At 37.0% G+C, this 288358-nt stretch overlaps 22 protein-coding genes and 2 non-coding genes across 42 annotated transcripts in view; 12 read left to right on the top strand and 12 right to left on the bottom strand.

The window, feature by feature from the left end:
• Nucleotides 1-22871: 22871 nt before the first annotated feature.
• On the top strand, nt 22872-41499 carry LOC148174046 (uncharacterized). Its single transcript, XM_088037241.1, has 3 exons — nt 22872-22921; nt 39195-40373; nt 40453-41499. The coding sequence occupies exons 2-3, from the start codon at nt 39279-39281 to the stop codon at nt 40912-40914; spliced, it is 1557 nt and encodes a 518-aa protein (XP_087893367.1). The 5' UTR covers nt 22872-22921; nt 39195-39278; the 3' UTR covers nt 40915-41499.
• Nucleotides 41500-42671: 1172 nt separating this feature from the next.
• On the top strand, nt 42672-46099 carry IntS4 (integrator complex subunit 4). Its single transcript, XM_088037074.1, has 8 exons — nt 42672-42842; nt 42892-43640; nt 43693-43891; nt 43940-44108; nt 44152-44616; nt 44679-44922; nt 44971-45749; nt 45795-46099. Exons 1-8 carry the CDS (start codon nt 42789-42791, stop codon nt 46013-46015), a joined length of 2880 nt encoding a protein of 959 aa, XP_087893200.1. The 5' UTR covers nt 42672-42788; the 3' UTR covers nt 46016-46099.
• Nucleotides 46100-47654: 1555 nt separating this feature from the next.
• LOC148174048 (ubiquitin-conjugating enzyme E2 J2-like) lies at nt 47655-49057 on the top strand. Its single transcript, XM_088036951.1, has 4 exons — nt 47655-48023; nt 48079-48313; nt 48362-48499; nt 48550-49057. Exons 1-4 carry the CDS (start codon nt 47905-47907, stop codon nt 48733-48735), a joined length of 678 nt encoding a protein of 225 aa, XP_087893077.1. The 5' UTR covers nt 47655-47904; the 3' UTR covers nt 48736-49057.
• A 1564-nt stretch (nt 49058-50621) lies between these two features.
• Nucleotides 50622-50702, bottom strand: TRNAK-CUU (transfer RNA lysine (anticodon CUU)). Its single transcript is given in 2 exon segments — nt 50622-50657; nt 50665-50702. It is a non-coding gene; the product is annotated as a tRNA-Lys (tRNA).
• A 608-nt stretch (nt 50703-51310) lies between these two features.
• Nucleotides 51311-51391, bottom strand: TRNAK-CUU (transfer RNA lysine (anticodon CUU)). Its single transcript is given in 2 exon segments — nt 51311-51348; nt 51354-51391. It is a non-coding gene; the product is annotated as a tRNA-Lys (tRNA).
• Nucleotides 51392-52785: 1394 nt separating this feature from the next.
• LOC148174051 (solute carrier family 2, facilitated glucose transporter member 3-like) lies at nt 52786-54411 on the bottom strand. The gene is made up of 6 exons (XM_088036779.1): nt 54316-54411; nt 53790-54269; nt 53479-53742; nt 53224-53436; nt 52965-53177; nt 52786-52917 (listed from the first exon to the last, which is right to left on the bottom strand). The coding sequence occupies exons 1-6, from the start codon at nt 54409-54411 to the stop codon at nt 52786-52788; spliced, it is 1398 nt and encodes a 465-aa protein (XP_087892905.1).
• A 265-nt stretch (nt 54412-54676) lies between these two features.
• On the top strand, nt 54677-56319 carry LOC148174052 (solute carrier family 2, facilitated glucose transporter member 3-like). Its single transcript, XM_088037262.1, has 6 exons — nt 54677-54790; nt 54834-55319; nt 55366-55629; nt 55674-55886; nt 55933-56136; nt 56189-56319. Exons 1-6 carry the CDS (start codon nt 54677-54679, stop codon nt 56315-56317), a joined length of 1410 nt encoding a protein of 469 aa, XP_087893388.1. The 3' UTR covers nt 56318-56319.
• Nucleotides 56320-56361: 42 nt separating this feature from the next.
• LOC148174053 (solute carrier family 2, facilitated glucose transporter member 3-like) lies at nt 56362-58153 on the top strand. The gene is made up of 7 exons (XM_088036780.1): nt 56362-56379; nt 56442-56624; nt 56669-57154; nt 57202-57465; nt 57516-57728; nt 57777-57983; nt 58052-58153. Exons 1-7 carry the CDS (start codon nt 56362-56364, stop codon nt 58151-58153), a joined length of 1473 nt encoding a protein of 490 aa, XP_087892906.1.
• A 230-nt stretch (nt 58154-58383) lies between these two features.
• On the bottom strand, nt 58384-59968 carry LOC148174054 (solute carrier family 2, facilitated glucose transporter member 1-like). The gene is made up of 6 exons (XM_088036782.1): nt 59861-59968; nt 59367-59819; nt 59063-59320; nt 58780-59017; nt 58560-58735; nt 58384-58512 (listed from the first exon to the last, which is right to left on the bottom strand). Exons 1-6 carry the CDS (start codon nt 59966-59968, stop codon nt 58384-58386), a joined length of 1362 nt encoding a protein of 453 aa, XP_087892908.1.
• A 99-nt stretch (nt 59969-60067) lies between these two features.
• On the top strand, nt 60068-61748 carry LOC148174055 (solute carrier family 2, facilitated glucose transporter member 3-like). The gene is made up of 6 exons (XM_088036783.1): nt 60068-60181; nt 60228-60713; nt 60761-61024; nt 61075-61287; nt 61333-61588; nt 61660-61748. The coding sequence occupies exons 1-6, from the start codon at nt 60068-60070 to the stop codon at nt 61746-61748; spliced, it is 1422 nt and encodes a 473-aa protein (XP_087892909.1).
• A 988-nt stretch (nt 61749-62736) lies between these two features.
• On the bottom strand, nt 62737-73386 carry LOC148174056 (solute carrier family 2, facilitated glucose transporter member 1-like). 4 transcript variants are annotated; one of them, XM_088036280.1, is made up of 8 exons: nt 72508-72653; nt 71145-71169; nt 70932-71012; nt 65008-65106; nt 63967-64719; nt 63705-63917; nt 63451-63654; nt 62737-63398 (listed from the first exon to the last, which is right to left on the bottom strand). In XM_088036280.1, the coding sequence occupies exons 2-8, from the start codon at nt 71154-71156 to the stop codon at nt 63255-63257; spliced, it is 1506 nt and encodes a 501-aa protein (XP_087892406.1). In that variant the 5' UTR covers nt 71157-71169; nt 72508-72653; the 3' UTR covers nt 62737-63254. The 4 variants fall into 4 exon arrangements, with proteins under 4 accessions (XP_087892406.1, XP_087892404.1, XP_087892407.1 ...); XM_088036278.1 differs by lacking the exons at nt 70932-71012; nt 71145-71169; nt 72508-72653 and adding an exon at nt 73063-73386; XM_088036281.1 differs by lacking the exons at nt 70932-71012; nt 71145-71169; nt 72508-72653 and adding an exon at nt 67683-67987.
• Nucleotides 73387-75656: 2270 nt separating this feature from the next.
• LOC148174057 (uncharacterized) lies at nt 75657-78342 on the bottom strand. The gene is made up of 7 exons (XM_088036784.1): nt 78326-78342; nt 78185-78206; nt 78127-78132; nt 77926-78067; nt 77227-77877; nt 76951-77172; nt 75657-76867 (listed from the first exon to the last, which is right to left on the bottom strand). The coding sequence occupies exons 1-7, from the start codon at nt 78340-78342 to the stop codon at nt 75714-75716; spliced, it is 2214 nt and encodes a 737-aa protein (XP_087892910.1). The 3' UTR covers nt 75657-75713.
• On the bottom strand, nt 78219-82132 carry LOC148174058 (facilitated trehalose transporter Tret1-like). The gene is made up of 4 exons (XM_088036760.1): nt 81879-82132; nt 79933-80144; nt 79598-79800; nt 78219-79517 (listed from the first exon to the last, which is right to left on the bottom strand). Exons 1-4 carry the CDS (start codon nt 81887-81889, stop codon nt 78390-78392), a joined length of 1554 nt encoding a protein of 517 aa, XP_087892886.1. The 5' UTR covers nt 81890-82132; the 3' UTR covers nt 78219-78389.
• A 3572-nt stretch (nt 82133-85704) lies between these two features.
• Nucleotides 85705-150244, bottom strand: sif (guanine nucleotide exchange factor still life). 3 transcript variants are annotated; one of them, XM_088037556.1, is made up of 29 exons: nt 150049-150244; nt 146730-146914; nt 146410-146528; nt 145074-145287; nt 144891-145022; nt 144138-144804; nt 143795-144005; nt 143145-143301; nt 143037-143093; nt 142807-142987; nt 142537-142758; nt 138955-139087; nt 121677-121822; nt 105308-105587; nt 102344-102475; nt 100955-101137; nt 100444-100644; nt 99130-99357; nt 93630-93816; nt 93155-93415; nt 91668-91960; nt 91425-91619; nt 91260-91368; nt 90736-91211; nt 90397-90584; nt 90009-90346; nt 89448-89577; nt 88738-88841; nt 85705-85968 (listed from the first exon to the last, which is right to left on the bottom strand). In XM_088037556.1, the coding sequence occupies exons 1-29, from the start codon at nt 150153-150155 to the stop codon at nt 85805-85807; spliced, it is 6000 nt and encodes a 1999-aa protein (XP_087893682.1). In that variant the 5' UTR covers nt 150156-150244; the 3' UTR covers nt 85705-85804. The 3 variants fall into 3 exon arrangements, with proteins under 3 accessions (XP_087893682.1, XP_087893681.1, XP_087893680.1); XM_088037555.1 differs by having other exon boundaries at nt 93149-93415; nt 143795-144017; nt 144858-145022; XM_088037554.1 differs by having other exon boundaries at nt 85879-85968; nt 88250-88841; nt 93149-93415; nt 143795-144017; nt 144858-145022.
• Nucleotides 150189-152388, bottom strand: LOC148174060 (uncharacterized). Its single transcript, XM_088037553.1, has 2 exons — nt 152173-152388; nt 150189-150293 (listed from the first exon to the last, which is right to left on the bottom strand). Exons 1-2 carry the CDS (start codon nt 152233-152235, stop codon nt 150189-150191), a joined length of 168 nt encoding a protein of 55 aa, XP_087893679.1. The 5' UTR covers nt 152236-152388.
• A 6766-nt stretch (nt 152389-159154) lies between these two features.
• On the top strand, nt 159155-161068 carry LOC148174061 (uncharacterized). Its single transcript, XM_088037552.1, has 6 exons — nt 159155-159461; nt 159514-160237; nt 160294-160575; nt 160629-160685; nt 160738-160897; nt 160950-161068. The coding sequence occupies exons 1-6, from the start codon at nt 159192-159194 to the stop codon at nt 160957-160959; spliced, it is 1503 nt and encodes a 500-aa protein (XP_087893678.1). The 5' UTR covers nt 159155-159191; the 3' UTR covers nt 160960-161068.
• Nucleotides 161069-163096: 2028 nt separating this feature from the next.
• On the top strand, nt 163097-163691 carry LOC148174062 (uncharacterized). Its single transcript, XM_088036686.1, has 2 exons — nt 163097-163371; nt 163415-163691. The coding sequence occupies exons 1-2, from the start codon at nt 163132-163134 to the stop codon at nt 163622-163624; spliced, it is 450 nt and encodes a 149-aa protein (XP_087892812.1). The 5' UTR covers nt 163097-163131; the 3' UTR covers nt 163625-163691.
• Nucleotides 163692-164183: 492 nt separating this feature from the next.
• Nucleotides 164184-166334, top strand: LOC148174063 (spermine oxidase). Its single transcript, XM_088036566.1, has 5 exons — nt 164184-164439; nt 164491-164730; nt 164820-165124; nt 165169-165265; nt 165321-166334. The coding sequence occupies exons 1-5, from the start codon at nt 164396-164398 to the stop codon at nt 166234-166236; spliced, it is 1602 nt and encodes a 533-aa protein (XP_087892692.1). The 5' UTR covers nt 164184-164395; the 3' UTR covers nt 166237-166334.
• Nucleotides 166297-170426, bottom strand: LOC148174064 (aromatic-L-amino-acid decarboxylase-like). The gene is made up of 6 exons (XM_088036567.1): nt 170213-170426; nt 168104-168224; nt 167938-168051; nt 167626-167875; nt 167422-167570; nt 166297-167160 (listed from the first exon to the last, which is right to left on the bottom strand). Exons 1-6 carry the CDS (start codon nt 170290-170292, stop codon nt 166447-166449), a joined length of 1428 nt encoding a protein of 475 aa, XP_087892693.1. The 5' UTR covers nt 170293-170426; the 3' UTR covers nt 166297-166446.
• A 1202-nt stretch (nt 170427-171628) lies between these two features.
• Nucleotides 171629-172430, top strand: LOC148174065 (uncharacterized). The gene is made up of 3 exons (XM_088036785.1): nt 171629-171829; nt 171877-172130; nt 172217-172430. Exons 1-3 carry the CDS (start codon nt 171629-171631, stop codon nt 172428-172430), a joined length of 669 nt encoding a protein of 222 aa, XP_087892911.1.
• Nucleotides 172413-173681, top strand: Ttc19 (tetratricopeptide repeat domain 19). The gene is made up of 3 exons (XM_088036673.1): nt 172413-172984; nt 173032-173506; nt 173556-173681. The coding sequence occupies exons 1-3, from the start codon at nt 172508-172510 to the stop codon at nt 173633-173635; spliced, it is 1032 nt and encodes a 343-aa protein (XP_087892799.1). The 5' UTR covers nt 172413-172507; the 3' UTR covers nt 173636-173681.
• On the bottom strand, nt 173648-174994 carry Catsup (zinc transporter catecholamines up). The gene has a single exon (XM_088036672.1). It carries the CDS (start codon nt 174817-174819, stop codon nt 173707-173709), a length of 1113 nt encoding a protein of 370 aa, XP_087892798.1. The 5' UTR covers nt 174820-174994; the 3' UTR covers nt 173648-173706.
• Nucleotides 174995-175163: 169 nt separating this feature from the next.
• On the top strand, nt 175164-176164 carry LOC148174068 (proteasome subunit alpha type-7-1-like). The gene is made up of 2 exons (XM_088035886.1): nt 175164-175381; nt 175432-176164. The coding sequence occupies exons 1-2, from the start codon at nt 175280-175282 to the stop codon at nt 176077-176079; spliced, it is 750 nt and encodes a 249-aa protein (XP_087892012.1). The 5' UTR covers nt 175164-175279; the 3' UTR covers nt 176080-176164.
• A 2707-nt stretch (nt 176165-178871) lies between these two features.
• Nucleotides 178872-288358, bottom strand: part of CadN (neural cadherin) — a 192759-nt gene continuing 83272 nt past the window's right edge. For 2 of the 14 annotated variants that reach the window (XM_088036182.1, XM_088036181.1), the window contains exons 12-23: nt 225359-225502; nt 209012-209127; nt 202321-202485; nt 192303-192440; nt 188896-190219; nt 184006-186013; nt 183681-183955; nt 183436-183625; nt 181773-182014; nt 180606-180809; nt 180387-180551; nt 178872-179080 (exon numbers count right to left, since the gene is read on the bottom strand). In XM_088036182.1, the coding sequence (XP_087892308.1) occupies nt 178968-179080; nt 180387-180551; nt 180606-180809; nt 181773-182014; nt 183436-183625; nt 183681-183955; nt 184006-186013; nt 188896-190219; nt 192303-192440; nt 202321-202485; nt 209012-209127; nt 225359-225502 (5084 nt within the window). In that variant the 3' untranslated portion in view covers nt 178872-178967. Of the gene's footprint in view, nt 179081-180386; nt 180810-181400; nt 181640-181772; nt 182015-183435; nt 183626-183680; nt 183956-184005; nt 186014-188895; nt 190220-192302; nt 192441-201951; nt 202117-202320; nt 202486-209011; nt 209128-225358; nt 225503-239114; nt 239243-257156; nt 257305-273343; nt 273465-288358 lie in introns of those variants that run through there. The other 12 variants (XM_088036180.1, XM_088036179.1, XM_088036176.1 and 9 more) reach the window with 8 other exon arrangements.

The raw sequence follows: 288358 nt of genomic DNA on the forward strand, positions 1-288358 counted from the left end.
TGTCAACTCTCCAATACGTTTTCATAATTCCAGAGTAGAAATTTATATTAAAAGTTTTGAGACATTAAGCAACGTATTTCCTGAAACTGAAAGCCCCTTTACTTTGCTTACGAAATTAGTCCTTCAGCTGATTATTCTCGATGACTTTAGACCTTTAAAATGTCATACTATAGAATTAGAATTAACGCACGAAAACTAATTTCGATTTTTCTTCTAAGATCTTTTGTGCAGGCATCATCAGAACCCCTCAACTCCGACATTTAATTAAATCCATCGTCTTCCGTTTCGCAACCGTTACTTAAGCACTTGTTACAAAAATTAATTAGCCTGTTTTATGGATCGCTTCGAATCTGTGCAACCGTCTCATAGAGCATTTCAGTGTTTTTCTTCGGCAAAATTTAATTATCCAGAGCCGGAGGCAGCAGTACTTGTGCCGTACGACGATTATTTGCTTATGTCAAGTTATTATTCTAATCGCACACTATAAAGCATTTATGTGATCTTAAGTGGTTTTGCAATTAAGAAAATAACAGCGATAAAAATCGACAAGGAACTAAGTACCTACACAGCTAACTGTCGAGGTTTTATGCGATTATAAGCGACAAAAAAATTGTTAAAGAGGTTAACAACGCTCAGTATACTTTGTCGATTTAATCCTGGAGATTAATTAGATTTTTGGTGAATGCTTTTTCTAATTTTCTCGGTTTTATTGCAGATTCTGCCATGGGCTGATTCGCAGTTGTCAGCGTGACAAAAGGTAAGTTCCGAAAGAATTGCAATTTTAATTAAGACGGATACGTCTCTATTTCGATTAAATTCTTGCAACTCATTCTTAACCCGGTCCATCATAATTTAATTAAAAAGTGGAACTCTTAGAATTTTAATTTTACCTAAAGCTACAAATTGTTAGTTCCAGATTTTATCTAAACACTATAAAACGAAATATTTAGGCGTTTAATTAATCACTGGCGTTATTAATTAATTACTTGAACTCACGTCCAATTTTAGTAACTAGGCTCGGTCGTTGTCCGATTTGAAATTTGGAACACGTTAGACATGGACAATGTGCTAAAAATTCCATTTTCTCGGCGAAGAATAAAAGGAAAAGGTCATTTTTATAATGATCTTCCGAATTCGTTACAATATCCAAACACGTAATATATTAACGTCAGGTTTAATCTTCGTGGTGCTAAGGTGTTATTATGCTCTATCGATACTTTCGACGTGTTTACGACAACTGACTTTCCTCACCAGTTCATTCTAAGAACAGTGATCGACAGCGGTAATTAAATACGCACCAGTGGGGCTTAGTTTGACGTAGAAGACAAGAGAAGCTTTAAATTAGATAAACAAGAGAAAAATTAGTCAAGAGAATATGTTGACTCACGAACAGAAGAGTATAATCTAAGACATATCATGGTAGTTATAAATAACGCCTCCCCGGGGGCACAATTTTAGTTTTTCTATGTTCTCAATTCCTTGCATTCCTAGGATTCTTCTAGAATCAGAAGATTTTATTTAAGACTTTTGGATTTCTGATATAATTTTTTTAGAATTATTTCCAATGGGAGTTTTTACCAGTGGAACTTCCATCAATTTTTTTAGCATTTTAAATTGTAAAATTTTGTTTTAAACTATAATGATATTTGTATAAAAAAAGGAAATAAATATTAGGATTGTAAAAATTGTTTCACAAATTCGGGGATTTAAATTCGAATTTAAAAATTTAAAAAAAAATAGAACAGAAAATTATTAACGTTTTGTAGACTTAAGAAATATTCCTAGCTCTAGGCAAATTATGAAGCTTTTAGAAGAAGTATGCAAAAAGCTATTTATGATATAAGTGAATAAATGTAACTTTTATCTACAAAAAAGTCTCTTTCTTCAGAACGAACTCAATTTTAATTTTTTTTTCTTTAAATTTCTATAAGTTTGTTGTTTCTAAAACAGTAAAAAACAGGCGTTACTACTTTGAACCAGTTTTATAACTATGCGAAATTACAAAATTTTAAAACAAGACTGTAAATACATATTTAGAAATTTTTATTTTTAAAAGGATTTTTTTTAACCATTTTCTATTAAATTCTATAACTTTGTCAGTATTGCTTGATTCTAAAACAGTAAGATTTAGATGTCTCTCTACTTTGAACTAGTTTAGTGTGCTAAATTACAAATTTTTAGTACAAGAAATAAAATTTTTAGAAATTTTTATCTTCAAAGTAAACAAAAATTTTTAAATTTTGTTGTCCCAAATTCCGTCATTTTAGTATTTCTAATTCGAAAGCGCTAAAATTTGACAGTGGTTCATCTTCCGACCAGTATCATAACTCTGCTAAATTGAAAAATTTAGAAGCAAAGAGTGAATTTTCAAACCGAAAAAAATTTTCAACATTTTCTAACTCCGTAACTTTATCAATCTTGACTCTAAAACAGTGCAATTTGGAGGTCTAACTACTTTGGCATAGTTTACTGAATGTGCTAAGTTACAAATTTCTAGTACAATAAATAGAAGTTTTGGAAATTTTTATCTTCGGAACGAACAAAAATTTTTAGTTTTTTGTTCTAAATTCCATAATTTTAGTATTTCTAATCTAAAAACGCTATAATTTGAAGATGGTGCTACTTCCAACCAGTCTCATAACTCATAACTCTGCTAAATTTAGAAGCAACGAGTCAAAATTTTATTTAGTCCAAGAAATAGAACTTTTAAAATTGTTTTAACTTTGGAAATAACTAAAGAAATTTTACCAAATTTTAAAATTTTAGTAACTTTGATACTAAAGCAGTAGAATTTGGAAGCAGTACTACTTCCTACCAGTTTTATAACTGTGCTAAATTTCAAAACTTTAAAACAATAATGTATATTTTTAGAATTTTTTTAGAATGAGCAAAAAGTTTTGATTATTTTTTATAAAATGTCGTAAATTTAATGCCGAGAAACCTGTAATTTTTTTTCACAAATTCTGAAAGTAACAAGGAATCTAAAAGTTTTAAAGCGAAAATGTAAATTAAATTAAAATTATGGATATTTCAGACATGCAAACAAATTTTGGCGCTTTCAGAAGCTTTTGAGTAGTGTGATATTTAAATTTTAAAACTAAATTAAGAAGTATTACGGAAAGGATAAATAACAAAAAGTTAATGAAAATAAAAAAAAAACAGAGACTAATAATTGGTAGACACCTTTACATGAGAAAATGTGTCGATCCTATCAAAAATATTTGTAATACCTTCAAGAATATTGTGTTGATTGAAAGAACATTACATATTCATACACTATAAAAAGCTTGTTAAGCAGACTCGAACCAATTTACGATCTACACGTCTGCACCAAATTTGAATGTCGATACATGTAACGAACTAATTGTTTCTTACTGTAATTGCGAATGTAATATGCTATGCGGAATCAAGTTACATTATTATAGCGAGCAACACGTTTGTTATTAGCTACACTCTCTTCCTACATTCAGTTCAACTAAAAACACAAATAACTAGTTGAGGGTCCTTTTTCCAATATAGGATAATTGAAAGAAATGATTTACTCAAGAAAAAAATTTTTTTTTAGTTTACTGTCATAGTTCTAAGAAACAGTTTCTTGTAACGTTATCTCTATCAAGTTTATAAAGTCGTGAATGTTTGATGTGATACATGCTGAGATTAGTTTGAAAGTTAATTAAACAAAGCTCCCAGCAAACATAAAACACGAAAATAATTTGCTTAAGATGTAAATACGTTTAGATAGATGTAAGCTCGCTAATCATCATTTGATTTAACATCAGTGAAAAGGTTTATTCTTAATATATACAGTAGACAGTAAATCTGCCATCAAATTACATTCTTGAAGAACTATCACCATTGTGCGAAGAACGTGCATAAACGAGCTGAAAGAGTCATTAAAGAGTAGTGACATTCAATACCTGTTATTAATTTGCTATCAACCTCTAGTATTTTGCTAGTGTCCATTATGTATTCCAAGAACTGAAATCACTAAAATACATTGTTTTCTTTTGTGCCCACCTCATCGTAAACGACTGAAGCACTTAAGTAATTATGTTCGTTGTACGATTTGCCGAAGAAGTAGCCACAGGTGCTCCGACTCAATATGGACATCAAAATGTAGGCGTTTGCCGCAACTGGGGCATGTTTTTTACCCCTCAACGGCGAAATAAAAGACACCGTTATTGCTTGTAGCCCCAATGTTCTTTATGGTCTTGAATGAGCCATCGAGCCGATAAATCTGTCATAACCGGGGATATTACGTGCTAACCAATTAAAAATCATCCGGGAATTTATTTCCCCGCTTAGAATATTCCGGTCGTAAATTATAGATTACGAAATTTTCAAAAGAGGATTTCTATTTTTGTCCTCTTTAGAAACTTGACGAAGACCACAGTAAATTATGCCTACCAACACAACAAAAACTAAAACACTAATTAAAGTGACTGAAATATCGAAATCTGGAGTGGCGCGCCTTATCGGACCTTCATCAGACCAGGAGCTCCTATTAAGTTATCTTTTGATTAATTAATTGTTTTTTATCGGACAACATTGGTCATGTTTTTTCTTACATTAGAGAGTGTTTATAATTGAAAGAAAAAATCTCCCTGCAGGGCCAAGTTTATTTATAGATTGCGGTCAACTTGTTCAAAAATTGTAACTATAGCTTTGCAATAACAACCGCCAGAAGCACTCCTCTAGTTGGTGAGACAAAATCAGAAAGCTGTCCCAAAGGTCTTGCAGCTTCCGCGACTTTAATTATTGATGAGGAGCCTCCTCCAGCACTGCTGTAATGGACGCAACAAATAAAGAAATACTTTCAAAGATAAATGACGAGGTAATGACAGGATGACAGTTAAGTTGTTTTATGGACTATTCTTCAGCGTGATATTAACTGACCTACATGATTCTTGGAGATGGGATGTTTATGGCGCGAAACATTTCTATTTTGTTGTACTGATAAAACCAATCGATAGAAAATAAGAAAAATAGAGAGTTATTTTAATTCTGTGTGATTAGATTAAAAAATGGAAGTCATCTCATGTTTACAACGGGATCAAGGTCGACACTTTGACACACATTACACACTTATGTAACGAGCGAGCGCGAAGCTTTTGAACGACATGTTGTATCTGGATTAATCAATCTCGATCAGATCGGGCAATTTTAGTGTCATTGTTCCAAGTTCCTATCTCGATATCAGTACTTAGTCAAGCATTTTAAGGTTAATTAAACCAAGCAAATAGTAGGTATAAAATTAGGACAAAATTCTTCGTTTTTGAAAAGTGGCTCCGCTCTTTTTTGACAGAAAAGCTCTTCAAAGAATGAAAAACTGTGAAGAGAAGGTTACTCAAGAGTTCGTTCTTTTCTCCAAATCTATGCAGATACGGTTAATAGAAAATGCGGCCTCAATTTTTTTCATTTATAATGAGACTTTGCCAACTAAGTTACACTGACATTTATAGGAATAAAATCTAAATATAGATCACATTATTAGTAGCTTTTTATTGATTTGAAATAATTATCTCGGTGTAATTTTTTCAAGAAATTTAAATTATGAAACGTGTATTAATAGGGCCATTTTTCATGGCGTTGAAATTAATTCCGCACGATGTGTAAAAAATGAGAGAAATTAATATTTGAACATTTTTGGAAGTTGACTAATGATCTTTCAAACAGAAGCAATACCTCAGGGACGTAAACATGAAAAAATAGCTTGAAATCAGCTTTTCAAAGACGATTTTTCTCGCACGTGGCATCCCATCGTCCCACCGTTAACGACACATTCCATCATAGTTAAGTACAACACAATGGCATGTGTAATGCACATTAAGCTAAAGAGAACGAATCATAATTGCGCGTTGACTTCTTGCCCATCGTTGCCTCGAGTCGGGAAAACCATCCAAATTGCGTTTGGAAATTTCTAAAATTAAGAGTAGCCACGAGCGATTTTTTGGCGCAACGTGGGCACAGTGTCGATAATGAACATTAGAAATTAATCACCGAATGACCAAGAAGAAATATGCACGCGTAAGAAACTTTCTAAAGTGTTTTTCCACACATTTGACACGTTTTTTTGCTCAAAATCCGTTTTAATTAAACACCTTGTTGTGATTAATGGAGGGAAAAAGGGAGGCTTTGCGAGTGTTGGATATGGAAGAAAGCGGATTTTTTTTGCTTATGTAATTTGCTCTGATGATGTGCTACCACAGTTTTATTATTAATAGGATTAGAAATCCGGATAATTTCTTTACATCGGTAAAAAGCGTTAATGAAATAGAAAGCTTCTCGCCTGGGGATTGTTTTTTCTCGTTTCCTCGCATCGCGAGACATAAGGCACTGAAATTAAAAAAGCCATAATGGAGCTCGGATTATCATTAGTTTCACAGTGGGTGTGCATATTAACAAAGTATTATAATTAATTGTGGCGGCACATCAAATAAAAAATTAAATTATCCATTGCGAATAGCAGTTCTGCTCCGCAAACACACTAATATCACCTTTGGAGATGTTGATTTATAGAGTTAATTTCTTCTACGGACTAGATATTCTCGAAAAAGCTTCTAATGCAATTATGTGCATTATTTAAATGATTCATTAATGGTTTTTAGGCGGAGCGCAACTAGAGCGAAATTGCAATCGTGACAGTTTGTGGATTTCGTGTGGAACCAGAGTCATTACCTCTGGAAAATCCAGACAATAATGACAACTCTCATCAATCTAAAAGCAATTAATTCCTGCAATTTATTTTCTCGATATGATACGCCAACATTTCAAGGCAGTTGAGTAGTTTTAGCGAAATTATTTCATTAACCTGAGAACAGAATGATGACTTTGACGGATCAAGGCGAATCTTAACAGAAAGTTTCCATCAAAGATTCCTCATTTTATCTTCTTGTTAAACCTCTAATTAAGAAGTTCAGGTCGCGGAGATATCATATCGATGAAAGAAATAAAAATGCTAGAAAATGGGCAATATTTTTTTGATAAAAATGTTATCTTTACGAACATCTTTTCCCACACCCACAGTACCAATCCGAGTCGCAACCATGCGGAAACCGGGAGAGTTAATTTATAAATTATGGTACTATTTAGAACTAGACATAAATACAGTCGTTGTCAGATTCTCAGACCGTTAACGTCGATCACCTGCTTTATTATTAAATTTTTTCGAGTTTGGAAAAACATTGTTGTTGCATTTTTAGCGAACTGCAAATTCTCCTAATCGAAAACGATTTTTGCAGTAGCGGAAACTGCAAGACTGTTATTACAAAAATTATAACACTCGATGCGAGTTTCTCATTTCCAATAGACAAAACTATATAATTAAGAAGATATTTCACTGTAATGACACTACTCAACAGATTTTGGAAGAATTTGTACTGCCTAAATATTTGAGAAAAACTGATGAAAATTTCGGATAACGCACGGTTTTTAAAAACTTTTTGATCCTCTTTGCATAGAACTCTTTTTTTGAATTTTTAATGTAATATGTCATAATAAAGGCCGAGATCTTTGCTTTCTTACGTGGCGTTAAAAACATCACTGAAGATTCAAAAATTGATTTATTAGTGACATCTACCTTCTTCCCATTTTGTGCTAACTGTCCAACAGATTTTCGAGTATTGTGTTTTCTAGTGTTTTATTTTTTGTATTATTTTTTTAGTCTACAACGAAACTAAGAACTCTTCATCATGAAGAAGTTTTTTAAAATGTAGTCATTTTAAACCTTAAAATGTGCCTAAATATTACGATTTAGTAAGTTCTGGCATTGATTGTTTAATGACATTGCCAAAAATTAACAAAAAATTTGAATTTTTGGAAAATCATCTTAATATCTCTCGTCGCAGCAGGAAAAAAATATTTTTATTACTTCGGCTCTATTCACCCTGACTTATCTCTTGTAGATCCACCTACTAGTTACTGCATGACCTGGGGACCATAAAACTGCAGTCCTCAAGTAGTCCCATTTTCCATATATGCCCAGCCCTTTCTCGCCATCTGCGAAGTAGCCCAAAGCCCTGTCTTTACCCCACAATTACCTTCAGCTTCCCGGATGACCACATACAGGTGCAATTCTACATAATTGCCCACCGGTGTTATCCGCGTCCCACTCTTGTCAATAGATAATTCATATTGTTTATGAACATCGCTTTTACACGCCCAACCATTTATCAGCCGCACATACGGAACTATGATAGTGCGATCTTTCAATGACAAGATTAATCGCTTCTTGATCTTACGCTTTACCGATTTGGTAGTGGAATTACCACTCATTGTTAGCACGCTTCCACGGATGGAAAAATTTATAACAGGAAGGTTTCTATCACGTGACAAACATCAATAATTCGGTCACGACTACGAGGAGGTGAAGAATATCAGTGGCGTTTGGGCGAAGCTCACGGAACTATTTTTCATTTCTGGAATGTAAATGACGGGAAAATAGATCACTGTTATCTTTGCGAATATCGTGGGTTATCCGTCTTTTTTCGGTAGGAAGTCGTGTCCAAATTAAGTTCTTCGAATCGCGTTTCGATCATTAATTGCTTGTTCTAGTGGAGGATATCTTCACCATCTTGACTTTTTACATTTGTCAATGTCCAGCCTCCGACTAATAACATAACAGTAGTTGGGTCCAGTGCTGGGCGCCGAACTAGAAGAATTCTTGTCCTAATTCGGTAGAAATGGTGCCCTCTTTGGGGCGGGTAGGTCACTGAAGCAATTAGAAATCTCGTAATTACAACTGTTATTTGATTTATGCCAGATTGTCGTAGCTAATGGGAATATTCCTTAACGGAGACAATTGATTCGATTAATTTAAGATAATTTCAGGGCGTGTTCCGGTTGCACAAGTCCGAATATTGTCTTATCCGATAGACGAAATTACGCAAACGCAATTAGCTGCGTAATCTTGAAATTTTAAGCGCGAATATCCGATGTAATGATGATATTGTTGCGAGATCTCTCTTGACAGAAAATTGCTCGTACTTCGTTCACATCCATTCATGTCAAATTATAAATTCCATCTTCATTTGAGCGTTGTGTGGCAAAAATGTCATTGTGTTGTTTGCGTACCGCGGTGTGATTTATGTTAATCTCATGATATCTGAGACTTACACCGACATTAATCATTGTAGACTCTATTAGAGATACTTGAACGGGTATTGGCCAATTAGTTTTCCACTGAAATTATTGACAATATTAACTAATTGTAATTTATTGTGGTGCTTTTCCGCCTTATCGGCCGTCTGCTTACGCTCTCAATACCGCATTTCGCAACGTTACGTTAGCAAATCCCTACCAAATGAATCGTTGGCCTTATTATTACGAGCACGAAGTTCTACAAAGAAAAGGCAATAAACATTTGTTAACACAATCTCAGAAAACGGCTTAAATTATTTGATACATTAAAACATTACTTTATCATAAGACTATGTATAAATGCGATGAAAAGATAAAGCTTGTTATTTTTTACAACATTTGTGCGGATCCTTTTGTTATTTTTTGCGAAACTTTGTACACTTTATCGCTGATGACCTCTTCATTTAATTAGTCAAGCAGCAACAAGACATAACCCTTGCCATCTTGATAGTAGAAGGTGCATGCTTCATACAATTACAAGAAAAAGACACCGTTGTTCGGCTCATTTTCCAAGAAACTATTTTTTTTTGTAAATGTCATATTCTTGTCTGTCATTCAAGCTTATGGAATCAAAATTAATTACTGCCTGTTACAAAACCATTTTAAAATTAGCCAAAAAAGAAGAAACAAAATTAATTTAAGTAACTTTTAATAAACGTTCCCAATCTGTCTTTAATTACGAAGCTATTTTGATTAGAAACATAAAAAACTATCAATTAACTTTCACGTTTAATTAATTCTGTTGGTCAACAATTAAATAAGATGCAACCCCCATGAAAGTCCTTCACATTTTGTCTAAATTTTTTATTGATTTACAAATCGATTTTATGTGTAGAACGCTCGTTAATCTTTTGAATTTAAATTTTAGCTTTAAGGATAAGGCAGCAGTTTGAAAAATGATCCCCAAAACAAATCGCAGTAACTTTCCAGCGCTAATCCGCCTTTTCGAATTGTTTACATTTTACAGTTTTGAAATCGCAAGTGTAAAAATGCCTCAAACACAATGCCGTCGTGGTGGACATACGGCCTTTATAGAAAGCTGACTATTTATGGCCCAAAGGTCGACCTTTTAACATTGTGAAATCGCCAGTCAGGCGTGGACAAACTTAGAATTTTTGAAACTTAATTCCCTCAACCGAAAACCGAGCATTAAAATTCGAAGCTTCGGAGTTTCATTTCATGTCTGATCATCGACATCGCAGGAAAAATGCACGAATAACCAATTACACAAGCAGCTGTTCGCGAATAAATTAGCTTTAATAGTAGTTGATACTAATTTGCTTAATCTTTGCTTCATTAGCATATCTCTGGGAATGTCGATTTTTCCCTGATTTTGTGGAGTCGTTGTGATAATAATTTCTTATTGAGATATCTCTATACAACCTACTTAGTTATTTTTTTAGCGGAATGTTGGTATGAATGAAAGCGATGGCCTTAGGGCTTCAAAACCCCATTCCACGGAGTATCAGAAAACGTGTTGTTACTTTAGTGTACATAAAGTAAAATTGATTGAAGCGCAGTGCCGTTATCTCTATCACTAAATCGTTCTTTCGATATAAATCAGAAGGAACAAGTATCAGTAAAAGTATTAATTATGTTTACTCCAAGCCAAAGATCCGTCGTAAAATAGATGTTTGTTATTACCAGTCGATTGCCCATTACTCTGGAATCCAGTAATGCAAGACGGCAGTACTGCAACTAATAAGAGCCCAAGACAATAACAAACGATTTAAAAACCATTTACATGAAGTCTGGTTTTGTACATCTGAAGAATTTTCTTCTTTTTAAGTCTTTTTATTGCGGCTTTCTCCTGCAAGTCAACAGGAAATGGAAAACCGTAGAGAATTTCCCGCTGGCTGCAAGGTTTTCCTTGGACATTTTTACCACTCATTAATTGTCGATTATGGTTATTACTTGATGAATAGTTTCATGCAGCTATTAATACTAATAAAAATCTGTTTACCATTATTGGTTTCATTTTGGCGATAAAAACGAACTTTCTCAAATTTTCCAAATTAGTAAGATCAATACTGAAAAAAAACTTTTCTTCATGTAAATGATAGTGTATCTAATTAAGTGAGTGTTTAACTAACACTAGTTTAGTCTCTAATGCATACAGATTAGAGCCTTGTTTTTATAATTTATGATTCTCATTATCGTACCGTAATAACAGTATATCTATGTATCACTCATTAAAAAATCGTATAATGTAATATCGCACAAAATTCCGATGTAATGGAACACCGCTTTGTAGAAAAGTAAATCGCATTGCTTCTTCCTCTTTAAATTCTTCTGGAAGATATTACGATTACTATTCTTAAATGTTTTTTTGGATCAATACAAGCTACAATTTTCTACCCGCTAAACAAGGGAGAAATTAAACTTTTTCTTGGACTCAAGACCTATTTTGTGTGACATTCAAAAGTAACTTTTTTTATTTGGAATAATTTGAGTTTGTATTTGTAGATAAAACGTTATATTGCATTCGTGTTTTAATCACGTTTTTTTTTCTGGGTAAAAAATATTGTGTTAAGGATAGTGCCAAATCCTTTTTCCGGATTCATCAAAGCTCGGTCGCTCCAATCTCTTTTCAGAGCTAAAACTTGAGATTTTTGCAACTTGGTGTACAAATTACTACTAGATGCTAATCAAAAATGTCAATAAAATGAAAAATTTGTGCAACTTATTTTTTCCAAAATTCCAAATTTGTTTAAAAGCTTAGTGGAACGGTATAAATTATAAAATGTTCTAACGGTATAAAAATAACTACACTATAAAGCAACACACGAGGAGAAAAGAATGTTTAAGTAAATGTAAGAGGAATGCAACAAAAAAATTTAAATTAAGACAATAAACCTTTTTGGACTCTAGATAGTACTTTTACTCGAGTTCTGTCTATTGTAGAGAAATTTTGATCTCTTCAAGAGTAATAAAACTTTTTTTATGCAATTTTAATCTCTGCAAATGACTACAGATTTTATAATTTATTCAGAAATTATTTTAACTAAAACATTGGTAGTTCTATTTAGAAGCATGATAAAGAACATGTCAATAGTGACAGAAGCCGTGGATAAACGAAACGAAGCTAATCGTTCTAATAAATCCAGACAATGCTCACAGTATTCGTAATTGCTGGTCATCCAAGTGACTGTGATCTTGAATTTGCTCACGTGACCTCGTTTCCATAATGATTCTGCATTTGTTAAACATTAATACCAATCATGTAAGAAATGTGTCAGTGAAGGCGGTACATACAATTAAAAGAAAAACCTCAAAAAAATTACAATTCAAAATTTTTTTATGTAAATACTTAAAATATTTTTATTAATAATATTATTGGCAGACACTTCTAACTTTCCCTTTTAGGATAAGTAATGCAATTTATTCTTGACTTCAAGAAGAATTTTTTGCAAATATTTAGTCCTCGACATTATGCCTGTTTTACGCTTGTCAGTCTATCAAATTTATTGGAACTTATCTAAGGCGATAAATTGGCTTCCACTCAATTAATTTTAGGTCAACAATTTTTAATTTTCAGATTATGGGGCAATGAGTGTACAGTTAGAACTAAATCAAATTTATTTTTATCGAAGAAACCGAGACGAGCTAAGTGATTGATTTATTGTTATTTATCTCTTAGTGGAGTATATTTCATCGTTCCTGCAGCAGAATGAGTACTCTATTAAATATAAATAAGTAGTGAAGAATCTAAAGAAATCCTGCAAATCTGTGTCTTTTCGTTTTTCGTGTCAGTTTTTAGGATCTATCAATCATCTTCGTCTCGCTGCCCGAGCAGACATTTATCACTTGGCGAGTAGTTCCGCATGGTCAGTTGGTCAGCGCTTCAGGGGGGAAATTGAGGGGGGACATCACGCAGCGTAGGTCGTGACTCCCAGCACCCCCCGCTCCTCCATTCTAAATACAGCTTTTCTCTCTGCTGCATCCACTACTGTTTCTGAAGCCCGCAGCCTCCGTTATTTGCACAAAGAAGTCCATTATTAAACGGTAACTTAGTTCCTGCGAAAAATCTTCAAGAGCAGGATTTGCATAATGGACGCCCTATGCTCGACAGCCGTGACAAAAACCGTGACTGTTGGTATTGCAGGTTAAATTGGTTCGGCAGGTTTTTATAACAACGCGCGTTATCTTGGAATTGATCGGATTTTTCTTGGGTTTTATTTGTGCTTTCTTGATTATACAAATTGTGGTTTTATGGTTATTTTCGGCGGGGGGGTTTCGTCATGTGGATGGAGACGGTGACGAATGAGCTTTCGTGGAAGCACTGTTTCTGTGAATGTGTCGATGATTCGTCGATTCTAAACGCCTACGGGAGATTTTAGATGTAATCAACGTTATTACTATTATTATGTTTTTTGCATTTTTTGACGATTGTGGGCACTTCCTATCTAGGTAGGGCTCATTAGTTATCATGAATGCGCCGGTAAATTATGGATTTTAAAACGCATGCTGACATTTGACAAATTATACTACAAATGGCATGGGATTTGTCACGGCGTGGTTGGAAAAGGAACGCTATTACCATTAAATGCAATTAAGCCACAATTTTATTTATTATATAATTATGCTAAGTACGGCTAATTTTGCTCATATTAAACATCATTAAGTGATTTATCTCTACAGGTTTTCTATTCGATTGGATCCTTTCCATGAAAACATTTTTATTACCATTTTATTTATACTCCATTCAATTCAAAAAACATTGACTTATTGAAAGCTTTGATAAATTGATTGGTCTAGACGGCAAACAACTTAATCGAACATATAAAGAAAATTTAATGTTTCATTGATATTCAGTAAAACCAAGCAAAAATTCCCAACATCTTGTGCTAAAATTCGTAATTTTTACAACTTCTGTGCCACAGCTATGAAATTTCGGGAAGTTATTATTTTTGAGTCGTTTAATAACTCCACTAAATTGCAAAATTGTAAAGCCAAAGACTCAAATTTTATAAATTTTTGTTTTAAGACCATGTAAATATTGCAACATTTTTTGCCAAAATCCGTAATTTATAATTTAAGTGCCACAGCTATAAAATTTTGGGAAGTTACTACTTTTATGTCGTTTATTTACTCTACACAATTCCGAAATTGTAGATTAAAGGACTTAAATTTTAGAAATTTTAATTTTTAAGGCCAAGCAAATATTGCTAACTTCTTGTGCTAAAATTCGTAATTTTAATAATTCAAGTGCCACAGCTATGAAATTTCGGGAAGTTACTATTTTTGAGTTGTGTATTAACTTCTACGAAATTGCAAAACTGTAGAGCAAAAAACCCAAAATTTAAAAATTTTTATTTTTAAGACCAAGCAGAAATTAACATCATTTTATATAATAATTGTCAAAATTACAAATTTTGACAATTTAAGTGCCACAGCTATAAAACTTTTTGAAGTTACTGATTTTAAATAGTTAATTAACTCTGTAAAAATACAAAACTGTAGAGCACAAATCTCAAATTTTGGAAATTTTCATTTTTAAGCAAACAAAAATTGTCAACAAGTTTTGCCAAAATTCGCAATTTTATTGTGCTACTTAAGTGAAGAAATTAACGTACGTTTTGCGAAATATTCAGCAATTTATATTCCGTTTAAACATAAAAGTAATACTTTGTATTTCAACGAGAAGTTAATTTCCATTATGACCAAACTTATGAGCGGCAATTATTTTCATTTGTACAAAGGGCAAGCCAGCATTAACTCGGTTTAGAAACATTAATTCTCTCCTCTAAAACAGTTTACGAGGTGTTTATTATTTTACTTTATTCCGTGTTTATTGTTTAATAATAAGCGAAAGATAAACACCCTAAGGGCTTTACGAAACGAAAACAGTTACCAATAAAAATACGTTCTGAAATAATATTTACATAAATGTGAGACCGCTTACACAGTTAAGCTACAATTATGCAAAATCATTAAATCTTCGACAGCACCGTATGCAGGCCACATCTTTTAAGTATCTGCAGGCATCAAATAATATGTAAAACCTACCAAAACGTCAAGATAATTGCTATGCTGTCACAAGCAATTTTCTTGGATTTCACAAGATAATCATGAACCATCGCGTACGTCTTGTTCAAAAAGTTTGTGTCACAGATCTTTGCAAATGATTCTAATTAATTTAGGAACGGAACCGAGATAAAATCTAACCGTTTTTACGGTTGTGTGGCGTGGCAACATTTCCTTCCTGTTGCATCTGCAAAGAATGAGAATAGTCTGTGGGTTGTAAAATTTCTTTTTCGTGGGTACAAGAATAGGCATGACTTAACATTTGAATGGTCCCCTCTTCGGAAAAATAGATCGTTGAGCAAACAATCGAATTGAGGATCTCTTGACTTCTTAAAATGCCGTTTGAAACGCGTATTTACATTGTTAATGCTTTAAATATATAAAATTTGTTTATTTAACTTTTCACCGAGCGCTTAATTGAAATTTCAAGGGGACGGCAAAAATAGACTTGCGCAAGGGTTCGATTATTAAAAGCGAGACAATGTTCAATATTCATGGCTTTGTGGTAAAAATTGTCGTTATATAAACGCAATTACGGCCGTTTTATGGAATCGAATTTGTCGAACACTTTCTAAAACCGAACGCTAAGTGGCAAAAAGCGCACAGAGTTAACATTAGTGTAATTGCGGCTAACAAACGCTCCATTTTCTGAGCAGACTAAGTAAGGCTCTCGGAATTATCAATTATTAAACATAATGTTCAGGTTATGTTGGATTAAACCGTAATTATCTAATCACAAATTGCATTTAAATTATTAGTTGTAGGCTTGTATGTTAGGTTCGTGAGGTTTCGCGCGGTTTTTTTCTTCTCCAGGCGAAAAAGTTTCGACGGAGTTTTTGCTCGACAAGGCGTGTCTGCGGACCAAAAACAGCCTTGAACGACCTTATTTTCGCAGGAAAATCCACAACAAAGAGGTGTGAAACAATTACACGTATTTCCTCTGGGCACTCACGCTTTACCGGCGACCTTCTCGACAAATGCCAATAAACGCGGAGAAATTGAGAGACAATCGTTCGATTGATTTCTTTCTGCCGGATACCGACCGAACCCTGTTATGCAAATGACGCCTGAAAGGTCGGAAAATATGATCGATCGGGGCGCTTTTTCAAAGCGACGTGAAAAATCACGCTATTAATTCCTGCTGGATGGCCATTGTATCCATTACGTCCGACACAACACCTGTCATTCCCATTACAACAGTTGCAAATTTGAATAATGAAAACACGTTTTAACACACCATAAAGATGTCTTATAGAGCCACTTAAGATTCTTCGGATATTAAAAATAACAATTTTTCCTTTTAGAGTGTTTGATTTCTTTGTGCTACCGCATGAGGACGAAAACCGGCGGCCTACAACCGTTAGAAATCCAAAGGTAAACATCGATTTAAAATTTAAATGAAAATTTTCACGTCGGCTCCGACCATAAACACAGATTGCGAATAAACCAGATTCGAGAAACCCTCGTTTATTACAGATTCACTATTTTCAGAAATGATCGAGTTCCATCTAATTTGGGTTATATGTCAACGCCAAAGCTTCATAAAAACGAAAACCGGTGTGCTGAACTCAAACAGATAAACTAGTTTTATTATTAATTTGTATTAATGTGTTTCATTTACATATGTATTTGTGTGTAGATTTTATTTTACGTTTTTTCTGACACTTTTTACGACAGTTCTGTTTTCGTTGGAATCCTCTATGTTTCACTACTTTTAATTAAATGTCAATAGATTTGCCCACAGCGTCATAAATTCTACTTAATTAAAACCATTTTCAAGTCCACACATCATCATTCAGTTGAACGAAATCAACGCAAATTTCTAACATATTTTTAGCAAGTGGATTACTCCAACTAATCTGCGACTAATTATCTAGCTAGAAGTAGTAAAGATAACTTTTTAGATGTCCAATTATAATAACGGAGAAAATTAATATCTGATAAGATTCTAGTCCCAATAACAGTTTCTCAAATTTGAGTTACAACATTTTTTATTTGCAAAGACTAGTTTCCAACTCAATTGCATTTCTACATGCATATTCATTGATGATTTGGAATAACAGCTTGGAATTTATATAATTACAAAAACTCCCATCTCATTTTACCTTTTTCGGCAGAAGCCACTTTTAATTAAATATTTAAAATTGTCCTCCTTTTTTACTTAGAGCCTTCGCATTTTTTCAGTCGGTCTAATTTTATTGATTGAATACGATCAGAGGTTTTTTGTTACAAATTTAAGGAATTAAGTGTGTAATTAAATACTCCAGCGACTTCTTTTACACCTTAAGCTTTTTGAATCGTCTGGAGATGAAATCCTCAAATTGCTTCTCACAGTAATATCAGCTCATCTGCACAAAATGATCACGATTAAGGTAAAAGCAGTAGCGGCTCTAAAAGTGCCAGAAAATAGAAAATCATCATTTTACAGTCGGTTGGCGGAGCACTTTACAACCAGAGGTAAACGCTCTGTTAACCTTTAATTATGATTTAACAACGCAAGGTATCAATAGAAATAAAATTCAATTACAGAAAACGAGCGTTTATTAATTAATCCCGAGCATAAAAGTCGGAGTTACAACCGCAAATCCCGCTCGTAATGTTTTACGACATCCGTAAGGCTAATCCCTCAGGTTCATTGGCTTAGTTTTTCGAAAACTGTAATTTTTTGAAAGGTGGCCGATAATGAGTCGGCGAAACTGCAAACGGTTAGCGAAAGTAATAATGGAAATATCCTGGACTAGAAATGTCCCATGAGCAATTAGTGGGCAAAAGTCCGTGTAACAGAGCATGACCGCTGAACAGGTGGTTAAATTTTTCATTTAGTATATCACACGGCTTTTGTCGATTTATCGTTTTCACTTGTATTAGCGGAAACGAGAACTTGTCCCGCGGCAAGGATACCTTGCAGGGACATTCCGCTTTGCAGGATTGAGCGGTGATTCACCGGCGAAATTTCGTAAATCGCTTCGCAGGAGTCGAAGGGCAAACACACTGACTCAGAACTAAGAGAAGTCGCTGAAAAAACTGAAGAGGACGTCATTTCTGTGATTGTTCGCTGAAAAACTAAACAATATCTTGAGGTTGCTGCAGCGAAAGACACAGCGTGGATGACGTGGCCTCAAAGACATTGAGAAATAAATCAGCCGTGGTTAACGTCGCTGCTTTAAATAGAGTTTCAAGGTAGCGTACATGTCAGTTCCAACATCCTCTAACTGTTGTTCAGATTTTAATATCCGGGAAGTAAACCTGAACTCATTTTGAGGATTTTCGAACTTGAAGATGGTAATGGGACAAGCCATACAGTGTTAATACGATGTTCCAACGAGTGCGTAATAAATAATGCAACGATCAGACCGAAGAAAAACCATCAAGGCCGAAGAACATCTTCTGCCAATATTTAGTGACATCTGCTAGGGAAATCAACACTGACGGAAAAATGCCTTTTGAAATTTCTCCACTAGACTTTTTTCATGTAAATGTATGCAAATACTGCATAGAGACGCTAAATCAATCAAAATCGCCGTGTCTCAAGAAATGTCGCTGCCAATCACAGGTTTGATGGATGACAATGGGTAGTTCTGCGTGGGCTAAAAGAATGGTGATGAAAAAATCAAACTCTTTGACAAAACGGGAGATTCATTAATCACGCGAATTTCGAAAAAAACTTGGTGACATAACGCGAAAGTTTGCCTTCGCCGATTTTTCATATTTTTCAAAACACGAGGTTTGTGATGTAATTTGAAAGGACAAAACAAATTGCACTATTAACACAGCGAAAAATTTTAAGTCTGGTCGGCCTCCGCGCCTTTTTTGCATTTTCAATGACGCGTGGTGATAATTATGATGAAAGATGCATGTTATTTAAATGCAACTGGTTTGAGATCAAAACAAATAAAAAAATGGAATAATAAATTCTCATCTGGGAAATTACACTTCCTTGAAGAAGTGAATGAAGCTTCGTACAGAAAAATTGTGTTTGTAATAAGTGGTAGTAGTAATAAAAATTCTCCGTCTGTTTTTTTCAGAAATTCGTTCTAGTATTCGTACCAAAAATTACATATTATTTGTCCCGTAAAGATCAGATCGTGGCTCATGGGTCAGCCCATGGCACCGGTAGCTGTAGCCTCATAAGTTTCCAGTGGTGTACGATGTAATTACTTTGTCAAAAAGCGGTCCAGAAGATTGATTAAATTACGAATAATTGACCCATGGGTTGCACCATCCTCTCCGACCAAGCTGAACAAAAGAGGAAGGAATCGATTTGTTTTAATTAAAGAGGAGAATTCAATAAACAAGCTTCGATACTGGGAAATCAAAATGTTAATTAACATATTTTAATGATGATAGCATTGTCTGAGAAGTAATTACGGTAATAAAAGAAATTATGATCTTTCATAGCGAAAAACTTCAAGCATGTATTTTGCAAGAGGCGCGCTTGAATCTATTGTTAGAAAAAGATAATAGAAAACGGATACTTGCACAGAATCCATCTCACAGTTATCAAAGTAGTTTACCTTGGCGGTGAATTTTTCACGTTTCTGCTCCGCTGAGCGAGTTAGATTTTCCTTAGTGTATACATTATTTTACTAATAGGTAATTACATTGTTAATTAAGTCGTTTATTATGCAATGGTTTTTTCCCCCGCAGGTTTGCGGGCGATTTTTCCCCGCTCTGGATAGACATTTACCTACTATTCGAAAATATTCCCGACTTGTGGCAAAATATCCCGTACTTTCTTTGCTTTTTCTGGTAATTAATTAACCGGCCATTACATAACTAGTTTATAGCCGAGCCGCAATTAACCCAAACGTGAGTTCGAGCTCGAATTGTTTTTTAACCAAATATAGAAACAGCAATTGAGAGTAATTTATTAGTTAATTCATTACGGATTTTTTCGTTCATGTTTTGCGCAAAAACTGTGTCGAAATTATTTCGGATGGTATCCGCACCGATCCGACTTTCTCTCTTTGAAAAGACGCCATCGTCATTCAAATTTTGCTCATTAGCAATTGATTCTCTTTGAGCGAGCACATTCGTATTCAAGTCGGCTCTCATTCAACCGTTTAATTACATATTTACAAAGAAATCAATCAAAAAATCCGGCAATTAAGCGCGCAGATGCCACAAAAATCCTCGATGAAGGTATGCTAAACCTGCAAAAACGCCAAAGTGGAACTAACTGTAACTCCGGGCAAAAAAAATTCATGTTGGATTTAGTCACGGTAACTGCGATGTGGAATTTGATGTTTTTTCGCGCCAAATTCTGAATTTCACCAGTTTTCCCAGGCAAGGACTTTCCTCGAAACGCCAATCGACCGTCCAACCATCGACAAAGCGCCATTTTGCAAAAAATAAGCCGTTTCATGCATTTTACGATAAATGCACCGACCGCAGCACGATCAGGACATTTATGTTTAATTTATTGCGGACTACATGAAAGCCTAGTTTCTTGTCAGAAAATTAATCTATGCAGGCAATTTTTAATTTGAAAGGTGATACTCTAATTAGGACCTTATTAGGCGGATTTCTCTCGGAGCTTAACAGTAGTAACAAATTTTCTTTTTCCGTTGTACGATTTTCTAAATCTTCTCGTTCATTTACACCACTTCAACGTTTGATTACTTTTCAATTTTTAATGTCCTTTTTTTAATTTTATTACGATTTTGAAACATTCAAATTCTATAATTAATTTTACGAATTTGGTTCAGGGTAAAACTTAATGACGGTTCCACCGAAATGAATTAATCATTCTGTGGGCAATTTCAGGTTGATAAAACTATCTAAGAATCTTTTCTTCGTAGACATTCCGTGAAGCTAAATAACATTGTGTGCAGACATAATGCTCTAGCCTTTGGCAGACAAAGTCTAATGCTCGCTTGCAAAACTCTCCATCTCGAACGGGGTCAACTGTGAGAAATCAAACAAGCTGCGGAAACAAGGAAAAAAGCGACAATCACGGCCACCCACGACAAAGAATCACTCCTCATCAAAAAGCCCTAACCTCAAAATTTCACAAAGTCAAAATGGCGTCATTGTGACCCGATTTGTTCCGTCATTGACCGAGTGATTGACGACTCTTGTCTTGTCGCAATATCTATTGTGATTTACGATATTACTGCTCTGTTCTCATATTACGAACGCGGTCCAAATTAATTCTATTACGATATTCCTGTTATCGGGGATAAAGAGATTTTAATGAGTGGTTGAAAGGGATACTCTGTAATTTGTCTGATTTATGACAGTGAGAAAAGAAGATTTTCGACAAAACGAGACTCTTTTCTCACAGATTATGGCAATGAACGCATTATGATCGAAACTGAAGCGAATTCAATTTGCATATGAATAAGTCAACGAGGTGGAGGGAGGAGGATGGAATAAAGACAACAATGGAAAAGAGGGAGATGGAAGTCCGCAGCGTGACGCTCGGGAAACATATTCATGTCAGGGAAATAACACTTGTTACAAATTAGATACATTGTTTTTTTAATTTTTACTTTCTATAATTTCTCCGCGAAATTTGAGAAGACTAACATATGCAGAATCCCAAAAACCATCTGGCGCGCTATAAACCACATCTGTGGTCTCCCATTTTGACTCTTTTTTTGTAATTCGATACAATCGTTTCCGTCTTTTTGCAAAGGCGTACATGTAACGCTTTCGTAATTAAAATAAAACAAATAAACTAAACGCACGCTTAGTCGAGCGAGTTGTTATTAAACGCCAATTTTTTCCATTAAAAATTCACTTTATATGTAAATCCTCCACGAATTATTCACGCCTATGTACATTTCAAAACACCTGTCATTGAAAAAGTCCAGATCTAGGCAACGATATAGCTCTTTACCTCGCCTACAATCTGCCAGGACTAAACGCTCATAACAGTTTTTATCTCCAGATTTTGTCAAAACACGGATGCGACAGTTCCACAGACCCAGTTTGCCAATAAAATTTGAAGAACTTGGCCGTTCGGACTTTCAGAGAAATACCAAACATTCATCGAACGATTCCACCTTTATGGTGCTCATAAACCAGCCATAGATAACATCATCTGTTATTAATTATTGTTCAAAAGCTAAGTAATAAATATGTCGGATCGGTTTTTTCGGTCTGTCGTCTAACCAAACTAGTCCTGTGGCATTTGATTGAAAATCGAAGCTTCAGTTCGACGTGGTGGGCGTCTAGGGCAAATAAACCGTTCTTGTTTAATCTTCAAGCTCGTTATTTATAGATTAGGCATGTTTACGGGTTTTAAAGGTGCTCTGGACGCTAATTGGTTAAGCAAAGGACGCGTGTATTGTTCCAGAGAAGTCAATTATCGTTTCTAAAAACTCGTATCAATTTTACTTAGATGTGCTAAAACGGCTTCAAGTCGTAGTGCTAAACGTTATAACTCGAATTCTGGACACTCGGTGGTCTGCACTCAACTCAATCGTGAAATTTCTTGTGATTATCTTGAAGTTTTGCATATAAATAAAATACAAAAATATTTTCTCTAAATATTTGAATAGCGTGAACAAATATTAATATTCATTATTTATTTAATTTATTAAACTACTTTAAACTTTCGCCGAGTTGTCTCCAATCACCACGTCCGGTAAAACATGCCTACAAAGACGAGGAAATTCGTATCAATTACTCGGCACCGCGATGGTTAGCGCGTAAATCATCAGTGTCTTTCTTATCCTATTAAGATTTATGATTGTTTCAGATCCTTGTATCAACACCTCTCCATCATCTTGGTCTGCATGAAAGAAAGGTGAGTCGCTTTTTGTCCTCATTTTCGAGAAATTGCTGAAAATTGCTCGGACGCAATCACCGAGACAATCTCTGGAAACGTTAGAACGACCGATAATTTTCTCTCTTTCGTTTTATTTCCACTGTTATTCGTTCTTCTTTAATCAAAGACCCGATAAATAAGCGCACTGTCAGGTGCCAATTTGTAATTTATTTTTGTACTTTTTTACATTGTTCGTGATAAATCGCGTCTTTCGTTTAGCTAGTTAGAAAAATAGAAATTGCGGTGAGTGCCGCGGAAACTTCTAAAACCATGTCCGAAAGAAGTTGACAAATATCTGCATTAGCATAGGTGTTATAGTTTCTTTGTCGAACAAGACGTGACATGAATATGCAAATTACTCCGGTTTACGTTTTATTATATTCAAATTTCGAGTTGTCACAAGCTCACCGCATAAACCGTGCGGGTGTTCCTACAATCCTTTTAACAACACGTGAAATTAGCTAATGACTGTCGTTTATGCTAATACCATGTCCATTGATGTGCCCGCTTTTCGTCTTTACAAATTATTTCACGAAACCCGGATGCGATCTCACCTATTTTCGTTCGTTTTTCAGCACCGGTTCATTGTTCATGTTATTATAGTTATTAATTTTGAAACCATCGACCATGAAAATCGTAGACAATCTTTTAAATAAACCAATGGACGATTTTTTCATGCAGGTCCGTAACGAATTTAACGAGCATGTCTCATAGCGATTCGCGGAAGTGAGTCTGTTCCTGCGAACGACGGCTTTTTAAATTACACGTAGACTGAAGCTTGTGTAAATTTTTAATAGTGTGAAATTCCTTTTTTACTTTAATTTGAAGAAATTATGTTACGCCTTGTCTTTTATATGGATAATGGATAACTTGATGGATTGTTATTTGTCATATCCGGCGGACTGGACGAATTAGGCGATTCTGTGAATTACGAAACTTTCCGACGCGTTCGGAACAAAATGACTGGGTAGAATTTTTTCGGGACTACTGACAAAGAATAATAAAATGTTAGGCAGATTACAGGCTGAAAGCTCTCAGCAGGAAGCTTAACTCAATCAGCGGCTCGCACTGATCCAAATTTCAAGTCAACGAGCTTATTTTTTTTATTCTTTTAAAGCAATTATCCGCCTTTCAACAAAACAGGGCAAACAACTTAAGTACAGTTCCATATATTTCGATACTCTTTATAACGACAAACTAAACAACTTAATTAGAAACATGTAGTAAAAAACTCTCAAACACTTGGCAAATATTGACCTTAAGGCTAATGACTTTTTTATTGATATTGCCTACACCACAATATCTCAAGTTGTCCTTAAGAAACGCACTTCCATAAAGCGATATTTGTCAACTTCTCAGAACTGTCTCTTCACAAGCGTTACACCGAAGATAAATCTCAAAAAAAATCTATTCCACTTTGTTCAACATTTATTCTCTGATTTATCTCATGCGTCTGCCGCCATAAATATCCTCGTCCACACACCTGAAATTCGAAGCTGAAAATTGCAAAAGCGCAAACACGTTTCGAGACAATCGATCCTTCATTACTCCACCCTGCGTAATCTTAGCCGCCAACTTGATGTATCGCTTGCAACTTCGAAAATTGCGTTTAATGCAGACTGGGATCTTTCGTAGCTGCCGGCAGGAATTCTTCATCATTTTCCTGCCGATCGTCCTGTCACTATCCTTATTTCGTCCTCTTTACTTCTCTTAGGCGGAGCGTGAATTTATTGCGCGCTTAATCTCCCGAAAAATACCAATAGAAACGAATTAGAGTAAAAAGCGAGTCACGATCTGAAACTGTATCAAATTATCGAATAAAAATTGCCATAAGTCAAGATTGTCTCGCAATATCGACGAAATGAATTATAGGCTGACCCATTTCGGAAAATTACGATCGTTATTAATGTTGAACGTTATATTAAACGGAAAAAAATTACTACACGGAGCAGCTGCCTAATAATAATGTACTTAAAATGACTTGCGCAATTGTTGATTGTTTGGACGAGATAGCGTGAGGCTGGAATCTTCCAAGGAGAAATTGTTAGAACATTTGTTCGCGGTCACATAATTATTTGCGTTTCCAAAAAATCGACAGAAATTTTTCGATTTTTAGATGATATTGGCAACAATGGAGAATTGTTAGCATTTGTGGGTTTTGAGGTACGTCCTGTAAAAGCCTTCTTTGTTTAGTGATATTCTAGTAACACGGATCTGCAGGAAAAGCCGGCCGCCCATCGTGGTACAAAAAAAGCTCGTAAACCATCGTAAAACAAATCCCACGGAGCGGCCTTAATAAAACCTTAAATAACACATCACGTTCAACCGGCAATATATGAAGATAACATTTAATTTTTTTCGCATCGTAAAATGATAATTTTAATTGCACTATGCGTGGAACACCACAAGACACACCGCCCGGAGCCCAACTGTATCCGGTGAAATCTCACTTGGAAAATTCTTGCGTAAGGACTTGCGTAAAGGCTTGACCACACGAGATCAATTTCCGCTCGAAATAACGAAAACGAGTCTGATTTATGAATCACAGAACATGGCAAGAACATTTGTACAAAGACAGAAAAAAAAAGTGATAGCATCGCGACCATGTCCACCTGTCCCATATTATTGATTTAAAATGAGAACGAGTCATTAGCTGCGTCATAATTTTTTTCTTTAGATCGATCTACGACCCCACCCACGATTTTTACATTGAATTTAACACGGTCGACCTTAAGCACAGCATTCGCAACAATGGTAACCTAGTCTGTGATATGAGTGCTGGAAAAGTGGGACAAAATTGGGATTGCGTCGTCGTGAAGGTAGGATAACACTTTTTTGACATTTGACATGCGGGTCGTTATGGGTTTTTAACACAATTTGGTTTGACAGACGTTCTTTTACCAAAAGAATGCGCCTATTCAAAATTTTGGACAAGAAGCGCATTGTTCGATGGTTCTAGATTTGACGCACAAAGAGAGTTTTTTCAGAAAGATGGGCTAGAATGTCGTGATGACGCCCATGAAAGCAAATAACCGTTTGACTTATTCCGAGATCTGTTAAGGCAATGTCTTCCATAGCTGTAAAATCTCATGAGTTCATAATTCTTCCAGCAACACCTTAAATCCAAATTCTTATTTACATAAACCTCCACCACAACTTGTCTCAAATCTTCCTCAGACTTACAGTTACGAAATCCACATTTAATTACTCCAGTTACAAAAAACACATCTTCTACCTATCAATTTCAACACGTAAAAACTTTTCAGCGCTCCAAAGCTGTTATCCTTGCATGATTTACGAAGACATCACTCATCAGTGCAGTCGTGACGCACTTTTTCATTATGATTGCGTGCTGGTTTTCGAGGGTGAACCCAAATCTAACGGTTCCTGCAATTAAAAATTTCAGTTGATCGAAGGAAGAAGTGTCACTGTAATTATCGGAAGATCTTCACGGGTGTGCCTGTTAGAAAGTCAAAGTGTTTTTGCGATGTTTGTTATCTGAAGATCTTCAATTAAATGTCGGGAGGCACTTGAAATATGTTGACCCCGATGCGAATTCGTGGGTGGTGCGGATTTGGAGGGCTCTTCAAAAAACGGGGCGAACTTTTGGGCGGATGAGCGGCAGAATAATTGTTGTTACGTGATGGACAGCTGGTGGTTAATTTTAATTACACAGTAGGAAGTGAATGTTTAGACTTGATGAAAATCTAGAGCTAAAATTAAACAGAACGGAGATTTCCAGTTAAACATTGATTGATACACAGGGGCGCCAACCCATTTCAAGTTCCATAGCAGCTTCGTCGTTTTTGAACGATTTAAAAGCCTCTGACAAGACGTTTAATGCCATGTTAAACGTTTTTCTCATTTGCCATATTTTTCCATTGTTGACGTTCCGTGGTGAAAGCTTTTATCATGTTTTCCACTCAAGCTTTTTATGTTTTTATTGCAAAGAGATCCGGCATCCCGATTTTTGAATCAAGTTCTATAATTGTGAGCTTTTTTCTAAGAAAACTTTCATTACTCCTTTGAATGCCTTCTAAGAATGGATATCTAACGTTGAACTCTAGTACAAGAAATGGTAAGTTTCTAACAGTTTGAAACACATTTTTAGGTATAACTAAAAACCGCGTTGGTATTTAATAAAACAGATAAGTGATACTTTAATAACCAAGTAACAACGAAAGAACTAGACTTTGATTAAAGCGTAAACGGCAATTAAGACTGCAATTTGCCCGTTGTAACTGATTCAAAACCATAATAATCATACATGTAAATGTGTAATACGTACCAGGATTGTCCATTGCACCGGAAAATTATTTCTCCGGGTAATGCAACACTTTTTTTGAAACCGGATTCAGATTAAATCAATACCGTATTTTTTTACCTTTATTTATAAATTTAACCGGATCTGCGTCAAAGTGTTTTAATTGTTATCTCCATCGTCCTTGTAATTGCTGGTATTTTCTCGTTACTCGCGATTTTTGTCGATTTTTTGTCGCCTCAAGCTCTAATTACAAGATAGTAGCGTCGTTCATTAGTATATCCAGCAATGATCGATGGAGAGAACGTTTTTCCCCTAGAGACATTTCTCCCGGTGGAGACTTTAATGTGCGATGAGAAGCGTAACCCGCCTTTCTACTGTCGCAGGCATCGTCAAGTTAACACTCCAGTAAAATTAATTACCCGCCACGCAGGAAGCGTAAGTGAGCTTATTAATTGCCCCAATAATAAATCTTAAGAGTATAAAGAGCACGTGTGCATGGACAGGGTAACAGCTTAACATGGGTGGGTCCGCGAAGAATCTGCACCGTCGTTTTGCCAATTATCGATGTAGAGGAAGCTATTAGTTACGTAGTTTTACCGTTAGCATTTGTCGATTTTTTCTCGATTACTTGTACTACAATGCAACGACAAAAAGTAATAACCTAGACAATTAAATAATGAAATTATTTCCTGATAAGATGGGTGGGGTCGAACCTTGTCGGCGCGAATTTTTTTCAACCTATTTTGTAGGACACGACGTCTTAAATGGTTTCGAGCAAATTCCTAATTGTAATTACACAAATTCGTGACAGACATTGCGTGCTGCATCGAAGGTTCTCGATATGAAACCGACCTCAGCTGTCAATAATTAAATTGCAAGGGTTTGTCGCAACGACGTTCACTTCAGGACAAAGAGCCGAAATCGATTCCGACAAAAAATCGTACTACTGTTATTGAATTTCAATTTAGATAACTTCAAAGGCAATTTGAAAGTATTTGTTTATAGATATTAAACAAAACAGCAATTTTACGCTTAAATTTGATCCGAAAAAAAAAGGAAACTTTCCTAAGCAAACTGCAGCGGAACGAAAAACGGAAAATTTCAAAATTATTTATGACACATGATATTAATAATGGCCAACATTAACGTGTGTTTGGTAAAAAATCCCAATTTAACATCTGTCCGAAGTGAATGTTTGCCAGTCTTTCCCAGTTTCCAACAGGAAAAAGCTAATCAAACAAATCTAACATGAATTTCACAATTTTATATTAATTTTAACAAGCAATAATTGCAATAAGATGGTAAAATTTATGACCTATCTAACGTATGTTTAAATGAAAATGAACATCCTTGTGTCAGTTTGATGGGTGAAAAAAAACAAATATCACAAATAACTGTAATGGTAATGCGAAACAAGAAATCAAAACACAATAAATCGTAAAAAACTTATTTACTGTCTTAATGCTTCTTGCAGAAAAAGTGTATGAATGGAGCTTGTTGATGCTTTGACGTTAAATTTAAGCAGACGACATTTCAATAATTTTAAATTGGATTAAATTAAATTGGGTAGTAATGACTCAAGACTAAAAATTTCGATGTATGAGCTATTATGTAAATTAAAGGGTGCTCGTTTTTAGTTGAGAATTAGAGAGCAATTAAATTAAGTACGTATTACTTCAACCTGTGTAAGCATTAAGTCATGCAAGAAATATCTATAAATATACCATGGGATCAACTTCGGAGATTTGATTCTCAGAACTTGGCGTTCAGTTTTTTAACTGCTTCAACGTTTATTAGAATGCGATCGAGGAAATTTCTTTAGTATTTTCTACGTTTATCTAAATCAACCAACTGTTTTCCACATCATTGTGTTCATTTTTTTCTATGTTATTTATAAAATTTATTGCGCTACGCTTATGTGGAATTGAAATATTTTAATGTCAGTGTATTAGAAATTCAAAAAAGTATCGACAAAGAGAAAATTGTTACTTATTGGCAACGATACAATAGAACAACTTTATTGCTGATCTTTATGATCACTATGTTGCATTAATTATTAATTTTTCTCTCAACTAACAAAGCACATATTCTTAGAAACATTGTTGTATCTCTCCCAGTTGCAACTCAAAATGGATGTCCGATGTCTTTTTTCCACTTTGAAGCCGGCGTGCTGGCTTCCTGCGTATCTGCTTGTTATTCTCGTCGTTTTATTATAGGATGTTCTTGAGACGTGGAACATATTTATGCGTTGTTTTTTAATTAATATTCATAGCTCTGCGATCACGAATTGGATGTATTTCTTGGTGTCATAAGAATTATGGTGAGTATGTATATCGCAGCTCGTGACCATTTAACGTCTTAACATTTACGCTTTTTCCGCTTAATCGAGGTGCGGTTAACAAGAGTCTTTTATCTTCCATCGAAGAAACTGAATGGTGGCACAATCGGAACGCCAATTCGACCGAACAGATCCAATCTCGGTGACAGGATTGTTTATTACGGGAATATTTAAATCATTCCCGTATATTGTAAATCAATTACGTATCAATCACAGGCCACAATAACGGTACTCGACTTATTAACGGATTAATGAGGAAATATGTTTGTTCGCTGGACGCTTATATTTTCAATTTGCATTTGTGCGCGTTATGCGAAACGATGTTGAACCACAGAGTGAAAGTCCCAAAGAGTAATCGGTTTTCTTTCAGATTGCCTTTTGGGGAATATCTTCCTATTCTAAATCTTCTTGGGATGCATGTTACAATTGTTTGTGTTTGTTAGGAGGCGGCGTTGGGTCATAAATCATCGCTTCTTGCTGATTTTTTCAGCAGCAGACAGCGGAAAAGTGGAGAGTATAAGTTATGAGTTTGCATTGTGCACAGAAGAACTATCGGTTCTAAACCGCCTCTGGTATCATGAGTTTCTTCTTTTCGTTGAAGCATTATGTTGACTCTAGATTCATGTAGGTGCACATACTAACATTAGATTCTTATGAGACAGTCATTAAGGAATCCTTGTCAAGTAGGTGGGAACATCTGATAAAAATTTAACATAATTAAAATTCTAAGTCGAGTTTAGATAAGAATCTGTGGACTCACCTGCCAATAAAATTTTAATATTATTTATTATATTTACTATTAAAATTCAATTAACACTTCTAAACTGATTTATTCTAAATCCGTGATGTGGCAAGAGTTCAATCAATGACTCCAATAAGTTTAGTAACCTATTTAAGAGAAAGATCACCTATGGGATGGTCATTTGGATAATAGAAACTTTCTCACATAATTTTAAAATTAAAACAAGAAAAAGACAACATTTCGTGTTAATAAATCTGTCACAACTTTATCTTGATTCTTCGATTTTAATAACCAATAACTTATTTGTGGTTTTATAGCCATCTGAATCTCAACAATTTGAGCGTGGAGGCAGCGCGTTTATAAAATTAAAATAATCAGTACCATCTTTAGAACGCGCTAGTTTAATCTAGAGCAGTTCAAATATGAATGTAATTTTATTTTACCATGAAGGATGGGATCTGGAAGTTGCAGTCTTACTGACCTACCGTAACTCTTACAATTATTTTAATGGGTAAGAAGAAAGTAGGAATGGCAGTTCAGATATCAGTAATTTCAAGTGAAGTGAGCAACCCTAATTTCAACGAACGTTGGTATCTTTGAGAACGTCAAAAATTCTCTGTAAATTATTTTGACCAGAAAGCTTTAGTTTGTAATTTACGAATGTTAAAATTTTGCATTGCATGACAAACTAAAAAAAATTCAAGAAATTTTTGACTTTTATAGAAATTCTATTCAATTAATTTAAAGTTTTATAAAAGTATGATACTTTTTTTTAATGTAAGATCAAAATAAAGCTAAACTACTCTAATTTCTTCTCTAAAAAGTTTCATTTGGTCGTTACAATTTTTTGTACTGCCGATTCTTATAGCAAAGTATCATTTTCTTCTTATTTGCTACATAACCAACAAGGTAGAATACTAAATTTTATAAAATTAATTAATGAAGACTTTTTGCTCCAACACAAAATCCAATGAGTTTAGATTTATTTCGCAAAGTCATCGATACAAATAGACCCCTTGGTAGGCTAGATCTACATTAATTTAGTTAGTTAAAATTAGTATTACTGTCCTAAACTACCTAAACCTAAATTTAATGAGGTCTGACTAAACACAAAATTTTTAAGATTCATCTACAAGAAAGCTCTGTTCCTAATTTATTTAGTTATTACTTTAATACAATGTAAAAACGTGGAATTTGCATTTAGGTAAATTTCACAAGAAAGTACACGCCAATAATTTTAGAATATTTTCGTACTGTTCTACGCATCAAAACTTGATTCTTATTAACCTAGGAATGTTCTAAATATTCTGAATTCTTCTACTATTTACACTTAAATTAAAATTTTATACAACTACGTTTTAGTAGAATTTATTGCAATTTAGGAACCGCTTAGAACAAGTTTAAGTTCGATGAGTTCAAAGTTCAGATTGCAAATTATTGCTTGGCACACTGAATGAAAACACAAACGCGTAGTAGTTGAATATAGACAGAAACTGAAAGTTGAATTTCTATAAAAAGAAAATAATACACTACAAATCTAAATTGTAATTTTTGCTTATTATAATTTGTAAATAATCGTGGTAAATCGCCCGTGGCACAATAACAATATAGTAATTAAACATGTAAATGCATACAGTTTCTTGTAGAAAAAACATCTGCGTGTAATAATATATGAAAGTAAGTACATACTAAAATAGTGTATTTCATGAATAAACAACTTTGTTTATAAGAAATTGGTCCTTTTGACCTCGTTCTTTCGGCCTTTGCGGCCGCGACTTGTGATGTTTAGAATTCTACTTGCGCAAGTTGAGGCCGTTTAGCACCTGCATTTAGATCGGGAACGGTGACGTAACACAACTGCAAGAGGTCCGTATAATAGAAATTTCAAGCAGACAACTAGGTGCAAGCCTGCCCACTTATTATATGCTAATGCCGTCTGTAATTGGATTTAAATTAAAATCGGCGATTAATGCAGACTTGTATAGTGCATAATTGAATTTGATAGCGTTGTTTCGCTCCCGGTTTTCTGTCGGACTATGGGAAAACTCGCACCGGAGCAATAAAAACGTTGATAGTTGAGCATATAGTAGAAAGCTGCAATTATGTGAAATTATTTAGTGGTAATAAAAGTGCCAGAGCATTTTCTTTATGTAACTGCTCCGAACGAATTTATGACTTTATTATCCTGCTTTAGCGGGAAGGATTAACGAAATCCGATAAAACGCGATCTCTCAAGATGCTCGATAAATCATCGTTGGCTTTTTGCCTCCACAATACCATATACAATTTGCTAGACGTAATTCCATAACTTATGGAAAACGCATTAGACGCTCGGTAACGAGGCTAGCATTGTGAGGCGGTCACGAGAGTATCCTTTGATCCTTTTTCGATTCTAATAAGCGAACCGAACCGATTCATTATTTACAACGTATCAATTACGTAAAATCTACACAACTTTAGCGAAACCGCGAACGTGCGCTTATTGACTAATATTCGACGCTGATTGATGTTTCGGAGGTGCAGTGTGCAACCATCAGGTCTGATTTATGGTCGCGAAACAATTTGCCTCCATAATAGTCTGCGATGATTAATATTCCATTGCGTTTATCATCTTTTTCTGGAAACTGCAGCGGCGGCGCACCCTCAAAGATAACCTTGAACGTGTGAATTACCGGCAATCCGTTCGTTCCACTCGTGAACTTAACCCAAAATTTTCATAGAAATCACCCAAACTTGACGAAATCGCGGAAGTTTTCTCCAAATCGGACAATGGAAAGTCGCCGGAGTCGAAAAGTCCCAGTATGCAAATAATACGGTTATTAGGTAATGAGAGAAACGTATGTTTCAAATCAATTAAAATATTTTGAACGCATCATTAATTCCATAGATTTGACTTAATGGAAGTTTTAATGTTACAACATGAAACGAGCAAGAAATGTTTTAATTAATTGTGATTGGTCGTTTAGCGACTCTCGCAGCAGATAAAACAGAATAATGGACAGGTATTTAGTTTTTTCTCTTTAATAAACATCTCGATTGCTATCACAAACTCTAATTAAAAGCACTCGCGTGAATACTATTTCATTTTTCATTAAAACCGACGCCAAATATGCAAACTAAACTAGACCACCAACTGAATCGCGTGATGAACTTTTTTCTCCAACTCGCTTTCAGTTCCTCATCTGCTGCCAATTTCCGCCAGAAGCACAATATAAATCTCGCTAATCCCAAGTGAGCAGCTTATACACATTCAACAAAACTGCCGATTTTCTCGCCAGCAGGATGACAAGACAATAATTCATGGGAGTCAATAGCGAGAAATGTACAATTGCTCGGAGAAAAAGTTGCGCCGATGATGACAGTTAGATAAGAAAAGCAATTTGTAATTTATATTGTTTTAAATCTTAAGTGAAATTTAGAACCGGTATTACTGGCACCTCTATCTGTACAAAGATTGAAATTATTATGGTGCGCTTTTTACTTTATGGCGTTAGATAGAGAAGAGATCGTAAAAGTATGACAATTTTTTGTAATAACGACTTTGATATCATTTTCGGGTCATTACACTATTCAGAGACGCAAGTCATTTTAGAAGAAGTTGACAGATCTAGGCCTTTCTAGAATCTGTATTTCTGAGCACAAAACGGAAGAAAGTGATCAAGCGGTCGAATAAGGACACAACTTGGCGTATAAAGACGTTCAAAGTACCGAAGAACAACATAATCAATAAGACTGATAAAGGCCGTGAAAGCTTTGACACCACAATCGCGAAAAACAGCAGAATTTATGATGACGCAAGCTCTTTTCAGTTTTTGGTTGAGCAAAAATTCAATTCTTCGAACGTCCATTCATATTGTCCGGTTCTTCTGGAAAGTGTCTATCTTGGACACGTTCTCCACGTTCATTTATAGAAGCCAATGGAATTCCTCCGTCACCTGTAATTAAGCTATCACTTCTAATATTGGCTTTGTTATCTCAATCGCTGAAAGTAGGTCCGTTTTGTGAAAAATTTAAATTAGATTGGTTTTTTCGTCGGAAAATAAGCTCGATGCTAAGTATAGATATCAAGATAAAGCGATCGAGATTACGGCTTACAAGAGCGGACTGGACATTTTGAAGAGAAAAAATCTCTTGCTTTATTCCCATTCAAGCCTAACCAGATTGCATCTAAGCCTGTCATCATTTAAACAATGTGGTCGAGTTTAACACGAACACTGTAATATACTTTCGAAAATGTAAACAATAGCGTTATTAATATCTATCGAGATTAGTTGTTATGTACGATATTTTTTTGTCGTGATTTCTATTATGTTTGTTTAATTATAACGTTTATCTGTGCGCTGACCAACAGCTTTACATAACTTTTATTTATACGGCTATGAATCCAGGTTATAGGTTTTGAAATTAATTATCACACAGAAAAAACCTACTTTTCGGACAAGCGAATTAATTATCGTTGATAATTATCAATTTATTAATCAAACTCGCCCGCTGTGCGAGAAAAAATCCAACCCACAGATAAAATTCTATACAAGAGATGGTACTTTATTTCATAAATCAACACTAACTGAGATTCTCTGCCTAGTATGTCAAGAATCCCAGCTTCTGACACTGCGTTCTGGAATAAATTATAGATAATAACAAGCCTGGAAAAATTGCTGAGGAGAAAATGATATTTATAACAACATCCATTTATGGTTGGTGATAATTCCCAACCGCACAAAGGTGTTTCCCTGCCGCTAAAAATCCAACCCGACATAGTTTCGCAACACTAATTTCCTGCATTTATCGCCTTGCAGGAGTAGAAATTTAATCAAAGTGTACAAACCAAACTGATTTATAATTACTACCGATAAATATTCAATTAATTCTTAACCTTTACGACAACGACTACCGTAGCAATTCTTGCGGTTTTTCTCGTATTTTGCGTAAATAACATTGACACTGGTCGATTTGTCGCCTTGAAAACTACCATTTTTCTCCCGCGAAGAGATTTCAAGTGTAATCGTTCCCAAGGTTTTGCGGTGTTGACGTTTTTGCACAATTGCGAATTCCGCGCACGTCGCGAAAAATCGTAATATTCATAAATATCAAGGTAACAAACGATTCGTTATGCAAACAATGTACAGTTAGATTCGATCGATTGCCGGTTTCAATTGGATCGAGGTCTGGAGAGCCGAGGAGACGTTAGATTTTTTGCGGGTACGACAATCGTAAACATTTCACTCGGAGAAAATAAAGCGGAAAATGCGGACGCTGTTATGCACTGACGAGGACTCAAGAAAACAATAACATTTTCCTTCATTCTAATTTATTGGCACTTTCGTCATCGTTTCCGCAGAGTAAATCAAAGGCGACGAGGATTTTATGGTCGCTTTAAACAGTGTTTATAGAGAAGTCACAAATTTGTACTTTTAAGCTTTTCCTGCGGCCGTAAAACATTTTGATCTTCAATTTTTTTCAGTAATAGATGTTCTAGTCAATAAAACATTTTTCTCAAAACAGCTATTATAGCTAGTTATTGCTATCAGACTTGATGAAGCCATAAATAACTTACTAATAAATCGGAAAATGTCTTCCATCAAACGGCCCATTACACGCAAAGTAATCAAAAACAGACCCATAAATTCCAGATGTCGATTTTCTGTCCACACGAAATTAATTATGGCTTTTACTACAAGATTTTTCCATTTGATTGCTGAAATGGGAGGTCCATGATTTATACTTTGTTTAAATTTTTGATGTTTCACATCGGGTACAACTTTGCGGAAGAGAAACAAAAGCTATTTCGAAAGAAGAGGGCGTTAGAATGAACCTTGAAGAATTCTGAAAGGAGGCACGCGAAAAGTTTTACATTCCACGTGATATTTTTTTATTACAAAACATTAACAAGCTGAAAATGTGGATTAACACGATCTAGCCGCCAGATTTGCAGATATTATTCCATGCATTGCTGACAATGCTCGTCTAGAAATGGAGTAAGTGGAAAAGCTGTAGGTGCATTGTAGCTTCTTTGTCCATCGAGGTTTATCGGTATCACGGTTTTGCTAAACAATTAGCGCCCATTGTGTCCATTTAGACTCCGTCCGCCTCCGCTTCTGTTATCTTGCATCTTCCGCAAAAAACCGAACGCGGAACAGGCGATTACAAGTGCGAGGAATGGGTTTTATGACAGGCAATTAAATGCAGCAAGGGTTTGCAATGATAAAGAATAATTTTCACGGTGACTAACCACCTCCAAAGAGTCCATTACCATAAGCGACGTTGCGTGTTACACACACGACGTCGCGTGTAACGCCCAAGCGAAGAAGACATATTTCAGGCTTAAGCTTTGTCCCTGAAATCGGCACGATTACACAATCGGATCACGATTTGCCTGAAAAAACTGACACAAATTCCACCTACTGTGAACACGGCTTTACGACATCGCACCGCTTTATCTATCTACATGGTACATGGTAGTTAAAAGTGAAATTACGATGGAGATCATTACGTTTATGTAAGATGCAAAATTGGACGAAAAAACGGCGCGATTTATTAAGGGCGGCTTTCACCTCATTTGCAACTGAAGATTTGAAACGACAAATTAATGGGTTACACATCCTGATTCGTTTTTGGAACTGTTCACGAAGTGAAACTTAATTGAAAGCCGCCCACGAACAATTTCTGTTTTTATAATTACTATCGGTAATTGCAGTGAGTTCAATTAACTTCCCATTCTATGACACGATCGAAAATATGGACTGTAAAGAGAATAAAGAGGATACGAAGGACACTGGTGATGCAACGAAATTAACAAAGTACCGTATCGAATCTCGATAATTGAAAGCTTTCGTATTAGCAAAAATCCGCGATTTGTTGACGAGATTATCTCGTCCTTGTCCGTTGCTTGGTGTATCTTGTTGTACCTCAACATGAACAATAAAAAATCCAGAGCAAATTTAATCGTCTCATTACCATAAGCATGCGCCGCATGGGTGGCTGTCGTCTTTTTGTTTCGCCATTCCCAGTAACTGGAAGATGGTAAAAAAAGAGATAAACGAGATAGTGGTGCTCGTTAATGTTCGATCGATATTACCGATAACTATCGACTAATTAAAATTCAAATAAAATTATCTAACACAGAGCAACTAGTACCAGGTTGGAATTACGACATTTTCATGACGGGTTTCCGTGCGTTCTTACATATAGAGATGTCCTGTCGCTGATAATTGTGGAACTAGTTGCTCGCTCGCAAGAAACTACAAGCTGAAAAACGTCAAATATCCTACGAACGTTCGTCGAAGAGCCATGATTTTATAAATCATCTCAGGAGATTGCTCAAGATTGTTTCATGTCTCATTTCCGCCGTTGCACAAGTTCTAGGGCCACAGACTCGCAAAAAGCACTTAACGTGTTACGGATCTGTCTATAGCCCTGAAGAGAGAAATGTAGTCATTTGCGAAACGTCATTACGAATAACTGATTAGGTAATAAAATCGTACTTCTTTTTTTTCTTCACTTGCGAGCAATTTAGAGACGCGGACGCAACATGCACTGATTATTATGAAAAATTATATAGGAATACTCGGATTATTGACGGTAATTTGTCAAAGTGCGTCATCAGTATAATACCGGTACTGCTGAACACTATTGGGGCTAAGTGAATACCTGGCATATTTTCACACGAATTAACAAAAAACTGTAATTACTAGCGTGTTATGACGCAAATCTTCGGCTGACGGCTTAACCCATATTCCTCAGAAATCTAAATCTAAAGTTTTATGTCCATGATCACATTGAAACCACTTTTTAGCCAGCACAGCAAAACTTCAAAAATCACAAATTCGATTTCAACAGAACTGAAAACGGTAATTAACACTCGAAAATTCTGGTCGAGATTTCCACATCACTTACCATAAATTCACGGAAGTCTCGCGAGATACAAGGAGATCACGTTTTTACCTAACGTAACCGTGTTAATTATTGTGTATTATCTAAAATAGTTTCACACTTTCTTATTATCCTGATGATTGATGTTTTGGTAAATTGTTTTGGGCTCCTTCACGGTTGCAAAATGTGAGAGCATTGCTCGCATTTTGGACGGAAAAGCAAAGGTGATTTATTATGAGTTTTCGTATTAATTACCCAGCGGAACTACCCAGCGTGAAAAGTTCCGAACCCAACTCCGATGATTATAAGTTGAATTTATTACTGTGTAAATAATTAATGGAAAAAATAGAGGAATGACGAGAGAGCATCAACCATGAAAGACTGCCGTTGCAACAAAGTCGTTAATGATGAATTTCGTAGTTTTTTTGTCTCGAGCGGTGTTTTTCTTACTTCGGACGATATCATTAATAATCCAAACAATTAAACAATTATCCAGCGTTGAGGAGATAAGCAAATACGAGATACTTTACTCAAACTGGAGGCCATATGGCATACCCTCGTGCTCTGTAAACACTTCTCTGAGTACACAAAATCTCTGCGAAAAACGCAGTCTTGAATTAGATTTTAGACACGGTTTCTTTGCACTCGCTTTCTCCAGATGGAGATGGCGCCATCAGCGTCCACAACCTTAAACAAGCTCTTTCTCATGCCCTCAAGATAAGCTGGTCTGCGGCGATAAACTTCATTAAGGGCAGTAAAACCGATTGGTAATAAAGACTTTTCGAAAAATAAAATCGTAAAATCGGTTGGTCGAAAGTAGGGCACATAAACGTTTCAATTATAATAACCGCTGCGGCCAATATAGGGTCATCTTTATAATTATCATTATTGATGATGATTGGGTTTGTGCATTAATCGAAGCGTGCACAGGATTAAATTAACTTTAGACCTATGGGAATGAAAGCGATGTGACTGATCAAACCTCAAACGATACGTTCTATTTGTATCAATATCTAAACTACTTCCTTTGTTGCAGATTTCTTCTGCCGTCGGTTCCAGCGCGGCCAGAAATGCCAGCGTCACCAAGTGCCTAATCATCCGCAGCTGAAAATCTGTGATAATGGATATAACCGAAGCCTTTCGTGGCGAGGACATAACAAAAACCGATTTTTTCGACTTTGTGGTGACTCCGGACTCGAACGACACACATTCGATCCAGCAGTTTACCAAACAGATGCGTACAGTGAACGCGTTCTTAGGCAACACGAGTCCTGAAGATAAAGAAACGAACAATAACATGCTGACGGCGGAGCTAAACCACGTACCCACCACGACGTCTGATGGTAATTTTGACTCGAATTTCTGGAGCGACAAAGAGACAGTCCGATTAGAAACTGCCATCTTGGAAGATCTTAACAAATACTGCTGGAGCGGAGAGGATGGAAATGGGGTAGTCGGCAACCCGAAGGGAAACACGGATGGGCAGATCTACACGTTGACAGTATTAAATGGGATGGACCAGAACACCACGTGGTACAGACCTCCATTGTCTTCCATCGGCATAGTGAAAGAAGAAGAAGTGAGCCCGGGGACGATGGAACCGGGTTTGGACATCGATTCCATCCTTAATATCATCCCAGGGCAAATCAATGGGTTCAATAATAACTACAACGAAGGTACCATGAGTCCCAACACAGACGGACTCATCAAGTCGGAGACGTATACGTACGAAGACAGTGGTTTCGCCGACAACAAGGACGAACTAGCCAATTCTCTTATTATAGATACGCCTTTGCTCGAGGCGCACGATAGTTTTAATAATAATAATAACGATTGGAAATTAAGTAATAATAATACAACCAATAACGGTTCACCGGATTCTTTGTTACGTAGTGCTTTGCAAGGTAAAGCTTTCGTACGTTATAATGGAGCAGTGAAGACGAACAAAGTTGAGAATAACACGGAGCTAAGGCGGGTTCTATCGACGCCTCCAGCAAAAAACGAAGGAATCTACATCAAAGAGGAGCAACCGGAACACATACCTACGATAGTCGCTGGGATAGATGCCAACGGCAAGGTGGTGTTTGAAGAGCACATGCCACAGAGGACGGAGGATGCCAATCCAGCGGCGCACAACGTTGACGACCTTCTGTTGTCGCAGCTTGACCAGTCGTACCCGGAGGACTTTGAGAAGCTGAAGAGGATCGCCAATGAGGTACAATTTTTTCTAGTCTCACAATCGATACCCCAAAAGTGCAAACTTTATTTTGCTAATTAATCATTTATTTTTGCAGGTGGCGGAGTCGGTGAACCAATACTGCCAGATCGACACGTCCGCCGACAGCGCCGTCTACAGCATAAACTCCGAGCAGATAGGCCTCCTAAACAACCTAAATTCCCCGATCCTGGCCACCCCCGCAGTAAGCAGCACCAAACCCTCAACGAAGAAATACAAGCGTTCAAACAGCAGCACCAAAGCACAAACGACGGTACAAAACGCCACCTCCACCAGCAATGGCGTTCGCAAAGAGCGTTCCCTGCATTACTGCAGTATCTGTTCGAAGGGTTTCAAGGATAAATACTCTGTGAACGTGCATATTCGAACGCACACCGGAGAAAAACCGTTCGCCTGCAGTTTATGTGGGAAAAGTTTTAGGCAGAAAGCTCATCTGGCGAAGCATTACCAAACACATATAGCGCAGAAGAATGCAGCGGCTGCGGGCAACGTCGCCACCGCCAAAGCCAAATCTAGGTAGCCTGTTAAGGGAGGGTCGGAATGTTAGGGTCGGAGGCGGCAGCTTCCACGTCGGTACCTAAATTATTTATTTATTTATTTTAGAATTGGCTGGCGACATTCCGTCCACGCACAAATTCTTGTCGATTCATTGGTGACTTAACAGCAACGAAAAGCAAATACTCATCGCGTACTAGAATTATCAAATTGGTGGTTCGCCAATTGTTCCTAAGCATTGTTTTGTTTGTTGATTTTTATATTACTTATGTGCTGTGATTATGTGAAATTTATTCAAAAGTAATCGGAATTTTGTGTATTTATTGTATGGAGATCTGCCTAAAATTTCTTGCCATTTCTGTATTATCGCGTTACTTAATAAAATTTAGTTTTTTTTAATTTATTTATCGTATAATTAGTTTGTTATCGCGAGGTGGAATGTGTCTAATTGTTTCTGTCATTTCCTAATATTTAAAAGTATTATTGTTCCACCTCCATATCTTAGGTTACTCCGCGGTGCTTCGACGAAGCATTCAATTTAGTTACAGATGCTTTTAGTTTTATGCTAGTGCTTAGTGATTAGTAAAACTTCAGTTTACCATATTTCAAGGCATTATATGACCTTTTTACCTTATAATACTCACTTTGTAAAATAAAAATGTTATTTTGTATATTGATAAATAGTATAATTTGTTGTACACATTGCAAATGTGAGTACAAATGCGACTCTGGTCGCGTAATTTGTTATTTTCTAATCTTTACCATCTTAGAATTGTTATCTATGTTATAAATGTTTACGTATGTTACAATTGTTTTGTAAATCGATCATACTTAATGCTCTTGTTTACTAATTATTTTTGTATTATAATCAGTATTTGTTGATTTTTGTAAATGTTCTTAATTCTATTTATGACAGTTTGCCATGGTAAAGGGATTTATATTATTATTACGTTTTTTTTGTTCTATTTGGATCTCATTCAATTTAGTTTTTGCTTGCTTCATCGGCTCATTACTGCCAACGTCTCTCAACTGTGTTCTCTCTGAAAGACAATACTCAAATAGACTACATATACGTACGAAAATATGTACATCCAGACACTTTTATATAAACTTTTGTTTATATTCGCCATAGAACATGTTTTTATACTCAGTTTACGTTATGTATAGTTGTATCAGATTTTATCTTCTCTTTATTATTGATTTTATAAAGTATTTTTATACCTAGATTCATATATTTACATTTTATAACTTTTTATTATATAATAATTGTGAACTTATTACAAATAAATGATATTTAAAAATAATGTCTTTATATTCACACACCCATGACGTACTAAGTTATACAGCTACAACTAATATTAAAAAGCTATAAAACACAATTCGAACTAAAAGAAAAAAGAAAAAATGGCCTAGTTGCATAATTTAATATTAAAGAAAGAAATAAATAAATTTAAAACATTAGAAAAGTCGTATCAATTTAATGAAAAACTATTACTAACAGAATTCAGCTTTATAACACTGAAAGCATGAGTAAGATTAAGATAAAAAAAACACAAAAAATGGTGGATGCGCCGGGAATATTTAAATATATTTACCGACGTAGAATATGGCATTAGTTTTTTAGGGCAAAATAGACTTGGGTTAGGGTAGTAAACTTTGCTACGGAAAATCTGTTTTCTCTGAAACCCAAACATATTTTTTTTAAATAACCCGCCGAACTGCAGATTCAAAATGGCATCTACTCCCGTTATCCAAGAACAGTGGAATTTGTAACAAATATAAGTCTAGTGGAAACCGTAAATAGTTGACAGTTCAGCAGAAGTGTAAACAAACGTTTTGCTAATCATGATAAATTTGTTCTAAAATCGCCTTCTTTCCATTCATTCAACTAACACCATCATGGCTGCAGTCCTAAAGAAACGCGCTCTAGCCGAATATACCCAAACAATCCAAGTAAGCACTTAATCTCTAAAAAAGTGAGGTTATATCTCTTTTTTCCCAGGAAACTTTCGCTTCCCAGCCCGTAAAAAAGCTTCGCCTGGTCAAAAAACCACCCACAGGCACTGGAAATTCCTCTCTTGCTCTCATCAGTTGCCTTGAAAGCTCTAAATCGAGCAGTGATGCCCTTAGAACTCTCCTTCGTGTCTCTGACACTTTTGAACTAGAACAGAACGACATTCCTGAAGCTGTAAAGAAACTAAGTGATCATTTCAAAAACGAGCCGGAATCGGCGGTCAGAGTGAAGATTTTATCACTTTTGTCAGATATTGGTCATCTACCTAATGCTGATGTGGTTTCAATTATTGATGAGACCATATTGTTGCTTAAAAATGATCATTCTCATAAAGTAATAGCGCAGGGAATGAACACAATTTTAAAACTTGGAAAGTTAGTTTCTGATAATGCGGTAGCACTACATCAGAAGTTGGTGGACATTGCAAAAGGGTATTTAAAAGATATCAGTCATGCTGTTAAATGTAGATGCTTGGAGATTATCGGCGTTCATACGCCTGTTTGTACAGGGGCAGAAGCCGAGAAAATTATGGTTTTAGTAAGTTCTTATTTCAATAACGATGATGCAAGAGTCAGAAGTCAGGCTTTTTCCACCATCATAACTTTGCATGAAAGAAACTTCAAGATCAACCCTGACATTTACGTGGATGTTTGCGAGGCTTTAAAGGACGACTATGAAATTGTTCGCCAAGTCGTTCTAAAACTCGTGTGTTTACTAGGAAACACTTATCCTGAAAAGTAATTGCGCCGCAAAATTACAAGAAATTTTATTACTTTTGGTATTTTACAGCGAAGTCGTTGTCCCCGGCAGTGAGCACGAAATTCGTTTAATAGACGACGCGTTTGGAAAAGTCTGCAATGCAATGTCCGATTTATCCATACATGTCAGAACCCTAGCAGGGAAGCTGTTAGGCACCATGAAACTTGTCAGTGCAAAATTTCTCAATCAGACCCTGGACAAAAAACTCATGTCTAATATGAGACGAAAGGTACGTCTCTGATTTTTTTACTGCCATAGTTTCATTGGTTTGTTTCAGAGAACTGCCCACGAGCTAGCCTGGGAAAATGTAACAAGTGGAGAATGGGCTAGTGGAAAAAAATGGGCCGACGACGCCCCCAGAGAAGTTCTAGACGCTGACAGTATCAATCTTATGAGTAGTGGAGCCTGTGGGGCTTTCGTGCACGGTCTAGAAGACGAGTTTTTAGGTAACTTCATCGTAGTAAAAACCAAAACTGACCTTTTTTTCAGAGGTTCGCTCAGCTGCCGTTGAATCCCTCTGCGAATTATCCCTTCAAAACTCGCAATTCGCGAACATGTCTCTCGACTTCTTGGTTGATATGTTCAACGATGAAATCGAAGACGTCCGCTTGAAAGCCATAGACAGTCTACGACGGATTTCTGAGCACATTATCCTACGCGATGACCAACTAGAAACAATTCTGGGGGCCTTGGAGGACTTTTCACAAGATGTCAGAGAAGGTCTTCACAGAATGTTGGCTTCCTGTCGGATGTCGACAACAGCGGGCTTAAAAATGTGCGTGGAGAAGCTTTTGGACAACTTGAAGAAGTATCCGCATGACAAGAGGTCCACGTATAGGTGTTTGCAGAGAATTGGGGCCCAACATCCGGAGCTGGTTCTGCCTTTGGTGCCGCAGTTACTGAATATACATCCGTTTTTCGATACTGCCGAACCGGATGTGGAGAATCCTCAATGTATCCTTGCCGAAAATAGTCTTTCATTGTTCTACGTCGATATTTTCTTGACCGCTCTGTAGATATTTGTGTTTTAATTTTGGTTCTCAACGCGGCGAAGTGGTCACCGACGATTATCCCTCTTTTGGAACCTCATACCCTTCGTCACTACGCTTACATAAGCGACACAATGCCGAGCTTAGTCCCTGTTTTGAGCCTTCCAGATTCCAGCTGCAACACCATTTCGCGACCTCAAACCGTTCCAGAAAGTCTGGACTTCTTGAACAACGTCATTTCTAATTTAGACATGACAGAGAACACTCTAAGGTGAGTTTTTTAGTGGAGCCTCGAAGTTCCTAAGATTGGTATTTCCAGAGTCCAAACGACTCTTCTTCAGACCGCCAAAGAGCATTTGAACCGCTTAAGCGAAATCGACCCCGCGGTGGCCGGAACTGCGCAATTCACCGCTCTTTATATCGGTGCCCAACTCATCATGTCCCAAATTCTGGAGAAGGGTCTCTGGGTGAATCCCTCCACGCTCGCGACCCAGCAAGCTAACAATCTTAAAACCAACATCAACAACCTTCTTGAGTATTGTCTCAAGCTGCAGTTCTTCTTCGTAGGTCTGAGTCCTCTAGAAGAGTGCGCTGTGAAAATGTTCCGCCTTCGAGCGCTCGCCCTTAATCTTGTTTACATCGTTAAAGGGAGCAACGCCTCCGCGTTAGCTCCATGCCACCACTTTTTAACAGTAGTCGAAGACATGCAGCGCGATTTATCCGTCGCGGGTCTTGAACCCGACGCTTTTACATTGGCTGTTTTTCGGGAATTGTCAGTTCTCGAAGAACCCAAACCGGGAACCGTTGCCCGATTGCTTATCCCAATTCTATCCGAATCCAAACTGGCGAAAATCCCACGACCGAACACTCAAATCCGGATGAGCTCAGCCGAGATTGTAGAACCCAGCGGTTCGACCGACACTTCTTTAAAGTTCACAGCGGGTTTAGTAATGGCGGTTAGATTCGAAGCGGAATTGCGACACCTCAACGATCCTAATAGAATCAGATTGAAAGTGAAATACCCCGATCAGAAGACCCAAGTTATTCTTCCGAGACCCGCGCATTTGAAGCCGTTGTATTTGGAAGGCGGTGATGAAGGTGGGTGTTCTTTTAGTTGGTTTTTGTTCATTTTGAGTGTTTTAGAAGCGCAAGCCGGACACAATTTGAGGTTGTTAACATCAGTTTTGGTATCGCATCAAGTGTGGTCAGAGGCTTGTAACGTGGAGATTAATGTTGCACTGGCGATTCCCGAAGCTGATGTTGGGAAAAGAAAGACGAGTGTTACTTTGACACCAACGTTGATTGATCTGTGCAAACCAGTGAAGGTTAGTGTCGCCCCGAAACCGATAAAAAGGACGTTGTAAAATAAGTGCAAATAAAGAAAGTTTTAAGGTTTTTTCATGATTATACTGTTATCTAAATCAAGATTAATAAAAGCTATATAGAAACACGATTTTTTATTTAAATTAGGACATTTATAATGGTGTAACGAATTGGTTAACTAGAGAGGAAATTTATTTGAGCTCCCGATTTAAGTTTACTGGGAATTCAAAATTCTGCAATTCTGGTCCAAATCCAACGAGTCATCAAATACGGGCCTGTTTTTTAGTGTTTTTCATAAGATGTGTATACTTCTTAAATCCATGAAAAACTACGATTTTGAAAGTATCTAACTAAATTACTTACTTGAAGTGCAAAACAAGGTGGCAAATACAGTTATTGAAGGTACTTTAAAAAGTCATTATTGTATGAATGAAATAAAAAGACTTTTTAAACGTATACTTTACAATATTTTATCTACGATTGTTCTCCATTTTAAATCGACAAAGGTTAATTAGGAACTACAGTAGACTCTCGTTAATTTGAACCTCGATAATTTGAAGTTTTTTCCCGGTTCCCTCGATTTCTCTCAATAAATAGAAAAATTTTAATGTATTTTGGTCCCCTCGTTAATTTGAAGTAAAATCGAGAACTTTTTCCCGCCAACACGCCCAAACTCTCGTTCATTTGAAGCCCTTCACGTATAAAAAAGAAAAAACAAAAAACTTTTGAACCAGCCATTCTTAAAAATTCCATTGCAGCTTTAAAATCAGATTTTACATTTTTTGACGTAAGTCTTTTAATTAACAGTTCTTGGAAGGTTTGTCGTAACATAAATATAACTATAGTCGGAATTTTATAATTTTGGTTTAACCCCGCCCACATGAAGAAATGACGATTTGAATTTGTCGAGTGAAGAAATGGCTAGTCTCCTTTACTCAACATAATCAAAAATTTGACGGCTCAAGTGTCACACATGTCAAGAAGATGTGCGGTTTTGCCAGAATTCAATTAATCGTGAAAGTTTCGTCGATTTTGATGGTGTTTCATCTTCTAATGTGTGGACATTTTTACACCGACTTTTAGCAAATATCGACGAACTATCAAAATTTTGCAGAGTGAATCAGACTTCCAGCTAAAATTCAATTGGCCCAAAAGGTAGGCGGAGTTAAACCAAAGTTACAAAATTCTGACTATAGAGAAATTAATAGCTTACAAAATATTACAATAGTTGTATGATATTTCGTCAAAGTGGAGTTAGTGGATTTTCCGCTCTCGTCTCTGATTGGTTTGTTTATTCCGACAATTGTCTGTTTGCCTTTAAATTCTCGTTTATTAGAATTTTTTCTTGTCTTTCTCTGGATTATTTGAATCACACTATATTTTGAACTCGCGGTAATTTGAACTGTTTGCCAGGTCCCTTGCATTTTAAATTATCGGGAGTCTACTGTACCATCAAACGTCAATTTTACAGCTGATTAATCGTATCTAAGCAAAAACTGTGCAAAAGGCAGAGTTCACTAAACGACTACTTTTGAACCTAAATCTGTGCAAAAACACTTACTTTTTCACAATCGCAGCAAATGACCGATTAAAACTTCTCCCTGTTTCGTTGGCTCGTTCAAAAAATGTTGTCATGAACGACGAATCGCATACTGGCCTGCCAAAGAACCTTGAAATCCAAAATTCCCCAAGTCAGTGAAATGACAGTAATGACAGTCAGCCATCACGTCACTTGTCAAAATACTAAGTTTTTGGAAATTTCGAAAAAATTGCAAGTGTACCATCAGAAAAACTCTTCCCGATATCTAGACTTTGTCTGATTACGTGTCCACAGTGATACTCATGATAAGGAATCGTAAATAAGTGCGCTCCAGTACTCGTAACCTTACTTCCAATAATGTACAACTTCGCAATTTAATAACAGTTCAAAATGTCGAATCGTAAACCCAATAGTGCTACTTCCAGACTAAAACAAGATTATTTAAGATTAAAACGAGATCCTGTACCATACATTACTGCGGAGCCGCTGCCATCGAATATTTTGGAATGGTAAGTGCACTGAGTTGGAGTTTCAGTATTGTTGTTATTATTATGTAATTGACAGGCATTATGTTGTGTGTGGACCTGAAAACAGTCCATATGAAGGGGGATTTTACCACGGGAAGCTGGTTTTTCCAAGAGAGTTCCCTTTTAAGCCTCCATCTATCTACATGATAACACCCAATGGACGGTTTAGAACCAACAAAAAACTGTGTTTGAGTATATCTGATTTTCATCCAGATACATGGAACCCTGCGTGGAGCGTCTCCACCATCCTCACGGGACTCCTCAGTTTTATGGTAAATCAAATTCAAATCTCAACTTCTTAAATAAAAGAGTTTTTACAGTTGGAAAAGAGCCCCACGCTTGGTAGCATAGAGACTTCCGAGTACGATAAGCGGCAGTTTGCATACCATTCTCTAGAATTCAATCTCAAGGACAAGGAATTTTGTGATTTGTTTCCAGACACTGTTTCAAAAATTCAGGTTGATTTTTTATTAACTCTCTTGGTTTTGATTTCCATTTGATTTTCCAGGAGGTGTTAACACAACGGAGCAATGCGAATAACAACGTGCCCGACACCCAGAAGCCCTCCCGGTCAGTAACAGAGCCCAGCAGTTTTCAATCATGTATTACTAATTTGATAGTATTTATTGGTGTTGCTGCATTCGCGATTACGGTCAAATACGTGGTAATAACAACGGCGTCTGAAACTAATTAGGGCCTCCAAGTTATCCAAGTCTCATCTTATCTTTTCTATTTTCTTGGTTTTAGTTTTTCGAGTTCGGGAGATCGACGCAGGATTCTCTTTGATGTTTATAGAAAATTTAAGAGAATTTTTTATAGAGCACGACAGGTTTAGATTTTAGATGCAGGTAACTTGTTACGGGAAACTTCTTTCACGAGTTTTTCCTTGCAATTGAGTTAAATCTCTCAATGTAAATAACCCATGTAATATATTGCAACTTTAGTATTACTGTTGTTATTAATATTTGTATCATAATGATTATAATATTAAACATATTTTTTCTCATTTTCCAAAATTCGTTTTCGTGATTCCTTATCAGAAATGTGTTCAAAACATGTTTATTTCCGGACAAATCTTATTAATCTCGGACTCTTGAATTTAAGTGTGGTGATTAATTTGTTACTTTGTATTTTGTGTTTACTGCATTTGTGAGAATAACGTTATGACTAGTTTAATCAGACGAAAAATGATAACGGATTCGATTAAGAAAGAACACAATTACCTTTTCTGAAGTACTAATTACAAGAAAATTTCAGTGATTTGATTTGAAACATCAACTTTCAACTATTACTGAAAATAATGACTTTAAAATCAATTTCTAAGTCGTTAAAGCTCATTATCACATATTTGCATTAAAATAATTTAAATGTGACTTACAGGATTCTTTAGAAATTTAGAATTCGATCAGCTTAGGACGTTGCCGACCACATACAATTTGAAGTGCCCAAATAATCCTGGAAAAAAAAACGCAGATTAGGGAAACTGTTTTAGTGAACGCGAACAAGAGAAGCCACACATTTCTTGCATTTCACTACAAAAACACGCAACTTTGTGCCATTTTGGCCACAGGAAAACCGCGAAAATACTTCACTAATATCAGACAGTCATCCTCGGACGAATGTCAGTAATTAACTAAAGAATTTGTTGGCAGTTATGTAAATTCTCATAGCAAGGTGTAAAAAAACTATTTACATGTTGCATATACCTCATTTGCAGATGTTATCTAAGAAACAGAAAAAAAGGAAATTATGGAATTGCGAACGATCAGATTGTGCTAAAGTAAAAAATAAAAATGGAGGCAATAAAAAGACAAAAACAATTTCTTCTTATTACCACTTACTGAAAACAACTCTTTCCTTACTTTAAGTGTTTTAAATATTCTAGTTTGGAAACATTGAAAGATGGAAGGACCACTTTCATATGAAATCTTCTGCAAATAGATAATACGACAAATAAAGAAAATGTTAGTTATATTTCCTAACGCTTCTGGATAACGAAATATTGTATTAAAAACGAATTGTTAAAATACGATGAGTTCTTTTAAGTTTTACAAACGAGTTTTTTTATGGTATTTTTTCTAATTTGCATATGTATTAAGTTTTTTTTTTAATTTTACATTGTTATAGTAACACGAAGCTATTAACGCATCCTATGTAGAAATGCATTTAAAACGAAGGTGGAAATAGCTTCGTTACAACAGCAAATTAGAAAAAATATATTTTCGAGTAAGTCAAAGGACAACATAACATAAGAAACTAGACTAGTCAGTCCAAACCACAACAGAATAAAGATCAATTGTGATAAAGAAGATACATAAGACTGAGAACAAAGAGTAAAGGCCAAGAATAGTAATTAGTACGATGAAGACTGCAGTAGAAAACAGGAGATTATGGAAAAAACGAAAATTTATGTCATATAAAACCGAGGAATACGAAAAACCCATAATTCGCTTTTCTTGACATACGAATTTAATTTCACAGTTCGGAAGTACACAACATGACATCTCTGTCGTTTTTATAGAATATGATTAAGTTTGCAAAATTCATTTTTTTTTTCTTAAAAATGGTAAAAAGGATGTAGGGCTCATGTGGGATTCGAACCCACGACCTCCGCTTATAAGTTCAAGAGTGCGGTGCTCTAACCATCTGAGCTAACGAGCCGTTATTTACTATTATTTGTTGTAATGGCATATTTTAATCACAATTGTAATAAATTACTCCTGTTTATTATACTAAATTTTTTATTATGAATGATAGTAAATGTTTTATTTGATATTTTCTCTATTACATCAAACATCAAAGAGACATGCGTCTAGCTCGGCTAAATGAAACATGTCCTGTGAATCATCGATTTTTTTTGCTTCGTCATTTTATTATTTTTGCGCATAAAAGCATAAAGTGATACAAAAAAGTGAATTATAAAAGCATTATGCAATGAATAAGAGCACACGAAAATGGACCATGTTGTATACCTACATTTGCCCATCATAGTAGAGTAATTTTTGCTGTTAAAACTCTTTTTTTAGAGGAAATTTATGTTGATATTAATGAGTTCCAAATTTCTGTGTGTTTTTTGCAGAAATTGTGGAACATTCTGCATAAAAAAGCTTAGAATAAGAATAACTTTGGACATGCAATTCAAATTGCCTATCAGCATATCTGTCGGTTTTTATAGAATATATGATTGAGTTTTTCATTAATAGCCAGAGCAGAATCAGAAGTTCGCAAAATTGAATTTTTTTTTTCTCAAAAATGGTAAAATGAGTGTTGGGCTCATGTGGGATTCGAACCCACGACCTCCGCTCATAAGTTCAAGAGTGCGGTGCTCTAACCACCTGAGCTAACGAGCCGTTGTTTACAATTATTTGTTGTAATGCTATATTACTTGCAATCACAATTGTAATAAATTACAGTTTGTGCGTTTTAGGAGTCGCGAAAGATTGAGTTGCGAGCGGTGACCGAAGCACAATTCGTCCTTTTCGGCTGCGTCAATTCTTGCCATCTTTAAACGTACGGGCATTTATTTACTAACATTTTAATAGGTATAAATTATAGAAATCAATGTTTTCTTCGAAATTTTGTCTATTAGATCAAACACTGACATGTGCGCCAATTCGGTAAATGTCCTGTCCTATGAATCATCGATTTTTTTGCTACGTCATTTTATTATCTTTACGCATAAAAATATAAAGCAATACAAAAAGTGATTTCTCAAAACATTTTGCATTGAATAAGAACACACGACAATGGGACCATGTTTGTATACCTACATTTGCCTATCATAGTAGAGTAATTTGTGCTATTAAATCTCTTAACTTTTTTTAGGGGAAATTTTTGTTGATATTAATAAGATCTAAATTCTAAAGAAGTTTTTTTGCAATAATTCTGGAACATTCTGTATAAAAAAGTTTAGAATATAAGAACAACTTTGGACATGTATTGTAGTGCATATGTGTCTGTTTGTATAGAATATATGATTGAGTTTTTCTTTAATAGATAGAGCAGAATGAGAAATTCCCAAAATTGTTTTTTTTTTTTGTTAAAAGTGGTAAAATGGGTGTCGGGCTCATGTGGGATTCGAACCCACGACCTTCGCTTATAAGCTTAAATTAATAAACGGTGCTCTAACCACCTGAGCTAACGAGCCATTGTTTACCGTTGTGTGTTTTAGTCATATTAGAATCATATTTGCAATGATTTACTTCTGTTTATTAATATTTTTTCCTATCTCGAGAATAACTGATTTTTGTCGTGAATAATTTGCGTTCTTACACTCTTATACAGCGATTTTTATCTGTTTATTTTTCCTTCTTTTTTGTTACAATTATCGTATAATAAATAATAATAAATATAATAAATATCAATTATTATAAATTATAGAAATCAATGTTCTATTCTATATTTTGATCGTTACATCAAACATAAAAAAAAATTCTTTATTTGTAAAATCAAATATACAAAACATGCGTGCCACTTTATTAAAATGAAATATGTTCTATGAATCATCACTTTTTTTGTTTCGTTATTTTATTATTATTTGTCAAAAAACATGAAGTAATTTAGACCTAAACAACGGAGAAGAATACACTACAATGGACCATGTATACCTACCTACCTATTGTAGTAGTAATTTGTGCTATTAAAACTTTTTTTTTTACTGTTTAAATCTTTGATTTAAATCATTGATTTCTCATTGGTCCTAAAATGAGTTAAATTTATCGCTGTTTTAAAACTGCCCCATATATTAGTCATAAAATAAGTCTACAATATCCAAAGTCTCCATGTTCATAGTTTCTCTCATTGTCATTGTAGCAAACACCAGAATCAAGAAGTCACATACGGCAAATATAAAGAAGATATAATGCCCCATATAAATCTATAAAAATAAATTATTGATGTCGGAGTTTCTTTGTTGGTGCTTACAAAAAGTCTACTGAAAGACATGATTATAGTCAAATTAACAGTCCAGTTGAGAGCGAGACCAATTGTCATTGCCATAGCTCTTGCATTTTGATTGTTAAGCTCTGCTGCGTAAAACCACGGTATAACTCCAACTCCAACGGCATACGTTAGTACATAAAAATACATTGAGACTACAGCGACATGTACAATACTATGGGGAACTTTTCCAACACCCTAAAAATTAATTTTAGGATCATATCAATGAAAACGTGAAAATTACAGCTAATAGAATTGTGCAGGTAAAACATAATAGACAAACGAGCATTCCAGTTAAACTTCCCATGAGCAAGAGCTTCCTTCCAACTTTATCCATTAGAATCATTCCAATGATAGCTCCAACCACGTTAGTAATAGTAAGACCAATCGCCAAATTTATTGAACGATCAAGTTCATATTGTAAGTACAGAAAAATGTAAGTAGAGAAGAATAACACCTAGAAACTGTGTTATCTTTATTTGTAAACTACTGTACTTACTGCGTCAATTCCACACAATTGTTGTCCGAGGAATATCACTGTAGAAATGATAAGAGGTGATCGCAACTCTTGTTTTGACAACATGCGTTCCAAATTCACTGGCCCCTGGTCTTCTAACATCTCAATTTCTTCTTTAAGATCCTCTAATTCGTCTATAATATCGTCATCTCGCAACCAAAGTAGAGCATCTTCCGTTCCGTCTTCGTCTTTTTTAACAATACCTAGGTACTTGGGGCTTTCTGGACAAAACAACAACATAACTACCTTAAACCGAGAATATTTTTAACACGAATTGGGCTGTTAGATCGTACTTGGCAAACTGTTGGGATCAGACAGAAGAGGAACATATACGGCCACTTGCCTTTAACTCCTAGTATTTCTTTAAGACCGAAAACGTGAGCATATGACAATGACGCAGCTACCACAACGTAGTAAAAACTGCCCACCATACCCCGGATGCAGTATGGAGATATTTCCACCAAATACATCAGAGTGATGCCGCTTCCTAAAGATGCAGATACGCCGATGGTAAACCGGCCAATCATCAGCAGTTCGTATGAATCGAAGACATATGCCATTGAGTGTAAGAGCACAGCGATAATCGCTATAAGGTTATTTACTATTAGAGACATTTTTCTTCCTAGCAGATCCGAAAAAACGCAAATAAGGAGACTTCCGACAATTCCTCCCAGAGAGAAAGAAGCAAAAACAAAACCCTGTGCAATATATAATTTGGACCAACTACTCTCAGTCCGTTCAAGATGTATATTCATCATCCATTCTTGAATCACCTATAACAAACATAGAAGCTTAAACAATAAAATACGTATTGATTACATTAATCAGAAGATTAAGTAACCCTGCGTGGAAACCGTGATGGAATGCTGAACCCCCAGCGATGGCTACGACGGCAAACATAAATTTCAAGTTCATGGTGGGAAAAAAGTGTCATGTTCGTGTTGACATATTTCTAATTCTTGACACTAGAGAAATTAGGCACAAGTGACGACCTCGCGATCAATAGAAATGTTTCTTAGTTCATTAGAACGAAGACATTGAGACTCTTCCTTGGATTCGTTTGTAAATTCCGCGGCATTTTGCTACTTTGTAAAAATGTTTGTTGTTACCCAAAATTATCGTTCCAGCTGTGATTGTTTGAAATATATTTATTTGTCACTTTTTTTTCAAATGATTTCACATGGCTGAGATAGAAAAGTTCAATAGGAAACTCGTCTTCAGCATTATTGCCTCTGCTATAGGCTCTGGCTTTCAACATGGCTATCATACAGGAGTCATAAATGTCCCCCAAGTGGTAAATACAAATTTCAGTATTTTCTTCTCAGTCCATTTTTCAGATTTTGAAAGGATGGCTATTTGATGCTTACTATATAAGAACAGGAACGTTTATGGATGCTCCTACCTTAAACCTCATATGGGGAGTGACTACATCTATCTTGAATGTCGGGGGGATCGTAGGAGGACTCCTTAACGGAATAATCGCAAAGAAATTTGGCCCAAGGACTGGTCTTCTCTTAAACAACATTTTAGTTGTGATTGCGACAGTTTTGATGGGATTGGCAAAAACAATAAAATCTTTCGAGTCGATGATAATCGGCCGATTTATTATTGGTATAAACTGTGGGCTGAATGCTGGGTTGTGCCCCATGTACTTGTCCGAAATTTCTCCTGTAAGTCTTCGAGGCTCTATATCCAGTGTCTATCAGCTTGTGATAACAATTTCAATTTTAATCGCCCAAATCGTTGGACTGCAGTATGTTCTTGGCGGCGAGGACACTTGGCCTTTATTGTTCGTTCTGCCGATATTCTTTAGCATATTTCAAGTAAGTAGCACCCCATTGGAGATCCATCCTTTAGAAAACCTACTAGGTTGTCACTTTATGGTTTTGTCCTGAGTCTCCAAGACATCTGATTAGTATAAACAAAGAAGAAGAAGCTCAAAAATCTTTAAAGTATCTTCGAATGTCTGATAACATTAGCGAGGACTTAAATCTTATCAAATCGGAAGATGCCAATGTGAAGAGTCTCCCCAAAGTGACTTTAAAAGACATGTTTGCAACCCGTCAATTAAAAATTCCTCTCATGATCGCTCTGGTTATAATGTTGGCGCAACAATTCAGTGGAATCAACGCCGTAAGTTTCAGATTATTTAATTCAAGTTTACCGTCGTCTTTCAGGTCATCTTTTACTCAACTGACACTTTTTACAAAGCTGGGCTAACTGGTGACAGCCCGAAATTCGCCACAATCGGAATCGGCGTTGTGAACGTCTTAATGACGATCGTATCGGTGTACCTTGTTGAAGTTGCTGGAAGAAAAACTCTTCTTCTTATTGGTTTTGGTGGAATGGCTGTTGTTACTACAATTTTGAGCATCGCTTTAAAATTCGCCGTAAAATACAAGTGTTTATCAATTTTTTTTAGAATTAGTTTTCTAGGACAAAAATGAAGCAATTCCATGGACTTGCATCGTCCTCGTATTCATCTACATCATTCTTTTTGCCGCTGGAGCAGGATCAATTCCTTGGTTTTTAGTAACTGAGATTTTTAACCAGGCGGCAAGACCAACGGCGGTTTCTTTAGCCGTACCGACTAATTATATTGCAAATTTTATAGTCACTTTATTGTTTCCGTCTATTGAGGTAAAGAAAACCAAGTGTTGTGGGGAAATTCTAAAAAATACGTTTTTTGCAGGCCGAAACTGGTCCGTTTGTGTTTTTGATCTTTGCGGTTTTGGATGTGGTATTCTTCCTATTTATTTTGAAATTCATTCCTGAAACCAAAAACAGAGAAGTCGATGATATTATCAGCCAATGGGCCTAGACTTTCTGGGGCAATATTTCAATTTTATTACAACTTGAAAATTTATGAAGAAATATACATCAGTCTAATGAGTTATTTTATTTTTGCATTTATCCAAAAGTTATACTTAAAATTATCGTTCTAGCTGTATTGTTTGAGATCAATTGAGATATTTGTCACTTTTTTAAATAAAATATTACTCCACATCTTTGTTATGGCTGAATCGGAAAAGTTAAATCGTAAACTTCTCTTTGCTGCAATTGCTGCTTCTGCAGGCGCTGGTTTTGTACCTGGGTACCACACATCGGTCTTGAATATTCCTGGACAGGTGAAAACGCAATCCGCAGCGTGTTTCTTCATTATGTATTTCAGATTATTAGAAATTGGTTAAATGAAACCCATAAAACTAGAAGCGGATCATATATGGATCTCCCCACTCAAAACTCTATTTGTGGTCTGATATCATCTATGGTGAATGCCGGCGCGATCTTAGGAGGACTCTTGGTCGGAGTACACATCAGGAAATTTGGTCCAAGAAAGTGTCTTCTCTTAAACAACATTTTGGTTTTGATCTCAGCAATTTTGATTAGCATAGCAAAACCTGCCAAAGCGATAGAAACATTCATAATAGGTCGATTTGTGGTTGGTATAAACATTGGATTGAATTGTGGCGCGTGCTCCACGTACTTATCGGAAATTGCTCCTGTTCGTCTAAGGGGAGCAGTTTCCAGCTCGTATCAACTTGCAGTCTCGAATGCAATTTTACTGGCCCAAATCGTTGGTTTGCCTGTTATTCTGGGCACTTATAGACGGTGGCCTTATTTGTTTATATTGCCGATATTCATTGGGGCATTTCAGGTTGGTTTTCCGGGTATTAAGAAAGTCCTTTTGAGAAAAGCTTGTAGGTTGCGACTTTAAGTCTATGTCCTGAGTCTCCACGATTTCTCATTAGCATCGAAAAAGAAGAAGAAGCCAAAAAGGCTCTACAATTTCTAAGAATGTCTGACGACGTTACGGAGGACTTCAATCTTATTAAATCCGAAGACGCTAACGTGAGAAGTCTCCCAAAAGTGTCTTTAAAAGACGTGTGCAAAACCCGTCAGATGAAAATTCCTTTATTGATCGCTCTGGCCGTACATGTGGCACAACAATCCAGTGGAATCACCGCCGTAAGTTTGAATTTATTTCATTCCAGTTTACCTTTGGCATTGTCTTTCAGATTACGTTATACTCCACTCATACTTTTCTTACAATTGGATATTCTGGAAATGCCTCAAAGTATTTTACAACAATAATCGGTGTTATAATGATTATAATGACAATCGTATCATTGTTTCTTGTTGAAATGGCTGGAAGAAAAACTCTTCTTTTGACAGGTTTTGGTGGAATGGCCGTCATTCTTATAATGTTTAGCATATCGATGCCGTTCGCTGTAAAATACAATTTTTTGTATCAATTTTCTTTACAGTTGTTTTTGTAGGGCCCGCACAATGAACCACTTGCATGGCTTTGTTTCGCCCTCTTATTCCTCTCTGTTATTTTCTATGCTATAGGACCAGGACCCATTCCTTGGTTTTTCGTCACTGAAATTTTTAACCAGTCGGCAAGACCGCGAGCTGTTGCTTTGTCAGTAGCCGTTAACGGTTTAGCAAACGTTGTAGTTACTTTTATCTACCCATCGCTTGAGGTAAATGCAGAGAATAATTAAAAAAAAATAAATAAAAAAGTATTTATTTCTTGCCATTATTTTTGCAGTCAGGAATTGGCTCGTATACATTTTTAATCTTCGGACTCTTGGATTTGATCTACTTTTTGGTTTTTGGAAATTTCTACCAGAAACAAAAAATAGAACCATAGATGATATTATCAGTCAATGGGCATAAACAACCTGCTATATTATAGTTGTTTTAATGTAAGAAGTTGTCAATAAATTTTAATAAAGAAAACAGTTTTGTTCTTTGTCGAGATTTGTACACTATTTTGTTCACCACACAAACCGCGCAAACGTACCAATTATGAGAAAAGCTCAATTCCCAAAAGGACACTCAGAACAGGCAAACAAAACAATAATTTATAGCGACAACAGTTTATATTTTTAACACTTCAATTATCTCCACTGGTGACATCTGATTGACTTCGCTCATTTTGATAGTGTAGCAAAAGAAGAACAAGTCTAAGATGACAAAAATCAAAAAGACATAGTTGCCGATAGCGTCCTAAAACAATCTCAGTTTTTGTAATCTCACTTTATTACACAACTTACCTTCACTTCCAAAAAAGCTCCACTTATTATAAGATTGAAAAACCAATTGAAAGCAACAGTTATTGCTACGGTAAATTCTCTGATCGAATAATTGAAATATTCTGCTGTGATGAACCATGGAATGGGACCTGCACCTATGGCGTGACTTATAAAGAAAAATCCGGAGGCGGCGACAACTAAATATTTGAGATAACTGGAACTGTCTTGGTTTTTCTATAACAGATTGTTAAGATATGTCGGAGGAGGAGTGCGATCGTAACTATCAAAATGTTAGCAAAAATAACTGTTGCTATTCCCATTGCCAGAAAACTACTCCTTAGGAGAATGCGGCGCCCCAACACATCCACAAGAAATGCAGCAAGAATAGTTGTTATTATTTGAATTATGCTTAGTAGAATCATCACAATAGCTATATCTTCTTCTAAGTTCACTGCTATGTACGTGGAGAAGCATATCAACTGGAATTCTGTATTGGTAACAAGTCTTTTACATTACATACTTACGATATTGATACCACACACTTGTTGACCAATGTTCATTAATATACATTTGACTAAACAACGTCTTAAAGGCTGATTGACGAAAACTCTCTTCATGGAAGTCATCCGTAATTGTTTCACTAGACTGTCTTCTTCAATTAAGTTGCTTAGATCTTCTGAATTCCCTCTCAACCAAATTAACGCATTTATTGTTTTCTTCTCGTCGTCTTTGCTCATCAGAAGATATTTCGGGGATTCAGGACAGTAGGATAAACTGATGACCTTAAAGAAGTAAGATTAACAAACCTTCGTCTTAAAAGATTATCACTTGGAAGGCTGCAGGAATAATCGGCAGAACAAACAGAACAATCCAAGTTTCTTCGTTACCAAAAGCCAATCCAAATAGTTGTGATAACAAAACAGAAAAACAAATCATCACTTGGTAGAGGCAGCCAACGGCTCCGCGCACTTCACTTGGAGCAACTTCCGTCAGGAAAATTTGACACATTCCTGAGTTAAATCCTGCGTTAACTCCGGCAGTAAAACGTGCGCATATAAAAAGTGCAAGTGAGTTTCCGAATTTGGAAGAACAAAACAAGATGACTGTTAATAGCACTAAGACGTTGTTCCAGATCAGACACGTTTTGCGGCCTTGTCTTAGTGACAGGTACCAAATAAAAGGCGCTCCCACCATACCGCCGAGAGGAAATATGGACACAACTGCTGACCACGTTGTTGTTGATGTTTCGCCTTCAGTTTTCTTGATCCAGTCCTGAAACATCTACAAACAGGATTATGAGCATCAAAAGAAGAAATCCTGACTTTGGCGGGTAAACTGAGGACGCTGGTGTGGTATCCGTGCTGGAAACCAGAACCAAAGGCGATTGCGGTTATGGCAAAGAAGAACTTCGATGTTATATTCTGTGGCATTTTTAGTAGATATTATTAGAAAAATCAAAAACCATTATCGGTCTAGCTCTGGTTTTTTGAGATATCTATTTGTCACTTTGTGGGTAAAACATTTTTGTTATGGCAAAATCGGAAAAGTTTAATTCCAAACTTATTTTTACAACAATCGCTGCTTCTGTAGGCGCCGGCTTTGTATCTGGCTACCACACAGCTGTCACTAATGTCCCTGAATTGGTAACTAGACATTTCGGAAAAGGTTTCTTGCCATTACATATTTTAGATTATAAAAGACTGGCTAAATAAAACCTACGAAGTAAGAACAGGAACTTATATGGACCAGGATACCCAAGACGCCCTTTGGGGCGTAATAGCAGCTATGATAAATGTAGGAGGGATTTTCGGAGGGCTACTTGTCGGAATACACACAAGGAGATTTGGCCCAAGAACTGCTCTTCTCTTGACCAACATTCTAGTTTTGACTGCAGCAATTTTGTTGGGAATATCAAAGCCTGTCAAATCGATGGAAACTTTGATAACAGGCCGATTCGTTGTTGGCCTAAACATTGGACTAAATGTTGGATTGTGCTCCATGTACTTATCTGAAGTTGCTCCGGTTCGCTTAAGAGGAGCAGTTTCTAGTTCGTATCAGCTTGCACTCACGTGTGCACTTTTACTTTCTCAAATTATTGGATTACCCTGTATTCTGGGCACTGAAAGACTGTGGCCTTATTTGTTTGTAGTGCCGGTATTCATCGGGGCATTTCAGGTGAGTTTTACCGACATTAAAAAAGTTGTTTTAAGAAAATCCTTCAGGTTGCTACTTTAAGTTTCTGTCCTGAGTCACCAAGATATCTCATTAGCATTGGAAAAGAAGAAGAAGCCAAAAAGGCTCTACAATATCTACGAATGTGTGACGACGTTACGGAGGACATGGATCTTATAAAATCCGAAGACGATAACGTAAAAAATCTCCCAGAAGTGTCTTTAACACAGGTGTGCCATACCCGTCAATTGAAAATTCCTCTATTGATCTCAGTGGTCGTACATGTGGCACAACAATCTTGTGGAATCAATGCAGTAAGGTGGAGTTTATTTCATTTCAATTTTCCTTTTACGTTGGATTTTAGATTCTTTTCTTTTCCACTTCCACTTTTATTGAATCTGGATTTTCTACAACCACCTCAAAATACTTCACAACTGTAATCGGCATTATAATGATTATAATGACAATAATATCATTGTTTCTTGTTGAAAAGGCTGGAAGAAAAACTCTTCTTTTGAAAGGTTTTGGTGGAATGGCAGTTATTCTTATAACTTTTAGCATATCGTTGAAATTTGCTGTAAAATATATGCATTTTTGAATTTTTTTCACAGTTATTTTGTAGGGGAAAAATAATGAACCACTTGCATGGCTTTGTCTCATTCTTATATACCTCTTTGTCATTTTTTATGCCATTGGACCAGGACCCATTACTTGGTTTTTAGTCAGTGAGATTTTTAACCAGGCTGCAAGACCAACAGCTGTTGCCGTGACCGTAGCGGTTAACTGCTTGACAAACGTTATAGTCACCTTCATATTCCCATGGTGCGAGGTAAATACAGAACAAAGTGCGAAAATGGAAATAGCTATTTTTGTTATAAGTACCTAAAACACAATTTTTGCGGTCTAGTCCGCAAAATTTTTAATTCGTGTTACAAACAATATTTTTTAGTTAAAGCTCCCAAAAACATAATTAAACCAAACAAAATTAATTTTGGATTTCAGTTCCTATACCTCCATAGTTACCATCAGATTGTTTAAAATAAACACAAAAAATGACGTTTCTTTGCATAAAATTCAAAATCCTGAAAAAAAATACCGAAAAAGTGAAAAAATTGTGTTAGATTTACTCATAAATGTACCTATTACGATAAATAAAGTTGTTTAATTGAACCACTATGCTTTATTAGTTCATGGCAACTTTTAATTTAAAGTCCGTAAAATAGCTATTTTTGGAAACGTACCTATACTAATTTTTTTTCTACAAACGCTCTATAAAGTTGACATTTCGACTGTTATTTTATTGTGCGTAAAAAGAATCACACGAGTGCGTGAAAAGAATTGAAGTTGTAAGTAAGCAATTGTTTTAATGCATATTTGCGTCAATTTCTTTAATTCCAACCTTTAAATCTACGTAAAAACTAAATAAAATCAAAAAAAGTTTAGTGATTGAATCAGCAACAATGTCAATTGAAGTGCCAATTTTAAAATGATTGTTATTTGAAGGATTTATTGTTAAATTTTGTATTTTGTTGCGACTGTATAAAAATCTTGCTTTCTACTCGAGCGAAATTGACATTTGCAACTTGTTGCAAAAATAGCTATTTCTTAACTGACTGTGGTATCAGGGCTGTTTCCGCATCGTAAATTTTGTAAAAAAAAATTAATTATGAAAAACTCACTTAATAAAACTTATAGGCACAGTGCTGGAAACCTGGACTATTGTTTTAGTACGTGTTTTATAAAATTCATTTTTTAATAAACCATTGTCCACAATTCTTTTTTACAGTCAAAAATTGGTTCGTATATTTTTCTCATCTTCGGCCTCTTGGATGTGGTCTACTTCATCTTTATTTGGAAATTCGTGCCAGAAACGAAAAACAGACCTGTAGATGATATTATTAGCCACTGGGCCTAAACCTTAGTTTTGTAATTGAGCTAGCAATCTACATCAAATTAATAATAAAGAAAACAGTTATTTGTGTACGAAAAGTTTTGTGTTGCCGAGGTACCAATAAAATGAAACATCTAAAAACTTAAAATTTATTGATTTTGTTTCACTTATAAACAAATATTAAAATACAGCTATCACTAGATATACACATTCGGCAAATTTATTTGCAATATCATTATTAAGAAACTATTTCAGGTTGGCTTTAATTGCTTAAATAAATTGTACAAAAGTTGTCTTGTATTAGAACCTGATACACCGAACACTTAGTTTTACATGTCTGACGGGAATTCAGACCGAATAGTACAATTGCGTAATTAGCGACTACCTCAACCTAGCAAATAAATAATAAATAAATTACTTTAACATCTAAAAGGTCCATAAACAATAAAACGAGAAGAGAGCGTCAATACAGATCCTCCCAGTCTAACTACACAAAGATACTATTCATTTGAAGATCTGCTACTACAAACATTACCTAACAAAATTGAATGTATTCAAAATAATTTCTTCATGCTACAACAATACTACGAATAATTCAATTTCTCAGTCGGTATTTACACAATTCGAGTAAATATAATTTCCAAGTACTGGATTTACTGATACGACTGTTGCCGGAACAACGCCGAGATCTCTTCGATGGTTTTGTTTTTCGTCTCGGGGACTTTCTTGTGGATGAAGATGAAGAACAGAGCGTTGAGCACTACGAAGATTATGAAGACGTATGCCCCGATCGCTTTCTGCAAAATTGTTTGTTAGAAACTTAGAGTTTGAGAATAACCAGTAACTTACAATTATTGGTAAAAACGCTAAACCCACTAAAAAGTTAGCAGTCCAGTTGGTACAAACTGCGAGAGATGCGGCTGTTGGTCGTGCAGATTGATTAAAAAGCTCAGCTACCAAGAACCAAGGAATTGAGCCAGGACCCGATGCAAACATAACTATGTAGACGAAGACCAGCACGATGCAGACGTAGCTCAAGTTGGGTTCGACATGCTGGAAATCAAAGTTGTATTTTGGTACCAATGGTGAATAAAAAGTCTTACTGTAAAGTTCATGGCGATGGTTAAAAGAAGAGTATCGATGGCCATACCACCGAAACCGAGAAGAAGCAGAGTCTTTCTACCGGCTTTTTCCACGAGTACCAATGAAATGATGGTCATAAGGACATTGATGGCACCCATGCCCATGGTTGCAAAAGTGGCACTGTCGTCTTTAAGACCTGACTGCTTGAAGATGGACGTTGAGAAGAAGATCACCTGTAAAAAAGTGGTAAAAATGGTTCGCAACGTCGCAAAATGAACTTACAGCGTTGATTCCGCTGAGTTGCTGGGCTACCATCACAAAGAGACAGATAATAAGCGGAATTCTTAGAGCTCTGTTTGTCAGCAGCTCTCTCACTGTAACTTTCGGTAACAATTTCGTGGCATCATTCTCCGATTTCATCTGCTCCAGCTCTTCATGCACAGCCAAACTTCCTCTTAACCAAGCCAACGCTTTCTGAGCTTCCATCTCATTTCCTTTCGACGACAACAAGTACTTCGGTGACTCCGGACAGAAGGGCAAAGTCACGACTTGGAAGAGAGCAGGCACTGCCGTCAGAGCAAAAAGTACCGGCCAGTGGTCGGGAGTACCCAACGCGTACTTCAAACCCAAAGCTTGCGCGACGAGGATGGAAATGGTGATGACTAGTTGGTACACGCTGCCCACGGCTCCTCTGAGATTGACAGGTGAGATTTCCGCCAAATACATCGGTGCCAAACCAGCGTTTAGACCGGAGTTTATTCCGATGATTAATCGACCCAAAATGAAGATTTCATGAGAGGATGCTGCTTTAGCAGAACCGAAAAGTATCGCTGCGATGAAAACTAGAATGTTGTTGAGTAGTAAGCCTCCTTTGCGGCCAAAACGGTCGGCTATGAATCCGGTGGCCACACCGCCAATCATCCCACCGACGCAGAAGATGGAGACGGCGAGAGCAAAAACTATGGTGACGGTGCCCTCTTCGGGGATTTCGCCAGTGCGGTTGCCGATGACGTTGGATATCCATCCTAGCAACACCTGGACAAGGGCAAAAGTGTAAATTTAGGGGGACGATACAGCAGATGGTATCAATTTCAAAGCAGATACGCGGTTTTAAACGGGAACAGTACCCACAATTTTTTTAAAAAATTCCGTTATAAACTAATAAAATGTTTTGAATTAGCGGCTTAAGTTATAGATTAATCATAAACGCCTGAATCACTGGAAATTGTGTTGTAAAACTGTTCAATTAATCGATAAGACCGGTATAAAATTGGATTAAAATTCGGTTGCATTACTGCTTTCAACTGGTTCTATGTTTTTTACCTTTTCTGGTGTATTGGTGACTCCCGTGTTGTACCCGTGTTGGAATGAAGAGCCCAAAGCCGACGCGATGATGGCAAAGATCAACTTTCCATTGAAACCCTGAAAACGCCACAATGATTTATAGGGATTTACAACACTCGGTTACGCTTCGTAAAAAATCTTCCAAGTTGGAAAATTATCTGAGTGAGAAAAGCCACAGGAAATCCTCCGCGGAAATCGAAATGGACCACGTTTCCGTTTTAAACAAAACCACCCTCTTACGCCTATTTAAATTATTAAAATCATATTTAAATCCAAGCGCGTATCCGGTTCATGACATTTGTCCCGTTTCCGGTACTTACTTCTAAATTCCTCGGCCGTTTCGGTTTTTTGTTGCTATTGTCTATTCCATCTTCAATGGATTGAAGGGTCATATTTTCTCCGCCTTTACCCATTTTTTTTTCTAAGTTATCGCACGCACACACACTTCTTATCACGTGTAGAAGCAAATATGCTGTATCTTCTTAAAACTTTGCTTTCAATAGAAGTTGTATATTTATAGGCGGTGGAAGGTGTGTACTCTGTATTTCAGTTGCGATTGGTTGAATTTCGTGGGCACGTCACGAGATAAGAAGTGCTAAACTCTACTCGTATGTTGATAAAATGAGTAAACACATATTTGTCTGTAGTTCTAAAACAGCTAATGGACTGCTCGAGAAGCGTTATCTTAAATAAGAGTTGGACTTGACCATGTCCAAAGTCGAAAGAGTGCCGGAACCAAGTTTACTGGCCAAAACTGATAACGTGATAACTTTTGCGCAATTCTGCCGACTGAATGAGATTTATTGTTTTTAAAGTGATTTTAATTTAATAATTTGATTATGATGGTTGAACTTGTAAACAGTGATTTAACGCAACAAACGTTGCCTTGTAAACATTTCGTTGAACTGTTCTAATTAAACTGAAAATCAAAAAACGTTTTTTATGCAATTTCCCTGACGCTGAATTCTCATAACCATTTCCCGGATTTCCCCTTATTTGGGACTTCCAGAACCACATCGGTAATGTGAACTGTACTGAATTTACTTTAGCCTCTTAGGTTCTAAATTCTGAACTCTAATAAGATTTAGGTTTTCAGCTTCCTTTTACGCAAATTCGAGGTTTTAAAGTAAATTAGAATGTTTCTAAACTTTGCTTTGGGGATTTTCAGAATTCTAGAATATAGATTATAAAATTATTTTCTAAACGCTCAGGCACTTGCCAAAAGCACATGTAATAAAATCAGCAATTTAAAATTCAAAATTCTAAGACAGGAAATAAAAAATTCTAACTCTGAATTAAAGAATATGAGACCCCGTAAGTATTATATTTTTAAAATAAAAAAAGGGAAAGGTTTCTCCAAAAACCCATTTCCTTCAGAATGCCATAGTCATAAATTTCGGTAGTTTTATGCCCATTTTCATTTAAATACTTGAAGTTATTATGTAAAACTGATGATAATTGGCAGTGCTTCAGTAAACAGTACAAAAATATACAAAAAGTTATTAATACTACGTTACGATTTTAGACCACATCCAAACAGAAATTTAAATGCACGTGGTTCAATTTTTTATCTTTGATTATCTTGTAGACTTCGATACATTATGATTGATTTCTTCCCTGTAGAACTAGATCAAATATTGCACCAAACACGAAAATCGTCACAGATCGCTATAGATTAAAACTGTTTTTTGATCTTTTATCTAAAGTACAAATTTCATCATAAGATATTTCAAATAAGTGAAATACCAAAATCGAGATTGCTTGCAGACCAGAGTTCATTTCTGTCCGATTCAAGATATGATAATAATAATAATTTTCAAAAATTAAATTAGATTGGACACCATCCCCTAAATTTGGAAGGAACCTTATCAAAAACTTCGATTCAATTGCCAATTCACTCTTAAATTAATAACTAATTGAAAAGTACGTTATCTGGTCGTTGGTACATACGAGAATGATGATTCATTATCTTTATGATCTCCGTGATTATTATTATCTTCTGATGCAATTTCCAACGAAAAACTAAGACTCTTATGCAATTTGTCTCTATCCCTTTTGAAGGAGAAAGAGTTCTTGAGTTATGTTAGATTTTGTTGCTTTAAAACTACGACAAATCACCGGCATTACCTCTGTATGATATACTTTAATCGTTAAAACAAGTATTATTGTATTCTAAGCTATAAATATTTATATCCTTTGACGTCACCTGCCTATAATTTTTTCCATTGCAAGTATTGCGATCTTCTGCAAGTTATTTTCAACTTTCCGAAGAACACAGATAAATCCAATTTGAAGTGTTTGGTCAACACAAGACGAAGGCATGTAATTAATTGTCATAATCCTTGAACTTCCCTTGATAATAACAACCGTAAATATAACACTGCTATTACAATAAACGTATCGTTATAAAAGGCACAATTAATGTGTTTTGCAAGAATGATGCCACCGGCCTTGGCGTTGAATCGAACGATAGAAATAATTGCATTATATTGTATTATAAACAGGAGACGACACTGATCTTTTATTAATGAAGAAGATGCGGCGATTCTTAAAACGAATGATTTAATTAATTCACGGCGGGTCATAAAAGCGGCGTCATTGTTGCCTCTTTAACCCCAAGCCCTTGGCCTCGGCGTCACCCTAACGTTACCAACCTTATTCTCTTCTTTCCCCATTTTGCTTCACGAGTCACTATCAGTCACAAACTCACAGTCTCTATTCATCAAAGAACTAACAGAAGGTCTGACTTCGAGCGCAGGTAACTCAAACCATGCTGGACAACGTAGGTAGACAAACTGGCCGTAACCACAGGGTCAAAGCGTCGGAACGGAAGAATGAATTGTAGGATGATGGTGGGATAAACAATGGAATAAAGCCGAGATGTTCGAAGTCTACGACAGGGCGACGATCACACTAATGGCTTAATTGATCAATTAAAGGCAATATGAGAACAACATGAGGGTACCAGAAGTACCATATGGTTTAGTACAAACACTCGAAAAATTACATGCATGGAGGGACACGTTGGGCGTCGATTTATTCCATAAATGTGAGGAGATAGTGGGTAATTGTAGAAACTGGTCTAGGTGTGTGAAAGTTGCATGGTTATTAATTCCGAAAAATCGGAGGTCAATACAACGGGAAATGCTGATAATGAATTAGGGAATCAAGATATAGATAGATATCTAGAGCAGCTTGCCACATTGGAGAATCCAAAGTATTTCAGTTTTATCGGGAATTTGTGTCTTCTGGTCATGGTTGAGCCATTTATCTTCATTAATCTATTTTCTATTTTTGCTTCTACTTATCGTGAACAAATATTTTGCTACACAATAAATTATAACGAAGTTTTGTTTATGTCACGCTTATTATTTAAATTGTGTTGATAATCATGATATTTCCACAATTTTTTTGACAATACAATTTTTTGCCTGCAAATCTGAAAACCGCCAACGGCTGACTAAAAGTTCATAACTCAATGTGGGAATTAAAATATTAAGATAAGCACGTTTTGCTTATCATTTTGAAACATTTGTTCCAATTTACATATCAAAATACATGTCATCTGGTATTTGCAAAACATTGAAGATAATAATATTGATTAATACATATGTGGGCGATGGGCGTTTTGAATGTCGCAATGCTGGGGTAGATTTAATCCACCCAGTAGTAAATAAACTAATAATTTTATTTTTCTTTAGAAACCGCAAAAATTCCCAAGAATACAAAAAAATAGTTTGACATATTGGACAAATTTTATTAACTATGTAATTACAATTTTCGTTTATTTTTTTGTTATAATTTAGTTTGTTGTTAAAGTAAAAAATATTGAGACAATTATAGTTATAAACGACAGACTGACTCCAGCAAACTTATAATTAATAAGTTTATGTTTAGACTGCTAAATCTTTGTATATCTTATCGTGTTCAAAGAGTTTATAGTATTAAAAAACGTTTTAAATTTTCTAAAAATAAATAAACATTATGTCGTACATAATGTTCTTTCTTGATTGAGAAAGTTATTTATATTCAGGCAACTATCAGTAGGATTATACAGCTTGACAGCTGTGTTTGGGAAGGCGGCATTTGCTGGAGAGACATATAATCGTTACAATGCAAGTTCAGTAAAAAACTTTTTGGCCGATAAACCATCTAAAACTGAATAAAAAATATCTTTTACTGAATTATTTTAAATAAATTTTCTGTGTATAAATCAGAAATTAGGATTTGTTAATTTTATAAGTGAATATGAGGATTTTGTAACTGCGAGTTTCGATAGTCCTTTCAAAAAAATATGTCCTTTTCCTTTCCTCTAGGTTTCTATCGAATTTTTTTTAGGCTATTGAAAAAATAACTAAATTGTACATATTTATTTCTAAGTATTTTTCCTCCGATTCTTATTTTTACTTATTTTGAAACAGTTCACCAAACGACGAAAACAAATCTTACGAAATTTGTTTAAACCACATATTAAAGTGTAATAATATTTTTGAAACAAAACTCATGACTATTTTTGTGAATACGTTGATAATAATTGCTCTTCAGATAAAATGTGCTTTATTTTAACATCGTTTTTCAATGTCATATTAATGTATAGGTAATTAGGCTGGTTATCTGTATCATATATTCTACAGAACCTTTATCGCTTTTACAGTAATAATAGTGAAATTTGCGAAACTTTTGATAAAGAAAGAATTTTACATTTCTCAAAAATTCGTTAAACGATTATTTGTAACTTGAAAATCTTATCAAACTCCATAAAAAGAGAGATTGTCTTTAAAATAAGTGATAAACAGGAAATTGCATGACAAGGCGACAGGTAGATAATGAGTAATGTCCATAGTTTTGCTCTATTCTAGGTATTAACAGGTAGATCTATATCTATTCTCTAGAAGATAAAAAAAATGCGGACAATGGCTCAAAAACTCTTTCTTGCTTTTTCCTTGGCCTAGCAAAACTCAGATTCCGTTTCCATAAATTCTAAAATTTATTCTGAAATAATGTTTGGTTATTTCCGAAGTAAAGTTTAATGATGTTTGCATGCCACATACCGACCAGATGAAACAATTACTTAACATAACAATAATAATTCAATTAGTGCAATTAGTAACCAAAAGACAAAAAATTTTTGCCAGTCATTTCTCCGTATGACCGAAACTAAAGCATTAGATACGCGGTCATTACTTTTATTTAGTGACATTCGCTTCATTTTACATATCAAAGTAATTGTCACATGTTATTTACAAGATATTCGAGATAACGTTGATAAAAAACGTGTGGGTTGTGGTCTGAGTTATGACGTTATATGGGGGTAGATTTACATCTGAATGGAAAAATCAATGTCTCATGTTAGAGATCCTTGATCTGGGAAGACTCACTCCGAACTTTATATAAAACTGACGTCATGTCTACACTAACATCTGTGATAACAAAAAAGTTATCTTTTTCACAGAGCGAAATATAAGTCCGAGAATCGCTTTGATGGATTTGCATTAAAAAATGTTTGCGCGTGTATTTCAGTACTAGTGGTTAAACAAGAGGCCATGAAAACGACACTCAAACAAACGTCAACGGATAGCAAACATTCGCTCACAAACCAGTTAATTTTAGTCCTGATGCCGGTAAAACGGTGCTAAAACAGCTATTGACTCGTCCAATTATGTAAATTATTGCTGACACGACTTTTCTTATGTAAATGCCGAAAACCCTTTCGAAAATGTAACGATAGTGATTGGTGTTAATTTGGGAATTTCGGAGTCAAGTGGACGCATCCTCACTAAATTGTTGCCTTCTTATTGATTTAAAAGACTAAAGCTGTAAACAGATTTATCAAACGAGTTAACTCAGGCCGCACACGTCAATTTGTCCGTTGTGATAAGCGATTTTACTATTAAAATACCTACCGATTCAAGCTTGGAGACAGCCGATGCTGTTGTAGAAGTGTGAGAATTCGTATTCTCATCTTTGTTGTCTAATTCCCTTTTCTGGTGCAGCGTGCAAGAAATTCAAATTTACTTAATAAATTCAATATTTATTCAATCTGATTATTGGGCGCCGAACCCACAGGAAGCGTTGGCGTGTCTGTAGTCACGTTACTACGAACGAAAATTACTTACCTCTAAATCCATTTTAGGAAATCGGCTGCGTTAAATTAAAAAAAAGTTATGAAATGTTGAACTACTGTTGCATGCAAATTGTTAGCAAAATGGAGGTCAACAAACCGGTCACATTCGCAAGCATGGGTGCGAATGATAAATACGAGGAAATACAAGAACTTCATTGTAAAATGTTCGGTTTTGAGGTGTTCACGAAATGATTTAATTTTTTTCGAGTTCTGGTGTTTAAGTATGTAATTGACACAAGTCTTTATTATTCAAATTGCGTTTAAATTACTATCAAATTTGATTGACGCTTGGGGTTTGGTTATTGCCTACAATAGCTATTGTTGAATTCTTGGAAAATTGTCGTTTCGTCAGAGGAACTTTATTAACATATTTTTTAAAAGAGAGCAAATATTCCAACATTTTAGAGTTAAGCAGTTAAACATTTATTTTTAATTTATTTTTTCCGTAGACATCAAATTAGTTTTACCAACCAAGACGGAAACGTTCTTTTAGGAAACAGCTTCAGAAAACTACTTAAATCTCTTTTGGGAAATTTTAAGTGAACAAAAAAATTCATTTTTTATAGCCACGCAATTCAGGGCAAACGTCATTATCAAATTTATTGCGTGGAAAATTGGGAAACTTAGACGTTTGTTGTGTAATAAAACGTAACCGATAAAATATGGCAAAAATAATCATTTTCATTATACACTCGATCGACACATAAAAATTTACTACTCTGTTGAAATAACACTTGACATAATTCATCTTCGATTTGATCGAAATAAATTTTGAAAATTTGTAAATCCTAGAAATATAATTCCGTATACTTATTTAAGAAGGAATTTTTTTAAGTTCAAACCGCATTATAATGATAAAAATTACTTTTACAAATAGCACCGCATTAGTGCTGTTAAATTATACAAATGTACAATGCATAAAGGTAATCTATTAGATATTGTTAACCACATTAGCAAGCCATGAAAAAAAAAAACAATAATTATATTCATGTTCTTTTTTGTTTATTGATTTTATTAAGATTGATGTCGACGTATCTGTGATGTGTGATCTCATAAATTTTAGATTTGTAAAATGGTTGTGATAAAATGCTTCAAACACCTGTGGCATCTGTTTTGCAATTTCTCATTATTTACCATTGGTAAACCAACCAAACGATTTTTTTAAAGAGGCATTGCCGGTGTGGATAAAAATAATTGTGCAGAGGAGCTCCACATACACATTCCACAAACTTTCTAATTTAAACTATTTGCATCAATGCAATAATGTATTTTTAAAACCACAAATTGCCTACTTATAGATAGCAAAGGAAACTAAAAGGAGTTCTATAGAACCATGCTACATCCATCAAACATACCTACACCGGAAACTTCAGTAAAACGTTCTTTTCACTGATGCCCACAAGACCACGTCACGAGGAAAACCTTCGGAAAATCGTGGAAAGCTCGACCTTAAATCGTCCTCGAACTTACGTGACGTCACGGTCACGTGCTTGTTGTTATTACGCAAAATGTGCCAAGAATACAATAAATTTAATTGAATGCAAGTCAAAATTCCTTTGATTCTATTTAAATAGTTTTCATTTCGAGTAAAAGTCAAGGCGACGGAGTTTTATTGCGCACGTTTCTGTGCTAAAACAGGTTAGGTTATATTTAAATCAATAAAGTAGGCTTGGCAGAATGGGTTGTTGTGATTGGTCGAAAGCGCGGGTGTGTCTGACGTGGTAAAGCGGTGATATTCGAAACTTTAAAATATTATACAATGCATTTTTTGTGGAAAATTTATCATCAATCGCTTATCTCTAAAAAGTAGTTATTAATAATAAAATATTACGCTATCGCTATGGCTGGATTTCCGACTTTAAAATTTTAATCCTGGGCTTTTCTCTGTTTGGTTCCGTCATCGTACTTACAGAATGTATGGGTCTCCGAGAGCTCGTGGTTAAATTTTCCGAAGAATAAATAGGAACGTCCATATCACTAACATTGGAGGAGATGCTTCCTTCGCGGCCATCCCTCTTGGGAATTTGAAGAAGCGCCATCGCCTGTTGCTCTGCAACCGTCGGACTCTTCAAATAATGACTTTCAGCGACGAAACCGACGCCGTCGTCGTCGTCTCTATCCATTTCAGACGGCACTGGCACAGAAAAAGTTACCCGCTTGGCTGGAAAAATGTTTAAGAAATTCGAAAAAACCTGTTTTATTCACGACGCGATGCGACTAAGTGACCCCTTGAAAGACGTTGAAGCGTCTCGACGCATTGAGATACAAAGTATTTTTAACCTCGTGACGTCGATGACTGTATATCGGGCCTTTGCTCATTGTCAAGAGAAAACATATAAGATTCTTTGGCAATCAGCGGATACTGATTTGGGGCGATTGATTTTATTGCATAACATCGAAAAAAGGGCGAAGTTTGTGGTTCAACCCCTAATGAGAAAGTGCAAAAATTTTGTTTACGAATCCGCTCACGTGCTTTTGAGGTACGTCAGTAGTCGCAGGTTTAATTTATTTTTGGCGGCGCCAAATGAATGTAACATGGTAAACAATCATTTTTGAAAAATGAGTGTTAAAAATGACACTGAGAAGTGGCCAAGTTACACAACGTCACTTTACAAGTTATGAATATTTATTTTTGAAGCGTCAAGGTCTAGGTGATGATAGAGGGTCATGTAATATAAACCTATCAGCTAATTAATTTTATCATTCTACGTATTTTTGTAACAGTATTTATTTGTAATCGTCATTATTATTATAACTACTAGTAAGGCTCTCTCAAAACACTTTGTTTTTTTGATGATTTTGCCCTGTTTTTATAAGGTAGAAGGCAAGCTATACTGTTCAGCACAATACATAGTTCAAATTTAATAATTTTAGAAATCAACCTATTGAACAAAACTCGAGCCAAGCAAATTTTAATAAAAAAATTAAACATATACCTACGATCCCTTCTTTATACAATAATAATAATAACAATAATTAAACTATTTTTATAATATTTAAAAAAAATACAAGTGTTTTATTTTGTATATTATAATGTTCAGAGAAATAAATTGTGACTAATTTTACTTAATTTAAAAAAAATAAGTTAATTTTTTTCTAGGGACTTTTACAATCTCATGTTTTTTTCTAGTGACAAGTGTTTCAGTGTTGCCAACTTGGTGAATTGTTCACAATTTTTGGAGATTTATAACAGTTCGGTGTGAATTTTAAATCAGATTTGAAACATGTCTCTAAAATGGTAATTTTTTAAACATGGTCGGTGGATTTCGGTAAAATTTCGAAATCGCTAACGGAAACTAGTGACAAAAGTTAATATTCCCAAAAATTTCTGTCAAAAATTCATGCATGTTGTTTACGCATGTGCAAACATGGCGAAATCCGTTGCAGATTCCTTTTTTTTGCAGTGCGAGCGAGGCTCTCTCTAGGGATTCTCTACCGAACCTAGCAAAGAAACGAACCAAAAGTCACACTACGCAGCAGGCACCTCTATTTTTTTGGCACTCCTAATTTTCAAGTATGTGCTCGCGGGGGTTAACTTTGAGACCCAAAAAGAGAGGGAGAGAGTCTTATCTTATAAATTTTCTTTATTTTATCAAGTCCTTTATTCTGCCATTTTGTCTATTTTCATTTTTACTCCACCGGATTTGTTTTTTCTGATGAAAATTTTCTCCATTTAAGCTTTAAGAATTTTTAATATTCGTCAACAAATAACTGAGTTACGGCCGTTTGAATTTTTGGGTTGTCGCCAGAGGGCCAAATTTTTTAAGGTTCGAAACAATTCGTGCTCAATATCTCGGAAACTATTACAGATATTAAGATGCGGTTTGCGGCTTCGTTCTTCTCGCGATTTTTTAGATAAGAAATAGTCGAAATTTTCAAATTTTCGCGAAAATTTGTTACTAAAACTATGCCAAGCTTCTGATATCGACATCTCGCTTATTTTTTTGAGTAAACTTGAGTTATTATACATCAGTGTACGCAGAATTTTCCGCAGATTCCAAATCTGGAATTTAAATTCAGATCCAACAACAAATAACTGAGTTATGACTAACTAAATATTTGGGTAGTTGTCAGAGGGCCAATTTTTTGAAAGTTTTGAAAAATCTGTGCTCCATATCTTCGGAATTACGACAACTACTCCTCGTTTATTTTGAATACCGCATTTCAAGGTCATAGTTTGTGACAGTTGTGGAGCTTTACAACAAATTTAGGAGGATTTATGTATTGAAAAGAATCACGAACAGGTCTTTGGGTGTTTCAGTACTCTTTTATGTTCAATTCAATGGATAAATCTTCTCAAATTTGCCGTAGAGTTTCACAATTTTCACAAATTATGACCTTGAAATGCGGTATTCAAAATAAATGAGGAGTAGAAAGATAAGGTTTTTGCTTTTGTTATTTTTTCTAAATAACTTAAAAAAAATGTTGATAAACTAAATGGTTAAATGTCAAACTTCTGCAGTCAGGAAATAAAAAAGGTATTTATAATTATTAAGAACAAAGATCCATAATAAAATTTATTTAACTTCCTATCAATCGTCTACAATAAAATTTCCTAATCTCACAATTTACTCTCACATTTCTCTTCAGCAATACTGAATCCTCTGTTGTCTTCGCCCCGTTGGGAACCGCCCTTTCCTCTCTTAACTTTATTATCCATTTTTGCACGTCCTCGAAAATGCTCCGTGATCTCAAACAAAGTCTTTCCTTCCGTTTCCGGGAGTACGAAATACAAAATGACAACCCCCCCAAATGCGAAACCACTATACAACCAAAAAGTCCCAGGCAAAGTCAAAAAACCTACCATTTTAATAAAAATTTTATTAGAAATAAAGCTAAAGATGTAGCTGAGACCACCGGACAAACCCGACCCAGTGGCTCTCGTCTCATTGGAGTAAACTTCTCCGATTAACATCCAAGGAAGGATTCTGATTCCCGCATGAGTGAAAAACGCGGATCCTATGAGAAGAGTCATTGGAATCCAAGTGTTAGAAGAAGAGTAGGATTCTGAAGGATCCAAATTTTTAACGCCCACAGATTGGGCATAAAGTGCGGCAAGGAAGAAGCAACAACCACATCCGATTAAAGAGAAAAAATTCATGACTCTCTTTCCGACGAAGTGAATGAGACACGCGCTTAGGATACAACCAAGAACTTGAGCCACTCCGAGGAAAATCGTCGCGTAGTACTTATCAATAGGTGCTTTCAGAGTCGCGAAAATCTTCACTGCGTAAGTTTGCAAAGTTGTCATTCCGGAAAAATGACCGAGGAAGAACGTGAATGAAACAAGAGAATAGGGCCAGAGAAAGTTCTTTTTTAAATAGAGTCGCCAATTGGCTGTTTTCTCTTCCTTTTGTTTCTCGATTTGATCGCTGAGTTCTTTGAACTCGCCTTCGATTGCGCTCAATTCAGTCCATCCTCGTAGCCAAGCTAAACTAAGACGTGCGTCTAAGTAGCGGTTCTTGGAGATGAGCCAATGGGGACTCTCCGGAACTAAGAAGAGAAGAATTATGGAGATGATGGGTACGGATGTACTGACTAAAGCTACACTTCTCCATGTTAAAAAGGTTCCTAACATGAACTGGGTTAAGATTCCTGAGATCACAGCCACAGTGCTTGTTGATGCTAAAATCCCTCTGAGACTCGGCTGAGTGATTTCAGCGACGTATGTCAGTGTCTGGAAAAGACCATTAATCGGACTAGTACTACATAGTTCTACAGATCAGTGGTTTGTTTAAGAAATAAGTACTGTACAAGGTAGAAATTAGATGAAAGTAAGAGAAAAAGGTGTTAAAGACGTGTCTCATCATTTGGGACAAATCCGGTGTTGACAACACCATTCTTAATATCCTTAAGTCTGATGACTTTGTTCCCGAGCTTGGAGTGACCAGCGAAGTGTTCAGTGATTTCAAAAAGCGTTTTACCTTCAGTTTCCGGGAGAATAAAGTACAGAACAATAGTACCAACAAAACAAATTCCACTGTACAACCAAAAAGTCCCTGGCAACGTAATCCAGTGGACTAAAGACAGAAAAATTTTGATGGAAATAAAACCAAAGATATAACTAAGAGCACCTGAAAATCCCGATCCTGTGGCTCGAGTGTCATTCGAGTAAACTTCTCCAATGAGCATCCACGGTAAGAGTTTGATCCCAGTGTGAGTACAAAAAGCAGCACTTACAAGAAAAATCGTCGGTACCCAGGTACTACTCTCATTTTCTGTGAACGTGACTTTAGCAAATAAATCCAAATGAATGATTGAATGCATGTACGCGTAGACTCCAACAGTGACAAAGCAAAGTCCACAACTTATCAAAGAAAAGAAGTTCATCACGCGTTTACCGGTGTAGTGTACCAAGCAAGTGCTCAAAATACATCCTAAAACTTCCGCGACGCCCATAGCGACAGTAGCGTAGTACTCTCCAATGGGAGACTTCAAGGCCGCAAAAATCTTAACAGCGTAGATCTGTAAAGGCGTGGTTCCACTGAATTGGCTCATGAAAAACGCAAACGAAACTACAGAAAACGGCCAGTAGAAGTTCTTCTTAGTGAAAAGTTGCATTTTTTGTACAACAGTGGGCTTCTCAGTGACTGTGGCAGTAATTTGTTTGGAGAGCTCATTAAATTCGGGTTCGATTTCTTCAATGGTTGCCCATCCTCGCAGCCAAGCTATACTTTTTCGTGCTTTGTCAGGGCGTTTTTTAAGTATGAGCCAATAGGGGCTCTCTGGGACAAAAAACAAGAGAACAAAAGAGATCATTGGTACAACAGCACTCATGAGGGCGACTGTCCGCCAGTGCAGGAAGGTGCCGAGCAAGAATTGGGTCAAAAGTCCGAAGATCACAGCTATGCCAGACGTGGACGACAAGATTCCTCTAAGACTAGGCAGGGTTATTTCCGCGACGTAAGTCAGAGTCTGGAAGTAAGAAAGTGGTTATTTTGGGTTTAGAGCAAAGACTGCCCAGAGTTAGTTACAACTATCTAAGGTGCAGCAAAGAAAAGCTATGGCACTAAGTGTTTATTACACATTTACACTGGTAGGTGGAAGACTTCCCCTGTAGATTAATCGTATTTTAAGTAATAGAAAGAAGGAAGACATTATAGTAATAAATAAATGTTAGATGTGTTCTTTGTACTCCATTTCTGTCAGTGTAGCTGTTAAAAGTAGCAGTACCACAAAGACCCTCCCATCAGGTACAGTCCAATTTGTGTCCTTCCACCAGTGTGTTTGTTCAGTCTTAGACTCGACTCTCCTCAAGTTCAAATCCTTTGTTATCGACACCCGTCCTTTGAACTTTGTTGCCTAATTTAGAGTGTCCCGAAAAATGTTCAGTAATATCAAACAACGTCTTCCCTTCCGTTTCTGGCAAAAGAAAGTACAATAAAATTGCACCAAGAAAACTAACACCGGCGTTGAACCAAAAAGTTCCTCCGAGTGTAAACGCGCTGATCATCGACAAGAAGATTTTGTTGGCCAAAAACCCGAAGATGTAACCCGTGGCGGCTGATATCCCTGAGGCTGTGGCTCTAGTATCAGGAGAGAAAACTTCCCCTGTTAAAATCCATGGAAGGACTCTTATTCCAACGTAAGATAAAAATGCCGAACTTATGAGGAAGAACGTGGGAATCCAGTTGTATTTGTCGTCTCTGTGAAAACTGCTTTCTAAGGAGTTGACACCGACAACGTGTGAGTAAGTGGCGACAATAAGAAAACAAAGTCCTGAACCAATTAATGAAATGAAATTAATGACTCTTTTACCGATAAAATGGACAAGAGTCACACAGGCAATGCAGCCTAAGGATTCCACAATTCCTAAAATGACAGTGGCGTAGTACCTATCAATTGGTGATTTTAATGTTGCGAAAATTTTGATGGCGTAAGTTTGTAAAGTTTGCATTCCATTAAAATGACTCAAAAAGAACGATAAAGAGACGAGAGCGTACGGCCACAAGAAGCTTTTCTTGGTAAATAAAGCCAAGCGTTCCTTCTTTGAAAGTTTCGTAGCGGAAGAACTCGCGGAATCGTCGATCCCAATGTCGCTAGCTTTGCCTAATTGTTTACACAACTCTTGAAATTCCGACTCGATTTCATTCAAACTCGTCCATCCCCTCAACCACGCAATGCTCTTCCTTGCGTCCAAATACCTCCCTTTCGAAATCAACCAAACTGGAGTTTCAGGTACAAAAAATAAAAGCAAAAATGCCGCAATAGGAACGCAGCAATTGAAAACCGCCACGATCCTCCATTTTAGAAAAGTCCCCAAAAGAAACTGACACATCACCCCTAAAATCACAGCCATGGTGCTGGTAGATGAAAGCATCCCTCGTAAATGGGGTTGTGTTATTTCAGCCACGTAAGTGAGCACCTGAAAGGAAAGAAGAGAGAAGAGTGTGAATGAGAGAAGAGGGTTAGTCACAAGTACCGGTAAAAGCGTGAAGTACTTACAGGTGCTTCCAACAAACCTCCGGTGACTCCGGTTAAAGACAAGGCCAGGAAAATCTGCCAGACGTCGTTGGAGAAGTAGAAGAGGAGCCAAGCCGCTACGAATGGAAGATTGGCTAGTTGCATGGCACGTCGGCGGCCGATGGGCTGAGTCACCGCACCGGAGAATAGACAACCCACAGGGACGCAAATTAAGTTGAGGGAACCTTAAATTATACTCGCGTTATTTATGCTTCAAAGGTTGATATCTTTTATATAAATTTATATAAAACATTTAACCCCTAGTTTTGGTCAAGAGTTTGATAGAATTTTGAACCAGTTCTGCTTGAGTTTCTTACCTATCCATGATATGGCTTCCTGGCCCAAGGAAATGGGTTCCTCTGGATCACCTCCTGACAAACTAGGAATGAGAATGGTAGGAAACCCTAAGGTCATCCCGAATCCCAAGAGCAGAACATTTTTCACGCAAACGGCTAAGATTTGCGGTAGAGCTTGCCTCCAACTTGATCTGCTTTCAGAAGGTGCCGCGAAAGGTGACAAAGTTTTGTCGCTAAAACAAAAGAAGGTCATCTATAAAGTAATGACTTGAACTCGTGAAAATTGCTCGTGCACAGAGGCAAGTAATTATTTTAATGGGCTCAGATTAATATAATGCTAAAAGACCTTGCACTTTACGGCTAAGTTGGTAGCATCTTTTGTGAACGTCAAGGTCTCGTAGGGAATTTTATATTGTTTTCTGATGTATACTTTGCTTTTAATTGTAGTTTATTCCGGCAGTTTTGTCTGGGAATTTGATATTAATATCCGTGTTGAAGTTAAAACACATATTTTGGTTTTCTTCAAGGAAGTGTTATTGTCGCGGTAATTTTGACGCTAATGAAGTAATTGGCTCCTGGAGTGGACCTCATTATCTTGTTACAGGATATCCTGCAAAAATTAGAGATCTTCTTGTTCATTTCTGGAGTTTCTTGCGGTAATGGTAAATCCAACACGTTTGTTTGCGTGTTAATAAATTCTGCAATTACGTATACGCATTGAGTACCTAGTATACAAAAAAAAATTATGTTGTTTCGGCGTCGTTCCATGAGACGGAGAACATAAAAATTTCCTCAACAAAATTAATCTTTTCAATAAAACGGTTCGAATTTATTCAGCAAATTTGTCAGATTACACAAGATCAGAGTACATTCGATTGCTTATGTAATGCAAAAATCTTGTCGGTTTCAATAACGATCACCTTTACAGATTACAAAACCAAAGGTGTTGTAACGAACTTAAAAAAGAAAAACCGCAGTTTATCTAGCATTCTCCTTTTCCAATTATCGATAATTTGACTGGACATCATGCAATCATATTTTAAGAATGTTAGTGATGATTACTTATCGCTTCAGCTCTAATCAGTTCCGAAGAATTGTGAATATTCAAATACTTATGATTTTATACATACCATTTTTTAGTACGAGTAGAATGAAATTTTTGCGAAAGTTCCAAATGCTAATGACAGTACATCCGGCATTGCTATTTTAAATTAGATAGACTGATATGCTACTACCTACAAATCAACTAAATGCAAAAGTGGAATATTTCAAACTCAAATATTGTGCCAACGTGCAATTTCCCAAGTCACACCTTTCATCGTTGGTATGACAATTGTATTTTTTGTTTATTTTGGCATGCTAATTAACCGAACAAGAGAACTGGAATAAATTGTGACCGGAATAAAATTTATGTATATTCATAACGGTCACAAAACTTCCATTTATATAATTACGATTCGTTACATAATGAGAAACGTGTTCAGATTTCTCAGTGAGATCCCAGCGGTTTTCACCTAATAAATTTTGGTACTTCCTTCACATGACACACTTAATCCAAATTTGGCATTGATAATACCAAAGTTCAAAATAATTATAGTTGTATTGTTTTCAGTCCAAACCTTTGTCTGTTTATTTAATGTATTTTTAATTTTCAGATCCTTCTTGAAACTAGTAATTTTACCCAAAAATAAAAACGTAGTCCGCGAATTTGATGGTGATGACACCTCGTTCAACCTTGACATGATTTTTCAATTAGCACCGACAAAGGACCTTAACAGAACCATAACGGTGACAAAACCACAATTAGGAGAGTCAGATAAGAAAAGAATACAGAGACGTAATAGAATACCGCGGAATTTTTTTTCAATTTCGAAACGAGTCCAATTGAAAAATTGCCTCGATTGTTAGTCGTTTCCGGTATTCCCCGTAAATAAGTACTTTTGTACTTTGGTACAAATTCAACTTACCTTACAACCATTTTGCCAACCACTTCATCGAGCTTCTGGCACTGCACTGGATACTTTTTGAATTGCACTAATCAATTAGCACACATATCACAATCAAAATAGAGATGTTGATAGAAAATGTTATTAATATTGAGAGGTCGTTTACATTCCTTTTTTTATTTATTGTTGATACTATTGTAGAGTTGTTTGTTTTAAATCTACACTGTTAGTAAACCTTCGATGTACTGTGTGCATGGCCACTTTCTATTCTAGTGATTTAACACTGCTCCCACTTCATCAAGGTGTGCTAATGCTGAATGCCGGTTATTATTCCAATTCCTCTTAAATGGTAAATTGATGGCACGTGATAAAGGCTGTTTGGTTTTAAAGAAAAAGTATTACTTGTAGAGACCATGACTTTGATTTGCAAACACCGTTACTACCGCCGTGAGAGGGTCAAGTGCACCTCTTACTTGTTTTAGAAAATAGTTAAACCTTGCTCGCTAAATGAAATAAGCAAAAGTAGTACAAACAGTTTGAGCTTGCAAAATTTAATATCCGACTTTGATACAAGATCTGGGGCGAAATATTCTTCCCGTTAAAACTGGGACAAAATTTTGCAAAAGATTAAAACAATTATTTAATGTCATCATGTCATGAACTTTATATCAGGTCATGTCACACGATACAAAGAAATAATCTCGTGTTTTTAAAATATTTATATAAAAATTAATATCTAATTGAATATTGGTACTTATCAAAGTAAACCACCAATTTCCTGTTAAAAAAACGATTTTGTTTTTAACTCAGTGTGTAATTAAAACGATATAAGCAAAAATCGGTTATCGTAAAGCACAACGCGACTATAAAAGAATTATGGTGTTTATACTGATTGTAAGTATATGGTACATTAAAAATTCTGTGTTTTTAAAAACATTTTTTTTGAATAGTTCACGAACAAAGTCGTAAACAAAAAATAATTAGTGTTTACGGCAATTTTTTGTTTTTAACAATGGTGTTATCAGAATTCATGATAGACATTATTTTTATACAAATAATAATAATTTGGTGACGTCGACAAGAGAATTTTTTCAAAATAAGCTGTCTGAGAATTAAATCTAGAAAATTAATAGCTTGATTAGATATCGTAGTTTTGGTTTCTACTTATTTCCAGATTCGTTCCCTTGGATTTCTGAGAATTTTTAACACTATATTGCTGCTTTTATTTAGATAGATACTTTAATTAGCTTAGTAATTTAGCGCAGGTAATAAGCATGACAAAAATTGTAACCTGCCGAATTTTTAAAATTGATTTCTTCCGGTTATTTATAAACTTTGTCTGCTCAGCTCTAATTTTTGAGGTGCATGGGCAATAGACATGTTACAAAAATAGTAATATTTTTTGTTCAATAGCGTAATAAAAAATGCAGTCACATTTCCACTAAAAATGTATGGACCTATTCTCTAAAATAAAAATAACAAAGGTTTCATTAGCTATGGGAAAAATTATAAATTAAAAAATCAAAAAAATAAAAAATGTCTTTTAAATTTGGCGCTTGCATCGTTGATTTATAGTAGGTTGAATTTTGAAGATCTAAAAAATTGTAAATTCTGTAATTTTAATGCCACGAAATTTGCCATGGTTACTCCTTTTAACATGCTTATTAATCTTGCCGAACTACAAACTTCTAGAGCAAAAGATACACTTTTTAGAAATTTATATTTAAAGATCCACCCTTTCCTCATAACAAAAGAAGAATGTATTGAAATCGGATTAAAACCAAAAAAAGAATTCGTGCGATTGGCTGGCATTTTCTTTACCAAAGAAATTTTTATAATAAAAAACGCACGCGAACAACCAATTCGAACGTAACTTATCATTCATTGGCTGGATGTCCAAAACTGTTGTTTGTTACGTCGATTTTTTAGCTAATTAAATTATGCATAAAAAGTGTCAACACGACTCAAAAATATGTAATAACTTCCCCAAATTTCGTAGCTGCAGATCTAAAATTACCAAAATTAGAAATTTTATTATGGAGAATGTGGGAAATTTTGTTTGAACTTCAAAATGAACATTTCTAAAATTAGATTTTCGCTTTACAATTTTGCAATTTGGTAGAGTTACTTCACGACATGAAAATAGTAAATAGTGACAGAGATTTTCTCGTTGCTAATGTAAACTGGTGTGTAAGAAATTGCAAAAGCTAGAATGTTAATGGCTAATAGAGGATACATTTGAGAAAATTAATTAGCACTATTGATTAATATCAATAATAGAGTGCATTACAATGATAGCTACTGCAAAGATTTAAATTAAAAACCTTCTAATTGAACACCTGACTTATTCCGTGACAAACCTTCATAATTTTTTATTCTTTTACGACGCATTCAATAGAAAAATGTTATTCTTTCTTAATGTGTCAATTAGTAACACGATAATTCAAGTTTAATTGTGTGTAGGAATGTTGGTAAATATTAATATAGTAATAAAATCCAAATTGGTTTTTGTTGTATATTTGAAATTTTCCTTTTCGTCCATACATACGCACATTTATGTTGATTTTACATACATACAGACATACAGGAAATCCTTACCGGCTAGTGAAAATGAAAATTAAGGTAACGTGGAACAGTACAGTTTGTCAAATGAAGGTAGCTAAGTATACGTAATGATTTAAATTCGTTTCTTTTGATTTTGGCACTTTTCATTAAACACTGACGCGTTTTTTTGACAAACTTTACCATTCATTTCGAATTGTACTAATAGTCTCACTAGTCAACGAAATGGGGTCCGGGAATGGATCGGGATTTCGGGAATGGGAGCGGTCGAAACTTATGATAACACTTACACAATAAAAAATAATACAAAAGTAATAACGTACGACTAGGATTACATTTGAGCAACTTGGTGATGGGAAACTTAAAGTTTTGCGCACCAAGTTTCGGAAAAAAATTGTTGTTTTTTTTTGTTGGTTGTTTGTTAACTTAATTGTGCGATTAAACATTTTGTTGACAGCAGAATTATGTGTTCGGTTAATTCTTTTGTAAATATTTCTATGGCCGGCGTCGAGACGCACCGTCGTCGAAAAATCATAGAAAATTAAGGGGACGGCGGGCGACTCGTCGGCGGTTACAATAGCGTCTATTACATAAGTTAATATTAAATTATTAAACTAATATGTATTTTTTTAAAATACATGTCTATGTCATTAAACCTACATACGGATCAACTATTTCTAAATTTTATATATTCAATAATAATGTGACAATGTTCTAGTCCCTCTCTACTGATTCACTTGATTGCATTAAATTACATATTAAGGTTTGATTTATTTAAAAATTCTTTTTAGACTATTGAATGGTAAATAAACTCGTTTAAGATTCAACAGATCGTAGTATATAGGAATATGTTCTTTGAGATCTAAATTATAAACGGTGCGTCCACTGAGAGTAAATTTCGTGAGTGAGAGTATTCCAGAACATGAGTCCTCTCAGTGGACACATTTTGATAGATTCTTCATTCAATAACTAAATATTCATATCTATGATGCAATAAAAATTACTTCTATAAAGATTTTCGCAAATATGCATAAACATTCTAAAAGTATATAAGAATGATTTTATTTCCCCTGTAATACTGAGTCATCCTTGGTACAACAACGTGAGTCGTATATAAATGTTAAAATGATTAAAATGATTCTCTTCAGACAATCTCGGGGCTCCAAGGGACAAACAAAACCTCACAGTGACAATCTCAGTCGGTAGTCACAAATATTTAACAATTATTTAAATAACTTGTACAGCGTTTAACAATTCGATTTTTGGTTTGGTTGTCTAAACAGTCCGTTTGTATGAAGCACAGCAGTGGTGTAATGGCACGCGCGGCTCCGGGCGACTCCGGAACTCCGGAATTCCGCCCCATACAAACAGTTGATATTTTATTTCTACTGCTGGTTATACGCATTGTGTATTTCTAGCCCGGTTGTGGTCTCGACGAGGGACTTACGCGAGGCGCTTAAAGCGGCCAAACTGTGGTCTCTGCCTTTTCGCGGGAGGGTGGTTGAGGTTGCCTCTAAACTACTGTCTCTTGGCTTCCACACAGGCGACCCTATAACAAACCAACGGCATCACTTTTTGGTAAGGTTAAGCGCAAAAGCTCCAAATGTGCACAAATCGGAAACAAATAGGGTCGTTTGAAGTCCAACAGACATTAAGCGTCTATACTCACTCACTAAGTGCAAAGCGGGGGTGCTAACTGAGACCGGTAATTGTGGAAAGCATGATAGAGAAAAAGAGTGCAAGATATGTTGGAGGCGAGGGTTTTTCACTATCATGGCGAAGAGCCAAATTTCACATTTTCAGAAATCATCACAACTAGTCAAACTCTTACAAATTCTATTCTTAATACTTCTTATAACATTTTTTCTTTCAACAATTATTACTACAGTGTGATTCACAAATGACAACGAGCCTGACCCATTTCAAAAGGCAACTTACAATTGAAATTGCCTTTTCAATTATCTTAAGGTCTTTATCATTCGCGATTTACCCTACATAATATTCTATGACTTTTTAAATTGTTACTACATCTAAGCGAAAATTGATTTACCTTTTGCCGGCATTTCGATAGATATCAAATAATGTAGGTCTTTATCTAAATCTTTTATTTTTATTTCTTATGTAGCTATGAGACACTTAAAACTACAAGCAATACAACTATTGTAAAAACAGTCTTAAGACTTATTTTTACCTACTCGGAACAAATCAAAAAAGTAAATTCATTTGCAGGAGAAACGTAAAATCTTTACATTGTGAGGTTTATAAAAAGCTTTTTGGCTAAAAAATTAAAAGAACTCATTTTTGACACATTTCTGACAATTTGCCAAGTTTGCAATGGAAAAGTGTGCAAGAGTCCAACTTTTTTGTTACAGGGTAATGAAAAAAGCCGCCCATGGTACCTATCATTTAGATAAACTTTTTATAACAATTTCATTATTAAACATCACATTTTTCACAGTTAATGATATTCTTTATTTAAAAAAGCACAAAAAGTGCTTTAAATTAAGTTTCTTGAACTAGTACCATTTCTTGACTTTGCAGAAAATTTTTCAATGTTGCAACATTGTAAGCTCTTTGTATTAGTTGCTTAGTTACCGAGACTGCCGAATGTAAAATTTTATTAGAAATGGTTGAGCAGTATTGCCAAGTTTTTCCTTTGAAAAAATTCATATTGTAAAAATTAATGAGTTTAAATTAATTTTGCTTTGATTGCTGAGATGGTTGAACTGAAAAGGACATGGTACTTCCACTCATGGGCGCTTTTTTTTCAACACTTTGTATAATCGTTATATGTACATAGTTTTGACAATTTGATTATTTGATTGTATTTTTTAAGTGCGTAAATGTGCAATTTGGTCAAACAAAGTGTTAATTTTAAAATAATTTTCAGGACAGTATTTATAGTAGAATTTTGCATGTTGCTGCCATTGTAGAAAAAATCTTGTTTACTACTCGTGCGAAATGGATGTTATGCACACAACGTGTTATTCAGACTCGACTTAATACGGCCTCGTTGGACAATTCACATGTAGTGCGTAAAATATTACCACTTCACAAAGAGTTGCTTTATTTGGTCTTTGAAAATCGTAGTTGTGGCAAACTTGACTAGCTAAATCTGTTACCTATAAATTGCATTATTAGGTTTTACATTTAGAACTTTTCAGTTTATTACTACTGAATTTACAATTTCTTAATAAAAAGAAAAAAGTAACTCATGAGAAGTTTCAATTTCTCATAGGTAATTGAAGTATTTTTCTGTCGTAATATGTAATAAATAGTTTACAATCAACAATTGTAACTTTTTGGAAACGATCGCACAAGTTTCGTAACGACCTGCTGTATGCACCACCTCTAATCCAATTTAACTTCAAGTTCCAGTGTATAGCAAGATTTGTCTCAACAATTGTAGAAGGAAGTTAAGTCAATTAGATGGTCCAAACTACTTTGAAACGCAAAGTTTTAAATGTGACAAGAATGTGGAATGAAATATTACCAGTGTTGAAAGGTGCATCTAAGTTTTGTCTCAGTAATTTTACCCTTCAAATTGCGTGGTGATACTTCTAGGCATTTTATGTTATAATTAAACCTCGGAATGACGCATCATGTTAGCACTGCAAAACTAGTCTTTTATTACCATCACAAATGATGGTGTACCTACACATAACTAGATAATGTTAAAAGTAGTAGGTACTTTGCGAAAACGACCTTGGTTGAGATCGCATTCCAAACAATGAGCCTCACAAATTATAGTTTTATGTAACATACATGCTTTAGTACTACAATATATGGTTCTGAAAATGTGAAAATCATGGCAATGGTTCCCACCTTACCGGTCTAAAAGTAGATAAATCATAAACTAAGGACGAAAAAAAAAACTACTCTACTCTCAGTACTGTATTGTTCGCACACCACTCTAATCTACAGTCTTAGCACTTGATTTCATCACTGACGCGTCCGTTACTTCGCGCCACAACAAAACTGTTGCTCCTCTTGTGCGTATGCTATCCCTTATCTGACTTCCCAGACAAATAGCACTCGACACAAGTAGGGTTGTCAATGCTCAACGACCTGGATGATTGTTTTAATGACGATTTGATTTTCTTGGGGCTTTTGGCGTTCTCTGGTTTAGGACTGTTATCTCTGGAGCGTCGGTGGGTTCTCGGACTGGACTTTCTGGAATTTTTTGGACTGACACTGTCGGATCGTTTCGAGTTTTTATTGGGACTGGGGCGTCGCACTTGCTCTTGACGTTTCGGGGAGCGGTTCGGAGATTTGGTAGAATGGATTTCCGCGGTGACCGTCTCGTTTGTGCGCTTACCTAGTTCTTCGGTTTGCATGGGATGGAAGTTCTCGGGGGCGTGCGAAGACTGGATCAGACGGGCTTGGCTTCCCGTGCTGCCGGCAGATAAAGTGGAGGTGGTGCTAAAAATCAACAGATTAAACCTGAACGGACTCGGATTTATCGCACTTGCAGCGAGGAGCAAACATTTTTTCTAAACATTTTTACATAAACTTAGCTATAAATCTCTCACGATCGGCAAAACCAACCACAGCTTACTCGTTGAAGTGATCTCATTTTACAAGAGTTTAAACTTTTGGCAGAAGAAACTAAAAATTTCCCCATTCTTTGACTTCAAATTGCGATTACCGCTTCGATTAACTCGCCTGAAAGCCTTAAATCAAAATTCACCGCATCCCAATAAAACTTCTTGTAAACCCCAAAGCGGTCACTCTCATCCTCTGAAAGAAACTTCCCGCAAACTCGCTTCTAACTCTTATCCGCTAATTCCTTTGTTTCTTCTTTTGCGGCAAACTAAGTTAATAACAATAAACTGTGAATAAAATTGCACTTAGAATCTTTTTGTCCTACTTCGCCAAGTTTTATGTTCATTACAAAATCCGATATATTTACGGACACAAAAAGTCGCCGGAAACCGGAGAGTTGATTCATGATAGCTCCTGTTTCGATGCAGAGAGCAATAAATCGTGCATTCTAATAAAAATAAAAATGACTTAGAAAGTCAATACCTCAGAGTCAGATGATTTGGAGTCCGCCCTAGCGTCGCTTTGGCCTTCACTGTACCCCCTTGGGAGTCCTCCTCCCCTTCTGACTTGAATCCGGCGTCGTTCCTTTCATGTTCCGGTCGTTTTGGAGGATCTGAATTTACAAAGTCGCAAACAATTTTTATCAGTGCGGACTCGAATTGGCCGAAATCAATAACATAAATAAGGGAAGAAAGACGCTCTTGGTGCTAGAGCGAAATTGTAAATCTGGGACTGTTATGGAAGGGTGCTAAGTATAGTACCTGAATAAAAACAGATTGGGGGTCTAATTTGGACAAAATAAATTTTGAACACACTTTCAACTAGAAAAAGTTGTAGAAAACATGTAATAAGTTGGAAGGCAGATTGAAAATGCGGACTATTTAGTCGGTTGAATGCAGCACAATTACTATAAAAATTCTCCTCGGCAGGATGACGTTCTAAATTCAATAAAAATGCGAGCGTATGATGGGAATTTCCATCATAAATAAAGAATTTAACTGCAAAACCGCATATTTTGCATATTTCGTGTAATATTTTACGAACCTGCTGCATCTCCCACCGTTTTGCTCCTACACCTGAACGTAGTCGCCGGCGGTTCCTCTCCTTCTTGACTGATGTTATCGTAATCTATATTTCCAGAAGAGTGTCTTTGAGACGTCTTCGACTTCTTCGTCTTCCCCAAAGTGTGCGAACCTTGCACTATCACAGTCTTCGTCGCTGGTCTTTCTAACGTTTGACTATTGAGCACGTCTTTGTGGCCCGTCACCAATAAAATCCCCGGTCCCGCTCCCGGCTTCGTTGCCGGTATCGACATGTTTCTAACAGATTCCCTTATAATTTGCCTGATCGTTTTCAGGAACGCGTTCCTGAAATCTGCCGTGCTGAAAGCGATCAATGTTAGGTGGAATTGAAAAGGTTCTGGATATGTTACCTATTAGACAAAACGTAGACCTTCTCCGATCTTCTCTGTAATTGACTTCTTAAGTGAATCAGTTCCCACAGGAAATGAGAATCCATATCCTTAGCAGAGGAAGCTCGTACTTGAACTTCGGTTACAGGAATGAGCACTTGGTAGCGAATTATTTCGACTTCGGACGAAGAACCTTTGCTTGAAACGCCCTGGAGCAAAGTAGGGCACGTGTAAGTGCAGGAATAATCTCGATAATTAGAGAGTACAAACAACGCTCAAGTAGTTTACTTTACACGTTGCGAGGAACAAACAGACACAAATAAAAGCTAGTTCCACAAAAAATAACATAAAATATTTTACCATAAGCTTCTTTTTCTGCCGGAGCCGCTCCTTGCAGAGAAAAACAACGGCGGTTTTGAAGACAAAGCACATCGCATGCAGCTCGAGTCCTTTCTTGATTTTCCCCAAAAAATCTGAGATGTTCAGCCATTCGACTCCGCCGTAGTAGAGCAAATCTCCTGGACTCAAATCTATCGACTGCTTACACGACTTCTGGTGCTGCCTGAAGAGGTGATCGAAAATGGCACCATACTCTTCGTGGATCCTCTGCATTTCGTTGATGTGTTCGGCCACTTTCTCCATCCCTTTCAAAGCTTCTACCAAATGTTGATGTTCGTCAGTATTGGAGTCAGTCAAATTCCTGAGTTGCTGCAGTAACAGTGGATATTTGAGTATCCGCTGTATTGGCTTTATTAAATATGATTCGAGCGTGGAGGAATGCTGCTGTTTGGGATTTCGCGCTGCTAGGAATTCCTGCAGAGCTTGGTTGCCTTCATCTGGAAATTCGTTAAACAATAATGGAGAAAAAAGGACCGGATACTTACTCGGATGCAGGACTTTTTGCGCTTTGCTGTGACTAGCGCAGAACGAACTGTATAATTTGAAGTGATTTACATAATACAAAAATGCGCTACCGATGGAAAATAAAACATTCTGGAATTAAAATTGATAAATATGTAACGAAGACGAAACCGAGAAAAATCGCTCACTTTAAATTGGCTGTTGTATTCAAATTTATGGAAATCCGGCTCTAGGTCGAGAGCTTCTTCAAGGTTCTGGAGGAACTGGCGTTGGAATGTTACGATTTCTTGGATGTTGCCGAAGAGAGCGTTGATTTCGGCGTTCGATAGGAAAGTTTCTTTTTTCAGCGGTTCGAGGTAGTTCTCTAGTAGGTTGTTTAAATGCTGGAAGCAACAACGTCAAAAACGCGATTTACTGCAAATAAATTTTACCTTGACGTAGGCGCGTTCGGTGTCCACAAGTTCCAAAACTACTTTTCTTAACTTTTCGGCATCCGTCAACTGTCTGGAAGGTGTTAACAAAGCCTGCGAGGTGTTACTGACCAAACTTCCTGTAGGACTCGACTTTCTTGTTTCAATGGGAGACCGACAAAATCCTGTCACTTGCTCGGCGGTTTTCAGCAAATTCTCGATCTCAAAGGAATTCGTTCGAGAACTAACTTTGATCCCGGAGTCCGTCAATGAGGAGGGAGGATTTTCAGACTCCGTAGAATAACGATCTTTACCTGCGAGGTCCAATTTGTTTAAAACCCATTTCATGTTCGGTTAGAGTTAGAAAAAACTGTTTGTCGGCAAGCTTTCGGCGACATTTGCAGCAACAATGATTTAGGTTTAATGGAATTTTGTTGATACCAAAATAGAAGCTTTGGAAATTTACGAAGCGTCAAAAACGTATTTTATTAAATTCGCAATGGTCAACACAATTTTCCTAAAACGGAATTCAATGGAATCTTCGTATTTGTTGCGATGATAGACTAGTGTGGTGCTTTGTATGAAGATGCGAGAAAGCGTTTTCGCGTTATTAGGGTGTGTGGGAAGAAACGGCGAAAATATTAAAGCCGAATTTTTCTTTACATTCGGATCAATCGAAAAGGATTCGATTAGTTCGGCAAAGTTTCCACTAACGTACCTTTTTACAGGCGAAATCAGAGAACTCAAAGTTGAGTGCTTTAAAGTCGTCGAAAGCTCGATTGAACTTGTGTTAACATAATCCAACAGAGTAAATACAATTTAGCGGATTAAATAGTTCGAGCTTTAAGGCAAGTTGACAATATCTTGTCCGAGGTTCCCGTTAGAAACTAGCGCCAGGAAGAAAGTTGGAAAACCGCGTTCAATTAGTTTAGAAAAAGTGTGCTTTTGGAATTTTTGGTGCTTTAAAGTAGAGAGAATGTCAAAGCGCCGATTCGCAAAAATTGAGGAAAATCAGACATAAAGCTCAAGTTGTTTTCGCAACTGACGACAGTTTCTATAAAGCTCTACCACGACAATGGCAAAAGTTCCAAGATTTATGAACTCGAGCCTCCAAATTGACGTCAGTGTAAGTATTCATCCCAAAAATTATTAATATCGAATTTCATTCAAGCGACCCCTCCGCGCCCCATCCCGGATTTAATAAACCCGGAAAGTCCCGTTTTTTCAAGTCAAACAACCTTTTCTCGGATAATGAAGACACGAGAAAAAAGTGTAACCTGTTTGACGTTTTGCGAGTAATCCTTTATTTGTTTGCGTCGTTCTTTGTGAAGCAAGTAGAGTCTCCCACTTCCCGGATCCCTGTTCTAATAAACAGTCAGCTGAGAACTTTGATCTTGATAGGAAACCCGTATCACTTCGTAATTAAAACTAGTTACAGTTCCGGAAATCGGTAGGTTTTAACTACGCGGTCGGAAAGTTCTACTCTACACTAATCTACTCACTCCAACCTGGAGCTGGCACGATGAGCCCGGAGATCATTTCTTCGCTGATGACTGGAGGCTCTGAAGGCGGTGGTGGACACACCAAACTTTCGATGATGTCGTCGGTGGCGCGTAAAATTCCAGCCAAATCGGGCGGCTCGGTCCGGGAAGAGCGCATCATCATGCACAGGGCCAACTCCTCCTGGAGGACGCTCTCCAGATACATCATGTCCAGGTCGGACACGATGGCGCCGTTGATTACCATGATCTCGTCGCCTTTAATTATCCCTTAACATAAAAGTTATAATAATGACGTGATAATGAGCTACATGGTTCAAAAAGTTGGCTTGCTGACAGAAAATGAAACTGCATGATTATGCGAGTTATGAAGTTGATATTATTAGCTTGATTCATGTGATTTTTATGAATTAAAACAGAAATTCTTTAACATTAAAACCATGTTCTCCGTTGACGCAGTGCCGCCCCCACAGCCCCCACTCACCGTTCTGCATTGCCACGCTTTTATCCTCCACCCTGCTGACGTAACAACAAAGCTCATCTTGTCTGTCGGCGTTCTCCACCAACTCCGCTTCTACGCTGAATCCCCACATCTGTTCCAGCGTACTCCTCGAAAGCTCCACTTGGTAAAGAATCTTCGCGCAGACCTCCACCACCTCATGAGTGTGGAGCTGTAACCAACATAATATCATTCGGTGGCAATCAATAATGTCTGATTTAATTATCCACCGCGGTCAATATAATTTCGCATGAAATATGCGTCATCGAGCTGTAGGTAATTTGAGGTTGCCGATCAATATCGTAATTATGTGTACAAATTGCAGGATTGCAAAATTCCCGATTGTGACGTTGATGAAATCGGGAAAAACGGGAACATCAATGGAGATTAAGCGGACTCCAGGGGAAAATTCGGGGCGCATCAAAGTTAATTATTTTTTGCTGATGCACCCGCCAGAACTGCGATATCGTTGGCAAAAGCTGTTTGTTCTCAAAATGGATAAAAACAAAACGGTGTTGCTCGTTGAATAATAGAAGCTGTTGTTATAGCCGTGCTCTGAAGCAACTAAGAATTTACAAAGTTTCTAACTTTGAATTTGTTTACAAACAATTTGAAAGGCTGTTATTCATGTCTTGCAATGTCGGAAATATTAGAAAAAGTGCACTTTATGTAATAAAAAATTAAGTACCGAAGACATGAAAGAGTTATGACTGCCAAAATGAGAAACTCATTTAAGTGAGCATTCAAGAATTTTATTATTACAAGACTGACTGCTAGGGAATCATATTGTTTACTCCTAAATTGAAGACAACTTTGACAGGAACAAAAGGAACCGCATTTAAATCCGCAACTAAGTATAAATAACTAAGTTGAATTACATCCAGACACAAAAGGGACAGTACAAAACAGGAACTTAGAAGACTTAGAATTGTTTACTGCTGCTCCAGGTGCTTACCTAAAGAACGGTAATAATGAATATCTTCTTACTACAAATTACTTATCTCATAATAACTTTCCAAGAATGAGATAAATTGCGATTTCGTATTTATTTGAGATAGAATAATTAATATTGTGCAAGCCGAAAAAGTCAACAACTATGCACTAATTAATTAGTCAAATTAGTTTGCTCGAAAGTTGCAAAAGAAGCAGTGAGAACTCAATTACAGAAATGACTGAATGCGTGATATTAATTATCTTTAAGAAAATTGAATTATAAAGTTAGTTTGACCGTAGTACAAGTCCAAATTGAACGAAATTAATGCAAATAGATACTTTGGGAATCGGAAGCTTGTTAACAGTCAATATAAACTCGCTAACTATCGACAGTTATCGTTCCTTTTCTATTCCTGTGGCCTTTTGCATCGAATTCAGAATTCACACCAAGTTGGTGAATGCTGTTAACCAATCAATAAATCACGTCTAGTTTTAGTGGTTAATTAATGTCAATTTAATGCTTGAATATTTAATGAATCAACAGTTGACTGATTACTCCAATCACAGTTTTCACAACTTTAATCCGGGCATTGTCGACCCACGCAGCTCCAATCCCTTAATTGGCATCGAATGACTGAAAAAACGAATTCCTCGATTCCAGATTAGAAAATTCGTCGATCTAATCAAAAAAGGGCGTCTTCATGATTGATGAGCCTGTATCAAGTTTTCAGGGGATTTCCTCCGGTCTGTACAAAAAATTAAGATAAACCATTTCCCGCTCTGGTTGAAAAACGTGAAATATTACAAAACGGAGCTTCGAAATAATCATCTCCGGCAATTTAATGTGTCAAAAACTCAAAAGTTCCGATGATTTATTTGAAATTCTTCGCGGATAGTCAAACTCGAACAAAAATTGAATAGAGCTGGAGTATCGACAGTGACAAAGTTCGGAAGTTTGTTGTGTGGTCGCAATTTGTTTTGTTTTAAATGATGCGAACGTGGAGTTTAATCAGGTTAGCTTTGTCGAGCGAAATTGCAAATAAGAAATCCAGTTCGAGTTTTTACTGCTTTATAATAACACGAAGAAGGTAAATAGATCAAAATCTTTTCGCTAGGATTGTTTGTCGTTATTGCTCTTCTCTGGAGATTGGTTTGTTTGCTTTTAATCTGAGATAGTGCTCGGGGGCGGGAATTATGTTATTACGGTTTGATTGTGCACCTATCGATGGAAATGTGCATGAGATCGGCTGTATTTGTGGGGGAGAATGCACAAGAAGAGAAAAAATACTAATTGGTTTCCGATTCCAACGCGACTTCCCTGAGTTCAATTTGTTTGCTGAATAGAATACGAGATGAGGTTTCCATCCCTGTTGCTCAACTGTCAGAAGTACAGATAATTGCAAGAGGAGGGTCATGCTTAGAAATAAATATTTGTTTTCTTTAAATGTTTGCTGACATTTTCTTTTTTCACCTCCTTCTTCTGCAATTAAAAACAAACATAAAAAGAACTTCGTTCTACTAAGCGAACTGCAGTTAATTGAAACGACGAATCAGCAAATTAATTTAATAATAAATTATAAAACATATTTTGAATTTCAAAGTAAACATTTCATACAAAAATTACAGATTTTAGTGAGATTGTTATTGAATAAATTAAAACATTGTTTTGAAAGCCAAATGCCATCACAATTTTAAAGCCTCATCCAAATCAATACGAATGGATTATATTCTGTTCGATAAAAACACATTTAAGGTCTTCAAAAATACATATTTAATAGTGAAAAAATTAACAACTCTTTAAAATGATAAAAATAAATTAAGAAATTAAAAAATCCAAGTCAAATAATTTGGAGTATAATAAATTAAACTCAAGCATTTGAAGACGAAAGAAAAGAAAATTTATAGAACGAATAGAGCTTTAACAAAAACTAAACTGTTAAGAAGGGGCAAGAAAATCTTAGAATAAAGATGAATCAGAAGCTAAAGACTAAAAAGAAGAGTAATAACATTTTTCTTACATTTTTCACTTTGAATATTTTCAATTAATATTTCCTATCGTTCTTTACTTTACCGAACATTCAACTCTTAAAAATATGTTAAAAATTGATCCATCACGTAATCAGCATGACGTCTAAGCCAGACACAAATATTTGAGTTGGTGTTTCAAACAAAATAATGATATATTAAGGGTAAGTACACATGACGATAACACAAACATAATCAAAGAGAAGTGTCTATTTTTAAAACTGAATAATTTATTTGGTTCGAACACTTTTCATGTTACCCACCATTAAACTAGCAATAAGACAAAGAAAAAACTAAAGAGTAAAATTATTATTTGCATATTAGACTCAAATTTTAACCGACGAAGAAGTATTTATTCTTTCAACATTAATTAATCCGAATCCGTAAAAAAATCAGACTCTGAGGAAACTTTTCCTGAAGGATCCATCTAAGCGTCTTACTAGAGACTTTCCAATAAATAAAATAAAAACTTTCTTTATTATCGGTAATACTGAACATATTTAAGCTGCTCAGACGTAAATACCCAACTATAAATTCTGCGAGAAAATCTTTGCTATTACATGATGATAAATAAATTGTCCATGGAGCCTAATTAGACTATAAAAAGAATTTATTTATAAAGCTGTTGAAATAATTCTTCTCCAAGTGCTGCTTCTGGAATATTCGAATAAATCACTCTTAACTCGACTAACTGAAGCAAAAATAATATAAAAATGAATTCTATATTTTATTGCTCAGTTCATACATTTGTGTTTCCTTTGATTTTGTATTTTATGCTGGATGAAGTCTAGTGCTTTGTGGGTCACCAGACGTAAACATAAACTTACTTTCTCATATTCGGGATTGTGTGCTTTTTTTTCCTTTGTGTAATATTCTCCAAAGCTCTAACAAAATCAGTTCTTTTCAAAACTTAATTTGTGTAATCGTTTAAAAAAGGTTTTTCTTTAAAGCACAAAGCTTTGTGATGGAGCTGGTCTTTAGATACGGACCACATAATGTATTGCAACGTTCAATTCAAAACGCTTGCTTGGTTGATTTTCGCAAAATTATCGTTGATTATTCTCATTCTAAAAAAACTCTATAATACAAGAAAGTGATTGAACAAAAGACGAGCACGAGCACGAAAAATATTGAATTTATTTATAGTCTTGCATGAAACTGATTTTTTCTGATAATACTGCAGCGCGATTATCCTTTGAAACAGAAATTAGTGGACGTATTGGGAGACCATTTTTTTGTTGAACAGGCATGAAATTCCATATTGGTCCCGACATTAATCATCTTGTAGCCAACCTAATCTCTGTTAGACATCGATAAGAAATTTCGGAACCCTTCGGCGTTTGGCTATTTTCAATAGATCGGTTTTTAATGACTTTGCATTATTTTTAATAAAAATGACATTCAAAGAACAATAAGTAAGTATAATGGTAGAAGTAATGTTAATAATTTAACTTTTCTGAAATGAAAGCCAAAAATAAAAGTTTTCTGCCCCTGATATGAGAAACCAGCTTCGTTTGCGTCAGAATAATTGTGTTTATTGCGACCGTAAATATACAATACCCAGGAATATCTAAGTAATTTACGGCTACGTATGTAGTGTATGTACATGACCACACGACAAATGAGTAGGTCAGCCCAACTAATAGCAGACAATTAGAACGAATGGAAACGTTTATTAGGTGTATTCGAGTTGACATAGAAACAGCTTTTTTTGCTTACTAAAATTTATCCTGCTAATTGGTACAAATCGCAGTGTTGGATCTATCTCACTAATAAGTAAAATGAGAGAAATTGAAAAATATTTGCTCGTTTCGAGTCAAATATGCTTGAAATAAAATGAAAAATTCGTGTACAGGAGAGTAAACTAGACAGTGCGTCAAGAGAATTTCGCAGGCTGATTTCCGATAGTTTCCGCGCGAAGTGTTTTCCTAGGGGGGAGACAAAAAATGTGCTTCGTCTGAGATTTTTTCCTTCATTGACGTCTAAAATCGTGGGATGGAAAGGAGGGTTTGTTACGATTTTATCAGTTAAAACAACAGAAGCAGCAAACCAACTGAAATTCACACAGTTAGTTCTAATAATTGTGTGTGTGCTTTGTGGTTTCCAATCTGTTTACTTTGGTATTAAACTGTTGGATGCCGGTTGTTATTAAAACCTCGAAGATTGCAAGAACCTCTTGAGACTACGTGCGCATTTTTCGTACTTTAATATGGTTAACCGAAAAGGTAAAGCCAACTGCTGGAACTAAATTCTACAAACGCGAATTTACTGATGTAATCAGTTCTAAATCATTGTCCAGGAAAAAGGAACAAAATATTGACAATATGAACAGGACATAATTAGATTGTTTTTCCCGTTCGCGCTGCAATTCTTCGCCGGCTAATTGGCAGTAATGTAATCATGGTTTCTTTTCCGCAGAATAATTTTAAACAAGGTGCGAATTTAATTTCGAAGCCGTAAATAATTGTCGGAACGTAGCAATTAACAATGTCCTTAATCCAATTACAGATTCGAAAAAACTACTTACATAAGTCTCGATGAGATCGCTCCGATGCGGCACGAAATAGTTATGGTCTTCCATGTCCCTCCTTTTCTTTACTCTGATGAAATGTTCCGTGCAGCTGAGATTTTTCCGGGCACAGGCACTGGCTAAGAACTCTTCTACAGACATCGATTCTCTCACGTAAACGGTGGCTGTAGCAGCGTCTGGCAGTGACACCTTAACGGTCTTTTCGGATTCTTCGCGCGAATTTATCTAAAACACAATAAACCGTGCATATTATAAACAGGCGAGTAATCGTTTTCCGATATCTTGGAGCGACGCGACGTCGCATCCAGACAAAAAGACTTGCTGGCATAGTTTACAGAAATTTGCGGTCGGAAAATTTCCAACACGTGTTTTGAGGAAATTAATAACATAACAGGAGATATTTTCGTTGTGCGGAGGTTAATTGTTGTAAATACCGGCGGTTTGAGCTTCTAACGTCTCTAATAAGCGCTTAATCATAACAAAGTGCTCGTAAGCTCTATGTTTGGTAGCGACGGTTTCTCCGAAGCTTTGTTCTTATTTTGCAACTTGAGAGCTTTATATGTTGTTCTGTTTTGATTAAATTAATAACAAACTTATAACTGTAGTCCTTGAATTTAATATAAACTGGGTTAAGTTCTGCTCGGAAATTTGAGTGTTCACCTGGCTACTAACAGCTTCTCGTAAATCAATGGGTTATGTTTTGCACGGTTTTGCAGAAAGCGCTCTCAAATTTAAAGTTATTAGAATAAGTACTTCTATGGAAGCGATATATCTTGCTTTTATTGCCGCTGGAATGGGTGGAAAACCTATTAAGATTAAGATATTTCCAATTGGTGCAGATGTGGAATTGATAGTGTAAACAGAAGGGAGCATTTATAGGGTGAGGATCGATCATTAACCATTTGTAGAGTGTGGAGACTATTAACTTACAAATTATCAAAACAAACAGTTTCTGGTCCTTTTCTAGGGCGATCAATAAGCTACAGATTTCTGGATTTCCTTCAGAATTGAACGTAAACCTTTCATGACCACTTAGCGAGAAATCAGCCCGAATCCCTTTTGCATTTCCATCGAAGCGAAAAAATAAATTTATCAATTTCCAGGACTTGCGACTTTCCCTAAGTATCTTATGCACTTGAAAGATGGATAGCGAGTCGAATCCAATCGAATTCCAATTGTCCTAATCCTCTCATAAATCACAAGCGTTTTTCTTTTGAGTCGCCAGGTCAACTGATATTAGATGGTATTTGGGGTTGCACCCTCGTTCCCATAATTTGATTTTGAGGGTTAATGATATAAAAATCACCCTACCTGCAGAGATCTCCGACTGGAGCCGCTGTTGGACCTCGACAGAAGAGGTGGCCGTCTTTTTGTCGCCCCTCGACCGGCAAGTAAATTATTTAGTAGAGAAGGACTTCTGGCGCAGATGAAGGCATGGAATGAGGAAACAGTGAACACTCCCAATTTGTTTAAGGTATTCTTCGTTGCTCGCGACACGTGCGTCAGTAGCGACTGAAAGAAGAAAGTTAGTTTTAAATTTGATAAATCTATCATGCTAACTTGTGTATTGTCGCAGGTTCTACTTTTTCATTTTTGACAATTGGGTTATACCTTCAAGTTTCCTTAACATGCATTATGGAAATGACACTTCAAGAAGTTAATATGTGCCTTCTAAACTTATGCTCAACAGAACAAATTCTAATTATTTTGAAATTTCCAAATTCGTGATCTCGTTAGAAGGCACTTATTCTTGTCCATTGTTCCAATCACGCCTCAAAAGCATAAACTGCATATTGCGTGCTTCTCAGCGTTTTTTCCTTACCTTAGGATTGGGTAATTCCCCGCTCTGCAGACTCGCCATATAACACCGCAGTCTAAATTGCTCACAATGCAGCCTCTCCAAATTTTCCTCCCACTGGATAACTTGATTAGCGATTTGCTGCCTAGCGTCCGAATCACCCACAACACTTTGCTGCATTTCCGCCATGTGTTTCAATTTGTAGTCCTAGAAAAAATATGTTCGCATTTCAATTTTTAGTAATACTTTCCGTGGCGACAGTAGATAAAACAATTACGGAGGAATAACTGCGTGAATTTGGACACTTGGAGTTATGCTCCATTTCACATCGGGCAGTAAATTTCGACGAGCTTCGTTCCGGGAATTCCGGCATTTACTTTTGTTGTTTTGTGGCTTTGGAAAGCATCCAAATATCGGAAAACTGAGCTGGTTTAGCTGGGCCAACATTCAGATTGCTTGGACGCGACTGCTTGGATTATGCTCTTACATGCCTCTAATCTGGTATTGAACACGACCAGATAGAGAAAGAAGGGACGCAAGCTGGACTTTGTTCTAGTTGGCCTAAAAATGTCGTGGTTTAAGCCCAATTTCAGAAACTGAGATTAAATTATTAATTCAAGACTAAAGACTTATTATAAGGACTAACCAAAATTTGGGTTTCCAGAACGACTTAATCCCGGATTAAATGATTTATTCTGAGACTAAATATTTAGATTTAGTTTGATGGATTAGGCCGAACAAAATTGACAGTTTTGAGTAAAATCTCGAACGTGGCTCAATTAAAAAGGCATTTTACAACCGGATCAAAATATAATTCTGGATTAAATTTAATTCAAAAATTCATGGTCCGTTGTTTGATCAGCATTTCTGGTGTCTGATCGTTTTGTTGTGATCTTGTTTGGATGCGCCAATCAAAACACATTTTATTTTACAGCCTGGAAAGTGGTGAATAAATTGAGTCGATCCTGCTGCAGCTGCAGCTTCCAAACGCAAAGTATTTCCATCAAAACTAAGTGGGTAGTTATTTTTATGATTCTGTTGTCACGAATTTCGTCCAGCTTGTTTTGATCATTCTAGACAACTTACTGTAACAATACCCATTGCGCCGACATCGATAAATTTAAGAAAAACCATCTCAATATGTTTAATTCTTTCCGTTTTCATGTTCGCCGTATCTATTCAAATCACGCGACTGACAAAACATGTGACTGAAAGCTTTTTCAGATTACGAAAGCGACTAAATCTCCTGAAAAGGTGGCAGCTTCTATACCGGTGTCGTGTATAAATTCCAAATCCGAATCTCTGAATAAATAGAAAACGCGTCGTCATTCAGTGCTTGAAAATAGACGATCTACCCAATTTTTATCGCGAATTTGAGTTATAATCCGCTATTTGTAAATAAATAAGACTCACGGTTTCTATGGCCTTCTCCAATCGGAAAATTTCCTCTTGGAGGAGATGCAGAGTGCCGGTTTTTCCTCGATGTCTCGCGAAAGCCGCAGCACACGCGCTGTGTATACTGTTTACCCAATTTTCCAACTCCACCTGTAAAAAAATAAAATCAGCGTCGTCAGCATCTTTAAACATTGATGGTGTCGTACAAAGCGACACTCTACTCAATTAGAAATGAAATGTACAACTTTGTGCCGTGGGCTGCTCTTCAAACAAAGGAAAATTACACAGTTTCAAATGCAAAACATGCCTTTTTGAGGCGGTGTGGTCTCGAGGGAAGGCTTCAAAAATGCCTAAGTGATGAATATTTATGGGACTCATTCGGAATTTATTTTAATTAGAGACATACACGACGGAGCTAATGCAGTAGAAAAAGGTACAACCGAATTGTTAAAATTCTTTTAAATTCTACAAATAAAAGATAATACCGCTTCGGACCGGCATCACTGATCCGAAAGCTTCTTACTGTTTTATAGTCGGAACACATTTCGGACCATATTTTCCAATCTTATAAATAACAAACCACTGTTCATTTATCTTTCGTTGGTTGTAATAACTAAAAGCTAACAAATCGTCAAGATAAACAAAATTAGAACATCTTTGTTTGTTAACAAAATGTTGTCTCTAAAACCGTCAAAAACCATCTCGACATGTCGAATCTCTTCACTTTGTTAACTTAAGCCTTCATCTCAAGCACACACTGTTTGTCTATACGTTTCAGCCGTATGAAACAGCGAGGGCCTGTGAGCACCTCCCCGTTGTAAACCCTTTGTGCTTTTGACATTTTCGGATATATTATAGCGTAAATAAATTATCATGAAGCCCGCCCCTGACTGAAACCACTTTTATTCTTCGAAACTGTTCCCGCCTCGAAGTTGCGAGGTATTGTTTAAATATTGGATGGACATTAGTTGCGAACTTCTTATTGCAGTATTGATGGCTGTTCTTTGTTACAAAGCCCAAATCCATTAATACTGGCAAATCTCAACGTTTTCTCAAGAGGGAAAGAAGAGAAAGTCTCTTAGTGTCAAGTGCATGTTTGAAGTTGGCACTTCTTACAACAGAAGAGGAAGTGAAGGGTAAAAATTTAGTTTCCTAGTTTACGTACACTGGCAAAGTTTAGCAAGAAATGGATTTTACATTCTTTTATTTTTAGGACTCACTTAAAGTTTTATCATCCTATAACTTTCGTAATTTTAATGTTACACTTCATCAGAGCCGTTGTTACATGTAATTTTGTACTGAAGACACTCAAGACCTTTTTACGTATAAACTAGTGTTACGAAATCGACAACTTTGTCTGCACAAATCTGAATTTATGGTAATTTAATTGAAGTTTTCCAATTACGTCTGTGCGTCTAATAATGCAGACAACAAAATAAATTGAATTTCGTTTTACTAAGGTATCTAATTTAAACTGGTACCGATAGTTTTAATTTAGAATAAATCAGAACGTAATTCTATGGTTAGAAGTGTATTCTTATTTTTAATATCCAAGATGCACTTCATTATGTTGCAAATTTAGTTTGAAGCAAAAGACTGTATAATATATATATATAATATACTGTATAATAAGTATACTTACAGCTTCGTTTGATAATAATTTAAAATTGGATTGAATTAAAGTCAGACGGGTTTTAATGAGAATATCAGCCAGTAAATGGTGCAAATTTAATTTAGCATTTCTCTAAACTGAGAAACAAAAATTGGATTGCAGAGTTGTTATGGAATCGCAATAAGTTTATAAAGAATAAAGATTTTACAGACGAGCTTTGAAACTTTTCCTAATCGTTCCTAACAATACCTATTGATAACATTACATTTCCACTTCAAACGCTCAATTAGAACCTTTCCACTGCTTATTGACACAGATAGAATCAATTTTCTCGTAGCAATTTGCCAAACATTATTCCATATATTTGCCGCTTTTGTGTAAATGTTTCAGTCTAATCGATAGCTATTTAATGTGGAATTGTCAAAAGATATGCAAATTAATTTCCCAGGTTAGTTAACTGGATAATAAACATTAATGATCATTTAATACTCCATATTGATCGCTTCATTTAAATGAAAATATAGGCTTATCCATAATTGATAACGATCCAGACTGAGTTGAAAACGCAACAAAAGGTTTCGTGAAAGTTTTATTCGGTTTATTACAAACACTGGAAAATTCAGTAGTCATGTTTCGTTATTTTGATAACGAAATAGCTAGTTTTGCAACAAGTTGCGAAATAGTAATAAGTTTTTTTTCTACAAGCGTAGAAAAATGGAGAATTTAAACATTATTTCAATTCCTGACAAAGTGGCGTATGATCACTTTTATGCACTCTTATGTCATCTTTTTATTTACGTTTAAAACAATGTCATTTATAAATTTAAATGGCCATCAAAGTGTCAACTTGTATCCTGTTTATTTAAATTATTATTGATCGTACAATTTAGAAATAATTTCGGATTCATAACTGATCAACAGATCCAAATCGTTTTGGTTTTACTTTGCTAATTGTACTTTCATGGAACTTGGGGAACTGCAATAAATAGGCGTTTTTCCGTTTCCACCTTATCTTGACTGAAATGCAAATTTGTTAAAGATTAACGGCGCCTTTTAATTCATTAGCACTCCACGAAATCTGGCACGTTTCAAATTATCTGCCTCCGGCAAAACTACCGCTAAATTAGCCCAAAAATTAATTGAAGATTCCAGGAAATGATAGTCAAAGGAACTCTCTTTAATTTGAAAACTGTAAAAAAGTGTAGCTCTGTTTCTTAATTGCCCTTGAATATGCATTTCGTGGTGCATTTTTCAGAAGCTAATTTCTAACCTCGTCCGTATTTCTATAAAAAGAACTATAATTACACTGGTGGAACTTTCTCGCTCCACTGTCCGAGTTAATATTGATGAAGTTCCTGAAACGTGCTCACCTGACAAGGCGCTTGGAATAAGTAGGCGTCACCGAACGCAGTGCTTAGACAGAAAATATAGTCCCTTTTGGGATGTTCGGGAATGGGTTGCATGATGGCGCCGTCGACAATGATGAGGTGTTTGGGCGCCGCCTCCACAGAGCGGCCTTCGCGTGAATCGCACGGGTAGAAAAGAAGGGTCGTGCCCTTCAGACAAACCCAGTAGCCCTTCCAACCGCGCTTCCGCGCCAACTCGATCTGGTGCTTCTTCCGAAGGAGCCATTTCTTCACACTTAAAAATCTGCAACAATAAAAAATAACTTAGGATGAAACTTTGTTAAGCAGATTTTGTTTACATTTCCACCCGACTCTTTACACTGTAAATATTTTGTAGTTAACCCACTTCAATGAATAAACATCTAACGAGATTAGAATAAAGTGTCAGGTCCGTTATCCCGAGCCTGAAAAGTTCCAAGTCTTATTAAATTTTTGATACGTTTTTTGACACATTTCGCTGAGGCGGAACTTTCTTCCTTCCAGAATGTGTTTGTCGCAAAGGCACAGACTGCGGTGATGTAATACAAGGGTTGGTATTATATGTTAACAGGGTTGCAGACGCACCCTATTATGTGTGCCTACACCACCGACGTCTTTAGAAACTTGTGGGATTTTGTAATACCACAACTCATCAAATGTGATACATATTTATGTTCGTCCACTTCAAACTAATTTCTTCCTACTTCTGTTTACTTAACAGATTACGTATTTATAACAGGGCGAGCGCTGCTAATCATCTGTATTAACTTATCCACCCACATCGCCTCTGCGTCAACAAGGGGTGGATTAACTCTGCGTAATCGCCTCGACACCTCCTAATTTGCGGAATTAAAAACGCACTTGATTTTATTCACCGTCACGATGAGGAATAACCGCAATCTGTGTTCGAAGCTTTATTGTTTCACCCGGCGCATCCACCATTTTCACCCAAAATCTCCATTTTTACCCGAACTTACTCCACCGCTCTTTTGGCCACGATTACGTAACATTTTCCGCCAATCACCCCTTCCTGAATATCTCGAGGGAATTCCGCAACTTGGAAATTGCGTTAAACCTGTCACGAATCACCCCGCGGCGGTAAATTAAGCCAAGATTGGTTGCCTACCTACAGGGCGTTTTCACAAAATATGATACAAACCACCCCTATCAAATTTGGCTAATGGTTAAAAACGAAATTGGACACTACAAATTCCGACGGCGTCACTTCAAATCTGCCCTAATTGTATCGTAAACTGGCGATTTGGGCGACTTTGCTGTGGTCGTAAAACCCGCGAACTTTGTAATTTTCGCTTCGTGGCTAGATATGAAACCGCAAAAATCGAAACTGGGTTCGCAAAACCGGTAGTTTTAATTACAGTAATAAAGGGGAAATGGGCAGTTTGGTTAACTGGGGTTAAATCACAGGGACGCTGTGCGGTGAAGTGAAAAAACTGTGACGGGCATTCTTATATTCTTTATTTGAGATAAATTTGTTAGATTTGTTCAACGCGTTTTAGATATTAAAGTAATTTACCCTAAAATTTTTGTATCCAACTTTAACGAAACTTGGTACCTTCAACAACGCAATGCTTTAACACTCAGTACATTACAAACTAAAGCATTCTGCTCATAATCATTTCCTAGAAATTTAAAAAGTGTCATATTCTTAAAAAAAGTAAAGTTTCATTGAAATTGAACAAAAAAAAACTTCACCTGGATTACTCATAGGTTCAATAATAATGAGTTATTAGTTCGCAATAAATTTCTTATTTTTCAAATTTTTCATTCAAATGAGTAAATTCTAGTTCGCTTTTGTATCCTTTGAATGTCGTTTCCTGTGCAATCAAATTGAAATCCGTCAACGGAAAAACTTGATTGAGCATTTTGTAATATTTTCCATAAAACAGTTTAAGTTTTTCATTAGGCTTCATTGCAACCATTAATGCGAACAAACGACGTATAATTTAACTAATGCAGGTGCGTATATGAAATTTAAATACAAATTTCAAAGCGGCTTTATTTCCCAACGCTTTTAGTTGAATATTAGACCTAACACAATTAATAATAATTATGCAATTTAGCTTTCATTGTATCAAAATACAAAATTATATGCCGATTAACAGCAATATGGCTAAATTTAAAAATCGTTCAAATGAGAACATCAATTACGTAGTCCAACTATCCGTTGTGGGAGTTGGCGAGTTCGTGCTTCCCTCGCAAATATTAAAACAGAACAAGCAGCTACTAATTACGTTTTGAATGGAATTGTAATTTTCTATGTCAGTGGCCGTGTTTTGTTGTCGAGGCTGTTGGTTTCGACAACAATTTTTGGAGCAATTAATTTCGTCTGATGGATAGCCTCTGTTGATTAATGTGTGGACGTCTTTGAGAGAAATTAAATCAGATTATTATTACGATCAAGTGTTTCACGTTTTGTAAAACTTGTCACGTTGCAAGTCATCCATCAACGAGCAGATTAGATTCGTAAAAAATTCCAAACAAAAAGGGACGGAGCTGACTCGAGGCGATTTTTTAGTTAATTTTCTTTTAATACAAAAACATATTCGGATCGATGACTTCGCAGAGATACCTTGATTAAGACTTATCGCTGCCGTTTTTTTTACTTCTTGGGATTTTTCTTTGTCTGCCCAGTTCGCTCTTTAAAACCAGTGTGAAAAATGATCACTTATTATCTTATAAATTTCACCGCGTAAGCTCTAGTAACGGTTTATTCACTCTTTCTATTCCCGTATTTACTTGGGCTATTGTCGTCGTAAACTCGTTAGTTAGCCGTCGGGGATTTACCTCCGCCGAATTTAATGAAAGTTAAATTTGTCAAGCGACAGTTTGAATGCCGACAATTACCATACTGAATGGCGGTGAAATTCCGCGACCTGTGATGACGCTATAATGAAGAAAGTTGCCCATTGCCAATTTCGGCGGAGTTTGAATGAAACTTCAGTTTCAATACGGACTAAAGAATTGAAACTATTGTCCTCGTTACGGAAGATTGGTCGATGGGATTTTCTTCGAGGGGAAATATAAATAACAACGCTCAATAGATCAGTCGACTTGTCTCCGCGTCGAAGACGATAAGAAAATTCTAAACTAAATATATTTCAACGAACAAATGTTTATAGCTCGAGGAGACTGTCGCCAGAGCCCAATTTGATGTGTTGGCGTTATAAAAGTGCATTTTTTGCTCGTAATATGCGGCCAATTATCGAGTCTTCAATATAGTTTCGGGTACAATATTGAAATTGAATGAAGCGAGACGAATTTCGAGCCGTTTTAATTTTTATTACACGTCATTTCATCCCAATTAGTTCCGATTCGTTCGGTTTATAGCCGAGGGTAAAAATTAAACACACTTCGAAATTTGGGTAAATTTATTATCGCTCTATTAATTAAAAAATTGACAGTTTTGTTTCAAAATTGAGACGGAATTGCTTAATTAAAATTTTTGAAAAAGTAAGACTACAAATAACTGATTCATATTTAGTTGCAGTTAGATTAAATTTTATTTTGCTTGATTTAGGAAGTCGTAAAAAATAATAAAAGTAGGAATTTAATACTGCATATTGAAAATTCAAAGGAATAAATAAATATAGACAAAATTGTAAATGTTGAGTGTAAACTTTAAATTAATTCAGTCTGTATAAACTGTACGTAGTTCAAATAATGTGTTTCGAAACGCGAACAAAAGTTATAAAAATGTAATAATGTTAATTGAAATTGAGAACGTCTTATGTAAAGAATGAATATCTGTTTTAATATCCGTTGAAAATAAAATATTTTTCACATTTCCAAGTCGAGCGCAGCAAAATACAAATTTTTGATGGATTAAGACATTAGTGGAATATTTTGCCGCTTCACATTTCCTTCGTCTAAAAATAGATATCCACTAGCCTCCAACAATCCTGATCTAATCCTACACCTGTAAATGGCGCCTATTCTCCATAACATTAACCCGATTGTTGTTTACCACCACAATTCAATTATCAAATCCAATAAACAGGTGTTCGTGACAGTTGCCACAAAACAATATATCCATCCAATTAATCCAAAAATCCTGTTTTTAGTGAAAAGAAGACATTTTGCTTTGAAATTAACAAAATATCGTACAATAAAGTATAATTTCCACGCGGTGTTCCATTCATATGAAAATGAGCCTACTTTAGAAATGCTAATTTTTGGCGGAGAATTATCAAATTTCTTGCTCCTCGACTTCATTTAATTCAATTTTTTGTTGCTTTGTGGTTTTAATTTGTGTATTTGGTCGGATTGAAAATTCTAATTGTGGTGAAGCTTGCCGGAGTAAAAAATGTCAGCTAAATAAAATCTGATAAAATGCCCCCTTTTTAACGACACTTTAAATGTTAAAATTGTAGATGTCCTTTGTTGAACGTGACGTAACATGAAAGTTAAGCACCTGACAGAGGAAATTTCAGAAGTTAACTTTCTATTTTTGCCTCTTTAACTTTTTGTGTTTCAGTGATCCAGACAATGCTTATACAAAACCGCCAGAGTATCAATTTTCTTTCTGCGCTGAGAAACCACCAAGTGTTCGTTGTGATAATGGAGACTCTTTGTGAGAAGAAATATCCACGTTTGCTATCACCACATAGTCACCGTGTTCTATTCAGGCATTGTTCAAGTGGAAACTAAACAGCATTTGCATTTCAGCAGGCACAGTTCCAGACGGTGATTAGGTTAGCTGACTTATATCCCTCGGAATTACGACTTCGTCGTTGTTAATTGCCGGAATCAGCGTGTATCGACTCCTCTGTCCTCTACCAAGGCAGAGACAATGCGTCTTAGACGCAACTCTGTCGATAACGAGGCTCTGGAATTACGTGCATTTTCCAACTTAATTAAGCTGCAAGAGATTTACGCCACCTCGTGCTGTAATTAAACAACACATGGGTTACTGGATTGTGGTGAGACTGTATTTTGCCGGAAATTACCATAATTTAATCCTAATTGCTTTAGAAAGCGAGACAAAAAGAAAAATAGACGCTTTTGCAAAACCAAAAAGAATAGTAAAGGTTAGCGGCAAAAGATAAGAGCAACGCCATAAATTCACCAGAGGGAAGAAACACCAATAAAAAGGTGTAAGTTGTAAAGACTAGATATACTCAAGCGTGATAGTAAGTTTGCTGTAACATTTTTCTTCCGGGCTCCGAACATTTTTCATCTTTTCGGAGAAATCCAGTGATTTACGCCACTAATTAAAATGGTGGATGCGCCGGGCAAAAATTAAATAAATTAATAAATAATTATCTCGCTTATTAGCTCTCCTTTGTGATCATTATATGAAGAATAAAACACATTTTATATCTTTCCCGTTTTCCCATCTATTCTTCCTTTAAGTTACAAAGTTAATTCCGGGCTTTCTTGTTCCTACAGGACGCTAAATTCTCATCCCTTATAACAAATGTTCTAAAATAATAGAAATTATCTCCCCTCTATAGACCTAACTCTGGCGTCGCATTGCCATCTTCTAGTGTTTTGGCTAACTTTACTGCTCATTTGAGAGCGAAACACCTCAAGTCCGCACTGTTAACTGCAGTAAGACGACTATTAACCTCTCGCCCCCTTTCGTCCCGGTTTTTGCCTCGGCACATAAGTTCCAGGCGAGAATTGCACAGACTTTGCGGAAACGAGTTCCATCACCGGTCGTTAATTTCTTTCGTAAATGACATTATTTACCATCGACGACGTTCCCTGTTTTACCTGAAGCGACCGCAAGAAGAGACACAAAGAGAAACATGCAAACACTTTGAAACATATTCCTCCGACGCACTTTACACGCACAATGTGTGAATCCCTCTCTAACCAACTCGTTCCTTTGGGAACACTACTCATTTATTCATTCCGGGAAAACTTCCGCTGGTTGTGGCTAGGGCAAGTTTTCCCCCAAAATGTCACCAGGAGTCAAACTGTACTTACTTTTAATCAGATTAGAAGAAAGAGCGCGTTCAACTATTCAGGATATTCAGGCTATTTTTGCGGTCAATGCGTTCGTGCGCGGAAGCAACGAGGATTTGGTGGCGGCGGCAGGACTATTGTCGTGCCACCACCGTCATCTAATTGGCGGATTAAAACACCGACGTTTCCGGTTCATTATCTCGTTTGGGTTCTAATGGATCGGAATTTATGCCTCCACGCTCTAGAGGCTAGAATAACTGAATTTATGCTTAGTTTACAAAAAGTGCACATGTGGACTTCAATTAAATGTGATATTGGACGAGCATTGAGAGAGTGACGGCCGGGGAAATGAAAAACTGCGATTTTTCACAGCAAAAATTCAGTTTCTGAACAAAACAAAGGAATCACAGCAAGACAAAAACGTGCCGGCGAAAAGCTGGAGTTTTCCTGATAAAAGTTTAAATACTTTGGGTTGTATTTTTCCTGCCAACTATCGTAGGAACTAACTAATAAATCTTGAGAAGTACTACTCCTTGAGACGAGATTAACAGGCCTTAGAAACCATTCCATGAACACGCTTTTTGCCCTTGTCTGTCTCCGGGTCCGGAACCAATCAGTGAAACTAATCCGTAAAATATTTTTGAAACGTTTTATTCCGGTTGCGTTCAATTGGCCATAAACTCCGCGGCCAGGAATCCATAATAATTTTATTTGTTACAGTATTTTATCTTATACTGGACATAAGCCGATTAAAACAAGCCTGCATCCCCAAGCCCTATTAAATTTACATCCACCGTTCATTTTTCATCAAAATTTCCCGCTGACAGCCCCACAAATGAAAAATATGTACTTGTCATTTTTCACGCTGCAAAATTGAAATTTCTGCACATAACAGCGAACAAAGAAGACGTTTCAACGTCGAACATCCCGTTTAATCAATTCTCGTCCACTTTAAAGCCATAAGCCGAAACGGTTTCCGGTGTCGCTTACTTTTTTTGTCTTGTTTAACGTGTTTGGAGCCTCTTTTATCTACATCCGTCTTGGCTGATGGAGAGAAATTTTCCGGTGACTGGACATGTTGCGTTTTATTTACATTCTGATCTTTGATGCTGTGAAAATCGGAAGAAAGCACCGATTTGTCTTTGAAATAATGGAGAGGGACGCTGATCGAATTTCGGAAGACGACGGACGTGTGCTGGAATGGAATTTTGTGGAACAGAAATAGCCAAAAAGGAGATTTATCGATGAGGGGCATTAGTCGGGTAGTAAATAAGGATTACAAAACAAGAAGGATTTATTCGTAATAGGGCAGATGCCTCGAGTTGCAGTCAGAGTTTCTTTTTTTAAGTGCCCAGAAGCTCAAGGCAGATAAACAACTGAATAAATTTTCATGGTCGACTATAAGACTCTAGAAAATTTGCTGGGTTACTAATGTTATAGTGCACGTTGAAACATTTTTCCTGCTGCAAATAATGTCATTTGCCGCCTCATAGGTCTTCCAAGCTCCTTTGTCTCAATTTATAAAATCGTCTCCACAATGTGACGTTTGGTATGTGGCGCAGAAATAGTAAACATTTCTTCTATTAAAATTACCAAACACATTGTTTACATTATCGAAACAAGCGAATTTAATTCCTGCACTCTCCGCAGTTTAGTCACGTTCTCAAGCGGAAAACTCCGTTCCGTTCCACTATTAGATAATTCGCTATCAGTGAACCAATTCCAGAATACTGCAAATCATTCTTCTTCTTGTTGTGGTCACCTGGCCATCGGTCAATACCGGCAATTTGACCTGGCTCGATAAAAAGGGCAAACCGCAGCCTTACCACACAAAGCACCATATATCCTAAGGGCTTCAAGAGGGTTGTGGTCAAGCAGAAGTTCTCAATTCTGCGGTAGGTCAAGTTTGAGTTCTTCCCTAACTTTGATGAACTACTGATTCATGATTGCGAGGTCAACAGAATTTGTCGCGATGTTTCAAAGCGTTTGAGAGGCAGAGGAACTTTACAAATCCGGGAGCTGGTGACGGTTTTTTGAAGTTCAAAGAGTGGTGCTTGCAACTTGCAAACCATCTTCATCAGTCACAACTTCCTGAAGGAGTTGCCGCGTCTGAGAGATTCCGATTATCACTCAGCTTTTACGCCCAATACAACAAAAGTGAAAGAATCGACCCGAAAGCTCTTGAATCCTCCGGAAACTTTGGAGATTTATTCTTCGGCACTACAACGAAGCAGACTTTCAGTAAATTAACATCAGTGGAATACTTGAACTTTGGGAATTCTTTGCGGAGGAATTCGTCATGTTTACAACAAAAACTAAGAAATGGGAAACAGGCACAAGTGGTGTTGAAAACACCTAGACTGTTGATTTGATTTATTTCGCATTGCGTTGGTGGAAATTACCACTTTTTCTTCAAGGTAATTTGCCGTTCAAAGGCCGAGGTAAATGAAAGAACGAATTGCTATGCATAGGAAAATACTCCGGTGAATAATGATCCAGGAGTTTACGGAAAAATGAATAAATTACCAACAGCTGCGAAGGCAAAAATTACAATAATAATTAGAGCTGCTCCGGGTTGTATACAGACACCTGTCAAGTTTTAAGACGACGCATAAAGATTAATTTTATTATGATGGTGACGGCGAAGTAATAAGCTGACAAATTCCACGACTAATTTTTCGACAGAAATGAGGCTAAGTAAAAAGAAAATTGTCTTCTCCAGCATAATATATTTACTTGCAGAAACTCCAAAATTAACAGTTCTTTTCACCTGATTTATTCCAAGTTTAAAAAATTTGTTTAATTTTTCACAACAGAAAATGGAAGTACTAAATAATATGAATTTTTTAAATTAAATCAAATGGATTTTTGTACCACATTTACTTTTTGAAGCATACTTTCATCAAAATAGAAAACATTTTACATTTTCAGCAAGCTTTTAAGAGCTTTTCGCTTTTATCCAACGACTATTTGTAAAGATAATTCAATAAATTTCATCGATGTCTTCCAAATTTATTAGTTTCGAGGAAAGATTATTAATTTATAGCGATTATTCCGAGAGAACTGCAATCTAATGATAGCTAGAGTTATTGCTTGTCATCACCCATTTATTTTTATGATTTATGCCGCACATGCTTTTCTAACCAATCTTTCGAAAGAAAGTGATTTTCAATATTTGCTAAAAGGTTTCCGTTAAAATGCTGACGCTTACCCTTTGATTTTTATTATTTTTGCTATTATTATGTGGAATGTAATTTCGTTCAAGTTACAAGCAGTTTTATTTACTTGGTAGGATTTTTAATTTTGAAACAGACCATAAATAGACGTGGCTACATTTAAATAAAATTGCAAGCTATAATTAAAGCTTTCGCAAGAAAGAGGTAATGTAACAGTAACTGTGTAAAATGCAGCTGACATTAATTAAAACTTTGTACAACAGAAATTATGTTATCTGCAGCAGGTTTTGTAAACATGCAAATCTGGGGTTGTGTTTTTACTTTTTTAAAGCAATTAATATCATAAACAGTTTTAGAAAGCCCAAACAATTGGTAATGTTTCAAGTGCTTATCTTCAATTTATATGATTCTGTTTATCAGCATTGGATTTTTCTAGATTTTTAATGCCATGTTTCCTGGTTTTAAAGTTCTTTGATCCTTTGAAGGCCCTCGGGCTCTTAGATTTTCTGTGTTAATATCTCAGGAATTTTCGGATTTAAATTAATGGACAGATTGTCGTATTTTGAGTTGATTAGTTTTCTAGATACTCCAGTTCTTTGTATAATTTCTCCGGAATGTTATATTTCTATTTTACATTCACAGATTTAATATTTAAAGATTTAAGTTTCTGGCAGCAAACTCTTCATTTTCTCCATAGTTACAAAATCTAATTTTTTAATAGTAATTTCTCAGAGGTGTCAATTCATTAAAAATGTGAGTTATTAATAAAAAGTCCTGACGGTGTCTTTTATATTTTCCAAGTTATATAGAAGAAAATAAAATTGAATTCATCAGTTTCGATTTTAATAACCGTGACTCGCTCTAAAAGCAAAATGTAATGTGTCGAAAAATTTCATTAAACAATGTTCTGCAGTATATTTTCGCTCAATCTTTCTAATGCAGCCATCTGAATTTCATTAATGACACCAAATTGCTCAATTCATTCAAACGTATTGTTGATTTTTGTTTGCACAGTCTCCAAAGACGCTTTCTTTGATTTAATTATTCGGAGAGACAAAAGGGACAATCTGTTTTCCACGAACCTGCAAAAGGTAATTATAAGTTTAGAAAACACTACACGATTTTTCCAGGAAGCGAAGACGGGAAGTAATTATGAGATCTAGTTACTGGGAAACGTGTTTGAAGGTTTTTACGCAAATGGCAATTACAATTGTCTGCACCAACTGCAAGTGCGCTTTCAGCAGTACAAGAAAATAAGACTGCGATAAACTCATCACTTTCGCCCTTATTTCTTCGGTAGTGCATCTTTTACAGAAAGTGCTTTCCATTTATCACTGGACGACCTCAACTTCTTTTTTGGTCTCGAGAAAAAAGGAGAAATTAATGTCCCGCCGCGAAATTGATTGTATAAACAAGGGCAGTTTGTCTTGGCGTGATATTTTCATATTAATCACCATCATTGTTGGGAGCTTTCACGCGGTTTAATCAACGAAAACGCACTCGTTTATTGGAAAATTAATCGTCTTTTTGAGGAGATAGAAACTGTTTTATCGAGCGAAAACGTTTAAAGCCTGTCAGCCAGAATCAGACTCTTAATGTTTATATTTCTGTTTGTGAGATCCTTGCGATTTATATTCAGTAGGTGCCATAATCGTAAAGCTCTTGGGGCGGCGAAATTATTCCTCCAAATGTTCTATTGTGTATAGTAATCGACTTTCTTGGTGTATTTTTTAATCTGGTGAAAGCCCAGCTGCGGATCTATTAATTTTAATATTTCCGTCTAAATTCGGGCAATTCTCCGTCGGTTAAATCGCCAATAATCTCAGACGAGCTTCTTTGAAAAGAGCCAGAAACGAATCTCCAGTTTTATCTTAATAAACTCGAGCTTTTGCAGGACTTATTTTTCAGAGTCACTCCGTTAATATAAAAAGTGGAACTTCGTATTTATTGTGGTTAAAAATAAACGAAGGTGTCATAAATTTTCACTTTTTACTATGCAAAGGCGCGATGTGAGCGCAGTGCTTTGTTAGAAATAAAATGAAAACAACGGAAACGGATGTGGTAATTATTTAGTCCGTAATTTGTAAGATGTTTAAAATATCTAATAATTGGGAACTAATAAATTAGTCGTTGCGCTAATTTTAATTAAAAAGAGATTGAAATTAATAGTTGGGTCGTAACGTTATATTAGGGTTTTCATCCCCAAATTGCCTTTCCTAATTAAATCTTTCATCAAAGTATAGAGTAATATCTTGGAGTGGTATCTATAATTTCTAAATTATAGTTATGAATTATGGGTTGACATTTTCGGGAATCGCCGCTTTTTAGACCTTCAAATAAACAAAAACTGCGGACGCGAACTTCAAATTTAATTAAATCTCATAAATATGGAAAGCACCAATTACTCACAGAGAATAAGAGCTTTAATCTTAAAAGACTCAATGAATAACTCAAGTCTATAAAAAATGCAGAATCTTGGCAACTTTGAAAAAATCTGCAGTATGTAAAAAGTGTAAATTTATATACCTGCAAAGCATTCTCCAATTCTTTATAGTCATTTATTGGGCCTAAAACCCACTTTGTATCGTTTGGAACCCCGAAAACTGCTTCAATAACGACTTCTCCATTCAAACTTTTATCTTTTTTCTTTGTTCCAATGCCACAAAGGCAGGCAACGCCGGATTAAAGCGGAATTTTCCTTGAACCTGGCGAAATAACCGTCAACATTCCCACAAAAGTGCAAATTCCGGCCAATATAAAAACAGAAATTGGAGAAGAATCGTTGAAATATTGCAGGTTAATCTGGCGTGGGATTTCCGTTAAGCGATCTTGGCGCCCGAAAACGTCAATATCGCTCACACAATGACGATTTTTTCTAACAGAATTTCCCTAACTTTTTTCATTAATATTTCATTCTTATAGCCCGCACGCTTTATTGTTTGTCCCGAGTTTTTTGGCAGAAGTTTCACTTGGCGAAGTCCATTATTTTAATTGGAAGCCAGAAAGTGATGAGTTGGATTATATAGACTAGATTTGTGAACTAATTCACCGAAACAGAAATTCTACAAACAAATAAAATTCTTCAATCAATCACTGGAAAAGTTGAAAGCATTTTGATTCAACGTTGGATTCCACAATATGACTTTGTGGATTAATTTGAACCACATTATAATCAAATATGACTATTTAAGTCAGCACTAAAACTTCAATGCATTTTAAATCTGCTCATCACTTTTAAATTGAATATATTTATTCCTTTAATCCCACAGCCAAAAACTGTTCAAATTGCTAACAAATCCCTTTGTGGGAACTTGTTTCCAATCTGCGTTTAGAAGGCAAAAGAGAAACAGTTCATCAATTTTTCAAATCAGTGCTAGAGCCGCCGCAAATAGTTGAAAACTGAGAACTCCAAGCTCAAGTCCATTTTTTCCGGGAAGCTCCAAGTCTAATTTGCTCCCGGTCGTGAAAATCTTATTCCAAGTATCTCATCTTAGCACTGCACCAACATTTTTTTCCAGAAGTAAATTAAATGATGCAGGATAGAGCCGGAACAGATTCCGCTCTAATACGGCTCATTAGCCGCGAAATTGAGTAAATCCCGCTCTAAACTACACAACTTTTCAATTACTGCAGAGTTTTATGAAAATAATTTACGAAGTCTGAGTGTAATCACAAGTCTGAAACACTATGCAATTATAGAGTCGTATCTATGCCGGATTTGCAATTCAGCGGAAAATCCTTGACGCTTTGACAATTAGTTAGGTCTCGAATTTAATTTGCATTGATATGGAAACATATGTCAAGAACATGGACCCTCAGCCAACAAAGGGACAGAGGTCTTTCTTTTATACGACGTTTCGTGCATTTCTAGAAATCCCAAACGAGATTAATTAGAAGTTTAAGTAAGACGGGATTTGCAAACTTTAAGGTGAGCGAAGCTAATTCCATTTTATTATGCTTACAGACTTATGCTGACAATTGTCTGTTATATAAAGCAACTTTAATAGGTTTGGATTGAGATTGCGCTGCGGGCAAAGTTTCTCGTTATCTGTGCACACAGAAAAAAGGTGCATGTTTGAATGAGGATTTGTATTATCTATAAACTGGAGAGAGTTTAATGGGCCCAACTTTACACGTTTTTCTGGGTCGAGATCGTAGAGGTGGAATGAAAATTTTGTCATTTATCATTTTATCATTGAAATCGGTTGAAAAAGAAAAAAGTTACGAGCAGAAAAATTATACAAAATACCATTTTTCACATGTTGTTTATTTTTATGTTACGGAATTGAACTGAAAGTAAACTAAAACTTTAGTTTCTTGTTTTAAAATATCGGAATTTAGTTACAGTAGTTAAACCTCTAAATTTGACTGTTTTAGAATTAAAATTGTTAAAGTTACAGAACTTAATAGAAAGTGGTGGAAATTTTGAGTTCATATTAAAAACAGAAATTTCAAAAAATTCTGTGTCATGCTTAAAAATTTTGGAGTTTGGTACATTTGATAAGCAAGTCAAAAGTAGTAAAACCTCAAAATTTTATTGTTTTAGAATTAAAACTGTCAAAGCTACAGGATTTAATAGAAAGCAAAGTAAAGTTTTAGTTTGTTCCCAAAATAAAAATTTTAGTTATTTTTGTTTCTTGTTCTAAAATTTTGGAATTTACCACTCATAAACAAGATAAAAGCAGTAAAACCTCCGATTCTTACTGTTTTAGGATTTAAACTCTCAAAGTTTTATTCAAAGTGGTGGACATTTTTGGGTTGTCCTTAAAATAAAAATTTTAATAATTTTTGTTTAATTTAAAATTTCGGAATTCTGCACAGTTGATAAACAGGACAAAAGCAGTTGATCCTATAAATTTTACTATTTTACAACTAAAACTGTCAAAGTTACGAAATTTAAAAAAAGTGGTGGAAATTTTGAGTACGACTTCAAAATAGAAATTTCTAAAAATTTTGTCTTATGCTTGAAAATTTTTGAATTTGACACATTTGATAAACTAGTCGAAAGTAGTAAACTTTCCAAATTTTATTATTTTGGGATTTAAACTTTCAAAGTTACGGAAATATGTACAAATAAGTGGGAAATTTTTTGATCTGTCCTTAAAATAAAAATTTGAATAATTTTTGTTTTTTGTTCTAAAATATCGGAATTTTGCAAAGTTGATAAACAGAACTAAATTTCACTTAGGACTAAAACTGTCAAAGTTACAAAATTGAATAAAAGTGGTGAAAATAGTTCATCTTCAAAATAAAAATTTCAAAAAATTCTGTCTTATGCTTATAAATTTTAAAATTTGACACATTTGATAAACAAGTCAAATGTAGTAAAACCTCAAAATTGTTTTAGAATTAAAACTGTTAAAGTTCCGGAATTAAATAGAAAGTAAAGAAAAATTCTTTTTTGTCCCCAAAATAAAAATTTTAATAATTTTTGTACCTTATTTTAAAAATTCGAAAAATGAAAGTCAATCCACCAAATTTTACTAGTTTAGGACTCAAGCTGCCAAAGTTACAGAATTTAATAGAAAGTAAAGAAAAATTTTTGTTGCCTCCAATTCTTTTTTGTCCCCAAAATAAAAATTTTAATAATTTTTGTTTTTTGTTATAAAATTTTGAAATTTAGCACTGTTGATAAACAGGATAAAAGTATTAAATCTTCCAAATTTTACTGTTTTAGAATTTAAACTGTCAAAGTTACAGAATTTTATACAAAGTGACGGTCATTTTTAGTTTGTCCCTAAAATAAAAGTTTCAATAATTTTTGGTTCTTCTAAAATTTCTAAATTTAGCACAGCTTATAAACAGGATGAAAGCAGTAAAGCCTCCAAATTTCAGTGTTTTCGGATTCAAACTGTCAAAGTTACGAAATTTTATACAATGTTTTGGAAATTCTTGGTTTGCCCCTAAAATAAAAATTTTAATAATTTTTGTTTCCGGGTCTACAATATCAAAATTTCGCCCAGTTGATAAATTAGCCGAAAGCAGTAAAACCTCTAAATTTCACTATTTTAGGACTAAAACTGTAAAAATTACAAAAATTAATAAAAAGTGACGAAATTTTTTGGCTCGTTTTCATGAGAAAAATTTGAAAAAAATTCTGTCTTTTGCTCTGTGCGATTATTATAAATTATTATAGTGTTAAAAACTGCAATGATTAGATCATCAATATTTTGGCATTTTTGGCATTGCCACCAAATTTACCTCTTAACATAGAACCACCCAGACATAAAATTTATTATATAAAAGACAATTCCCTTTTATTGAATTTCTGTCTTGGAGCAATGTCTAAGCGTTTCTCATTTTCCGAAGATTGCATTCTAAAAAAACTTAATTCTGTACTCGTCAAATAACGTTGTCTGAAGCTAGCGACTGTTAATCGATAAAAATGGACGCAATGGGGCTAAACCCTTCCGTGTTTGCATACCTCCACGTCCGCAAAAATCAAAACAGCAGTTATTAGCAATTTGTCAATCCCCCGAGGTATTTAAAGCACTAAATTGGAGGCTATCGGCAATTTTCCTGCTCATTTACCGGACAATTGGGGGATTTGATGAGACGCCGTGGGTTCAGCACATATAAAAAAGAAACTCATATGGGGCTATAACAAGCGACGCCTCTGATAATGGCCCCTTCACGTTCAGACTAATAGGCACTCGAAGCGGTCACGTACACGAAACTCCAGAGGAAAGAAGTTTGCGCCTATAAAAACTCCGGTCACTGATTATTGCACGTCTAGGTATAAGTGCGTCACTGACAAATTTCATATTGTCGGGAGGATTCGCGAAAGTTATGTAATAAAAACTCGCACCCCGCCTCAATCCCTGAGTGCTATTTTGTTTTATGAAAGTTAGTCTGAAATATGTTGCCCCAACTATTACACCGACCGGAAAAGTGTCAACGTTAGTTGAATTAAATTACTTGTTGTGTAAGTCGAGGAGACTACAGTTATCCTGTCACCTTCTTCAAGGAAATATTAATAAAAGCGTAACAAACTTCCAAGTTTCACCCGTTCACTTACACTTAACCCCGCAATTAATCAACAACGGTTTACGCAAACCGTCGGTTTCAAAAGCTCCATGCATTTTTTATGAATTGAGGCTGAACTTCTCCAACGGAACAGCTTACGCAACAAGAAAAACCCCCGAGTTAACCCAACCGATGAAGCTTTAGTGAAAACAAACAAGTTTACGCTTACGCAAGTTCTTAGTAATAATCTCGTAAGTTGTAGACAACAACTTTGGACTTACCCGGCTTTGCGAACCGCACCGGTGCAGTTGAAAGATGCTGCAGCAGTCCCTGTCTGCTTCGCCTTGTAAGGCGAGTTCATGACGCTCTCGCCGTCATCCTCGTCGGAAACGGCTGTTGTGAGGGACATGCGATCATCGTCGGATATCTGAAGAGAAACACAAATTTGACAAGAGGACTAACATGTATGTTTAATTAAACCATAAAAAAGCTGATTCAACAGACGAGTTGACATCAACCGAACAAAGAGAAACGTTGGGCTTTTCAACGTCAGCTTATGTGTTTCAATAGACGTTTTGTGTGGCCGCTCTGTTTACACTGTGGGACAGTCGTCGTAACGTTTACTGAGTATTTGCAAATATGCAGCTACTCCAAATTAAAAAGAAAATCAAAATTAGCTCACTTTTGTGTACATTTTGTCAATTTTTAAACGAGACTTTATGCGCGCAATAAAATGCAGGCTCTGTGTACCCAATTTTGTTTGTACCAAGAGACATTATTACCAATAAAGAAGGGATTTTATAGAAGAAGAATTTGAACGTATTTTTGTAAATTTTATTTCATATTTTCCGCTCAACTCGAGCCAGGATTCTGTTGAAGTAATACTGTTATTGTTCTTACATTTGTATAATAACCCCCAGCAACCTCAGCTCAATTAATCAATTTTCGAATGACTGAACGTCAACACTGGCCGCTCTCCATCTGCTATCCATCATAATCGGTCCCGTTTCGGGTCAAGTAGTTTTTGATCCAGACAAAGAGTGACGGCAAACACCCCAAGGTGGCTATGGAGAGCAGAGCGGAAATTTGGAAGAGGCAACTTAGGCCCATAGACCTAATTTATTCAAAAGTGAAGACCGAAAACGAAAATGGCACTTCAATCAGAAATAAATAGTTCCTAAAATAAACGAAAACGGTCTTTGTTCCGAATGAGAAAAACATTCCTTTTCCGTTATAAGCTGTTGAAGTTCGATCGTAGAGAAGTGGAGCTTCCTCCACTGTTACAAAATACAAATTCCAATTAAAAGTTAAAAGTTGATTGGAGCGTCTGTAAAACAATGCTTGGACTAGAAGCCGAAACGGAACAAATGCACTCTTACGCAAAATCGATTTTGAAGTTATAATTAAGTTAATTAAAGAACTTTAAAAAAGGTATTATAATGTACCTTTTTAAAAACGTGATAGTCCTCGTTTTGAATGGAATTCGTTGGCTATAAACACATGTAAAAGAACTAATCGAATAGCGCAAAAACAGAGCATTCATTCAAATTGACATCGAAGTAATAAAAATTTTAATTAAACCTGCCGAAAAAATAGACGCCATTTTATTAGTTTGATGTGGGTAATAAAATTATAGAAATACCGACCATTTTGCAATTTCCCGGAAATGCAAGAATCGGCATCCAATGGGAATTAAATTATCTGCATCAGAGTAGCGTGTGACAGGTTAAATGTTCAAATTACGCCAATCAACAAATTTTGAAAAAAGTTGTACTAAACAATAATTTCTACAGTAAAAGAGTTTCTGATCAAAAATCCGTTTTATTTAATCATATCCGGATTCAGATATATTCTTATATTTAATTTATATATTCTTAATATTTTTTTTAGGTAAATACTACTTTCCACAAATGTATTTATTTCTTTTTCTTGAAAATTTGCAAAGTTATGAAATTGGTTGACAGTGATTTTAGAAAAGGAATTTAATAAGCTTTCCAAGGACCTATAAAACTTATCGCTAGAATTAGCACTTCCCATAATATTTTTCAAAACTAATTTCGTCACAAAAAAAACTTAGTTTTAAAGATTTTCATGTGAAATTTTCCATATAACTCAAAAATTATTAGATCGATTTTTCATTGAAATGCGTCATGGAAAAGACGGACAATTTGTCTTAATGACCCTCAAATACGCTCAAATGCATTGTTAGATCTTATCGTGTAAAAGTTACCGAACAAACTTTTTGTTATTTTTTGGCGTAATTTCTAGGCACATATTAAACTTTAAAATGACTTTAGTTTTAACACAACCTAAAATGATAAATTTTCCATTCAAAAGAGTAGCAAAAAATTTTTAAAAACTGTTAATTTTTTGAAATTTCAGTTTTTTTACATATTTGGCAAAATTAATTTTCCCGGCTACTTTTATAGTTCCTTGGAAAAATTATTTATATTATAGGGTTGTTAAGCAAAACTGAAAAAACCCAAAAGTAAAAGAAATGTCTCCAAAAAAAACTTATTTTACAAATATCTCTGAATCCTGACCTGATGAAGCAAAACAGGCTTTCCACTGGTCCAGTTCAAACTTGGTCCAAAAATTGTTGACACGTGTTATCGGCCGGAAAAACGAAATGAGAGAACCCACTTGTGAATAATTAAAAGCAGTCTTAACTAAAAATAGTATCCGTTTCAATGTAAACAATTTCAAAAATGCTTTTCAATTCTCATTTATTCAAACTCGAAGAATACAACAAAAACCCTTTTAACTTGGATTCGTATGTCAACACAATTGTATCGATTGCGTTAATCTAGGTCAATTTTTTTTTAAATAGAAGCGACGAGTCATAAAATTAATGGAACGATTATCATTTCACGCAGCCATTATTACAACTAGAACATTTTTACTGCACCAAACACGATGAATTTACTTTGTTGCTAATGTGACTCTTTGTTATCCGTCCTGATTTATTCCACATAATGGGTGTCAGTAAACAAAGAATTATCTATTTTTAAATGTATTATGTCTGTTTTATCTGCTGCATTGTACCTGTCTCCACAAAGCCGTACCCTCGTCTAGCTGCTGATGTCTAATCCATTTGGGGTAATTAATAATCAAAACGAGACGAAACTATGTCATCGCCAACAAATAGCTGCTTCACAGGATGTGATTTTGGTGTAATTTGAACGTTTGGAAGTATTAAAAAATGTTTACGAAGTACTAGAAGATTTTCTCTATTTTTCAGCGTGCAATCTAAAAAGAGGAGTAATTGTAAACCGGTAATAGTAGCATAGTCAATATTGGAGCAAGTCTGCACCTCCGCATGAACCTTCCTTTTGTTCGTTTCCGGTAGTTTTTCCTTTGTCCGCAAAAAGGCTTATAGTGTAGCACTCTTCTTCGCGAGAGCTTTGTTTCCAAGCTCTCACCCGAAAACTCTCAACTCAAGTCACATCCATAAGTATGCTTTAATTTAAAAATATAATCCAAAATAGCGCAATTTTTTCGATCCTCACCCAAATTACAAAGAAGCTGCTCAAAAGGGTTCTTGAAAGCACGAACTCGTTATAAAGCTTTTGTTGCCGGTGAAATGATTAAATCCAACGTCAAAGCTTCATTAATGAATAGAATGTGTACAGAGACATAAAATTATTTTCATTTTGTTGACACAGCTCTATTGTGTTTAATTACGAAAGTGCGCGGCTTCCACCGAAAAAAGCACAATTAAATCTCGACGAAGTGTCTTATCTCGGTGGATAGAAAAAGGTATGATTTAGGGCGCGATGTTTGCGACGATGATCTTCCTCCATATTTCTTGGGAAGTCGTGGCAAACGCGGAATTGTTTATTTTTGTGCTTTCGAAGCATGCATGGAGATATCATCAATCTCTGACGGTTGAAATATGGGCTCGGGTTTTATCGCGACAAAATGTCAACTGAGACATGTATATTTAACACATTTCTGTCGTAATAACTCATTTTCAAATTGGAATGATGTCTGCTCTCTTTTAAGCCACTAATAAGCATTGAAACAACAAAGATACGATTAAATCGTATTAGAACGTCTCATTATCAAACTCTCAAACTTGAAATTTTTAATTAAAATTTCTTGCATTAAATTTTAGGTCGGTGCAGCTATAAGAAGCCACCTGCTGACATTTTTCTCATATCTCGTGAGTGGTTTTCAGCAAGTTTTCTATAACTCTCTATCAAAGTTTCCCATGTAATGGAAGCAGTTAAGTTGAACTTGGCTAATGCATCCATCCCTTAAATATTACAGTGCTTGCATTTAAATCTACTACTATCCGTCTAGTTCGTAATATTCTCCTGTAATCTATTCCAGTCTGTACGTGCTGGAACTGAAACCAAGCAGGAATCCGGCAAAGAGGCGCTTTTTGTTAAATGAAAATAGGTAACCAATATATGACATCAAACTTCTGTTCATATTTCGCAGATTGCTCTCATCAGTGAGCACTATTGCATCATCCTCCCCCAGTCTGCCGCCCCCATATTGATTAATGCCCCCGCTGAAATATGAGCTCATTAGTCCGTATTTCCGTGTTCGGCTTTTGTAATACAGACTAAACACATGCATGACGTTATCTCGCACAAGCATTAGTTTTTCGTCCGTCTGAAAAAGTCTCTAAACTGAAATTAGTTTAGTTAGAGAGATGAAAAATCTCGCCGTACAAAAACCCAATTTTCTCCAGCACTTCCACTACTTGCTTATCATATTTGACGTGTTGATGAAAACGGTATCGATCATGTGACTTCAATTTAGCCCACCCCACAATCAAGTCCATTATTAGAGCTCGTGGAAAGATATTTCAAAAAATAATGGACCAACTACCATTCGAGCAGACACCGTCGTAACTTCAATATAAACTCCTTGGAATTCCGTTATGGTACCGTTTGGGAATCCTAATATTCCTGCGACATTTCTCAGTTAGCAGAAATAAAAGTTACGACCCCAACAAAACCAGAATTGTTTAACGCTTGGCAATGAATTTTTTATTTTCTTTTTATACGTGTTGGGTTCTTTTAATAAAAATTTTTATTTTTCTATTTCCACTTTTATACATCATCTCCGTTTTATCGAATTTCTTTATTATCCCAGAGAGTTGTATTTGCTCACAATGTTTGACTAGCCACACACTATTTTATACGATATCGCAGGACCGTACAATTACATTTCCCGGCCCGCCTGTAAATTATGGACTCAGGTGTGAATTAAATCACGAGTTTGTATGCTGTGGAGCGGCGACATCGCATCCAGCATTAATCATTTTCAGCTAAACGCCAATTGCAGTGCACTATTATTTATTGCCATTGTTCAGGAAAAATCATCTAATTAAGTCGCTACAGCTTGTCGGTTTATTGAGAACTGATTGGTAATTTCCATTTCGAAAATTAAACGTTGATATGACAACGGAAATAAAACCTTGTTATTCACAGTGACACTTTAAATATAAAACTTCAAGCTCCGAACGTGTGTGTCATATCGATAAAATGTCTGCAATGTCTGTAAAAGTGTGATAGAAAGTAGGGAAAATCCCATTACAAATCTTCGGTTAAATTCCCTGGTTTGTCATAGTCTACCCCTCTAAACAATAAATTTGCTTTAAAACAAATTTAATTAAATTAATTTAACTAGACAATTCAAGTTTGGAGGTTTACTAGTTGCGCCAAATCAAATTTTAGAATTTTTATTTTTACGAGAAAAATTTTTGGACGCGTTAAAGTTCATAATTGTGCTAAATTACATACTTTTAAAACAAGACAGAGCAATTTAAAAATTTTGTGCTTTTACAACGAACCACAACTTCCAACAGACTGTTGCATTTCTTTTTTCAGGAAGACTTTGTAACAACAAAACCTGAGGTTGTTCAAGCACTGGAAGTTATTCTGAATCTGACATTAATTACACAAAGACAATACAATTGTACTTTTAAAAATAAAAATTTAATGTGACATAATTTTAGGAATTTGCGTTGCGCTATTTTTTTATTTCCCGGCGCATCCACCATTTTAATAAAATCAATTTGCATCCCGCATTGTAAAACTACTGGGTTTCCGGTTTATGCTGGGTTAAATTTGGCTCAAAGAGAAATAAAACCTTTTAACAAATCATCTAAAATTTAAAATTTCCACTGTTAATAAAAATGAATTTATACTAATTGAATTTTCTGAAGCCTTGAAAGCTCCTAAACGACTTCCGGTATTTGAAACCTCAGCTCGCCTCAATTATATTTGTTTTAATCGGAGAAAAAGCGTAAAAACAAGTCGAAACCGTAAATTTTCAGGAGCGTCAGGACGTCGATATCAAACATTTCACAGTCGACGAGATACAATAAATGTCTCTCTCCCCTCTAAAATATTTCCCATTTACGTAATGCGGAAAGGGAATACAATTTTTGCGATTCATCTTTTTCTATTCCCAGAGATTATTTATTTCTCGTTGCAGTGTATAGAAGGCGGAAATATAAAAATAATAATGGAATGTTTTGAACGTCATCTGGCAGTGTAGAAATATGGAACAAGTGAGAAGCCCGAGAAGAATGTTAATGTATGATAATTTAATTTCGAAATAAAATCCTTGTCAAAGTTCTCGTTCGAACTTTTTTAAACAAGTTTGTATCCGGCTTTTAATTAGTTTCCGCTCAAAGAGTTTAATGTAAATTTGAGGCAAAAAACTGTTTCTCTGTTGTGAGAATTTACAGTGTTGTAGTTATTATGCTGAACTTGTACTAATTAGTAATACGCAGAAATACGATTAATTAACCACAACAAGATAAATGACACTTGACATTTAGCGTTGGGGTAAGCACCCTACATTTCCCCGACAGTTCAAACAATAACAAATTTAGTGCATTTATCATTTAGGGCAAATATAATTTTCTTTGTTCTTATGCAGACGATAAATTCTGATGAGCTCAAGCGTAGTGAAATTTTGCTCCAATCTGTTTTTATCCAAACATAATCATTTGTGGCTGATCACGAATCTCATGTGTGAAATAATCCCTTCAATTAATTCCAGCGAGATTAATCGTAAAAGTTTGCCGCAATATCCCAACTCCACAATTTTACCGACTTCCAGAGATCTGTGCACGTGTTTCCGTCGATTCTCATAAAACATTCTCGAGGTTAAGCTGCTTTTATGCAAATGCTTTCTAACGATTACAGTTATGTACTTGTTGAAGGGTGCACCCTCGACCGTTGAAATATTAATGCCACCCTTGTCGGTATTGTAATCAAGCCTTCAAACACTCTATATTTTTCAGATTAAAAAATGCTGAAAGAGGAAATATTAAATGCTTTCTGCGAATTTTTTGGGTGACGGATCGCGGTTAATGTTCCAACAGAAATCCGCGACACGGTTTAGACTTTATTTAATTTTCGGCTTAACGACACCGAAGTAGATAGGAAGGTGTTTGAGGTTTCACAACGTCGCCTGGAGGGTGCATAAACTCAAGAATTGCCATCAACTTGAGAGCTGACATATTTTCACAGAGAAAAATCTGTGTCATTACCAAAAAGGTGAAAAATTAAAAGTCATAAATAATTCCACAATTTATGATTCATTTACACACATCAACTCCACTGATGTTGTTTGGCCCTTCTTGGAACGCGTATTTTTCTTTCAATTTTATATGAAAAGAAGTCTGTAATAATTTATTGCGCCAACCCCAATTTAGAAGCTTTTGTGACTTTATTTTTATCTCCACAAAGTAAACATAAATCACGACTAACATTTTTGTGAAAATTTAAACCGTAATCTGAGATTTTCCTCCAAAGTTTTAAAATCTCGCATTAAAAATCGTCATTAATCTGCTATTTCCTTAACACCAAATTGAAAACTTTCACACACACTTAAACTGCAATTTCCCGGAGTTTCCCGGAAACGCTTGCAGAAAACCAAAACGAAGGCGACGAGGAGCAAATCCTGGCAATAAAAATAGCACGTGGTGGAGTTATCTACGAATCGTAGGATCTTTTCTAGGCAAATCAGGTTCCCATTATCTTGCTACGTGCCTGATATATGATATCCTTGTTTAGGACTTTGTTCGACCTTTAATATTTAAGCAGCTTTACATAGTTCCGTCACCAGGAAAGGGCAAAGGGGGCAAAAATAACGTCAAAGTGCGGATTTTACTTAAACTCTCGCAACATTTTTAAGATGCCGTAAAAAATCTGGTTTACACCTTTGAACATACAAATTTCTCATAAACTAATGAGAGGTTTTAGAATATAGGCAGCTAAAGTGCTTGTTTTCCTGCTTTCAGGTTCGATTCTTTTATCTTCGTGATGAGATAATTTGTTGGGATAGGAATAAATCCAATTTAAACTTAGAAGCTTTCGCGTGTGGTGGTAATTAATTAGGACACTAAGTAGAATTTTTAATTAATAAAATTTCTGCTCCTGCACGCAGTGGAGTCGTTTCAGTTCTATTAAAAATTCCAGGACACCTGCCAATTTCGTCCCGAATTCCTCCGGTTCTTTACCTTTTATGACCGTAGCAGCAATTTTAAATTCGATTCCACTTCCATAAACAGATTGCGTAGAAATTGTTTTCCGGACAAAACTCTCCCTCGCGACTATAAACGCAGATCCTCTTTCTAGAAAATAAGGCAAATTCGACACAGAGCGCCCATAATCCCACACGCAGGCAAATTAATTCCCCCCTATCGTACGTCACCCATTAAAAAAATTCGGAAAGCTTTTATGATTCTGGTCGGCGCGATGAATAATTTTTACATAAAAAAGGGAACAAGAGCACATCCCGTAATCTCTCCCATGGGAGAGGCAATGCATGTAATCTTGACCGCTCAACGCTACAAAAGGCTTTGTTTCCGAATAATTTGCAAGCATGACGTCATAGGTTGCCAGCTTGTTTCGAGATGACTCAATATAAATTTGTTGGAAAGTTTTCGTCGTATTTCATTCTCAACGAGAGTAAATGAGGGCACTGAAGTAGAAACGAACTGTTGCAGGTGCGCTTGCATTTTAGATAATAGTGCAATTCGAATAAACAAAGCTCTTTGAATATGGAAAAGCTTAGGCGAACATGTAACAACGAAGAATTCAAATTAATGACTAGTTCACTTGCCGCGGGGGTGCACTTGAAATGATGGAAGCGACGTAACAAGGTTCAGTTTTTGATTCAATCTAGCTACTGAAATTGAGTATGATTTAAAATGAATCAAATACCTACAAGCAAAAGCACTTACTTCTAAGTGCGAAAAAAGTCACTTAAGAGGTTTCGCGGCTTTTTCTGTTTTTAATTTAACCGAAATTAGAGCTTTGCCAGAATTTTACTAAATAAAACAAACTAAAAAAATCGAAATCAATTTGCTCTTAATAAAAATTCCGTACAGCTCTATAGTTATTTGGTATGCTATTTTAAAACAAAAAATTGTTAATCTGTCGAACTATAGATTGTAAAAACTTCATTGAACTTTGTTATTTTGAATCATAATAATACAGAGCCCAGTTGATTGCAATTTTGAACCGCAAGTTTACGTTAAAAATACAAATTTTAATCGATTTTTTAATTGCAGCTTTTTTTCTTCTTGCATTAGTCACAAAGGTTTTAAAATAGGGAAACCACAGTCGAGAGCAATTTTTTTATACTGCTGTCGTTGAAAATCACAACTGGCGCTTGATGAAGGAGTAAAATCATGTACAGTTCTCTCCCGAAAAGCTCACAGCAAAGGCTCGCTCACATTCAGCTCGATTTTGGCGCTTGTACTGTAAATTATTTTTGAATTCGTCTTAAAAACCTCACTTTAATTCCAAACACTATATTGGAATGCATCCAAATAAGATAAAACATAATTATGATCAAAACAAGCAATGTCAGCTAAAAAATTGATTTTTTATCAATTCTATCTACTCTTTTATTTAAATCATGAATTAATGCATAGATTTTTCTTTGTGATGCACTGTTTAAAATATTGAGATCTCGCCCTTCTGCAAGATCATAAAGCGTATTGCTTGTTGCTGCAGTTTAGAAGCAGCGGAACAAAGAACATTGAGTGGTTATTCAAAATAAATTATTTCTAGAGTCTAGACAAACATTAAGTTTCAAAGAAACTTAAATTTTAGCGTCACCCAAAATAAATCATATATTATATTTACCAAATTCAGCTAAAGTTGGAGTAATTTGAAGGTAAAAAATTTCGAGCAACTTCAGACTTAAAGTTAAAAATTCTTATTGTTCCTAATTTTGCAATTTATTAGTAGATTCTTTGTTTTTTGGTTAATTAAAATCTGTACAAAATATTGCATGAGTTTTAAGCCTTGGTTTTAGTAAAATTCAGAAGATACATTTTAAAGTCTCCATTTGAAGTTAAAGAAAGATAAAGATTATAAATGGTTTAAAAAAATTGTGCATAATTTTCAATACACGAAAAAGGTTGGGAATTACAAATAAATAATCACTAATCTATTGGAAAACCATCTCAAAATGAAAGGGCGTATGTCGCTAAAAACGTATTTCCCCTAAATGTTTTTTTTTCCGGAAGCTGAAGGTAAGCCACGAAGAAGAAGAGAAGACTGATTTCACCAATATTGATTGATATGAGGAACTGATCAAAATTTATCAAAGTACAAGGGCAGACAAAAAATTATAAACTCTAGAGCGCACTTTTTCCGAAAGTTGATGTTTAAAAGCACTATGTATTTGAATTTTATTTGTGAAATTGGCATAACTAGTGATAATAAAAAACCACTCATTCAGTGCCTTTATCAGAATCCCAAATGTCCAATGTTTATTTTTCATCCATGGGAATCTACATAAAAAGATCGGGATAAATTGACACAATTTATCGTTCTATCGTAATCGTTTACAAATAAAATAACAAACTTTTTTATAGAAAAAATAATAAAATATATTTCAATTTTTTTGTATAAAATTACCTTTCGTAGAAAGAGCTCGTTGCAGCCCTCCTCATTGGGGTTTCCTTTGAAATGCACGTGTCTGTAGCGCAAGTTTCCCAAGAACCTCGTTCCATCGAGTTTTGAAATTTCCGCCACAATTCTTCTAATGTCTAATCGTTTAACTTTAGCGCAGTGTTTTTTATACCGTTTCCTCCGCAATTCTTTCTCATCCATTTCGCTGACTTCCCCTTGAGAGGTAAGTCCCTCCTCGGCAACCCACGCGCTCAACACCTGCTCTATGAAACTAAAGAGCTGTTGGACGTTGGGCTCCATTGTCGGACAGGTGACGTGCGATTGTATATTCGCGTTAGTGCAAACTTGCAACAACAAATTGTCGCCGAAATGCACAGTTTTGTGCCGTCGACGTCGCGACATCAACGACTTTTCTGGAGATGCGTCCCCGTTACAGACTCTTCCGCATTTCCTGGAGCACGAGTTGGACTCCACCATCGTTTTTACTCAGATAAAATTTGCGCAAACATAACTTTTGATTTGTTTGGTGTTTCCAACGGTAAAGGCACTGTTTTTACACTGTACAAGTAACAACTAAGCCGACATTAAGGCAATACAGATTTCGAACAGTTTTGCTTTATCACAGCGGGTTGACGATGTTCTTAACTTTCAGCTAACTAGACATCGACGAAGCACTTATTTACAACACTGCGCTCTGAAGATTGAACTTTCGCTTGCGGAAATTTTTATTTACACGTCGGGGACTATGGAACCGGTCATAAAAAAAATTTGCGCTAGAAACAAAAATCGGAGACACTGCAACCTCTATGGAACGACTATCTATGGAACATCTCCGTGACGGAACTACATGGTCTCTGTGCGAGTCATGACGTCAAACTGAGAGCAGGAGCCAGAAGGGCCGATCATGCTGCTCTCCGTTTTGTGGCTAAATCTGGAACTAAACCGGATCAATGCACGACGGTGCCGCCATCGCACCGGAGCGGCAACGGAAGATTTCTCCTCCAGAAAAAATCGAATGAGGCGATTAAAGATATTGAATTACACGCTACTCGCAATGGTGCTGCGAGCAAACCGTAAAAAGCGATAAATATTTACAAGGGCGCTATTTATTGCCGGGGAAATAAACTCACACGAGCACGCTTTCCTGAAAGAAAACTCAGGAAATGAGCGCTGATAGAGTTTTCCTAGCTACTACATCGGGATGACGAAAAAATTTACAGCTTCCTTTATCACCCGGTGGGTTGTTATTACAATTTTAATAAGCAATATCAGTGTTAAATTAAAAGTTTAATATTTATGGGTTGATTAGGGCTTTCAGCACTTGTTCTAGCATAAATGAAATATCGACACCGATGCAGCTGTGATATTGTGGACCGAAGTATTTTAGTTTCTTTCCAAGCCAGTAAACAACATGAGTTGCATTTTGTTAGCTCTTCACTTTTATTTTAGTCTAAAAAATGTTCGAAAATACTTCTTAATTGTGAACAAGAATTTTTTATTCAAAATGGGAAACACGTTTGGTAAACGAACACCTCCAACTTCAATCTCCCGATATCAAAAGAATCTACATCTAGGAATATCTCCGCGATCCTCTAGAGAAACACGTCCGTGTGCTGCTCATATTACGCCCGTCAATGTTGTCGTTATAGATACAGATTTATATCTTATGATGCGCTTACCGATTTATCACTCGCAGCCTCTCATATTCGCGAGTCGAACATCAAGTTCCCCAGCTGCATCTGTATTCTGTGCTTAATTTTTCATTGTTCTAGCGTTTTAAGCACCCCCAAGCTCCGATAATAGCGGCATAATTCAAGTGTTTAATCAATAATAAATTTGGTGTCTTCTTCTTTTTGGCATAAAACGTTGTAAGACCGTCATTTTTCTTGTTGCGAGCGCACTGAACGTTTTTATCTCAAAAATACGTTCGTATTTGTTCCGCGTGGGAATCACGAAAAGAAATACGTCTCTGCTAATTTTACAAATTGCTTTTGTAATATGTGAGCGACAATGTTGATAAATAGCAGTCGTCAACTGTCAGACATAAGAGACATTATTCACGTCGCAAGCGTCAACACGTTTGCCGCACCTAACGCAAAGTGACACCTAGAATAGACTGCATTGCACTACCAATCCAATATTACACCCCATCACAATGTGTTACATTACATCACATGAGTGAGCTCGTGGTGTAAGTCTGCTTTAATTCAGCTTCGAAAGCCATCAAAGCGAGCACCGAACGGAAATAGTACGTTTTTGCCCGGCGCATCCACCATTTTTACGCGAGTTTAAAACATTCCACAATTGGAAGTTTTTAAGCTCCTAGTTTTTGTCAAAGACATTTTAGACGTACTTTAATGTAATCCTGCACTTTTCTATTAGCGGCGTCTTTATGCTCGTCACAGTCATGTGCACTCGTCCTACTTTACACAACGAAATACGATCCGGGAATTAATTAGACTGATGCAAGTGTACGTTTTTAATTAACCACTTAAGAAATTAAACATCTGACGAGGATAAGAGGATTAGTTGGTGATGTCGCGTCCCAGCCAATTATGGTGATTGTGATTTTAAATTGGATCGTAAAAATGGAGCGGCAGTTCAACAAGTAACGAGGTTATTGGAAAAAGTGTGAGGGTGAATAAAACAAAGGAATAGAAAAAGCTTAATTTTCAGATATCGTGAGCGAGAATGTAGGACGAGGAGATGTACCGATGATATGTGCAGATAGCGTGAAAGACATGGAGGTTTAATTTAACTTGTTGAGTGTCATTGAGAAGCGGAGGAATTTCGACGAGAAAATTAACACATTTAAGTATACCTATATGCAGAACTTGGAAATTTGTGGTAATTAACAGTTTTAAACGATTTCGCTGGTTTTCCAAAAAAGACAAACAAGAGAGCAAAAAGTCCGGATAAGCTTAGAAACTGTTTTAGAATTGAATTTTATAGTTCAGTACTTTCAATTTTCGTCGAGTTGTGTAACTCTGTTTGGATCATTAGTATTCCTTCAGCAAATCAGCAAATCGAAATCTAAATTTTAGATATCCAAACTAATCGATCTCCTACTCTTAGTAAAATGTCAATTAAAGTTAAATGTAGAAAAACGAATTACACCTCAACTTCTGTGTTAATAAATCTAGCCGTGCAAGCTTCAGATAAACAAGATTAAAATGAATTTAGGATTAATCAAGTTCGTGTTAGATTCTCGTATTGCAAAGAAAGCAAAAACTAAATTATAAAACATAAATTAAAGGTGCACCAATTTGAAGATAAAGCAATTTCAAGTGCACTAGGATACCTTTTTCTAAAAGTAACTTAAATTAGGTTTTCCAATTTAACTTAGGTGAACTTTGTGTCATGTATCTGGTGGAGACACGGAGATAAATTGAATTTTATCCTCAGCTAAGTATCATTCGTTATTTACAGATTCAGATCAAATGGTTGAAATGCTGATAAAATTAGAATATCACCGTTTTAGAAAGAGTTTTAGAGTCCAACTATCCAACAATAGTAATTACATACCAAAGACCGAGCGTTATTTTTTTCCGAGACTGAAAGAATCGAAGGAAATTAGAAAGTAAAAGCCAAAAAAGTGAAAAAAAAACATAAAAGGTAATTTTTTTTATTATACCATTGTATACATATTCACATGTCTCAGATAAATTTAAAGCATGCCGTACTTTGTAATTTTATCTCCCAACATCGTTTATGCTTTAGAACTTTTTAATAAGTCTCAATGGATTGTCTAAAATTGCAATATGTTAGTTCAAAAGTAATTTAATTCAAATGAACGCAAAATTCAGAGCTATCTTCGAAATTGCTATACCTACAACCACAAATAACTTTAATTTTTTGAGGGCTACCAAATGGCATAAAAGTAATTTATCAAAAAAAAAAGAACAAAGTCTTTCCTCAATGTAACAATTTTCATTTACAGATAATGGTTTCTAATTTAAACAATATTGAATCGGTAAGAAATTTTATAGCAACAAACTCCTTAAATTTTATATTTGGCAAACTGATTTTTCAAACAAAAGCCCCCAACGGACACTTTTGCAAATTAAGTCTGCACAAGCACCTCTTGATCTTCACTTTAAATGTAGATGTATCGTCTAAACAGAAAATAGAGTGCAGAAGATCAATAGGGTACACGCTGCAGGGTTAATTACATTCGACTAAAAATAAACGCAAGGAAGCTAGTGCAATTCCTGGTAGATCGTTTATTTTACGCTCATGCTCTTATAAACATTTCCTTATTTTTTACTTTTCTAGGATTTTCGCATACTTATTAAAGCTTGACTGGCATATCAGAACAAACTTAAAAATTTATGTTTCGTAAGTAAGAGTTTCCAACCTTAATACTCTCATGTTCCTAAAACACAAAAGAAAATAAAATTAGCAAACAATTTAAGTTACAAGAAAATATAAAAGACTTGAAACTTTCCCGTTGGGGAACATGCTTAAAGAACCAAAACCGTTAGGTTCTCCTCCGTCTCGCTACAAAACAAAATCGCGCGTTCTTCACCGAAATAAAAACATCCGAAAATGTTTGAAATTATAGAATCTCTCATCAGCACATGTCGTCCATGTGCCACACCACTATTCTACCAAAACCAAAATACATACCAATTTCATAACATACTCAACACGCCTGCGCACCATGCTGTTCCCCAATAGCGAAACAACAGGGTGCTTTGATCATTTTGGAAAAAGCCGCCCGCTACACTACTCTGGTGGAAGTCCGGGACGTCGGAATCCGACGACGCCGATGAAGTTTTCCATCGTCGCCTTCAATGGACGGAATCCCGCAGGAAACACGTGAATTTTTCACACATATTTCCGCACAGCTTATCGGCTACTGCAAGATGACATTCGCGGAGCGCGCCAGTGCGCAAACTCCGGTCGTACCCGGAAACGCAACGCCGGCCCGGAGCGAGAGAGCTGGCATTTCTTCGGTGTAGGAGAATCAATTTGAGGTGAACATGGTTTCCATCGTAAGTGAGTCAAGGACGTTCTGGGCCAACTTTTTACCGAGTTTCCGGGCGCAACAGTCGCCGAGAATCGATGCTGAAGATGCGCCACGATAATTACGAGGAGGAGAAATACGAGAGAAAGGCGGGAGGATTTAAAATGGAAACAAGCCCAGGGAGATTTTATGACGAGGAAGATGTTTGGGGACGAGATGTCGGAATTGAAGTAGTTTTGAATGTGTTGCTATCTGCATGATTTTTGATAAGAAAATATTACGGTTGTGTTAGCTTGACTATAAATTTTCAAAGACGGATTTAGTTTCATGGTGTTTGTATAACCACATGTGAAATTTCATTTCGGGAAAATCAACATTTGCGGTTTGTAATTAGAGCAAAATCAACAGTTTGGTGGTTGACTGTCTAATCACACGTTCGTGGTAGAACACCTCGAATCAAGTGGAGGCGTGAAAAATCAACCACAAAGTGCAAGAAGCAGATTGTCCCCACAAACACAAACACAATATTCGATATTTTAATAAAGCTGACACTTTGAAATCTCGCCCTTACTGGTGTTATTACATTTGTCATTTTCTTATGGAAATGAACAAGAAAGTATAAAAAGGAATCTCGTCCATTCAACGTATATACGACAAGAAAAAAATGAGTTTATTGTGCAAATGGGGATCGTATGCGTTGTTTGTTTTTTTGTATGAAAAATTTCTTCATTCTCACTCTGACAGTTGATAAAATCTTAGTTTAACTCTATCCTTTACCGATCCAAAATAAGCAGATAATTATCTTCCGCGCAAATTGAGCTTTATTGACAAACTTTCCCGAGCCAACAAAGCTTCTTACGTCTTGTACAATATTGAATTTATTTCTATTAGCTGGGAAACGTACCGTTACGTAACATGTTTTCGAACTGAGAAATTAACTTCCTTATTGTGAAAAGCTAGAAGAAATATATTTAGACTTTATGACAGCAGCCAGTTGGTGTCCTTTCATGTCGAAATATTTGGAATTTCACTCCCCGCTTTATACCTCTTTCTCAGTTTCTGAAGTAAGTCTAATTTCATTTTATTGTGTCTTTGTATTTTAAAGGAACAAATAGACGGTACAAATACAGAAAGAACACTGGTTTTGTCACGAGGGCTCTTAAGAATCTGATAGCTTGAAAGGTAATAAATTGTGTTTCTTCAGGTTTTGTCCAAAGAGATGTCTAGAAATCATATTGAACATTTATTAGTTTTTAAGTAAGGTCCTTGGGAATTAAAATGAGCATTGAAAGCCTAATACGAGAACTGGGAAAAACCTTCTGAATAGTATTGGAAAGGGTTTGTAATTAGAGCCGCTCTAAATTTATTTTTGATGGATAGATACCCACTTGAGCGCCTGTTCAAATTATCAACGCTAATTTCTCTTTCCAGCTAATTTATTTTGCAATTACCTCGTAATCACATTTTTTTCTAACTTTATTAAGTCCTTTGTACCACTCTTTCGCACGTTTCTCTTCTATCCTAGGTGATTTTAACTGAATTAGCCTAGCTATCGATTCAATTCCCTGTCATTTAAATTCTAGTCCCGCCGACATAGGGTCGTGTAAAATAGTACAATGCTGTCAGATTTGACCCGACGACGTGAAACTATTTTACATTTCATCGAGAAAATCCACAGTGACTTACCTCTGACGATGTAAGATAGCACAACCTCGAATCGGCGCTTTCGATGGATGCCTGCTGAACTATTCCATATCTGGAAGACTCTCTATCACTCATATAATCCGAGCGCAAACTGTCCTGGCGGTCGAACATTGCCCTGGAAGGAATATTAACGATTCTAAAAATGGTTCATCAATCATCGCTTTTGCCACTTTTTACAGAAGGGTCAGTGGCATTATGGAATTTAAATGAAATGGAAAATCGCAGGCACAAACAGAAAGATTTAAGAGCGATAAAAAGGTGAAAACATGGACATATATTTTCATCTTTTCTACGTCAAGATCTAGCAAGATGAGAATTTTTTTTAATTGGATTTGCAGGGGATTGTCCTGAGATTATGAATATTAATCTGAAGCACTAGCAATGCATAAGTTTAAATCGCCACAGCAACTTATAAAAAGTCTATTTTAAAGATTAGTTTTATGCAATTTCAGTCGCCATCTCTCCAGAGAGTGGTAAATGCAGTACCGTGATGACAATCTAAATTTTTGTTTGCGACAAGATATCTCCAATTTCGACGGATTTAAAACGTTTCCAAACTCACTATTTTTCTATTTCTCTTAAAGCAATCAAAAACACCTCAACAGTGGATGAACTTTTCCCTCAAAGTGCCACAGAATATAACTTTCACTAATCAAAAATTAAACATGATATAACACGTCTGAAATTACATCTTTGTGTGGCAATGCTAGCTCTCGACTGTCTTCAGTAATAATCTTCATTTTCAGAAAAAAAAATTGGCCACTGGGGATAGAACCCAGCCAGTTAAGAACGGTAATGTGTTTTCCACTGTACGATCAATAGAGCGCTTGTCAGACAATCTATTACACTCCAGAGTGCAGGCAATGCATGCAAACATGTTGCTGAAACCACACAATCACACCAAATTATGAATTGGTACCGTCCCAAGGTGGCAAGTTTTCAACACCTTCCAACAAATTGTAAATTCCGATGAGTCAGTTTCGGAATATTTTAAACAAAATTGGTCAATTTGTACAAGGCGTGGTGTTTGTAATATAGGTCATTCTAACCCCCATACCCATTATCCCGAACTACAAAGGTCCTTCTTCCCCAGTTTAGTTACCCCCTGGATAATTTTCCGACGCTCCGTCGTTAATATTTCGGTCTCTTCGGTCCGATATCGTTAAAATCATGTCTCCTCGTTCGAAAACAGAATAAATCTGACGTCTCTAAAAATAGGAGCGTCGTAAAGTCTTGTTAGAGCGTTGTTAGAAAGATTTATGGAAACGAATTCGAGAAACCGGGACAGACGTTGTGGGGCACCCCCGAGTAAACACCGGCAAACCTGCGGTTACCCTCCCCGGAAGCTAATTTCAGAATATTTACAAAATCGGGTGTGTCGCCAATTTGATTGCCTGAGTGACGATTAATTGCCACTTTATGCATTATATCGAGCAAACATTGAGCTTTTCTCGCCGTGACAGTTTAAAATTCTTATCGCGAACCGGCAAGACAAGCAGTCAATTATCCCAAATGGCGAGCGCTTGTTTTTCGTCGAAACAACCGCCAGAATTTCCAAGTGAAGATCTCGAGAAAATTTATGACACGAGAGAAGTAATAAATTACTTGGAGGTGGAGCTTTGGAACTTCGCGATGATAAAAGAGAAATAGGAGAAGATGTTACCGAAATCTGGAATAAACAATACCGTAAATTTCTACCTGTCCACCAAGTCAAGCATATGAAAAAATGCGAAATGGGAGGACGGGATAGAAGTTTAGTGACGGTTTTGGGGAAAATTCTCGGTTCGATTACTTTATAAGAGATGCGGAAGCTCGGTGAAAATAGACCGAACCGGAACCTCTGTCACATAAATAAAAATGAACATGGCGATGTTGTGTGAAACACGCTTTAAATCAAATGGATCCTGAAAAATCTCTTAATATATTGATAGTGTTATCTTTCCAAGAAGAGACGTAAATATCGATTCAAAACAAATAAAAGAATTGATACCGGCAATATTTCAATAAATAGATTAATTACTAATCCTTATATGTATCAAGTTCTCATCTACAACGTTGCAATGATTTATCTTCTCTCAGGTTACCCCAGAAATTCCATTTATAATTTATTTTTTTGCCGAGAATTTTGCTCCTGGCACCTGTCATAAGCGATCAAATAACGGAAATGGTGCATGTTATGCAAATTTTGTCCCAATTTTTCACACAGAATTACAAGCTCGATTTTAGAGATGAAGGTGCGACGGAAAAGCTTTCCAAAACGCGAAATAACGTTCATACTTCTATAATAATATAATGACAAAAGTGAACAGAACAGGGGATGAGTTTGTTTATGTTTAGATCCAAATCAGTATTAATGACATGTGAATTGCATGCAGACATAATCTATTTTGTACTCAACTAGCATTATAATCCATCATTTTATATGAATAGAGTTATAAATCTGTGGCAACTCCATTAAAATCTTCGTGGAGAATTTAGATTTATTTATGCAGAAATTATATTTATGCAAACAGTGAGTGGAGTTTTGGCATTGATTCATGCTTTCATTAAAATGTAAAAAATATTTACGGAAATCATGACTTAACAAATTTTGTTGCGTCAGTGTTTCAGATTTTTTACTTTTTGTTGTCATTCTTTAGTTACCTACATGTCATCATAGTCTAATTAAAAAAAATTAAATGTTGAATTAACACTTCAAAGCTTTCTCTTTGCAGCAGTTATCTCCACTTACACGGTGTACATTTTAGAATACCTGCAATGCCTTTGTTAATTACAAGGTATTAATTACACAGTAGCTCCTGCACAACAGATCTATCTGTATGTTAAGTATTTATTTATGTTTGTGCTGTCTAATAAAAGCAAATATATGAGCATTGATCGGAAAATAATGAGACCGAAATTATAGAAGCGAAAGGTTTAATTCGAGCGTGGGGCCAAATACAAACTGCCATTTTATCACCATTAGTGGTATTTATTTTACCATCTTTCTGTCAAGTGAAAATATATGATAGATATTCAAAATTGCACGCCTAAAAGGTATTAAAAAAGTACTTCTAATTCATTTAGAAAAAAACATCTAACTTATTAGTTTCATGATATGTATTATAAATAAGGCAACAGATTTTAGTTAAATCAGAGTTAGACCTAAAAGAGGAAACTCCATTGAGTTATGTTATATCTAATTTGTATTCAAAGCACTGATACTGTGAAATTGTGAGAACAGTTTCAAATCTGCTTTAGTTCTCCCTTAAAACTGAAAATCATTCCCAATTAATTTCAATAAAACGTACTTTCTGCAGTGTAATTTTAGAACTGGTATAATTCGCCGAAATGACTCTCTGAGAGGGTCTGCTTTGACATTTAAAGTATCAGAGTACATTAATTGAAAAACTTTTGATTAGATTATAATTTTATAAACTTTTGGTTTACATTAATTAATATAGACACCTCATTCATTCATTATCAGTTTCGCAAGTTTGAAATTATATTTCCCAGGTACTGTTTACACTACTCTCGCTTGTAGTCGTAACTACAACTTCCCACAAATTTCCCCCTTTTACTTACCTTTGTTCAAAGCTATCCGCTCGATTACTCTTGTAGCCACTATCATTCAAACTACTATCTTGCCTGAGTGAGGGCAGGGAATCCCATGGCGACCTTTTGTGACCCTGTGGTAACGCCTGGCCAGACCCGAAATTCGAACTCCCAGTTCTCCATCCATCAGAATGTCGAAACCATTGCGCTCGACTCGATTCCCCAATACACGACGCACATCGTGAACTAAAACTAAACAAACATTCAAGAAAAAAAATCATTTTAACTTTGATATCTCACCTGGAGTTATGGTCGCTCAAATATCCTCTTTCCCTGTTCTCCTTCTCCCGTTCTCGCATTAGCTCGTTCCGATCGCTATAATAACCGTCTCGTTCTCGGTCTCGTTCTCGTACTACCGCTCCTAAACGGTGCGACAAAGGAAGTGTGGAGGATTTATTCATGGAAGCGCTAGATGACGGTCCTGGAGAAAAACCTAATTAGTCTAGTTTCTTATTAAAAACGATTCTTACGTTTTCGGGAAGGGTACGGGCTGCGTTGCGTTGAGCCAGGAAGGCTTTCGGCGAATTCTACAAAAGAAGGGTCAAGAGCTTTGTGGCGGGAATCAGCAAGATAGAAACCTAAGTTCTCCATGCTTTGGGTTAGTAGAGCTTCGAACGTGTGAAGACTGTAGCTTTCGGCGTCCATCCCTTTAGCGAGGGTATTGCGAAGGTGCATTTCGTATTCTAAAAGCAAGCGGCTTGTGGGTGATCCGGGGGTTGGGGTGTTATTGGCATTCTGGAAAGAAAACACTTTTATCCACAAACAAAATTTATTAATAATTTCATAATAACACATCTACTCGTGGTTGTAAAAGCTGACCTTTCCTACCTAGCAATCGTAAAAATAGATGTTTATGAAGTTGCCTCGTAACTTTCCAGGAAGAGAAAAAATAAATGTTAAACGAGCCGTGAGCGAAGTTTCATATTTCCTCCAAGACCTTTGTATATTATAATAACAAAGTTATAATTGTTCAGTTTTTTAGTAAATTAGGCAGTCAACAAATCCCTTTCTTTGATCACGGTCTAAATTGGCTTATAAAGTCAACAGGCTAAAATAATCGGGGCGCAAAAGCTGTTTGACCCACATGCATGAACTCTTCTTTTTATTACGCAAATAAGAGATCATTTAGTTGTTCAATAACAACTTTATAAAAGTTTGAGGCTTCTCCGTTTTATTTACAGGAAAACGAAATGGTATTCATGAAACTCAACCAATAAACAACTTTTACCTGATGGTGCATGTGCCTCGAAGGTCTTCCGTAGTGATGGCCCCCTTGTTCGGGGTCCGAGTTCCCGTTACTTGAGCTAGGAGTGGTAGCATAACACTGATTATCGAAAAGAACGTTGTCTGAAGGCGGCGACAGATCTCCACAAGCGCCCCGTTCCAATTCCAGGTATAGTCCTCGTCCTGGATAACCTCTTCCGATTTCGTGCGATGACCTATAATTGAAGCTGGTTGAAGCTTGCTGTTAGTAAAATGATTAAAGCTTCCAGTTTTAATGCACACACAATTCCAAGTTGATTGTGTGTACATAAGATCCACCTTTACGACACCGACAACATTGCACCCACCTAGATCCCGAAAATCTGGAATTCTGGGACATCGCCGATCGAGGATGTGGATGTCCTGATTCTGGTTCTGAATGTCGCCCGTTGTTGTTGGGGTGTCTGTGGTGGTGGTTGTTGTAGTAATTGTACCTCCTTCTGCCCATTTCTGGGGAGGTGACAGGACTCTCCGCGCTGGGCATCGGTTTGAGCATTCTCTTAAGAGTGTTACTGTCTAAACTCATGCTGTTTTCTCTATTCATGTCTTCCGTGCTTTTCGATTTGTTTCTTCTGCTGTTGATGTTGTTGTTGAGAATATTGTGGTGATGTGCCGTCCGGATGTCCATCATGTCAATGTCAGAATAGTCTACAGATTTCGTGTTGGTAAGCATATGGTGAGCGTTTTCCCGCAGTGGTGGCCGCGTGGACGTCGACGACGACTTTGTATTCTGCAGAGTACCTCCAGCTTGAGTGCCTTCGGTCTTTGTCGACTCTGTGGTCTGCGTCTGTGATTGAGTTTCAGTCTGCACAACTTGTGAGCCGACATTATTTTGAGTGCCCACCGACGCGGTCACAGTCTTTGGTCCAGTTGCAGTGTTAGATGTCATCGTGCTGGTTTCTTGGGACTGCTGTTGCACTCCGCGATCGCGCATCTGGCGGGTCTGACTACCCTCTCTTTGTGTCCCTTTAGTACCTACAAAGAAAAGTGTTAACTCTCTGACTACACCTCGACCTCCTCAACACTACCTATAGCAAGCATATTTTTATCACAAACATCACCTTGTGTAGAACCAGTTTGTGTAGCACCAACGTTATCATAAAGACTAGTGGAAGAAGTGGCAGCTGTGACTTTGTCGGCTCTTCCATCAGTGTCAGTGGCTCGTGTTTGCGCACGTGGCAAAGTCGAAGATCCTGCAAAAGGAGTTATAGTTAGATCAGTTGACCAAAAGTCTAATTCCTCACCTCTATATCGTGGGTCTTGTGCCCTCAGTCTTGCATATTGCTCTGCTGTCATGCACGTGCACTGCGGCTCTCGAGTTCGACTCGGCGAAGCTGGCGTGCTCAAAGGCTTTCTTTTCGTCTTGAATTTTTGTTTGTTCGGCGGTTCCAGCTTGAGCGAGTAGGAAGACGACGCCTTCCTCGAGAATTTAAACGAGGGCGACTGCAACAAATCACACTGCGTTTAATAAGCATTATAAAATATACTACTTGGGTTGATTATGGTGGTGAAAAGACGTTTTCGAACTTACCGCCCAGAATCGGGCGGGAAATTGGAAAGTGAGGGTGGAGCATGCAATGAGACATGACATCTATTTCCAAATTTGCAAATTCATGCTGACTTTGTGATAGAACGCAAAAGTATTCTATGGGGTACATCTAAAACATTCTTCACGAAAAAAAGATCTTCATTTGTGGTTATGGCAAAAAAATCTATAGATCTATTCTAGTACTAGTAGTCTACTATGTTCACTTTCGGTTGTCTTCCTTGGTCCCTGTGGTAACTATACGTAAGAAGGGTCTGGAAAAACTCTCAGATCATTCTTATTCCGTGAAAATACCCCGATAATGCCCCGGATTTGGTTCTTAAAAAGGTCTAAAAGTAAAATGATTCTATAGACGTTCTAACGTGTCAATGACAAGTTTGAATACTCTTGAGTCCTACTAATACATATTCATGGAAGAGTGACGTCGAAGACTTATCGGTGCTGCTTTAATGATCAGGCAGGATTGGTGAAAACGTGAAAATTTTAAATACATATTCAAACTGTATATTTGTCAATTTTGGGGATGTGCTGAAAGTGGTAAAATCGTGAAAAACTTTCCAATGAATTTTTGAGTGCCTCACTTACCAGAAACTGAAATAAAATTTATGTTTATTATTTTAGCAATGATAAAATGAAAAATCATAAAAAATATCTTGATGACTACACATCTTCTAAAAAGGTCAAAACAAACATCCAACAGCTTGCACTTGCATGTTGCCTTTACTTTTATTGCAGTTGGCATGTTCCCGTAAAAATCCCTCATAAATCCGTCAGCCCCTGCATAATTTAGCATGGAATTATTAATTTATGCATTGCGTGCTGTTGGCGCCCATGAAATACTCGATTTATCATAATGTCCACGTCCAATTTTCATTGATACAAAAAGTCCCACAATAAATTCCATTCATTCCCAGGTGGGCGTGCGTCTGTTGTAGTAGAGCGTGGGCGACTTTTATATCGAATGAATGAACAACACCGCAATGCAACAGGCGTGGGTATGCCGTTTTAACCTTCGTGTTAGATTTGATACTTACACAACATTCTCTAAACTGTTTAGCGTCGATGGGCGAGGTGAAATTCAAGCCCCACGTGTCGTTGGTCATTGGATCTTTCCAGTAGACGAAGCATTCGGACGCTTGCCCTATCCTCGTTCCTACAAAAAGAAAAATAATGAGAAAAAAGAGCCCTCTGCTGACACATTTCTGGCAGCAAAAATTTAAGATTGATATCAGTGAGGCCAAAAATAGATTTTTGATAAGTAAATTGATGTAATTTCATTGGTATTCTCTTCGCATTTTGTCCCCTTCATCATTTCCCTTAAGCCGCATTTCATGGCAGGAATATTTGCACCTACCAGGTTGGACCAGCCGCACATCCAGGATCTTGTCGACCTGCGAGTTGTAGGCCGTTATGTGAAAGACGCATTCTGGCGAATCCTGAATGCAGGTGATGTTAACAGGCACGAGATCCTCACTAACTTGCTGCCATTTTACTGTACCAGCGCCACTCGCAGAGACATGGAACACTTCCGCCCACAGCCTGTCCAAAAACGAGATTAGGTTAGTGAAGGGGCTGTTTGAAAGATGGATGGTGGGTTCAATGGTTGTCGCTATAAATTATACCGGGTGAGGGGTTTCGGTGTGATATTGATGGCTGAGAAAGGGAAAATCCCGTCAAAGGACAATGTAGACGGCAAAGCTGTGCAGTTAGGGAAAAATCTGGTGGAGGATAATGTTTTATGGCTGTTTTTAAATCCGGAAAGCTTCAACAAAGTGGAAAGCGTGAATATAATTGAGGAAAAAACTAAAATTTGTTAGCTAAAAGCTTTAGTACCTTTTTACATTGGATTTTGTTCACATGAAAATCAGTGAATTGTTACAATTACGTGAAATTCAGAGCGCTTCGTCACAATTTGTGATAAACTCAGACCTCCGGAAATAATTCGATAACAATAGAACATTCAATCCGGTATCGCCGCATCAATAAATTATAATGCGTTTATGAACAATCAAATGCTGTTTTTTATCAAACGTGAACATATGCTTTTGTAATTTTAACTATAGTTTATAATTCACGAATGAACATACAATTGTTGCATGTTTTCCATTTAACTATGATATTTTCAAATCAAACTCATTTGTGTAATTTTCAAAATAAAGACCAATTAACTTCTATTAAATAAGCAAAACCTTTCAAAGCATTAATTTGACTCTAGTTTAAAAAAATAAAAATGCATAAAAGGTAAAATTTTGTGATTGTTTAATTCATTTTACCAAGGAATTTTATAATTTGTATTTAAAATAATTTATAAACAAATTATTATAAACATTTTCGTTTTTAGAACAAATCAAAAATTATATGAACACCTATTGAATCCTGTAAATTGTTAATTTTAACGTTATAAAGTAACTAACTTTATTTACAAAAATCTAAAGAAGACAAAAAATAATCATACCAATTTATTATATTTATTTTTAAATCAGTAGTCAAAGGTATTCATAATCCTACATCTTTGATGGTTTTAATGTTGAAACAAGAAATTTCGAACCGCTACTAGGTATATCGTCTGAGTAATTAAAGTTCTATTCTAGGCAGGCTATGCATTTTCAACGTCTGTCGAGAGATATTCTCACGAAATTTTAATCTCATGAGAGAAAAATCTCAGTAAAATGATCTAATTTATATACAAAACTACAAACTACAAACTACAAAACTAAACCTAATTTTTCCTGTAAAACATTTTTGTTTACAAAATTTCTCTACATGAAGAAAATACACATGTGTGGAATGTTAAAGGCGCCTACTTAAAAACAGAACAATAAATCAAAATTCTTGTGTCAATTTGTGGTATTTTCCCAAAATTTCTCTTCGTTATATTCTCAACTCTTAAACTTAACACAAACAATTTTTTTGATAAAATTTGGCGCTATAATAACCGAAATTAGAGCACGTTTGGATCTAGCCATGTTGCTCAGGATATTAAACTAAATTCAATTCAATAATAATGAGATCTCTTTGTTACTAGTGTAAACGAGTCTGTGAGAAATTGCAAAAGCTAGAACTCACCATACTCGCGACAGAAACCTAAAATACAAATTTCTAAAATTTAGATAGATAACAGAGATACCAACATGAAAAGATTTGTAAGGCCTTCTAAATCAAAGTTTTGTTGACATTTTTTAAATTTTTCTATTTTGGTGCTTTATAGACATTTTGACATTTTTCAAACGATAATTATTTTTTTTTTGCGGTCAATTGAATTATTTGGTGTTCTGGATTTGTTCTTATTTTTTTATTTATTATTTTTGCTTAGATTAGATATACATTTTGTTTTTTTTTGTGTCTTTTAAATGCTTTCTATAACTATTTTTGTAAATTCTGAAGATCTAAAAAATTGTAAATTCTGTTACTTTTAATGCTACATTAACGAAATTTGCCATGCTTACTACTTTTGGCATGATTATTAAACGTGTCAAATTACAAACTTCTAGAGCAAAAGATTACACTATTTAAAAATTCATCCTTAAAGATCCACCCATTCCTCATAACAAAATAAAGAATGTGATTGAAATCGGATTAAAACCCAAAAAAGAATTTGTGCGATTGGCTGCCAGTCTCTTTATCAAAGAAGACCAATTCAAACGTAACTTATCATTCATTGGCTGGATGTTTAAAACTGTTGTTTATTGGAGCAATGATTTCTTAACTCATTAAATCATGCACAAAAAAGTGTCATTAATTCAAAATTTCTTAGAGATTTGAGTCTTCTGCTTTATGAATTTAAAATTTAGTAGAGTTAATACACGACTTAAAAATTATAACTTCCTCAAATTTAGCTCTAAAATTACCAAAATTACAAATTTTACTTAAGGATCTTGGAAGTTTTAGCTTGGACTTCAAAATGGACATTTAAAATCTTTCGTTCTACAATTTTGCAAATTGGTAGGAAATTACAAAATAATTATAAAAAAATAGATGATTCACATACTCTTCCGGCACATTTCCCATCTGAACCAAGTTATTATTTATCTATAATTTCTTGTGTAATTCATATTATTCCAAACACTGCGCCAAAATAAACCGAAAAGAACTAATACAATAAATGTGACAAAAATAAGTTTAGATTCTATTGATCAGCAAAATTTAATTCGCGTTTGCTTCCAACTAGTTTGATATTATTTAATGATTTATAGCAATAACAGATTCCTATTATTAGCGAATACAATAGCAAGGAAGATGTGGAATCGATCAAATATTTTTACAAAAGTTTATTAAAACTCTTTTGTTTAGAAAATGTGCAGATGCGTGTTCACACAGAAAACGAGTGTCATTACTTTACCAAATCTTTGAGTAATTTTCGGAAATTACTAAATTAACAGAGACTGAAAGCATTAATTCAATTAAATGCGTCTAGACAGACCACGCAAGTTTCAGTTAGAATAAATAAAAGGTTTGTATCCATAAAAGTACTCTTGATAAATAAATTGTGGGTAAACTGGTTTAGAATAAAAAATACAGAGCTGCACTTGTCTAGCCTAAAATTTGAACTCGCTTCGGCTACATTTCCTTTTTCGTCTTGTATATTAACACACCAATAAAATAATTAATCGATTCCATGAAACCATCAAACTTAAAAATAGAAATAAAACAACATCTCGTCTCTTCATTTTTACCTGAGGAGATGTCCGTCCCGACGCCTCGACGTCTGCCACGGCGAATCTTCATATCGATACGCCTTTCTGATGAGCGGTGCGCACGAACAGCTGAGTTTGTTGCCCATCGCCGCCGCTGGGCACTGGCACTGTCCCCGCTGTCACCACATTTCGGTATTGAACTCGGGCCCCCTTGAGCCCCACTGACCACGAACGCCACGGTTCAAAGACTGAGACCGTTGGTGTGCGGGTTTGTTGTGCTTATGCTGCAAACAGATAATTCCAGTTTATTACCATTTCGACATACATAAACAGTTCTAACACGCGTTGGTAAAGACACGCGAAAATCGAAATTAGCTACTGAATTCACTTGAATTGATTAATGGAAGGTACTTGACATTTCGTTTCGGCCCACGCTGAAGGCTAGCAAAAGGTAAACTAAAAATAAAGATGAAAGTGTGTGCCGAGATTGCTCCATTGGAGAAATTTGATCTAAATCGGCGGCAAAATTTTCAATGGGTGTAAACAAAACTCGTTTATGTGCTTACACATTCCGGGAACGTTATTGCCCATGAAAAGTTCCTAGGTATGTTTAGTGTTAGACAAACGTGAGATGCGCCTGAAATAATTTGATTTCTTAAACGTACGATTGCTGAAGGTAAAAATAAAGGTCTTGCGGTTTTGAGAACCCAGATAATTATTTTTTGGGTTATTAAGTCATAAAACGCCATTAAGAACTGTTAAAAAAAAGTCTGACTATGACACATTTTATTTCTGCAAAGTTTTCGCGTAAAATCTTTTAACTACGTCAACTTTTCCCCTTTTCGTTCCCAAGTTGCAACAAAGTTGTAAAGTACGCTCGCTATTTTTGTTCCTAGTAAAATTTTATGACATGAGAGAAAGACTCTAAACTACAGAAATGTAAATATACACATGCCATCTGATTAGAAATAGAAATAAAGAGAAATGTCGGCCAAAATAGCAGTATAAAAATTTATAATAGAAGCAATTTCTTGGAAAATACGTGCGTGTCGTCATACAGATCGATATGAAGACAATGTAGAAATTTATTGCCGATGTAAATATAAAATGAATAAACTTGAATTACAGAAAATAGTCATTTGGCCAAATCGCCTCATAAAACAACATTTTAGAACAGTTTTGTATTTTACTCCCAATGTTTAGAATCTGCACTTTTTTCGTAATAAAAATTAAATGAATGTAAATTTTATGACTCCATAAAATAATGAGACTTCATGACACTTCAATGAATCTTAAACTACTGTATTTGTAAATTCCAATAAACACCGACTTCAAATTATTATAAGTTCAACATTAACTGGTCAAATTTTCGAGTTACTTTTTCACAAAAATTGAATCGAAAATAAAATGAGTATAATCAGTTCTTTTTGCGTAAAAAGAAAGCGGTTTATATATTGTCACTTTGGTACAATAAATTTGAATTTTATTCTGTCGCTGATAAGATTTTGAACACCAAATCTGTGACAGTCGGTTACAAAGGGAAAGAATAATAATAATTTATCCTTGAAGTTTCCGTGTTTACAATGTGGTTCTCATTTCTTTTTCCGTGGAATTGGTTGCATAACATTGATGTTGAAATTCACGCAATAACCAAGTTTTGTAGCTCGCGCCTGTCATTTTAATAATTCCGAGTGGCACAGAACCGCGTGTCAAAAATAAATCCGTTCATTGCACCGATCTATTTTGGTTTTCACCGTTTCGAAATTGTTCCGCCCTAGCTTCAACTCCGGGAATTTAGCGAAGAGTGCCAATTAGGGGGTTCGTTTACCCCGTGGACCGATAGTGACCCTTTGTAGGTCTGTGGCGCAGCGAGTAAAGGCAGGCGTCTACGACGAGCAGGAGAGAACATCAGCATCCATGGTCGTCTGGATGCAAAGGGAGGGGCAGAGCACATCGATCGGGAGTATCCCGGCGGATGACGTCACCTCAGGTCTAAACACTACACACCGGTCACGAAAAATCACGCAAAATTCGCACAGAACTCGGAAAAATCCGGGAAATCTTCAGTGTGCGCTAGTCGAACACGTGAGGGAAAATCGAGGAAGCGCCGTAACGGACGGTGTTTTCTTTGGTGTTTTGTTGCGCAATTTCGGGGAGCATTACCTCTAGGTTATTCCAGTTTTGTGCATTGATTTTGGCGGCTTCGACGCTCCCTTTTGCTCCCATCTTGCGTTGTTCGGTGAAAATGGTCCGGTAAAAAATTTGACACTAAATACCGTGGCACTCAGGTTGATACATGGGCGGACGGTCACGTGGTCGCGGCCCCCTTTGGCACTGGGTTCTACGATATGCGCTCCGGTCACCCCCCGGAAAAAACTGTAAATAAATATTGTGTTTGCGAATACTTTAACCACGACTCGAACGACACTTCAGGTCAGACTACTGTTCCAAAGCTCGCCGCCAGAGGCGCTTCTGCGCAAGCGTTTTTAGACTTCGCCCACTTTTCCTTCTTTTCCAGAGTAAATAAAGACTGGAGTAATTGAGTTTTCGGACGAATTTTCAATTGTCCGACGCCAGCGACTCGCAGCCTCCACTTCCAATTACAGCCAAACAAAAACAAAGACAACACCTCTTTTACTCTAACTATGTTAATAGAAAAGTTTTTCACTCCAGAAGATTTACATGCCGAATTTGTCACACACACTGATTTTACTACTGATAGTAATTTTATCCGAATGGTAATCAGTTATTTTCAGTTTCCGTTATTTTTCTTTACGTTAGCAAACCTGCTACGACAGACTTTTAGCTTTTAGTCTCAAGGATGTCTTGCACAATTAAAGGAGAGGTGATAGGCAAATAGTTGTTTACAATGTATCGATTAACGTCTAAAAGCTCCATTGGTGTCACCTTAAAGTTCGCCGAAACGAAGAGCTTTTTATCGTGTTCGGCGGGTTTGCAGCTTAAAAGCCGTCGTTAGAAATTCGAGGGCTCTTTAGAGGTATATTCTGATAAATTTTACCCATGAAAAGGCACTTACGCGACTAAAAATGAACTGTAAAGAAGAGTGAAAAAGCTAATGGTCAAGGAAATCACGTGCGGTGAGCTCTTCTCTTTTTAATTGGTAATTCCGAGTAAAAGAACATAAAATCGAGATCTTCAGTCTTAAAAAGCACGGATCGGAAGCTGCTGGTTTTACACAAGAAATAACTTTAACAACTATTTATCTAATATCTAATTTGAATTATTATGTTTATAGTGTTGTACGTTTTATTTATGAGATTTGCCCGGCGCATCCACCAATTTTGAACATACTTTTTAAAATTGTTTAAATTGGTATCGTTTGAAGTAAACAAAAATATTTGTGTTTTTTTTTAGTGCAGAAATCTGTTTTGGTCATTGAAAAGAAATGAGCAGCCTACAACAACTAGGGAAACATAAAAAATCCAAATCGAAGCATTTTTATAGAACTTCTTTTATAACGCATAAAACGATATTTTTTATGCATGGTTGTAACTTTAGTCTACAAAATCTTTTTTTATTTAATACAGTCGTCACTTATATACAAGGTGATTAAAAATCTACGCAAAAAATCCTAAAAAAGTTTAATAGAATTATAACTTCCAGTTTAGTGTTCTGTAAACTATTGTTAAACTCAAGAGATACTTGATAAGAAGTTAAAAAAGAAGATAACAGTAAAAACACAAAATTCAATGCTTTAGTAAAAATAATTTGTAATTTTGACAACAGAAATAAAATTATATTTTTTTCAAAGTTTACACTTAATTGTTCTAAAAAATTGTAAAATAAAACGTAAACACCTAATAAAAATAATGAGGCAAGTACGGTGCTCATAATGTACAAAATTAAAAATAAATAATAAGAAAGTAAATCTTTTACAAATTAGTAAAAGGACTCGAAAAAATAATAGAATCTTTGTAAAATTTATTTACCATTTTCAATTTTTTGTAGAAGTTTTATGCTTTAATAAACTGTTTCTCTTTCGGACAATCAAATAAAAAAATTTTGTGCGCAATTCGTCCCGGCATAAACTATTGGCAGAAATAGATCATTCACTCTAAATTTAAAATGAGTAATTTTTCGACAAAACTTTTTAATTTTTTAACTTTACAAATGGGAAAATGATAAAAAAAATGTTCTATGCTATATAAAAAATCTAAATCTAATTTTTCCCGCAGAGAATGTTTTGTAAACGCCAAATTTAAACTTCGGCTTTGTGATTGGTCGTTCATCAGAGCGAGTTACACAATAGTTATTTGTGTACCAAGACCAAAAAGTGTCTCTTTTTTGGCTGAGCTTTTTTTTAATGGCCGAGGCGATAGCCGAGGCCAGAAAGAAGGCAAGGGCAAAATGGCACTTTTTGGCCGTGATACACACAAGATTTTTTAGGCGACATCATTAAATTTACAAATTAATTAATTTTTATTTTTGATTTATTGATTTAATCATTTATAACAACTGAATAATTGTAAATATTTATGAATTCTTCAGAAAAGTTCATATTTTCTTTATTTACATTTGCAGTTTTGGCATGTATAGCTTCACAATTTGTATGAATTAGGTTTGATGTCTTTGTTGCACTTCACATCAGTTTGCCGATTTGATTTTACCCAAATAATTACAAAATTGAGGGGTAATATCGGTATCTTGATGTAATATGCAAAACTATGCATAGATGGCGCCACCATAGATCGGCCGAAAATGTTTGCGGCCAGAAAAGACTCACTTTTAGACCGCTTTTAAGGCCTAAAAATTTTATTTCCAATTTACGTCGCCTAAAAACTAATTTTTTAAACTTTTGCAATTCCTGAAGATTTTAAACAAAAACTGTCACATTTGTCAAATTGTCACCAAATTGTCGGAGCATCAGTAATAAACTTGTTTTTGTTATTCTCAGTGCAGATTGGCAGATATTTTAAAACTTTGTGTTTTTGACCATAATATTTTGAGATTAATAAAAAATTCGACAGTAGCTTGTGAAGCCATCTATTAAACAAAATTGACATGTATTACTACAGGTATCTAACTTTTAAATCCTGCTAATTTCTAAAATTTCTAATTTGGAAATCGGCAATTTCTCTGCAAAAAATGACATATAGAGAACATCACCACGGAAACTTTGGAATATCTTTAACTCATTTTTCATTACAATTTGCAAGCTAAAAAATTATAAATCGATCTTTTCCAAGTGCCACTTTAATCACTTAAGTTCGCCTTCTGTTCAATTAAAGACTCATATTTTATAAGTCATGCGATGTTGTCGGAAGTCATTTTCGACGCCTCAGCAGTTAAAGGTAAACTTTACTAATGTAAAACAGTTAGATATCAGATTTTGCAAGCACGCAAATCTTAGAAATTGCATATATTAACATAGCATGATTGTACTTTAAGATTTATATTGCTTATATTTGTAATTTACATTATCAGATAAAGCTGCGCGATTTAAAAATCGTTTTTTTCATTGATTAATTTACAAGAGTAATCAGTGCTGAGATAATCCAGACAAACTAATCGTTAATTTTTCTTTGTTTTTCTTTTATTGCTTTAATCCAATTTTGGTCGAGTGGCCGTTTTATCTTCCTCCGGTCGTTCCAATCCGCGTCATTAATTTTTTTTCTATTTCTCTCCTCTGCTAATTAAAACTTGGAAATAAAGTTCGAATCCCTGGGACGTTCGTATCTCAGTAAACTCGTTTTCCCTTGAAAAGCGGGAAGTCAAAGACCAATAAACATGAATGTTTAAAGCGACATATGCGATGTAATATTCTATGTATTCAAATTGAAAAACTCGTGTGCGTGCGTTCGATAGGCGCGGGTGTGGTCCTTCGACCGTTGGAGGGCGCTCTATCCGTGCGATCGACGTTTGTTTTGGTTCATTTTTGAAAATATGGGCGTGTACCAGCACATCAACATCTAAGTAATTTCTAAGGTGTGACCCAACCCAATCGATATAACCTCAACCGAGCATGCAATTCCGGGCTAGGACTTACCTAATGTTAATTAGGCCTAATCCCAAGTCTTTTCGTATAAAATCGAAGGACACTAACAAAATAGGAATTTCTTCAATCGAACAGTTCGGGGTTGGAACTCGGTTCACTCGGTAATTTAAGGTTTTTCGGTTTAACGACTTTTGATTTGATGTGGGTGAGGTTTAAACTTGCACCATGATTTTCGTCCTGTGGAAAATGGAAAATAAAGCCCTCCAGCGTGACTAAGTGAACAGAAACGTCATTGCTCTTATCGTTTATTAAAAATAATAAATACATAAACAAGGTGAATACAAAGAAATTGCGCTAAGGATAACGGCGTAAAAAATTCATTTAACTCATAATAAAGCGACAACTCAGCAAAAATGTGTACCTTAAACCTAGCAACATTTTAACGTCAATTTATTAATTATTAGTAACCAATTATTCACAGCACACTTCGGTAAATCACATAATTATTACAAGAGGTTTAACAGTCACACTTTCGGTTAATTGAGCGATTGTTACGCAATGCTGTAACTACTTTGTTTAATAATGTATAACAATAAACGGGTGTGTGCACCATCCAAGATGTAGTTCGCGTTCTGACCACCTGGATGCGAGGGCGCTACAGAATCCTATCCAGAAGGATATGTGGGACGCGGCAGGAGAAGAACGAACGACTTCGCGCGTTTCCGCGGCCTCCCGTCAAAGATTCCTGCGGCCGCAACGGAGTCGCTCTTTTTCAGCGGAATTAATTTTTTTCGCGTTGACGCAAATCGAATAAATTATTGCGGAGGTCGGACGGCTTTTTGGAGGATTATTTTGACGAATCCATTCAAAAATTTGGGGGCAGATGCGGTGGAGAAACCAATCGCTGAAATGGAGCAGGATATTAAATTTCATTTTTATTTTTTCAAGTGGAAGACTACTGCAGTCAAGGACCAACTCTATTATAATTGCAGGGGAAACCTGAAATCCCGAAATCTCTAATGCAAATTGAAGTAACGAAGTTGAAATATTCAAGGATTTTTTTATTGCATATTCAACGATAATTTATGTGTCGAGTGGATAGACACGATCTTCTTAATTAATTGATCTAAGATTAGAATCAAATTTTGCGACTTATGGGCGAGGAAAAACCATTACATCAGTCTTGTTGTTACCTTGAATTGTCAAGTAACGAGGTGGTTTTTGGTACAGACTTTTAACGCATATTTGCACAGAATTTGGTGGTTATTTTAAAGAGATGATTCAAATTGGGTTTACCATGTCTCAAAGTCACAATCAAGATTGTAGACACTTAATTTTATAATAATTCAAGATGATAATTAAGTTACTCATCCAATAGTTATACATGTGCTTCTAATCAATTTAATTAGCGTTATTATTAAATTTGCTAACAATTAAGCGCTTTCAAATGCTTATTATTACTCGTCAAAGCATTGAATTTTTCAACGACAAAGGTCAAGGTTGGTTTGTGGTTTTATAGTTACTTGCTGTAATGCAAGTGTCATTTTTTATGTGTTTATTTAATTTAACAATAAACTAAGGAAATGTAAATTTCAACACAATTGATATGAATATATTCAATGACGTTACATGCGAAATTATTTTATCGTAAAATTTTATCATCGCCATATAAAGAGCTTTTTTGCGTATTTTGTGCACTATTTTTGTCACAGAAGATATATTTTATTGATACTCTAAATAAAACTTTTAAATTATACAGTATGATATCGATACAATGAGTAACCTAAAAATACAAATTTAAAGTATGACTAATGGTGTTCAAAATTATAACCTGAAACAAATGTAAACATAAACGTGGAAGCTGTTAGAAAAAACTAATTCCAGTTCTATGCTTCTTAAAATATTTTGGTAATCAGCAGAACAAGAATTTATAAATTTTGTAATAGCTACATAAATTTACATTTACCTAAATGATTAGCTAACCAATAAAATTTCTTCTCTGCGGAGCGTTGTTCTAATCTAAATAAATATTTAAAAAATATTTAATTATGTTAAAATGATAAAAGGAAATTCAATACAAAAGGATACACTTTAAAGAATAGATAAAAAAAACAGAAGAAAAAACGATATTGAAAATTATGTGGAAGTCAAAAATTAAATGATTCATCAAATGAGCATATTTCAGCAAATTCTTCGAAATAGTTATTTACATTTGAGAAAATGCTAAGATATTTCGACACGACAGCAAAGTTTGCCGCCTGAACTGCAAATTGGCATTGGCTAGAGAGACGTATTGCGACATTTGTAAGAAGCAATTTTTGAATTTTCTAATATATGGCAGCACCAATAAAATTAATTTTTATTTGGATTCTTTTAGGTGGAAAAATAATTTTAAATAAAGAAAGAACTATGTAAATAATACTTTGGAAAACAATCTTTGTTGTGATAAAGACAGCTTTTCTTTTACATGCCCCTGAGCGGTCAGTACTATAATCAGACTTTTTTTACCGCACTCCTGCAGTTTTGCCGCACTATGCAACAACGCAATAGTAGAGTTACCATTAATATTTATGCATATGCATACGTGTACAACGGAAAAGTGTGATTTACAAATTAAAAAGAGGCCAAAAAATTATTATTACCTGAAATTATTTCAATGTGTTAATTACCAATTTTTTCAAAGTCATAATAATAACTTTGAAATACGACTCCATAAATCTATAATGATAGGTATAATAGTTTCGCATTTGCGGTTAACACATATTAATCACCGCCCGCGTTGTTTAACAAAGGATATTATTGCGAAGACAGATTTTATTATTCCACTTAATCAATATAATTGTAATCGATTATGTAGATTAGGTTCAAACGAATCCATTGTTATTTCAGGAATTAAAACACGTTCGAAATGTTATTTTCTGGGAACCTAGAAATGTCAAGTCCATTCTGTTAGTGTTTTTCTTATCCCAATCACGTAATTGTTTCGTTTGAATAGTGATTGAATTTTGCTATTCTTCTTATTTAAAGTGCTGAAAATATTCCAATACTAAGAAGATTTGTTAACTAAGTCGACAAATGTTACGAATAATAGGATCTTCGTTGTTTTTTGTTGTGATTATATAATCGGATCGTGATTCTCCATGTGTAATAAAAACAGCAATGATATAATGAAGATTGAAAATGGTATAAAAACGGATGATGGTCACGGAGTGTATCAGATTCAAACATGCGGTGGTCATTACCACTTCTGGTTCTAATTTTCGGTGTGTTCGCCGAAGAACCTGTTCCAGTTCCTCTCTCAGTGCGAAGACCTGTGCGGATTTTGTACGAAGTTGTAATTAATGAACCAAAGATTGAAAATTTAGAAGATGGTGGGATTAATAACGAAATTCCTCGAGAGCAAGATTTCTATCCAGGGTTCTTGAGGGTAAAGCCTGTACCTGAAGATGGGAACTATGTGTACTATCCTAATGGAAAAACGTTAGAAAATTTAGAGGTAAAAACATCGATTTTTTGTTTTATTTTTTAACTAACAATTTGTTTCTCAGAAACTGTCATACGTTTCTAGACGAAAACGTTCTCCTTATGGTTCCTACGGCAAAGGAGGTAGCTCAGGTGGCGGATTTGGCGGCGGAGGAGGAGGCGGCGGCGGAGGAGGAGGAGGCTTCGGCGGAGGCGGTGGATTCGGAGGCGGATTCGGAGGTGGATTTGGTGGAGGCTCAGGCGGAGGAGGTGGATTAGGCGGATTAGCAGGCCTCTTAGGAGGTGGTAAAGGCCTTGGAGGAAGCCATGGTGGAGGCGGCGGACTCGGCGGTGGACACGGTGGAGGCGGAGGTCTCGGCGGCGGACATGGTGGAGGCGGAGGCCTCGGCGGCGGAGGAGGAGGTGGACTTGGTGGCGGTGGAGCACACAGTGGAGGATTAAGTTATGGCGGAGGCAGCGCCGGTGGTCACGGTGGTGGCGGCGGCCTTGGCGGAGGAGGCGGATTTGGTAGCGGAGGAGCAGGAAGCCACGGAGGCGCTGGAGCCGGAGCCACCGGTGGTGGTTATGGAGGTTCGGGCGGTTATGGCGGTGGGCTTGGAGGAGCCGGCGGACACGGCGGCGGTCTTGGAGGTGGAGGCGGAGGCGCTGGTGGACACGGAGGAGGTTTTGGAGGCGGTGGCGCCGGTGGACACGGCGGAGGTCTTGGAGGTGGTGGATCAGGTGGTTTCGGTGGTGGAGGAGCCGGTGCTCATGGAGGTGGTGGTGGCCTAGGTGGTGGAGGAGGAGGTGGTAAGTACTTAATTTTATTTAAATAATTCGATCTAAACCCCACGTTTTGAAAAAAGGTTTTGGAGGCAGCGAAGCAAGCAGCAGTAGCAGCAGCGGAAGTTTTGGCGGTGGTAAAGGCGGTGGATATGGAGGCGGTATAGATAGTGGTTTTGACGGATCCGGCCTTGGCGGAGGCAAAGGTGGAGGATTCGGAGGTGGAAAAGGAGGCGGCGGTGGTGCCAGCGGAGATATTATTTTCGGTGGTTCCGATTCTGGTGGGTATGGCGGCTCTGGAGGTCTCGGGGGTGGAAAAGGCGGTGGATTTGGCGGCGGTAAAGGCGGTGGCGCCGGATTTGGCGGTAAACTAGAGATTTCATTAAAAAAACAAAGAATAATAAAACATCTCTTTCAGGAGGCGGCGGCTTTGGAGGTGGCGGCGGATTAGGAGGTGGCGGCGGATTAGGAGGAGGTACTAAAAACACAAATTTTGTTTAAAATAAATTATCTTACATTTTCATTAGGTGGTGGTTTAGGCGGAGGTGGCTTAGGAGGTCACGGAGGCCATGGAGGCTACGGCGGAGACGGTGGCGGTGGATTTGGCGGCGGCGGCGGTAAAAGCGGTAGTTTTGCTTCAAGCTCAGCATCAGCGTCAGCCTCAAGTTTCAGCAAAAGTGGCAGCTAGTAAGACCTTCTAGTTAAAAATGAGAACCAAAATAACGTGTTTATTTTTCAGCGGAAAATAAACATCACAGTCCTAATTTAGCATTACATAATAGGGATTTTTTAAAGCTGTTTTAAATGTACTGATGATTATTATTGTAATAAAAAATTGTAATAAATCTTCTTCTAATATCTCTTATTTACATACTTGTCCGAACATACCAAATGAGGTTACAATTAAATGATGATTTATAAAGATGAGAAAAACCAGTAGGTATATTTTTTTTTTATTTTGACGAACCAACAAGTGAGAAGAAAACACATTTCAAGGTTAGAATGCATTATTGTTAAATATTATATCTATTGGGATACAGATGCACAACAAATTTGTCAAAACCACCTAATGAATGTTACGAATTTGATTAGGCACAGTACTGATTTTCCCATAACCTTAAACAAACTCATTTCAATGCTATTGACACTTACTTTTTGGCGTTTAAAATCGGTAACTGGTGCATTTCACCAAAACAGTTTGTATATTATACATTGAAGATTGAAAAAGAAATGTTTATGTAGTTATGAGTTTTTAAATCTTTTTATTAGCAGTACACAATTTCGATTTTTTAAGACACACATTTCTGTTTATAAATACGTAATACTACATTTTTCCAAGGCAATACTATAACGATTAAAAAAATCGAATCAAATTTATCGGGACCAACATCAAAATACATAAAATTTTCTGGTATCATCAACAACCACAATATAAGTCGCCAATTTCTTTACTATCGTAGACTTTCATAGAGATCTCTTACGTTTTAAATACTATCTTGAAAAAACGCAAGTCTATAAATTAACTATACGTCATTTTTCCTGTAGAGAATTACATAACTCATTTACAAAGGAGTAATTTTGAAAACCAGCACGGTTTGAAAAGGATAAGTTAGATATCTTGTAATGGATACAAATTAATTTTGATTAATAGATGGCTTCACAAGCAAATATCAAGTTTTTTTACTAATCGCAAAATAATAATGATTGATGAACAACATGCTCCTACAGTTTGGTGACCATTTGACAAAAATTCTTGTTTGACATTCTACAGAAATTGCAGATGTTTTAAGAAATCAGCATTGTGTAATTGGCTCATCTAAATGAACAATTACAGAGCCGCATTTCAACTAAATTTAGCACATACAAAAAAATCTCCACAGGAAAAATGAGGTTTGAGCACAAATAAAGGTGTCAAATTTAACCCAACCATAACTCGTTATACTCTTTTTCCATATTTAATCAAAAATTGCCATAAAACGCATTGTATATAAATTAAAAACTTGTCTAACCACAACAAATCAAAATATATTCTTAATGATAAACAAAAGTTGCCATTAATTCTAATGAATAACGAACAAATGAGGTTGTTATTTTACTTTTTCCACTAGACTGCCTCTCTAATTTAAATAGTTGCAAGTTTTCTTATAAGTACAAAAGTCATCAAAATCTAATTTTTATGTAAAAAAATTAAAGTAAATACATAATAATAATATTATTGAATTATTCTAATGCAGATTATTTTAAATTTTGTTTCTTACCATACATACCTGAATACTCGCCATTGTGACTACACAAAAACCATAAATCGGCCAACAAGCAGTGTTTTCAAAGTCACCTCTTATTCCTGACGCAAACTTTTAATTAATAAAGCCGTAAAATCTTCTTTAAACGCCTTTTTGATGACATAACTCCTATTTTACATACTATATATTTAGAAGAAAAGTAAATTGGCAGGTAAGATGTGACCTTGACTTGAGAACCTGGGGCCTTTCCAAGAACCCAGAACAATAACTTAATAATTACTGCATCATGGACTAGCGCTTTAATATTTTACTGCAAACAAGGGGAATTACGGATTTTTTTTTATTCAAGCATAGTAAGAAATATTGAACAATTAATTCGATACGTTCAACCAGGCTCGGACTAGGAACTAAAGCAAATAAATCTCTGAATTAGTTCGATAGGATCCATAGGCAAAGAACAGGTTTTTAATTGCTGATTGGTCAAAACAAGAATTTGGAGCATTTTTTTGTGCCATCTCTGGTCCTTTATTTTTTGATTCTTGGAAAGTCCGTCTCTGTTTACTTCAGCCGCTCTTTAAAAACACCTTTTTATGATATTGCATAATGACGAATCCACTTCAGGATAAAAATTACGCCTATAAAAGTAATCTTGCTGAAGTTAGATGATCAGTTCCAAAGATGAAGTATCTTGTGGCATTTGGTCTTCTGGTCACTTTGACCTCAGTGTTCTTTCAATGTTCGGCGATAACAGTCTCGGCACCGCGGCCTGTGGGGGTAATTTACCTCATGGAACTTTTTAATCAATCTCCACAAGTGTTTACAAATGAAGATGAAAGTTCCAACGTTATTCCCAGCGAGGATCCTTATAGGAGTAGACTTCTTTACGCACTAAATCCAAATACTATTGAAAAGGATAAGGTAAGAAATTCTGTTTGTTTATCTTTTATTTATTGTTGTTTAGGATACTGGACGCGAGAAACGATCCCCCAGCTACAAAGGTGGTGGCGGCGGGGGCTGCAATACCTGCGGTGGCGGTGGCGGTGGATACCCTGGAGGCGGCGGCGGTTATGGCGGTGGACATGGCTCTAGTGGATCCTGGTCTTCATCTTCGTCACAATCTTCAGCAGGATCCTGGGGAAGTGGTGGTGGTAAAGGCGGCTACCATGGATGAAACAATATATAAAAATTATTGATAATCTGTTCCGTGTTCTCGAAAAAAGTAAATCTTTGAATTGAAACTTTTGAGTTTTAGTATTCTCAGGACACTCCCCTATGCGAAAGTCCTAGTTTCCCGAATATTACGTCATCGCTGCACTTCTGCAGCAACAACGCTGGAGTAAGACGACATTTCATTGAGTAAAAGGACCCACCCTGGTCGATGATTTCGGATTGCGTTGCTAAGGGCTACGCTCTATTCCTTTTATCTGGATAATCACACCAGGCGACGTCATACATGTGTCATTAAAACCAGTAATTGGTCCTGCGAGTGGATTCGCAGGAATCACGGAATTACAATTTTAAAAATGTGTTGGCAAGCTCTTCAAATTAATGGGAAATTTTGCAATAATTAAAAAAGCGCATTGACATTGTTTAGTGAGCAATTTTTTTTTACTATTTTCGGAAAAACAAATTGTTTATTTTTCTAACTTTTATCTTGTCTGGTTTTTCCGCAGGAATTCGATCAGTTGATCGCTAATTGGCAGTTAGGATTTTAATTAAATTTATGAGCATTTATAACAACAATATTTTGTCTTCGTTACGCACACGTAGTGTCACTGTCTCATTCTGTCTGCTTCAGTACCTACAAGCGGTAGCCTACCATGGAAAATCCCAAAAAATCCGAAATAAAAGAATTCGTTTTTTTCCTACATTTTTTACGCATCAAGTAGTTGTCAAGTCTCGGTTTTCAAAGTCAGATTCCCAAAATTTTTGAGTTGTAAAAATGTCGATCAAATTTTTAAATTTAACCGGACTAAAGAAAACAAGGTAAAGTAATCCATCGTCTTGTATAATTCCGTTTTCCCACAATTTCCTCAGATGTATTGTCCATTCGCTCACTCGTCAGTGTCATAAATCCGGCAACGACTCCTCCAAAGTGCAACAACCCCCAAAAGCTGGAGATCTCGAAGTATGCACCATTCCCGACTGCATGGTCGACCCCTGCAAACCTGAACCCGCCGTCGTCATCGTCGGTGCAGGAATCGCAGGACTTTCAGCTGCACAGAGACTGACGCAATGCGGAATCTGCAATTTCACGATTCTGGAGGCCACCGACAGGTAGTAGCCAGTGTTGATTTCAAGTGCCAAAGAAAAGAAATAAATGCGAGACTGGTAGCGCGCTCTTGCTAATCAAATTCGTTTTGCAGACCCGGCGGTAGGATTCATTCCTGCTGGCTCGGTGATGTCATCGCTGAAATGGGAGCCCAATACATAGAGGGCGGGTGTGTCGGAAATCCTGTTTATAATCTTGCCGCGCAGGAAGGACTCCTGAAACCGCCACTGCAAAGAGTGAAACCTATTAGTGGAGTTTTCTGTACCAGCGATGGGCGCACTGTTGAACAACCTGTGGCTGTTCTGGCGTTTCAAACTTTCAAACAGATCGAAACTGAAGCGTCGAGTCTGTTTAGTATGGGGACGGGGAAACTTCACGGATCTTTGCTGAACTTTTTTGGTATTTATGTGTATTTATGAAGTTCAGTATTAATGGTAAGACAGGTTTAAGGATCCAACAAGAACTGCAAAATTTCCCGGAGGATCAAAAATATGATGCGGCCAGGATTATGTACGGCTTAACAAACAGTGTGAGGACAAGGTACTACTTTTTATATTTGAATGATTATGCAATCAAACATGCACTTGTTTTGCAGATGCGGGGACGATTTAAGTCAAGTCAGTGCTGACAACTACGGCAGCTTCATCCAAATCCCAGGCGGTTCCGTCCGCATTCCCTTAGGTTACATCGGCGTCTTGTCTCCTCTCATGAGAGACCTCCCAGATCACGCCATCAAACTCAACAAACCCGTGGGCAACATCCGCTGGGGCGCCGTTCAAACCCGTGAAAAGAAAGCCCCAAGAGCTGTCGTACAATGTTGCGATGGCCAAGAACTCCCCGCCGATTACGTAATCCTCACTGTTTCTCTGGGAGTCCTCAAAGAGCACGCGGATAAAATGTTTTGTCCGACTCTTCCCGCAAGCAAGATGGACGCCATAAAAAATCTTGGATACGGAAACGTTGATAAGATCTTCCTAGATTATGATCGACCTTTCTGGGTGTGGTGCGAAGGAGGAATAAATTTAGCCTGGTCGCCTGACGAACTGGCGAAACGAACTGATTGGACAAAAGGACTTAGTGCCATTGAAGAAGTCTATGGAAGCAAACACGTTCTCTGCGCGTATATTTCCGGACCGGAAGCGGCGATCATGGAGCATGCTAGCGACGAAGAGGTCGCAGAAGGTATCACAAAGGTGTTGAGACAATTTACAGGAGATGCTTCTTTGCCTTATCCTTCCACGGTGTTGAGATCGAAATGGGCAACAGATCCGTTCTTTTGCGGATCGTACAGTTACATGAGTTTGAACTCGCACGTGGGGCACCAGTGTGATTTGAGTTGCCCGGTTCCGGGAACCTGCGAGCCGATTCCTCCAATTTTACTTTTTGCTGGAGAAGCCACCTGTGCTGGTCACCATTCAACAGTGCATGGTGCAAGATTGAGCGGAATTAGAGAAGCGGAAAGGATAATACAATTAACAAAGCGATATGGCGGTCCTCCACCAAGTCAGTGACATGTTTTCAAGTGGTTTTGATTGTAAATTACAGTAAAAAGATTATTAAAAAAACACACGCATGCTCATACGTCTTTATTTTTGGTTAAACTTGGTCCACCACGTCTTTTTGGTCCGTCTTTCATTGTCAACAATAAATAACAACTACAATAAATAATACAACATTAAGTCTAGATTGTCTTTGTCGTCTCCGGTCCTCTGTCTGTCTCTTCACTTCTTCAAAATTTCGTCAGCGGTCTCCTTGACCTCCTTCCAGGAAATATCAATGTCTTCCTTCTCCGTGTACCTGGAGCATATCGCCAACCTCAGAAAGTAAACATCTCTAATTTTTGACGGTACTAAATGAATAACTCCTCTTCCATTCAATCGTTTCAATAGTGCTTCGTTTATTTCATTAGCCCTCTTCAGTCGGAAACACACCAGCCCCATCACGACTTCTTCTGTGATTTCAAATCTGTCGTCGTTCCTCAAGAGGTCCTCGAAATAGTGCGCCAACTCTATGTGTTTACGAATGTGTGCTTGCAGATTCTCAATTCCGTACAAACGAAGAACAAACCACAATTTCAAAGCGCGGAAGCGTCTTCCTAGAGGAATTTGCCAGTGGCGATAATCTGGTGCTGACCCCTGTTGTTCGTGCTTTAGGTAAAGAGGGTCAACGTTGAAAGCATCCACGAGCCAGCTAGGGTCCTTCAGCCACATAGCAGAACAATCAAAGTTTACCAGGAGCCACTTGTGGGGGTTAAAATTGAAGGAGTCAGCGCGTTCGATCCCCTTCATTAGATAACGGAATTCTGGACAGATAAAAGCAGAGCCGGCGTAAGCGGCATCGACATGAAGCCAGACGTTGTTTTCGTTGCAGACAGGGCCGATTTCTTCAAGGTTGTCGAATGTGCAAGAAGAGGTGGTGCCAAGAGTCGCCACAGCCTGAATAAAAACTTTCGGTTAGATTTTGGCTCATGGAAAATTTTGTGTAGTTCTGCAATCCACAGCAGTCGATGACTGAAAAACTGGTTGTATATTTTTACCGAAAAAAAAAGACAATTTGAATGTGCAAAGCGAACGAATGACGCAAGATCTCGCAATATTTGTGTAAATACGATAAAATATCCACCAAGAAACTGTAATATGGTCAAGGTCCCACCGATTAGAAACCGATTTTTAACAAGAGAGAGTAACGACACTTACATAAAATGGAATAAGGCCGGCTTCACGGTCTTCCTTGATAGCCAGTTCCAACGTTTCACCTCTGAGTCTATTTTTTTCATCGGGTTGAAGAGACCTTAGCTGTATGCCCCCGAGGAGCCCCGCTCGTTCCACAGACGAATGACTCTGACCTAAAGAGAAAGAAAATCATTTCATTTTGTTCTCATTTCCCGCAAAACTTCGTACTTGACGTGTATCCAACTAATTTAGCAACGATGTCGGCGTCACTCAATTCCGGTTGTTCTTTCTTAACAGCAGCGATCGTGCGCGCTTTAGCTCCAAGAAGTGCGACCAAAGTGGCCTCACTAGCAGTTCCCTGAATCACGCCTCCCGCTTTTCCCCCGGAACAAGCGAGAAACTCCTGAGGGAGACCTATCATTTTCCCCAACCAATCCAGCATCACGACTTCAAGCTCTGTGCAAGCAGGACTGGCAATCTGAAATGCGAAATTTCCGGTTCTCAGAGTTTCAAAAGGATAAAAGGCTCAAGGATAATTACCCAAGTGAAACCTATGCACGCTATTGCTCCGCTAAGGATGTCTGCGACGATAGCGGGATATGAATTTGCTGTCGGAAAATACGCATGAAAACGGGGAGAATGCCAATGGGTCACCTGCAATTGTTTGAGTTAGTGGTTGTTGATGTGATTGATTCCGGGTAATTACTCCGGGCATAATGACGCGTTCGATGTCGGCCATCACGTCCTCCCACTTGTCGGGTTTTTCTGGAGCGCTTGCAGGGATGAGCGGGCGGAGGTAGCCGGGCTCCACAGTGGGAAGCACACGTCTAAAATATTTTTAATTATTACAATAATTCGTAATAGGTTTTGCTAATTTTCTGCTAATAGAAAACACATTAAATAAAACTTCAATCGCTTGCCAGTAGCGGTCTAGAAATCACTTCCTAATGAGGTTTTAGGAATGCGTAACTATTTTAAAATCGGTTTTGTAATCATTAATTACTATAAGTCTAGAGACAGCTTGCTCTGTAATCAATAATAAAATCAAATTTATTCGGAAATTCTGTTAAATCAAATAACTTTCGGGTTCCAAACAAAAAGTTTTAATATAAATAAGGTCAATAGAAAAAAATCTTATTTTTCCACAATTTTTAATTATTGTGTTTGATGTGTAAGAACGTCAAATTAACTAAAAAAAATTAAAAATATTTCTACATCAGAACTGAATTTTTAAAAAAAGTCTCTATTATTCTACTTGTTATTCAATGTAGAATCAAAATTGAAAGTAGATGTTGGATTTTTTCCAGACAATTAAGCATTGATGCATAAATAACATGATCGTTGAATCAAGATATGTGCACAGTCATGAAACAAAAAGTAGATATTACAACAGATATTCCATTATTAAAACTGAAGGCAAGTATTGTAAAGAACTGCAAATTTTCCATTACTTGCGTTTACTTAAACTTTGAATAAGACTGAAATGAATAAAAATAGATGCAATTATTGTCACCCTATCGTACATGAGCCAAAGTAAAAACTTTACATACTTAAAATGTATATTCAATTCAAACTTTCAAACTTTCTTTTGATTACTGAAAAAAAATAAATACAGTACAACCTCGATTATTTGTGCATCTCGGGACCGGAGCCTGCACAGATAATTGAAATACACAGAGATAATCCATTGAATAGAAAAAATAAGTTTCAGACAAAAGGTTAATTTCAAACGTTTTTTAATTAAAAATATTTAAACAATAACATTTCTTAATATTGAAAAAAATTTAAACAATCAACTCTATCAGACATATCATATAAAAGTAATTATTCTGAGTAAAAAAATCTGCAAAAATCCGAAGAAATAGGTCCAGTTATGCACAAACAATCTGTACCCGGATAATCGAGATTCTACTGTATTGAAATCATAAATTCTGCATAATTATTTATTTGCAAGGTCAATGCTTCAAAATAGTCGGTACGGTGGTTTATTATTTAATTATTCAGAATAATCCATAAAGAAAAAGTGTATTTTATTATGCTAATTTCAAATATAATTAAAGTGATGCAATAATGGCAAAATTGGACAGTTGAGGTCATATGATCACGTAAACAATAACGAAACAAGTAATTACAACAAGTAAAATTATCTCAAGAGTCAACGAACGAACAATTTTTAACAAATATTTTTTATTCTTGAAACAGTCAAAATAACCAAATAAAAGTAAAATTTATTTTGATTTCGATAAATAACTCCAAAAACTTGAATAAACAGACGGAAATTTTTGCTTTCAAAGTCTCTGCCTTGTACGATAAAGGCTTTGCAGGACACTTTTACGGTCCTAAGACTATAAATGCACGCTGTGGTCCCAGAAATAAAAAATTATATCTCATCCACTTAAAAAACTTCAATTTCCTTTGTTCTTGTTAATAGATATTAATTGAAATCTGAATCTTCTTGAACAGAAGCAATATTTTGAAGTTAAATTTGTTGTCAATTTTGTATAACGGAATATTCAAACTCAGATGAAATAGATGAAGACGCTGTCGACTCCTTTAACACTATTACGTTTAATTTGTCAACAATAGCCCTAATTCAACTGAACAAACAGAATATTCTTTCCACACACTCAATGAGCTATTGAAAGGTGAAAATTGCAGTGTTTTCTAAGAGTAATGACTCATTTTAAGCACACAATAAATGTCTGCAATTTCTTACATTCCATTTTTAAGATGTAAATGCATGTACATATTATGAAAACAAGAATCCTTTACGCAATTCCAACAATACAGCACACGAGGCCACACTTTTGCTCACCTGTCTCTAATATTCTCAAGATAACCGGAGACGTAATCGATCATCTCCTTCGCAAAATCCTTGAACTGATTAGCTTCCATTTCTAATAAAAATTATCCTGCTGAAGCAACAGGAGTCAACCAGCACGAATCACAGCTAAGCACTCACAGAGTCAATTCAACAGTAGCTCGGGCCTTTAAATCTGTGACAAGAGAAGTGGGGCCACCTCTGATATCGATCACAGAACCCCTTCACCGGGTTTCGCCAACACTATATCGTTCGACGAAAATTAAATTTTATGGAAAAAAAGGAATAAAATTCAACGTATTGATGGAGGAAGAAACACGCTATTTTGAAGTTGTGATGTTATAATTCTGATAAAAATGGGAGTCTAGTGGTTTACGCTTGGATTTAATGAGAGATAAGTAATGATAAGTTACGCATTATCGGTCATTACCGAGAAAATAGCTCGGAACGTTTCGACGTGAATCCCATATGACGTCAGAGGCGGATTAACCCACAAGACTGGCTGTAATTTACCATCAAGAGAACGTGTTTAATTGTAGCTTTGGATAAAAATTGTGACATTTCGAATTATGCAGCTACACCTTTGAATCAAACCATAAGTCCAAAGTCCGGCGTGCGTTATATGCATTTTATTAATAATAATGCGTGGTGGAGCCTAAAAATATAGTGAATGGACAGAACGAAGAAATATTATCCGATGAAAATCCAGTGTAATGGAAATTTTATGTTACCGCTTCTGGTTTCTAGTTCCGAGACAAAACCACAAGAGTATTTATTTTGTTTCGTGAACAATCGGAATAAACAATAAAAAGATACCTCGTTCCTAAAAACTTACTTAAGTATGCTAATTAATGTGTAATTATTATTAATTAATTATAGAGAAATCGATCAATACGTCTGCTTAAAGCCCCTTGGATTTTTATTGTTTGTAACACTCTTTCAATGACTATAATCGTAATTCATCAACTTTATCATCCCTCTTTATTTCATTCCAATAAACCGATATCAAATTAATATCCACCCTTCACCCCCGAAATAATTAATTTCTTTTTTATAGCAATCTAGTCGTTGCACAAGCTTTTAAGCTCTTTTGATTGCAACATTTCAAGTCTTGGCCCCGGTTTCCACGGTAACAGAGTGCTTCCGAATGCAACAAGTATCCTCTCGTCACTGCCGCCTCCACCCAACCCTTTATCGTCTTTAATCTCGTATTCACCCTCTTCAAACACACCCGAAAAGAATTATTCCACATGAAAAATACATGAAATCGTTTGTGAGATTTAATTTCCACTATTTCCACAAAGAGGAAAATTCACTAAAGTAAACTGATTTTCCTCTACCTTTGATACGTTGAAACAAGCCTGTCAGCATGTCAGTGTCTTATGACGTGTAATCAAAATTTTTCGCAAAATGGCTAAATTCATTTGCGTCTTAGTAGCAATGGTGCAGTACGCTTTGGGCTTTTACATTTTTAAAAGTCCCGATTTAAGGGGATGTGGTCCGTTGTTGTCATCCATGATGGTGGTGTTGGCAATGGGTCTGGTCCTGTGGAGCCTCCCGTTGTATCCGAAGAGGTTGCGGAAGTTATGGATAGGAAATGGTCAGGCACAGGTGGGTTCTTCATCGTAGCTAGAATTAAAGACTTAAAAACTCTTTAGTATTTCCTGACTGTCTTCTTTCTGGAATACATCATGGGATGTTTCTGGTTTCCTTTGGAGACAACAGTTCTTGCTCTTCTTCCTTCCTATGCCATGTGGTTTGAAATGATTTTCCTGAGTTTTGACTATGAATTATCTTTCGAGTTTATCAAGAAAGAAGGAACTGGAATGTTTGTGAGCTACTTGCTGAGCTTCCTGATACTCGTCTCAGCTCTACACGCGACGAGAATGATAAATTTATCGCTACTTTCATGGTAAGTAAGGAAACACTCAAAAAGGATCTATTTGTTCAATTTCCCGGGCTATTCAGACAACCAGTGATACATTTATAACATTTCAGTGGAATTTCTCCCTTCATGGCCGATGTGGCTCGACGGCTAAGAAGATTTATGAGAAATGCCCCATTCATTATCGGTATTCCTGCACTTCGTCCTCGGAGGTCTAACAAACCCGAATATTGCACCTCAGATGATGAAACGTTTGAATTTGAACCCGACGAGCGGGTAAATTGCTCACCAACCAGGGACAGCGAATATCGGTATTCATACCGCTAATCATAGGACGTGCTCTCCGAAAATGACAGCTGTCACATAATTTATAAATTTCGAATTTTCGTCCAAAATAAACAGTCATGGCATACAGAAACTTGCTTAGATTATTTCGACATCACCAACGCTTGAGTGTAACTGTCTCTCAGCGAATGACATTGCCGTTCGTTTCACCAAGTGCCGCTTTGAGGTTATGTGATTCTGTTGTGGGCCCCAAATCGGGGCTTTACGCGAAGACCACAGGTTTTGCTATTGGTGTAAGTTTATTGACTTGGTTAGGCTTCACGGAAGAGGACGAGGATAAAGAATCAGAGCTGATTATGACGCTAAAACGGGCTGTACTGTGTACTCGGAGGGAACAGTTTGAAAAAGCTGAGCAAATGCTGCATTTAGCATTGCGATTAGCTCAGCAACAACAGAATCATCAGGGAATTCTTTATTGTTATGACTTAATGGCGAATTTAGCGTTAGACACATTTCAGTTAGAAAAAGCTGAGAAGCTTTTTGTCAGTGTATTACAGATCCTATTAGGGGGCGGTTTGGACCAAAATGACCTGAAGGTGTGAGTTTTGATATTATTACATAATAATTTTTTTGACTTTTGTAGGTTATTCACATTAGCTTAAAACTCGCGCGGATATCTCAATTGAAAGCAGAGCTTGAAAAGGCAGATTTAGGGTACAAGTGGTGTTTGGAACAAATTGACAAGCAGAAAAATGATAACGTGGACGCGCAAATGTTGTATGGAATTATCCAGGATTGGTATGCGCAGTTTCTTCTTGACGTTGGAAATGTTCCTGAAGCTCTAGCCCATTTAAAGGAGGCTTATGAGTCATGCAGAGCAACCAAGGGGCGAAATACTGAACAAAGTATGCTCTTGTTGAATGATTTGGGGACTACAAGTTTTAGAGCTGGGGATATTGAAAGGGCGCAGGGATATTTGAAAGAGGCGATCGTCGTTGGGCAGGATGTAGAAGATAAAACCCATTTAGGGGTGGTCCATGCGAATTTAGGGTTAATTTTACTGCAAAAAGGAGTGGCAAATGAAGCCGAGAAGTATTGTAAAGAAGCCTGGAAATTAGGTACTTATAACACCACCTAGAAACACTCAATAAATTCGTTTTTTTTTAGGTAAAAAACATGAGAGCAATGAGTCAGTGGAGCAAGCAAATTACTGCTTTGATCAAATCAAAATGGTTTTAGGGAAATAATTATAGATTGGATTATGTAGAAATAAACTTTATAAGTACCAGGAAACACTCTATTACATATTTAGGTATAATCATTCATACTCTGCTATCAATACCATCATAAACACACCCGCTAACATGGCAGCTACTTGTAGAACAGTTTGTACCAGACTTGGTTTCTCTTCATCTAATAATTCAGGAATCACAGACACCAGTGCAATGTAAATGAACCCCCCCGCTGTAAAAGGAAGAATCCATTGTGTACTCATTTCCCCTGTTGAACTTTGGGCTAGGAGAGAGATTGCAGTCCCTGCTACAGCCCCCAGTGCAGTGGTGAGTTGGAGCAACATCGCGTTTTTTCTTGAAACTCCTGATTGGAGTAAAATGGCGAAATCTCCAATTTCATGGGGGACTTCATGGAGTAAAATGGTGATGGTGGTCACCAACCCAACTGTATTTCCAGCTAAATAAGAAGAGCCAATTGCTAGACCATCAGTGAAGTTATGGCTGAAATCAGCAGCTAGATTCAAGTATCCAGCTACTTTTATTTCTTTGACTTCTTCTTTCTGTTTTTCATTTTTATTTTTTGATTTGTTTTTCTTTTCACTGTCTCCCACTGCTTTCTTGTCTTTTTTCTGCTCAGGGGCTTTATGACTATGGCCGTGTCCCCCTTTAGCGATCCTTACCCCCTTTTCAACCATGAGAAAAGTCACTATCCCTGCTAGAACCCACAGCCCCACTGACATATCATGGGCGTGTTCTCCTTCCCCATGTTCATGAGAATGTGAATGCCCATGGCCACCACCCTCAACTGCCATAGTCGCGTGTGGAATTAAATGAAGGAATGCATCCCCCAACAGCCCCCCTGACGCAAAAGCCAGCAAAATTTTCAACAGCGGCTGTTCTTTGTCCGTGCTGTCCAAAGGCACACAAAAAAGGATGAAAAAGGGGGCTGCACTGATCAGAAGAGTTGAACCCATGGCTTGAAGCCATATTTCTGACGTTGTACTGTGATGTTCTACTTCTGGAGGAGGAGGTGAGTGATGTTCATATTTTTGGTTGGCCGTTTTCGAATATTTAAACGATGGGGACTCATCATGGTCGTGACTGTGGTGGTCCTCGTGGTGAAGATGGTCGTGATCATGTCCATGACCATTACAAAAACAAATGAGGATTGACAAAACGAGCAACTTTGTTTTGACCATCGTTAGTCTGGAGGATGTTACAACTGCAATTTTGTGTGTGGGCACAGATAAAATAAAAGCGCTTGGGCGAGATGGGACAGCAATTGAATTAACCGGCGGGCGCACACATCGTCAGCAAAAACATGAAATTTCTGTCACCTGTCACTTTCTGCGGTCTGTCAAAAAACGTGCAAAGCATTGTCATGTCCACCAGATGGCGCTTCTAATATTTAGTTATTTTTTTATTGAAATTAAATAGATATATGGACTCGGTTAATAAAAAAAGCACAATTTTTTGTTGTGTTCGTTGTTTGGGCTGCTTTTTTTAACGTAAATGTCATTATTTTTTTTATTTAAATGACTTTTAAAAATGAGAGCTGTCAGAGCTGTCAAATTACGCGCATGCGTTTCTCTGCGGTTACAAAGCATAATATTTTTTGAGGTTGTGTTCGTTGCTGAAGTTGGTTCAGAATTTTGAAAAATGTCTGCAAGATACGATCGAGCCATCACCGTCTTTTCTCCCGATGGTCATTTACTTCAAGTAGAATATGCCCAAGAAGCCGTTCGTAAAGGTTCCACAGCGGTAAGCCCCACCATAACCTAAAAGTTTCAATGACTAGCATTCGTTCACAGGTCGGAGTTCGTGGGGCCGACGCTGTAGTCTTAGGCGTGGAAAAGAAATCCGTTGCTAAACTTCAAGAAGAACGTACTGTTCGAAAAATCTGCCTTTTAGATGATCATGTAGTTATGGCATTTGCTGGCTTGACTGCCGATGCCCGTATTTTAATCAATAGGGCACAAATTGAATGTCAGTCGCACAAATTGACGGTGGAGGACCCTGTCACACTTGAGTATATCACGCGGTATATTGCTGGTTTGAAACAAAAGTACACACAGAGCAATGGTAGAAGACCTTTTGGCATTTCCTGTTTAATTGGTGGGTTTGACTATGATGGTAAACCACATTTGTACCAGACGGAGCCGTCGGGGATCTACTATGAGTGGAAAGCTAACGCAACGGGCCGCTCTGCTAAGACTGTGAGGGAGTTCTTAGAGAAGTATTACACACAAGAGGAAGTCGCGTCTGAAAGAGGCACAGTTAAATTGGCCATTCGTGCGTTGTTGGAAGTCGTACAGTCAGGACAGAAAAATCTTGAAATTGCTGTTATGAGACATGGAGAGCCGTTGGTCATGCTGGACAGCGATACTATCGAGAAATACGTTACTGAGATCGAAAAAGAGAAAGAAGAGGAGGCAGAGAAGAAGAAACAGAAGAAATGAGAGGGAGTTTAAACTAATTTTTATTTACTTATATTGGAATGTGTTTAAAAGTGAATTTTTCAATTAAATATTTTTCAGAAAGTCATTTCTTGCGTTTTCTTTATTACTTTTATAAATAGAAAAAAACGTTTGTAACTGATAATATTAAATTGATTAGTCATCCTACTTGTTCAGCATAAAAACAATTTTTAACTATTTATTCATAAATTATTTAATTAAATTAGCAATTTTTTAGTGATATGATTCCTTTTACTACTTTTTATTTAGTAGATTCATAATTTTCGAGTGTCGAGTATTTAACTTTTTTGCTCTGAATTTGTTTCTAAGCACATTTTTTTTATGCAATAAACATAAGCCAATAAAAAAGTTACGCAACAAAGTTTACAGCTCCACTTCTTTTTGTGTTGTTCGTATGTATTTATTATAACATGCAATGGGTAAATTGTTTGAACTGATAAGAGTGATGAACAGATTTGGAAATCTAGCCAATGAATCAACGGGTACGATCGAATTGGTTGTTTGAAGCGTTTTTTGTTGTAAAAACTACTAGGATAAAGATAATCGGAGCTAATAAATTTATTCTTATTTGGGGATTAATTGGACTTCTATCACATTCTCTATTTTGTTAAGCAGAATGAATGTCTCGTTGAAACATTAAAAAATTCGTCGTCTCTTTTCTTCTAGAAAATTGTAGTTGGGTACTGATCAATTTTTTGAAAACTTTTGCTAAAAGCATTTAAAAGATGTTGTTTTTGGAAAAGTCTTCTTTGGCGTAATTAAATCAGCTAATTAATTAGATACTATTTCAATATTGTTGTACGGAAATAAGTAATTTTTAGGAAATGTGGAGAAAGTCTCGAATAATGAATAATATGTAATATTAAAGAAAAGTTTGATTTTGTGAATTAAATTTTATTAAAAAAAAAACAGTTTTAATGTACCTAAAATTGATCCACCTACTGCTATTGTATTTTTTTTTTCACATTTCGAAATGTAAATACATAAAGTGCATTGGGGTAAGTTCGAACGTAATTTAGACTAGTTGAGAATTTTTAGTTTCTACTGAATAGAATTATGAATCAATTTTAACTAAATCTAAGCAATGATAACTTTGATATGTAGAAAAGTTCTTAAGTTACCTATTTATATAAATCCAATTTCAAGGGAAAGAATCAAGGAACGTTACGATTCGAACTAGCTCGTTAGGCAGGACAAGATAGAAATAACGAAACAACTTGTCCGATGTCATCGAATTCCGAATTTATCTGTTCGTACTTTGAAATCATAGTTTATAAAATAAATTGAAAGTTTTTATTATTGCAAAATCGGTGCAAATTCGGACTTCCACACTAGACTTAACACTGCTACCTGTGGCAAGTTAGAATTTATTAATTCTAACGCAAAGAACAGTTAAGAGGGTAACTGCCAAAGATAATTTCAAACGTGGACACCCCACGACTCTGTTGCTGTCTGCATGTGTCTTAATTCTATTGTGAATAAGTAACGATTACGCTCTTGTACGAACTAAAAATATGGGAAATAAGATTTCGTATAACTTTGCTTTGATCTGTTCATTTTTTATATTTGATTGACGATTCGGACGTCGGTGATGAACTTTCAAGAAGTCAAGTTTTTGTCAGAAAACAAGTGAAGGCCCAACTGTTGAGAGGACAACTTTTCAGTACTTATTCTAGGTCAGTAAGCTAAAGTATCTAGAAAACGACATCTCTTATTTATCTTTTATTCTCCAATTCTTTACCTGAATTATGTGCACCATTGGGTATCTAACATATTCGTTATATTTTTTTGTGTATTTTTAAATAAGAGGGAAGAAAATGAGTTTAAATCTCTAGTAGTTTATTTTAAATAAAATTTTAAATAAAGTCCTTGTACAAAAAAGGTACATAAATCTCTCTACGAATTCCTTATGACAAAGAACTCATAAAACAAGAATCACTAGAATGCACTCAAATTACAACTAGAACGAAAAACGCTCGTGACTGAGGATGGATTAATGATGAGGAAACGAATCGCCGAGTGTTGTTTATATGGTGCGATGTCATAAGAATATTAAGTATACATATTGAAACAATACACAAGTGCAAACACATAATATCATAATTATTACACAGCATTCAAGATTTATTACATTTATAAGTTATAATAATTGGCACTGGCTCTCGAAACATACACACGAATCAGTCGTCCACGTGACTCCTATATACATAACTACAACACAAGAGTTCTAGTGAGCTGAAAAATTATCAAAAATGTCCTGTAATATGGCAACATTTGACGCAAGGTGCTATATCAAAACGATGTGTTTTGTGATGCTCCTATATACAGTCCACGCATCCTTCCACTCCGATGCTCATCACTCGCACAGTGTTAACTATACTAAACCTGTAATTTGACCTAAAATGTAGTGACTGCCTACACGTACATTGTTCGTAGGAATACTGGCTCAACGATACATGACAATGGTATTTATGTGCTTTACAAATAAAACATATGCAACATTACGGCACTGCCACCAAGACCTTCCGAAGTGAATAGAGAAGAATAAAACTAAAACGAAAGTGGTACATGCAAAGAATCGGAAACGTGGCAGTGGTCACAAACAAGTAAATATTAGGCCCAGTTCGATCGAATTGCCCCGAATTCGATGTTTTAAGACTGACGACGCAATTCCTTCACAGCCGAATCAAAGAAAACCCGATCCGACTGCGCCGACGACTTCGGAAATTCTTGCCAACAGCGCCCGTATAAATTCTCTACAATTATTTATATGATGCAGTAGAACTGCGACAGTCTTATTAAACACGCAGAACACGTGAGAAGCTTTAGACGTCGAAGGAATGTGTTTTTCACTAATTACGACTCGACACTTATTCTTCTTCTTGTTCAGTCTCTTCTCCTGGACCGTACATGTCTGCTAACTTGTCGAAGCGAGGACCCCAAGCGCCCAAGTAGTCGTATTCTTGAGCTTCGTCGTCGGTACCTATAAAAAAGCACAAAAGTCAAATCCGAATCAAACAAACGACAAACGACGATGTTTTCATTAAGCTCCGCCAGCGTGAAACTTTCAAGAAATAATTTATGAGGCATTCACAAAAAGTTACGAGCCATAAACCACGGAAACCCGGCAAAATTCTTGTTTATTTTTTCATAAAAAGTGCTTTTCATAATTCATGAATTCTGTTGTATCGTTCTGATTGGCTGAAGAAGTGAAATGTCGCTCCGGAAAGGAGTAAATTGTTTACGTCCGGGGCCAAAATACGAAGCAGGGTCATCTTTATTCCTTCTTGGGGTTTCAATTACTCTACAGCCAAAAGAGTCTTCACTGTCGTAACTCATACAGGATTGAGAAAAGTGAACAAAGTCAATATTTTCAATTCAACCTCGAGCGTTTATCATTGAGCTTGTGCTGTTATAGCGCGGTATTGTCAGCTTTATGCAGTAGACTACTTGAAAGGTCAATATTGGAACTACAAGAAAAGCTCATCCTACGATTATAGATCTTTCTCTACAAGAAAACCTAGAATATTAGAAATTGAGTTCGTTTGGATCCATTTATTCTTATTAATCCTGAAAAATGACCTTTAGGAACTACATTTACCAGCGAAGCACTGTTATTTATCGTTTTACTCTATTAGAGTTTCTTAGGACTCATGTAAATAGAGACCTACAACAAGCTTTGCTTGTTATGCAGTTTATAAGTGTCAGAAAGACGTTCATATGGATGCGGTACACCGGAAATGGAAGACGTGTTGGGATAAATGTCGGGCAACTTCCCGTATTTCCATTAATCAATAAAAAGCCGAGGTATTTTCAATAATTCTCGACGCATTGTGAGGGAAAAAGAGGATGAAGAATGCAACTAAACTGTTGCATAGACGGTAATAATTCTTAATCGTGAGTAGAATTCACAACATTAAATTTCAAGGAACACTGCACATTTTTAAACGATACTTATCCTGTTGCCGCAGGAGTAATTGTTGCTCTTTTATTGCATCTTATTTTATGGAGGGCATAGACGCTGCGATTTTTGCGCTACTAGAGCAGAGGTGTAAATTTTAGACCCCAAAGCCGGAGCAGCTCCCATTTGTCTAACAGTCCGTGAAAGAAATCTTCCAATACCGCTCTAATTGCCGTTAGTTTACCAATTTTCCGGATCCTCCACTGCACCGATCAGTCACGTCCTCCGATAACCTCCCGCTTGTACCCGTTCCAATCGCATTACCGACTAATTCGCTAAGTGATAAACACTAGCAGATAAAAAACCCGTATCAACCCCATAATCTTACCTGAGGCAAGGGAACTGAGTGATCCGGCCGTGCTGCCGCCCCCCTCGTAAGCGTAGTTCCTGAGATCATCGAACGGAGGAGCGTTGGGATCACTGTCGGCTCGCTTCTTGTGTTCTTCAATAAAAACGCCGACATTCGGTTCTTGCCCGACTCCGATCATCGAAACTGGACAAAAAGCAATGATTGTTTTGAGTTTTTTATGGAAAAAAGGTGGCTTACATCCGAGTTTGGGCGGGGCTAATTCGGGAAGAGGTCCTCCAATTGGTATTTGGAGAGGGGTGATGTCGAAAGCAGTCATATCGTCTTCGCCGCCTCCTTCATCATCGTAATTGATGATGTTTTCGCGGACATCGTCGTCCGGTCCTGGATACTTGATGTGCGCCTCTCGGCGCCGGTTGTATACGACAAATACCAACACTAAGACTACAAAAAGGAGTTAGTTGGGGAATTCCCAGGATACCACACGACGGAGAAAGACCAGAAAGTCACAATTAGGATCGTCCCAGTTTCTGCGAAATAAGTATTCACACCACAACGCGAAGAAATTTTATGAAAGGTAATTCGAGGACTTCAATTCCAATATTCGCCAGTACAGAAATAAAATCATGAGTTTTTTGTCCTTAGCAATTATTGAGAACGTCTTGAGTTCAAATCACCATAAAATATGGTAATGCTTCACAACATTTTATGGACGAAATTAACATAAAATTGTCTCCATGGCTGATTTCCTTTTTATTAGGATCGGTTTTAGGGACGATCCGTGCTATTCGCTTTAAAACCAGAGAAAATACGACCCTGCAACCCCGGGAGCTTCCAATAATGGAGTATATTATAGGAGAAGGCGACTCTGTAATTAAAGATGGTCGATAAAGCGTGTTAGCACTTGGTTTTGTGAAATATTGTCGATTCTTGGTCTTTTTGGGTTCGTGCGGTACATAGAAGATGCTCGTGCGATTTAGTTTTTATCGATGAGTGCTCAGAAATAGATTAAGTGCAACTAAAGTGCTTACTTACCTAGAAGTACCAATAGACACACAATTACGGCAACGATAAAGTCCTTGGAAGGCATAATAGCTCCGGACGGGGCAAGCTCAAGTTCGCAATGTCCGCCCGTAAAACCGGTAGGACATATGCATTCGTATCTCAAAGGGGGTTCGTAGTCTTTACAAACCCCTCCGTTAATGCACGGTAACCACATGCATTCGTTTTCGTTAACGCATCCGTTTTCGTGAAACTTGTAACCTTGAGGACATCTAGATACATAAAAGACAATAAATACTCACCCTCACTGGCGAAAAACCCCTTGCTCTGGCACTGAGATTATAAGAAAGAAGGAAAAGAGATCGAGTCTACACATGCAACATGCTGGTACTTTTAATATCTCACTGAGAATGATGAGCAAGCAGACAAGGATGGCGGCGAGGGCCCCCATGCTGAGTTTGAGAGTCTGTCCCTCTTGAATTAGTTCGCAGTTTTCGCCCCAGAAACCGTCGGGACATTGACAGCGGTACCGAAGTCTCGGCTCCAAATTGAAGCAAGTACCGCCATTCAAGCAAGGCAAATCCACGCACTCATCTTTGTCCATGCAGTCCTTGCTGTCAGGGGACATAATCCGCCCTTCCCCGCAGCTGTTACAGACAATGTTATTCCATGCATGCAATCAAAACCACACTACTCTACCGACTAATGGAAGAGGCATTAATTGACGACAGCTAAACAAATCCGACAAAGTGCCAACCATCTGCTAATTAAAATTCGCCATTATTCCTTCAGGGGATTTAATAAAGGCATCTATTGGAACGATCGTTTTTTTTTAAAGAGCCGGCGGCTGCTACATCGCAAGTTTGCGGAAATTTTCGAAAAAACGTCTGAAATTCAACTGTATGGAATTAGCTAAATGAATGGCATATCTTCTAATTAAACTCCAAATTGGTATTTTGTACGGAACTGATCGTGATTGGTTTTCATTTAGAATGCAAAATTGAATTTTGTTCAAACATAAATATATTTTACTATTGCGGGTTTTACTGTTGAACACGTTTTGCCATTATTCCATCCAGATCGGTTAGTTTTTGTTTCCGATGTTGTTCTAAAATGTTTCCAATTAATCGGAAAATACACGACATTCGAAAGTCTGAAAATCCGTGCATGTAATTAACCCAACAGCCTGAATATCATTGATTTAATCGCCTCTCTTGCTATTCTAAAATCAGTTGTAAACTATTGTGGGAGAAAATTCCAGTTTCCTTTAAAACCGCATATTAATTCTGCTCATTGTACGAAGTTTATAATGAAGCAAAAATAAAACATTTGTGTATTCCGGTACCTTCAGGATCAGATTAGGAATTCCATTAACTTTATTAATCCGAACACTATTATGCTTTACAACACTTTCTTTATTTATAGATATAGCAAGAGAACATGCAACTTCTAACATAATCTTATAATGCTGTATTCATAAAGTTCCCACAAAACTCACCCTCTTGCATTATCTTAAAATTGTATAAAAGATTTGCGATCGTGAACAAAACGTAATTAAGGTAATTATTACGAAAACTGAACGTGCATTATGAAATTTATATAAAAACTTCGGACTAGGAGTCTCACGTGAATCAAAGTTTAATAACGTCTGGTAACTTTCCCCTACAATAAAATTATTTTAACACGGGTCAACGGGGTTCGTTATACCGTTCGGGTGTGGTTATCTAGCAGATGAGACGCAATTATTTATGTAAAATACCGCGTTTCGATTACACACGTCACTGGAAGAAACATGCATTTCACAACAGGCAAAATCACCCTTCAATCACACTCTCAAAACGAAAGAAACAGAACTCAGTGCCGTCGCAAATAAAAAGTAAACACTTCGTTCCCAGGCGTGCTTTAGAAGCTGTCATAATGCAAAAGTATCTCGTTTAAAAGTTTAAATTAACCACAAAACGACGAAAACAGCTTCCAAGTACGTCTCGAAACGAATAAAAAAATCCTCAAATCGAAACTAATTATCATGAAAGGACGCCGTCAGGACTCTAGAGAGGATTCCACTTACGTGCACTCGTAATCGTTCCATAAATCTACACATTCGAAGGGCTCAGGGCAAATCACGTTGGCGCAGGGTTTGTTCGATGGACAATTGCGCTCGAGATTTCTCGCCATGGTGGCTTGACCCCATTGAGTGCCGTTCATGGCTGGAGGCAGAGGGAGGTGTTTTCCCTCCAATCGTATATCGTCAAGGCAACCTGTGACAAAATATATAACGTGTCGGCGGGATTTGGAGGCGAAGATTTTGTTTACCTTTTTGATAATCGGCGTACACTTCGAAGGTTCGAACGCCGGTGTATTCAGCTTTACCACCAGCGTAAACACCCTCTTGTTTATCCACTAAAAGCCACTGGTGACCGATAAAGTTGAAAGTTTCGTTGTAGCGGCGGCCTTCCCCACCGTCGAGTTCTAAGGTGGCGGCGGAGCCGTAGCGGCTCACGCGAGCCACGTGCCATTGCCCGTCATCCACAGTGACAGCGCTGAGCCAGATGTCTTTTTCTTCCGTTCGCAAGGAGTTGAGATTGTATCTGCGAAAAATAATATAATTCTGCTTAAATGTAGTTTCAACGAGTTTTACCTGAAGTACAGTCTTGAGTCCTTGATTTCTAAAATTCCATATTCTCTGTTGTGTTGATCGGAGACTCTGAACAACTCCCCATGCTCTTCCCTTGTTCGAAACCGGAGTTGTATTTGCGTGGAGAACTTGTCCGGCTCGAAGCTTAACGCGTATTTGACGTACGACTGGGGTTTGAAAGACGTCGGAATCGTGGCTATTGTACATGCAGGTCCGGTCCATCCCGGCTTACACTGACATTTGGCCTCATTGAAACTTCCCACGCACGTCCCGTGCTCCCAACATCTAGATGTGGCGTCTGACCTACCGCACATCTCTTCTGTTTGCGGGCAACCCGCAACGCTGTTCCTCGAGAGTCCCGGGTGGGCTAAATCGTACAACTTGGAGTTATGGAATAAATTTCGAATACAACCGTCGAAAGCTTTCCCCACTGGCATATATTGCCAGTGATACTCTGTAGGATTAAACTCGTCAACGTAAAGACCTCCAAGTTGAAGAGGGGCATTCACGTTTAAGTATTCATTGAACGGAGGAATCGTTCCCTGCGCTTGACATGTGCTGTCGTCAAATTCTGGTGGTGTTCCATCCTCCAATTCGTTGATCTCGGCAGATTTGCAGTAATCAACCACCATTCGAACGTTCTCCGTGTCCCAGAAGACATCAATGCGATGCCATTCGCCGTCGTCGAGTGTCTTTTTCGTCTTGACGCGGAGCTCGAGAGTGCCTGAGCCAAAATCTAAAAGAAGTCGAGGATATCCACGCTCTAACTCCACAGCGATGTAGTCCGACACCATGGCTTCGTCAGTTTCGGGTGGAACAATGGGGCCGTTGTACAGAAGGAGCCCGTCTGCTTTACGAGTGGCGAATTCGAAATGAAGGTGAGACTTGTCGCACATTTCCAGTGCTGGGTACCAAGCCCAGCCGTTACCTCGGAAGCTTCGAGAGGTTTGCTGACACCTGGGGCCGTTGTAACCCGCAGGACACGAGCAGGAAAGAGAGTAGCGAGTTTCGATGCATCGGCCACCGTTGTAGCAAGGCGTGTTGCGGCAATTCTCCTCTTTGGAGAAGTTGCGAGCGCCACAAGTGCACTCGGCAAGGACATCAACGCGGACACCGACAAGAGATGTCTTGTTGGCGTTCACCATGTAAGGCAAGGCACTTATATCAAGAGTGTTCGTACAGGAGCCTTCACACATCTGGTTCTCGTACAGGCACTCATCAATTCCCACCATGGTGATGTTGATTCCAACCTCTTTCTCAATACTCTCGCGATGCATCAACACGATTCCATTCAATCTAACAGGTTTGTAATAAGGCGATCCATGCGCCGAGAATCTCACATCTGTCAACGGAGGATGTTTCCGCCTCAGCTGCACGCTAAAGACGTCGACGTTATCACGGTCAGTGTTGAGCAAGTCTGCTATCTTGTCCTTGAACTTGTCTGCTTTACTCCTTGATAAACTCTGTGTCTTGTAATCCCATATCCTGATGAAATCCTCGTCGGTGATCCCGGCAATGCGAACCGACCCAGAATTGATGACCGCTTCATGTGGGATTTCCTTCACAGAGACTGTGACGTTGGCAGGCACGTCCGTCTGCGTGTGCTTCCTGTCGTAGACCTTAAATCTCAAATGATACTTCCCGTCCCTTGTCCCATGCTTCATCGAAATCATCCCCGTGTCTTCGTTCAGGATAAACCTCGGATGCTCCGTCGTCTCCCAGTAGAACTTCTTGTCTGGCAAATCCCAATCGTCCAGATCGTACACGTACACCCTCCCGATCTCAGTTTGAGGCGCCTGACCCTGGTAATTGTACACGAAAATCTCCTTTGACCCAGGTTGCATCTTGTTGTCGTTCACGTCACCGATGACGACGGTAAGGGTGCTTGTGCCGCTCATGGCAGGATTACCATGATCCTTAATCACGATCGGGATAAGATACTCCTTCTGTTGCTCGCGGTCGAAAGATCGAAGAGATGATACGATAGCCATTCCGTCTCCGTTCGCTCCCTCTGCAATCAAATTAATATTCGCGAGTTATTACGCTCATTACACGCTTCAAGATGGCACAATTTGGCACAGGAGGGTTTCATTAAAGCCAGAGCGCTAATTCCCCCTGTCAACCGTCACCAAGTCGGGCAATAAGTGTCGACGACGTTATACTTATTGTTTGCTCGGGGACGACAAAAGATGTGGGGAGTTATATGGGTTCTACGAAGTTTGTTAGTTACACTCTGCACGGATTATGCCGAAGGTTTATGGACAAAAAGAGGAACTCTGTGGGGGTAATAAGTTTTAAGAAATTAGAGGAAAGATAGAAAATTAGAAGGAACATTTTTCAGGATTAGAATTCGGGATGTTTGCGGACCAAGTCTTAAGCCTCCAGAATTCAGTAATTTAATCTAAACTTAAGATATCGTCTTTCGAAGAAATGTTATCCTGATTGTTTAGTAGATCCTGTTGGAGAAGTTCTAAATAGAATACAGCTTGTATTATTTAAAACGAAGAAGTTTATAAACTTCCGGGAAGCGTTCAAGTGCCGTTGTATTACATTATAAAACAACTTCTAAATTAGACAATATTCTAACCTGCGTCTGTGGTGCAATGCGCCTTTATACAATTCCTTCAGATTCGTGAAAATAGCAAGGAGCATCGTTATTGTTCTTTGTGCAAATGAAACTTAAACTTCTCGCAACTTTCCATCAGTTATTACATTATTGCTCAAAGTTGCAATTTGTTTTATAACTCTGTGAAGTTTGTCTGAAAAAACAGTATTGGGCCCCTAAAAAATGATTGTGCGGGATAAATTAATAAGGTGATTTACGTTCGAGCCTTCAGAGTTTCCCCTTGTTAAATTTCAGTAAAAGATCCCCTCGGGCGATAAGTAAAACAGCAAAGATTTAATAATAATTGATCCTTTCGTACATTTATGAAGTTCTTAACAACCCCTGAAGTTTCCATCCCGGTTTTTACTTATTAAATTTTTTTAGACAGGTTCGTTAAAATTTAATTTTCACTTGAGCCATTTAAGTCGTCTTCCATTACAATAATCATTTGTTGTTAAAACTGAATTTTTCATTACAGTATAACTCCGACATTGACAGACAAAGACGGTTTGTCGTTGTTTCCGAATTTAATTTAAGCGGCTCGCGAGACCGCACAGCTGCTTAAAGAAGACAGTGAGAAGATTGAAAAGTGCGGCTCTCAGGAGCACCGAAGCGTGTCTGACGTATCTTGGCCCCCACAGCAATCCACTGACGGACATTATTCATATTTTCGTCCAAAATTAACATTTTAATCAGAAAATAACAGACATAACAGGAGTGAGAATTTTAATTAAACTGTAGTCCCTCTCACTCTCCAATAATTGCAAATTAACCCCGGCGGGATACACTTTTGATCAACAAGGCTCTTCGCACCCCCCATTTGGTCTTTGCACAACTTACAGAATACTTAAACAGAACATCTGAATCTGGCTTAAACCCTTGAATACTGATCGTCATAATCGACGAAAACACTCCGGTCTTTTGTGTGGAGGAGTCATCAGGAAACGGCAAATGGGGTGAAAAGCGTAAGAAGCTTTGAGTAAATGAATTGTCTCTTAACGTCGACCCCTTCCTCTGTATTGATTTGCTTAGGTGTATATTGTGCCTTCCCGCGGATGCGGAAAAGAGATGCGTCCCACTTTTATTGCCGTCATAAAATTTCAAGAAATTGAGTAAACAATCTTGTCCAAGGAGATCCACCGGCTCTTAACAGCCCGTCATTTTTCAGGTCACAAAAATCCTCTTTATCCGAATACATATCAAAGCTGCATGCATGCGCGTGCATGGAAATAGCTTTTGCTGAAGAGGCGCCTTCTTTTATCGCTCCGACGGCAAAAAACAAACAATAAATAAACCCACGCGGATCATCTCTGCCAAAAGTTATCTGATAGCGCTGAGATAGCATCGTTGCTCCTGTTCAGATGATGCAATCTTCTTTGTTCTTCGGGCAATTTGGCTATCTTTCATTAATCATGAGAATCGATAGTAAAAGGCAAACAATCAACACACGTGAAACGCGAAAGTTAACTAGTTTGTGCTCCGAGATTTAGATCAATATTTTGATTAATTTGGCGAAATTTGGACAAACAGGGGTTTAAAGACGAGTTGGTAGTTATTGTTTACTCTGCTGGTTACTGTTTCGTGTTTACGGAAATTGTTTATTTTAAAAATGCTCGAGATGCGGCGGTTTATGATTTAGAAAGCGGTGAAGCGGAAGATGAAAAAATGTCAAGAGAAAAACGCGCTGCTGCAATTTTTCACTGCAGAGAGAAAAAAGGTTTAGCTAGTAATCAATCAGACCGTGTCGAGATTATGAAGAAATATTCACGTAAGATACAGGGAGCATCTGGGAAATGCACACAATAATTGTATGATGTGCATTGAAGGAGATGTTGATAAGAAGATGAAACAAATGGCGGCAAATTTTCCAGACGCAACGACGGGATTTTACTTGGAACTAGAAACAGATGACAGGACGTCTTTGTGTAGCTTACAGTTCATTTTTCTTACGGTGTTCTTGTTTCCCATTAATTTGTTAGCTGGGTCGTGCTTACCGTGCAAACGACCTTTAGAATAATTAAATGAGCAATTTAATTAAACATGTTCGGGTTCAATTCATAATTAAATAAATGGATGGCTCTGCATCTCTCATGTAATTCCCCTATTAGTGCACTCAGGCTATTTTCACGCATCTCCCTGCTCTCCCGCTATTAAATTTTTATCGAGTGCGGGTAAACCGAACCCTAGAAACAGGAGATAATAGCAGATAAGTCCCATTACACGGTAAACATTGCACATCATAATCCATAATTTACCACCCTCTCCCGTTGGGATCGATGAATACTCACTTTGATCCTGTTCAACCTTGAATGATGCTCGTATGATATCGTCGGCACCTGGGTCTAGCCGGAACTGGAACGGTGGTCCATTACTCTTCGATCTGTCATCGTCGTCGGTGGCTAGAATTTCGACCACTTTTCTCGGAGGCACATGTTCGGGAAGTACGGGTCGGTAATCCCTTAAGAACGTCGGGGCGTTGTCATTGATATCTTGGACTATGACGGTGAGAGTAGCTGTCGCAGTTTTGGGTGGAATGCCGTCGTCAATGGCCAGAATCTTCACCTGGTGCCGAGGGGTGTCTTCACGGTCCAGAGATCGTTGAATACTAACGGTTCCCTCTTGATTGATGGAGAACTGGCGTTTCCGGTCAGAAATCCTGTCGATGGCGTACGAGACTTTGCTTTTACCCCCTTGATCCGGATCGGTAGCCTTGAAAGTCTCGAGGCTCTTTCCAACTTCTGCATTCTCATACACGGAAACTTCGATGTTGGGTCGCTCAAACTGAGGCTTATTGTCGTTGATGTCGCGAAGTTTCACCACCACCCACGAGTTAGCCACGTGATATTTATCGTTGTCATTATCCTCCCCTTTGTCGTTTACCTGGATCCGGAACCGGAAACCGTTGCTTTGTAGAAGATCCTCATAATCCAAAGGTTGCACGATTTTCAGCGACCCTGTCCCGTCGTTGTTTCTCACCATTGTGAACTTGTCGGCTCCGTAGCCGCTGTTTTCCAAGACTTTATATTGGAACTTGTTGGTCTCATCTTCATCATGCACCGTTACTGTCAATATCGGCATTTCCGGCAACGTCGTCCCGTCCGTCTCGTCCACTTCCGTGAACCACTCATCTTTGGTAAACTGCGGCGGCATGTCATTTATGTCTTTTACTCGTATCGAAGCCGTCCCTGTCCCTTTTAAACCACCCCCGTCCATCGCCACCACTTGGATAGAGTAATCAGGAGTCCGTTCGCGGTCTAAACAGCACACTGCCGTCTTGATGACGCCCGTTTCAGATTCGATCTCGAATATAGGAGAGCCCGTTTCCTCCTCGATCACGTTCTTTTCGATTGAATACACTAAACGCGCGTTTGTACCTTCCTGAGGATCGTCGTAATCGACAGCGGTCATAGTCATCACAACCATACCGGCAGTGCCGTTTTCAGTAACGTTACCGAAATACACGCCTTGAGGGAAAATGGGCGCGTTATCGTTTATATCCTTCAGATTCACTTGCACGTCGGCGTAGCCCACCAAACCTTCACCACCTTCATCTTGGGCGAAAACGGTGAAGCGCCATTGTGGGCGACCGTTGGGTTGGTCGCGGTCTAACGGCTGAAAATAAAAAAAAAGATTATCATCAATCAAAACTGTCGTTACATTAAAAAGGTCGTTTTGTACTAAAAGGAATCTGGATAACGAAGCCATTAATAATTACGTTTTGTTACATGAATGAAGCATTAGTCGTTGACGTAAAATTTATAAAACCAACATGGCGTTTACGACCGGTTAAACATATTGTGAATTGTAATGAGCTATTATAGTTATGCTCAGTACAACTGTAAAGTTTAATTGAAACCGCAGAGAGCTGAAACATCATGGGGTGTCACAAACTCACCCTTTCTGCGGCTTACCGCTGTGGTTGAAACTGAGGTGAGGAACTATTCTAGAAACTGGAAATCGCAAAGCCAATTTAAAATAAAAGGGGAGGATTAAAATATTCTCGTTATAATCATCCTCACTTCAGTTACCCACGGGATAAAGGAGTTATTGTTACGGTAACTTTAAAATTAAAATTCGGAAGTTATGCGATTGTAATGTTCAAAATTTACGAGCCAATTTTATTTTACGAAAGGATTAAAACTGTTTGGATAGCCAGCGTGGAGAAAAATAGGCTATTAAGATGTTTCATGTTTGAAAGAAAATTTAATTTCGAATTTTTCGCTTATTGGAGTTAATGTTCACTTGACTGGATTCTGATCAAATTTATTTTCTGAAATATGATCGATGTTCCACGGCAGGATGCTATAATTGAACGTTATTGTTTCAGGGGAACATTTTGCATTTTGAGGGATGGTTTAGTGGCTTTTACTCTTTTTAAACTGTTTGAGTTATCATATTTAAAATATGGACTCAGGTTCAGATAAATATAAACAGGAGATACGCCGCAATCTCTAAATTTATTTCTCTTTTGGTTTAATATACAAAATATACAAATGTAAAATGTTTGTTTACTCAAGTAAAAAAACAATTTTTTTGGTAGTCTTTATCTTTAACCTCTCTACGATGGAACATTAACCTTCGTGCGCCCCTCTCTGTTATCTTTTGCAACATTTAAGAGAATGTGTTTGTCATTCAAAAATATTAGAGTTAAAATGAGAAAACTTCACTTTGCTTATTATCGCCTGGAAAAAGTTATAAAACCAGCATACAACGGTGTAGATCCTAGCAAAAAATCGCAAGTTTAACCTTAATAGCAGCTCGGCTTATGTTAAAGAAATCAGCAAGGCCACATTTCCTCCAACTTGGTAGACTTAAAAATGTTAATGATAACGCTCTGGCTTGGAAAAGTTACTAAATTATTAACTCCACATAGAATTTTATTTTAGTTGGTTCTTTTATTGAAACGTGGAGTTCTGGTGTTGGAATAATTCGCCGCCTCCCCGCAGCGGCTAAAACTCAGATTTATCATGATAAACTGTAATGTGTAATCATAAATCATTCGTAACACCATTAATCATTTTTCCTTAAAACAAAACTACATATGTTTAATGGCAAGGGTCACAGCCGGTGACGTGAAAGCTCTAAAAAGAATCACAGTAAACTGAATAAGAGGGAGCGAAGCTGGTAAGATTGAAAATAAATTTTTTGTTAGCATATCCACCCCATAATGAGTTGAACTTGTGCCACGAAGCTTTATCAATTACAGAGTGAGCAAAAACTGCCCTAAATAGGGAAATTCAACAAGCCAAGGCCAGTTAAGACCTCTAAAAGATCTGTTTAGCTGTACAATTTCATCTTATTTCTATTTTCCCGGAAAGCGATTTACGACCCTGCTAAATAAAAAAGACCTCGCAACGTATAATGGCACAAGCAGGGCAGGAAGGATTACAGATTTTAACGCGTCTCTTAAATCAAACCTTGGATGATAAAAGCCGAAGAGCCGGAGAGCGAGCGTAATAGAGATACGAGCGATGAAAAATCGTCAGATTAAGTCTCTTTGTGTAATTTCGAACAAACCGTCTTCTCCGAAAAAATCCTTGTAATGAGTAAAATGGTTTTAAGGGTACACCTAGTTGACTCGATTTGCCCGGAACGACCCTTTCATCCCTTGAAAGGATATTATCGAAGTCCGATCTGCATTCGAATGCGGTTTTTTTAGGGGCAATTGGGGGTGGAAATGGATCTTGACGCGTACCTTAAGAACGAATATCTCCCCCGTGGTTCTATTTATGTCGAATTTGCTGTTGGCTGGATTGTCGGGATCGATGCCCTGACCTGTCAGGAAGTAGACGATATTCTGGGGCCTATCTTTGTCGCCGTCGGTTGCGGTTACCTAAACACAAACAAACTCAATTAGGACGGACACAATTATTGTGGGAATTACAACCAAGATGCACATGCACTACACTTACCAGGCGCCACAGGTCGACAGCTACTCCAAGGGGACAAAGACTGTTTTTTATTAATAATAACCGATATAAAGTGAGGATATTATACGTGCGTGGGGCGGAAATATTTTTCTCTTTTCGGGATATATGCAATATCTCATCCATTTTTGGCGTGACATACACTCGTAACTGCAGATGGTTTATAAATATATATTAAAAAACTTTTCTGCTCTCGAAAGAGGAATGATATTCGGAAGAGAGCACCGGTTTCTTTTATTTTAAATTAATAGCCCACCCTTTCAGAAACTCAGTTAATCGATTACGAGCTCATCACAAACAGTTTCTATATACTATTGGTTCTTCGATAACATCAATGAGATTTATGGGGTGTAGTTAATTTTTTGCTCTCAGCAACCAAGTTTTATTTCTTTGATGCAATAACAGGAGTATTAGAATCAGATTGTGACGATCGTTGAACTAATGAAACGACGCCGATTATTGGGTTTATTCCATTTCAGAAGCGGCGATAAAACTTAATAACGGATTTTAATGGCTGAATGAATTGAGCGGAATTAAGGAAAAAACTTCTAGTTTAGAACTGTCAAGTGTATAATAGATGCCGCGGTATTATTGGATTTTCGACTTAAAAATGGTGGAGGCGCCGGGTTGCAAAATGTTATATTTAATTTGAAAAGACAGCAGGCACGAAAAACATTGCTACACAGTTATCGTTATCAGTGTATTTCTCCCAGAACACGTTTTTATCGAGATTCCGCAGGAATCGTGTGCAAGAACTGCCATAAAATCGGAGCATGTGGTTATAATCTCCACTATTTTAACAACTGTCTTTTCAGTACGTATTATCGTTTCCTGCTTTCCGCAGGCTTCAAAAACCGTAAAAACCGGCAATTTTTTAGCCAAAGTGTGTTGTATGTCACAAACGTCGGTTTGCATGCGAGACACTTTGAATAATTCGGATGTTTTCTTCCATGCCTTTTGACGTTCCCGCTCCCAAAACACACCGAAATAATAGCACCATCCCTCCTGACGCGGCGTGTCATTTGTCTGCTTTCTAAACTCACCCTTCACACAAGTATGCGTCGTAATATATTCGGCCCAAATTTATCGCAAATTATCGCGGACACAAATCTGATTACAATAATGACTTAGTAATTACAGAGCTATTTCTTCTCCGCTTTTGTCTCATTACTCAAAATAACAAGGCGCGACGGAGACGCTTTAACTTGTCTTTAATTATTGCAGTTGGTGCGAATTTGCTTTTTGCCTAATAAATATAAGTGCAGCTGGCCGCCTTGGTTATGAACTATTCAACTCCCATAACTCAGGATAAAAGAAAAGCATAAAACAACCACGACGATAATTTCAGGGGAAAGATCTGCACGACTCGAAAATCGACTGAATAAGCGGTTATTTTATCGGGGAAAATTAAAATTTATGTGTGTTGGGGTAAATGAAAAAACGCCAACTTCGGTTTTCTGGAAATTAGCACAATCGGCCCGATCAATTATACACACAAGACGTGTAGAATTTACATTTAAATTGAATTTTTTCCTATTCGATGAAGACAACGTATTCGTAGATTCGCTTATATCAGATTGTCAGTTTTCGTGCTGCAATTCTTTGAAAGCGGAAACCTGTTATAATTTACCGCGGAAAAAATCTCCGCAGATGTATGTTTTATTCATCCTGAAGCGTTCCCAGTGTTTTGTAGCGACTAAAGTGTATCTTTTGTAACAAGTAAAGTGCTTTCGGTTCCTGCAGTGCACATATTTCACTTGTCAAGCCGACAACTTGACAAAAACTCGTCCTAATCGCGTGAGGCTTTCATGTAACTAATCGAATTTCATAAGAACCCATCGTTGTTTATGGTCATTCCGGAATGAACTTCCATGTTAAAAGCAGCAAATCCGAAGACAAATTCATTTTGATGGTCCAATTAAGGAGGGCGTCTTTTCCATAAAGTAATTAAGTTGAAACTGAAGCCACGCCACTTTGTATACTCGCAAAGACCATCAAGGACGTGTTACTTAAACCGAAACGATGTTTAATTTTAGATCTTAATTATTCGCGGAAAAAACTCCACAGAAAAGTTGCATTATCCTGGAAAGGAGAGAAACGTACAATGAAATTTAGGGCTCATAAAACCTTTTTACTGATGTTAAGTCGTAATTCACCTTCGATGTAAAGTAAAGTTTCAAGTTTTTAAATCGCCATAACAATTCTTACGAGTCTACCTCGAGGGCTTGGCGAATTTTTAACGCCGAAACCATCATAAATTTAATTTTAATGGAGGAAAAGGCTGAATAACGGAGTTTGAGTGGGGACTAATAGCGACAGTCGGTCTGAACCGCCACAGTTAATAAACATGCTTTCCGACCACAAGTTTTGGTTGGTAATTCGATTGGGACTAATGTACGAAAATTGTGCGATTTCGGTAAAAGCCTGGTCGTGGTGGGCTTTCGAAAGTTCCATAGAACGATGTTCAATTAAATTGCAAGTTGATAGGTAACGCTAAGATCCAAGACATAGCCACCGACCTATAAATCGGCTGGCTTTGGGGGTATTAGTCTGAATGGCTGCAGCAACAAGGGAACAAATAAACATTCCCATAGTCCAGACAATGGTTTGATTTTGCAAAGGCGGTTGTATTGTATGGTTCAGTAATAATTGTTGATGTGGATTGTCCGAGCGATAAAACTTCACCGGAGCGCTGTCAGTATTAAAATTATGTCCGGAATAAATTCCGATTCGAAATATACGTGCAATTCCATATATTATTTCTACACCGTATGGATATTACATTTCACCAAAAAATATAAAACTAAAAATAACATTCGAGGGAGAACAAAGGACATAAAACGAACCGCAACACCTCCAGCCCGGATCTGATATAAAACATCCGGCATAATTTATTCGAAATTTTAAACTCGGACCCATCCAATTTAATGCTCGCATTTTATATCGCGAGAAGGGCATATTTCAACACAACGTAAATATACCCCAACCCTCTCATTGTTATTCAAATAGGGTCGTAGGCGTGTTGTTGGTAAAAACAACGCCAGTCCAAAGAAAATTTTATCCCAGCTATTACCTACAAACTTCGCCGTAATTAAATAAGTAAATACAACTCGAGCAGCACTTAAATAAATTGGTACAAAAATAAATAGGTAGATCTCGGAAGATGCAGCTCCATCCTATTTCTTCCCTGCGTATCCCACTTTAAATGTGCACTCATTGAAACCTGTTTGCTTTTTAACCCTAACAAGCGAACCAATTATCTTTAGTAGCGCATTTGATCGACGCATGCTTTTGTAACTCGCAAACAACTTTCAAGGAAATCAGAAACTTTCCAGCTTTCCCAAATGACGAAATTGGAACTGATAAGAACCGAGCGCAAAAGCGAACTCGCGTGTAAAATACGACGGTGTGTGTTTTGAGTTTAGCTGAATAAGGCGGATCAGTACATAAAACCAAATTATTAGATTAGATGCGTCAAAACCAAACCAACTTCTTTAATTTACTCGGCAAACTCTAAAGACAAGGCTAGACAAAACTTGTTCTTTTTCAATGCATTAAATATGAGCGGGATTCGTGTAATTCCCGGAATAAACGAAAGAAATACAACTAGGGAATTTCATGCTGAAATTGTCACAAAGGAGAGCGTTTGTGTCACTTCTTCTCGATTTATTATTAAATTTTTCATTGGAGGAAAGAAATTCGGCGACAATGTGGAAGCAGAGACTTTTTCGGCGTAAATCGAGCAGCACACACTTTAATTGCTGTGGAACATGCTGAGACGAAATTAACGATAAATTGCTGGAACAGGTGTCTTGCACTGTAAATCAATGGAGATGGCGGTTTGAATTTCGCGCCATATTTTATAGTAATGGGGTAGTGCACGCTTGAGAGCAAGGTAATGAACTTATAAAGTCGTTACCCTAATCTATGAATTTAGAGGAAAATTATAAAATTTTATTTTCATTTTTGGAACGAATTCAACCCCTCCCAACAGATTGTCAAACTCATATTTTTTAGCATAAAACGGGAATACTTAATTAAATAAAAGACTGAAGCTTGTTGACTAATGTAATTGAAATCGATTCAATATTTGAATCAAATATGCCATTGATAAAACGACCAACCCGTTTCGTTAATTTTTATTAGCGAAATAAGGTCAGCTGTCCCATTAAATTTAGCACAGATTGTTTTGTTTATGTTGTAGAAAGGTGTTTGAATAATAATTGTATTGATTAGAAAACTAAATAAAGGAATTTAGGTTGTCAATATACCAAGTTAAACCGAGAATTCGTGATTGGTATTAATTTTTTATTTACTGAACAAAATATGTGCGCGCTTGGACGTAATTGGATGCCTTTATTTGCATCCCCCGGCGGTGTTGCAATGTTACGAAAAGAATGCAATAAAAAGTTGAAACAATACAACTTCGCAATGAACTCATTTTTTACGCTTTCATAATTAATTTGTCTATTCAATTATCGTAATTTTATGAAATATCTTTAGCCAGAGCGCAGATGAACTATTTTATTTTAACGATTAGAAAAGTTTACGATCATAAACTTGTTAACGCTTTGATCTCCGATCGGTTATGAAGTTCTTAACAGTGACGATATTGAAAGAAACTACATTTTAAGAGGAAAGCTTTCAAGTTTAAGAGAGATTACATTAGTGGTGTCGCTCTACCTGTAAAAATCTCACTGTTTTATCAAAGTTTAAGAACCGCTCACCTTCTCTACTAAAACGGCTTCTGTAGAGCTCCAGAGTTTTCTCAGCATCAACAAAATAAACACATCCGTGGAATATCGATTTTCTAATTTTTATCTTAAACGAAATTGTGGGGTACATTATAACGACCTTTCTCAGCTTCGCCTATGTGCGGCGTTCTGATTATTTAGATTTTCAGGCCCGCTCCATTGTCCTTAATTTCCAGTGCGACATTGGGGTGGAATTAGTCTCGGAATGAAAAGGTTTGAACCGTTCTGTGAATGTTTACATTGTTGGCAGCACTTTTATCTCTGTTGGCAAACGATGACGCAAACTGCCGAGTAGTTTTATTGCAAAAGCGCTCGTTACAATCGCAATGCAACGGCGAATAATAGTAATTATGTCGGCGTTGAACGCCATCGGCACGACTTTTAATCCACGTTGTGATGGCTATTTTAGTAAGCTGTCGTACGTGTCAAAGAGGCTTGCTTTCGATGCAAATAAAAACAAAGCATGACTCTTCATTCGCGGGATCACATTACTTGAGGCACTTCTGTTATTTCGCAGATTAATATTGCCGGATACAAAGAGAACTTAGGAGAAGCCGGAGCTTTGTTTTTGTTTAAGATTAGTTGAAATTTATGTCTCAAAGTTAGCGCTGATTTTACACGCCACGGGGGTCTTTTATTATAGGAAGATATTGAAATGTGCGTAATTCGTAGACTTCCATAAATAAGATTGTCAGTTTCGATATCGGACGTCGCATCTCATCATCCCGCAAGGAGTAAACTTGCAAACTGAATAAAAATCATCCCAGACAAGTTTCCAACAATAGGCGGCGGCTGTTCGACGTCGAAAAGCATGCATACAAAAAGCGCCCTTTATGTTGGATGGCTTCAGGTTAAATGAAGTTTGCCCACACTTATTTACAATGATTTACATTATGTGGAGATGTGAGCACAGGCGGTGACATGAAACAGACCTGTATTTACTGTTTTTAATAAAACAAGGGTGGAAACCTTAGGAAGCTGTTGAGCCGCTCGGCGATAATCAAAGGAGGGATAACTTCGTACAGTTTGAAACGAAAGCCGAAGGACTTTTTCCATTTCCCTGGATTAGAGAATGATAAAAGATAACTCGTTCGCTTCGGGTTTATTGTTATTATTGAAGAGTAGTTTTTCGCCCCCGACCTATAAAACTCCTAATTGTAAAGAGTAGGCAACCAGAAATAGACTCCCAAGGACGAAACTCCCGGGTTGATCCTCTGATTTACTGCTTCGTCTCTAATAGAGTCGTAAATTTGTTTTTTATCTTCGTAGCGACGTTTCCATCATAATATTCTGTTAGAAGCCCGACTTCAGCAGTTTCAGCCCCGAGCAACTTAAGTTTTTTACGTTAATTCTCATTGTTATGTTAAATTGTCCGAACGGGTGAAGCTCTGCGGATTTACTTCTCAGCTTAACCGTGACGAGAAAGTTCGTCATTACGGGATGAATTTCCGTTTTGCTACTTTTACGATCTCTACTTTGCTGATTTACTGCTGTTGTTTGATCCTTTGCTTGTTTTCGACAATTTCTCTCGAAGTTTTGAAAGCTCCTGGAAGTACGAACGCTATCAAATGCTCTTTTTTCAATTGATTTGAATTAAAGCTTTGGAACGTTGAAGTCAACATCTGTTGTAAATTTCACCTCTTTGATGCGCTACTTGTTGTCCAGTAATTTCAGGACAAAAGAATCGTAACAATGCATTAAAATGAATGCAAGTTGCAGTCGGAGTTAAATGATTAGCAAATGAGAGAGTTCTTTGATGTCGGACTCGAAAAGATCTAAAGAAAAATGATGTCGTCGGAGAGAACAAAGGGATTCTTTTTGCCCCTGACGACAAACCGAGACCTTTGTGGGTGGAAGTGAATGAGAAATTTATTGAAGTTGTCGACTTAAAATTAAGACTGTGGTCTGTTGATGTTAAATATTCCTGAATTTCACGTACTTTTTTCCGTCTCCAAGATTAAAGGGGTTGGGAAGCACGTGGTTCCGCTGTCACATAAAATGGGGAGGAGTGCACTATATTATTGAGTTCCAAACTCAGGGTTTGACCCAGTCCGAAGCGACAATGCTCGAGTGCTCTCCCGAAAATTGTTCCGGGCGCACAAACACGTAGAGACATAGTAGTAGACACATAAACATGAGCCTGGAGTCTCCCCAGTGCAGTAAGGAATTGCACTCCGAAATTTATTTTTGAGAAGGTGGTACGCCCTCGTGTACAATAGTTTCTTTTGAATTATTTACGCGAACTCGTACAACTTGGTAAATTTATGAGTCGACATTTGGCAATATGGATTAGTGTGGGATTCTCGGAAATCGGAACTTTCACAGGAGTAAACAGCTTTGCAATAAATAAGACAACTTCTGCCGTCATCGAAACTCGCTTGCAAATCGGAGAACAAATCCTTCAACATGTTTTTCCCTTTCTCCGGTGTTATTCGTCAACTTCCCACTTCGGTAAACATCAATAACTATTTTATCTCAACACGTCACAGCTGAGTTACCGGAAGTCATCGGGCAACGGCCATCTCAGTGTCGCTTTCGCATGGTCGAAACTTATTTTCCCAGAGTAGTCGTGTTGGCGGAGTAGCACACAAAACAGAAAAACAAAAAGAGCGGAAAAAGCCAGACGAAAAATCTGCTTTCCACGGTCGCCTCCCTAATCTCATACACACTCGAGTAAATTCGCAAAAAATAACTTTAATACTCGTTTTGGTCGACGAAAGACTCCAGTCGATCCGAACAAAAGTTGCGGTTTTTGTGCCCGGAAAACACTAAACAGTTCCGGTTTGGACGCTCAATTTTACATAATCACCCCAACGTGTGGGCGAGAACGCTGTAGTCACTTCCGGATTTTAACTTTTGATGGCATCGCTCGGAGCTTAATGAAATAAATCACGTACACCTTTAAACAGAAGAAAAATTTCGGGGCATCGCTGACGGAAAATCCTCATTTTAATTAAAATAATTTGTCTTGATTTCGAGAAAGCCTGACAGGAATTCTTTCAGGACTCTTCTAACATCAATAACTTTTTGTAACTCGTCGATGCTGGAACAAATCAGATAAATTGCGCTTCTATAGCCGCGATCAGACGCAAGAAAAAGTATAGTGGTTGCCACGTGATCGAAATAAAATCTAATATAAATGTGGAGAAGAATAAGCTGTGGCTAAAACGGCTTATTTCAGTCAGGGGCGACTTCGAAAATTAGCATCACATAATGGAATTCCGACTTCGACTACAGAAACCGATTTTGTATTTATATTTCGACTGATGCGGCTCAGGAACCATCTTCAGTAAGCTAATATTCGTATTCTGATAAAAATTTTGCGAATTTATTTCAAGACTAGGAGGAAGATCAAGTAAATGAACTGAGAATGAATGAGATCTCTGAAATTGAGAATCAGGGCCGTCATCATTTTTCACTGCGTTAGAATTTCAGACTTTGATTTATTATTTTTTTCACTTACTCAAGTTGCCACTCACTATTCGAGCGTGTGTAATTTCCATGGGGAATATTAATTTCAATAAAATTAAGAGGTTGCACTCGCCGCGAAGCTATAATAACTGGCGCATCCACCATTTTTCATATATTTATAAACATTTTTAAGACAGTTTAACTCCGGGAAAAAGCTCAGTTTTCACATGACTGCGGTGATGAAAACTTTTATAAAATATCGGTTTTCTAATAGCTTGATACACAAGCATGTACTCCGTTTTAGATTAACAGTTCTTTGAGCTTTGCTGTTTAAAGTTACTGAACATTGTAATTTTAAAAATCTAGGATAATTTTGTGTAGGATAAAAACATTGAGCTTTTACGAGATCGAGATTTTTGCATCCTCTTTTGTTTTCTAAAATAACAGTAACTAAATTCCGTTTACTAAATAACATTATTAAAGGAAAACAAAGCTCGTCATGTTTGCAAAAATATTCACGAATGGGACAAAGTGAATGTGACACAAAGAGAGCCAGTGGTGATTTGGATAACAGGACAACTTTGTGGAAATATTAATGCAGAAAAGTTAATCAAAGCATAAACAGACACTCTGCTGGCCTCGTTTCATTGGAAAATCCTCAGAGAGCTATGTAAACGTTATGAACTTTTAATAAACTTGAGATTTTTAGGTTGTCGCTGTAATGATGTTTTGGAGACATGATATTTTCGATTTCCCCCATTAATATACTTAGAAAGTAACTTTTCAAATTTCCCTCGTGTCATTTAAAATATCTCATTTAAGCTTATAAGCACCACAGTGTGGTTTCTAAAGCTAAGACTAGCACAATATATCGTCGTTGAGCACCAATTTATATCACACAAATATAAATTTTAAAGCTGTTTCTAACTTTATAGCCCGTATATGTGTACACAACAAGCAGAATGAGCAAATAGATTCTCGGTGAAGAATCGATATTTAAACGGTATCACATCAATGGACACAATTTGAAATGCAGTCTTTGTTTTGCATTGGATACTGCACTACCATCTGCATCAAGTGCATTATAGAGCAAATATTTAACAGTTGATTTACCCCATCCCTGGATATTAGTAGTGAGCAAAGTTCGATCGAAATTGGAAAAGTTTGCTCAAATATAGAAAATTTGATCATCGTGTAATTTCTATCGAACTTTGCTGTGATGTTTTTGTTACCAGAGTGACATGAGACTGACCTGCATCAAGCGAAGAGGGTACGGTGCAGGATACTCTTCATCAATATCCGTCTTGTAAACGACTTTGTTAAAGACAGGAGGAAAATCGTTGACGTCCTTAATGTGGATGACCACGGTGGTATAGTTTTCGTTGAAGCTGTCTGATGCGACCAGGGTTAGCTCGTACTACACATGCATGACACAAAGGGACATACAAAATACATAAATGCACAAAACGTAGCGGTGCGAAGAGGCGGTACGTTCCAAGGATAGGAATTTAATTTCTGATACGTAACAAGCGTGTAATTCCTTCCTCCAACGTATCGCCCCTGACATGCAAGGAGATTATACGTGACGCAAACACAACACAAACACATGCGAGACACTCGCCCTTAGCACGCTCTTTGGCAAGTTCCTGTCATCTTCCTCCGTTATCTGCGTCCTGTAGGTTGGTCTTTCGAACACGGGCGGATTGTCGTTAACATCCTTGACGTGGATGACCACCGTCGTGTAGTTTTCTTTGAGGTTATCGGACGCGGCAAGCCGCAGCTCATACTATCGCAAAATTTTGAATTGAGAATTGAGATTGACGCCAACGGTCTAACAGCTGCACATGTCATTAACAATGTGTCATAGACAACGATCCTCAACACTCTAAACAATGCCTGTATTGTGCAAGGCTGATTGGAACGTCTGATCCCAAGGGATGTACTAATCACGTGGCTCATTCACCGTTCGGACGTAACTTAATAGTGAATCCCAGACGGAAAACAAAGCTTGTACCGATACGCGCCCGGATTTTCCGAAAATGGACGGCGCTTTTGTGAAAGGAAGATAAGCGCAGAAACGATGTCTTCCATATCAATCATGTCGGCTTCATTGAACACCACAATTAGAACACGTATTAACTTAAGCCCGTCTCAAGAAAAAGGCCAGATGCCAATATCGATCTCGTCAAGAGCAGAGATACAAAGAAGCGGGAACTCGTTAAAACAATTTCAAATGTAGGTCATTTCTTATTTTTCCACCCTCATGAAAGATAAATACACGACATCTTACCGAACTTCCATTTGCGGGGTATTATTCAAATGAGTAAGACATTTTTTAGAAAGAGACAAATTCAATGCAAGAATAAAATTCATTTTTGTAACGGTCTGATGCTGTTCGATTTACTGTCGAAACACGTTTCGGTGCAGTCACTTGGTATTTTTACTAGTTTTCATAGAAAAGTGAAAATGGAGAGCTCGGAGAGGTAATAAAATCTTCGAGTACCTATAATGGCTGCCCGAAGTGTATACAGGTGTCCCAGAACTCGCGCCCCAGAGAGCAAGGGAGGGTGCCGACAGCAATACAGATGGTAAATTTCAAAACAAAAATTGACTAAGTTTAATAGTATTCAAGAACTGATAAAAAGTTAACAACCAATCCCAAAAGCTTATTCGAGAAGTGGAGTAAATGGCCATCCCAATTTCCTAGGCAACGAGGGTCTAATGTTTAACTGACCAATGGATGATAGTATGTGTCCATAGTTACCAATTTTTAAATTCTGTTCAGCTTTGGGATTGGCTACAGTTCTTTTGTCTTATCTCGGTTATTTTTTGAGTTAAAAAATTATGGTTTCAAAATTTTGGTTCAGAATTGTTGCCTCCATAACCCCTTTCTCTCTGGGGCGCGAGTTCTGGAACACCCTGTATTTAGTTTCTAATTCATTGTTATCAATAGATAATGCAGTAGCATCGTGTTAGAGAATCTTCTTTGGTAAGTAAAAGGATCTATAAGAGGCGAAAATTGCATTTTGCAACAACTGATATTAAACCTTAGAGCGACAAGAGTCCTCTTTATCAATGTATATTAACAACATCATATTTATTTATTAATAAGAAATTTGAAATTTAAGCTTTGTAAATGAGCTATTGTTTCAGGTCCAGACGGAAAACTAGACGAAAGTTAACTGGAAAGTTTTACAGATTCTAAACCAATTATTTACGTTCCAAATTTTTATATAAAAATAAGCTAGCATTTCTACTAAATGTAGAAATTCTTACTTTAACACAGATTTCTCATTTATTTGTTTTTCTAAAACACCTACAGTAGACTCTCGATTATCCGAGTCCCGGTTATTCGAGTCTCCGCGTTATTCGAGCAACCTCTGGTTTTGAATTCCTCCGCGTTAGCCGATCTAAACCAGAATTTTATCCGAGTTTTTCTAAAAAATAAATAATTTACTCAAAAAACGCCATATTTGGTCTGGCGTTTTGATTGGAAATGCAATTTTGTGTATGTATGAAAATCTGCGATGTAACTGGTAACCCAGTCAACAAAGACAATGAAATCGACATAATTCTAAAAGTTTTAAAATTTTTGGCAATTGTACACCAGATAAAAACAATAATTGTTGATTTTTTGTGTAACATTTTTTATTTAAAACAGTCTTTGTATTATCCGAGTTTTTTCTTATCCGAACAAGGGCTGGTCAACATTAGCTCGGATAATCGAGAGTCTACTGTATTTCTAATGTCATTTGATTTTTGAGTTTTCGGAGAATTTTTGAGAATCCAAGATATTTCGAATTTTAATTTCTTTAATTGAATTATATTCGAATAAATTGAGAAAATACAAAGAATGCTGGACTTGCTAAAATTGCCGCAAAAAAGAGACAAAAAAATTATAAAATGTCTTAACCAAAATTTACAATTAGAATTTAAATTTGTTGTTTCACAACAGTTCGAAGAAATTGGAACATTAACAGAAAAAATTTAGTAACATTGAGCAATATCTTGCTAAATGAAAATCAATCGAAAATTCGTAAAAAATATTCAATTTGAAAATTTAAGAAATGAAAACCCGAATAAAATTCAAAAATTTTAATCCCAATATCAGACAACAAAATCAGACATAATAACCAAATTTCACATTCCGAAACGTCACCGTTTCCGAGAAAAAAATGAATAAAGAAATCGCTGTTAGTTCAAGTTCATTGTCAGTCCAGGCCATCAAAAAGTTTGGAATAAAAACGCTAATTAACAAGTGGCAAAAAATGGCTTTATCAGAGTTCCCGTCAGTTGAGCAATAATCGCGGTAGAGAAAGGTTGGTACAGTGCCAAATTGTCAAAATTTTGATTATTTTGAGTTAATTTTTTAATTTTTTGCTTAAAGTGTTGTGATAAACCTAAAGTTATAAAAAGTGTTTTGTTTACAGCTGAAACTAAATTAACGCATGATGACATTGTTGATAGTCCGATGGAGGGCATTGTCGTAATAACACTCGGGTAACTTCTCATTATTTCGTTTCTAGTTCAAATTTCAGGTCACCAAACATTGAAAAAAATGCTTTTTGTTTATTGAATGTTTTTGATTGTTAATTTTTAAAATAAAAGGAAATAAATCATTAATTAATTTGAATTGGTCAATATTACAATATTTATAATTACAGCATAGCGCTAAGCACGCTTTTTAAATTTCAACGTAAATATTCTATTTTTTTTTCAAATTTATGGAGAAGGTAAATAAAAGCTCCCAATATCAAATTGCAAGTCCATTACCAAAGCCTAATAATATAATTTTTGGCGCCCGAGTAATATAACAGTGACTAGTACATGTTTAATATGTGTTTTGGCGGTTAGCCGGTTATTTATGTCAAGTCTTCAATATTATGGGCCTGATCATTTGAGAAACCATAAACTCAACAATGGTAAATTTATAGTTAATGTTTTATGTTTTAGTTGTGAATGTTTTTCCACCCAATTTTCATTGTTTTCTACGTGATTAACGTGACGTAAAACCAAATTTAATTTGAACGATATCAAATATTATTGTCACCATATTTGCGTTTGGAATGAAGTTTAGAATACGTTAATTGTTTCCATTGAAAACACCACTTAATTAAAATTACCTTACACGTATGTAATTAGTTTCCAACACCGAATTTTAACAAAAAATCTTAAAATTGTATGAGTCATCCTAAACCAGTATTTTTTCGTAAAACAGATAAGAAATCGGTCTTATGAGCTGCGATATAGAAACCCCACCCTGGATACCAAACAATAGGTTAATTTAAACTTCGTGAAAGTGCGCTGGTAAAGTTTAAACTTTGTAAACAAGTACCCATAGTACCTGCCCCAATTTCCTTCTAAACATGCCAACAAAATTACGTTCCCGCGAACAAAAAGTCGCGGTTTCAATTTATTTTTTGACATAATCCAACGATGCATGTCGCTAAACATTTACTTAAGAATAAATTGATGTTTAATGTTACATGAAATTGTAAATAGAAAATATGGGTGTTTGGCAGCAATTTTTCAGAGTAAATGGTTTGGACGGATAACTAAGAAACCCGTAGTTTGGGGACTTTCGCAAATTTCCTCGTTATTTATACGAAAAAATAAACATTTGTGTGTCGAGGGAGACATATCGCGCCACGGTCCTATAAAAACCGTGAAATGTTTTAAATATTGATTGTCTATTTTAGATGTAAATAACCACACAAAGGGGAATCTTCATGTTTTCTTTGTATCCAAGGGTGAATTTTTTATGTAGCCTAATAAATTTAATATTGTCGCCAGTTTATTTTGTAGAAAATAGATAAAAGAAGCGAGAGCATGTAAAATTTGCTCAGCGAGGCGTGGAAGTATCCGATAACTTGCATAAGGTCGGAGAAATCACAGGAGTGAATACATTAGGATGGATCGTTTAATCGACAAATTTGAAGTTTTTTTGACGAGGGTAATTTATCTATGACCGCCACGCAAGCTGAACAATCTAAACTTTAAAAATACTTGCGAAAGTCTCAGACTCTGTTATCGTCAAACCTACAAACTGAACGCCAAACTATTTGATTCTATTAATCTAGCCGAAGTTTAGCGTCGATCGATTGCTCTCAGCCCATTTTTCTCCATCCGGAATTTCTTGAGGGCACTTAAGGCGGTTCCAGTCATCTTATTAAATTTCTTTGGGTATTTATTGTATCGACAAGAGTTATCGAGGTTACTCATACATATTTATTGTTTTCTGAATGTCTAGTTTTGGAAATCAACAAATTTTATGTTAGTTTTATTTCAAATTCAACCGAATAAATTATTTATTTATCAAGGGCGACTGCTGTCAAAATACGCGATGTTTTTATTCACGTTGAGCAATAAATACGCGCCATTTCTATAATGAACGCGAAACGTGGAAGGACTGTCAAACATAATGTTGCATTGGATATTTGACGAGCTGCTATAAACTTTGGATTAAACTAGCATTCGTTGCAAGTAGTCTTTTTGGAAAAGAACACTGAGACAAGTGAATTCGAGTGTGTTACGCCTCCGGCGCTGCCAACAGTTCGTTTTAATTAAATGTCACTGATAAGGTGAGAGAGATTTATAGTTGCCATATGACATGGCATGCAGTGGTGTATATGCATACAAGACAAGTCTAGAGCACTAAGTGTAATTAGGAAATTTACATACAGCCGAGATCCGTTTCTATCGAGTCAAAAACGAAGATATTCTGATTTAGGTGATGCCGCTAACGGAGATTGTACACGTTATGCTTCAACAACTTTACATGTTTAGGATTGTCATAAAATTTCCAATAAAAATAGTCAGTTTGCTTGTGGTTTTCATTATCTGAATTCCACACGACTGCAATACCGTTGTTATAAAATGTGCATTCTAGATAAGAGAATCTTGGAATTTGGAACGTGTACACAATCTGAGTAAAAGCTCCCACTTGGAGGCTACGTTTTTATTGAAAATAGTTACGGATGGGGAAAAACTTCTCAACCACGAAGAAAAGCGAATTGTTGCTAACCGAGACAACAAGATACAGACTGAGGCTTGTGCAAAGAACTAAAAATTTACGATGCAAGTTGAACGAATTTTTTTGCTCCAACTCGGCACCTAGTAAGCTCAGGTGTTTTCATCAAACTTTTAAAAAAGGTACACAACTGAATATTGGATCGGATCAGTGAAGCGAACGGCAGAAAAATATTTTGCAGAAAAAAATTATTACAATATCCTTGCCTTGGAAATTCAGTTTCGACTTGTATTGCTGTATTAATTTTTAATGACGTGTTCTAAGACTGGCTGTTAATAAACTAGTCGGGCAGACTGAGTTAATAGTAACGAGAATGTTTGGTAAACTATCTTGTTCATAAACTAACCAGCAGAATTAATTTAGTTTGGCAAGAATTTAAACCAACCAAAGAAACTATAAGACGATTACAAAAATGCGAACAAATTAACAATTTAAACATTTTGCCTGGGTTAACCGAATATGTAATTATGTGAATTGGAACTATTTATGAATTAAAAATGCCTAATGTGTTTACTGGATTCGACATAAACAAATTAGCAGCATTGTTGGATGATTTGAAAACTAATTGCTCTGCATTCTGTCAGAATGCTGGGTTTATACACAACGCAGAAAGTTATATTTATTCTACATTAATGCTAAATAGGGTTGAAATGATCAAATATACTTCGAGCGGATCCTTCTCCAGTTTCACTTACTCCAGAATATTTTTTTTCGATACTAGCTTAAGACCTTGTTATTGTGTTGTTTGGTTTCGAACTGTGAAATTAAATTTCTTTCCTACAAGTAGATAAAGAAAAGCGTATTTTGGGTTGGCTAATATTAAGTGGGAAACAAACGTCTTTGTGTAAATTTTGATTGCATGAATTTTGAGCACCGATAGCTTTACAATAAATCTATGACCGATATCTCTCTATAATCCCACTAATTTCCCAGTGCAACTACCACGTATTTTATCTACAATTTCCCGCACTGGTGTTTTCCGATTAGTTTAAAAACTTTTGATCATGATCGTAATTAATGTCATACGAAATCCGCCTCTGATACGAGCAGAACTAATCGGGTCAGTGCGCTATAATTCTCACAAATGGACAGATTTAAGGATGCAAATTGCATTTTTGCCAGAATTAACGTTCGGATATCAATTACTGATACGCAATCATCACTCGTTTGGATTTTACGAGCATTGTAACTCGACTATCTCGCCTGGGATTCACTTTAAACACAACACGTATAAAATAGTGTAGATTATGTCAAAATATCAAGCATGTTGTTTTGTACTTACCCGTTTTCTAGTTTCGTAATCCAAAGCTCCGGCTACATAGATAGCTCCAGTCATATTCTTGACGGCGAAGGCTCCGCCTATGTTACCGCTTGTGATCTCGTATCGAATACGAGAGGCTGAAACGGAAAACAATTTCAATTCCTGATACTTTTCAATTACGTACAACTGATGATTTAAAAATCTCTTTTTGGGAACGGAACCCACATCTAACAAAAGTCAGAAAAAATCGACAGATATCCGGATCCGGGAGGATTACTCGCAGTCGCGTCAAGGGACACACACATCCGATCAGATTTAATGACAGTAAATAATAACAAAGCGTCTCACGGAAGCTTCTCATTAGCGTCAGAGTTTTTTTGTGAGAAAATCCGATCACGAAAGAATTTTGTTGATAAAGCTAATATTGAATGTCAAAGGATGCGATGGAGCTGAATACGTTTGTAATATCTCCACATATCAATTTCGGCAGCTGTTAGCTTGACTGGAATTTTCGCAGTAATAAGTGACAAATGTCAGAGATCTTGGTCGGGAAATTGGCAATCGGGGGACGTAAGTGGAGACATTAATTGAGAGCGAACGTCCCCTTTGAGTGAAGCGAGCATTGCGCATTTTTATTTATAGAAGCTCATCAGACGAAATTGAATTTGAAGCCGTAAAATAAAAACGATATTTGTTGGATGCAAAGTGAATTTACTCCGGAACCGGAAGACATATTCCAGTCATAATGTGATTGATACCTTCTGGTTATCCCAAAACATTCTCTCTGCGTGCTAGGTAATACACTGGGTAATTACAAAAACAGATTAAGCTCTTAATGAAAAAACTGCAATCTCTGTGAACAAACTCAGTGCTTTTGTAACTTTTCTAATTTAGCTATAGGTACGGAATACAGAAGTGTTCACATTATTTAGAGTTAAACTAATTTTACTTTGGATTCCTTTTTTAAAATTATAACTTAGTTCTCACCGTTAAAGAGACTTCTATTAAGTTCTCTTGAAAACGTAATTAGTGTAGGACAAATTAGTCTCTTCTTGCGAAGGAGCTGGTGTTAGCGACCCGGACCTGTGCAATAAAACTAAAACTTTTCTTCCTCGCCTTGTTATTTTCTCCTTGCAAGCTCCTTTAATAAAAACTGAATCGTCAAACTTGTTCGATTATAGATCAAACTTTCAGTTTTCAGAGCGAATTCAACTAACTCTATTTAGAATTTCTATAAACCCTCCAACCATCTGCGCTTGGATTAAAATGACTGATTCGGGTCTCCTTACAAATCAACTCCCCGGATGTGCACCGGGCACGCAAGCCGACCCTGAAAGTCACATACCAAGCTCCTGAATTATGCATATCGTGCAAGCTCGGTTGGTGAAAATTCCGAATTCAAAGCTCTTTTCGGTCGTGTTGCGATAGTTGTAAATATTGTCGCCTAACGAATTTGAGCAAAATATTGCGATAGATCAATCGGCGGGTTTACCAAAGGGTTACTCGAATAATCCGCCGACAAGAGGAGATTTAGACACTCAATCGTTGGTGAATATGGAGAGAACTATTCAACTAAGTCAGCTAAATTTGGAAGCCTAACCTAGTTGGAGCTGCTCTAATCCGGTCTGCGAATTGAGGATTTGCATTCTGTTGTGATAATTCGACGGCGAAAATAATAACTGTCTAACTGTGGGGTTAGGTGTAAGTTGACTGCCACATTATCGTTTGTCTGGTGGAGATTTTAGCGGCTCCACAGCGTTCATAAAGTCGGAATTTATTTAGACAACCTAATTTTTTTAGCCAACTAGTGGAAACCCCAATCTCGCTGCTTAGTCAATAAAGGGATCATTTTAATGACAAGACATCGTAGACGCTGTTTCTTTGCTCTAAACACGTATTGATCGTTAATTTTGAGATTCCAACGGGTATATGTATTTCTCACCAGAAGCTAGCAATTTTCTAACTGCACTCGTTTAAATTCTTCGATCGTAGCCGCAAAAAGTCCGTTTGTGATTTATCACCTCAAACGCGTAAAAAATTACCGATAACAAAATTGATGGATCGTGGGCTAATCCACACCTGCTCCCAGCAACCGCCTTCGACTGAAAACCTAATTAATAATTAATACCGAACGCAATTCTCATCGTTGAATTATTGAAAACCACTTTTGAACGTTAATGTTGATTCATCGCATGTAAATTCCATTCTAATACATCCAATATTCGATAAGGGAATTAAATCTATATTTAAACAATAGATAAATAACTGAACGTTACCCTTCTCCAACACTGCACACATTTCCATACAAAGCGAGCGGGTGCGAAAAATGGTGGATGCGCCGGGACAGTCATATTCATAATTGGCAAAGTTGAAACTTCATTATCTCTAATGACGAGCCCTGTTGCGTCATAATCATTGTTATGTTTTGTGAATGATATGATTTACGGACGTTGGGGCTGTTGGCACCCCTTCGGAGAAACGGAGATGATTGATGGGATGCAAGGCGAAATGACTACAACGCGCTCCCAACTTCGGTCAGAGGAAACGTCTTCATTACAAGGACTTTTGTTTGGAAATAATGAACGGTTTTGTAACAAGCTCGCTAACTACCCCCATTTAAGCCTGATTGCTGAACTCTTCACGATTCGAGGAAAAGGCAAAAAAATAATTATTATTGGGATATTGAAGGGTTCTTCATTGCGTCCTTGCTCAAGTTCATAATAATCAATTTATCACGCGTTTACGACCTTCACCTGTTTTGATAGTTGCCCATTTTGTTACCGCAGGCCAAACCGTGCGGTTTTCCGATCGTTAAACCCAGACGAGGTGAGTTATACCAATTGAAACTTGAAGTGGCGGTTGGAAATTTGAATTGCATGCTGCGAGTCCCGATGGTGACGTTTATCGCCCCGATTCCGGACCGCCTGCAATCTGTTTCGTCTAGAGATTTGTGTCGAAACGAAATTCAAAGAGTTTTTTAAAGCAATCCTTTCACGGCAATCGTGCTGAACTTTCGGTACGAAATTCGGTTACCCAATGCTTTATGTCTTTGTCAATTATTATTTGAAGAGCTCCCATGCAAATTTGCACAACCCGTTGCACTTTAGCAAGGAACTTCGATAACATGAACATATGCTACTTCATGTAATTACAACGTTGTGGTAACAGATGTGATTTAGTCGCAGAGACATAGAAACCTGAATTAACCATTCGCGTGATGAGGCAAATAAGGATTCGTGTTCTACACAATGAGACCAAATCGACATTATTAGCGGAAAAATAGACAAGTGTTGCACGAAATTGGACGTTTGAAATGTACTCGAGAAGTGCTAGTTTTGAACAATCTTGTGCACACAAAAACAAAGAAGCTAACATAAATGAGAAGCTGAGGATGCGGTCAAATAGTATTCTGCAGTCCAGTGCGCAAACATCTAAATGCTAAAAGCAGCCCTTACTTCTTGCTTTCCTTTTGAAAAATTTATGAAATGGGCGATGACGGACTGAGGCGACCGCCATTTCTTGGTTTCGTGGTTACCAATTTAGAAACAGAATTTACAGAATGTTGACTCTCCTCTAACGAGTTTCCTTTCATTTTCTCTTAACTGAATTTGATTTCAAGTTTTACATAATTTTACGTTAATTAAACAAATTCTGACTAAACCTCATTTTTCTCCGATTGGTCCTTTAACACAATGCTGATTTTTAGCTCCTGCAATTCCTGTGGAATGTTAAACAAGAACTGTCAAATTGTCACTAAAACACAAATATGTATATTTTAAGACTTGTGCAGTTGTTTGTTTTTCTAAAATGTTTTATTGTGTTCAGACTCTTCATTATGTGTAATTTTGCACATTTAATAGAGAGGTATGATTACAACTAAATTGGCGAATAATGAGTCGTTAATATTGAAGCCTTTGCAGTGGTTGGATTACATAAAATTAATGTTGTTTAGAGTGCATGTTATGTTAAAACATTTCCCGAAAACCAACCAAAATTACGTTAAATTTTCCTGTTTATTCAAAGCAAGAATGCCGCACGAATTTTTATATTATACAATATACACCGCTTTACATCTGCATACTTTTCAAATACTCATAAAGCAAAAGCGAAGTTCTTTGTTCCTTTCCCTAGAATTTTTATTCATTTCAACCAACTGTTACACGGTTTTACATGCCAATTATTCAAAAAAGGCAACGCATATGAATGTTTTCAGTAGTTGCACGGGTCTGTTTCTCCGCGATTGTTCAACTGGTCTTTTCCTCCGAGGTAAATTCTCATTTCTTAGACGCGTCTAAAGACTCCGCTTTGCTTCTTATTTTTTAGGCCGTTTGTCTTTCGCAGTCATCTTTTTTGCCGTCCATAAATCCACCCTCACAAATTCAGCAAATTAGAAAAACTCGCCATTATTTCATTTAAGAGCTCCCGCTGAGTGAGGTGATTTACTGGCGCCCCTGTAACCCCTTGTTTAATCCAACAAAGTGGCATTCGAACAACCAACAATTATAACCAGTGACATTTCCAGCCCGTTTCTTTCGTGATGGGGAAAATATTAGCAATTAAAATAACGCGTTCGTTTCATGCAATTAATTGACGCCAAGCGACAGCCCGGCGAAAATAAATAACCGACGTCTTGGCAGCCGTTAAAAGGGGAGGATTTGTATCCGGTTGATGTTCTCACTTTATACACTCGCTTTTACGGTCGTTCCATCGTAAAAGAAACCATCGTTAATGATATTTTTTGCGAGCCATTAACTGTTTTTTTTGTTTATAGCGAGCCCTCGAGGGCGAAAACACGCCGTAAGTCGTGTTGCACACCTGTTTGTGGGAAGCGAATTTTTCTTTTAAAACGTTTGATTGATTTCGAAAACTTGTCCATTTCTCCTCAAATTACACGTAATTGAGGGTAGACGTCAATTAGCCCCCAGGGCGTCAAGCGGTTTCACCCCTAATTGCACGATGCAGGTTTGATGTCGTGCACTTGTTGCCTGTTAAACTCGTCCACGAGTTAAGCGTATCTCTTTCGATGCAGGGTGGTTTTATCGCGTAATTAATGGAGGCGAGGGAGACAAATTCGGGGGTAACGACAACGCAACGTCATAATTAATTCACGAACTACCTCGACGACTAATTTCATTTAACTGACGAATGATTAACTATAGCGAGACGTTCAAACCACGACTTAGTCATGAAACTTTCCGGGTGTGCAAACATTGTCCGGTTTTTGAAGTTGGAGTATCCAAACTACAGTCATCAAAGTTGTACGAGGCTGCTAAAGACTTGGAAAAGTGCTCCGCTATTACTGGTGAAAAAAAACCGTCTGAGCACGAGTGAAGTTCTCCGAGCTCATTGTGCGATTGATTTTGTGAAATTTTCAATTTTATTATCGGATGGCTTGTACAAGCTGATGATTCCAATACAATATCGCTTTAATCTTGTCAACAATGGTATAGATTGGATTTCAGTTAATTAAATTTTCTTGTATCGTCGAAGTACTCAGGCTTTTATGTTTTACTGTCAGGAAAAACGAGTATTCTCCCCAATATCAAATAAACGTTGTCAGTGTGAAAAAAGAAGTATTTCTAATTGTATTGTGCTTTCAGCATGTATAAATAATTTTCGTCTAACTTTCTAACGAAATTTTGGAGCAAACATCGTCAGGTATAGAACCTAACTCGAAAAGAGATCCGATTAAACTTGTATTTCTAGGGGAATCTGCTTGCTTAGACGAGATTGCTTGGCGAAAATTGACGAATAAAAGAAGGAGTTCGAATGTGAATTCCAGAAAAGAACACAAATTCCAATTTTCTTAAAGAAAATATTTCCCCGTCTGCACATATACAGCGAGTTAAATCCCACATGTGTATCCTCCAATTAGTTGCGAAATTTTCCAAGTTTGGGACTGCATCTGAAATGGGCTTGTAAGCTACAAACTTGGGAGTATGAACTTGAAGTCCCAATGGAGTTGCATCGTATTGTGTTACCTTTATAACGTTTTAGTGCACCGATGCTTCGGATGCAAATAATGTTATTGGAGGTGTGAAGAATAGGTCAAAGAGAACACCTTGACGGAGTTTAGAGCAACTGGAGTTGTCAAATAGAAAACAGAAGTAAAACAGAAGAACTACTCGGAATTGAGTGCTACAAACTCTGAGATGTTTAAGGGTGGTTTAGCGGAAAATTTAACTACCTTTGTTTCAGGGAAATGGTTAATTTGTTCCCTTAACTATTTTACCCAAGAAAGGAAACAGTTTGACATAGTTTTGACATTGAGCGCTTTTTTGACATTACTAAAATATTTTTTAATGAAAACTAAGTACTAACTGCAGCAAAATAAGTATGAAAATCATGTACAGTGGTCTCGCAAAAAGCTCATACCGTAAGCTTGCTCACACGCAGCTCGTTTCGCTCGCTTTATCGACGCTTGTACCTGCTGTAAATAACCGTTGTATGTCTTCAAAAATATTATTCCTGTTTGCTTTGGAAGCAATGTTTTCCAATAACAACTTTGAATGCAGGCTTTGTATCCAATGAAGTCTAAAATATAAAATAATTCAGTGTGATGTGATGATATTCCACACACTAGTTGTTGCATTGAGAATACGTTTTGATGTTAGACTTGTTTGAAAAACTTGACATAAATTTCCGCATCTCCAAGTTATCTTTCGGAATTTGCTGTCAAAGGAATTTCAATGGAAGTGCGTTCTATTTCCAGTTCTATTTAAAAGTAGTAATTAAAGAAAAATATCGTGCTCGCGGAAATAATGTAAAATCTCGTACGATCTCAGTGTAATTCATTAAAATTGAATTTACCTTGGCATGAATACGATCTCATAACTTTGCCTTCGAATTATGCAAAATTCGCCCGTGACACCCAGTTCCGACAGAATTACACTACATAATCATGTAACCAGAGAGTACCATTTAATAGCACATGTGACAATTTCAGCATGTCAATCGTAATCAGAATCTATAACTAAAATCCGAGTTCGTTGGTCCACTCCAGCGATTAAATCGCGCCAAACAAAGCCCAATCATCCCAATTAAACGGTCGAACGTTTGGAAACCATGATTTGCTCTATTTTTGCGCGTCTCCTCAGTTTAGCATAAATTCGCTTGGTGATGTAAATATTGTTGGAAAAAGACGACTCAGTCTGCAATAATTAATGCAAGTTGGAGGAAGTTTGCGCGCAATTAGGCAACTCTTGGCATGAAATATGCATCTCGTATCATCAAAAAGTCGCATCGTCACACATGCCCACAAAGGCTGCCATCGTCGACTTGGTACGTTGAGATCAAGGGATGAATTCATTACGCCGAAGCTTCTAATTAGAGGGTCACGGAACTAAATTGAATTTCTAATGTGGAGATGTTGCGAACGCGAGCTTTCGAAATCTTTAAAAATTCACTCGGGCCGCACGTTCATTAGCGGAAATTAAAAACGGGGGCTTTGCGGTGGCGTTAATGAACGATGACTACTCACGGACAAACACCACGCCGGAGGGAGGTTGAATTACTCGTTCGTTAGAGGTGCACGTATTAAATTTCCCGAAGTGGAAGAGGGAGGCGAGATGTCACGTTCAGGTGGTATTACATCGACCTCTGCTATTAATTCGGACGGGGGCAGTTTTCATAGGAAGTAGTAGTTTAGCTAACAGTTCGAACTAAAGCCGACAATAAAAAACGAACGATTTGGCACAAGTGGAGCGCGAAAAAATGAACGAAAACTGGTTAGAACGCGGGGCAGAAAAAGATCCGGTTAAGAGAGATCTACACTCGTGGCTGAGCAATTTTCCCCGTTTTACACGTTTACATTGTTGGTACATAATTTTGAGTTTTACTTCTTGATGGTATCTCTCAACACATGTAATAATTTACGGTTATCGATAGTGTGTTAAGTTAACAGTTCGAAGTAAATGTCGGCAATAAAATCGAGCGCTTCGGTGCAAGCAGAGCAAGAAAAAACCAGGTCAGGACGCAGGCGGGAAAAGATCGGGGGGTGTCGAATTTCAAACAGTGGAAAATTATACTGGCAATAATACACGCTGGAATTGTAGGGGCGGCGATTTGATAAGCACTGGAGCTTACACAAGTTTCGGTTTTTACTGATGTAACCACGGCGAGGCCTGCAAGTTTCATGGTGTTTCTAAAGTGGGATTTTACACCCGGCCTCTACAGATGATCCCTTCAGGATTTATGGAAATTATTCGGCTAAAGTTCTATTATTTAAATTGGCAATAATATGCTTAGAGATACAGCTGGCGATCCCGATGGATACATCGAGCATAGAATTTATTTCAATTTTCCAGGAATATTGACGGACGGAGCTTTCAAACAATAAGAGCTTCCTTTCAAGAAAAAGTCTTTTGATCGGGATATTAAGTGACATGTTAGTGGCGTACGAAAGAAAATATGTGAAGACTTGAATTCCAATCTTCCAAAAGAAAAAAGCAACGAAAATTATGAGCCAAATTAATTCGTATTATTATCGGATTCGTAAAAAATACTTCTCTTCGTTACTATGGACCTTTGGGGATTTTTTGTTCAGCGATGCTTGAATCACGACCGACAATAAACGAGAAAGGGATTTATGCTTCAAAGCATAAAGCCGGCGATATTCTTTCATTAATTAAACTGGAGACTGCAGTCGTGCGAAAAACTGGTCCAATTGATAAAATAAAGGTATGGCGACGTGAATCCTTCACGAGTAAAGCGATAAATTGAAAAATCCAACTTTTAAAACAAAAAAGTCTGATTTCAGTTACTGCACTTATCCAGAAATAAACTGCGAAGTTGAATGGAGCTTCGACAAAACTAGGACTGTTTTTTACAATTCCTACATCCTCTTTTCGGGTCAATAAATAACACCCTTTGCGCGCTTTTAATTTTAAACAAAAATGAATGGGAAAAATATGAAATACGAACTGTTAAATAATTGCATGGGACGTTACAGACGATGAATCTGACGCGCATTGTGCAAGCAACGTGTAAAACAACTTCCCTTTATTAATCACTGTATTCAATAAATAAAATTTTCCGATATACTCGTACACGCGCTAATAACATCGCTGTCAGAGATTATTTAAATTTGTGCAGCCTAGCATATTATTATTGTTTATGCTTGAAAATTCCTGAAAAGTTATTTCGACTGCTTGGAATCGCGTCTAACAAAACCTGCGAAAAAATTAATGAGTTACAAATCCGGTGAAATTGTACGTCTTAGTTGTTTCGTATAAATCACCTCCCGGATCCGCATTTCATCCGCTGCAAGTCCGTAAAGAAAAGCCTCTGGATGCGTCCGGGAGTAAATCCCGATTTGTCCCGGTGTGGTCGGGCACGTCCTCTTGCTCCATGACAGCCACCACGCGATTTATGACCGGTGTTGGGCCCCGAATCGATAGCCCCAATAACGTTCCGGTTTTATGCGAGGCCCTGGCCCGGACCTCGCTTTATTTGCGTCTTCATCGCACCGATTGATTTCCAGAAAAAGAATACGAGAACAAAGGGGATGCAGGAAATTCAACACCGAAATACGCCTGTTATTGACATGATCGCTCGGTATTACGTTAATAATTTGTCGGGACCAGCGGTGGTCCTAATTCCATTTGTCAACAAAACAACTCGAGGATTCTCGGTTATGAGACGGCAGTTAATTGAGATTGGCGCGGATTTGGCGACTTTATCGCACAGACTCTTGTAAATGTGCGGCATATTACATGTTGAATGGGCGGTTTTTGGACCGCCTTTATGGACACATTCTTTATTAGGCCGTTTACACGTCATGATGACACAGGAAGCGGCAGTTGCGAGCGACTATTCCATCAGTAATTGCGCTATTTCTGGGCTTAACAGCGCCACATTCCAACTTTTTGTTTGCTCATTTAGAAGTTCAAGGTACACTGGCTCGGGCAATTTCAGCACAGACACTAATAGACAAAAATAAAAGGCAGATGCGTGAAGAATAAAAACATTATATTATTTGACTCCCGGAAACTTAAATTTAGCATCGAATTCGACATATAAATTTGTTCAAGCATGTATATTCCAAATGACGTTATTGCATTCAATTCTAAGAACAAAGACGGATGATTTCATCCAACTGTAAAAGCTGCAGCTACATTTCGCCGGCAGCATCAAACAATATAAACGACAAATAAATAGAATCATAGAAATTTAATATGAATCATTTTTAAAATCTCCCCTAGTCTGTCAAATTTCGACGGGTATGCATTTTTCGTCTAAATTCTTTGTTTTAAGAAAACGGTTTCAGACAGAAAATTACCACATTTAACAAAGTTGAGAAATGCAAATAGCCGTTGGCTATGCCCAAGAGACTCAATGTAAAGTACAAACAATTTCAAAACCTCTCAGACAATTGCACCAGTAATTACTTTTTCTGAACAAAACTTCCCGTTTGGAATGAACCGGTCTCAGTGGTATGTTCGCCTGCTAATAAATAGACAAAATACCGAAAATCCGCAACGGAAAATAGTGTGATTATTTTTTAATATTTCCATGAGATCAAAGCTCATAAAACCGCTATCACTACCCAATTAGGCGTCAAACACGGCTAAAATTAATTAACACTACGTATCCGCAACTGTCACTCAAAGCTGCTCTTGGGCCTTTCAAGTTAGTTATTTTTACTGCTTCAAACTGTTTATGTTAAACGGTGTAAAAAATATACGGCTTTCGGTATTATCCTTTGGTCAAATGATCCATGAAACTCCACTTGCAATTAACATGTGTCGATGTCGGTATATTTTTAGCATTTCTCTTTGGCACCCGATGATGAAACAAAGCGGCTCGGCTCATTGTAATATTTGCCTAAAGCGCCTGCAAATGAAGAGATTTGCATTCCGGGCTCCGGGATGTCCGCAAACAGAGAAATTGTCGGAAATATTTTTGGACCATCTGAAGCTCATTCGCCTTTTCCAGGGTGGAATCTGTTCCGATCCCTGCTTAAAAAAAGCGATAGTCGGAGTGGATTAATTAAATTTTAATTAAAGTAATGCCCGGGGATTTAAGTACTTCACGAGACAACTTTACACAAACAGTAGTAATTCAATTCCAAGTTAGACACATTTCGATGATTAAATCGTTTAACTTTTCGATCCGCAGTTTTATTGCGAAAAACTTGCACATGAGAGACACGTCAACGCTCAGTAATATTCTTCCCTCGAAGCAGGTGTTCGGAGAGCTTTTTCCGGATAAAATAACAAAAACCCTTGCCTGCTCAAACTTTTGCCTTTTTGCTGGTTTTATGTTGCTTCGCAGGCGTTCTTAAATCATACCGTAAAGTTATTTTTTTTTGGTAAAGGTCACGATTTCGGTGGCCACTTTCCAGACAGTTCTAACTTATTTCTGGCACGTATGATAATGCTGCGGAGGATATTTTTTATGGGTTTTGACATTAATTCGTGGCGCGGACCGTCAATATATCTTCGGAAACGGGTTTAAATTAAAAACGATATACGAAAGGGGGAAAATCGTTTGATACCGTCATTAAAAAAAAGCTGGATTGAATAGAGATTTTATTAATACTTGGTTTTAAAGGGAGGTGAAAATGACAAGCCAATGAATATTTTTAATGGCAAGCTTGGCCTAGTTTTCGATTCAGTGTAAAACAATAATTGCTAATTTTATAATAATATAATAATAAATTATATTTTCAGTCCTTCGCATATGAATGCGTTCGCATTATTTTTTAATAATTTGTAATGTTGTGAGCAGATTCGCGCAAATATATTTTAATTAAAACCCGGCTTCTATTATGAGGACGACGAAAATAAACATTAAATAAATAGCCTCACATTCTATTAATCAAGGTATTAGTTTTAAAAATTCAACAGTATTTAAGTTTGGCCCTTGACGAGTTATTTCCTCAACGACTTTTAGCACCAATTTACCTTTCACTAGATTGAATTTAAAACGTTGCATGCATTGGTACTAAAATTAACATTGCTGAAGCAAACATTTTGCATTGGCGGAAAACCACTTTAAAGTTTCCAAATGTAAACTTGCTCCCGTAAAAAGACCAATAACCAAGCGCAGTCACAGTTTTTGAAAACACTTAGGTACGATTATTGTCGTACATAAAACCTTTCAACCGAGCGCAATGAGCCAATAATCAGTATAAAATGGTTGAAGAACTTCTTATTTCCTTCAAACGCAACATACATCCCAACAATGTAATTTAAGTGAGGATTTAAATACGATAACACCGCTTAGTTTATGACCTCTTGTCGCTGCTGTACAATATGCACGACGTAAATTCTGTTAGAAGCATTTTTATGGTTGTATGTAAAACTGATTGCCCGTGTCAGTTGCTTGAGATTTTAAGAGCCCTCGGTAAAAGCAAAGGTCTTGTTCAAGTTATTAAACTAATTAGAATAATCAGATGTTGGGGCTTCAGCAACTTTATCCCTTGTTTGGACCGCTTGTTGTGATTTAATTTCGTGCTCACTTCCGACCACATTCTGTGTACACAGAAAATTCTAGATCGAAAGAGATTTACAACCGACATCTATTGAAGCACAGTTGTTGCGAAAAGTAAAAAGAAACCTTCAAGCACTTACTTCAAAATTGCGACACACATCATTCTAAAGCTCGCGTACACAGAATGTAAGCAAGCGATTAAAGAAAGTGTCTTTTATTCGCCATTTTTACGACCTATGAACGTAATGCCTCTAATTTAACACTCGCTAAAACAACGCCTGGCTTTATGGGATTAAATTTTTAAACCTTTCCACTCGATTGAGCCTTCGCGACGTAAATCTCCCGCTTAATAGGGCCATCGGATCACGAAACGCTCTGCACCAAAACGAAGTATGCGTAATATCAATCGAATTGTTTTAGGACGAAACTGTGTTTTACACGCCGCCGATGCTGTGCAGAACTTCAAAGAAAAAATTCGTCGATATTGCTGCGAATTTCAAAAGCTTTGCATACGCAAGTTCGAAACTCCGTTTTTCAGCGTTATAATGCACCGAAATCAAGTTCTTCGCACGCCCGCTTAACTCCAAGAGTTAGGTACGTGTTCTTGCATCCGATCTCGCGTCTTGCATCTAAAGACCTCACGTTCGCTTCGTCGCGAAAAATTTCCATCAAAACATCCGAAACGGAAATGTGTCACGAGAACCGAAATAAAAAAAGTATTATTGTAATTCCCGTCCTGATCGATTCGGGAAAGTTTAGAGCCTGCTGTGCCAATAAACCAAATTATTCTTCTGACAGCACGAAATAGCGCGCTGTAAACATTTGCCTTCTCATTGGAATTTTTCTAATTGAATCGAAAACGATAGCTACAGATGTGCATGAACGTGTAATGAAATTCAGGAGAGGATTTTATCGTTTAAACATGCGGACGGGAAAAAATTATGAGGACTTTATGGTTTAGAACGTTTGTACGAGTTTACGGTTCGAGATTATTAGTGCTGTAAAAATTTTATTTTGAAGGTTTACAAAAATGATAACGGGGATGAAATAGAAAATGTTACAGGTGGTCGTAAATGGAGCAGGAATTTTAAGCGGTTATAACATTCAACGGGTAAGATTTCATTTGCTTTTACACCCAAAAATTCGAAAGGACACTTTTTTAGGATTCCGTAATACAAATTGCTCAAGTCGTAAAAACCCGATCAAAATTCTGCTGCTGCTCCAACGAAGGAAAAGTTTTATTGAAAAATCCACATAATCATCCAAATGTTGGTATTAGGGAAAATTATGGCGCAGTTTTCCGAGTCTAAAATCCATTTTTTTTTTAAATCTACACTGTTGCTATTGTCACAGTTCATAAATTTGGCTTTATTTTGCTGTGAATTAGATTATATTTCTAATTTTAGGCGATGGCTTTGTACACTTCGGTCCCAACTGAAGAAGAAAGCACTCAATACTGCACCCAAGCTGTGATTTAAAATTCCATTTAAAAAATAAAATAGAGCACCATGCGAACGAACATTATATTAGACTGGAAATTTATTATTTATTTATCGAGTAAAAAAATCTGCATTCGACAAATATCAATTTTATTATTCATAAACCCCACTTGATGTAAAATAATTTATAAGCTTTGATGTTTTATCAAAATTATTTTGATTACTTTTATCGAAATTTTATCGGTGCTAAAATATATCAATAAGCTTAACGTAAATGGACGACAAAACATACAAATCAAAAAAGCGTTTGTACAATAAATAAAACGACTAACTCCCATTTAGTGAAAAAACACAGCAGGTCCGTTACAAAGCGGAAATTAAATTTTAAATAAAGTAATTAAGAGCGGTTTCCACCCCCAGCTGTGGTAATTTTCTATCCTTATCAGTTTTTTTTGTACCAAAAATTTTTATTAAATTACTGAGATTATGTTTAATGTTATTCTGTCCACGATCTCATCAATTTAGCCACCTCCAAACTGCCCCATCTTCGCTCCCATCGAAATTTTATAGCCCCTCGGATCCAACAAAAGCGAACGAACGTAATCTTGCTTTAGATTGATGAATCCTGCATTTCTCCTTAACTCACTTTCTCACCGAACCCCAAACTGACAATTTTCACACCCCTTTCTCGAACAGTCATACGCACGTATCGCCGCCTTCATATAAATTTACCTATTAAGACACCTCCACGTATCACCCTAATGGTAACGTTACGTTTTACGACAACCTAATGTATATTTCGTTCCCCAAAATTGAATTCACTCTCGCGCTTTCGTAATTGTCCCCTCATATATTCGCTTGAATCTTAAAATATTGCCCCCGCCGCCCCCAATTAGCTTCTGCAACAACCCCTATTTTTCACGACGTGTTTCGAATCGGGTTGTTCCGCTCACATTTCCCGATTTATTCCAGACGACCGAAAGGGAATTTAAATTTTTTCTTCGGGAAAGTGGTACGGGCCTAAATCACATGCTTAATATCGGTCGAGCTCCTGTTTAAAAATTTATAGCCTAGGGTGTGTAGGGAACTTTATACCGCAATGTGTTAATATGACGGGGTGGGAATTTTCGGATTGCTTAATGAAAATGAACCGGGATTAAGAGATGCAAGGTAACGAGAACGGAAACAAGGGCTTGCGTTTGGGAATTAGAGGGTATTTCGGAAGCACTGCCAATTTCGAATTTGCACTTATAGAAGGAGAAATTAAGGGGCGTGTTGGGAAATGATATAAATTTATTAAGAAGAGCTAAAAATTAGTTAAAATAAACATGGCTTTCCACTTTTTCCTGCCAAAAAAACTCACAATTATATCAACACGGAAAGCTTTCAGACGGTTTCGAAATAAAACAATTAAATCCACATTTTTCTCTTGTACGTAAGAGATATAGGGCAATATTTGTTCAGATACTAAATGGAAAAATCATCATTTTTCATTACGCTCAAACAATCAATTTTCTACGACTTGGCGGCTCTCCATTTGTTGCTTGCTTTTGCAATCTAAAGACAGTTAGTCTCGATTTTTCATAAATACAGCAATATAAACCAATTGTATAGACGTTCCCTGTATTTTAATTAATTTTTATGCTCAAAGAGTTCCATGTTGCTTTGATATAATTAGCAGCAAATCTTCTATTTCTGTGATTAATTTGAAAGGCAGGAGACTGCTTTTTATTACATTTCCCCAAAATAATGAAATTATGTAAAGAAATAAATCAGCATGTAGACGCCCGGCGCCTCCACCATTTTTCATTAAACCTCTGACAATGACAAGTGGGGAAAAACCGAGTGTGGTTTCGATAATACAAGCTAAATAATTTAAACTTCATTCGCAATTATCGCCGCGGTTTTCACGAAATTTCTAATAAAATTGTTTCGAAGTTGCGCCAAAAGTTAAGTTGTGATGATCTAAAACTTACGTAAAAACCAGCTTCCATTTTATCATAAGTTAAAAATGGATCTTTATTAAATTTCCCGGGAAAATCTCGTGAAACATTTTTTGCAAAACCAATCTAGAAATGGCGACGTTTAAATTCCCGAATAAGTCAGGTCGGAAACAGATACGAATTCGTGGGATCAAAAAGGATGTATAAAATTTATTCTGGTAAATTCTATCAGTGATTCATCTTTGGTCCCATCTAAATCCGGAGCCTAACGATATCTTCTACTTCTATTTTTATCTTTATTGTTCCCGGCGCCTTCATCATTTTCGCAACGCAATATATCACTTAAACGAATTAAACGCCATAAATCAATTCTTTCTGTGTACTTTCAATGCTGCAGATAATGTTACTTTTCAACGTTTAAAGACTCTTTAAAATTTCACGTGAAATAATGGAACGGAAGCGAGGAAGCTTGGAGGCGCTTCCGCGCCTCCAAAGACAACCACATCGATAAATCTCCGGGAAAAATTAGCCGAGAATAAAATGGAACTTACATTCATCGTGATCTTTGGCGGTGACGGTGAGGACAGTGTGTTGGATGTCCTCGTTCTCGTCCACTTCCGCCTCGTAGAGGGCCTTGTCAAAGTACGGAGGATTATCATTTTTGTCGGCGATTCCAATTCGGATGAACTTGGTCACTGCAAACAAAAATAAATTGTAGTCGTGGTATTTAACATGGTTTCAAATTAATTGTTTTGGGGGAAATTAATAATTGATAGACCCTGTAAATTTTACAAATGGTGGGCAATTTATTCTAACGGCGTTTCCACCATAAAACTTATTTACGAGGTGTCACGTCAAAAACGTCTGCATATGTACTCCGACCTTTCAAAAAGGTGCTTTCCGAGCTGGTAATTAGTCGTCGAAACTAACAGAAAAAGTAAAATTCTGCGCTTAAACCGGGTGTTAATGCGAAAAGCGGATTAAAACTAATTTACTGTGTAGAGTATCCACGGCCAGTATTTTTGAAATGTTCCAGGGCTCTATTAATTGCGGAATATTTACCTGATAGAATTTCCATGACCGGCATTTTTACCAGAGCCGCGAATGAACTGAATTTATTTGATTTTGTTTGTGCCGGATTTACTATTTCCGATATTTCGCTCTCTTCGGGTAATCTGCTTAGCGTCAGCGGCCATTGCGCTTTTCCTTCTTTTTTCAAGGATTTTGCAAATGACATTTGCAACAATACCAAACGGTTTTCGCTGGCGGTTGCTCTTTGACTCCGTTGACTTTAACTTTTTACTCCGACTACTTTCATGTATTTCATTTGTCTAAGAAAGTTTTGTTCGTTGTACCAAAAAGTTCATTGGTTTCCACTCGCTCAAGGTATTTTAGAGTTTTCAGGATTTTGTTAGGAACCAAGAGCATTGTATATTTTCTTTCCCAACCCTTGCTCGGATGTTTCTTTTAATTGTATTATAGTTTTCGGGCTTCTTGACGTCACCACCGTCGAACCAATGCGATTTGTTCTTATCTCGGTTGGTTTGGGAACAAAGTAAACTTTTCCGAGTTCATCCCGTCCTCTGACACATTTGTAAGTTTAATAAGCGGAAAGTTCTAACTAGTTGAAAATTCGTATAAATTGCTGCCTGGAATTTTGAGCCACAGTCATAGGATCCGGGGTTTATAGAATTTTTCCGGGAGAATAGAACAAAAAAGTGTACTCGTAGTTTTCCAGAATCTCGCCAAAAGTCAGAACAAGTTACTATTTCTGCAATCTTGACGTAAGTGAACTTGTGTCTTGTCTTGTAGCTCTCAACAGCTCCACAACGTAATTTAATAAAGTGCCAACCATGTTTCTTATTTTCGACTCTTGAAAGAAGCGTGTTCGACATGATTAATGACCAGGAAGATTAGATGGCGTGGTGGCTGAGGGTAGCGGCGCCGTTTTTAAAAAAAGTATGCTCCGTCATAAGCGCCATTGTTCATCAACGAGAACAAACCTTCAAAGAAATTTATGAGGGCTGCGCCAGTTGAGGACTTATTTTATTAACATTTTCATGTTAATTTTTTCCACGAGGGATTGACGACAAATTGGTGTAATTAGGTCATTTGTCAGTTGGTAGCACTGTCTTTTATTGTAGTGGTAGCATTATTTCCTCCTCACAAATCCACTATTATTTCACGGGGGCTTATCTGAGAATGTTCGAAACGAAATTAGAGTCGAAACTCTTTTTCTGCTCTATTAACTCCAGGTCAGACGTCCTTTGTGGTTGTTTTACTGTTGTATCTTCAAGTTTTCTTAACAGACCGAGCGACTTTGTATTCTGCAATTAAAGCACCGACAATACTGCTTGAAAGCTTTCAGCGTCAATCAATACCCGAGCGATCTATTGTTTCACAAGTAATAAATATCCTTTTTCAATTTCCTCGAAAAAGCCCTCCTTTGTGGAATTAATTAATCAGAGTTAACAAAATCAGACACTTTTATTTAATCCACGCTTTGAAAATAACATCCTTTACCGTTGCGCAATTTCGACCTGAAAGCCGCCAATCTTTCTAAATTGAAACGTCAAAAACTATCTCTTCGGACTGCAATATTGAAACGAACTCTGCATAAGTCGCACGTAATCAATTCTGGTGCAAGAAATCGTCGAACGTTTCTCAAAATGTGATCGTTTCCAGACCATCAATCGTTTCATCCCTTAATCGAACAAAAAGTGGCTATGACACGACCATCGTGCTCGCAACACGTGAAATTAAAAAATTTAACTTTTCAAATCGATCATTGTCGTGGTGGGGTGTGCCCAGTTTTACTTAAATTCGACACGTGTGCCTCCCCTAATCGGCGATCAATCCTAATTAATTGAGGCGCGTTTTCACCGAAATTGGACGGAGATGGTAATTTATGGAGGATTTCGTGTTGTTATCGATTTAGAATGAAAACACTCTGCCAATTCAGCGGGGACGGCTTATGTGATTTATAATTATTGCAATTTATTATAAAACATTGACTGGCGCGGGCGTTTCAGTTATTCTTGCATTTTATTAAACCGATTAATTCTTTAGCGGCCATGTCATAATTCATTTGAGTCTGTACATGATTTGTTGGATAATTGGTTAGTTAAACTCTGCGAAATTAATTATAATTACGAACGCATGATTGGCTAAGTCGGGCGCCGTCTACTTAAAACAGCTTTTTGTCGGTTGTCTTGTGATTTATGTGCTTGGGGGTCTTGCGGGATTTTAATTCCAGTGACAAGCTTATGCGCTGACCATAAATAATAAAGAAACAATTATGGTCGGACGACCGGAATGTGTCATCTCGCTCCATTTTATCAATTTCCAACAGTTCCTGTTTATTCACACTTCACTTCGCAACATATCGATATGATGGGAGGCATTTCAATAAGTGCCAAAATGTACATGGTGGAGCGACTTTTGTCGGTCTTCGACAGCGCTATATTACACAAGAAAAACGAAAAACGACAGACGTAATTTATTTCTGCGAAGACGGTTTTGATAAATCTAAAAGAATGCAAACTCTCGAAGCTGTGAAGAATTAATGAAATGTTAACTAAACATAAATTTAAGCTGATTGAATTTCCGAGAACGAGCTACTTCCAGAAGTAAAAGTTAATTAATGCGAAATTTTAAAAATAAAGTTTTGGCAGCATTGAATGTGTAAAGAATTTCACTTATTAAATTAATTAAAAGTCGAATCTTAAGGGGTAACAGGTTCCACAGACACGAAAGATTATTTAAAAAATAAATCAAATTACAAGAACCACAACCGAATGCGGAAAAATCCGCTACAACTGTTGCACAAAAGCGCCTCTCCAATTCCCAAGGGCCCAAGTTAATACAGTATAAAATTAATTTGAAATTAATTAGCAAAACAGAGATGTGTTAATTGGCTTGGAAAATAAACGTTTAAATACGTGTTTTCTGATTAGGCTATAGATTCGTTATCAAATTTGTTTGAAATAGAACTTTTTATATTGATGGAGTGCTTTATTAATCAAACAAAATGGGTAATATTATTTTTGGCCTCATGAATTGTCAAATTAACATTCAATTGACATCTTCGGAAACACTAGATTTACAAGCGCCCTGGACGTTTACACACGCCGTGCGGTAAAAATTGCCCAAATCGTCTGCTCTTCAGATGCGTTTATAAATTAAAATCACTTTACCAAAATGAAGATTGATCACTAAAGTGGAATCTACCTAAATTCTTATCTCAATTAAGACAATATTTCTATTTTTAAAGTAATATTAAAACGTTTTTTAATACAGCGCCATCTTGGGTACTTTTTGTGTACCAACTACAAAATTGACAGAATTGACAGATGACAAAATTTACAAATGTCAGATGTGATAGTTCTCATGAATTTTGAAAAACCCAATTATTTAAATTAAAATTTTTCGGCCAAAAAGTTTAATACAACTCTTGTGCGTTAACCATTTTACAGCGCAATCATTATAGCACTCCGGCTACGCCGTCGTGCTTCAAACTGATTTCGCGCTGTAAAATGTAAGTTACCACACGCGACTGTAAATAACTATTATTCAATTCATTATTATTCATATAAACAGACGTTTATTTTGCTGTTACTAGGCCACGAATTTTTACGCTCATAAAATTTTTATTTGGTAGCTGTCAATTCTGACGTTTCTCGAATGTGAACTTTTTCAATCACTATTTTTGGGGCTTGGGGTGGTCAAAATTAATTAAAAGTTTGTATTACACGCGCGCCTAAAATGAATGTTTAACTCGAAGTCATTAAAACGCGCGAGCCTTCGGCGAACAGTTATTCTCGAGATCGTAGATAAATAAAATAAATATCTATTATGTAGTTTTACATTAATAAAGAGTTAATTACAATTGTGGTATCAATTTTGTAATTTAGCCGCAATGGAAATGTTATTTCGAAAAACAAACATTTTAACTCTAATTTAAAGTAATTATCTTACCAAAGAAGAGATGATACTTTTCTGGCTCGAGCAATATTAGAATTTTTAAACTTTTAATTTGGAGGACGAACTAAAAACTCAAATTTTATTTTAAAACTCTGTAAATCCAAGAGTTCTGACGCTACAAGAATGAGAATTTGTCAGTTCATTGTTTTAGAAGCGTTTCTTGAGTGTACCAAATTATAGAATTTTAGAACACGACGTAAAAATTTTAGAGTTTAGAGGCAATTCTTGTTTCTTGATTAAACGAATTTTCAGAAGCCTCTCAAGATGGTAGTAAAAACAATATTATATAAATTTGCTAATTGTCTAACCGGGCAGTCTTTCATTGTGATATGAGGCAGATAAGTATCTAATTTAGCCAGGATCAGTGAAAAATTCCAGCCATAAAAACTTGGTCCAAATTAATTTCGTTTCGATTGAATAAAACCTGTATTTGCTCACCACTTTTTCAAATCATAATTCGCTTTAATCCAACAAGACAAATTTATTTACATGCGAACCACAAATTCCGTTCGTTTTGAATCGAAGCTTTGGAAGCGAAAACTCCCCAAAACCCTACTTTTTCACACTAATTCGCCCATAATTCCCGTGCTCTCACCCTCTATTGTAAAAATCGTAATCGTCACTCACCGCAAACACCTGCCTTCGCACACCCACTATAAATACCGCCCTTCCAGCGTTTAGCTTTCCAAGAATGTCAGCCGTAAAATTACCGAAAGGTCAAACGCTGGAATTTTCGCAAAATCTGACAAGAAGCTTGTACAGTGATTAATTAAAGGGTGATATTGTTTTGGGGCGGCTACAGCAACGCGATTGTCGTGTTGCGGTTCCATCGGTTGAAAGCGGCGAAAATCGCATGACTGGATTACTCCGGGAACGGATATAGGTTCAATAGGCTCATCACTATACCATCGGAGATTGTCCATTCGGGCGCTGTTCTGCACTGACCTATTAGTATTAATTTCGTTCACGAGGGCAGCTAATTCGATTGCTGGAGTCCCTAGACTAATAACACGGGAAGAATATTATTAGTTCCGAATATAAAGGTCCCAGGAGTTCATTCTTTCGATATAAAATAAGAATAATATCGGAAGGGTGGGATGAGGTTATAAAATATTTATAGGTGTTATAAAAGCGTCCCGGTTGGGAATTTCGCCAGGGACGGCTCCGCCACCAAAACAAAATGTTTCCATAACATCGGAATAATTGAAGAAAAACAGGCCTCATATGTCGCACCTGTTTTTTTAGGGCTTCTCCCTATCGAGAATCAAAAATGGTAATAATATATTCCAACAATGGCTTCCACTCCGGCTCTGTTATGAACCGCATGAAATAACTTGCGAATTCCGAATGGAGTCGTAAATATCACGAGACGAGCCTTGGAGGAAATGGCTTATTATAAGGGCAGGAATTAAATATTTTCAAGTATGTGGGACGAGTCCCAGAGATGCGGAATTAGACGGGACCGATTTAATTACAAAGTTCTTAAGCTAAAACGACGAAACGTTTGAATTACTCCAGTTCATGAATATTTACAGGAGCGAAGACGTCCACTGAATAATATATAAAATAAACTCAATTATAGTTTACGCGTTTTTACGTTTCTTTTTCAGTGGTGCCAATCACGTGTGTCCATAAAAGCAAAATTTCCGAAACATTTTGCTGGCAATAAAAACTTAAAATACGTTTCGCCCGTGGAGGTTTCAAAGATTCGACTTGACCGAAAGTGTTTCAGTTGGAAATTCCTTTTTTCGTGCTCTAGGCACTCTTTAAACCAAACACTCTGAAAAGACTATTACTTACGTGTAAACATTGGTACATGAACCACGAGAAAATGAGAATTTTCCTCGTTCTTTGCGCCTTGTTAACCAATTTTCATCCGTAATCGTCACAAGAGACCGATCGTATAAACATAAGCCCTGGAAGTAATCGGGGTGGTAAAATCAAGTACGAAAATCTCGACACGGTGAACGGATTCAATTAAGGGTATGATGCCTGTTTTTTGCAAAAGATCCGAGTTTATTAGAATAACGTGCCGCAACGAGATAATAGGGAAAATAAAATGCCGGACCGAGCACAGAATTAATTCTGCAAGAATAATTGCAAGGTCCGGCTAAAGCCTGGTTATTTATCGTCGGGTTGTTTTAAAAACAAGATTTTATTAATTTATACACACATGCGAGCGGCACGCAGCTGGGCGAAACCAAATTTGCATGAAACGAATAAAAAGATTAGCACGTGGAATGTCACGAGGGGAAATATTCCTACAAATTAATGGCCCCAGAATGCGGAAAAGTGCGGACCACATGTCTTGGGGAAGAACACAGTCATAACTTTCCCGAACTGGAAGGGAATAATTCTGATACATGGAGCAAGGGAGGAGGTTTAATTTTCGGAAAATGTGAAAGCTCGAGGCATTCTCAACTAGGCAAGAAAGCTAGAACTTCAGCAACATTTGTGGATGGAAATCCACTTTTCATTTAGAATAAGATAGAATTTTCTCATAATAAAATATTCATAAAGAACCAGTGATCCAGCTCGCACGCACCGTGAAAATGGAGCTTAAAATAGAATCGGGGTGAAGTTGTTTCTTTACTACATTACGAAAATGAGTCTGTTCTAGAGCAAAGCGTGTACTAAGATAATCACACAGATGCCACGTGTTTCGTATCAGCATGATTTATTGCACCTCCCTGCAGGCTTTGCGGCGGTATAATTCCTGTCTAATTGGTTGCATAGAGTCGCAGTCGAGCTTTCACGTTGGAAAAGCTCCGTCGTCTTGCCTCTCATTTTTCGTTTTTGTCGTCCGTCTGAGTGACGACGTCCCATTCATTAAATTTCACACTCAATTATGTCCACAGAGTTTCATTAATGTCGGTCATTCATCACTTAAAAACCGGCCCGAAATCAACGTTTCCGTTTTAAAAACGAGCTTAAGATGGCGGATTAGAACGGGATAATACTCCGGGGCGCTTAAATCGGATTCGGCTCTCCAGCGGGAGGTTAATTTATAAGAGAATTAGTAGCTTTTATGGAGAGAATTAGCATTTTTATATTTGATCCGTACATAATCAGCATTGAGGGTAATCCCAGGCGCGAAGTACTGAAGACGACCCTGTTATAACCAATCTGACGAGACTGGAATGCTCTCAATATCAATTTACTCTGTTGAGATTTGAGAGCCGTTTAGGAGGAATTCAAACGAGTAAAGTTTCGAAAAAGGAACGAATTTCTGACGAAAGTTGGATTAAACGTTTGCATGAGTCATTGGGAGCGGGACGATTTTTCGTCGCCCCACAAGTTTTTGCGGTTAATGAGCTAACTTCTGAATTAATTCGGTATCTAAACTTCGTGAATACAAGCGCGGAGTTGGTAATGTATATTGTAACACATACAACAAGAAATTATTGGGTTGGCAAATTAACCCCATAATACAACACGTATCGATTGCCATAGTCCCGGCAGCTCAAGGGACTTGCAATAAAAAGTCTTCGTGTTGATTAGGAGCAACCACGCAGTGGTCAGCGCTACAAAATAAACTCTTGCAGAGCCCAACAAATCTTTTGTTTGTCGACTTTGAGACTTTGACAAATTCATTCACACAGCCCAAAATCCCCTAATAAATGGGACGTCGACGAGCAGAACCGAACTTCGCACCCCACCCATATTCCAAGTTTGCTAGTGCGGTGCATCCGCGAATATAAATCACCCCAGCAGCACTGCTATCAAAACGAATTGATATTCAATAGGACTAACGATGGTCTGTTGCCATTTTTCGTTATTAAAAGGTATTTTAGACAGCGGAAACTGCAATTAAGCCGCAATATATGTGCTTTTGTGCTTACCTCGAATCGATACGCTGAAAGTTAAGTAATTTACACTTCTAAGGCAGAAGATGCATTAGCCCAGCGTTGCATTACTCCGCTGCAATTCCATCGCAAAGTTCGCCCATTTTTCTCCGTTTTAGAGAGAAACTGATGGGGTAGAAAACGCCCCGCCGAGAATTTTGTTTGTAATTTGAGAAATGCTTCTGGCTATTTATAGTTTTATTTTGTACATTACTGGAATTAAGGCGTCGGGGCTGAATTCAAAAATCCCATCTAAAGAAAGATATTTCGAAATCTCTTTGATTAGGACTTCAAAGTTACAGCGAAAGTGATTTTCATAAGGGCCTTCTGCCCAGCACAAACGCCGCGGTTGACGAAGGGCCCATTTGATGCATCTCCCCCGTGGCGGCCTTGCGTCAATTTTATCCGGCAATTAGTGCCCGTAATTATTAACTCGGTACTGACAACGCCGCCTCCGGCCTTCCACCAGTCAAACTTTGTTCTGCTTGATTTTCCACCAGGGACTGTTCATCCCACCAAATTAAAATACACTTGTTAACCGTATTTTTTGTCGGTCATACCATTTGCATTTTCAGCGAAAGGACGGAGAATATGCCGATATTAACATAAGCCGCAAATCCAATTACATGTTAATGAGCTTGTCCCACCTAAGACAAGCCTCAAGTTTCTGAGGCAGCGCAACAATATTTCAATAACCGAGGGTTGTTTAATTAGTGACGGTCCAAGCGCCGGATCAGATTTTGCTTCGGAGCAGAGGTGTTCGCTTTTTCCCACCCGAAAATAAATTTGCTCACGGCTATGGAGGAAAAAAGTACAATCGTAACTAAATTCGAATTTAATCAAATGTTGCGCTCTCGGATTGCGGCATAACAGCCCGAATAAATCGTTGCGCGGTATCGTGAAATTCGGTCGATAGGATAGGGCATTTGCATAATGTGCTAGTTTTAATTAATTATTTTAATGAGAAACGAAAAAGAGAGCCTGTTTGTGTCCGTTCATTATTGATGTGTTGCATTTAGGGTACAGCCGTAAATTCCAAATTCGATTAGTTCCAATATGTTCCATAAATTAACGTTGCTTTGGCAAGGACAAAAACTGATCCTAATTCCGGTCTCAACGCACAAATATGAAAGCGCAGAATTTTAGTGACGGTTTTGCAAATATTAGAGTTGCCAATGTAGGCAGGCTACTTTCGTTGTACGTATTTATACGAATATTGCGTGGTCATACATAAAATGAAAATTAAAATCCATTTATGAAAACTTTTATGCATTTAATTATTCATTCTGCTGTTGTTAGAATGAATCTTGATTAAAACCAGTCCAGCAGTAGCACTCTTATTAAAAATGGATTAAAAATAGGACTAAATGAATGTATTTACACAACATTATTTGGCAGCAAGACTTATTCTTTGGCCTGTACATTTAGAACCTTAAGCCGCAACATTCCATTTTAATAAGTTCTTAGTACTGTTCCCGAGCTAGGGAACCGCAACAACGACCTAAAAGTTCGTGCTTTGGCATTGTCCTTTTTCCAGTCCTTCAGCTCCTACTTACGATTACATCTAAGCTTGGTAATCCGCACCACAAATTAATTTTCTACAAAGTATCTATTTGGTTTCAGTGCAGTGTGTTTCATCCTGCGACCCAAACCCATCTAATTTCTGCACTAAAACACATTTGGAATGCGCCGGTAGGACCTATTGAATTAGTCCTGCGCTAGTACCCGCTCGTCAAAACAACAATTACCCTAACATCCCTTCTAATTTCCAACAAAGGCCGCATTTATCCGTCTGAAATCAATAACTCGTCGAAAATTCATCCGGAAGGACATCTAAGGATGATATATAAATCACAAGCCCGAAGCGCTCTCAAAAATAAAATCCATAATTGAGGTAAGAGCCGTGGATGCAATACTCGTATGTCAGAATTTATGTGCCGCCCCCGATATTTTTATGACGGCCGATATTGGTAACGTCGGGTTCTCTCTGAGATTACCAAATTTATTGTATACGTGGGAACGGGCTCAAGAGGGTAGAACTAATTCTTGGACAGAGAGGTTAATTAGACGTGTGAAGGCCCGCAGAAATCGGAAATATCACGCACGGAAGAGAAACAATGACTTTTGCCCAAAGCGAAGTTGCAGCGAGGCAGGTCATTTAAAAACGCGGCGGTTTCAGGCAACTTCCGGCGCAACATGAACTCGAATAAATTTGTTTTTGCGACAATGCGCCTGATTTTAATTACATCCGATTCAAGTACTTCAAGAGGCAAATTGCAAACACAATATGGCGCCGCATGCGGGAGCTCATGGGGTGGAAAGCATGTTTTTCTGAAATGTTGACAGGGTTGATTGCTTTTTTCGATTCGGACGGAAAGAATGCGCTTGTTTACGATGGTAAAAAGTTGCAGCTAAATCCGCCTAGATGTTCATCTAACTGTCGAGATAATTCCTGAGATTATTTCCACGTTTTTCCGAAAGGAATGTTGCAGTCAGGTCGACAAAGGCACGAGTTTGTTTCGTCTTAGCAATTCGAACTATGTTTCTTTGGCGTTTCTTGTGAATCAATTTTTGTTTTTTCGATTGTGCAACGACAGAGAAAAGCCAGGAGTACCTGTTAATGGCGACGGAGCTTTCTGCCGGGATTTGAAAGGATGTGGCGATGTTGAAGTCGGAAAAAGAAAATCGTCGGAAAAGCGAAAACAGTCTGAATAAAAGAATGTAATTTATCTCAGCATAAACAGAATAGTTTATAAAATATACTGCTTCGACAACCTTAAGACCCTTAGCATCTAAAGTTCATTAATTTAAAATCCTCGAAAAAGGTGTCAACGTCGAGTTCCCCGTTCAATAAAAGAAATATATTCATGATAATTTAGAGCTCTAGGAATCAACGTCACTGCCGAGGATGCAGTTTATGGAAATGCAAATTGAGCGATGAGTGCCCGGAGTGTTAGTTTTAGTGACTTTAGTAACTTCTCCAACGGATAAGATTCAATTAAGAGACAGTGAGCTATAGCAGACAACTCTAGTCTAAGACTTACTTTCCTTTGTTGTACTTCCTCCTGGAAGTTGTCGAAGAGACCAAACTTCGCTCTGTAATAAAGCGTAAGAAATCGCCACCCGGCTCATATTTCAAGAAAATGACCGCAACTTTCGCTTTTAGGGCGTCATTAGGGCCCCTTCTTGGCGACTTAACGTACAGACAACTTTCCTCAAGGGCGATTTAAATACCCGGAAATATCACCGGACGGGAAAACTGTCAACGGAGCTCTATTTGAGGATTCCCGAAAATCCATTTACACTTAAATCAAATTCCATTGTTTTTCCTGAAAGTTCTTCCCGGTAATCGTATTACATGATGTTTGTTGTACGAACGCAATTAAATCCAGCGAAGACCCTTTAATAAATTAATTCGAACTAAGGGACGCTCATAGATTACCATTGCATACGGAGAAGCGCCGACCTGATTTAATAAAAAGGATAATTCTTTAGCGCCTTCCGGAGGATCATGACGAGAAAAAATCTCATTAGTGCCAACGCCGCAAGGGAAAGAAGCGAAAATTAGAAAAGTGGCCGCGTCATGGTCGAATTATGGCGAAAGCGGTAAGTTTAACACGAATCCAAAAAAACCCGACATGCCCACATTGCAAATAATTGCAGTTTTCCGGTGTTTCTGCTAAACTTGGCTCATTAACTCATCGACTTTGTCTTTTTCGACGTTTTCGAACCGGTTGATTAATCACCGCCTTTAGAGGAAACCGAAGGGATTTTTGACCTACATCAAGCGAAACGATCGTTTTTCCATTTGAATTTTTCCCACCATCTGCTACTTTATTAATTCATTCCGTTTTTACCGCCGGTTGACCGCTGAAGATCGACCGCTTCCCTGCATACCGGAATTTTTCCGGTGAGAATTTAATTAATTCGGTCATTGAAACGAAAGCTCCACAGGTGTCCACTTCTTCATTAATTCTCGCAATACTTCTGAAACTTGCAAAAAGCTCGTAATTAAAAAGCTCTCCCGCTTTCAAGTTTCCATTCGCGGGTTCGCACGTATCACTTCCATTTATCACGCGAGACGTCATTGTTTCACGTTTTGACACATTTATATACGAGTTAGTTGTATAAAACGTCGTCCATTGTGATCGAAACGCCCCGTTCCAGATTTCCGGAGTCGCTGTCGTTAATCATTCTGGAAATGATGCTCGGGATTTTACGGTAAGCGAAAATTCATTCACACGAGCTTGTTAGCATTGGTACGCTTATCTCAGACAGGTACTCCACCACCGGATTAGTCCGGAGACAGAAATAACTTTAATCTGTCGCGGGATTTCAACTCAAATCGTTCGATGTTTACTTTGATTCTGAATTTTTAATCAAGAGATTAAATATTTATAGTACATGGAGAGGCGGACCGTAAAAAGGGTACAAACATTTTCCCGCAAGCGAAAAAAGAGTAAACACGCGAGTCGAATTCTATTGTCCTAGCCGTTCAACGTTGATATTATTAGACGAGCATAATTCAGTTTCCAAAAATGGAAATTCCCTGATGTGCTAAACAAGATGGCAATCAAAAGTAGAAATTTAATTTTAAGGAGCAAATTCGACAAATTTGGCTGAGCAAGACGCCACGTCTTCAAAATGAGATGAAATGTTGTTTTGCACTTATTTTAAAGTGAGTCTAATTTCTCTCAAAGTCGTCCATTTTATACAACTTTATGCTCGGAGAGGAAACAAATTTCACGTGAAAACCCGCATCGGTAGTTGGATGATGCAAGAAAACAAACAGAAATAACCATAACTCGACACCAAAAGTTTTGTTTAATCATCCACAACTGCTGCTGGCTCAGAGATGCGAATAATTTACACAACTTTTCGCTCAAAAATTCCAACAAAATTCGCGCGTGTTTAATTCTTATGTATTAAACTAAACTATCATTTATTGTAAAATCATCGAATCCCAAATAAAATAATAAAAGTGGACTTTCGATTTTTATTATCCGCTCTTCCGATGCAACAAAAGTTCAGAGAATTTTTCTACGAGAAAAATTCTTTGATTTCTGGAGTACATTAGAGGCCATAAAAATGAGAAACTTTTTAGGCTGTTTTGTGTCCATAAACCCCAGTACGCTGTTTCAATAAAATATATTCTTTTTTTTTAATAATATATGGGATAAATTCCATCCTATTCCTAAGAAAGCAAAAAATCTTGCGTCTCGCCGTAATAGCATTCAGCCGATGCGCGATGTGGCGAAGTTAAAACGAAAAAAAAAATCTCGGGGGAATTCCAAAAGCACGATATTGCCATTAGACGCTGTCCCACCAAATACAGAATTTAGTGTCCATTGTCTCTGTGGCAATTTAAAAAAACTCCGAACTTTGATTATCCCTTTTCATCCCTTTTAAGAATCCAACTTAAATTAAACAAGTCCCGAAGGACCCTCGGCTTTTTTTTCGGTTTCCTTGAAAGAATTACCTAAATAAGTGCTGTTGGTTAACACCCAAAAGACCTTGAGAGGGTCGACCATCACACACACAAACCACGATCACTCACATCGCTTGTATGTTAAGAGCCCGCCACACAGCTCACCGGAGCATGGGTCATACTGGCGGACCGCTCCGGTGTGTTCCCGGAGTTCCCAGCGTTGGGCGTGCGCGCGTTTCCCGCTCTCGCGCCCATCTATTATTAATCCCCAAATTAAGAAAAAAGCTCAAATCGAGCGATTTAATGATGATATATATCGCGTCTTCAACCACAAAGCACGCCATCTGCATGGCTCCAAGCGCCCGGAATATTCCGCCGCGATTATGCAAGGCATGCAGCCGGACCCGGTTGCGTGACGTGTCGCAATTAAAACCGTTTGATCTCAACAAGGTGGAGAATGTTGACGACAAATTGCATGCTACGCCAGATTTGAGATGTGATTAACATTTCTTTGAGTCAAAAAACAGTCTAAATGTAGCTTTGATTTGTGGGAGTATGTAAATAGAGTGGTTGGTTATAAACAGAGGGATTTTCTAGTTTTTTTGTGTGGTGGGAATTGGAACAAGCTAACGCATTGGAGCGATCATCGTTTATCATAGTTTATGGATCGGATGGTGTCGATGTTTTTGTATAAACTAAAAACTAACGGAAGGGTACAGTTGTGCGAGTTTGTGAAAATGCAATATGTGGGACAATGTACAGGAAATCGTATAGCGCGGAGACACGTTCAACGTGTAAGTATTACATTTTCCTGGATATGTTTTCAAATTGAATATCCCGATCTATTGACAAGCAAGCAGAAATTTATTCAACTTCACTATGGCGTCGGTCAACCGATAATTGTATATTTTTAGAAACTCTATTCTGCTAGCATCACACTATTGCAAACAATTCCAGTAGGATTAAAGACACAAAAACCAAATCCAACAAACATTTGGATTTCACGAGACCGCAGTGCTGAGCCCGAACACCATAAGTTTTATTTAATACCCACATTTTTTGCAAACAAAATACTTTGTCATGAGATATGCGACACCATGAAGCGGTTATGCCATTGTAACGGCTTTAATTAAAAAATATGTGAAACGATAGTTTCTGCCTTCCACAGCGCCGCGTAAAGTTGGCTAAAATTAGGTGCTCTTAATCCGTAAAGTCCACGTAACTTCTCTTTAAATCTCCACTTTTAGCTTTTTGAGGTCGTTTGGAAACTTTTTAAGTAGTAAATTGCATTCGCGTTATCGATTCCTTCATTGTGTTAATGCTACATGAGTAACAAGGTTAACGCTCAATGTGCGCTTTTATTAATCAGAGTTTGGCCGCATCAGCTTATTAGTGCTCTTTTGATTTATCCAGCATCAAAAGCTAGCAGGTGGCATCTTCAAAGGCGTCAGCGAGCTCACCTGCATTTGGCCCGTTTAATCAAGAGCACGTTTATGAACTTTAATAACGTAGACAATGCGCTCTCGAATTTTGTTTACAACGGAAAATGACCTCTAAACTCGCACATAATTCAGGCTGTTTTCTTCCTGGCACCGGAGAAGTTTGTTTTCAAAAGTGACTATTTAAATATGCGTCGGTGTGAAGTAGAGGTCGATTTTTCAGAAGGATCGATGACCGAAATAATGGTGTGTTTTTAGTGTAAACATCCAGAGGCGGATTGGTAGATAAAGGATGTGGCACGAACTAGCCGCGAACAGACGATGGAGAGAAAATATTGTTTTTGTCATATTTTGTTATTGCAGATCGAGGTCTTCATGCGGGATCAGTGTCGGTTCCTTCAAAGCGTTTTTTCGTTTTGAAAATATCCGATATTTCGCTCCTGCCACTGTAAACAAACAGTATTTTCGTCGATTCCGGGAAAGAACCGATCCGGAAATGATCGGCTGATTTCCCGAGTTCGCGTTTGCCATTTCAATCGGATCATCAAGACTTAAAATAATAACGACTGGTGATGACAGGCCAAGATGGATGCTGCAAACGACGTCTTATATTGAGCTTGCCAATTCCACAAAGGGAACGGATGCAACGTCTAGTGCTAATTGGAATAGTATACCAATTGGTGTATACAAACGTTTAATTGAGTATACACTTGAAAATACAGTGCTGATAGAATACGGTCTGTGGTTTGCGTTGCGGCGATCTGACAGCTTCGGGAGGGAGAATTGGGGGAGGCGGACACTAGTTGCCTCCCGAGGGAGAGTCGGATAGTTCGACTGGTCCTGTGCAACAGCTAGTACGGTGATTCTAGATATTTACAATCATGACGACCAATCAGGATTTTTCAAACAATCATAAAACTCGATTTGCAACAGTAGCGAATAATTTGATTACGTCGACATTTTTTCCATGTTAATGTAAAGTATAATAAAATTGCAGGGAGCATTGTTTATCCATAGTACACAAACCGAATCACTCAAACGATAGATCGAATAAAACACTTTTCAGAAAGCCGACATTACCCATATTATGGCGCTAACAGCGCGACAAACAGATATACATATTAAATGATAATAATTTACGTAATATAATACCAGCTAATTGCCACATTTCCCCATTATTTGTGAATATTAACAGAATTTTCACGAGAACTATACTAAATTGTAAATGACATGCAAATTAATAAAAATAAACTCTATTAGTGGTGACAATAAAAAATTACGTGCTGAAAGGACAATGAATCCATATTAATTTACACATGCATAAAATTTTTCGGGACATTATTTTTACAGTTCAATTAATTCTGACCGACCAAAGACCTCCCATCTTGTGAGAAGTGTTTATACTTTATTTCAATTTTTCATTTTGAAGGGAAATAAAAAGCTTCAAGGAGCTTATTCTCAAAAGAAAATACGTTTTCATTTATTTTCTGGGTCTCTGAATTGAGTTTTTTGCTGGCTGTCTTGATTAACGACAGCTTTTCATTTTATGTTTGCTTTTGTAAAACAGAGGTGTGGTCCGGGCTTCTATGGATGACTAGTTGAAATCTGAATCAACGATGAATAGTTACCATTTTTCAAATTCAACGAGAATAACCACTATCAGCGCGTAAATTTTTAACGCTGTTTACATCCTGTTCTCTTTAAAACTGTGTAATAATTAATAATAATCATATCTTCGCAATGTTCTCGTAATGAACATTCTTGTGAACCAAACAGTGTCACGAACAACTCACAGCGTAAATCAGCGGCTGGAATTCTGTATATTAGCTGAGTAGTTCCAGCACCTGGAAATATCGCAAACTCGAATTGTTTCAACGCTCTTGTGAAATTAAAAAAATTTGTTCAGAGACTCCATTTTGTAAAATTCTAAGGCAAAAACAACTGAAATATGTTAATTGCAATCAAGTTTAAAGTCATAAATTATTCACGCACAAATTCCATTTAGTATTCAGGCAGCTTAATTGTAACACACAAAAGTGTTCCTGTGCTTTCTGATACACGGTAGCAGAGATGATCTCTAAAATGTTCAAACAAAAAAAATAACTCATCTAGTAAACTTCAATTGATGATGGATCAGTCTCTTAATGATAATGTCTGTTTGCAACTGAGCCCTGCAAAATGAAATTTTATGAAAACCCTCATTTATCATTGCCTCAACTTTTGTCTGATCTAATTTGTACAGAAAATGAGTGAGATGTGCTTCAAAGACACTTGCGTCATTATACAAAGTCTCCGGAAGCCTCAGTATCCTCTGCTGATTAGTACAATCTCGAATCATTATTTCAACCTCTAATTAATGTAATACCAGTAAAATGTCTACTTCTTTTTGTAAGTTTTTATTACTCGCGAAGTGAGTGCCCAATTTTACATTTTCATTGTATTCCTCTTGCGTGTAATATATTCAAAGCGCTTTTCAAAGTTTTTAGTCTTATTGGCATCATTTTATGATGAGTTGCGAGATGCGCATCGGTAAGTAATTCCTGGTTCGATCGGAAATTGGTTACTGTGCAGCTCATGTTAAAATAATAGTACTATAGAATTTCCAATTCTGTTGTCGAATTGGGGAAGTAATCACTTTAATTTGTGCCCATATCCATAATTATCTGATAGAAATAACAGGATATATCTAACCCCTTGTTCCTATCCTTTATGAGCGCAAATTCAACTCAACACGTCCTTCATTTTTTCTTTTTAAAACGACACTCCAACAATACCCCGTGCTGCAATTACAACCTCTTCCAAAGGACAGACTGGCGATTTTTGCAGACTATGTCGGTCAGCTGGCTCGTAAACAGCTTGGAAAGGGAGCTTTTTGCAAGCGCACTCGGCGCCGAACAGTTTCAGCCTTGACATTTTTAATGACTCGTCGTTATCGACTTTGAACCCTCACGTGAAGATTGTAGATTTCGATAATAATGTAAATCAAACTGAACCCGCTTTGCACAGAAAAGAGTATCTTCCCTCTAATTAGCAAAATATCACTGAAATAACGATCTCCGGAAAAAAAATGTAAATCGCACTGTTAAAGTCGAGGCTTTATTGTTGACAGGTCAAAAGTTTGAAATAGGAAACCACACGAGTGTGTATTTATTTGCATAATCGCCTCGGAAAAGTTTTTTCGAGCTGGGGGCGGTTTGGTGCTGTGTCAGGTTATGGACAGTTTGAGGGAGGAAATCGATCAGTTAAGAATTCAAAGCGATAAGAAGAGCTGTGTCGTCGGTTTTAGAGGAGCATTGTATTTTTGCGGCTTTTTCCGTTTTGTTAAGGGGAATACACGTGTGACAAATCCACCAGCGTTCATTTGAAAGAGTCAGAGAACTCAAAGCAACCGCTCTTATCCGCTTAAAAGACATCACTCAAAATTAAGAAAATATTTTATACGGGAAATGATAAATTCTCACATTTATCTCTGCAGCTACATTTTTTCATTTCCTCCAAGAAAATATTGCAGCATAAATAAATACACACTATTCTAAACAAACGTTGCGCCGTGAATCTTGATTGCAAGTGTAAGAATGCAGCATTCCTTTCCTTAATTTACGAGGATTTTACTTCGCATTTATCATTTCCGTCTGGCATGAATGTCACATTAGAGCTACTAACGGGACTATTAAAATTTATTGAAAGTTTCCTACATGGCCGAGGGCATTTGAAAATTCGCCGCACTCAAAAATCTGGAAGGTGAAATCGACATTTTTTTGATTTATTCGACCACGTCCGTAAGATATGATGTTTCGCAAGCTTTCATTTGCAAAACTGTCAACGAGGCTCATAAAAAACATCGTCGGAAAACAAATCGTCCAAAAAAGCGCGATAAAGAATGCCCAGGTCGCAACTTCGATTTGTCGTTTTTATATTCGGGGGTAAAAGTGCGGCCTCATAAATATCAAAAACCACCTGCGATGTAGGGGCAGACTATTAATTTTTTTGATCGCAGTGTGTCTTCCACCGTGTTACAAATTCATGGGATTCCCGGCTGACGATCTTTCACCGCCAATTACTCCACTCATCCAACTAGCGCTTGATATGTTATTAATTCTGTCGTTTTATCTTGAAGCAGTTTCGAGATTTCGCATGGAAGCGCCGTAATTTTCGGTTCAAAGTTAAATCCGCGTTTAAGTAATGACAGAGTTAGTGCATGCAAATCCACCCGAATTGCCAATTACGTAAATAATAACACAAACCGTCGACGGAAATTAAAAGATGGAGACTACATTGTGCCGGAACTGAGTTTACCTCCATTCAAATTTCTTGTCACTTGTTTTAATTGTTGGAGCGTGGAAACGACAAATCGATACACCGGAAGAAACGATACCGGATCCAGTTTAAACTCCGGAATACGTGTGTGCGCCCTGAAAAATGTATCGATTTCGTTCGGGAGTTATGTTCTTGTTATGAAGCGTACTCTTCGTTTCCTGCCACACTTCATTTTGTTTAGCGACGTTTTTCGAGGATTTTATTCGAGAAGTTCGAGAAACGAGCCATTAATGCTAGGCGAGGACATCAATTTCCTCTTTAATTATTGTGATTATTGCGAGACCTGGATGCGTTGGCGAAACAGTTTCCAAGTTTGACGCAGATTAAAGGGCCCATCCCAATGTGTCAAGTGTGTCTCCGACCGTTAACGATCTGGGATGGGTTACCGGAAATGAGAGGTGGCGGAAAGGGACCTCACCGAATTATTTGATGGAATTCACAGAAACCTAAACGTAATTCAACCAATTTGGGTTTTCAGTTGCGAAAAAACAGTTCTCAGTGTCAAAAAAAGCTTTTTAGGGAACACGAAAACTTTTTGCATGTGTAATTAGGAAGAAAGCTCGGAGAACAACATGTTTTGTTTGCAGCACCAAAAAAGCTAGTCGGTTCTTTAGGCTAAGCTCAATTCATTCCGTAACATTAGAACTTCCGGATCCATAGTCCGGAAGCCCGGAGGCATTTACACTTAGCGAATGGGGCTATTTAGAGTTACGGCATAATTTATCAACGCTTTGAAATTTGTCGCACTCTCAGAATAAGAAGTGTGGATATTGACAGTATAAATTTACTTTTTCACCAATAGCTTGAAAAATTTCTCTCCTACAAGTAGATAAAAAACAGCGTAATTTGTATCGCCTATATTAAGCTAAATATTTAGTGAAACTTTTCTGGTCCTCGCTATCTAATTTTCCTCGATCCTTCGGGTTCTCGGAAAATAATAACCCTCGGAAAAATGTCTTCTTTTCTGAGTATATAATTATTATTCCACCGCTGTTCTGTTTAAGAAGAACAAGATAAAACTTGCTGTACCATGGAACCACTTTCAAGATAAGAACTTCGAAAAGTTATTCCTATTATAATCCGCAGTAGACTAAACGTGCTTGCTTTTACTGCTAATACAAATGATGTTATTCATTTACACAGAAAATAATTCACCGAAACGACGCCGACGCGACAACTTGAATTAAATGTCCTCAGTTAGTCTTGAACCGTTTTCTCTTTAAAGTCCCGCTAAAACAATGTGTAACAAAGTATCGCCCGGAATAATTTATAGCCAAAGGCCAGGGATTATTCAAAAAAGTTAAATAAACCGCAGGATGTTTATGTATGATATTTCCAGTTGAATGAGCAGTGATCTAGTCAACCATCAATTTAAAACTACGCTTGAAAAGTCCGAACCCGACTAAATTAGAAATGTTTAATTCGTTTCGATAAAAAGTGTCTGACTCTGCTCGCGGCAGGATTGGCAGGATCGTAGTTTGTTTAACGGAGAGGTTAGAATTTTAGTCACAGATCCGTTATTGTATGGTATTGTGCAAAGTTACAACGTTCGTTTCCCGAATTAATCTTAAATTGTCTTTTATTACGTCCTGAATGGTTTTTCCAATTGTTTAATTTGGAACAATAGCGTCGACACAAAATAAACACAACCTTTCGATAACAGTTCTGCAAACATTACCAGCGGCTGAATTTTATTTACAATGGGGCGTCGATAACGCGAATAATGACTTCATTGCTTCACGGATTGTAATATCGTTGTTATTTTAATTTAATTTCAAGGTAACCCAGTTTCTCGTCGAACAAATAATTATACTAAAATAACACGCGGACCGAAAAGCACTTATTGTAAAAATATTGGCCCTTTGTGATTATTCCATTAATTTGAATGTTCTCTGAATGCTTTGAGTCCGACCATAAAGGGTTTGATAAAAAATACTCCAGAGAGGACGTAGAACAGACTGAGTTGTAGATTTTGCGGTTGACCAAGCAATTTTCCAAAGTTAGAAGTCGGGAGAAAAGGCAGAGCGCTCACCAAACCTACCAATTGAACCAAACGCCCGGTGTTGGAAAAAAGTATCCCGGCGCCTCCACCATTTCCAGAGTTCGAGCATGCAATTTCTTAACAAAAAACGTCGCGAGTCCCAAATGTGTCCCGACATGCAAAACGAGCGCTGAAGTGGTCTAAGAACAATTTTTTTAAATTGCTTATATTCATATCGATTGAGGAGATGTCACACCTGATACAGGAAATAACGATGCCGTTCGAATATAGGCAATACGTATTATAAACGACCGTAAATTTCCTGTTATGGCATACATGATCCTGCCAACACAAAACTACCACGTTTCACCGGATTATATTAAACATACCCTTCGAAATGAAAGAACGTGGCCGCATCTGCGGTGGCGGCTAATACAGAGAATGGAAAACAACCCTGGAGGCGGCCGCTTTCACCTCAGTTGGAGTTAATTAGTTGATTTTTGCCACCCGGAATTGCAAATATTTAACCAGACGTAAAAAATCCAGAGGTAAAATATGTCTTGCGAATTTAGGGAGGAAAACAAAAGCGAAACTTCTAATAACCTCGGTGGAATGTTTCCGTAATTTAGCAGGGTCCGGAGTTCCGAAAGTTCGGTCTCACTTTACATAAACTCGTTTAGAGGGAGAGACGACGGACTAAATGTTATTAAAATAAAACAATAATTTAATTAATCAACTTAATTAATCGCGAACTGAATACCAAAGGACGCCACCGCTAAAGTTAGTCTCAGAAGGACCCCAAATCTGTGTTAACAGATTCATTTCTGGTATATTACACAACGTCGACACCTGTGCGTCGCGGCGCCATTCTTAATTAAAAAAAATTGAGGTCCGCCAAAACGAAGAACTCAAGTTCGGCACGCAAACACGCTTTAAAAGCTTCCGAATTAATTAAGGCCGGAAGTTAATCCACGAGACGTGACAATTTTTCCGGGTTTGCTTGCATGTCGGCGTACAGTGGCGTCCGTGAAATAATTAATTAGAGGTCGGGCAAAGCTAGCGTTCCGTTAAATAATTTAACTTAGTGTCGTGAGGAAGAAAACCGACCATTTTTCTACAAGAGAAAAAGAACCACCCAACAGGAATAATCACTCAAAAAATAGAGTAGATTTAAAGCTCGGTTAAATTATGCATCCTGCGGCATCTTCACCTGTCACGATCTAATATTTATGAACGAAATGGAACGGAATGCCTTTCTGTACTTCTTATTTATTTCGGATTACCCAAGATGTTTCTGTGAAAATATGTGATATCCATTTATAGCGGATGGGTTGAATATTTTATCGCTAAACGGAAGAGGTACTTACATTTCGGGGTCTAATAAGTAGTCGCCGGAGCTCGCCCGGATTAAACCAATACATTATAAACATTTATTCGCTTAAGGAGTCCGGCTTATGAAATCTCGGTCAGTAACTCACGCGGGTACAACCACTCCAAATTAAAGAAATTCTGCTTGGATCATCCCGGAAAAAGCTTGTAATTACTTTCTGATTAAAAGCGCAGAAAAAAGCGGAGGCTTGAGTGGTTTTAAAACTGCAGTGAAACTCTGTGTAAAATTATTTGATTATTCGGCAATATTTTGTTTAGAGTAGTAAACAAATTTTTGGATTCAACAATCGCTTGTTGAATACAAACGATTGTTTACAGATAATTTATTTAGAACAACACAGGTACAATTTGATGAAATGAACTTTAGTCCGAAAACAAGCGGATTGTTTTAGATACAAGCAGGAAAATAATTGTAGTTTTTGTAACATCAACGTGGAAGGTTTTGAAAACTATTAGAATTCAGTTGGAGTCTTCCTCCTTCTTTGACAAGCTTCACGTTGACAATAAATTTATTTCCAAAATTGTATTAACAGAAGCGTCGTTTTGGGAAATAATTCTATTCGAAACGCGTTTCCACTAAGCGCATTCCTGCACCTGCAGAATGGCATTCATTCTTCCGGAAACGCGATGGCCAAATTAAGGTAATGTAGAAATAATATTAAACCCATAAACAACAGTTTGTAGGTGTTTCCTTTGTAAGCTCCAGTGCTTTGTCCACAATTTACAAGCAATTTTGCTCAGGCAATTATGTGATAAAAAAGGACGAATTTGTTTACCGTCTAAAAGCATTCCACTTGTGAAGATGAAAAAAAATCTTTGAACTTTTAATCATGATAACGTCTTACAATTTTCCGATGAAATGGGACCGGTGGCTCCGGTTAGCGTCGTTTCGTTGAAGCTCCGGATCGATTCCTGCTACCACGCCCGGAGTTTCGAAGCGCTCTAGCGCCGTCTAGCTCAACTATGTTCAATTTTGTGGAGGTGATCTTTGTTATTGTGTAAAAAGAACGATAGATGGCGCTCAATGGTTGAACATTTTCGACTCTTCTAATCGTGGGATAAGAAGCAGAAATTAATTGAGACGGAAGATATATGTGAAAGGGTGGGTTTATCATAAATTTCCGTCGCTCTCATTTTTCACCCTCTTCTCTGAGATTAAAGAGCATTCCATATAGAGAATAACAAATAGTGGTGGTATGTGATGAGCATGATAAGTCGATGTCGGTGCTTTCTTTAGGGTGCAGTTAATAGAGGCATCTGTGGATATGCGCAAATCCGATTTATACTGGGTAATTTGCTTCCGACAAAGAATATACGTATGTCTATTGAATTCGATACGTTTCCTCCTGCATACATAATACGACTGCAGGAACGTGAAGCAGGAATTTCGGAATTAAACTATAAATAAATTCGCAAGCAAAAATACCGGGCACGTTTTATCCCCACATTAAGTATGCATAGATGATATCGTAAATACTGTGAAAATATTTGCTTTAAGCACCTCGTTACTCGGAAACTTGACGCCGACTTAAGAGTTCGCGCCCTTGGGGTCGATTTCTCCGGGAATTTTTTAATTATGATTCCGCACACGACCACACTCCCGCTGATATATTTTTAATAATTGTCCTAATGGCGGACGGAAGGAGCAGAATTGCGATTTTTATAGATAAAGCTAATATGTTACGTGACGTGCAACTGAAAAACACGTGACACTACACATGAATACTGACGCTTAATTAATATTCTTATAATGTTGGCTCCGATCCGCGGAGATGCTCCACTTTTCAAGCAATTATCGTCCGACTAATCGCGACTATTAAACGAAACGCTCATGGCAGTAGACTGAACTTGGAACGAATAATTAATTAGCGGGAAAAACACTCCCCGGAATGATGTCAACCATTTACTGGAAGGAAGGAAGCAAAACTAAATTAACGGAACTAAATTACAAAAATTATGCCGCAAATCTAAAAGAAATATGTGCGGCTCCTGGGGTACAATATTTGCATTGGGAAATTGGATTGGAAAAAGAATAACAACAGTTAACATGACGCGAAACTTTTCTTGTGTATTGACATGTTTAGTTGACCACGTTTCGTAGTATTTTATTTACAGGAATATGCACAGCTCCCAAGTTCTTTCTTTGAACTTGCAATTGAGTGGCATTTGTGCTGTGCACTTATTCAGCCTTTTCGCGTACTTCAAAATGGAATTAAATGCGACGAGCCAACAATCAAATCGTAGAGTTAAATATTTGTCGCAACAATGCATTTTTATCCACACGAGAGCGCTTTTTTCGAATTACAAGAGAACCTAATCAGCGAAATAAATGAGCGTCTTTAATAACAATTTTTAAACTCCTCTACTTGTCCTAAAAACTTAAAGTCTAGACAATTTATTATAACACTTTTATGATTTTACGTAATTTCTTATAGTAGCAGGTAATTAATCTTTTTTGAGTTCGATGTCAGGTCCCAGGAGATTTTTTTTGTTTTGATCCATTAGGGCATTATTTTTCGGCTCAAATGTCTTGTTTGAGGCTCTTTTTAGTATAAAAAAAATTACGATTCGGTCTGTCTGTTCTTGGGACTACATAGCCGACTTTTACAGTTTTTTAAGACGACATAATTAAATTTATTTTTTGTAAAGGGACGATTCGTTAAAAATGTATGGGACGTCATTACTGGATTTCTTTTAAATGTTTCGTAATTCCTTCAATTTAGCTCGCTTCGACAAATGTAGGACGTCATCCCAGTTCTAAATCGCATTTGTGCGATATTCGAAAGCCAATTTCTCTCTACTGGTTGCAATTTGACTACTAAGCTATTTATTATGTTTTCTCTGTCTAACTCTTTGCTATAAGATCATTATGCCCGCTGGTTAAAGTCGATGGAATATTAAAAGAGACGGTTTTGTTGCTAAGTCGCCAGCGATAGTTCTGAACTCAATCCGGTAGCTAAAGCTCCTTAATCTTTTAATAGAACATTATTATGAAGTGGTGGTGCTCTTGATGGTTACAAAAACACAGGAAGTAACTTTGCAAGATTAATGAGTAAATACGGACACTTCAAAGGGTGTCGGCTTGTTTCAAACTTGCTCGAGTTTTTCTTTGAAGACGGTCGTTTTTCCACTGATGGAGACCTCCAACCGCCGCCTCCAGTCCTGTGCTAATTTAGGTACCTACCTAATCCCTATAGTTTTCGAGATCCCAATGACAAGCACGGGATTTAAGACGGGTAACACTAAAACCTTTGTGTCTTGTGTGAAACTCGAGCACGTGTGCATTTTTGGTTTATGTTTTTTCCTGTGTTGCTCTCCTAATCCTTTCTCTTTTGCTTGCGCTTCTCCGCCCTTCAGTCACAAAACGTGCTCAGAGTTTAAGAACAGATTTCGGAAATCGCAACACGATAATCCAAGTACTCATTGTTCTAATCTTATTTAAGATGGCCCGTAATAAAAAATTCAAGAAAGTTAGAAGAAGTAAAACTTTTAATTGCACACAATTACGGAGTCGACGTTTTTATTTTTTCAAATCCGACCACTTTTAAAGTTCAATTGTTCGTCTCGTCAAAGCTCCACTTTAGCGGAGATTTATGTGGAAGGGCAAAGTTGCAGTGCGCTTACAAGCGACTCCTTTATTTTACTGCTTGGTCTAAGAAGAAACAGTCCATTTCTTCCGAGCTCTAGACCAACAGCTCTGCAGTAATTTCGACGGGGAACATAAACGTGGCAGTCCGTCTAGCGTATCTCATCTTAATTCTTAATCAGTGTTTAATTCCCTGCATGCAAGAAATTTGCGGTTACCATTCCCACGGAACAAAGCTTTGCTTGATTTGCTTAATCGGATGAAAACCTGACTGATCGCAATTACCTGCAATTTAAGAAAATTACAAACAAAGTTGCTGTTTGCTCCGTTTCCATACGACCGCGCTTGCCTCCAACTTTTGTGAAGCTGCGGTTGCTGAGTGTTAATTGGGGATGGAATGGACGCTGGAACTAGCGGACTCACCTAATTTAACTATACTTTGTCCTCAAGACGCCAATCTAATTACAAATTTCCGATACAATCTACACCAAAACATTTTAGGATGTCGTGACAAAAAACCGTCCCCGGCCTTAATCGTTTTCAAATACACTGCTAAAATTCGAAAATGCCTCAATTTAGCGGATTTTCGTCTCGCTCCGCTCCCTTTTTTGTCGTTTACTCGAAACTCTATTTTGGTTAAGCCTAAATTAGCTCGTCTCGGCGCTAATTAAAAATTACAACACTTTCACCTAAAGCTATATTAAGCCAATATTCTCGCGAGAGGGCGACGACAGCATTTCTCTGATCCGCCGGTGCTAATATTTCCGATTTAATCGTTGTCAGCTCGCGTAAGGGCGGTGCCGTTCATTTTGTACTAGATTTGTGGAGTTGGAAAAATTGCTGATGACATACTGACGCGTTATTCGAAAACAATGAAACGTAGAACAAAAGCCTGCAGGTGATATTGGCGTCGATTTCCACTCTTTCACTCGGGTAAAACAACATCTCGACACCGCGGATTCAAATAATATGAAAAAGCAACCTCGAAATTTTATGTGCCGTAATTGGATCCACCCTCTTTTTTTACATAAAAAATGAAATAAAACGAGGTTTGTTCGTATCACCCTGCTTGCAGACACAGAGATAGGTTACTAGACAAACATTTAGCGAAAAATGTGTATGAAGGGATTCACTGGTCCAAAGAGAAAGATCACCAGTTTACGTCCCAGAAATGTTGGCTGTCCGACAAAGTTTAGCAAAATATCCGCCATTTATCTAGACTGTCCCGCAAATTTAATGCCAAGGAAACTAGAAACGTCCCGTTTGATCAATTGTTATTGGCGTAAATTCCCGTTTACGTAAATTATAAAAATGGCGGATGCGCCGGTCACAATTTCCATACCTTCCGGGTTTGGTACGTAATCCAACAAGACAACGTCCTCAATGTGTAAAAAATGCGGAAAACCTAAATGAAGAGATTCGCTGTCGTAGAAAATAGCGTCGCATTTTTCATTTTCACCGCCGATTTTACCTGCAAAATAACGAAAAAAACAGGCTCTTTCATGCTCCTCGTTCGTCCTTTCCTTGAAATTTATGGCTCGAATACGGCTCCCAAAAGATCCGATTTATAAATTTGTGACCAGGATTCCGTTGGGTCAGAATCAGTGCTGCAAGTAGCAGCATCATCGTTTCTACTAAGTAATTAAATTGTTGTAAACCCTGGAAGGGTTAGATTGTACTCCGTTCCGCTGTTTGGTCCTGTTATTATAATATTTGTTTTCCTGTTATTTGCATCTAGTGCATGCACTGCAAAGCAATAAATAAATGCTCGATTAAAGCAGCACATTACGCAATCTGTTCGTGACGTTACAGTTATGATGTATGGTCTTTCTATATTAATTAAATTCGATTTTTCCCCGTGAGCGTCACGTGATGTTAAAATGGCTTTATTTTGACAGCTGTTACAGTGGGATATGGCGCACTATTTAATTTTTAAGTCGTTGAATGGCGAACCGGAAACTGCAGCCAGGCAATTTGCGACTATTACATTTTTGCCATCGTTCTCTCCAAATTGTTCGTGTAAGAAAATGGTTTTTTATTCGAGTTCATGGATTATCGTTATTTATTTTGACGTTTACGGCTGTTGAGCAATAAGAGCGGATAATTTTCGCCGGTAAAGAATGGTCTTTCCGAGTTGACGTGGTGTCGAAAAGAAAAAGGAGGACGTCGAAGATAACAAAGTTGGAGGTGTAGTGCTGTTGATAGCGTCGAGCTAAAAGGAGTTGCTGAAATGGAACCGCATCTTCGGTTAGTTCCGATTGATTTTGCAGAGAAGTTGGGATGACAGGAGCCGACTTAGGAACTAGTTAAATAGGTACACGGCCAGAAGCGACACCGACTTTGATATTTAAATTGCAGATTGCAATTATTCCAAGGAAGAGAACGCGGATTACATAGACCCAGATAACTACGAAAATAGGTATTTATTTTTAATTTAATCCCACGCACGCCAAAGCCCATTATCCAGTTTCATCTGAAATTCAAACTCGTTTCCAAGGATTCACGAGAGGATAAAATGTTCAATCTTATATGCTGGAAAAATTTTCCAAGCTTTAAGGCACCGTAACTATAAATAACTATCGATGGTACTACTGAACGGACGGACGAGTAGAAGTGTAGGCAGTTGTCGCAGTGGAGGGGAGAGAGTTTTTCTAACTTTTTCAAAGTGGCGACCTTTTTATTAAAACTGAGATATAACATTATTTAAAAATATGCGGGAAAGGACATCCAATACCCTCTGAACATTTAAGTGAACTTTCTCCAAGTTCTCGGTTGACTTCCTTCGATGTTTCTGGGGCGGAGGCGTTCATCGAATTGACGTTAGCGCCTCCTCCACCATCCATGTCCAATTTCTGCCGCATAATATCCGGGAAATAGATTTACACCGATCTAGGGGTTGAATAATCGCGCGTTGATCTATCCTTCCTCCCTTCTTAATATAAAAAGCGACAAATGAGTGATGGAATACAATTTTTAGTTGGGTGAGTAAATTAAGTTGGCTGCAATTTGACAGTTACCGAGCACTGACTGACGGCCAACTAATTCATCATAAACGCTATGTTGCCAGATATTACCAATTAGTTTATGTGAAGGTGAATGTGCGAGGCAACACAGCGCGACACCCCTAATACATCATCGGGAAAAAGTCGACGTTGCGTGTAACGGATGAGGGATTAAATATTAGAGGACGAAGTAGAAGAAGCAGAAAGCGCTAGCTACCACCGACAATTAGACAAGAACTTGTCTAGTTTCTCGCTGAAACTCTCTATTGATTCTTCGCTTCGGGAGAAAAGTTTTTTATTTATGAAACGCTGAAATTTCCCGAAAATGCGCCGAGGACAATCAAACAACGATTTTCCAACTTTGCCGGAACTCACAACCTTGAAACTTGGAGGATTTACAGTCCGTCATTTTTCAAGTTGTCGCACGTCACTCAATTATCCTTTTCCACAGAGGACAATCTCCTCGCAAACTGCTTTATAAAGATGTAACACAACGTCGTTAGTGAAATTAAATTATCGCCAGTATCACGGCAATTCATTTTCGCGCTAATCAACTTGGAAGGGTTTTTCGTCAACACGTCACCGGAGGCGGCGGTCTTTGTCCGGCTTCGTCTTCCATTTCCAATCATTCTGTGTCTTTGAAGATCAATAGAGGCAATATTTAAGTGGTTGCTCGTGGCTGAAACCATCAGAGAGCCCAAGGACGCTGCTGTTTTCTTAGGGAACAAATATTTAAAAATCTCCCAATTCATTCGGTTCCATGTGTACATTCCCGTTCGCTTCTTTGATAAACCGTGCATTCGGATTGAAATTAAAATTAATACGAAAACTTCTCACTAAACAAACAAAGGACGAAAGACGAACTTGTTTGCTTCAGTAATTAATCACGAGCTCCCACCCTAAAAATGTTTAAACGCGTCCGAATCCGTAACTCATTCTCATTAATATGCACAGACATTTATACCTCGTCTGAACGGCGCCTGAACGGCGCCATCTCCGTTCTAGCATACCAACTAGGACGTAATTTACAGTTTTCTAGATTTACGTTGACAGCGATGCGATTAAAATCTGTGCTTGTTTGCCAAGGCAAAGTCTCTCAACTAAAAAACCTGCGACAATTTTAATCCGGTTGAATTTATTCGCCAGGGGGCGACCATTTTCAATTTCACAAACGATTCTTTGCGATCTACAGGCGCGATTACGTCAGCAAAACACCTGTGAACGGTATTTGACAGCTCAATTTTTATCCAGATAATCGAAATTTATGATATACCCCAAGGTGTTCGCAAATAGAAAAACAAAACGTCATTAGCGAAATCAACCTGCATAAATGGCAACCCTGCGTAAATATAAGTAGACCTTTACAAATAATGTCATATGCTTTCATCGTTAGCAGGAAGATCCTTGCGCGGTAAAAGGACGAGGCGTGGCATCACCTACACAGCCTCATCCAACATCATCCAGATTCTCCTTTAAATTACAGTTTTCCAGATTTATTTCGACAGCGTCACGATTAAGAGCTATTCTCGTCCGTAAATACAACGCCCTTCTAACAAAAAAGTTGCGACAACGTTAATCCCATAGAATTTATTCACAAAGACGGCCCATTTGCAGTTCTGAACAAATTCTTTTCAAATCGCAATCACGATTATGTCGCAACGTGACAGAAAAACACTCATAGAAATCTGTGAATCTGTCAAATCCAGCCTTCACGCGTACGAGTCGTTTTAAAATATCGTTTAGAACTCAATTTCTGACATTATAAAATACAAAATCGAGCGACGAGAAAAAACACGCTCTGATCGGTTTTGGGAGAAAAGCAGCTTTAGACCGATGAAACCTTCGATTCTACTGCTTAAAACACAAATCGTTACTCGACTTCTGCTCGACGCCATGCTAGATCCATCTCGCTTTCCGGTTTTTTCGTACGTATCCGGTCGAATATCGAAAGCCGCTGTTTCGATTAAGCGATAATTTTGTTTTATTTTTGGTGCGAACAGGAGAAGCGTAATTTTTGCGGTTTAGCAATTAATTTAATCAATACGCCTTGTTTCTGGGGGTGGATTGAGAGGCAACCAACTCGGACTATTTGAATAGATTAGGTTGGCAGCGCGTGTTTTGGACAAAGATAATACGCCGTGACAGCAGGGAAAGGGCTTAGAGTCGTAATCTTGTCCCTGTGTTTATAATCTACGAAATATTTCTGAGCGAACGTCGACTTTAGGAGCTTCTCCCAGATTAGGCGCACTCGCCGGGCAAAAATTCCTTCCCTGTTCAGAGACCATTGTCAACAACGCAATTCTCTGCAAAATGCATGTTGATGTAACGTATGACCATGAAGACAACTGTTAAAGTTAAATGAGCAGCGGAGGAACTCACCAACGAGTATTCTGAGCAGAGAGGCCAGTAGATGGAGGTTTGCGTCTGGAGCAGCCATGGATGTGTCCTCAGGGAGATGGAAGCGTCCGCGCGCGGATGGATGGCATCGCGCCTAGTCTCGGATGACCCAATAAACAAAAGTCCACTTCTTGCACGACGTCAGTTTAAGCAGTGACGGGGGCGGTAACGCGAAGAAAAAGACAACACGAGATTTATTAATTGTGTGACGCAATGAAATAGCCAACAAACTCCGTTTTATTGGAGATAAAAGCGCATCCGGAATTCGAAGAATTTATAGATTGCCATAAGGCATGCTCTTGACCGTGCATTCATATTTTATTAAGCTGTGGCGATATATTGTAATATTGGAATCTCACAAATTAAACGGATGAAACGGCAGGACCGAGCAATCTCGTGTAAAAAATTCATAGCGCAAGAAAAGGGCCACAGAACGGAATCTCAATTCGCATAGAATAGAAGACAAATTTGTAGACAACGTTCTCCCTCAAGTATTCTTGTTTATGTCTAGTTTTTATGTTTGCTTTATTCATTTTCTTCCGTTTTAGGGTTGTAGATAAAATTAATTAGCAGATGTCGGTAATAAAACGTCCATTAGAATTTAACGCTGAGGGCCTAGCTTATGAATGATAAACATATAAAAAAATGTGCAATCGCAATTAAGCATTACAAGGGCCGCTCTGTATATTTAGGGATTATCTCGCCTAAGTCCCGTTCGTCCCTCCGCTGTTTAACTGTATTATGTACATCATTTGGCATTTCGACGTCGAAAATGGCTTATTCATGATCCGGAAGAGCCCCGCAAAAAATGTGTACGAAAAAGCCTCGCTCTGACCATAATTTATGGCATTAAGCGTCCAAGATAAGCGCTCTGCTCTAATGTGCGCCTAAAATTTACACAACACAACGCACTATGTTCCACATAATTATAAATAAATCCGGGGAGAACCGCTATCCGATAATTGTTGCCCGCACAAGTAGATTTTTAGAACCAGATAATCTGAGAATCATAAATTTTATAAACGGACTTTGCAATTGCTAACTCCAACAGCGATTTAAAATTTATCATTTGCCAAGTTCAAGTTCCATACAATTTTGACTAGTTTGTCCTATACACTAAATTGCAACTATTAAAACAATTTTGAACTGGAACAAACCAGTTTATTGTGGGAATCTAACATTAATTTTAGGATAATCTAGTCTGGACATGACAAATCGATTCATCCAGTGCACTTTGGATAAACTGGTTTAACCAAGTCTGAACTTAATATACAGTTTGCTCTAAATTTCAGTTTGCTATACACAACATTTTGTCAGTAAGCTGATAGTGCAACAGATTATAATCAGTGAAAAATTCTTGCTTAGTGGATCCCTTTCCAATATCTGTAAAGCGACGCGAACGGATATACAGGCTCTTTCAGTATTTACAACTGCATTAATTAAAACCTTGTAAAATCCAAAAACGCCTCTTTTAAAATACGATTGCAACTTTCCAACGATCGGAACGCTGCGCCCTGCTGAATTGATTATCATTTTTGTTCTGAACAGGGAAATAACATTAGCTTCGTCCGTAGCGAGTTTTTTAATGCTTTCTTAATTAAAATTGCTCCTCATTATCGGATCCGGAACCTTCATTTCTTTTTTTATCCCAAGCTCTCGCCATTTGGAAAATTAAAAATTCGACGAACGAATCCCATCACACGCACTCGTTATCGATAATGGTCCGGGCGAAAAATCCGGAATTGTTCCGGATGGCCAAAGTAAACACAGATTATTTGAATCACGTGACTTTCTGCGGATTGAAACCGATTCCGGGTGCTGCTATCGGACGACTTTTTGCGGTCTGAGGAAGGAACGATCGTCATCAACAACATTGGGATTTCAATTCGGTTCTTCTAGGGATTTTGCTGTTGTTGTTTAGACGCTGGGTTTATTAAAACAGAGAATGAGGAGCATTATGGATAATGGAGTGAGTATTTTAAACATAAACGGTCGCGTTAAAGTTGGCAGTAGTGCAGTGGAAAGCTTGTTGAAATGCACGGCACGGTTTTATTGAGGCGACTAAAATTTCGATTAGCCATTAATGCTAGTTCTTAAACTTTTCAACAAAAAATAATAACTTTATTGGATTTATGGCTTCAATCATTCCAATCATTGTATTTACATTCAGAAATAGGTCAGCCCCACACCTAATAGCTGTAAGGGCGTAAAGAATTTTCGTTCTTTGCAACACAACCTTCAAAAGCCGTACTCTATTGTTGACGTTCCCGCTTTGTCTTTCTCTCCTTTGGAAAAAAACGAGCATTCTCCCGCGCTAATATAATATTTCAGTTGCTCAAACGCGCCGATGACATAATCCCCAAAAAAGCTAACCTTCATTATTTCTTTACATTCTGTGAAATATTTATTTGTGCTGTCATTTTTCGACCTCTTGCTATATTTCACTTCTCGGCAATTTTTAACGTTTCTGCTGTTCACAGCCGATCCATCCTCCTTCGAATTAGTCAAAACTCAAGTTAGAGCCGCCCGTCTCAGCTCCTCGTCTCAAATTCATCAAAACCCCCACTAACATCATAAACGTCGTCATATTTCAAACAGATCCCGTTCGCGAAAGGGGTTTCAATTCAGTCCCTGCCGGAATAAATTCTTTATTTGGCGAAGCACCGCAATAATTCATACAAATTCTGAAAAAGGAACATCCCGAGATTTATTTAGATACATGGTTATTTTTCGGGTTCGAAACACGATGTTTTACGGATGTTCGTCATTTTTTTTCTTTTACTGTTCCATATTTGAAGTAAGTGGAATGTCCGGAGACGATATAAAAATCCGGGTCGATGAAAAACAGCTCCGGGCCTCCAAAAAAACGTGTGCAAACAATTCGAATTGTGGGCCAAAAATCCGACTTATCAAAATCGGGAAAGCTAATCCCGGAGGTTAAGCAACCGAGCGTGCAATGTCGCTAATGAAAGAGGAGGGGGAGAAGCATAAAGCTGAGTTATAGCACCGCGACGTCAAAAAAGCATTAAACAACGTGAGGGCACGTAACTAATTAAGAAAGAGGGCTGTATTAAGCGCACAATAAAAGTATGTTGACCTGAGACAGGAAGTGACACTGTTCTTTTATCGGCGCGCGTAATCAAGAAAACTCGGCACAGTGTTGAATAACAAGTCTTCATTTTGAATAAAAATATCTCGGTTTCTTTGGATCCTAACGATCCAACCCTTCCACATCTCCTTTTGAATTGCTGACAGACGTAATGGAGGTGTTAGGTCGCTCCAGGGGTGCGAAAAACAACGATATTCCACCAGAGGGCTCTCCATGTCCGGAAGTGGTACTCGATAACAGCGAGCATAAATTTTCGTTATCTTTGATTTTATAACCTCTAAAATTACGGGTTAATACGGTTTTGCCTAAAGTCGCGACTCACAGTTGCGGGAGGGTTTATGTAGGTTTAGGGGCCCGATTGTGGTAATTATCGGGACAATTGCCGGTTTGTGCCAGTTATTCTTAGTCTAAGTAAGGATTTCGCCTTAGCGGTGAAAGGACACTATTTTAGACAAAGCCGACGGGCTTTGGGGTGAAATAGTGAAGCTGGTTTTCTTAATTTAGGTCGCTATAAAACATACGCTTGCCGCTATCGAAGCAAAGCTTAATTACCAACGCTCAAAATGAGTTAATTTTTTCCCAACATCACAAATTTGTTCATTTCCTACAAGCTAACCATATTTCTAGAGAACTTTAGCGTAAAAGTAGAACTCCAAGAAACTCGTTCCAGATGGGAAAATATGCTAAACTACTTTGTTGACCAAAGTGGAAGTTAATTCTGATGTAATATTCTTAAGAACACAAACTTATTATTTTTAAAAGATATTAAACTAATATATTGCAAGTTCTTTACATAGAAAATGTTTGTTGTTTAAAATGCTTGAGCGACCGTCCTCTTAGGCTAGTCCAAACAAACCAAAACTTCTTCCCAATCGTCTTCCAAATTGATTCTCCTCTAATCCGTTATTACCCTGCCAACAACCCGCCGCTGACGTCCGCTTTCCAGAAGCCCAACCTGAATAATGCATGTCGCGAACCAAGTCCGATATTAAACTCCGTCGACACCCGGAATTCGCGCTACCATCCCGGAATCCCCGGAGTTCAGTTGGACGACGATAAGCGCGCTCTCCCGTGTTTACCGTTTCGGGTAGAGCAAGGCCCGGAATCGTCCGACTACACAAATCACGGAAACAATACGGTCACCTGACAACGACACGTCGATATAAATAATGGAACGCAGACAGAAGAATGACAATCCGGCTTTCCGGAGGTGATATTTCATTGGTTGGAGCTCGTCACGTTCGCAACGGCTTCACTTTGTGCACCATTGGGATGGCTTCATAAATCATAAGTGGGCGAACGTGTACCAACAGGCGAGTTTTCGTGAGTTGGAGGAAGGCCAGAGGAAGCCGAATGAAGAACGTGCAGGAAGACGTCCCGGAATGCCACTGCTGTACAACGGGAATAATACAGTGGGGGAACAATGGGTGACTTGACCTAGCTGAAGTTTGGAGACCTTGAGGGGCGGAAAACGGCCTAGTTTCTATAGGAAGCGGCCGACTGTTCATGCTGAAAATTCCGATTTAAGGTTTTTCGACCACGGGAAGGTTGCTACCGAGAACTGTTTCCAACTCTAAATTCACTCACGCGAGGGATGGTAATAATTTACCACATTAATACAACTCTCAGACCTCTGAAATAAATGTTGAAACACACCAACTTTACTGTCGGGTGTATTCTACCCAGAAAATTTCTTGGGTTTGTTCTTTCTCAATTACAGGAGAAGATAGTTGAAATCAACACTGCTCATTATATTATTTTGAACATAATAGGCTTACTTACTTGGGGCGTAGGCGCTAACCTTTCGACACGGCGCAATTCAGTTTCCTTTCATATTGAGTTACTTTATCAAATTTCAATAGACTAGATTTCTGCATTTAAATTAAATGCTTGCTGGTGATGCGAAATCACAATTTATCATTAGGAAAATTCGCAGCGCAGTTCCAGCGCACATTGAGCAATTTGCATGGTTCTGGATGAACGAAAATTGAAAAATCGACAGCTGAAATTAACAGAGATGCAAGTTCTAGATGGGTACCAGATATTACCTCAATTTGAGAATTATTCACAAAGTCGTTTCGAAATTATAAGCCGATAAAATCACTAAAATTCCATGGAACTTTACACACGCAGGTTATCCACATAGGTGCGGGCATTTTTGTTGGCACACATAACTACAGTATGTCCCCGGATTGAGTTCACAAGAGGAAAAAAAACGTTATTTTTCATAAAATTACAAAAAAATAATATTTTTTGTTTAATTTAAAATAAATAAATCTATAATTAAAACTTTAATATTATCAAGCTGTGTTCTTAAAATCGAAAAAAACAAAAAATAACGAAGAACTTTTTTTATTTTTAATTTGGCAAAAAATGTCAAAGGAATGAAATTTGTTCCTTAACTCAAACCAATTTCCACTAGTTGATTAACCCATTACCTGTTTTAGCACATAGTTCAATTCTAACTCGTAATTCTTTAAGACTGTTTCGAATTTTCTCAATTATTGTTAAGGATGCAATTGCATTTTTTTTCCAATTTTACTTACACATTATTGGGTAAATTTTTCTTTAATCTTTAACGCACTATTTGATATTGTGAATCCACAGCCTGCTATTATTTAAATACGATTACAAAATTTAATAAATAAAAATAATGAAAAAAATAATTTTAAAATTTTAATTGCAGATTTATCTGTTTTGAAATAAGCAAAAAATGTTATTCCTTTGTAATTTTTTTGTAAAATGGAAAATAAACTTTTTTTCCCTCTTGTGAACTCAATCCGGGGACATACTGTATATTACATCGTTAGAAAGCCCATAATCAGAGCTTTAATCTCATAGTAAAAAATTTAAAAAAAATTTGATAATAAATCCGCAACAAATATTTTAATGATCCACTTTTCTTAGTTATTTTAAAATTTTAAGAAATTGGAGACAAGTTTACGTTAATTCTACACGAGTCTACATTAAGATATTTTTGCCTAAATGTTCTTTACGGTTTCTAGTATACGATGTAATCAAATCTAGGTGCATCTACTTGCACCTCTTAAGATAGAAAAAAATAAACTAGAAAAAAACTGCCTCGAGGCGCTGATACGCTATTCGCTCGGAAGCGCGCATTGCTGTTGTCTAAATGAATATTTGTAGTTTATGACATAACAATAAATTCTTTATATAGCTCATTTTTATGTATTATTATGCGTTATACATCGTTTTATATCGCTTTTAAAGAATTTTTTTATAACAAATTTAAAAAATGAAAATATTGTGTACCTACCTACATCTTAATACATTAATTGAATTTTTGATAATTTTTTCTCATACTTTAATATAATTTTTTTGATAATCAAATAAAGCTGGATAAATAACATAAAACCTAAAAATTTTAAATAATTATATTAAACAGCTTAGGCTCTATAATTTTTATTCACGCAGAACCGTGCGAATTGCCCACTGTACAGCGGTTGAAATTAAGTAATAACATTTATTTAAAAAAATAAAAGATACTTATTTTTTATAGCTGCGTAACATTAATTAGGCAATGTTAATTAATTGAATGGGTTGAACTCAACTTCATAGCTTCATGTGTGAGTTTCCATATTAGAAAAACAACGTAAAATAAAAATTTGGAGGTTTATAAAAACGGTAAAAAGTATGTACAATTTGTTGCCCACATTAAATTTGATACGTACAATTTTGGTATGGGAAGTATGCTGTAATAAAATCCGCGAAAATATTTCCAGATTTAAAAGTAAGCTTCAAGAAATGAATACAACAGACTGGGTTTTGCGCTTTTATTCTCCAAAGTTTAATTAAATTAGTGGAATTAAGTGCTTGTTAAACCTGCCGGTAGTAGAAGAGCTCTAGGGATAAGTATACGTAAACCGTAATAACTCCGACAAAACCGAAATCAAAATGTAAGGTCAAGCAACTACATAAGAATATCGACATTTGATAAAAACGGCAGAAATCGTTGCAGACAGTCATTTCCCTGCGCAAAAAGGGTAAAAACAGCTAACAACTGACTCACATTACACTAAACGTTTAGCGGAACGAAACTCTTTTCCAAGTTATCCTTCTTCCTTTAATGTATACCGTCGTCTTGCCATTGTTACTACGAAAATAGTGGTATTACTCCCCTGAACAAAGCTTGGAAAACCTTGACCCGAAAAGGCATTAACCAAAATAATCCAATCTATGACATGAAGCTGCCTATCGAAAGAAAGAACATCAGAAATGGCTGAGTAGGAATCGTGCACGCGAATAAAGGTGAATTGGTTAAGGGACCTCGAGACTAAATTGAAATTCCGTTGTCATACTCGCAAATATTCACTCAACTGGTTCTTTTTCCAATACGAAACAGTGAACAAAAGTGTCTGATAGCTCCAGACAAAAACATTACAAAGACAATATGTAAAATGTGACCACCTTTCAAACGAAAGCACAAAAACTCTCACTTTGCTGTACAAATATTCATTCACTTAGCTCGTCAACGCGGTTCGTTATTATTTTAACTTGTACTGGCAAAAACGCGTGTTATCCTGGAACGAGGTCATCATCTTCCATTCGCACGCTATCTCTTAAAGTCCCCATGGACTTCATCTCTGGCAACCACGATGGTAACGTCACTCTATTGTGTCTTTACCTTCCAAGACCGCTCATCCAACCTCTAGACGATTATCTCCAACGGATAGAGAACCTACGTCATTGTGTTTTGACACACGACCAAGTTGGTACGACCCCTTATGTAAATTCCACGTCGCACAATAATAATAGCCTCTCGGAAGGGTGTCTCGTCCTGAATAAAACCGCTCCAGAGGGAGCCCTGCACGTTAACGATAAATACGAAGAGTTGTTCACATGTCCTTCAACTAGCCAACTAGACCGGTCAGTAATCAAATCAAACCCCATTTAACTATCCTTCTTTCGTTCAATGATTCGTTGCGGCAATTTACACACACGAGATGACTTCAGAAGGAGCATCTGATAAAAGCTACTTCGTTTATTTGCCTGCTTTTTAAGGAAATTAAGGAACAACCTGAAAGAACCGCCGCGCTTGAAAAGTGCGTGGGCACAACGAAATTAAAGTAGAGGAAAACAAAACGGAAAGTGCTGGGAAATTAGACTTTATTGTGCTGGCAAAAAAAACGCTAAGTTGCGGCGGATATTATAGACGTCAAAATTCTACGAAATATGCTAGAATAAATAGAAAAATTCAAATATATGGAAAAATATGCTAAACGCTCCAGGATGTTGTCATAAAGGACGAGGATATGTGTATGTCGATGTAAAAATAGCGGTACTGAGCTGGACAAAGTAAGCACAAAAATAAAGAAAGCTCTGTCTGGTAAGAAAAGAAAATTAAACACTGACTAGATGTCCACAAATTCTTCAACAATAGACTTCTTTTCTAACTTTTATTGAGCTAATTGTAAGCTTTCCCATGTTATTTTGGCTCAGTATTTGTAATAAAGAGAATTAATCTAATAATAAATTTAACAATACGTTGGAAGTTTCGGGTTCGCCCTAAAAATATCCTTGTTCTGAATTCGTGTAATTTTGTTGACTTCTCCAACCAATAATCGCACAATTTTCCCTGTTTTTGTGTCCAAAATAACAAAGTTATAATATGTATTTCACCAAAATCGAAATTATTAGTTACAAAAATAACATTTCTAAAAAATTTCTTTTGAAAATTTCGCGAATTTCATTTTTTAGAAGTACGAAAGAATAGAATTTTTAAATCGTCTTAGAAATACTAATATACAAGCGCCGAAAAGCCCTCATAGCGAAACGACTTGCATGTGAGCAAAATTTGGCTATGAACTTTTCGCGAGAATACTGTACATAATTTTTTGTACTACTTTTGCAATATTTATTATGTTTTTTTAAACTGACCAAAAAACTAACTGGTTAAAACAAAAGTACAAACGAATTTTCGATCTAAAACAATCCAATGCAATGACAACAATTTTAAAATAGTCGTAGCTAATAAATTAAACTAATCAGCTTTAATCATAAAGATTTCTTAAAGTTAAATAAACATTATCCTTCACATAAAAGTTATCCTTTTTTAACAAGCTTTTCTCGTAGAAGAAACAAACAACTCTTAATATCTTGCAATTGAAAATGTTGTCGCTGTGATGGGCCAGACAAGATTCCTTCCAACTTCAAATCTTACACCAAGTTTAAAAAACGCATCCGTAAACTTCTCTGAGACAAAACAGATTCCTACAGAAATTAATTCCTAGACTTTTATTTTTCTTCAAAAACTCCAACTGCTGTAATTTGCAGGAAGAACTAGATCTCATGCTGAAAAAGTTATTCAGTAATAAAGTGTTCACGTACATTCTATGTGGAAATCAACGCAAAAATTAGAAGACCACTCTTAGCCAGCAAATGATCTTATTTCCATTTTTTCTCTTCCGAAAATTGCCTCTGAAATTGCTTATCCTTTCTGACCTGGATCTAGATATTAATTTGATCTTAGCTTCTATCTTGACGTTGCGTTTTGTCAATTATCGCAGGTCCTGAGACAACTATGACTACTATGAGACATTGTAAATAAAGCTGTCTTACACAATACCGTCTTCGTAGGGACGCATAAATTGGATCCTGATTGCTTAAGTTCAGCTACCACAAACTGTCCGTCGTGAAATTTCTAGTTACAATTTTATAAACATCCCGTTTTTGTTAACTCTAACTGCCCGTTCGTGCGTGCTTAAAACAAATGGTGTAAGAAAGTGATCTTAAAAGTACGCTTCTTCTTTAGCAAACTTTGCAGAATTAGCCCCAATTGTGGTGCATAAAACATTAGTTTGTGGCGACAATGGTTTTGCTAATCCAGTAATTGTTAAGTGGGTCGTTCGTCTAAAGAATTCGTGCTTGGAACTCATCGAATTCTTCTCCAGTTCGGGATCTGCTCCAGTTAATTATCCCAGAATAAATTCTCTCCAATTTATGTCCTGATTCGTTATAGTAACGGGCATTATCCCGTTGGATTAAATAAATTATTCGGAATGGAGCAGAATCTTCTCTGTCGTTGTTGATAAATCCAATCATCGCTCATCATCTTCTTTGTAGGAACGTTTTAAGACACTTAATTTTCTCTTAGGAATCAGCAAACTGCATGCGATAAAACCACAATATTTCCCTTCATATTGCAGCAATAAGAGCACGTAGCAGTACGTCGTCATTGTATTCAGCCGGAGCTGTTATGCTAATTACGTATTTACGTTATTTCGCACTTCTTCTTGTGCGCAATTCGCGTTAATAAAGGGTCCGCATTCCAATTATCCGTTTTGAGGAAAGTGTGTGTCATAGACTCAGGCTTCTCCTCTGGATTCCATTACGTGTCGAAGGATCGATTGCGACCATGATGGAGGCGGCTGTTTCGCTCGAGTTAGGCCAAAGTTAAATTAACGATTACACAACACGGGATAGGCCGGAGACTTGGTGTGTTGTTGGTGACCATGTTCGAGATATATCGTGATGAATGGAACACGTCAAACCCTAATGTACGGTGACTAGGGAGTGATCCGATCTAGAACTAGACGTATGACGGTGTCGGGAATAAGCTCTAGATTATTCATCGTTCGGTAGAACACGACAGAGAGATTCTTCTATTTAGTGTCTCGCAGATGAATAGATAAAGGGGATATACATGTGATGGAGGTCTGAGGATGATACGCGGAGGTGTCGAATTAACATGAGTAAATATGCATGCACACAAGTTTCATGGCGTGTTTTTCTACTTTCAGCGAGATTATCCTTAATTCTAACACTAATTTCACGTGCAAGTACGTCGCATTATACTGGCAATTTTGAGTAAAGACAATGTCGTCCCGAGAGCAAAAAGCTTGAATATTAATTACAAGCTACGTTGAATCCTGAATGGAGTAAAACCCATTGAATTAATTTTTTTGGGATTACTTTCCTATCAAAACGCACGTGCTTGAATTTAGTTTACTCCGAAAGACTTAATCTGTTTTCCCAGCACGGCAATGAAGCAAAGTAGTGTCTAAGAGTCAGATTTAAACTCAATTTAGACAGAGAAGTAACAAAATAATAAATTCCACAGATTTAGCGCATTCGTTTTTTCTCTGTTGTATTTTACATTTTGAAACACGTAGCGCTGCAAGCAGAAAACTAAATTACTTTAAAATGAAAAAGAGAAATCTTATTTCCGGGGAAGTTCATCGACAGAAATTACCTTCATTTATCTTGAACTAATTATGCGATAAATAATTATTAATCCACTTGGTTCTCCTTTGATACCCTCATAAATCCAAATTATTTTACTACTTCCGAAATTACAACCCCTTGTCAAATAAAACGTAAAATATTAACCGTATCATCCCTTATTACTGTAACAGTACTCGTGCATTTCACATGCATAATGCGCCGTTTGGTGGGAGCGGAACCAATAGGATAAAAGAGAATAAAAATCTGTTTCGGATTTTCGCAAATGGAATGTCAGAACTCTGTAATAAAGTTTTCATTTTATTTAACAAACAACATTATAGTGTAGCTGCAGCTGCAAAATGCGTCAAACGGAATGGATTTTGCACAGTCAATGTTCCCAAACTGGCAATTTTTGAAAATAACCGACAAAAAAAGGACAATGATGGCACTTATCTTTAAGTGGTTCGACCTTCTACGGTGTTTGAGCACCAATCAGCGGTCCACTTATTGTTTAGCGCCCCTCCTTTCCTCGAAAAATATGCAAACGATAATGATACTTGGGAAAGTTGGTCGAGAAATTTAATACAAGACAAAACACAAGACATAAATATGATCCACAGAACGTTGCCTCACTGTTCCGGAAAACTTACATAATTATTAGAAAGTTTGTGCCACCAAGCAAAAATCTCATTCCGGGCGCTTCTCTAAAACAATCCTGAGTCTTATAACTTTGCGAATCTAACGTTTCGTCCTTGAATTTTCAATTCATCTGTGAATTTTTAAACGGGTTTCGTATTATGGAGTTAACATTTATTGTCCAAATGGAGGGATTAAACCGCAGTAAAACAGACCGGCGAGCTTTAATTACATTTGCATGGAAGCGTAGTAATTTTTGCTGGTCTGCTTTGAAAAAAACTGATAACAGAGAATTGGTTTCTTCGAACAACCACGGAGAAATCCGGTAAAGACAAACAAAATCCGGGGTCAACAACGGTGTTTTACAAGGGTAAAAGAGGAGTTGTTTACACTGTGACGTGTGTCGAAGGGAAAAGAATCAGTTTCGACGCAAGCCGGAAATCTGAATCTGGAGTGAAAGGACCGTGAAGACAATAGGTGGCATAATGTTCATCCTCGAGAATTTTGACAGTGAAAAATGCCAGATCTAAAATCGATTCTCAGCTTTTGAGCTTCGGTAATTGCAACTGCACTTTTTTCAACTTTCCGAGCTCCTAGAAGTCCCGCATCCAAACCATTTTCCTAGGGTTATGTATAATGCGAATTGAAATTGGAGAATGTGTGCTGCCGCATAAATTGATCGTGAGGAATTTAACTCCTGATATCAGGTCATATCGATTCAACATTGTCAGCGAAATTGTGACAAGGAATCATCATGAAGTTATGGTAATGTCGCTTTCCAAGTGAAAAACATCGATATTTATTCGAACAATTGTAATTTAGACGTTGTTTTTCATTCCAAACAAAAACGACGTCGATGTGTGCAATTGTCGGAACTTTTCTAAAGAATTTTCACCCTTTTAAAATAAATTTCAGTTGGAGGGAACTTTTACAATAACATTACGGAGAGTCAAGTAATCGCCCTAATCTGAACGCTAACTACCACTTAATTTCCTTCGCGACAATTGTTGAAGCAATAAGTTCTATCAAATTCAGTGGAAAGCTAACTTCTGACGACACGAAGCATCTTTTGTTTCAGGATTTTCAAGCAGTTATTTTCGTTCAGGCCAAAGACGGTCACTGGGAATTAATTCTCTGAAAAATGTCTCGTTCATAATCAATTTCCAAACTTTTTGACTGACAACGTTAACGAGCTTGTTTCCCTAAATGCTCGGGACTATAAAACCAATTAATTCTTGGATAGAAAATTAAATTGATCAGCTGTTAGGACGATGTCTCGTACCTCCAAAGAGTTGCCTGCGCCGATACATTTCAACTTCAAATTCCAACAAGTGGTAGTTAAAAAAGCAATTTCATTTCTACACCACCGTCATCATTGAAATGCATTTTTTAATTTCAGAATTAAAATTCAATTCGTGGTCTCGATAATAATTTAATAAAATTTCCAAACTAATTGTTGCCAAAGTAAAGTCTTGTTGCATTTGAAAACACACTGTAATAGACCTTAGTTTGATTACAGGATTTCATCTTGCAAGCGCTTGAAGTTCATAATAGAAATTTGTAAAACTACTACTCCAGCTTTCGTATTTATCTTATAAAGTTGCAGGGATTTAGAACTTCAGAGATGCTTTATTCGTAGTTTCACGATGATGTACTATTGACATATTCACATTGTTTAGAACAGTTTTTGCGCTGACATGATGTACAATTTAATACAAACCTTGGAGCTGTAGCGGAAAATTTTGAATTAATTTAGCCTCGTGTCAGAGATGCTTTTACGGAAATTTATCGTTTCAATTTTCTAAATCGAGGAGATCTGCATTTGTGCAACTGAACATGTAAATAAAACGACAAGAGTGTCGCCTGGATATGGTGAATTTTCGAATGAAATTGAATATTTTGTTTCCATCAGCCGATCACACAAACCACTAATTAACTAGTTCCAAGTTTATTTATTTTTTACAGAAAATGCCGGTTTCCACTTAAATTTTAAATGTTTGGGAATTTGCTTAGTAAATGATAAATCGGACGCAAAATAAATGCGTACATTAATTAAATTCCATGGTGTGTATGCAAGGCAATCAACATGTTGATACAAAGCGCAAAAGAACAACTCTTTGAACAGCCCACGAACGAAAGAAGCTATTGTTTAGAGAATGTGCAATTAATAAACCACATGAATGATATCTAATAAAATCTCTTTACAGAAACGTATTCAAGTTGGAGTGTAAACAGGAAAGTTTTAGTAAATAGAAATGAGCTTTTGTGAACAATTTTGTAACACTGTTGCTTATAGCGTCAACGAACGAACAGTGTGAAAGATCAGAGGTGAGATTTTTAATTTAACAAACAAAAGTTTTCAGTGTTTGATCAGGATCAGTGAAACCACATTACCTTCAGTCTCAACGAATAAGATAAAACGATTATTTAAACCGAGAAAATGTGGCTCTGAATTAAATGAACTCCGTTTTGTGTCCGATCGTAACACCTTCAGAGACAAAGTAATTACAGACTTTGACAAAGGAACGTTTTTCTGGGACACGATTCTTGGTTTAGTAGTAATGAAGCGACGTTCATTATTGTGTTGCACTTAGTATAAAGTAAGCTTACAGATCAAAGTTTCGCTTTGAAGTCATAGACCAAATCAGTTTCTTGTAGAATAGGCAACATCCATTAACACTTTCGTTCTTTTTGTTGCGGCCCATTTTTCCGAGAGGCGGCGGTATTTTCTAAACAAAACTCCCCGAAACTTGAAGTGTATAAATCTGCAAACCGCGCCCTCAGGCTCTTTCTAATTAGCCCAACTATCTTTGACAAGCCCGCCGGAAAACACACTTCACTTGTTAAATATGGAGATTACGAAAACAAACTTCGTTACTCGAAAATGAATATAAAAAAGTCTCGGTGAAAAACGATCAAAACTCGAGTATCCGGGAGTTCAACTCGCCCTTTTTGATAGTTATTGGGGTTGCCAATTATTCAAAACTTATCAAATTATTCAAAACGGCGTTGGGCGGTTCGGCCTTGATATTTGCATTTTGAAGTCATCCACGGGCGTAAATTAGGAACGCCTTGGTATTTTGGCGAAATTTTCGAAGCGAAGATCGACGATAAATCAAGCACTCCCCAAAACTACCAGCTATAATCTGTTAAAGCACGAACTCAGCTGTGACAATATGGAAACAGAGGCCGTAATAACAATCATCATCGTTTGCAAGATAGAAATTACCTGCTAGATTGTCGACGCAGAACGACACTTTGCGGAAATTTAATCACCGCGCGCCAGGCGACTTTTCGGGGGCGGTTATTAGGTGATGAAAGGGGGGCGAAATCGACAAGAAAAATCGGTCCGTTTTATTTACGATAATTTCGGGAGTTAATCAAGGAAAATTCGCAGCGAATGATAACGAAACCAATTTCTTTCCGGGAATGGAGACATCCGGGCTCGTTACCGGACCGAACCGAGCCGATTTAAATAGTGATTCGACAATTTCGCTTAATTAACTTCGAAATCGGTAAAGGGAGTCGTTTATTAAGTTGACAAGTAGCTTATTCGTTTCCGTTTACTGCCGGTTATATTGGTCTTTCAGCCCATAGATACGATACATTCGGTAAACAATATCGGCAAAGTGGTCCTGCGAGGCCTTGGGAAAGTTCGGAAATATCATCAACCCGGCAATACCGCGATTTAATTGATTTAATTGAATCCCAGGCTCAGTTTGATAAATAGATATAAATCCAAGTCGTAGCACAACTTTATTAATTTACACTCGAAATTTCGGCGCTCATTTATTCAAATTTGTCTTAGCGTATTGACTTAACAAAAATGAGGTAAATTTGCCGTGAAACAAATCGCCAAGTAAGTGCAACCGCGTCATTAAAACGACGTCAGAAACATTTAATTTCATAAAAAATCGTGAAAGCGAGTTTACCTATACAAAGAAAACCGCGTTGTTTGCGCTTCCCCCCGAAAAAAATCATTACTTCCTTTCGACAACTCCAAATTAATCGAGATTTTCTGTATTTCATTGTCCTTCAATCCGAAACTTTCGATACGTCAAAGTCAGCCTCCACCTGCATTTTTCATGTTATGATCCCACTCCACAATTCGTTAGTCGCAAACCACCCCTTTAATAATTCATCGCTTCCCAAAACTAACAACCTATTTTTTTCGTGATCGTCGGCGGCAAGCCATTTAATAAATCACGTGTTGTTTTCGTCGTCCCCAGTCCCTACTTACTCCTCCGTCTATATCCGATTAAGTTTTATCACACGGATCCAATAAATATCACACAAAAAGCGGAAACACCTCACAATTCGGACACGCTTTCCCGACTTGGTTATAAACGCGCGTTCGGCGTGCTACTGGATGCTGTGGAGGCCGTGTGAGAGGAACTCGACGTTCTCACGACTGCAACCGATCGCACTCGCACAATCCACGTCCTGCAAGACATTTCAACACTTCTCCAAAGCTCGCGGTCCCGGCGCATCCGCCAAAATTGCAACTTTTTCAACGAGCAAGTCGCTGAGCAATCAGGTTCGCTCATGAAGCAACGTAATCAAATCAGACAATATAATCCAACTCCAAGCTCCGCATTATCTAATTAGCAATAATTACAATCTGAGGGTAGGATCAATCAATAAACAATTCGCCACGTCTGAGTCAGATGTGGCTAAATTTCCGCAAGCTGAGACATGGTTCAGAACGCCCGGTATTGCAACATCCTTCATAAACGGTGCCAAATTTCGTTCCGGGTTAGCACGCTACTCAAAAATTTCCTAATGAAACGAGTAAAGTACCTAGTAAATTGGTGATGGGCAATAAAAACCGTTTCCGATATTATGAATTACCTGATTACCCAATAAAACTCGATCCTCGCTGAGATTTTAAGAATTTTTATTACGCCAATGAACGACAGAAACGAACTACCCGTTTTGTGATTTGTTCAGTAGCTTTATACAATATAATTTAGTGCAGTGCCGATTTGATCTATCGAATTTATTAAATTTGTAGCTCCAAATTGGCAAATATAACCCAATAATTTTTGGCAACCGTAAATTCCACATCAACGGAAAACATCAAAGTCTATTAAATGAGTAATTTGAAAAAGCAATATTTACACTTTTTGCTCAAATTATCACAGAAAATAGTTGACCACCGCTGTTTGTTGTGTCCACACTACTCCTGTTTAATAAACCAGAGTTTTAAATCCCATTGCCGAGGCCATTTTAGACGTTATGCTGGTAGTATGTTCCACAAAAACGAAACATTATTCACTTTAATCATGCAATTCTGTATTCATAAAATAGCAAACTTTCGGAAGTACTAATTTGCTTACCTCTGAATTTACAAATTCATAGCTCCAAACTCACTCGAAAATGTAAAGTTAGTTCAGCATCTTCATCAGTTAGTTGTTAGCAGAACCACTTAAAGTTTATTACAATTTTAATAACCGCCTTTTACTTTTTTCTTTTGTCAGTCGTCTCTTATCTCATGTTCCGATTAGCAGCAGAATTAATCTGATTTAACCACAAAGATTGTTTGTACAATTGTAAACACAATTTACAGTACAAGCGCTGGAAAAAACGAGCTTTCGCTACGAGCTTTTCGCGAGAATGTTGTACATAATTTTCCTACTAAGTTTTCTATGATTACTGAATGTTGAATATTGTTTAGTGTGCTCATAACGAATTTTTTAAACTAAACGACTCAATCAGTGACAGCAGCACGAGTGAAAAATTCTTTCAAGCCTGTATTGCTCCTCATTTTTTGAGGTCGAAGCTAATAACCCGCGAGTTCTAAATGAAACAAAGCAGAAATGGATATCATCGGAAGCCGCCTGCAATACTTTTCACGGTAACAATAAATTTCTTTGATTCTCGATATAAATCAAATCCTGGAACTCTCGACTTATTTGCAAGTCAATTCATCTCGTGCTGTATCGACAATCAAATCCTCACTTGTACGTCCTTCACTCTTTGGTCTTCGTCTTATTAATAGTCTTCTATCCACCCTAGAAATGAAATTTTGCGCTCCATGAGTCCCTGCTCAAGAAATATCGCGAAAGCATTAAGCAGATCAATTTTTCCCCAAATATGACTTCCACGAGCACTTGTAACAATTTCCACCCCGTTCGAACGGTACGTGCTTGTATAACTAAAGTCGACTTCCTCAAAATTTCCACCCTTTCGATCACCGCACTATCAAGTCTCAGGTGATGCACCCCTAGTCGATCATTCCTTCCCCCAACCACATTTCTCAATCAACCGACCCCATCGACTTATTCCGAATGCAATCATTTACTTGCAATCCCCGTCCGCAATAACCCTTCGAGCCTTCATTTAAATATTCCCGGGAAGTGTCATTTTTAGGCGTTAATTCTCTGGATGAAAAGGTTCAAAGACAAAATTTCTACATACCAATAAGAGACGTGCCTCGTGCACTCACCTGAAACAAAGAAATCACAATTAGAAGCTTGCAACAGCAATTCAATTCTGGATATTCCTGATTCAATAGAATCTCACAGGAATGCATAAGTGTGATCCTGTTGAAATATGCGGCGGAGCGAAATTCGCCAAAGCACGGACAAAAGATCGGCATATGCATCGCGCCCACATGGGCCTGCATAACTTCACCCCGTTAATCTCATTTCCTGGAAGTGCGGGGGATTCGTTGCAAAAGTTAAGTTACTTCAAATCCGTTTCCTTTTCTAATATTTCACGGTGGACGAGTTGGATGAATTAGCCGGAACGGAATGATGTAATTAAGGCACAGCTGATACCAAAACTATTTTGCATACGCCACATATTTGGGGAAGAGATATGTGGAACGCTGATATTGTGAGAAGAACCAACGTTGTTACAGTCGTTATATTACTTCGATCTCTCGATATATTTTTCGGTACAGGCTTGACTTACTTAATTAGCAATTTCAGATCCCTAATTACGTTCATAACAAATGAATTTAATTAAGGTCGTAACATTCTTCCGAGAGGCGATGCGTTATTTTGAAGGAAAATATATCGGCCCGAGTCAAGGGCAATTTTTAAAAATTTCCAACTAACCAGTTCCGCGTTTGCTCTAGTTTTATGAAGACACATCGGATATTATCGTAGTGGAGGTGTTCACTAGCGGAAGCCATGCGTGAATACAAAACATCTTTCTGTGCTGTTATTTTAGTTGCCTGTCGTGTCTGCACCATTTGTGCTTTTTGTAAAATCGTCATTTTAATCTCAACGATGACATTTCAAAAAACATTGTTTTAATTAGTCGAAACAACAATTTGTTCTTTGACGAAAGCACATTTTCAATTTACAGTCGCTGTACAATAAAGCATTTAAGACACTCCACAAATGTCGTTCAAATATGAGTTTGCCTTTATTAGCTGTTTATTTCTTGCTCGCATCGTTTCTTTGTGCTCTTTGTCCATTGGACCCCGAAGACCGTAACGTCGCGTTAATAGCCCCAATTAGGTCACCGGTGTCCAAGCGACGCCGAATGCCGCACATAGCAGCACCGACCATACCGACGCCTGCAATCCTGCATGCAGCATCCTGATGACGCGTTGGTCATGCAGAAATGCGGCTCGTTCAAACAATAGCCGCCTCCGGTTCATTATCAAGAGGCGGTTCAGTATGCGATGCGAGACACCCACTCCCTTATCGATCGTTATTTACACACTTGAAAAGGGCATCTGTGCGTTTGGTCTTAAGCCCTTCGATTTCATCCAATTTTTCTGCTTTCACTAGCGCATCTTCTTTAAAGCCTCCAGGGAGAGTTTTTTAATTAGGACTTCGAAAGAGTGTCGAGGCGCGTTTTGCTAATTAGCCACTCCTTTTGCGTACATGAGCGAAAGAAAAATGTTTACAGTAGACGCTTATTTAAGCATGATTACAAATGGACAAGAAGGAACGAAAGGAAGGCTTTCATTTCTCGTCGCGTCGAATTAAATTTAAATCGAAATTTTCGGGTGGAAGTTACTAAAACAAACAAGCATCTAATTTAAAAGTTTTTGCTCGGCCGTCGTTACCGCGAAAATAGATTTCATTGTTGTGTGTGTCAACACAATGTCGTAGGGGGTTCACCGCAACGAACTGCTTCGAACTTAGCTTGGGAGTTTCGCTCAGTCAATCGAATCAATTTGGATTTCCAGGTTTAAATGACAAAGAGGGTTGTCAGAGCTACGGTCGCGGCGGTAATCGAAATTAGTTTTGCAAGGGTGAAAGCAAAAATCAAAAGGGAACGCGGTGAAAACATTCCTTACTTTTCCTCACGTCTTGCGAAACATAAATTAGAAACAAAATAATGAAAAATGCATTTATTTTTGACTTCTTTATACACGCCTTGTGCGTGGAGAAGAAACTTTTCCGATTAAATACTTCGAAGAGAGCCACATTTCGAACAAAAATTGATTTCTGATATTTTAGAGTCCAGACGACAGTGTTTAATCGAAAAACTTCTTTTCTCCGTTTTTTTTTCACGAAATTAGCATTAGAAGTTTGAAAGAGCTCCTTTAGAAAAACAATAAAGTCGAGAAACGCTGTTTCAAATATTAATTTTCAATTAAGATTAATTGAACGATTTGGGCCCGGCCAAGTTTCGGCCGTTCTTTTTTTATTATCACCAGAGATTACAAAAGAAAGTATTCCACCGGATTTTCGGAAGTTGTTCAGGTAATTCTCGGAGTTGGGACATTAGTCTCTCCTACTGTAAAGACGAGATAAAGAAAGTCATTTAAATTACAAAAACGTAAACAGAATTGGTGCTGATATCGATGCAAATGCATCGTTTCGCTGCCGTCGACAAGATAGAAGATATCCGAGCCCTCACTCTTCCGTCCGTGTCTGCTGGAGAGCTTAATGTTGACTTAAAAGTTTGGTTTTTAGGAGTATTCAAATTTAAATATAAGCACGTGAATGTTGAATAAGTTTGGGAACTCTCGCAACGTTCTTCTTTAAGTCAAAACTGTATTTTTATGTTCGATTATGTTACCGTAAATCTGATGTAATCGAACACAGAACATGATTATTAAATTACTTTGTTTGGTTTCAAGCGCCAAATCAACGAAGCTATCAATTTACTATAACTCAGTATCTATAATACTGGCCAAACAGTGGTTTCTGTTTACGAAGCTTATACCGAATTACACGTCGTACGTGCAGTTGTCAAATTACACCTATTGTCCACATTTAACGCTAAGTTGACCAACTTTATCGAGCAAGTTTAGAAGAGCCATTGCAATTCAAATCGTTACAAGATGTTTTCAGTGCTCTCCTTCAGGAACATGTTCAATATACTCCCATTGTAATTTTTGTTGGAGTAAAATACGACAAAGTAAAACAAAAGCAAGTTCTCCAACTCAAACTAGGTGGTAATTTTATTTCAACTTTGAACATTCCAATCAAATTTACATTCAAGTGCCAAAGACCTTTCACAAGGAGAAACTTGGAGGTGCAGCAGTTTCGGAACGATTTAGAAATTTCAGTGGTATAAATTTATTAAAACTAGGCTATTTCGCGCGTTCATACTTTTAAACTTCCTTATCTGTGTGAATTACTAAATTAATAAAAACTTTGGGTAAGTTTTTTCTTCCTTTCCACAGAAAATTAGTGGTTAAAGTTGACAAACTGAGACAACTTGTAATATTCTTTAAACGAGTCAAAGAGAGGAAATTTCACCACCGCTAAGCGATTGTGTCGGGGCTGTGACAGTATTTTTGTTATGTTCAAAGAAAAAAATGTGTTGAATACGACATTAAAGTTCATACTTTAGGTTTCGCGCCGACACGATTTGTGAGTGACATCTATTTATAACAGAGAGTGCAAGAAAATCTGCCCATTTTCGCATTTTTTCTCGAGAATTACAATGTTTCTAAATTGTCTAAAAGTAGAGATTTGAAAGTTGATTTGATTCACCAAGATGCGAATTTTTTGAATGTTTCGTTTTTCACTGGTGTAAACTTTACACGAAATGCAGTTAACTATAAATTATCAACTAATTAGTGATTAATTTATTAGTACACAGAAAGAGCACTAAAGCGGCAGTTTTGATCGAGACCTTTGAGTCCTAAATTATATTACACCACAAATTAGCGTGAGGCTAGTGCATGCAAAATTATCGTAGCCCATTATAAATTTACTTTAAAGCTTTGACTAGTAAATTGTTCTTTAAAACTGGAGCAACCTTTTCTCTATTTCCCGATCCCAATAAAAACTTCAAAGAACATATTGTCATGTTCCCACTACTTAATTTTCTCCCGCCTTCTAAGTTTCATTGTTATCAAGTTTTAATTCAAACTTCAAAGTTATTTTATACAGGAATCGTGTGGACATTCGTTTCGAACAAAGCTCTGAAATCTGGAAAAATCTCCCCTGTAATCTTGTTTACCTATTTATGGATTTTGTTTGTAGTCACAGAAAATGAGGCACAGTCGAGCAAACAGAAGACCCAGTTATAAATTAATTAAATTAAATCTGTCTTTTAGTGAAGGACAATTGGCGAATTGCGTACAAAGCCACGTGCCATTTTAACTTCTATCGATCTTGAATTGTAAAGTGGCGTTAAACCAATCTAACCAATTCTGGTTTTCACTTTTAAATGACAAATAAGAGAACTGATCGAAAATAGTTTTACCTCTGTGAAGTCAGAGGAGAGCGTTTTAGGGTTTTTTCTGAAGAGTGCGGCTGTCGGAAAGGGATCAAGAACGTATTATGATAGGGATTATAAAGGACTATTTTGGTGGCTTGGTCTTGATCCCATTTAAACTTCATTCCATGTTCATCTAATAAAAAAGTTAGCTAATCTCAAAAACACCCACGCGAACATAATAAGTTCTATACAATTTCCATTATGAAAACGGCGATTTTTTACGACGAATCCCGCTGAAAACTTGGGATCAATTTTTAAATAGACGCAAAACGCCCAAGATTTTACGGTGATCGTATATAGCAACTTTCGGGGTTTAGTGTTTAATGTAGGTAAATGTTTTACGACAAAAAACGACCATCAACCGGAAACCCTTAACTGTTTTTCTTTAATATTTTTTCCAAGCGCTGAAACAAATTTTATCCAGATCCAATTTAAAAAATTCAAAAAGTCCAATTAACAGCGCCCGGCGATTTTTATAAAGAGAAACTTCGGACTTTCCTGACTTAATGGAAATTCTTTCAGGGGATTCCGGGTTTTTGTCGACTGTTTTCCCAGCGAATATTTCGGTTCAATTGAAATAGTTTATCCTGTTCAGCGATCTATAATGATAATTAAATCTGCTTTAAACAGATGAAATTTATTACAGGTTTGCCTATCATAATAGGTTTAGAATTGCTTTCATTCCTAAAACGCATGAGCGACAATTTTAACAACAAAAGCGCAAACTATTCAGGGTTGAATAACGCCAAACCTGTTTGGTCAATTTTCGAGCCTTCATATATAACCCGGAGATATATTGCGGAATATTATATTTCGGATTGAATATACCTAAACTTGACACCGGATAATTATTTTTAAGAGGCTCCAAAAGTAATGATGCTCTGAAAATAATACAAAACGTAATGAGGAAACACGAAACCAAAATCGAATTTAAAGGCGAACGCGGGATAAATTTATATTTAGATTTTACAAAAATTATACAAAAAACATTTATCGTTTGTTGTAAAGCTTCAAAAGTTAAAAAGTTTTTGGGGCTTATTTCTTAAAACAGATTTGTGAAACGAAAAACAACTACAAATTTACAAAATTTTAGAACACGAGATATGAAATTCATTAAATTTTAATAATTGTTCGAACGAGTTCTTCGGACAAATTGACATCTTATTTTCGACTTGAAACTATCAAATTTGTGGTCTCCAATGACTGAGTTGAAAGAAAACGAAAATTTCATTAATTGGAAGATACCTAAAGTTGTACAAATAATGTAATTTACATAATGTAATCTTTTTAAAATGTACATTCAATTAAATTTCTTAAAAATATTCTACTTTATTAAGAAAACTGCAGGAAAGCCTCATCATTTTCCGATCTCGTCTCGATCTTTCAATAAAGTTAAAGCAAGAGCAATTTCCATCAAATTTAAATCGCACGTAACGTTTATAAAGAAACTAGGACGCGTGAAAAAAGTTTATCGCAAATGGAGCAAAAAAGTTTTTGAGTTTTCCACAGTTGCGGTTGTTGACTCACTTTGCCACAAAGGAGATGTCATAAATATGTCTTTACAAATATTAATAAATACTGAATGGCTCAACAAATTTCCAGTCAATTGATCCTATTTTTTGATCATCCAGAGTATTCGATTCTAGTCTCAGTTAACTTGTTTGTGAGTGATAAAACTGAAAATTAATAAAAAAATGACTAGATTCTATAAGAAATTGCTTATTTTAATGCCGGAATTTAATCTTCAGTGAGGATCTAATTCTTCCAAAATTAATCCACAATCTAGTACGGACTGAACTTTGGCGACCACAAAATTGATTAAAAATGTATGAGTCTATCTCGAGTATAAAAGCGTAATTCCGTCCAGTTAACAAGAGAATAAAAATGTTGTATCATTTAAAAACATCCCAACAAAAACGCAACAATCCCCAAAGCGACCGCTTTGTGCATTACTCGCCTTAATCACCAAACAACAGTTTCAAAGGGTCTAAAAAAGTGTTGAGCCGGACGACGATCCAACTAAAAATTCCGCTGACTTTGCGTCAGCTAAAAGCTTCCTTGAACGAGAAGATCATGTCTCCACCTGAGAGAGAATGAAAATGAATCTATGATGTAATTTTTCCTATTAATTGCCGTGCTTTCAGAATCTGTTGAATGGTCGAAACCGGTCAATGGCACGTTTGTCTTGTTAGTGTAAACACACTCTGTGGTCTTTCCTCATTTATACCTCAGCCGCTGCAGAATTGAATGTCACGCCGCAATTATTCCCTCACAAACGGCCACCCTCTGGAATTACATATCCCGGACATTGTCAACCCTTCTAATTACCCTCCATCCGTCTGAAAACTTCGCCATTCCTATAAACCACCCAAACTCGGCATAAAATATGAATATTCTCAATTAGTGCAACTGACAATGCTCCTCCTGATTACAACGCACATTCTCCTGGTGAAGCTTAAATCTCCAATTACTGTAAACTTACTTGTTCAAAGTTATTGGAGTTGCATTCAAGGTACTCTTCCTAATACGTCTTCAGATGCACTTGATTACGAAATTGGCCTCTTTAGAATCCTCCATTTCTAATTGCAAAAATCGGATAGTCGTAAATCCACACGAACAAGGATATCTTTTAATAAGCTTTCGTTGTAACGTTGGATCCAGTTTGCGTCCGACGTGTAATGAAACCGGAAACTTCAGGCGCTGAAAAAGCGCTCACGTAATAAGAATCGAAAGATTTTTAATGGAAGAAAGTTAATATGCGGAACTGCTGCTTGGAACGCGAAATTGCGGGAAGCTAGAAGTGATGTATTTCTTTTTTTTAGGAAATTTGCAAAGTGTTGGAGCCCAATATTGCAAGCAATAATAGAGTTCCAAGCTCAACCCGGATTAATCAATCATTTTTACAAGCTACAGGTTGCTAGGTATCACATGGAAAAATCAAATTAACCCGAATCAACAACGAATTAGCATCGACCAACGGAGAGAGCTCTGGATAATAAAACGGAGACATGAAAATTGATTCTGATATTCTGTTCGAGTCACAACTGAATTATGTATTACAGTGAACAATCTGAAGCCACACAACGCTTACCGAATAACGATCAATTTAGTTTGACTCAGTGAACGTTAAATTACACTCAACAAAGCATAAAAGAGAGACTAGGAACAAATAATGCAAAGTTTAAATGTACCATCCAGATATTTACAAAAGTCTGACTATTTGCTGTGAGAAAAACCAGCACCATCTTTCACTGCTTTGACAAAAATACAACGAATGATACAATAAAATTAAAAATGAACTGAACACAAAGGCAAATAATTCAAAGAAAGTCCGGGATAATATAGAGTATTTATAACAAAAAGGAACTAAATATTCTTGGGGTTTCGTACAACACCATTAATTAAGAGACTAAAACAAACCGAAATTCAAGTGTATCAAAACGAAAAGTACTCATTAGTAACGTGGAAGCTCTCACAAGAAACAAAGATTTATACCAATGGCAGTGTTTTCTAATTTAACTTGAAACCACCTTAATCAAATTTTATATAAAAAACTGAGTAGTTTCGTCTGATTCAAAAAAGCTAGTGGGCAATCAAGCTCTCTACTAACTGTCTCTCTGTAACAGAGCCTGCCAACACATTTGCATTCAAAAAACAACACATTTATTCCTACCCTCTGGAAAATACGTAATTCCGGATCAATCCGCAACAAATCGACAACACGTTTGGCCTTTTAAAGTAAACAAAATAAATTCGTCGTTTAACAACTCCACCGACTCTTCTTATATAACGCAATTTTGGTCCAATGTCTAAAATTATAGCATGCGAGTGACACCCATTTCATATTTTTTCAGCACATAAAACACTACAAAGTAACAATTTAATCAGAAAGCCACTGTCACTACCAGATTCGCGTAAACAGAACGTCCCCGAAATAAAAGCCATGAAAATTCTTGTTTTTCCTTTCTGTAATATCAAGTTTCTCTCAGTGAAATGGACCATTTGCTGTAAATAAAATTAGCATTTTTAACGACGACGCTTTCATTTTATGCCCTCATAAAGCAAGGAAACTGACCGTTATTGACAGATTAAAAATTATTATTTTGTACAAGACGTCTGGCAATTTCGTGCGCACTTTGGTGTTTTGAGGGATTACGAGTGAGACTCGAACGAAATTAATTTGCGCTCTCCTCTCACTGGAATTTTATCGAATAATTTATTCCAACATTCGGCGAGATTATTACACGTGTTGAAAAGGGTTTCCGAGAAGTATTAATTCATCTCGCGGTATTTTATTTCATAGGTTTTTGAATTTATGTGTCGAATCATTCGTTCGGCATTGTTTGAATCATCAAAGAGAAATATTAAACATTCAGTGAATGGTTTTCGGTTTACTAAATGAAAAAATAAACCTTGCACAGAGCTGTTCATGATTTTCATTAAAACAAATAGTCCTGGCTGAAAAAGTTGTAATGTAGTCTGAATCAATAAAACTTTATGATTGAAATTGGAAATTGAATTCGCATCTGGTTTAATTAATTAGCTGTTAAAAATATTTTGTTTGTTTTTATTTCAAGCTGACTGCGCCAGAAGGAAATTAATTAATTCACACGTAAATTACTGTGGTTACTGCTAATATTACTAATGCAAATTGCAAATAAAGTCACTTCATGTTCAGCTCTTACAATTTTCACCGCTCGAGACGAAAATATCCGCTAGAAATTTATTAACAAATAAAAATTAAAATGAAAACTGCTGGCAGTGACGATTACCAAAACCGCAATGCGCAATAAAACACGATTTAAATGTTATCGTAGCCTTTAGGCCAATAAACATTACATTTTTTGTGATCAATGATCTGACCAACTGCTGCGGCCGTTAAAAAAAATATCTAAAACAAAAATCCGCATGTTCCAAATACTTTTAGGGCTGGTTGGATGTCCCCCAATTAAAAAAAAACTTTCTTAGTAAATAATTTAAAGATTTCATAGTGGAACAAATATGTAAGTGCTCTTTCACAAGTCACAATTCCGCATTTCTATTTACATTTTCCTGAAGAAAACTCAGTCAAAGAGTTACTGTGGACTAATTCCCAGAATACCAAGCACGGCAGCATCAGTTATGAAATAGTGGAAGACACGTCTCGGATTCAATTATGTGGTTGAGAGAACAAAACTGAATGTTGTCTTTTACGAAAAATCATGCTCTATTTGCCAAATAGTTATTTACAGTACAAGCACCGAAAAGACATAGCGGAGCGAGCTGCATGTGAGCGAGCTTTCGCTATGAGCTTTTCGCGAATCATCCGCACTATATTTAGCTTAACACAGGCAACCTAAAATACGCTTTTATTTATCTACGTATAAGAAAGAAATTTAATTTCACAGTTCGGAAACAGACGACATACTAGGAGCTAGTAGTAAAAAAAACATTTTCCTACATCAATATGAAAGCCTCTGTGCGCAAGGTGAAGTCTCGATTCTTATTTAGTCATTTTCCGGTAGCAAACAGTGCTCAATTAACCCAACGCCATGACGCCGCCCCCAAACGGTCGTTTTCCCGATCATTACGAAAAAGTATGATCTCGCCCTCACTTTGAGCAATCTGTCTCAATTTAGAGGCTGTGAAAACAGCCCAATCTCTTTGAGTTTCTCGTTCAAAATTAAAACCCTTTGTGATTTAGGGACAATGATGGTCATTCGAGAGCACTACCAATCATAATGTGTAGCAATTACAATGTCTATAGAAGGCTTTAGCTCAGTAATCGGATGAACTTTTGCAGTTTTGGGCTAACGAGGTCGATTTCTGACCCTTAATCCGTCACAAGAGTGGTCCTATTTCAATCAAACTCGAAGAAACAGTTACACGTGGGGTAATAAATTGTTCGTTGTATTTGCGGATAATGTAGTAACGACGTGCAAGAACACATGTATACGAAGAGCAAGCAAAACCGACCGATAGTCGTGACGAGTAACAGATGTCTCTAGAGACTTGCACAACATCGTTATAATTAATTGTGGAAACGGTTTATGTAAAATGCGCGCCAGCAACTTGCGCCTTATGTTTTGCCATGTTTCGATAATCAGCCGGGGGACCGTAAATTAATCAAGGAAAAGACCCCCAACCTCCTGTTGGCAGAGATGCTGATTCGCCCTGCAGTGACGCAGCAGATAGAGACAATTAACATTTTCGGAAGGGGTGGTACGACGTGCTCCACATTTTGCTATAAGAGCAGATCGGGGTTCAATCTGGAATAAAGTCTGATCTTAACGACACTTTAGAGACAGATAACGATTTCATCTTTAATGCGATTATTTCAGAGATGTACAAAGTTTCGATTAGTTAAGCTTAGCATTACGAACCACTTTATTTCATCTAGTTCCTGTACGACTCTGTTTTTCAATAGACACGAACTCTATCGCAACTTGTTTATTTCTCGACATCTCATCAAACGATCGCGTTTTCGACACTGAAGCTCCTTCATTTCATTTCTGTCTGACATTTTTCAATATGCTCTCACATTCCGCTAATTTATGTTCAAGTTCTCTTTATCTCTTATGAAGACTCTCGCAGCACCTCGTACTGTTTCCATGGTTTACTCTAAAAGATTCGATGTTACTAGAGTCTCAATGTTTCAGTCGCGTACTGATAATAAAAGGACAATATAGTGCGGGTTTTATCACGGGTTTGTAATTTAAAAGACTTAAATAGACGTCAGAGATGTAGATCTACCATCAGACTTGTCTTATACTGCCTTAATTAAATGCGACGTTAATTAAGACAGGAACTAAACTCAAAAGTATACTGATCCATTATTATAGGAACATATTTAAATCATTCTTTATGAAAGAATTTGAATTATAATAACATGAAAATTATTAATGTTGAACGCATACATTGCCGTACAATAAAAGTCATTCATTACGGAACTAGGAGTAGTATAATTGCAGTTTTAATTAAATTTTTGATGCGTTCCAGAATTCGGATATTAACAATGATGGGATGCATTTATCCACCTATCAGTTCCAATTAGGACGGGAAAATTCAAATTTACATTTTTATATTGAACAACATAATTCACGGAAGATAATAATTTATCAGAAAAATTAATTGCAGCACGAAACTTCAGGTCAGAGAGATTTCCAACGCAGATAAGAAAAATGGTTGAATTTCAACTTCGCTCTCTGAAATGTGTTGAAATTTTGGAAGAGAATGGCCAAGGAAAAATTAGAAGCCAAACCTGGAGGAACAATGTCAATATCGCCGCTAGCTTCACGTTATTTCAACGTAGAAACTAGGGCAAGTTTTAGTTCTAACGTTTTATTAGATATCATAACATAATATTTTTCGAAGTGATGTCGTGTATCCGACGAGGTCCTATCTAAACTTTCGAAATTTTAATTTTGCAGTCCGTTGGGAGTGTATAGCCGTCAAAAACAATGATCGATAAGTCCCGTGTAACTCGGCTTGAAATCCGTTGTTCGGCCGGGCTCAAGTCGGATAACGATAACGGCAACGGTAAATAGCAACGACCCATAACGTTGCCGGACAATAGTCGGTAATTGTCCATAAATCCCGGCCGCGAGAGTCGACTGAATAAATCCAGAGGCAGATCGGTTCGATTACCGGTACGATCAAAGCACTGTTCGCAAATAGAGTGGAAATGAAGCGGTAATCGAGTCTGAAGAGGTCTTTGGGGAATAGTCGATGCCGTGATGTTCAGCGCCGTGGCGCCGATGGCTGATGGCCCGACACACACACACCGAACTTTGCTTTTTCATGATGAAAAAACAGCGATCGTGCGAAAGTAAGCTGGTCGAATTAACAATTCAAAAAGCGATTTTAAATCCCGAAGACGTTTCCGGGGATTTTGGTGACCCGATTTCCTAATGGAAAAGACCGTTAGTTTATTTCTGGGAATTTTTCGAAACCCTTTCCAAGTTGTAAACAATGAAGTCGGTAGCGTCGACGCAACTCCTTTGTGGCTAACTTTGACAAATTTACGTTCAACAACCGGTGTTGACAGAATGCCAGAACCGCCCCCAACTTCTCCAACTGGTAAAAAATAGCCGCTCGCTGAATTCAAATGAAAAATCACAGGTGTTTGCACAACAAAAATAATCGTGTTATGAAGAGCTTGCGTTCGGAGGCCCCAAAAACGCAATTAAATGTTTATGGAGCAGTTAAACAAAATTTTAAGCGTTTATTGAGAATTTGATGGCCGTCAAGGGCGTCCGCAACAGTGCAGGACTCGTTAGAGATTAATTTTACTACGCTTCATTCTCATCTAACTAAAATGTAATTATTCTTAGCATAATGCTCCTGAATTGGATACAACTTTACGAGAATGTTTACTTTTTGAAAGCACTAGTGGCTAATCAAATTTCCAGTGTTCCGGGAATCCGGGGATTCCACCGGCATCAATATAACAACGTATCGTTATATTGTTAAACTGTGGCGAAAGGTCATTCCAACAAAAATTCGCACGAATTCAGAGATTTATTCCCGAGGAACGTATTTTCACTTTAACAGAAAATGAGTTTTCCTCAAAGAATGCAAGTTGTTTTGTAGCGACTACAACGCTTACGTCCTTTCTAGCGAGCATTTG

This window comes from Gnatocerus cornutus, chromosome 5, assembly GCF_029298725.1.
Source record: "Gnatocerus cornutus isolate USDA-ARS CGAHR chromosome 5, icGnaCorn1.1, whole genome shotgun sequence".
Taxonomy (NCBI): domain Eukaryota; kingdom Metazoa; phylum Arthropoda; class Insecta; order Coleoptera; family Tenebrionidae; genus Gnatocerus; species Gnatocerus cornutus.

Coding starts and splice junctions, on each gene's coding strand:
- LOC148174046 (XM_088037241.1), top strand. CDS start 39,279: ATGGATATAACCGAAGCCTTTCGTGGCGAGGACATAACAAAAACCGAT. Junction 40,374..40,452: donor TGAAGAGGATCGCCAATGAG/GTACAATTTTTT, acceptor TTATTTTTGCAG/GTGGCGGAGTCGGTGAACCA.
- IntS4 (XM_088037074.1), top strand. CDS start 42,789: ATGGCTGCAGTCCTAAAGAAACGCGCTCTAGCCGAATATACCCAAACA. Junction 44,617..44,678: donor GGATGTGGAGAATCCTCAAT/GTATCCTTGCCG, acceptor ACCGCTCTGTAG/ATATTTGTGTTTTAATTTTG. Junction 44,923..44,970: donor ATGACAGAGAACACTCTAAG/GTGAGTTTTTTA, acceptor TGGTATTTCCAG/AGTCCAAACGACTCTTCTTC.
- LOC148174048 (XM_088036951.1), top strand. CDS start 47,905: ATGTCGAATCGTAAACCCAATAGTGCTACTTCCAGACTAAAACAAGAT. Junction 48,314..48,361: donor CGGGACTCCTCAGTTTTATG/GTAAATCAAATT, acceptor GAGTTTTTACAG/TTGGAAAAGAGCCCCACGCT. Junction 48,500..48,549: donor ACACTGTTTCAAAAATTCAG/GTTGATTTTTTA, acceptor TTGATTTTCCAG/GAGGTGTTAACACAACGGAG.
- LOC148174051 (XM_088036779.1), bottom strand. CDS start 54,411: ATGAACTTGAAATTTATGTTTGCCGTCGTAGCCATCGCTGGGGGTTCA. Junction 53,437..53,478: donor AATTGTGTGGAATTGACGCA/GTAAGTACAGTA, acceptor CACAGTTTCTAG/GTGTTATTCTTCTCTACTTA. Junction 52,918..52,964: donor TGTCTTTCAGTAGACTTTTT/GTAAGCACCAAC, acceptor TTATTTTTATAG/ATTTATATGGGGCATTATAT.
- LOC148174052 (XM_088037262.1), top strand. CDS start 54,677: ATGGCTGAGATAGAAAAGTTCAATAGGAAACTCGTCTTCAGCATTATT. Junction 54,791..54,833: donor TCATAAATGTCCCCCAAGTG/GTAAATACAAAT, acceptor TCCATTTTTCAG/ATTTTGAAAGGATGGCTATT. Junction 55,320..55,365: donor TATTCTTTAGCATATTTCAA/GTAAGTAGCACC, acceptor AAAACCTACTAG/GTTGTCACTTTATGGTTTTG.
- LOC148174053 (XM_088036780.1), top strand. Junction 57,729..57,776: donor GCATATCGATGCCGTTCGCT/GTAAAATACAAT, acceptor TTGTTTTTGTAG/GGCCCGCACAATGAACCACT. Junction 57,984..58,051: donor TTATCTACCCATCGCTTGAG/GTAAATGCAGAG, acceptor TTATTTTTGCAG/TCAGGAATTGGCTCGTATAC.
- LOC148174054 (XM_088036782.1), bottom strand. CDS start 59,968: ATGCCACAGAATATAACATCGAAGTTCTTCTTTGCCATAACCGCAATC. Junction 59,018..59,062: donor AAGTGTGTGGTATCAATATC/GTAAGTATGTAA, acceptor ACAGAATTCCAG/TTGATATGCTTCTCCACGTA. Junction 58,736..58,779: donor CCGACATATCTTAACAATCT/GTTATAGAAAAA, acceptor TCAAATATTTAG/TTGTCGCCGCCTCCGGATTT.
- LOC148174055 (XM_088036783.1), top strand. CDS start 60,068: ATGGCAAAATCGGAAAAGTTTAATTCCAAACTTATTTTTACAACAATC. Junction 60,182..60,227: donor TCACTAATGTCCCTGAATTG/GTAACTAGACAT, acceptor TACATATTTTAG/ATTATAAAAGACTGGCTAAA. Junction 61,288..61,332: donor GCATATCGTTGAAATTTGCT/GTAAAATATATG, acceptor GTTATTTTGTAG/GGGAAAAATAATGAACCACT.
- LOC148174056 (XM_088036278.1), bottom strand. CDS start 73,275: ATGGATAGAGACGACGACGACGGCGTCGGTTTCGTCGCTGAAAGTCAT. Junction 64,720..65,007: donor TCACCAATACACCAGAAAAG/GTAAAAAACATA, acceptor GCCCTTGTCCAG/GTGTTGCTAGGATGGATATC. Junction 63,655..63,704: donor CCATCGCCATGAACTTTACA/GTAAGACTTTTT, acceptor TTTGATTTCCAG/CATGTCGAACCCAACTTGAG.
- LOC148174057 (XM_088036784.1), bottom strand. Junction 77,878..77,925: donor GCGGACAGTCGCCCTCATGA/GTGCTGTTGTAC, acceptor TTTTTGTCCCAG/AGAGCCCCTATTGGCTCATA. Junction 76,868..76,950: donor TGTCCCAAATGATGAGACAC/GTCTTTAACACC, acceptor ACTGATCTGTAG/AACTATGTAGTACTAGTCCG.
- LOC148174058 (XM_088036760.1), bottom strand. Junction 79,801..79,932: donor GGAAGCCATATCATGGATAG/GTAAGAAACTCA, acceptor GTATAATTTAAG/GTTCCCTCAACTTAATTTGC. Junction 79,518..79,597: donor GAGGTTTGTTGGAAGCACCT/GTAAGTACTTCA, acceptor CTTTCCTTTCAG/GTGCTCACTTACGTGGCTGA.
- sif (XM_088037554.1), bottom strand. CDS start 150,155: ATGGGCAACAAACTCAGCTGTTCGTGCGCACCGCTCATCAGAAAGGCG. Junction 143,302..143,794: donor CGAGGCACATGCACCATCAG/GTAAAAGTTGTT, acceptor TTTTCTTTCCAG/AATGCCAATAACACCCCAAC. Junction 99,358..100,443: donor CCAGTCGGAGATCTCTGCAG/GTAGGGTGATTT, acceptor ATTGTGTTTTAG/ATAAATTCGCGCGAAGAATC.
- LOC148174060 (XM_088037553.1), bottom strand. CDS start 152,235: ATGGGAGCAAAAGGGAGCGTCGAAGCCGCCAAAATCAATGCACAAAAC. Junction 150,294..152,172: donor AAAACTGGAATAACCTAGAG/GTAATGCTCCCC, acceptor ATCTGTTTGCAG/CATAAGCACAACAAACCCGC.
- LOC148174061 (XM_088037552.1), top strand. CDS start 159,192: ATGCGGTGGTCATTACCACTTCTGGTTCTAATTTTCGGTGTGTTCGCC. Junction 160,238..160,293: donor AGGTGGTGGAGGAGGAGGTG/GTAAGTACTTAA, acceptor TTTTGAAAAAAG/GTTTTGGAGGCAGCGAAGCA. Junction 160,686..160,737: donor TGGCGGCGGATTAGGAGGAG/GTACTAAAAACA, acceptor CATTTTCATTAG/GTGGTGGTTTAGGCGGAGGT.
- LOC148174062 (XM_088036686.1), top strand. CDS start 163,132: ATGAAGTATCTTGTGGCATTTGGTCTTCTGGTCACTTTGACCTCAGTG. Junction 163,372..163,414: donor ATACTATTGAAAAGGATAAG/GTAAGAAATTCT, acceptor ATTGTTGTTTAG/GATACTGGACGCGAGAAACG.
- LOC148174063 (XM_088036566.1), top strand. CDS start 164,396: ATGTCGATCAAATTTTTAAATTTAACCGGACTAAAGAAAACAAG. Junction 165,125..165,168: donor ATCTTTGCTGAACTTTTTTG/GTATTTATGTGT, acceptor ATGGTAAGACAG/GTTTAAGGATCCAACAAGAA. Junction 165,266..165,320: donor ACAAACAGTGTGAGGACAAG/GTACTACTTTTT, acceptor CTTGTTTTGCAG/ATGCGGGGACGATTTAAGTC.
- LOC148174064 (XM_088036567.1), bottom strand. CDS start 170,292: ATGGAAGCTAATCAGTTCAAGGATTTTGCGAAGGAGATGATCGATTAC. Junction 168,225..170,212: donor CTTGAGAATATTAGAGACAG/GTGAGCAAAAGT, acceptor AAAATATTTTAG/ACGTGTGCTTCCCACTGTGG. Junction 167,571..167,625: donor ATTAGTTGGATACACGTCAA/GTACGAAGTTTT, acceptor CTTTCTCTTTAG/GTCAGAGTCATTCGTCTGTG.
- LOC148174065 (XM_088036785.1), top strand. CDS start 171,629: ATGGCTAAATTCATTTGCGTCTTAGTAGCAATGGTGCAGTACGCTTTG. Junction 171,830..171,876: donor TAGGAAATGGTCAGGCACAG/GTGGGTTCTTCA, acceptor AAAACTCTTTAG/TATTTCCTGACTGTCTTCTT. Junction 172,131..172,216: donor AATTTATCGCTACTTTCATG/GTAAGTAAGGAA, acceptor ATAACATTTCAG/TGGAATTTCTCCCTTCATGG.
- Ttc19 (XM_088036673.1), top strand. CDS start 172,508: ATGGCATACAGAAACTTGCTTAGATTATTTCGACATCACCAACGCTTG. Junction 172,985..173,031: donor TGGACCAAAATGACCTGAAG/GTGTGAGTTTTG, acceptor TGACTTTTGTAG/GTTATTCACATTAGCTTAAA. Junction 173,507..173,555: donor TAAAGAAGCCTGGAAATTAG/GTACTTATAACA, acceptor GTTTTTTTTTAG/GTAAAAAACATGAGAGCAAT.
- Catsup (XM_088036672.1), bottom strand. CDS start 174,819: ATGGTCAAAACAAAGTTGCTCGTTTTGTCAATCCTCATTTGTTTTTGT.
- LOC148174068 (XM_088035886.1), top strand. CDS start 175,280: ATGTCTGCAAGATACGATCGAGCCATCACCGTCTTTTCTCCCGATGGT. Junction 175,382..175,431: donor TTCGTAAAGGTTCCACAGCG/GTAAGCCCCACC, acceptor ATTCGTTCACAG/GTCGGAGTTCGTGGGGCCGA.